Raw genomic sequence first — 282,868 nt, forward strand, 5'->3', positions numbered from 1 at the left:
TAGTCCTGTTTACATCTTAGTATGAGATGTGGTAGGCATTAGACATAAAATCAAGATATAGTCTTTTTCACTATTGTTCTATTGCTATCTGCTTTTTGTCTTGCAAAATAGGTTTTCAAATAAAATAAAGTTCTGCAATTATAACTGACTGATAGAAAGTTCGTCATTTTGCTTATTTAGTCAAAAACACTCGACTTCAGTTGACGAGACACTAAACTATAGTAATATGGCATTTATTTATTTGTTTCTCCTTTCCTTCAACAGCAGAACTTATATATATATATATAACTGCACCTAGTTCCTTTTAAATGTTGATATTAAGACATCATACATAGCTGGATAACTCAACACGTAGTCACTCTTATCAGTTGCAGATGACATGAAACTTTTCTGCTTTCAATTGCGATGATCAGGTGGTATTATTGCCAGAATTTGGAAAATATCATCATGTCCTTTTAATCTGCGATTACTTAGAATGATGAAGCTAGAGAATAAGGTTTCAAAAGTAGCAAAATATACATCTTCACGTGCTGCTGCTCATTATGAGAGCCTGCACTAACGCAAGCATATGAGGTGGTGGATTTCATATTCGTCATGATTTTTAGGTACCCTTTTCTTCCTTCATTACTATGTATCTGCATACTGTTTCTTCACTCACTTTCAAGTTTCAAGCTGAGTATCAATTATATGGATTCTTATTATAAGTTAACATTCAGCAACAGAATTTGCTGCTTTTCTCACCCAGTTTATGCATCCAAGATGTGGTGCTCATTAGTCCATTCTTTGTTGAGATAAATCTTTTCTGTTTCTTTCCTAATCATCCATGCATGTGCTGTAGCTTTGTTCGTACTCATTCTTATCACATGTAAGTAGGTTAGGTGTCAAAAGAAAACATTCTACCAGACAAAGTAGTATACTGATTGGGTTCAATGATCAAGGGCAAAGTCATTTCAAGATAAGTGAAGCAAACAAAGAAAGTTTAACATTGAAGCTTTTCTTTCTTTCTTTCTTTCTATCTTTTTTTTTTTTTTCTTCACATGGTCAGATGTCTTTTTAAGACCCTCCATAATCAAATCTTTACCCAATCTTAATCATCATTTTTCCTTCCAGATAATACAAAGAGGAGGGGGCAGATAATGAGACAAACCTAGGCCCACTTTTCAATCTGTTGCTCTTTATCTATCGCTTTATCTTCAAATTCATTTTGAATTAAAAAAAATAATCCCATCTCCGGCAAGGACCAAGTGCTAAATATAAAACAAAATAGGGAGAATCTGAAATTTTGCTGGAAATTGTTAGTCTAATTTCTTTTTCTAGTTACTCATACTATACATTAAGATTTAACGAGCGGTTGGGCTATGTAACAATAAGTAATTATTTTCTTACATTTCCTATAAAAGTAAAAATTAACCTAATACAAAAGTAACGAACTAAATTGAAAATTTCCACCTTCTAATAACAATTATAAATCTCTAATGTATATAGATATTAATTAATTTATGTCTTAAATTAGGTTTGATATAGCATTTTTTTATGGTTGACATAATATATAATTGCTTGTTATGAGAATCTAACTAACCCTTGCGGTTATTATTTTCAAATTCCAAACTTTTTTGTTTTAATTCTGCTATTATAGTTTATTAAATCCCCTAATATTAAAAGCTAGTGAAAATTAGGCAACTTAACGCCTGGCATGTCTGTTTATAAACAGTTACAGTCATCAGATGAGACATTCACCAAACCCTTTTTGTGTTTATCCTTCTTATATTTAGATAACTTTGGTTTGGTGTGCTTGAAAATGACTTAATTTTTGTAAAACAATGACTGGTACATGACCCACCACACATATATTACACACTACTTTTAGTACTGCTCCCATCTCCAAAGCAGAATTACTCAATTCAAGCTAAGATCTTAAAAAGCACTTATTGATTCTCAATGCTTATAATAAGCAAGCAATTAAAAAAAGAAAAAGAAGAAAAGATCTTGACAGGAAAGTTGGTAGGTTAGCTAAAATGGAAATGACAAAAATTAAGACATTCTAACTAGAGTTCTCAGTCTTAATTATGTACTACCATATACCAGATTAGCCCTCTACCTGATGTATATTTAATTTTAGTGCAAACCAATTATCATATATAACCATTTAAGGCAGCCCCGGACATGCTTCTACTAGTTAATTACTTGGTCAATTTTAAATGTGACCCTTCACTGAGCTTATTAATTTCCAATAGCGGCAGAAACAACAGACTGGTTGAAACCAAGCAAGCAAAGGAGACTGCATTGTGTTGGCATATTTGATGAAAGATAAAAGAAGAAGATCGGTGGACAGTGTTGTTTGCTTTCTTGACTCGCCCAACAATAAACTTGAAAGGCCAATTTTTTGATCTTCGAGACCATTAGTTAATGTTAATGGGACCCAAACATGTGACGTTCTTTTGCTGGTTGTTAATTTCTTTTTCTTTTCTAAGGTGTTTATGTCATGTCATCCCTGGACAAAAGTTTCCTTGCAATCCTTCTTCCTAAATAGTGGATTTTTGAACAACCATGACATAACAAGACTAATGTCTTTTTCTTAAATCAGAATATTTATAATATCCCACAAATTTAGACGGCAGGAAAAATAATAATTCAGAAGCCAATTAATCTGTGGATGGAAGCCGGATGTTTCATAACGTAGAAACACGTAATTTTATGTATTTAAAAAACCAGATTGCTGACTTCTTGTATTTTCCGATGGCTACAAAAGAATTACTTTGGTTTTTATTCCATTTAGCGCAGATCATCACAAGCCACCTAAAACTCAGTCAAGTGGTCAGGGAATATTGGGATTACAAGTCCAATTGATATTGCAAGTTCAATTCATATTCCTCTTCAATCTAATTGGAAAAAACCCAAAAAACAAAAACCAGGAACATAGGAAAGAAACGAATACAAGAAAAGGAACAAAAAAATAGCCTAACGGAGATCATTTCTCTATATTTATCCACTATATGTACAATGATTTGGGAAGAGGCAGCTTCCTACTCTTATACCTTTTATCTTCAACAATAAGAAACCAAAAAAACAGAACAGAAGCTGCAGAAGGAATATGAAAACAGAAAAAGGGATAAATAATTGAATCAAAGCATGTCCAAAAAAAAAAACAAGAAGGTCTCTATTTACAGAACATTCTTTTCTTCCTTTTTCGAGGATTTCATTCTACAAGTTATTTATCAAACAGGTCCATAAGGAAAGGGTAAAGAAAAAAAATGAAAGCAAGAACGGAAAAAATAAAAAAAGAAATACAACCAATTCTAACTCAGCTCCTTAGTGCTCACTTAAGCTGCTAAATTCCATGAATATTTACAGCAGTTCCTCCTAAACCGACTACAACACCCTCTAGGGAGAAAAACCCATGAACTGAACCTATCCTAGATATTCATCACGCCCACAAACCTAAAGTCTTATTCTGCATCCTGATACTGCTATCCCCATCAAAACTGGCAAGAGGTACCAAGCCTCTGTCTCTGCCTCTGGCCTAGAGTCACAGATTTTCGTTTATTGAATGCTGGATACAGCAGTTCCTGGAACTTCTCTAAGAACAGAGTCCATTCATCATCACTCATGTCAGCTAGCTCCACAAAGCTCACGCTTGCAGGAAGCTGCTCATTAGCACTCCTGTGCCCAGATGATGTATTGGCATAGTATCCATTTTCAGGCTTTGATCCTGAGAACTTTTGGCATTTCTGTTTCTTCTCGCCTAAACTGGTACTCTTCAGAGACATTGAAAGCTTCGACATAGTTGGCAACCTTTCAGGCATGGGCAAAACAGAAAATCCCCCTTTCCCATCTTCCTCATCTCTGTCTTCTTCTTCGTCTTCATCTTCCTCCTCTATGCTTTCCTCCAGTTTTGAAAGAGGGGATCGGCCATTTCCCACCCCAGACCCAAATTGGAAAGGTGTTTTAATCATATAATCTTCCGTTGTCATCTTCGGGGTGAAATCAAAATCTATTTCACCACAGTCTATGTCAAACTGAAATTCATCATCTCCCAAATCAGTCCGTGGAGACAACACCTCCCTCTCTGCAATCAACCTCTTTGCATCCATACATACAACCTCAAGTTCACTGGGCTCCTCCTCACCAGCACGGAATTCCCTGCTCATCATCTCACCAATTTCAGCAAGACAGAGACTAGCAGCAGCAGCTTCCTTGAGGAAAATTGTACAGAGAACAAGCACCCGTAAACAAGCCTCTCGAATCATAGGCAGCTCCCTCCGCAGCATATCACAATCTCTAACAGGATCCAGTTTTTCTATATACTCCAGCTCATCATCCGAGAATGGTATCGAAGCCTGAGGCCAATGAATCCACTCAAAATATGGATCCTCCAATGTTTCCGGCAAGCAAAGACCATGATCAATTGGAATCAGCTCTACTTGCCCAAATCTCCCAACACGATCAAGCTTCCTCACTAGAAGGTTTCCAGCATGTCTGTCTGTGTTAAAGATCCTAATATCTAATATCCCAATACGATGCACAGCAGAAACTGGAAAACTGGATGTCCCATGATCACTCGCATCAAAATCATGTGGTATGAACTGTTGGAAAGATGCAATCTTGCTAACCTGCTTCTTCTTGTTAGGTTTGTTGCCATTTACCCCATCATTGATATTGAAGATCGAGTGAGTGATCTTCACCAAGGCTGTAGGGGGCACATTTGCAAAATGATCACAGTCAAGAAGATAAGCAGCAACTTCTCTGAACCCTGTCTCCCCAACTCGCACAGACCGTTTCAAACCTGGTTGCCCAAGAGCTTTGCCAACAAAGCCTTTTGGGTTGTTTGGTGCAAAAGGTTCTTCATCTGTTGGCTTCACAATGGCAACACTCTCACCTCTGCTGTTCCTAAAATAGTATGCACCTCCAAGCCCACTATGAACAGGAATGGGATCAACCCCTGTCTTGATAGCCTTCACACTATCCTTGACCAAATGTTTCATTTTAGCGAAGCTATTTGACTGTCCCAATATCTCAATAAGCGCACTTTGATCCCTTTGCTGAATATCCTTGCCAGTTGGTGAAAGACATGGAGTAGATGAACTTCTATGCAGATAGTTCCTTGTTAAAAGAAGAGGCGAATCATTACGAACAGCACTAAGGTCATTATTCAGTACCATATCCCCAAAAGTCAAGGAGCTTTGCTCAGTTGGGACATTAAGAGCAAGCTGCAACCTTCTTTTCACTGTATGGGCATTGTCCCCGCGGTCCAATTCCATCCCCAAGACGCATCCAGTCTCAGTTTGCACAAAAACCCGTCTCCTCCCAGCAGGTTGTTTCCCATCCATTTTCCTGCTCCCGTGATATTCCCCGCTGAGCGGACTCTTAAAGACTGCCACTGCCATCTGAGTCTGAACTGGGCTGTCCAACTTACGAGACATGAAATGGAACAGGAGTCCTCTAGTCTATGTGGCCGGTGAGACAGGCGGCGAAGAAGGAAGAGAGCTTCTTCCCTCCCAGGAAAGCGCCAAACACCAAAGCCAAATGTGATTTATTTAGCAGCAAATAGTATGATTCAGTATCAATCATTAAATAGTAGCCTCAAATAGAAACTCCAGCCACAACTCAAAAAGAAGAAATCATAACCGACAAAATCACAGACCCAGGAAAAAGATTTCAGTCTCAATGCTCCTTTCAATAAGCCATTTCTACACTACTGGATAATCAGAAGTATCTGAAAAAAGAAACAGAAGATAGTACCAATATCAGTCGATTGTGAAGAGATCTTACATAGCAAATAGTAATATCGCAAGTCAAAGGCTAAATAACAGTTGCTGAATAACTCAAGATCATAGATCTATTTGTTTAAAGAAAAAAAGACGCGTTGTCATGTGAATGCTTCAAGACAATTTGTTCCATACCCATTAGTTTTTCTTGAGCAATCAAAGAACCTAGTATATACCCAGCTCCGGTTATGAAGCTTTACCAAGCATTAATGCATCGGTATCAACTAATTCAAGAAACGTCCAAAAGTAACTTCTACTACTAAGAAAATGCAAAGAAAGGACTTAATTGAATCCAGGAAGGTCATAGAAAGGCTAACTTTAGTAGCTAAACCAAAATATTTTTTGTAAGAAAAATAAAAACAGATAACATCCATCAACCTTGAGGCAAACATGCACATTCAACACTAGCTTACATTACCCCTGAAAGGCTAAAACACAAACGGATAAAGAAAATAAAAAATTAAGGATTCAAGATTTAATAATCAAAAAGAATGTTCTCACATCTCAGAAATTGAATCTAATGTATACAATTATTTTTTTTTTAAAAAAAACGACCTTAAACAAACCCAAAACAGAAAAGCAAAAAAAATTAAATGAAATGGCGGCAAAGAACTCACCCAGACTGCGAGATCTGAAAGAAACCCACCAGAGTATTGAATGAATCAAAGCCGTACAAATAAAAACCGAAACCTTCAAATAAAAATTGGTAACAAAAACGACAAGGGCGTGTGTCTACGAAACTGCGTCGAGACGAATTGGAAGGTTTTAAGGCGGAGGCAAGAGAAAGAAGAAATGAAATCGGTCGAGTTGACTCAGAATTCAATCAAAGCTAAAACCATAAAACCCAGAAACGAATAACAGTGACTTTGATTGATTTCTTTTCCTTTGTTTAATCCTTGAGCCTCTACTCTCTCTCTCTCTCTCTCTCTCTCTCTCTCTCTCAGTTTTTTTTTCCCTTTTAATGTCTCTCTTTTGCCTCTTCTTTCTCTTTCCAGGAACGTTCTTCTTTAACTCGGTGTGTGAGACTGGGATCAGACATGGGTTCACAAACTAACCATGGTTACTTTTTTACTCCACTCTCTAGTCTCCCATCCTCTCTCTCTCTCTCTCTATTTTTTGCTGTGGGATTTGGAAGAGTCTAGAAAGCGAAGTGGGAGCCGTTGGATCTTGAATTTGTGTGGAAAAGCAGAGGCCGTTTGATGGAAGGAAGAGAGAGAGAAAGTGTGACGTGGAGATAAGGCATTGGATGATGACGTGGCGGAGTCACCGTCTTAACAGGAACTTGTCAGCAAATCGGATTGGTGCCCGAGGTTCTCTTTTTTCTTTTTTCTTTCTTTAATTCTTTTATAATTCCGTTGTCGATCATATTATTTTTCGGCAATGCCCTTATTAATAATAATGATGAAATAATTTTTACCTTCTGTTTTTACTATAATAATGTGTTTTCATTACCCTAACCTATAGGTTAAAGTCATTTACACTAGTGAAATATTTCTGTCAAAGTTTCAGATAAAGCTAGAATTATAAATTTAAAAAATTATAAATTTAGGTTTTTATATATATAAAAAAATATACTACAGTTAATTTACATATTTCGATTAATTCAAATAGTCGAACTTCACTAAAATTCAAAATTATAACAAAAGTTATAAAAATTACTAAAGTTATGGATGAATTATCATTTACAAAGCTCAATTCAATATTATAACTATTGGCAATATAAAAATTTCATAAAAATAATATAAAAACTTTAATATATAAAAGATATGTCTTCTTCTTCGGTCTTTAACTTATATATATATATATATATATATATATAACTTTTTTATCACTAATTTAGCCGAGCATTTTCTCTTAAATTCTTTTAAAAAAATTTGAATCTATTTAGTCACTATTTATTAATATTGATGTAAATTTATATCAGTAATATAAAATTAAGACTATTTCTATTTTATGAATATTAGATTTATGATGAATAAGAAAAATCACTTATATTAAAAGGAAAAATATTATTTAAAATACCTGTATGTAATTTAATCATGAACGTTCAAGCTTGGGTAGGTCAAAATCCTTAGTTCAAACATCAAAGCCAGATTTGGACCGTGACATAGCTTATTAAATCGCAGGGCAGTTTGATGAATAATGAAGGCTATTGAAATTGACTCACAAAATTTCATTGGTCAAAATTGTTAAAGGTCAATGACAAATTTTCAGGGTTCCATTAAATTATAATCTAATTTAATGGAGGAAAAACAAATTAAATCAGATCATATAATCTGACGGCTGGCATCCACTCGGTCAGTTTTTACAGTCTTATTTAAGAGACCAAATTTGTCGGATATCATAATCACCAGAATCATGAATTAGAGCACTCTTTTCTTTTAAGCCATAATTGTACTCAAAACAGAAAACATGAACCCATAAGAAATAGTTTTTTTTTCTATAAAAATATGCTGATTTTTATACAACAATATAACATGTGAATTAAAAATCTGAAGCTCATACATGTCTTATATGCTATGCTAATTCTTGCTTTATGTTAAGAATTAAAAGTTAAAAACATTATATATAAATCAAATTTAAAGTTATTTACTTTAATTGAAATTAAAGTTAATCATAATTCTATATAACTAAATATATGAAGTTAGTTATATTTAAATAAATTATAACAAAATAAATTAAATTTTTAAATAAATTTTATATTAGTAAATCAATATATTTTATAACATTAAAATATTTTTCTACTTTTATTATTTTTACTTTATTCTATTTATGTATTATCAGCAAATAAAATATCACTTCTAATAAATTTCAACTAAATATCACATTAAATTTTATTTAAGAAGCTCTCAAATTTTTTTTTTATTTTGTAGCAATTTAAATTATTACGAACTTTATAAATGTTAAATTCGTGACTATAAATAATTTTTATTTCATATAATAAAATTGTAATAGATTTTTATTTTTTGAAATATAAAATTTATATTTATGCATTTTATTAGTTGACATTTTAATTTCATTTTCTTATTAACAAAAATTAAAATAAATTAAATAAAATCACTAACATTTAATAAAAAAAAATCAATTGAATCAAATAAAATTTGTTATTCCTTATACTCAAACATACATTAATAGATTTTTTTATTATATAAATGATTGTTTCTTATGTTCTAAAAGCACTAATTGTTAAGGACGAAAGATTTATTTCAAATTTTTAATTTGAAATCACAGAAGTTTAATTAATTGGACAAGCATAATACATCATTAGCATGGCCCATAAACTGATTTTTGGAAATTAAGATTTATAAACAGCTCCAATTTTTTAATTCTTGTGTTCTGGGAAAGCATCGATAATACAGTTAATTAAGTCCAATTGTTAGATGAATGGTGCATTTTGTTAATCTCAATTAGATAAGTGGGCAATCTTATATGGGAAGATACTGTCTTCAAATCAATTCTTAATCAGCGACAAACCAGGAGTTAGTTGGATGTTTTTTTATATATAATATAATATAAAACTCCATAAGCTTTGTCTGAATCTTCATGTTCTTTTTATTTAATTAGGGACTTAATTGATAATGAAAGTTTAATTTAACACAGTAGTCGCAGTCACAATTTTCTTTTTCTCTAAACACGAGAGATTGATTAAATATTCTTCTGTTTCAAATTAATAATTATTTTGTCTCTGTCTTAAAATTAACTTACAATATAAATATTGTGCAAGTAATTTTTATATCATTTTAAATTTTTATAGTCTTTAGAAAATATAATACAATATTTAAAAATGAAATTAACTAATAATAATTAGAGAAATTTTATTTTTAATTTATATCAAATACTTGAACGATGATATAGAGGAATTAAATAGAAAGATCGAGATCAGTTGTCACAATGCTACTTTCTCTATAATATGATATAAATATAAGAGTACAAAGCAATAAAAAAATAATAATAAGTAGGTATCATCTGCCGGCACAAGGGACGTGCAGGGCGGTCGCCGATCCACCTTTTTCAAGATATCTTTACGGTCTCAATGCTGACTCACCTAATCTCATAGTAAATATTTTTTTTTTTCTTGAGATCTCATAAAAATATAATTTATTTTCATGATATGGAAGATTTCTTATGCACAATATGATAGAAAAGAAAAGGTTACATTTGGTTTAATATTATATACAGATTGGTCCTTATACTTTTTCTTATTACATGAAATCTCCTTAAATTGTCATAATATTAAATATTATTTTTTAGATAAAGTCAATGTAATAAAATTTAATTTAAAGTTTCGTTTTGATTTCTAAATTTATTATTAAATATGAATCTCATTTAAAATTTATTTTTTCTAATTAAGTTAGGATTAAATCTTACATTTAGCATAATTAGACTCAATAATATAATAAACATAATTAATTAATATATTTTTTCTTACAATACTTTTTATATTTAGTTTATAATTTAATTCAAACAAATTTGAGCATGTCACAACCAATTATTTTATTAAGATTATTTAATTTTAGATTTAAATCTGAAAGTTTTTTATTATATTTGTTATATAATAGATTTAAATTATGTTAAAAGTAAAAAAAAAATTATCCAATTTGATAAAAAGGTTATGAATATTTTTATTATAATATAGCTAAATATTTTATACACCAGTTAATTTTATAAAAAATGTAAAAGTTGGAAAATATATTATCAATGAGAAAAGTTATAAGAATCTTATAGCTAAGGTTGGACTTTGTATAACAATTTAGATAAAATTAATATAAAATAAATTTTATTTTTATATATAATTTAAAGAAAATAATTATTAACCGTTTACTTTACTTAATAGTTTAAATTAAATTTTATAATATTATTTAAAAATAAACATATTGAAACACTAAAGTTAATTTATATTACAAGTAAGATTTTATCATATTTTAATGAAAATTATTCTTGAATGAGTTTAATATTTAATAATATATTTGAATATTAAATTATAATTTAAAATCATTATTAATATTTTGATTACATTAATTGTATAAGAAATAGGGTGGTAGTTATTTATGTAAAAACTAAAGAGTATGTAAATACAATAAGAAAAAAATACAGAAACGGATTTATGTAAAAAGACAAACTTTATAGGGTAAATAGTAATTAGCCTATAAAGTTTTTATATACAAATAATTTAAAACAGTCAATAAAATCTCTCAAGAGTCGTGCACTGTGCACGTGATGATGACTCGTTATTTTTATCCTATTTACCACTGCTATCTCGGCACGTTTGAGCAGTGTATTAATTAGTATTTAATATTTATTTTATTTTTGCACATGCAATGTAGTATATAAAATAATAAAAATCCTTGTGCTATGTGCCCAATGTTTTGAAGAAGGGGTCTGAACAATATATAGAGATTGGAATGGAAATATATGTAACTTTTATCCAAATAGGGTGGAAAATACCTATCCCGTGATAGCCGAAAACGAATTTAAATTACCATATTTTAAAATATATATTTAAACTAAATATAATTTAAATATATTTTATTTATTCATTATATTTAATAATAATTAAAATATTAAAATAATATATTAAAAATAAAATATATATATATATATAATAAATATAATAGGTATGTCCAAATTCGATCACATTTTAAACTTATTTCAATATTTCTATATTAATTTAGTACAATCTCGCATTGCTTATTATCTTAATTCTTTTAATGTAAAACAATATCCGCATAAATCATAGGCGGACTCATATGATGCAGATTCTTTTTTTGTTAGAATTCAACAAATTTTAAATTTGAGAAATTACATATTCAAATAAATTTATCTATTTTTAATATTTTAATTATATAGCATAATAGCAACTGACCAAAACGTGAGAAAGTATTGATGGTTTAATCTGACATTGACTTCACGTTGTTTCTTGTAAATATTTACATTTAAAAATGTTGATATTTTCCATATCATTTTAAATATATAAAATTAAAGTTTGATATTTCTCATGTGACTTTGAAAATCTACTTAATCTGATAAATAATATTACAATACCATACTATGATAGATTTGATTTCTAAAAAAAAGAAAAAGATTAGTAATTCGGTTGAAATATATTGCTTGTCTGCCCTCTTAAAATATTTTTAGGCATTATTTAAAATATTAATAAAATTTTATTGTTTTTATAGTAAATACACTAGTAATTATTTATATATTTATAGTCCATGGTTTATTAAGTCTGTGAGGAATAAAACAATCGTTTAAGGACGATATTTAGTATAGCTCTTAGAATGTGTTTGAGACTGCCGTTGAATATTGAAAAAAATAAATTTGTGTTGTGAAATAAAAAACAAGTATAAAGACTATTATAAATAAAAAATAATATTAAAAAAATAAAAAAAAAAGACAATAAATTTTTATATGTGTATATGTATATATATGTATTTGTGTAATGTGTCATTTTATTGATTATAATATATATTTATAGATGTAAAGAATTACAGAAATATAATTCTATTTTCACTCGAAAAATCTATACATAAATATAATAATAAATATTCAATATAACCTAAACAACCTTAATATTATCGTAACCGTTTGAATTTCTTTTTTGACTTAATGTATTAATTTTTAAAATTTTTTAAAATTATTTTTCTTAATCCTATTTTTTGAAAAAACATCAAATTACCTACTTCTTACAAAATAATTTCTAAAATTCAGAAAATAATATAAATAAATATATATTTAATTTAAAAAAGCATATCTTCAACCTCAATACTAAACAGAGTTTTAGATTAAGATGAAAACACCAATAATTATTGAAACTATTTGTGTTATTTATTTCTTGAAAAGTAAATATTTGTGTTCTTCAAAAGTAATTTCTTTATTTTTTTCTACAAAATTATCAAAGTTTTTGTATATATGTAAGCTGATGATATGTATGTATATATTATTACATATACGAATTAATCATTGAGGAGCAATTTGTCAATATTAAGATAATTCTTTCATCAATCATCATTCATTGAAACTAGTGCAGCAATGTTCCACCTCATGAGTCCCATCCATTCTTTAAACAAAGAAAATTCCAAATTTATATTTTATAAAATAAAATATTAAATTTCGTATAAAATCAAATAATGTATTGTATTTGTGACATGCATCATTCCTATCAGTCCAATAAACTTTGGTCCCTATCATACATTTTGTGTCTAGAAAAACGGGCATGGCAAGAGCATGGCGCAACAGTATGGAACCGAGCGACCAAACCGTGAAGCAACAGGTGCCCCAGGTCCTAATGCAGTGCACCTAAGTCCTAACAAACAGTAAAGCACAAAACGACAAGTGACCTGTCCAATTCTTTTTCGCCAAGTCATTAATAAATGAAAAAAAGAAAACAGATTCCTCCAAATTGTCAGTACCTTGATTCCGGTACGGACCGAGACAAAAAAATTAAAACGCAGTGGATTTGTCCTTCGAGAAAATAGGTTTGCTAAATGAAGAAAAAGGGAAACTCTTTATCTGCAATTTGTAGCAGAGAATAATTCCGGTGGGCTAAGCGAAGCATCCGCGGGGACACGGATTTGCTGCTCTGGTCGCCCTCACCTTCCTGTTTCTTCTCATTGGCCAATCCTCTCCCTCCCTTTAACGTATCATTTTCGTACGTTGAACTTCTTGAATAGTACAAATACTGTCACGTGCTTTGATGTATTCTACGTATGTTTCGCTTTTTAATCATCAAAACAACTATTTATATTAATTAATAAATTTGACATATAACACATCCGAAATAAATAAAAAATGGTACTCTAAAATAATATTATGTTATTGGATATATAATTTGCTAGAGTCAATAACCTATAAAAGAATAAGGGAATCAAAAGTATAAAATATTAAATTATACCAATTTAGATTCATTTATGTTAAATAAAAATATTATAAAATAATAAATATTTTAAATAGCTATGAGTATAATATTATGAAACGTTCTATTGTTGATAAAATATTATATACTACCAATTTCTTTAATTTAATTTCCTTGAAACACTCCCAAAAATTAAACAATCATCATGTTAGTTTCCAAGTTTTTTATGTATTTGAAAACAAAAAATGAGAAGAAAAGTAACTATTAATATTTATTAATTATATATATATATAGGGCTGGATTGAATTATTTTGAAAATTAACATATACATTATTCAATCTAACTCATAAAATGCGATTTGACAAACAAAAAGAAAAAGAAAAATCAAGTGTTAAGAACTTGAATATATTTATAATAAATTAACAAGTGCAGCTTTACAATTAGAGTCCAAATAAATTGTCATTCTTATCAATAATACTTGTTATAAGCTAATAACATCCTGATTTCCACTTTAATTCGAGTCTATTTCTTCTTGCTGTGTCTCTAAGAATTCATAAAAAATCAGGATAGTCGTTCGCATCCATGGGAAAATAAGGTAATTAAGTACTTTTTTTTCCAAAAGAGAACAAGCAACCCTAATTATATAGAATCTATTATGAATATTAAATAACAATAATAATAAAATTAATTAATTAATAATAGAATATGTTACCATGACAAAATCAATAACTAATACCCTGATTTCAAGCAGCTAAATCAACCAACTCAAGAAATTCTTGCCACTGCCATTGACCAAAGTCGTTATCACACTTTAGAACTAATTTTTAATAATTGCTATATTTTTATTCTTCAGTCTCTTAGTATTAAGCCACAATTTTGAATAAAAAAAAGAAAGTGGAATAAAATGTGAATAAAAAACTGAGAAAAGTAAGGAAGTGCAAGTAACTTACATCCCTTTCAACATATGCAAAATGTAAAAAACAATAAAGGCTATTGAGGACTAAGCTAATGATGAAAAATATGTCAGAATATCTTTCAAGCCATGAAAGTTTATAAATAGATAAGCAAACCCTAACCAATCAATTAAAACAGACCCCGAGTCCATAAATTTTATCTTTATAATTTATTCTCATATTAGTCAAGTTATCCTTAGATTAGAACATCAATCCTTAGTTTAGAAAGCAATTCTTAGTCATTAATCTACATTACATGCAAAGCTTTTGAGTATTCTTTAGCATTCATTACATTATGTAATTAAATTTCTAAAACTTTGTAATTATTGTTTCAACATCCATTTATTATAACTAAGTTTTTTAACTTATATATTTATATCATCGCTCTAAATTTATAGTAATTTATTTATTAGTTTTATTATTTATGTTCATTTTTTACAATTCCAAGTTATTATTATATGTTCCTAGTTTAAAATTGTATGTTCATAATTTAATTTTATATTTTTAACTTTTTTAGCTTATTAATTAATTCTGCATATAATTTAGCTGAAAATCTAATGTAATTTAAGTCTATTTATTATCTATTCAATTATTTAAATTAAAAACTAAATACTTAAGCATTTCATATTTATTGCATCATCAAACTCGGACACCCAAAAAAACCAATCCTATATAAAATCACCGAAATACTTATCAAAGAAAAAGCAGTTATCCTAAGTCAGACTGTGCCAGCAAATCATTCTAATTAATCTAATGATTTTACTTTTTTCTTTAGTTGCTATTGTGTTATGCATTTTCATAAAAATAATTACAAGTATTTCACTCATCTTTTTTTATCTAATTAAAAAAATAAAGACATCGAGAGAAAAAATAATATAATATTTGAGGTGAGTAAATTTATGTTTATATCATTTGTTTAATGATAAAATTTTCCCTTTCTCAAAGACATAATTTGTGAAATCAAACCGTCAAGGTCATCACTAAATAATAATTTAATATTATTCCAGACTATATATTTTTTATTTTATAAAGAAATTGATATGAAAAATATGATTTTACTTTATAATTAAATTTACAACATAACCTGCACAATGTGCATATGCATTTATAAATTAACGTATAATACAATTCGATTATAGATTTTAAAAATATAATAAAAATTACATGTGAAATACCTTAATAAAATGATTAAAATAATGAGACTTTCAAGATTGCACTAAAGTGCACGCACCGGTGCTAATGCTGGAAATGCCTAATTTACTTTTAATTCCTTTGCGTTGCATTTTCTTAAAACATTATGGAAGGTTACAAATGATTTCTTGGAGATAAAGAGAAACACAATGATGATAATCGATTCAACTTCGTCAAAAGAAGTTGTGCTTTAATAATGTAGGTAAATTAATTTATTTTGCCATTAATGCATAATAAAAGCAAAATCATAATTGGGCTCTAAAAACAAATTAAGCCCACCAAACCTATGGCAGGCCTTGGACCGAGTAATGAGACCTTTGTGTCTCTGTAGAATGTGACGATATATAAACGGAAAGAAAAGATGCACCCGCCTACCTGAGGCGAGGCGACCATGGGTGCTGCTGCAAAATCTAGTAGTATCTTTATATTCAAATCAATACCTAAGTTAGAAGAGAAGAGGGTTTTGAGGAAATAGGGACAATTTATCTTTCTCTTGTTTTAAATGAGAGTTTACGGTATTTCATGTCATTACCAACAGAATACAATGAGTTAAAAAAAATGGATTTAGGGTCGAGCATTGAAATTTAATCAATAAGAATAACAATGCTTTTCTTTTGACACTATATTTGTCAATATTATTCATATTTTCTTTAAATCAGAAGTTCCAATACTTTCCCATTTATAGAAAAAAAAATAATTCTGAAGTATTAGCAGAAACACAGTAACACCAGTCCTGATCATCAGTACATGAGTTCTAACATTGGCCTACCCATATTTTTTATTAACAAAAACATAGAAGTCTGTTTTATATTTCTTCTCCTTTCTCCTTCCTTCTCCAGTAGGACAAAACTTCATGAAACTGCGAGAAAAGGAACAGATGAAAATCAATCACTACTCACTACACACATAGAATTTAACTGCATGCATAGGCAAACAGCAAGTGGCATTGATATAGATATACACACACACCGGTCTCCTTTCTTCTCTATTGGTAGATTTGAGAACCAGAATTTGCCACGAATCCTTTTCATGGCTGCTAAATCTCTCTCCATCAGTTTGAGCTCCAACTTTGACGTAATCTTCTTCTGCTTCTTCCTCCTGATCATCTTCATCCGACTCCTGCAAAGATGGAAGTTCCCATGAATTTAACTCAACGCTCTCCTGCCTATCCTTGATTACCCTATCAGTCTTTTTATTACTATTTGATTCTTCATAATTAGAGACAACCTTTGACTGATCAATACAATTACTACTACCGAGCAGTACTCTCCCCATAAATGTCATAGCCTTCATTTCAGCATAAACAATAATCTTAGAAATCAGCCAGAAGAATATAAAACAACACGAGAATGGTAGGCTTAAAACAGAAAGCAATAGCATGAAAGGAAAGCAACAAGAAAGCAAGATACTGAGAACGAACTTAAATAGTAGCAAAAGGGTGTTGTTCAGAAGAAGAAGAGGCATTATAGGGAAATGAGTTGTGGGGCTTTCAGTTTGGCTAGAGAATTTATGATGTGGATTGGAACAGCCACCAAAGTAGACATTAATTTTAATTTTTTGGCTTGGGTCCGAATCCGATAGGTATTGAAATGTGTTATGGACGAGGATGAATTCATATGATACTTATGTTCGGAGTGATCGAGGAGAGGCTGCACAAAATCTTTTACTCTTGAGAATCGCAAAGGTTTTGTTTGCTTCTTTAGCATGTCGACCATTTGGCTTCTCCACACAACACTTCCTAACTTCCTATTTCATGATACACTTGTCCATTTCCTAACATCTACCTCCTAGGATTGCCACAAACTTAGTATTTTATTAATCATTATTTTGAAACCATCTTGTTATTTCACTCACTTTCTTTTACCGTTTTATAAAAATTTTAAAATCATTATTATCCTATTCAAACTGTGAATTATTACATTGAATTTTTTTTTTGAAATTTAATATCCAAAAAAAAGTGTCATTTTAATATCATCCGATTTGGTAGATTTAAGTAAATTATTTAAGCTTTAAAATGTTTGTATTATATAATTCAAATGATTTAATCATATATGTATACATATTTTTATCATCAGTACAGTTAAACCAATGAATAAACTTGAAAATTTTCCTTTCATGTAACACAATCTTATCATGGCAAAACATCTTCTTACAGTGCATCCAATATTTTACTGATTAGACTGAAGTAAGAAATTATTAGAAAAATAAAAATAATAATCTTATGACTATTTTAAACTTAATGACTTGAATTTTTTCGAATCTTTAATAAACATTCATCCATTTAATTAAAATTTTGAATCTGAATTTTAATTAAATTATTATATTAAAATTTTTAAAATACTATTTTACTATCTGTAAGAATCAAACTAGATGCATTTAAGAATAAATTTAGATGTATATACATTAAAAAATATTATCAAAAATCAAATAAAATTAATGAATGGGAAAAAATAAAAATAAACAGAATTAGTGATGGACATTAAATTGTCATTACTCATTTGTAAAATTGCAAACAATAAGTAATTATTGAAAAATAGTTGAATACGGACAGGGCCCAAAAGCCTTAGTGGCCCAGTAGAGGAGCAACGGCCGCGTGAAGCACGTGACAGTGTCGCCTGCCTTTCACAGGCCAACAGTTCCAATGCGTCACGTGAACACCACGGCCCCTACACTCCGAACTCGTTTGCTTATAAAAAAAACTAAAATGAAATACTTTTAGGTTTGAAAATATCAGTTTTATATTATTTCATACGTGGCTTTTTCTTTTTTCTTAATTCAACTTTTAATATTTTGACCAAAATAGAAATCTATTAGCATCTATCCTTTATAATATTAGTTTTATTCTCATTATTTTTTAAAAAACGATACGTCATTTTCCCAGAAGAATTTCATCCTAAGAGAATTAGATTGTCAGAAATAATAATTCTTTGAATACAAAAAAAAGCAGAAGAGAAAAATAGTAATTATAAATTAATTAGAATACATATTTAATTGGTCTAAACAACACTTAACTATTAAAAGAAATCTCTGAAATGTGATTAGTGCATATAAATATAAAATAGTAATAATAATAAAATAATTTTATAAAAGTAAGAAAAGAAATATCCATCATTTCAGTTCTTTCAAGCAATGATGCTAAAACTTTTTTTTTTCTTTCTTATTTCGTAAGAGAAAAATAAAGCTTTACTATAAAATAAAACAATCTATTTTATTTATTACCTTTTTTTATAAAAAAATTATTTATTATCATACGACATGTTTTCTTTTATAAATAAACGTGTGATGAATTTATTTAAATTATACAGATCAAAATTGTATAAATTTACTCTAAAATTAAAAATAAAAATTTAATAATTTAAAATTTTCAAGTACATCAATATATTAGATATACTTTAAAAATGACATTTAGGAGAGTGTATTTAATTAAGTCTTTTAATTTTTTTTTAAAGAGCTTAATGACTTTTACAGAGTTTATGATGTAATGAATGACTTTCATAAACTTTATTTAAATTTTTTTTATAGATATTGATAGATTTTTATTAATTTTTACAGACTATTTTTATTTAATTATTTAAAAATAAATTTATCATTTTAATTTTATTATTTTCTGTTTACTTTAAATATTATTCTAAATAATATTATATGTAAAATAACAGCTTAATTTTATTATTGTATTAAATTCCTACCAGTTTTAAAGTTTTTTTTATCTCACGACATGAATACTGTTTTTTTATTAAGAGAAATTTTTTTAAAAAAATAAAATTATTATATTACAGTTTGACTCCAATTAAACTACCAAATTCATGTCATATTCGTTATATTTTTTTGTTACTTATTTGATAAATACTTAAACCGATAATAATCACGCTTACTAAATTATTTGATAAATACTTAAACTGATAATTATGCTTACTAATGTATAAATTTATCCAAATAATCTTCATAATAAAATCTAGTAGTCTATATATAGTGGAGTTGTTTTCTCAAAACAATTCATTAAATATTTTATTTTAAATTAATATTTTTTGAAACTATTTTAAAATTAAATTAAAATTTTTTAATTAATTTTTTATATGTGTGAGTACAATAAAATATATTTGGTAAATAATTTTTAACTTCTAAAATTTCATTATCTCTTATATCTTTTAAGATGGAGGATAAAGTTAAAAAAAATAAAGACGAGTTTAAAAAAAAAATCTATTGAAATCTTGATGAAAAATGAAAAAAAAATTTAAATTTTTTTTATTCATAACAATGTATAAAAAATTATTAAAAATATATATGAAAGTTCATATCTATAAAAATCAATAACCTTTTAAATATTAATTTACTTGATTTTATAAAAATTATAATTAAATAGTTCAAAATTTTAAAATCTTTTTAAAAATCTATAAAAATTTATACTAAAATTCTCATAATTTATACAAAACTTTTCTAAGTTATTATTAAATACTCGGACTTTTAAACTTCATCAAAAATCTTTAAAAAATTTAATTGAAAACATCCTCCTTAAATCAAAAACTCTCCACTTAGGTCTCTCGTTTTCTTTTTCCTTCTTCCATAATTTTGCTTCCGTTTTTTTTTTTTTAAATTATAAATATGGCTTGTCAAAATGCATAGCGATTTAAAGAAAGAAATGGTCACCCTCACGGGAAGAACATGAGCCAACACACACGGAATCCTGTGCTCCACTTCGTGCGAGGAAAAAAAAAATTAGAGAAAGCCACTGCGAACAAACGAACAAAAAAAAAAAAAACCAAAAAGCCATTGACAGAGCCCGAGTTTAACAAGCCTAACTAAACGGGCCTCCGCCGCTGCTCGCCGGATAAAGAAATTATCGGCCAGACTCTGAATAGCCACCTTCACCAGCACCACCACCAAAATCTTTATAAATTCTGAACATCTAAAAAACGCAGGTTTCTTTCTCATTTCTTAAATTCTTTTTCTTGATTAGAAAGTCGAACATAATTTCGTTCTATTGTCTAAATCTGAATTCTGGATCTTTTTAAATTTCTTTTGTAAGTAATGAGAGGAAAAAGAAATCAAAATCAAGATGAAGAAGAGTACGAGGAGGAGGATTTTGGTTCCAGAAAAGATGGACTTACTTCCAATGTTACTGCTACCAATAACAAAACAAATACCAACAAAGGTACGTTTTTATTGTAGTAGATCCAACTATATTCTTAATTGCTTTTTTCTTTTTTTCTTAGAGGTGACAAAATTTTGCTATTTTTGCGTCATATTTTGAGTGTGATTCTTTTTTTTTTTTTTTTTTTTAAGAAAAATTGAAGTTAAGAGGTCCTGGAATTTTGATGTTAGTTGTTGCCTAGTGGTAAAAGTTGAGCTTCTATGCTTTATGGGTGTTAAAATAGTATTTTGTTTGAAATGGGGTGTTGAGTTTTTGTTGTGTTTTTTGGTTGTTGACGTGGGATTTGACTGTGGCAGATGGAAAGAACAGTGATAAGGCTAATGCAATAAGATCGAAACATTCGGTCACTGAGCAGCGGCGGAGGAGCAAGATCAATGAGAGGTTTGTTACTCCTCAGAGTTGGCTGTTCCTTTGGTTTTATAATTAGATAAAATTATGTGGTTGATTTTCAAATCATGTTTTTGTTGTTGCATGCACTTTGAATTCATTAGATGTGTAGACAGATAGGAAGTCAGAATAATATGTTTGGTTACTTTTAATTCAGTTCAGTCGGTTACGAATTTTAGAATAGTCCATGTGAACTTTCATGAATTAGAACCTGACGAATCATAAAAGCTGTTATAGGCTGATGAATCCATATTTTATTTGTTTCAGATTTCAGATATTGAGAGATCTTATACCTCATAGTGATCAAAAGAGGGATACGGCATCATTTCTATTAGAGGTATGCTTTAAAGATGGAAATAAAGCTGTAGCATGTATGTAAATGCAGTTGATGAAATATGCAGTTCAGTTGCTGAATATTTATGTTCCTCTTCAGGTGATAGAATATGTCCAGTACTTACAGGAAAAGGTGCAAAAATATGAGGGTTCTTACCAAGGATGGAGTTCTGAGCCCACAAAATTGATGCCATGGGTAAATTTCTAATACTTGATTATATATGGTGTCTGCTTGTGATCTTACCTCTTTGCTTTTGTGTGCATTTAGTGCCACTTCTAGGTGTGACTATGAGCACTTCTAGTACATTCTATTTTGTTGTTGAAGTAGAAATGAGGGTCACATATATTAAATGGACAAAATTACCAAATGGAGAATGAAATTAATGGAGGATTTCACATGTTAACTTGCTTTCAGTTAGGATACTTCATCTTGTACATTAGTGCAGTTTGTCCTTTTGTATGGATTCCTATCCTTTGAAATGTTGTAAATTTTAATTTGAGAAACATATAATCTGAATTGTTATTAACGGTTGTAAATCTTGTGATAGAAACCTTCATAATTCCTTGCAAGAAGCCAATGAACATTTCTCATCAAGAAATTGGATGCAGTCTTTCGTTTGGAGTCTTTTCACTTCTCATCAAACAATAGGATTTCCTTTGGATTTCTGTTAACACTTTTTACTGTTATTGGCAGGGAATAATTTTACATGCATTTGAATATGATGCTTGTTTCCCAGTTTGAAACTTCTCGGACTAATTCTTTTGTTTACTTTTCTGAATCAGAGAAATAGTCATTGGCGCGTCCAGAGTTTCATTGGTCATCCACAACCTATAAAAAATGGTTCTGGTCCAGGGTCAACCATTCCTGGGAAGTTTGACGAGAATACAATTGCCATCAACCCAACCATGCTTACAGGCGCACAAAATCAAGTAGAATCTGACCCTAGCAGGGATGTTACTTGCAAAGCAATGGACCGACATCCTGAAGTAGCAAACAAGGTTTTGCTTCATCCTGTTTCCTTACAGACAACCATACCCATTCCTGTCCATAGTGATGGTGCTATTGCACATCCTGTTCATAGTGATGGTGCTATTGCACATCCTCTTCAGCAACCTGTCACTGATGCACAATCAGCTGATTTTCCAATCACAAGTGGTGCATTAAACCAGCAGGAGGAGCTGACAATTGAAGGGGGAACCATAAGCATCTCCAGTGTGTACTCTCAAGGGTGGGTGTTATTGTTCTGTTTCTATATGTCCTTTGAATAATCACGTGTCAGATATATAAAGTAACTGTTTCACATTGGGTCTCCTCTCTGAAGTTTCCATGCCTTTATTCTTCTTTGTGGTTCCTTTAGTGCAAAGGCATTTTCTGGTCATGAACTGTTCCACAGTTTCTATTGTCATTTGAAGATGCTTAATGGTGATTGCTTGAGGTCTATTTGATTCTTTTTCCTTATGTTTTCTTCATATTCTTATCCAGAAGTACCAATGCGATGAAGAAAATCTTATCTATCTTGCAATAAACATGATCCCCTCTTTTAGGGGTGGGTTCAAGTTTTATGTTGCTATTTTTATTGCGATTTTTCTCTTAGGAAGGGTGGTACGTGGTGATGGTCTTGGTCTGGAATGCTATATTTCTCTTGTTGGGAGTAGCGTTCTTGCATCTGAATTAGCAATTAGGTGCTTTGTCTGGAAGTTTGTGTAATTCTTTTAAGGGATCAAGGCATGCAGTCCTGTATCACATTATGCAACACAAAGTTAGAGTCAGTTCATTGCCTTGATTTAATTCTTTTATATTGAGGAAACTTTCTTTGGGGTTTTACTGCTAAATTACAGGCTGATAACAACTATGGAATTTTTTGCAAACCAGGTTGTTGAACAATCTTACACGATCATTGCAGAGTGCTGGTGTTGATTTGTCAGATGCCAATATCTCAGTGCAGATTGATCTTGGAAAGAGGGCAAATAGAGGCCTGGCATCTGGAACATCTACTACTAAGGTACAGAACGGATCTTGTTAGAAAGGTGTAATAAAGTTTACCATTGAACTTGGTATTAGCCAATTTATGTCTCTTCCTTCCCAGGATCCTCCCCTTTCTAACAATCAAGTAGCGGCGCATCTTAGAGATGTGAGCAGCGGAGAGGACTCAGACCAGGCTCAGAAGCGGCTGAAGACATGAGATCTGTACGGCTTTCATGTGTCTTCATATTTAAAATTGCATAAAGTCCCACCTTCGAAATCTTTCTCCACTCCACCTTCTTCTGCAAAGCTCTTCCCCTTCTTTTGTTTACTGCTGCTTTTCTTTCTTCCCCTTGGGTGTACATGCTATGCTTTCAGTTTCTCAGACTTAGTATTTCTTGAGATTCATGTGAAAAGCTGTTACCTCAGATGATATGTTTTCTGTGGTGTTTCCCTATAGATGTCTGATTGGGAGATGCCATTGCCTGTATCATCGTCTTTGTACCGTACATATTTGATTAAATATATATAAATATATAAAATCAAGCTTTTAAGGGATTATCCTCCTGTAGAAATGATAGTTTTTTCATGTCTTGTGCGTCTGTCAGAAATATTCAACAGAATGATGAGCTGTTCTTCAAATTCTTAAATATTGTGAATGGATGGTAAGATGATGTTTGTAGATGGCTAAGCAGTCTGATTCCGGAACAAGACAGGATGCAATTAAACATTGCATGTAGTGTTCACATATATTTTTCCTGGCATTTTAGTCTTTTCTTCTACTTGCTATAATCACTAGGATTCAGTCAGATCTCCTCATGTAAGAAAAGCATCTCTCTTATGTACCCCGGAAAAAGAAATAGAAAAGACTTCTCTTTCTAAATTTACCAGATCTAAATTAAACTAAAATCATATAAGAAGAGCAAAATTGAACTTTCTGGTCAATTAATCTGTATACAAATATCATACTTATGCAGGATGTATCGAATTCAATGGATTTCTTGTAGTGCTGCAAATTTAATTTAACTTCTCTAATTAGCAATTTTTTATATTATTTATTTCTAATTTCGCATAACGCTAAATTATAATCCCATTTTAGATAAAATTAAACATTGCAAGGATATAATTTTACACGAGGAATGCTATCCGATATGACTAGTAAAAAGTTGGTTTGTTGAAAGAAATTTGAGATTTTGCCATTGGTTAAATTAAATGTGCATATGGAGTATAAAGGTCCAAGGTTAATGGGGACTTTTGCATCATATAATATAATAATCTGGAAGGGGAAATACTTGCTCCCTGAACCATTTACCAGGAAGCAAAAATCATCTACCATCTAAAACTATCTCTCCGAGCATCACTCGTAGCGTTTCAACTCTTCTATTCCAATGGTAAAAGCAATGCATTTCTGAAATTTTACATATCCACCATCTGCGGGTTTTGCCATGTTATCAGAGTCTTGTCCTTGACGTGGCCCTCTAATTTGATGGGGGAGACCCAGGTATCACCCCCCTATAGATTCACCATACAAAGAACACTTGTTGCCTTCTCTAGAAAGACAGGATTGTAGTGTTGCTGTTAAAAGAGATAGAGATGCAACCTTTTATCTAACTTCATATCTCTACTTGGAATAAAAATTTTAAAAAACAAAGAAGTACCTCCAAACTGAAGGCAGGAAAAAAGGAGACAAGATTGAACCAACTAAGCATGTTTACCTTGTTTTGAAACCCTTTTCCCAGTTATTTATCAGCTTCAGCAAGACACGTTGATTGCATGAAACACACTCTACAACGACTCCGGCAATATTCCTTTTGACCTGAGAAAGTCTCCCTGCAACAATCCTAACTACTTTCTTTTGTCATTTGGCTGTCCTATGATTTTCATAAGAAAGGCATAATCATATGCTGTTTCTTCACATTGACTGTAGTAACCACCTTCACCAAAATGTCCCCCAGCCATATTTGTCTTCAGAATGACCGAGGAAGAACAACTAAAGCATGTACTATCTCGTATTTTGGCCACCCATTTGGCAGCTTCCCAAATGCCAACCCTGAAAATAATCATTGAACGCCAATAGTGAGTTCATGAATACAAGATATAATGTGGAAACATGCTTGTATTTAACCATTTTCAATAGCACAAGAATTGAGTTTGCCTTGAATCAAGAAATGATGCTGTAACAAGCATCGATGGAACACAATCATTGCGACGGATGTTATCATAGGGAGAGTAACTTCGAATACAATCAAATTGGGACTGTATCCGAGGATTCCCAAATTCTTCATAGTCCAATATTGTAAGAGGCAAACTCGGATCCAACAACGTGTTGCATACGTCAAGAAATGGGACCTGAGAGAAATATCAAATATCAATGCTGGTAATTTGAAAGCAAGATATCCTACAACTCAATTCAGCTAAAGTTCAAGCCATAGCCTGTTTCTGTTCAAAGGAATTAACAGCATTATGAATCCTTAGAACATTTAGTTGCCCCTTCCTTTTACAACCAAATTACATGCCCAATTAGAGAAATATGATCTTTGAGTCAACGCCTTTAATATGGTCTATTACCCATGGAAAATTGTTTTCAACATGGCTGCTCCATTTAATTATCAACAACAAAAAAAGAATAAGCAATTGAGCAGCAAAATGCTAGTTGAATTCAGTTTTATATGATTACTAACCTTCAATATGGCAGCACAAAACAAATTTGGGTTCATATTGATAGCTGCCCCAACCAGAAGGCCCCCGGCACTGAATCCAATTGCACTAAGACAATCTCCATGAACATAACCCTCGTCAATGAGAAAATTGCCACATGATATAAAATCATATATGGAATTAAGTTTGTTCAACCCACTGCCTGATTTATGCCATGAAGAATCCCCACCACTACCGCCCCTGCCCAAGGAAAAGGTTTCAAGTGAGCTGGCAAAAACATTACAATGCGAGAAGCTAGTTATCATTTTCCATTTAATTAATATCAAAATTAATAGAGTCGAAAATAGAGAAACTCTACTAGGCCTTAGAAAATCACATGTTCCTTTAAAGGAAATACAAGGATAAATAATTTGAAACCATATCAAATATCCAAATTTAACAAATGTAAGGAGTAAGAAAAAATAAACTTCAAATGTGATAGCATTTCATTTCAAATACATGTGTAAAATACTAATATCAATTTTAATAACAGCTATTTGCAGAGTCTCATAAGAAAAAAAAGATCAACTTGATGGATCAAACCTCACATCAGCGAAAGCCACCACCCAACCACGATCAAGCAAACTCAGGCGTTCTGGGCACCAGCTTTTATCCAGAACTTCTCCATATGCTCCATAGCCTTGTAACAGTCCAGGAGACAGACCCCTTTCCCAGGCCTTTTGAGAGTACAAGATGGTAAGGGGAACCCTGACACCATCATGGGAAATGACTTCCTTCCTTTCACAGCAGTATGCATCAGAAAAGTCTTTCCATCTCGTTAATCTAGTACTTTGGCCAATTTTTTCTTCATCATTCTCTATTTCAAGATATTTATGAGTATCTATATTATAGGTAGGCGAGCATGTTCCATGATCACCAGAAATTCCTCTTACTTCCTCTTGATGTATGATCGAGAATGCTTGTTTTGACATATCATAGTCCACAGCCACATCAGGCATCTGCACATTCAAAGGGAATTCGATAGGACCACTAGCTTGAATCAATTTCTTTTAACGGGAAATTCACATAAATAAACTATATAAAAGCTAAATATTTCTTAGGAATTTACATTAGAAAAACTACATAAAAGCTAAGTATTCCTCGGGAGAGCATTTATTTTCTGTCAGAATAGAGGTAGTTTGATACAATGATTGGGCTCTTTCTCTCCCAGCTTAAAGAACAGGACAGGTTTCTAGACTGATGCGTAGCTATGTCACTTGGAGAAGAATAATGCCCTTCAGAAGTCCAATCCCATGTTAATTGATACATAAATTGCAGGCCTTTCTGGTTCAAAAAGAAATTCTCATAGTGACTTTTAGGTTGTTTGAAATCTAATTTTTATCAACTACTTTATAGTGAATATGAAATCAGGTTAAGCATTACTGCTCATGGCAAGTGATTGATACTATAAAGTTACTAAGCAGTAGGAAGGTTTCAGAATTAGTCTTTTTGCCTTCTCGTTTCTCTCTACTTTCCTCTCAGCATAGTGCACATAAAACTACCTTTGATGCCAATGGTATCTTATGTCAACCTCTGAAACCTAATAGTTCAGCCCGTTAAAATCAAAGCTTCCTCCTTGAATGATCCCCAGTCATTGGGGAAGCTCAGATTTCTTGTGAGGGAAGGCAAATGGAAAAGGATTTCAGAATAGCTATATTGCTATTCCAAATCATAAAAGAATACAATATCTAGTCCCAATTCCTCCATTCTGATAAATTTTGGCAAATATACTCAAATGAAGTTATACTGTTTCAGATATACACAGCACAGTCAGTTTTTAGCAAAACAGTACAGGGTACAGACACTCTTGAACAAACATTATCTTTTAAATCAGGTAGTTTCTGGATGCGTGTTAATTAAAGGGCCTGAAATGAGGCAATAGCAGAGATTTCTCTTGTTCTTGGATATGAGTATCAAAACATAAAAATGTTAGTTAATGAGAGAGAGCAAGAGAAACTAAATCTATAAAGTATCACATATTAATAATTTTAATTCCTGTACTTATGCTAATGGAAGGCATACCACTGGAGATGACAACACCACACGGTATACTGGGTTCATGAAGTCATGGTTTGACCCAGGAACAATGCTGCATAGATCTGAAGGAAGGGGGAAAAACCATGGATTAAGATCCTCAACCCCCATTTGAATCTGCAAAATAACTCGGGCAAAATGGAAAGTGAACAACGAATCTATTTTCTTTTGAAAATTTAAGTACCATAATTTCTTTTTATTATTATTTAATTGTTCTGGAAGAGAATACGTAGCATTCATGCACAATTGGAAGTAGTTGTTTGAATGAGCCCACACTCATTGGGAAACTATATAACAAAAAATAATACATGGCATTTTGCAGTACTTTGCATTTCCTACCGAACAGCAGCAGCACTGTTGATCCTTTTAAGACTACAGTAACAACAAGCAAATTATTGGCACCATCTCATGCTATGCCCTTTTCCCTCATTATCTCACATATTACAAAAAGGTACAACCTTATGTGACTAAGCATAATAACATGTGAGAAACAGGAAACTGTTGACATGCTTGTTTATCACTTGTCCCATTCTTTCTTTCTATAAATTTGACATTAGCTTTTGGGGTATACAAAGTAGAAAATGCACTAAAATAAGCATTTCAATTATGAGGCACTATATGCAAAAACAAGAAACAGTAACAGCAATTTGTAAAAACTGAAATTGAGAACTTTACTGCATTAGACACAGCTGAAATTTCAATACCTTATGATCGACCTTGATAGGTAGACTGATGGAACATATCATAGGCAAACCCTTCTTCTGAAGAAATAGAACCAAATGCCCTTTAAAAATGTCCATATCCTGAAAGTTCATGTCTTCACTTGGAAGGATGATATTCTGCAAGAAGACAGAAACTAGGGAACAGGTAAAAGTCAAATTAAAATAAACATACAATTCAATAGTGAATACTATAGAACTAGACCTGCCACTTGCATGACTGTATATCTTCAACTTGGCAGGTAGCCAAGTAATAATTTCCACTCGCCTGTCCACTTAAAGGAGCATTGGTAAGAATATAGAAAGAACCAGAGTGATGTTCCAAAAAATATTGTACACCAGAAACACGTTTGTATACTCTTTGCAAATCATCAAGTGGATTGGCCGCATCGATCACATAAACCTGTAAGAGAAGGCATAGGACATAAGGCCCATCAAAGAGTAAATGCTGGGACCAAAAGCCATTTAAGTTGAAAAAAGTAAGTTCCTTCCTCGGATGAAGTTCTTGAATTTGAGTTCACAGTTATAAACTTGCCATCTTTTGTGTTTGTTATATCCACACAAAAGCTCAAATCACTTTCTGTAAATATTGTGACGTCATCTATCTCATCACATCCTAGTTTTGTGCAGAGAACCCTATAACAATGTAAGATAGGTGAGATAATGTTAAGACCATGACGGAAGGCTCAATAATTTAGCAAAAACATTTGCCTGTAAGGTCGTTGATTCTCATCCGATATTGTATAGAACAAACTGCTGCTATCTTGAGCCCATGCCAAACTAACAACCCCATTAATTTCTGATTTTGGAACAGTGGATCCATTTCTGAGGTCCTTAATATGAAGTACGAACTGCTCTGTCCCAGTAACATCAAGTGTATATGCAAGAAAGTTGTGATCTGGTGAAACTCGGCATGTACCCACATGCACATAACCTGCAATTATGATATAGACTATTTCAGCAGTGAAACACAAATGCCTGTTCTGTTATATCAATCTAGAGCAAGTTAAGCCATTCAATTTTCCAAAAATGTCTGAGACTCAGCTTTGACTATACATTTCTGTATATAAACATAGTCAAGGGCCTTCACTAAGATTTGCGCAGCCCACATATTCAAGTTGTGTCCAATTAGAAAGTTGCTCAATATCATAAGCTTTTATTCCTCATCCTGACCTTTTCCATTGACAGTTCTCAGATCCTAAAAGATACTTCTTGCCTTATAGACTACATAGAAAGAAACAGGGAAAACAAATGATCGCATCTAAGATCACTTCTCTCAATATATAATATAATGTTACAACTACATGTATTACTACTATCAGGATACCTACAGCCATGAATTGATGATCTGGAATGGAAAAGGGAGTAATGATATGGCAAGCATTCATTGATAAAAAAGAATTCATCTCCTTGCTCTATTCCTCTCTCTTTCTCTCTCAATATTCCGCTATTTCCCATCTCTTTCTTACTGTTTCTCATCACTTCTCTTCTAATTTCTATCTATCCAATTACTAGTTATAATCTATTAACTTGGGTCATGACTTATATTATAACCATGGTGAAACTAAAAAAATAAAGAAAAGAAAAAACCATGACATATAAATATGAAAGATGCAAATAGAAACTTGCCATATTGTTCGGCAATTTGATTCCAATCAAGCAAGATTTGCTCCATTCCAAACTGTCCACTTCCATAACTGAGAATTGTCTTTACCAAACCACATTTCCCAGACTCTAACTTCCTGCACAGAACTGGGTATTGCTTCCCTTCTGGAATGTACTGGTAGTATAACCTGATCAACAATTACATATAATCCCACTCACTAGTTCCAACAATCGGTTCCATGTAATCAAATCAAGGCCAAAATTAATTCAATTAAAAAAGCAAATTAATTTAACAGACATCATGACATTTATAATCCAAGGCTGACGTTTTTATATACTCAAACAATAAGCAAGCGTAGTACGGACAAATAAAAAGAAGAAAAGTTAAATATTTATAATAAGCTAAAACTAAGAAAAGGGTAGTTGCAAAATGGACAAACCAAGGACCCCAACGCTCAGGAGGAGTAGAAGCTTTCGTGGGCAATCGATTTTTCATCTCAGCAAACAAAGTTCTCTGCAGGTTCTGAGTGTCTGCCATGAAAGCTTGGGCATAGGAATTCTCTTGGTTAAGGTAGCTGATAAAATCAGGATCATTGGTGTTTCTCATCCAATGGTAAGGATCTTGCCACGTTTTGCCATGAGCAGACAGTGTGAAAGGGACTTTCTTTGGCAATGGAGGAGATTGTGAGAGCGAAGGATACTGTTTGCAGTTGGAAGAGAAAGAAGAAGAGGGTATAATGGGAATTAAGTGAAGGCAGGAAAGTGAAATAACCGAGGTTCCTTTGAGTGAGGATTTTGAAGTTAAGAGAGCTGCAAGCGCCATTGAGTTCAGTTCAGAGACTATAGAATGGAAGAGAAACATGAACAACGTTTAAAAGGCACTATTTTTTTGGCAGTATATTTTATTTTATCATTTTTTCTTGAACAGAATTTTCTTTATTTAATTTGAAAGTATCATAATAAGAAGTTTTTGAACACTAAAACGTACATTCTTTCCAAAAAAAAAAAAACATTAAAACATATAATTACTTTGATTTAATTTTTCTTGTTTTTGGGCATTGGGAAAGGAAATTTTTCTAATACTAGCTTTAGCACCCTAAAGGCACCAATTGATTTAATTCTTTTTTCTTTAATGTAAATATAACAATAACACATGCTTAAATTTGTCTAGAACTTTTCTTCTTACCTATTTATAAATAAAGCAAAAAGAGTTTTATAAAAGATCAAAATTATCAAATAATTATTTAAGAAACTCAAACAGGGGCATAAACCTGATATTGTAAAAGAAAAAAAAAATTCTATTAAAAGTTAAAGTTTTTGGATTTTTATTTTTTTTATTACATTTGCATTTCTATTTTAATGTTATGTGAAAACATAGAAATGTAAAACTTTGTTATTTTGACAAGTCACTGAGTTGGCTCCGTAATTAATATTTAGACAAATCTAAATCATGAATCAAGTATGAAAGAGTCTAAAATTGGTAAAAAGAAAAAAGAGAATATTAAATTGTTATTTTGACAAGTCACTGAGTTGGCTCCGTTTAAATATTAAATCCCAAAAAGAGAATAAGAAATCCTAACTTCAGGCATTTTTATTTATTTTCTTTATTTTTACGAATGTTTTTCATTTAATTTTCGGGCCTAATATTTTCATTTGACACCGGCGTATGATTCTTTCTTCTGTTCTATTCGCTGAACAACATACCGCATTTAATTATTGGAATTTTGGGTGCTAATGGCAGAAGAAGTTCTTCTCTTAGATTTAAGAGTCGATCCTGAAAATTACCACAGCAGAGAGAGAAATGAAGTAAGAGTGCGGGGAAGAGAATGTCTTGAATAAAAGCTCTTCGCTTCTAAATATGAATCCTGTTAACAAACAAGTCCCTGTTTTGATCCACAAGAGTCTCCCACCTTCCAAATCAATAAATATTGTTCAATATGAAGTTTGGGATTCACAGGTCTCCTCTGTTGCCTTCTGATATGCCAAGAGCTCATGCAAGGTTTAGGGCAGAAGAAAGAAGCCACGGATAAGGAACATGCATCCACCACTTCTCTTACAAATTATCTTCAAGTTCAGCATACTTGGACAATACTCTGCGACTTGAATATATTCATAGAAACTTTAAATTATGAATCAACCGAATCAAGAAATCTGTACAAGGCAATTGAGTTTTGGCCTCCTCTAAATTTTCAACAAACAGCCAATATAATCTATCACTGTCCACATATTTAAATAAACGAATGAACATAAACGACATCTTACTAACTGCCCTGGATTTTGCATCTGCCGGATTGACATTTGCTTTACATATGTTTCTCCCATAAGCACCATAATAATTTCTGAGGTAGAGAGCAACTTCTTCCTTTTTTGTTTCTGTTCCCTTTCCAGCCTTCACTCATTCCAAATACTTAATTTTACTCCATAGTCTCTTAAACCTAATCATCCATAGCACTAGCTTTCTTCAAATGCTTCTCATCTTCAATATCCTGCAAACGCCCCCAAAATTTCAAACAAGCCCTGATAGCGTACAGTATAATAAATTTGAATAGGAGCTCAGATCAGCATGCCCACAACTATAAGCCAAAACCTTAGGCTTCAAGTTAACTTGCAAAAGTAGTGATCAGGGTCATAAAATATCATATATTGGCGGATATGTAATGGAAATAAATGGTACTGGACTAAAAATGCCATAAAAATGATGAGATAAACTTACAGAATTGTCAATCTTGTCAAAATCATCATCAAAGCTGCCATCACCATCATCTGCAAACATTGCATATGATTAACCAACCGAAGGTAAAGAATACAACAGGAAATATCAGAGATTATAAAATATCAACTGTCACTGTAAATTTGATAGAAAATCGAATTTCATTCCAATTAATCGATCATTGTTTATGAATTATGCAAAGATGTCCTGCACATTGCATATTTAATTTTACCGGTGTGTTCATAACTTAAGAGTCTAATCAAACCAAGCTACATGTCCTGCATAAGGGAGAGCGCATGCCTTGACAGAAAAGGAAAAAAAAAGACCGGGTATCGATTGACGCCACAAGTGCACAGGACTACAAAGTACAACAAGGATTCAATGATTTAATTAGGAGTATCAGTGTTACTTTTAGAAGTAAAATTCTCATAATATCAAAAATGAAATTCAAGGATACATCCAATCCATTTTTCCACTAAAATTCTACTTATAAAGGTCATCTAGCAATTCAACTTTCAACTCCATTTCAACATATGTGGACCTTGCTGCACATTAATTTATTTTCATCACATTGCTGGTAATATGAGCATGCCTCCATGTTATTCGGCTATTTCATCTTTCAGTATATAAGCAGCAGAATGGACCAAGCTGTATGACGGCAGGCAATATGCTCAGTTGTTCATTAGGAAACACCTCACAAGTTGTAATAATAGAAAATGCATGGCCTTGCAAACAATTCAATTTACAACACCATGATATGCTCAAAGAAAATACCTGGACCCCCATCACTGTCTTCAAGATCTCCCAAAAGAAAAGTATCCAATTCCTGCTCAGCTGATGATGCAGTTGGCAGCCTGCTTTTCAGATTCTTGTCTTTCACATCAGAACCAGAATTCTCTCCAGATACTGCACTTTGATTGGATTTTTCATCTTTTATCTGTTTTTCTTCTTCTTTGCGCTTAACCTCCTCCATATACTGTTTCTCATACCTGAGTTTTAACAACAAAAACAACAAAGAGAATACGTATCATATCAGCCTCCTCTGTTAATTGCCTAACACCCTCTCTTCTTTATAGATAGATATGCACTAAAAATGTATTAACAAAGTCAAATGTGCATAGAATCACTCCAACGTCCCGCTTCTGCTATTTGTAGAAAATTTCAATGTTCATGTAAAGCAACAAAAGAAAGAAAACAGTAGCTATACATCAAGATTAACCTAGCATAACTTAAAGCACAAGTAAGTTTAACTTCATAAAGTAATAGGTACTTACGGTGCAACATGAGTGCTCACAAGTGTAAAATAAATTCTCCAGAATCTCCTTTCTTTCATCACACGAGGGCATAATTCATATCTTAACTTCGAGATTTGCTGCATCAGAATAATCATGAGCAAAGAAACATACAAATATTACATAAATTTACAAAGTATAATCTGAAAACATGGAATTCTTTATATCATTGTAAGAACAAAAAAAAACCTCCTCTTACAGAGTTAAACAAAGACCAAACATCACAACTTCTATAGGTACAGTGTTTGGACATGACTTATACGTGTATTGTCCTAAATTGGTTGTTCATCATTGTGTTTTTTTCGGCAAACCATTTCCAATAACTCTTGCAAAACCATGTCATATGCAGCACGGCTTCATTTCTTTCTGGAGTTCTAGGAAGTGAACCTTTTTTTTTTTTGCATATTTAGAACTTTAAAAGCACTATGTTTAAACATGATACTTCGATGCAAATGAAATTGAAATAGAAAATGCATATGCGACATCAGCACAATGCAGCTTGTCCGTATAGCTCATTAAAAGAAACGTAATAACTGATGAAGCATTACGTTTGTAAAACCGCATTACTCAATTAAAGACTCAACAATAACATATATAATTTTAAAACATAAAAATCTTAACCATCCAACACGTTTCAACATACAAATCAACTCGAGCATAGAAATTTACCTTAACATTAGTGAGAACGAGAGTAGCATGCCTCTCTTGCCACTCATTAAGATCTTTCCGTACATTTGATCCTGTGGTCGCAACATCAGACACCTCAGCTTCATCTGCACCGTTTAATATTTATCATTATCATCATCAAAACATATTCAATTTAACTACACAAAGCATGAAAAATGGTCAATATAAATACCTTGAATAGGAAAATTCTGGAAAGTACTAGAAGTAAGTCCCTTCACAAAGTCTCTCAAATCATCAGTTACTCCAAATTTTCGAAGCTCCTCTGGATCCGAAGATGAAGATGAAGATGCAGAAGAAGGATTGACAATGGAGAGAGATGATAGTTGAGGAGGGATAATATCGGCAAATGACTTGATTTGGATCTGATCGGCTTGTTTCAGAGCGGCTGTTTTTAGCTGATCGGCTTTTTTGGAAGCTTCCAATGCAAGTTCTTTGGACTTTTTGGCTGTTTCAGCGACTAGATCGGCGATTTTGTTGGATGATGAAGTTAGGGTTTGTGATTTTTTAGCCGCTTCTTCTGCGAACACTTTCGCTCTCTTCCATATATCTTCCATTTTTTTCACCTTCCTTCGTACTTCTGTTATGCCTTCCTTTCTTGCGGAGTGTTTGGTTTCGTTTTCTTTATGTCAGAAAAATACAAGTCCTCAGTTATTGATTGATATACCATTGCGACGCCGTTTCGTAAATGAGGATTCGAAGCCGGTCCATGCAAACATATGATTTATTCAGCGAGTAAATTACGATTTAAAGCTTGACTTTTAACCTCTCATGCACAAGTTGCTTTTAATATTGCTTTTATTATAATAAAACTCTCTTTTATATTCACGAATTTAACTTGATAAAAAAACTTTAAAATAATATTTAATTTGTTTATCATTTAAATACTTTGATTGCATTAAATTTAAGTAAAAAAAGTAAATAAAATAAAAAATATTTAATGTAAATGAAAACGACTCAAAAAGCAAGTAATGTTTAATTCCAAAAATGATGGCTAAATAATAAGTATCTATTTATTTATATTCTAAAATTCAATGACATTTTTAGTACAAAGTTTTTAAAGAGTTTAAAATTATTTAATATGGTACAATCGAGAGTAGAAAGGAACTATTTTAATATATATAATATTGTTTGAGTGAATCCAAACATGAGACTTGGGTTTCCATATAGTTTATTAATCAAAGCATGTAATATAATATAATGTTAAATAAATGTCATATTGTTTTAATGTAAATAAAACTTTTCTTTTAAAAAGAAAATATACTGTATGCTATAAATATTCAAAAAGATTATATATTTAATATTTAATGTTGTTTTGCAGCATATGTACATACAGAGCGGGGGTATCAAGAAGTTAATTTCTTGGCAAAATGAAGCGTTAGGCATGGTGGTGGATGAAACTTTTAGTAGATTAATGCTAGAAATGGCATCAGTATATAAAATGTTAGCAAGAGCTTCGGAGGGAACTGTGATTCATTCAGCCCCTGCAATAAGCTAGATTCTAACTATTTTTCAGCTATCCAGTTCATAAATGCTATTAGATACTCCATGAATATATATCATAATACCCAGTGTGCTAGCCTAGCAGGAATGGTGTTTACTAAGTGGCTTCAGATCATGCGTTCAAATTCTAGAAGAAGGTTTCTCAGGAGCACCTAAGACTGTAGTTTGGTTGGGCCTCTCTCCATGGCCCTGAGCTCAGTGCCGCAACGGCAAATTTGAGCCTAGTCCAAACTAGTTATAATTTTACAAACATTCTGTAGCAAAGAAAAATTGGTATGGTCATGCTAAGCATGAGTTGCTATCACTTACTATATATATATATATATATATATATATAGCAATAACTATAGATGAATTAATAATTAAAATGAGATTCATTTTACATAGTCGCTATGATATTTTAAAAAACATCAAAAAAAATATTATACTAGAAACATCTTTAAATTACAATGCCTATTTCGAATACATTTCAAACAACCGAAATCTCTAGTTCGAAAAAAGAGAAAACGAATAAATTTATCAAAAGAACCTTATAATTAATATTGTTAAAATTGACTAATTTAATTTTTTATTAATTTAATGGAAAAATAATAGATAATAGTAGTATAGGGATAAAATTTATATAAAGATTCACTATAAGATTATAAAGATTGTGCTTATTGGAATTTCTCATATTTTGATTGCACTCTTCTTTTTTTTTAATTTTTTTATCTCAGTGGGTTTTTCTCCCAAAAGTTTTATAAGGAGGTAATCTTATGGTAAAGATTTGTACCCATTCATTTCTCTAATAAAATTATTTTTCTAAAAAAAAAAATTTGTAAAGATTGACCAATTAGAAATAATATATAATAATAATATTAGGATAAACGGAAACTTCTATTTTTATAAGCTTTAATCATAATAATATTCTTAAAAACCTTTTTTTTTAATTTCTTATATTCTGAATGCATGATAATTACTAGAATATATAAGATACTGTAGGCATACAAAATTAAGAGAGTTGCTCTCCGATAAAAATAAAACGGTACCTTCAATCTCTCACGGGACTTGGAAAGTAAATTAGCGTTGGCGGCATCAGCTACAATCTGAGAATCTGTATCAAGAAAAATACCTCTGGAGACTCACCATAAAATTAGCTAATCTGGTAGCTAACGTTAAAGCCCGGGGCTTCTTCCGAGAGAGGTAAAGAACACAAGACTGAAGCGACTTGACTATCCACACGTTATCCTATTGCTAGAGCAGCAATTTTTGTTTTAGTTTCTCCCGACTGGCTTATCCTACTTGAAATTCAGGCAGTAGACTGTATACTTTGTAGATATGTTAAATTGCCAAATCAACTTATCTATCAGATTGTGAAGCCCAAATTAGGAATTTTATAGTGATTATATGCATTAATACCTCAAAAACCCAAATCTTTTTCAGTTCGAAATGTGAATCTCAGGCAAATGAGGGAGATTCTTAACCTATTTGAGATAAACCACATGAATCTTACAGATCCACCTTGGCTTACCTGCAATTTACTCTTTGTTTGGATTGAAGAAAAATAAGAGAGGAAAAAAAAATAAAAGAGAAAAAGAAAAATAATAACAATAATTTTTTTGCACTATATTTCTCTCCATTTTAGAAGGAAAACAAAATAAAAGGTAAAGTTAAAAGAGGGAAAAGTAAACGATGGATTAAAAGGACCAACTTAGCATTGTAACAAGAAGAAGAAGAAAAATAAATGAAAATTCCCAAATATAAATAGGGACGGTAAAAAATAAAAAAAATAAAAAGCTTATTAACATTATGATTTAAATCATGATTTATTGATTTAGTGGCATGATAATTAATAAACTTGCTTTTTTTTTTTTTTTGGTTATTATTATTATATATCAAAACATAGTAACACTAAAATACTAACTAATTATTTTGGATACCCTCAACAGAACCAATTACTTCCATTAAGGTTATTTAAAATAGAAGGATGTCAAATCAAGAACCCATGAGCTGGATTTCTGGCAAAGTGCCATTCCATACATGAGGAGTCCACAACCCATGTGTCCCAGACATTTGCTAATATATTAGTAGACAACCAGCAACAGAAAAAAGCACTTCAAAAGACTAAACCGTCTTGATTAACTTAATTAATTCAGTCAAACTAATTACTTCCGCTATCTGTTTAGCCCTTCAATGCCATTTTTTCTTCAGTTTCCAAAGACACATGTGCCACATCTGTCCGGCCGATGATCGCCAGAGGTGAATCAAAAGGATGTTATAGCTGCCTACCCTTCTTCCGTAACATAATTTTATTGTTACTTATTTTATCAAAAACCTTGGAGTTCGAACTTTGAAATCAAAGTTTTGACTGCTTTTAAACTAATTGCAGAGATTCAATAATTGTTGGCTGTGGAAATTATTCTTTTTGGAGGTGTAAATCTGTGATGATTTGCTAAATGAAATTTTTCCTGGGGATAATTGGCTCATGTCTAAAGTTTTCATATTTAATTAAGCTAATGTTTGATATGTTAAACTCATTTTTTGCTAACTTTAAATGTGTTTATCAAGTTGTTTAAGGTGGTATTTATTTTTTTAAAATTTTTTAATCATTAATGATTATAATTTGAATAAACAATTAAACCACATTGATTCTTAATTAATGGGCGTTCTTTTAGTATTACTTTTGCTACTTTTTCGTTATCAAATAATCAATTGAAAGATAAATTTAGTTTTCATTCTTAAATCTTATTATTAAAAATATCAGGATACTAAACTGATGTAAAAATAAATCATATATGTTCTCGAAGTATAAATTTTTAAAGTGCATGGTAGTAATAATATGATTTTTCTTTTTAATTATAAGAAAAATGATATATGATTTTAATAAGACTAACATCTGATACTGTCTTACAAAAAAAGAAAAACAATCTCAGATTTCACATAGGATACTAGTAATTTGTTACAAAAATCTTAGGGTTATGCTCCATAATGTCGGCCATTACAGACATATAATAAACAAAACCTACTCCAGAGTCTCCTAGATACATACAAGAAACATTACTTTTAAAGCAAAATTGTTATCCTAAGATGGGGTTTGTTCGAGTTCAGAACAAAGAAAAACAAAAGAAAAAGAAGAAAAGAAAAGGGGGTTGCTCTTCTAATTTAACTTGTAATTAGTACTGTACTGAGAAACTATATTTCGGATTATCTCTTTCTCCATGTTTCATGGACCAACCGGCAAGGACTTGTTATGTATAGGACGTCTTCTTCTAACGTGGGAATAATCCATTGTCAAAAACTGCGATGTGTCGGTCCCCTCCGCCCATTCTTGCCTTGTCCCTCTGCTTGCATTTATCATGCTTTCCTCTCCGTGATGTGCTTTTCCTGGACAATCATGTACATTAGTAAAATCAGCAGAAACAAAAAGAAAACTAAAAAATGGTATAGAATAAAAGTAGTGCATAGAGTTTGGTAGGTGATATACCTGATAAATCTCTCTTCTGTTTATTGTTTGAAGTGGAAACTTGACCTCCATGACCTTTAACCTGTTGTTCAGGAGTTAGAACATGAACAAGTTGGTTCTATATGTAATTCACAGTATGTACATGTGTATTATATACTTACAGCTGCAGGCAGTGCTGCCTTATCAAGGAGTACTCTGAGCTTTCTTGGAAGGGTAGGAAGAGAATGCATTTCATCAGCACCAATACCTGCTCATACAGAAACAAAGAAATGAAAACATGATTACCATTTGTTGTGATCATGGGAACTAGACAGGATGATACTACAAACACAAATAAATCAAGCTTAATCACCTTGTCCCTTATGAGATGGCTGTTCCTCAGTTTGAAAACCCGCACAAGGTGTTACTAACATCGAGAGACAAATACATAGAGATGTGAAGATTACTAAAAGCTCCATTTTCATTCATAAAAGACTTTTGCATGGTAGACTTTCTTTAGCATGGGATACGGGTACTTATACTAGCTAGCCAAAGGAAAATACAGACAAGAGAGGGAGGAAGCATGCACAAAGCACAAATTGAGGAGTTCCAAAACAAGTACATGGAAATCCTATATTTATTCTGGCTTTTAAGGAGACTTCACAGCATTCGGGTTGGCTTTTTGTCACCTACTGTAGTATGGGCCCTCTTGGTTTTCTGTTCTGTAACCATGTCTACACATATCCCCATCAAACCCCAAATAAAATTATACCTGTTACTGTCAAGAATAATAAAGAAAAACATCACAATCTTTCCCTGCCATAATGGAGAAAGAAAGTATTTGATATTTTTCATTGTTTATGTACTTTGTTCTTCTCTCATCCTTAGCTAAAATGGATGCAGGCCAGCTCATTTTATCATTCCATCAATCAATTAGGCAGTCATATATTCCTTTCGCCTTGAATAGTACCAGGAAAGTGAGAACCATATGGCTCAGTTTCAGGCTTCAAGTTCCACATAGTGATCTTACGAGAAAATCACCTTCATGTGTGTGTCTTAACATATATTTAAGGTTTTTCTTTTTATGTGAGCAACGTAGCCAAGTATATACTTTCTTTCTTCTTTTTGGTTAAATCCTAAATAAATAATAGTAAAACTGATTGGCCTAACTATTGCTGGTAAGTTAAGACTAGTCAGAAGTTAAAGCCTTGGTATTGACAATAAGTACATATCTACACTTGAACGGAGATGCAATATCGAATGTCTGAACCAAAAGAAAACAAAAGCTATTAATTAAGAGATAAAACCCATATGCAGGAATTGTGTGGATGCTTACTCTTGGATGGAGGAGCCAACCCTTTGCCATCTCGATCTCTTCTTCTTCTTCTTCTTCTTCTTCTTCTTCTTTCCAAGAAATAAGAAATAATTAAGAAACTAGACACGTAGGAATGAATTTGAAAATGCTTCGAAATATTGAAACGTTAATTCATTGTTTAAATTTCAAAAATGATTTTCTTTTGCTGAGAAACTTCCTATCAGTTTCCTTTTACTTTACATAGTCTGGGTGCGTTTTTATCTTTTAATCAAGATTTAAATAGTTTAAGACACTCCTCTCCATTTCCCCTTATAAGAATCTATCAGTTTGTAAATCCGGCAAAATCCTTGCTTGAAATAAATATTTCTAAAATTTATACATTTGATTAAAATAAGAATTCATTTTAAATTTTATAGCAATCAAATTTATAAAATTTATTATAACAAGATTTAATTAAACTTTAGTAAAATAAATAAATTTGCAAAAGAATTATACTAATAAGTTAATATATTTGATAATAGGACTAAAATATATTTTTAGCTTTAAGATACGCTCTTTTTACAAATTTTATTTATTATAAATGAATTCTAATATTATTATTATTATTACTATTATTTAATAAATAAAATAAAATAAATATGTTTTAATAATTTTTAATTCAATATTAAAATAAATATCTTTTGTTAAATTTTAATCCAATGTATCATCATTGTTGATGAAATATCTATTAGTTGTTGACATATCAGTTTTTTTTATTTTCTTTTTATTTATTTATTTTTTTTAAGATTCATAGGAAGTCCAATGAAACAGTCGATGGAAGCTTAAATTCAAAACCTGCCTCTGAGGGATTGCTCTTGCAACTTGACCACCTCAAGTGTGCTGATATACGAGTCCTTGATAAACATGGAAATTAGTTTTCAGCTCCGAAAATGGAGTTCCAACCCAGATAAACATGAAAACGAATTTTCAGCTAAAAAATGGAGTTCCAATCCAGATAAACATGAAAACTACCAGCATGAGTCCCAAATTAACAGGCAAATGAGCAAGTAAAACCTCTGCGTAGAGGATTTCTAAAAGAATTGGCCAACACTCGGAGGATATAGAATTAATTTACTGAATATAGGATGAAAAAACAACAAAAATATAAGATATTTGCTTATACCTTAGTTGGCATGCATGAGATCAAACCTAAAAACATAACAATGGTGAGCCTACTAACTTACATTCCAAGCAAAAGAAAATAGGATGCATATTTATACTCTCCTAAGCCTTAATTGTAATGGTGTATACATATTTTCTTTCAATCTATGGACAGAACAGAAGCAATCAGAATCTACAGCAAAGAAGGCCCTGCCTCCAACTCCTATGTTTCCGGAAATGTCTCCTGTCAGCTTTTGCCATTCTTACAGGACTGCTATTCCATTCAGACTGCAATCTGTGAGAGCAATTAAGCTTTCTATCAGTAAGGCTTTAAAGTTTGATAAGAGCAGATAGAGGACCAGATATTGTCTTACATGGGGAAAGCAAAGGAGCGAGTGCTAGTTGTGCTGCTATCTGATCTAAGAGAGAGGCTGCCAGAATATGCAATTGGCCCCGAGTAACTTATCAGACCTGATAGAGGACCTGCAGCAGAAAAACTTGACTCCCCATGACTATATTGAAGTTGACCGCTAAATGGCTCAGTGATGCTAGTATCTTCATGCCTGGATGAATTCCGAGACTCAAGATGTTCAGAGCCGCCAACTTGAGAACCCTCCTCTCCCCCACTTGCTGTGGGTGCAGAAGAGTTGAGGTCAGACACGGAATCCAGAGTATGGCTTGGCGATTTTGCTGCTTTGGCGCCATTTTCTGGTTCTTCAGTTGCATAACTGGGAGCAAGACTTGCTAAGATTACTTCATCATGACCATGATCTGATGCTTTAGGTGAGGAATCTGAGGTAAGGGTTCCCAATTTTGCTTCCTCATGGCCAGATTCCTCCACTAAAGGATCCACAGCAGGAGTCACCAATAAGAATTGCTCTGTGGCATATTTAGATTCTTCACAAGCAGAAGCTGTAGCTAAGACTATGTTTTCACTTGGCCTCTGCATTAAAAGCATTAAACCATTAGGCTACAAAGATTTCAGACACCACGAACCCCACCTCTAATCCCATCTTTACCTGGCAACTGTATCATAAAGAACCAAACTGCAATAATCCTTTCTAAAAGCAGGACTTGAGGACCTATCAATCTCTATACGGCACGTAAAACCATCTTTTGCACAAGTAATGCAATTATTGGAAGAGGTTCAAATATTGGGATATACACGGAACTATTGAAATAATATGCTTGTGATACAACCATCAGTTTGCCCAAGCAGTGCAGTGGTATAATTGCACATTGATCCTAAACTCCACACGGCAAATAAGCCTCTCACTCACTAAAGGGAAAGAGAGAGAACATACATCCTAACCTCAACATTCAAATAATTCAAAGAAATGTTTCATCTCAAAGTAGATTAAGTCCATCTTGTTCTTAGAAAAATTTGGCAAACTAGGATAATTTTATACATGCATACCTGAATTGAAAGTTGTTCAGCTTCATCTGTACTGTTGAGTAAGGACTTGGAATGTGAAAGCTCTGCAACTACCTCTGGCATCAAAAGCAACTCCCCAAGTGAAAAAGTCTCTTTAGATGTATAATTTGCAATTTCCTCCATTGCATCATCCTCTATTTCCGCTATTGCCATCGACTCCTTGGAATCACATTTGAAGGAATTGTCATTTTTAGACAGGTATTGAGTACTCATATCTAAATCAACCCTTTCTTTTTGTATTTCACTCTTTATGTCCTTCTCAGGAATCAGATATGGGCACAACTTCTCTTGATCTACACTTGTGTCAAATAAGAAATTTTCCTGGGAAGGAACTCCCTCATCAACACATATGTCCTTAACAACATGGTAAGTATTTTCCTTGTAACAAAGTACCAATTCTGGCAGTTCCGGTTCCATAACATTTTTGTCTATATAGAACACTGAGTCCTTGTCAAATGATTCAATTTTTAGTGAAGTAAAATTTCTCACTTCCTCCTCTTTATCATGTATTGATACATTCACACCTGTACAAGAATCAAGTTTTGAAGCATTCCAACCATCTTCACCATTGACCAAGTAATGTAATTGATCTGTATTACCTTCCCTGGCCTTCAAATCATAGAAGGGCCCATTCTCATCTTCATTCACAATCACATTTCCAGACCTAAGACCAGATGAATCCAGAGCAATCTTGTTGTATCCAAAAGATTTGGAGATAGACTTATGGTCACCAGTTCCATGGCAGAGTACTTGTTCACTATCTGCAAGGTACAGTATTCAGTAAAATTGAAAATTGAAATCAGGAATATATATCATTAAATGGCCCATAATAACAACAAACTTGAGGAAAAATTTGAAATTGTCTTGTAAAAGTTCAGAAGGTAGGTGTTCCAGGAAGAAAGTAACAAGAGAACAAAACAAAACAGTAACAAGCACACCACTAAATGCATCAGAATAAATTGGCTTGACACCTTAAGCACTACGACACCTTACATATTTTAATTAAAAGGGACAAATGAAGTTCTCCAAGGTAACGATTCATTGACCAAGAAACATGGATTCTAGCATCAAAACAAGATCACAAGACCGATAACACCTACTTAGATATCACAGTAACTTATAAACACAAGTGATCCTAACTCAAAATACCATGATAAACAAAGAGTCTAGTAGAGATTAAACAACAATGATGCTTATTAAAGAAGATACTTATTAAAGAAGATACTTATCATTACCTAGTTTCATGTCTCACATAGATTGCATAAGACGTAAGATTGTACAGTTCTTCAAGCTAGTTTTAGTGATATCTTCAAGCATAAGCTACTCAGGAAAGTGCAACCTGTCCTGCCCATTGCAAGCAAAACAATATAAAACCATTCTGCATAATAATAACGGTAAATCAACGTATAACGCTCAAGCTTGAAAAAAATATATATTAAAGAAAAAGAAGAAGTAAGACGTGCACAACTGAACTAGTTTTAATTTGGCACCAAATTCTAAACCGGCATTGAACAGGTTGTCCAGGTTTGCAACAAGAAGGCATCTCAATGCCGAAAAAAAGTATAGTTTTACAGGTCCTAGAATCTTGAGCATTAAAGGAAAGGGATCAATACAAAACGTGGCTGGTCCAGGCCAGTTAAGAATTTACAGAGAGGGGGGAGGACAAGTCAACTACCACTAATCATAAACATACTGTTAAGTGGTTGAATTAGCAAAGGCGATAATATGATGTCAATCCATGAGTAATCTGAAAAATGAAAACAACAACCAAACACAAACTAACATACAAGACACAAACTATGACTATTTCTGTTGCTAATCACAAACTACAAGATGTTTTATAAGAAAAAAAAAGTGCTTAAACATTAAACGACCAGCATTAAACTATAGCATCTGGAAAAAAAAAAAATACAATCGCATCTTGCGTTGTTAGTAGTTTAAACAAGACGAAAGCACGTCCAATGACCAATAAAATTTAGAAAACAAGACGTTTCAAAATGGCTACAAAAGGATGCGTCAAAACCAAAAACTTTAGGTTAACTGTGGAATCTTAAAACATGTCCTCTATGTGGCTCTATAAGTAAAAAGACGAGAAAAGTTTAACTTTTAGGAAAGCTTACACAAACTTTCAACCAAAATATAATTACCCGTATATACAATACTATATTAAACAATAAAAAAATAAACAAACTAAATTGGATATGACACTTCTGCTGTTGCACTACCTTCTTTGTATTGTTTGGAAGCTTTTGATCAGATCTAACCCATCACTGTTATACAAATACATATGAAATAAATCTGGAATCCCAGATGGGTTTTAACTTTTATCATAATCTCATATAAAAAAAAAGAATATTAGTGGAAACCAAAACTAAAGAAAGAGAGATCTGAAAACAGAAAAAAAAATTCAGTAGAAACCAAAATTAGAGAATAAGAGAGATCTGAAAACAGATCCCAAAAGATAAAGAGTTACCAACAATCTCTAAATTTAAACCAAAACAAATAATATTTGAACAGTGGTATACCTTTCTATATAAGCTATAAGAGATTAGTTCCTTTTTTCTGGTTTTTTGTTCAGAGCCAACCAAACCAACAGGCACTCTGCTCAAAAAACCACTGCAAATAGAAAAGAGTGAGAACTGTAATAAAATTAAAAAGAGAAACCAACTTTAAAAAAGAAGATAAACAAGAAGGGATCTATGGATACTGGATAAAATGACATGACAAAGAGATAGGAGAAGGGACATGAAATGAAAAGGAGTAAAGAGAGAAACATTCCATGGTTGAGATTTATTTAAGAAGATCGATAATTGAAGGGGCTTTTAATTTGATGATATTATTATCCCACCCAAGTTCAGTGTTCCAAAGAGAACACTGTAGAAAAAGGAAAATAAATGCAGAAACATAGACAGGGGAAGAGAGAGAGAGGGAAAGAGAAACAAAAAGGAAGTGTGTGTGATGATAGATACTGGTGTAATTATGTAGTAATCTAAAACCTTAATAATAATAATCATAAAAGGTCAACTACTAACACATACACTCTGAACTGTATAATCAATGCACAACCTAAGATCGGCAAAACGGCTCTCTCTCTCTCTGTCACACCTCCCTTCTCTAGTGCCATCTTCACCTGCCCCCTATTAATTAGCCTCTGTTTTAGCCATAAGTACCTCTCCAACTAAGCACCCAACTCGGATAAAAATTATAACTACATCTTTTTTAGAAAAATTATAAGTGGAAAATAAGACTTACCCAGTATTAGAAAATTTTCCTCCCAGCCAAACAGCAATTTTACTTTCCCAACTAATTTATGACCCTCCTCCTGCTAGCATCAATCCCGAGCAAAAACTGTTAACTTTTTCTATATTTCTTCTTCTTCTTCTTCTTCTTCTTCTACTAGGTTCTGTTTGCGTCCTCTTGATAAGTTTAATGCAATAAAAAAAAATAAAGCATTGAACTGACAATGATGTTGGGTTTAAGAACATCAACAACCTATAGAAAAGAACTTCGCCAAAGTCAAACCTTAAGGCTATGTATCTTTTAGTATTACTATTATTATTATAATAGTTTTGGCCGGAGAGAAAGTGATGCCAACAAGAAGAAGATGGTAGAGACAAGAGAAACGAAGAAAGAAAAGAACTGAGTCGGTTGAATATATTTATAATAATAATAATAATAATAATAGCATGATCAATAAATAATAAGAAGCTGAGAATGCAGTGTCAGGTCGTTGAAGATTTGAGCTGGCTACCTCTGTTTTCTTGATTCTCTCTTTCTTTTTCTTTTATTGTTCACTTTCTTTTTTCTTTGTTGCTTTAGTTTAAATTCAAAGAAAATAGATTATAGAAAGGAGAGAGAGATGTTGGGACGGGGCCAAAGGATATTATGATATGAGTTTCGGCTTCCTTTGCCACTCAAACTCAATTGCCCATCGTTTTCATAAGTTTTCTTTTGGTAACATAATGCGATTGGTAGCATACTACTTGTTTTAGGGCTCTTCTAATTTTGGAATTTGGTTTTATTTGTTCAATGGAAATGGATAATTAAGCATTTAGGAATGCTCTTTTTGTCTTTACCTTTTCCTTTTTTGTGTATATTTGGATTTGGTTACTATCTTATTTTATGTATGTTAACATATTTGGATTCTAATTTATGAAGTTGCTAGTTTGATATATTTTGGTTTATTCTAGTTAAACACTATTCCAATTTTATTTATATCTTTGTGTTCCATATCTTTATTCTTATTGCTATTGTTTCTTACTATATAATTTATTGTTATTATTTGTTATATATATATATATATATATATATATAGGAATAACTTCTATATAATAATAAAAAATAATATTTTAAATTTAAATTAATTATAAATATTTTCAATTCCCACCATAAAAAATATTTTTTATATATTATATATATAATTTTAATAAATATTTACTATATTATATTTTTATCTTATTTGTCTCATTAATTTTATTTGCATAATATAATAAAATATTTACATATTTTATTTTTAGTTTCTATTATTTCACCAATAAAACTAAGTATTAAGTTTTTAAAAAAATTAATATCTAAATCTTTATTAAATTATAAATTCTTTATAATCATAAATTTTATTTGATTTTAAATGTATGATTATAAAAAAAAAATGTCCTGTATAACATTACCATTGTAGCAGATAAAAATAAAATAAAAATCTCTATAATAATTTTAATTAGATTATGTATTAAATAAAATGTTGTAATATATGTATTTAAATCAAGCATGTAATTTTTAATTTTCAGATTTAGAAATATATTTTAATATTATTATTAATCTTAAATTTATATTCTAAAAATTTTTATCAATAAAATCTGTTGTTATTAATTATAAAAAAAAATTGAATCTACATCACATAATAAAAATCGATATTATTTAAGTAAACAAAATAAATATTATTTAACATTTTTAGAAGAAAATCTAACAATGAAACTTCTTATCCATCTATAATTTTTATTATTATATTTTTTGATTATTATAAATATTTTAATTTTTAAGTGTTTTAAAAATTTTAGATAAAATATAAAACGTCCGGAGATTGGTGAGTAACTCTAATATTGATTCAACTTTATTTTTATACGTGAGATTGTAGTCGCTTTAGTAAAATTTTTAACTGTATTTTATAAATGATTAATACTAAAATTAATATCAAAATTATGTGATAAATTTAAAAATAAGTATTAAGCTATCTTAATTTTAAAAGTGAAATTTACTTTGATAAAAGCAATCATTAAAAGAATAAAGTGCAATTTCATAATGTAACAATAAATTAAACATAAGATTACAAGAAAATATCAGAAACATTTATAAAGTAGTATTAGACGAAGGAGGCCAAATTATACATAATCAATTACAAATGTTAATTTAAAGAATGCTATTTTTAGTTTAATTTTTAATGCTTATAAATATCACGTCACTCTGCTTAAGAAAAAACGATAGACAACAGTTCCCAAATGAATTAAAGTATTTTCTTAAAATATCAATTAGTAGAATTCATACTGAGAAAAGGAAAAAGAAAAAAGTAAGTCACAGAGTTAGATAGGGACGCAGACAATCACTACTCATTATGAAGTAGGGAAACGGGAATTTCGGGATCAGCATCAGCAGGGCTCACATGATCTCACGTTTACATAGATGCACACGTGTCGAATTGAGTTTATGCTAACGTGAGCGCTGGAGGGAGCGCCTCAACCGTACCCAAATGTTTTTGTTGGTCTGGAGAGAGGGTGGAAAAGGAAAAGCTACGAAGGAAGGAAAACAAAAGGAAAGAAAATGAAGAGAAAAGAGAAAAGGAAAAGCCCTGTGATCCGATTGATTTTTTCTCTTTTATTTAATCAGAGTTATATATATATATATATATATATATAAAGTACCTATTGTATGTTAAATGTATTAGAATGATATTGGTAAGGGTACAGTTTGGACCAACCGTACCTTTCATACATTTTGAAGGTATTGTCATAGTCCATATGAGCTGCCAAACAATACCTTAGGTCCCACCACCTATTCTTCCACCCACCGCCACCTCTTGAGCCTGCATTTGAAGTTGACCAAAAGTTTCTAATATTTGCTGACAAATAGTGTACCAAATATTTTCGACTTCATTAATTTTAAATAAAATATTATATGGTGTTTACACATACTTGCAGCATTTGTTTTTTTAGATTATATCTTTTTTTGTGCTTCAACATTTTAAATGAAAAAAAAAACACTATTTTATGTTAAATAAATCAAACTATGATTTCATACAGAAAATAATTTGAATTGAGACAATAAGTTAAAGGGTCCGGAAAATATCATTTTAATGTTTGAGTATTTAAGTTAAAATTGAATATTTAAATTTAGTTGAAATCTATAAAATTTAATTATAAATCTAAGATTTATATATTTTAAATAAAGTAAAAATTATTTTAAAATTTTAATAAAATAAATAAAATAATTTAAATATATTAATATTAATAAATTAATATATTTTATAATATTAAAATAGTTATTCTGATTATTTTAATTTTATTTTTTAAAACTAAATAAATATTGACTAAATATAACATTAAATTATTTTCTTTATAACGATTGATTTAAAGTTCATGTATTGGTCTACTAATGTTGAAGATGGTGGGACAAAAGCTTTTTATTTGTTAGAAAGCGGAAAACATAACGTGTAGATTTGTGCTATGCTTTTCGATCGATTTGATAAATATCATAGACGATTTAATTTCTCAGGCCATTGAATTTAAATGAATTTATAACGATATGTTTAGACGAATATATATCATTAAATATTAATTATATTATTATATTATTGATAAAATCATGAAGGAGAAATGGTATGTATGCATTGTAGATTCACACAAATTGGGTTGTTAGGATGTTAATTTGTTACAAATTGGTTTTATTCTACACCATGTGGTCCAAATATGAAATGCTACAAATTGCTTGAGAATGTTGAACATTACTTAAATCAGTAAGTAGCTTACTCTTATTTCCTATATATATGTAATGTTCAATCAAATTTCAATATTTATGCGGAGAGGGTCCAACTAGGATCATCCAATCTCAACCACACATATATACTATGAAAATGAAAGTTTTAAATAATATGCCAATTTGACCCTCTTTTTTCAAAAAAAAAATAAAATAAAAATCAGAGTCTATATTTCAATATTTATGCGGAGAGGGTCCAACAAGGATCATCCCATCTCAACCACGTATGTACTATGAAAATGAAAGTATTAAATAATATGCCAATTTGACTCTTTTTAAAAAATAAAATAAAAATCAGAGTCTATATATGGTGGATATATATATTGCTTATTTTTATTTACTTTTGTTTTATTTTTAATTTTTTGATAGTTTTTTTATTATTCGGCTCTGAAAAGAAAGAAAAAGAAAATAACTTTTTTAAAATAAGTACCAAGCAACAAAAACATTCCACATAAGAATAATAAAATCTTAAAAAATGAGATGTCAAACTTATCTAAGTATGTAAATTAGAAAAGGATTTATTCAACTTTTTATTATATGTACTTTTCGGTTGAGTATAAACAATAATAATTGATATCAAATGTCTAAGAACTAATTCAAATAGTAAGAGCGATTGCTTATAAGAGATAGAAATTTTAAATTCAAATAACCATATCTATACTATATGAAATTCTTAAATAATATAAATAATTATTTTCTGTTGTTATATAGCTCGCAATTCATCAATATATTTTTAAATAAAAAAACAATTGGCATTATGATTTTATATCAATTTACTAAGAGAGATGTATTTGTGTCAAACCATTTGACATTGCTAATCGAGGCAAATCAAATAAGATACACTTATTGCATCCAGAAAAAAGAAAACTCTCTTGTTAAATAATCATCAATAATATGAAAAAGGAAATGATATCATATTATTTAAGTAATATATTCATAAACTGACCTTTGAAAGTATTTAAAGATTATTGATTCACATAATGGGGATTAACAGTCAAGTGATAAGTATATTATATAAAATTAAATGGGTCAACTAAGCACGATACAAATTACATGCACTTGGCACGTTTGTACATCATATCGTAATCAATTAATTGATGGCAAATACCTTTTCCCCCATCAAACATGTTCAATGTTCAGTGATTCTCAATTCAATTCTTTTATAATAATGATTTTGTCTCAACTTCCTCTCTTCTTCCTATCTCCAAAAGCCGTCTCTCTCTCACCTTTCTGCAATTTTTCTTTATCACCATAATAAGAAAATTGAAAAGCCATATTAGACGTTACCTTTTTTCTTTTCTTTCATTTTTTTCTAATATTTAATTAATTTATAATATTTGATTTTTTATAATTAATTGCCTACTTCTTAAAGCTATATCATTTTCTTAATTATAAATTTAAAATTTGAGACATAATTCAAGTTAAAATGTACTATAGATTAATTATGTCAATATTGAATAAATACATTTATATTTATATAATCAAATATCATTGATGCAAGTAGTTTTATAAAATTTGAAACCTTTAGGAATTTAATCTTAAATTCCCAATTATTGTAATAGACTAAAATTTCATTGGAAAACATGGTTTTTACCTTTCCAATGATTTGAAAATAAACAAGTGTTGCTTTTACTCCAAAGGCTGGACTCAGTATGCAATTAAGTGTATGGCACGCATGCAATATTGATTAGCATTTGATTACCATATATTTTAGGTCACATGAATCGTTATATTTAAGTTAGAAGGGGAATTTTTCTTGATGGGTATTTGAATTATGCTAAACTTTGCCATAATGCATTTTTTTGTACAGTCAGTAATATAGTAACCATGCATGTACGTTAATCTCTGGAGCTAGATTAATTTTTTAGGGTTAAACTATGAAATAATCTTTCTTATTTTATAATGTGTAATCTAATGATTGAAATCAAATTATTTCATTCGAGTTTCATTTTCTAACCCTGAAATTAATTATATACCACCTTTTTTTTTTCAAATCCATTCAAAATTTTCCTGATTCTCAGTTTCATGCATAATTTGTGGAAAAGAAAATTAAAAAGAGAAAAGAGGAAAGAAAGAAAGAGAGAAAAGAAATGTGGAATGGCTGCTTGTTTGCTTTATCTTTATGCATTGCCTTTTTGACTCGAATTCACTACTGTAATAATCTCTCACTTTGAGATATTGTTTGTGGGACTGCTTAAAGGGTCATTTGCAATGGCAGATTTTCAAGTCCAGGCTCCAGCTACTTGGAATAAACAAGAAACATGAAGAAAAACAGAAGAAAATGATAAATATGAGCTGCCAGTGACAGTACTGGAAACTGCCACCACCGGCAATTCAATAATGCAGCTTAAGAACATGAAGAAGATTTTTGACTGCTTAATAGATAAATGAGTAATGCATCTCTGTTGATATTATATAATCGAAAATATATCAATCATTTTTATATTAAAGTATAAATTATTTATTTATATGCTATTTACATTTAAAGTGAAAAAGTTATCTTAAAGAAAAAAAGAGTAACCAGCGATAAGATGAGAACACATTGCAGATTTATATTATCTCGATCAACTTATGTAATAAATCATACATACATTGCAGAGTAACCAGCGGTAATTTGATTGATCAGGTTTGGAGTGTTTTTTGTTCCTCTCGCGGACCTTTGTTCAGCAACCTATGGATTTGAAGGAGTGGATCTTTTTTAATATTAAGCCTGGTTAAAAGCTTATTTAACCATGGCATGGTTAAACTCCTTTTTAATATTAAGCCTTTGTTCCTCTCGCGGACCTTTGCTCTGCAATCTCTGGAAACTCCTTTGACAGGTTTTGCTCATGCCTCTGGAAGGCAGGTGGTATAGAAGTTCATGGGACCAAAGATTAGGAATGAGAGGGGTGTGAATGAGTCATTTGCAAATTAATTTTAATTTAAGCCTAACCATTAGCATGGCTTTAATCAAGTTAATAGGTTTGCCTTTTTACATTATGAACTCTTTAGTATTCATTTATATACCCAATGTGACATCCTTCAGCAATCCTCCATTGGGAGGGTGGATTAAGCTCAATGTGGATGGTTTGCTGCAAAGGAAATCCGGGTTCAGCTGCATGAGGAGGCCTGACACAGACAGATGATTGTTTGGGCTCATGAGTAACAATGGCTTCTGTTCTGCAGTAGGAGCAGAATTATGGGCAGCTTTTCATGGTGTCGAACTTGCTTGGAACAAAGGCATTAAGGAGTTGGTTCTGGAGATGGATTCTCTTTTAGCTAAAACATGGCTATCCAGGAAATGTGTTTGCAATAGTCACCTCTCTAACCTCTAACTTGGTTAGCGCTTGTTTGGATTATCTTAGTGGGAGTTGGGAAGTTAAGGTCACTCAAATGTTCTTGGAGAAGGAAATAGTGTTGCTGATTGTTTGGCCAATAAAGCTCTAGAGATGTCCCGTGGTCTACATATGGCAGAGGATTCCCCTCAGTTTGCTTCTCATTTTATTTGTACAGATCGTTGTGGTGTAACCTGGCCTGGGAGCATCAGGAGTTGATTTTATTCTCGCTGCTTTCCTTTTGTCTAGCTGGTTTTTCTTTGGTATCAAAAAAAATAAAATTTAATTACAAATAAAGAGCTCTTGTGTAAATTTAAGATATATATCTATTGTCAAAACTTACCAAGTGGGTGTTAATTTAAATGTATTTTTCTGATACTAATAATTGACATTGATTTAGTTAAAATAACAACTTTTACCGAGAAAACAATAGCAAATTGCTTGGAATTTAGATTGATTAGAACTTAATTAGAATTTTAAATTTAATAATTGTTTTTATTATTATAGAGATAAAAATAATTTAATTGAACCTCAACTTTATAATACATTTTTCTTTGCAATTCTATCCGACAACTATTCAGGAATCAGTGAGCTTAACTGCACGGCACACAACTGAAATTACTATTAGGCTGAAGCGATGGCATCGTCACCGCCACCACCGCCAACCCCAACGTCGCCTCCTTCTGCCTCAAATTCCGAGAACTCAGCTACTCGCTCCCCTCCATCTATGCCGCCTAAGGTCCTTCTCTTCCCCCATATTTCTGTGCTTTCTCGTTTTTATGTTACTGTGCATATTGATCCGTTCTTTCTGCTCTTTTGTTATCTGTAAGGTCGACGATGGCGATCCCAAGAGTAGTGCTCCCCAAGTGCTTGATGAAATGCCACACTTGACCCATTTTCAGTAAGTTCTTAATCTTTTTATTCTATGTAATTAATTTGTGAGTATTTTCTTAGTAGAATCAATAGTTTGAGAGGTCTTTAGAGTAATCAACTGTTGACATTCTTTATTTGTTTTTTTCATATACTAGTTTGTTCTAATACTTCACATGGTTCTTGAAACTTTTCTCTGATTATGTTGACATCTTCACATGTTTCTCTATTTGCAACAGTTAGAGTACTCTTCTTGAGGTTAACGAGAATACATATTCTAAGTATGAACTATTTGGACAAGTTTAAGAAATGGGATACTTGAAACTTGTTTCTCCAATATTATTCCCATTTTGGTGCTCATGAGTGTCAATTTTATGTGTCTGATTATTGTGCATACCTGGACAATAGAGCATTTGAGGAGACAAAGCATAGGTTCAAGTTGGTGTTCTCCAAGAGTTCATTATTCCTGGGCTTTTCATATTTCCTGCTTTAACTTATTTATTTTCTAGATTGTGAGATTTTCCATATTTAAATCTTAGGCTTAGTTTTTCTCTCATGAAATGTGCATGCGCCTCTGATACCCATATGGTGGTGGTGTCTTCTATACTGTTCCTTGGAGTTCTTTTAATTACTTTTTAATTATTTATTTCTGCAGTTCTCCTTTCCTTTGATCATGTCCTTCTATGGATGACCACTTTGAGTTTGCCAAGGAGCATGGCATCGAAGATCATAGTCTCAAGATATTTTTAGGAAAAAATTTGCGGTGCTAGTATTCTGGAGATTAACTGAACAAGTTTAAGAAAAACCCATCTTTTACAGTTGTATATCATCAATTTTAGTCTTGAAACGAGTAAAGTTGAAACAAGCATTATGTTTATCAGTTTCAAGATCTATAATCTACATGAAGATATAAGATCCTTTTATGACAGTCTTTTTTCACTGTATTAGGATTCTTGACAGTGAAGAAAACATGGACAAGTACAAAAAATATGAAGCTGACTACACACGCCGGTTGATGGCTAAATACTTCTCTAAGCAGAATCTTTATGGAGGTAAACAACTCCATATAATTCTTTCATGCTCCCTGTTATTTGACATGATCCCTTTACTGATTTTCCTGACCAGCTCACTCCCCGTTTCAATGTCAGTGTATAAGAAAATTTTTTAATTTATTTTTATCTTTATGTATTTTTGTTACGATTGTATTCAAGCTCTATGTAGGTGAAGTACTTTTGATGATGTAAAAATCATGGTTAGTTGATTTGTGATACTTGATGGTAAATGGTGAAATCAGCGCGCTCTAGTTCTCTCAAATCTTAAGTTTAAACTACTTGATGGACAGTTGAGCTTATTATCATCTTAATTTTTTCTAAAAATTTTCTTTTCTTCTGCCAGGAAACATATTTGATGAGAAAATGACAATTGATGACGAGATTATACTATCAAGCAAGTAGGAGCTACATTTTGTATAACAAGCATTCACGATATTTGATTATATTTGCACCTATTGTGCTTCATATCGCCTATGTTATAACTAACATAAATTTGTTTTGCCATCCCTTTGTAGGTGGCCTTGTACACGATCATTCGCAGACCCAATGAATGGTTTTGAGGAACAGAGCAATGTTGGTTCAACATCAGAAACCTGATTAGATCTCAAATGGGAAAGTACCCACCAAGGAATGACTGATGCAACAGTTGCTTCCTCTCAACTGTGATGTCGTATATAACCTGATGTTGATGATGTAGACAAAGATGTAGAAGAAATGACCAAACCTTATTTCTAAATTTCAGTTTGTATTCTAGAAATTGCAATTATCAAATATGTTAGCAAGCTTAGTTATTCAGCTATTGTTTATTAAAAGGGGGTTATAAATATCCTAAATGACAAGCAAGGGGAAAAGATAGTTCATAGCTGTATATCTTGAGTTGTGCTCAACCTAAACCTTGATGCCCATCATAATCTACAATAGGGCTACAAACATCTGAAAAAAATACAACCACTTAGAAAATGCCAGCCTGGGTGAAAATGAAATTTTTCCGGAAAGAAAGGATATTCATATTACTTTCTTCATGTTAGTTCCCATATCTTGTTGGGAATTTTACTAAAGGCATTGAGGAATGTGGAAAATGTACAAACTGGTGAACTTCTAGTTGTGGTAAGGTGGGTTCTTAAGCCCTGTGGTCTACTAATTCAACCCTCCGAAACCGATTTTCCTAATTATCAGAAAGAGTAAAGTCCTGACCATTATTCTTCCTCTGATTTATGCTAATTTACAACTTGTATTGATAATTTTCCTCACAAAAGGAAGTATCATAATTGCAGATGCAGAATAGCAGGGATGATGATAAGACTGATTTTTCATACGCCCTGCTTTAGGTAGTCGCAGAATCATACCATATATTGTTAGCGATCATGGCATGCCTCAACACGCATGAGCTCTAGTTGATGAATACATTTGCCTCCATTTAGGTTTTCTTGTCCTCAGTGAGAGGAGACGAAGCTTCTCTAAATTAATTTTGTATCCTTAAATAGAAATGTAAGATGGAGAAAGTCATTCAAAGCTCCCCTCTTTACTGGGTCCTTGCAAATTATGGAACAGTGCTTTAATATCACACCAATCTTTTTCTTTCCTGAACTGTATTGAGTGCATATTCACTGCAATATTAATTAGAGGAATTATTAGATGGGATAGGATAGGTGCACTTAAGTGATCGGGGACCCTTCATCCGAACATGAGTTGAAACCTCCGATAATTTCCTGCCAACCATCTTATTTGACAATGTCCATGGAGAATGGAGACTTTTGCATATCCAAATTCATTATACAAAGACATAGAACAAAATATGCTGTATCCGACATTACAAGGGACAGTCGAGTAAAGAAAATCTGAAAAATCAGGGCATAAACTAGATAACTTTTGTTGGACATGACTGTTGTTTTATGTTTCTGCTGGTATAATAGTAGTAGTTATTGTAACTCTTATTGCACTGACACCTCATAATCTTGCTTTCTGATTTCCTTCTTTCCTGAATACTGTATATCTGATTTTAAGTTGGAAGTGAGAGCTTTCAAATTAATATGTTAGGAAACTAAATCATGAAACCTATGATAACGCAATCTGCCAATACAGAGTTGTAAACTATTAACTATATTTGGGGAAGTCTATAATTATCTGTTTGCTTCAGGAAAGTGTTAAGCTTGCAAGTGTACCTCAAACTAACTGACTATATGGCGGCATATTGTTGTCCTCTAAATGTGACATAATTTGAACTAGCCTCAACAAAGTAAAAGCTGAGTGACAAATTCCAGCTCTCTGATTAGTTTATACAATCTATTTTATTCCCTGAAGAAACCCATGTATATGATTCTGATGATAGATTGATCAGTTTGAAGTTTCACCTCTAAGGCGGTTGGGATTGCAGATGCTCTCTTCAACATTTCTCATGGGTATGAGTAAGTCGGACAGAACAAGTTGAAGAGAAGAAACTCTCTCCTTGAGCTGGGAATTCTCTTGGAGGATTTGCTGGTTGTTCTCTAACAAATGAATAACCTTCTCGGAAAGCTGATGATTCATGGTTCGGAGATGATTAACCTGACAGTCAAGCTCTTCGATTTGCTTCTTCTTGCGTATGCGTGATCTTCGAGCAGATTCTCTGTTGGATATCATCCTCTTAAGTTTTCTCTCGTGGGAGTTACCTACTTGGTGATTACTCGTCTTGTTCAAAGAAGAGTCCGCACTGGCAGGTGATGTATTTGTAGAGAATATATGGAGCGGGAAATGGATTGGAGAGTTGGATGGGAATGATCTACTGAAGAAACTCGAGCTGGATTCTGGATTCTGAGATAAATTTGCATAAGATAGAGTGTTGTCTGTAGGAGACAGAGAGAGAAGACCTGGAACTGAGGAGTTTGCATGAGGTGGATAATGGAATCCCTTGATTTCATGTGGCTCCATGACCATACAATCGGGTTAAGAAAAGAAGGAAGCCTGAAGAGAGAGATTGGGTTTTCTCTTTTTCTTTCTAAATTGATCCTTCAACAACAATTGGCAAGAGAGTTTCTTATTATCCAAGTACATATGATAATCTTATGTGGGTTGGTGTGCATGGAAACAAGCAAGTAAATCTTCATCTCATATATACATATTACCAATACTTGCATGTTAGATCAATAGCTTTATAGTTTGCACCTACCTCTTGATGTCAGCATAATCTACAATTGATGCTTTATAATGAACAAAGGATACTCTAGCAATTAATGTAAGTGCAGAAGAGTACAAATTGAACAAAAGGAAAAAGTGATTTCAAAATCGTCGAATAGTGTGCATATAAAATGATAATAATTTGTTGAGCTTAATTAAAATTTTAAATTCAAATCTTAAATATGTAATTATATTAAAATTTTAATATTATTTTGATATTTATAAAAGTTCTATTAAGTAAGTTTCTCTATATCTATATATATATATATATAAAAGATTTTAAACTTTTGCACGGAATTATAGCATGTTAGGTTTCATATTTTGGCATGAATTTGACTAGAGAAAAAGTAAGACCATTTTTGAGTTAGTGTGGCGAAGAAGGTGACTGATAGGTTAGGTTTGAATTAGTTCTTTCTTTTCATCATGTAAGCTTCCTCTTATTATAGCATCACATTGAGGAATTCTGTTGAGACAGGTTCAATAATTACATGTTTTGTCTCGTAGTACCTAAATAGTTTCAACAATATGATCAAAACAATGCTAAACTACACTGAAACTATTAATAGTTCAAGAATTATTATTATTATTATTATTATTACTTTGGAAGGGTTTCAGCAATAAATCAATGACCTCATCTGAAATTATATTGGAGCTTGGAAAACTGAACTAATCCCCGTACATGTTTTCAGTAACATTTTGTACAAGACAAGCGATACCCAAATGTGGAGATGAAGAAATAGGAGTCTACAATATTTACTTTTCGAAAAAACAAAAAGCAAAATAGGTAAAGTAAACAGGGCTAACATGCATCATAGATAAATGATATACAATATTGGCATGCCTTCAAGAAGATGAAAGTTAAAAGATTAGGCACAGCTAATCATGCTTTATTGACAAAGTATCCTTAAGATAAGGTTAAAAGAACCAAATGATACAACCTTAGTGATCTATAATTCTCACTTAAGCATAATAAATAAGGAAATGGAGTATATAATCATGAAATAAACCTATGTGACTTGTGAAAATGTATATACTTCTGTCTTCTTCTTTTTTACCTTTTCTGTAGCATCTATGATCTAGAGACTTATTTCCACATTCACTACCGCTAATTCTAAAACTAAATTAAACACGAGGCTAAAACTATAGCTTCTATTTCTTCTTGCCATCATAAGTTGATTTAAGAAAGGTAAAAGGAATTAGGCAAGTGTTAAGTCTGTAAAATGACACTATATTTTTGCCATCGTATAAGACGAGAGAAATGAAAATTACTTTTCTTTTTTGTTCTATTATTCATGGAAAATCTAACGAGTAATAAATTATATAACAGGTAAAAGCGATAACCCACTTAATATAAATGTGACACTTTTATCCGCGAAGTGCATATGATCTTACTAGATAACCATGTTTGTAGTATTATTCTTTTTTGTTTTCCTTTACCTTCCTCATCCTTTATGCTTGTAAATTCTAAAAGAGTTTGAATATGCTAATACACAAGATTTATAAGAGTTGGTTCTTGTTACATAGGCTTCACTTATTTTCTGATAGTGCAATTTAAAAGCATTGCAATGTATAATTATTAATGATGCTTTTTTAAATTTTTTTATAAGGTAAGGGTTTGAGTTGGTGATAAGTATAGGGGTGGATAAATAAAATAAATAAATATATAAGAAAACTAAGCTGACTAAAAATCGACCAAAAAATATTTAATTAAGTGACCCATGATGGTTTTGATTTATTTAAAAAACTGGTATTCAGTTAGATTTTGATTTCCATATTGAAAAAGTTGTCAGTTTAATTTTTTTAAAGAGTTTACTTTTCAGTCATCTTTATATGTTTATATTATTGGTTTTTATCTATTATTCAATATTTATTCAACATTTCCAAATTATGTGTTTTGTATATTATATTTACTCATATTTTTTATTTTATATATTTATTTCTATTTAAATTTTCTGTTTTGCTTTCTTTTTTCAATTAAGAAAATAGATAAAAGTTTGGCTTTTGACTGATTAAACAAGCAGCTTTTATAGTTTGAGTTTAGATTTTTAGCAAAAATTAAAATCAAACTTAACTGGTCTTTATTTTTTTAATATATTTTTATAATTATAATTGAAACATGCCTATTCCTAGTAATAAAAGAAACATTTAGGTGTGAAATTTTAATTGAAAGCTGTTGTACTTTATCATATAAATTTATAAAGATTAATATTATTTTAATTTTAGTTATTTATTAATATAATTAAATACTATATTAATGGTATTAAAAAATTATAAAATTTATCTATATAATTTTGATTTGTATATATTCTTGAATTTTGAGAGTTATTAATCATATTTTGATGATTACAAATAATTAAGAATGACTAATTTTATGTTTGAGTATTTATGTGCAAGGAAAGAAAATAGGTTCTTTTAAGACAAGGCGGATTTATACCCATGAACTTTTATTCACGGCCGTGAGACATCAGTTTCCTAGGAATAAAGAATTCTCACCTCAAATAGCAAAAATAATTGTAGCGTTCAAGATATCATTCCTAGTCGTGAAAACGAGAATTCACGATCGTGAAGAAATATTCACGTTCGTGAAAATGATCTCTTCCTCAGAATTAGAAGATACCACAGAAGGGTTTACGAGGAGAGATCCCAATCTGTGAATGAGATCTTTCCAACCGTGAAGAATAATTCACGCTCTAAAAACTGATCTTCTCCTTAAAACTTGAAAAATACTACAGAAGAGTTTACGGAGAAAGTTCTCAAGCCGTAAACACGAATTTCCGGCCGTGAACAGATTTTTCCAGTCGTGAAGGTTCACGCCCGTAAATGATAAAAACTCTCCAAGTCTTCAAAGAATCACAGAAGAGCTTATGGCCAAAGTTTTCAAGCTGTGAAACCAAAGTTTCCCGCTGTGAACTTTGTTCATGGCTGTGAAAGCAATTTACACTGCCGTGAAGAAACATTCACGACCATGATGGGTTCCAGCTTTTCAAATATATTTTCCGTGCTGATTGTTTCACTGCCATAAAGAATTATTCACGCCCATGAAACTGCATTTGTGGCAGTTGTTGAAACAATTGCATTTAATAAGGATGCAACGACTCTATTTCACTTAAAAGTATTTAAACATAATTTCTAAGTGTTCTAGATTAAGCAAGAGTATTTATCTTGAACCCCCATTTGCATTTACTCTCAGCAATTCAAAATCTTCATCTTTTTATATTGTATTAAAAATTCAAATTTGTGATTGAATCTTTGGGTAGTTGAGTATTAAATTCTTATATTTAAAGCTTAAAAGGTAAAACTAAGTGTTTGGATAAGGGATTAAAAGCTCTTGTAATTAAAATTGAAAATCTTAGATTGTGTTAGAGTGTAAGCCTAGGAAAATACTTGATTAAAGTGTGAGCCTTTGGGAAAACAGTAGGTTTATCTTTAGCTTTGTAAAAAATCACAAATAGAATTAGGTTTGTAATTCTATTTGATAGTGGAAATCTCAAGAAAATTTTTCAGAAAAGGATGTAAGCAAGAGTTGGTCGAACTACTATAAATTTTTAATGTTGTGAGTTGTATTTGATTTTCTATTTTTGATTTAGTTTGTTTTAATTTTTATTTTCAACCAATTCACTTTCTCTTAGTTGCCACTAGAATTATATATATAATTAAAATTATATTTAGATTTATTAATAATATATGTTAAATAGAAGGACTTATAAAATTAATAAATTATTTAAAACAATAGCAATTTTATAGTTAAATAAATAGGATTATAATGATAAAGGGAAAACCGACTCTAATTAGGATTCAGGCAGAGGTAGAAGTTGTCTTAACTCTACAAAATCAGCCTTACAGGGAGAAGATTACCGACTCTGCTTGCAACATTATTTTTATGAGAACCATATATATCGACTGCCCTTTTTATTATTATTATTATTTTGTTAATTGAAGAAGAAGAAGAAGAAGAAAGAAAGAAAGAAACAGAATGAACTTTTCATTTACTAAAAATAAGTTATAGTTTGAACTTTTAGCCCCTCGTCCAGTTACCTCCTAAACTTATGCGGGTTGATCAAATCTTAACTTTCTCATCAAATTCTATTTATAATTCAAATAAACCAAATTAGAAGTTGATATTGGGGGATTCAGTATCATCAATCAATCAGGAAAATGATTCAACATTGATGCCAGGTGCTGAAATGGGAACCGTGGTGGAAAGACGATCCTGATAAGAGTGTAGATATAGAGTGGAGAACGGTGAAGCCATCTTTCACTTTCATTGTTACAATCAAAAGAAATATAGTGTTCACTAATACATTGACCACCCAATTCTACTGTGAAAACAAATGAAGATTCTACAATCTCTAATCCCTATTAAAGACGAGGGAATCAGTGAAGCCATAATTAGGACTTGCAAATGGGGTTTACTTGCTCTGGTAGAATTACTGGTTACTGATCTGGAAAGACTTGTTTTGCTTTCCCTTTTCTTTAAAAGAAATTTTGCTTTCGTCTCCTGTTCTGCTCCTCCCTTTTGAAGTGATAGAAAGATACTTCCAAGCTGCACTACCAAACACAAGTGATCATCTTCATGATGAAGAAATTGTTTTAGTACATGTGCATTATTGTACTTTGCAAACTGCAATCCTTCTACCCCTTTTGTTATAAAGCTTCAGACATCTTTACATTCATTATCTTCCAACTTTATAACGATGGTGCCCAACTGACATTTCATTTAAATGACCTTAATCATCATGAAAACAGAAGTAAAGATTGCACTCAAACTTGCAAGTTTCCTTTGCCTTTTACCCCTCTCATTAACTAGTAATTATCCCAAATGATGTGTAAGATGGTGACACTATACCTGCTTTTTGTGCTTAACCTTTTAAGTCAGAATATGCTTTAAGCAACTTCATTTCAAAATTCTTCTACTGTTTATTGCAACAAGATTTTCTTCCAATTCAACTTTCCCCTTTTTTCTGGGGAAAAGGTTTTTTTTTTTTTTTTTAACAAAAAAAGGAGAAAGAGAAGTCCAGTTGGCTTCCACATTCCAGGTGACAGTAAACGGACATTAAAAGGATGAAATATTGTGTTATCGTGGACAGAATAGCTTGCTGAGGCAGCAGAAAAAAGGAAGTGGAAAATAAAAAATAAATCCATAAAAAAGCTAAATGATAATCCACCTAAGATGCCAGGCCAAAATATATTTCCTCAATTGCAAGAAACATGGATGTTACTCCTAAATGTACCAAGTGTGCAACAAGGGATTCCCCCCAACAAAATACAACTTCTATTGCGCACTAGCAAGTAGTAAACCAACAAATTCTTTAAAAAGGCCTATCTAAACAAGGAAGCTCACATGTTCAAAGTTATAAAACATAATCTAAAACACCTCCCAGCAACAATATCTGGCCTCAATGCTCAGTGTTCTGGTGGATGTTGAAGCCAATCAACTTACTAGCTCAGTCTTACCAACAGCAGCACTTTTTGGTGTTAGACATATTGTTTAAAGTTTTCAGCCATTTTTTCTGTGAGAATACCACTAGCCAACTGGTGATGCCACCGCTCTTCTAGTCATTAAAAATCAATAGTTTAGATGTTGTTCAATAAGAAATTCCCTTCCCATTACTCCTTTCCAAAGAAAGGTTGCACAAAAGGAAAGAACAGAAATAATAAACAGAACATAGGAGTCCACTAATAGTCTCAGAACTTGCTAAAAAAAATTTCTTTCTTCTTTTTTTAGCCATCTTAAATTTGTAATCCACTGCTTTGCCAAATTATGCTATTCAAGATTAGGTATACTTTCCTTTTTAGTCTAACGATGAAAGAGATAATGGATTCATGAAAATGACTATGTCAATGAAATTCATCTTTGCAGTCCCAGCTGTAGTGATATAAACCTTAAATAAATAAAATTCTTTGTTTTAGTAAGGTTGAAGTACATTGTCAAGAAGAGATCAGACTATATTGAATCTGAAAGTCCAAACTGTATCCCTATAAACAATAAAATGAGTCTTAGAAAGCACCTCTGTGGATAAGATAAAATTCCAGATATCCAATGAAGAAATATCAGAAGAAATTAGAATACAGAATCACTGAAAAAACATAAACATTATTGCAACAAAATTTCCCCAAGAGTGCAAATCAGTCATATCAATATTCTTATACTCTCACTCAAACATAATGTATATCATGAAGAATATCATTATCCACACTGGGAAACAAACTCAATAGAACAGCAATATCTACATCCTAAACAAACTAATGCTGAAATTAAAATGTCAAAAAACATACGCGACAAAATGTATTACCCATCAAAGGTGATGACCAACAGCAACAGCTCTTTGTGCTGCTTTCCTTCGTTCATAATCAGCATCATCTGTGGGCAACTCATATCGACATACGGGACAAGTATTCCTAATCCCCAGCCATGGCAAAATGCAGTCCCCATGATATCGATGCGTGCATGGTAACTGCTTTGCTTTCTCCCCAACATTAATCTCATCCTTGCAAACAGCACAGAGTGCATTGTTACTCTCTACGTCCTCTTTTGTCAAAACCACAGACGGAAGCTTCTCAACAACAGATTTAGCTGCCGGAGGACGAACAATCAATGAATTCTCATTTTCAGCAAATTGACCAAACAACATCTCATACTCAGCAGTGTAAATATAATCATCATGATCCCCAAAATACGGCTCAGCATTACGATCATCATGGTCATGATCAGCATGCGAATCCAAATTGTTAGCATTCAATAAAACTTCCCATTCCAAATTCCCGAAGCCTCCAACCCTCTCTACATTAACCATATCCTCAGGTGCAATTACAGGTTAAATTGATAAAGAGACAGAGGCAGCCTCCTCATCATCAACAAACATACTTAGAACTTCCCGTTCATCAACACGACCATCAACTTCCTCCCACTCAAAATCCTCATTATTTTCCCTATGATCCTCCAATTGAAGTGAATCCCAGCAAAGAGGAATTGTAACGCTGGCATCTTCCTCCTCATCATCAACATAATCATCAAAACTATTACAATTATTTCCTAAATTCACATCATCTAATTCATCCCCTGAATTCAATTCAATAGCTAAAGTATTTTCATTATCCTCGGAATCGGAATCAGACCCAAACCCAACAACCCGAATAGCATTTGAATGAAAGCTTACAGTAGACTCAGCCTCACAAGATTGTAACCCAGAAAGCCTTCTTTCAATGAAGAAATCATCTTCATCATTGTTATCATTAATGATAATACTATTATTACCATTATTGTGGCTGTTTATATTTTGAAACTCATAATTCTCTAAACCAAACCCTAATCCTAAATCGAAGTCTAAATGATCCATTCCTAATTCACAAACACCGAAATCAGAGTCATTAATTGAATCAGATACCAAATGGGAAGTGGAACCCATTACCTGAGACTGTTCGACTCGCTGTTGAAAAAGATCCATAACGAAAGTTACTTGATTTTCGCGGTCTAGAAGATCGGCCCCACCCAAAATTACTGACTCCGGATCTGAAACATCACCGTCTTCGGGAATTATGTTGAAAGTATTTTCCTGGGAAAGTGGGTCGTGCAGTGCGGAAGAAGAAGAAGAAGAAGATGAGGAAAAGAGAGGAAAGTATGGTTCGGTTGTTAGGCTACGGTGGGGGTTGCGACGTCGGTGGTGGTGGAGGTGCAGAGAGGAGTCGTCGTCGGGATCGTGGTAGAGGTGGCGGTGGCGGTGAAGGAATGAAATATTTGCCATTTTCGCTTTTATTCTTTATTTTTTTCCGGAAAAAGAGAGAGCTTTTTCTTTTGGATGAAATTTTGAAGTTGAGAATTGTGTGGATTTTGAGTTTTTCATTTCATTTCTTATGCTAAATGAAAAAGATGGCGCTGAAGCTGTGGGTAATTGTCACCATTAGCCCCTGAATTTATACGTTTTTATATTCATATCCTCAATTTTCTATTTATTTCTTAAAAGTCCTGAATTGTGACGGGGTGACAAATGAATGGGTTTGGGCAAGTAGGGTAGGTAGGTTATCAATTAGCTATTTATCTCTTAAATTATGGCTATTTATTTAACGGGTTCAATTGCCACGACGGCGATCTTTGTTTATTTTTCTTAAAAGAATTTACTTAAATTTATATAATTCATACAAATCTTTAAATATATATATATATATATATATATATATATATATTTAATTATTTTTAATATTCTTAAGAAAAATATTATTAATATATTATAATTATTATTGTGACCATATTTTTTAATTTAAAATTTTTTATATATTATATATAGATTCGCTTATAAAAAATAGATATTTTTATATTTATTAATGAATATTTATATTCGATGTTACTCGTTTATAAATGACACATTTTTTAATTATGATCCATTTACCTTTTGTGCATTAATCATTATCATCCATACCTATAAAATAGAGGGAGGTTAGAATGAATAAATGGGCAATAGTAAATTGATTCTCTTATTGGCTTTTCAGCTCCATTTCTATAAACTCAACTGTTACCTTGATCTCGCCCTGCCCCAATCTCTGCCTTGCCTTATCCAATATTAGCTAGCATTTCAAAACACTTAACAAAATTGAGTATTCTATGATTTTTGTACTATCATGCTTTGATATCCCTTGTGCAATCTATTGCCACTTTTTAGTCAAAACCCCTCTTCTTATTAATGTCACTGAATTCCAAACACGAATTTATTGATCCAGTTGGTAGTTATTCAAGCTTCATTTCACAAGCTAAGGAAATACTTCAAGCCTTCAACAATATACAATAAATAGTTAGGCACCATTAAATTCTGTCTCCAATTAATTCTCAGTAAATAGACAGACTTTGAATGATGTGAAATGCAAACCTTCTAACAATGACCTACACATTGTATGCCTCTTTTGAAAGTTACCCAAAGTCCTATGTTTTAAAAAGTTCTTATATAGATTTGGTGTGTATATCATAGGAGAGTGACACGTATGTATTAGTGTTTTATATTTTAGTACCAAATGTTTTACTATGTATATATGAGTGTTTTACATTTTAACATCGAATATTTTATCGATAAAAATACGATTTCACAAAGAGATAATACAAAATTGACATATGCATTGCTTAGCCAAGGCTTTATTGGAGCTCATTCTGATTAATCTTTACTTATCAAGTAACCGATTCTGCTTTAATTCTGCTGTGATTTTGGCAAGTAGTGGTATAGGTTCCAGATCTCATTAGCCAACCATTTCTTACATTTTGAAACAAAAAAAAAAAAGTTAAACATTCTTACATGATCAATTTAAAAAACAAGGAATTGGGTTAAATTGAAATCCTTTTGGAGGGATTGGGAGTGTCCAAATCCAAGTCTGGCAGCAACTTTTGTCAGAGAAAGTACTGCACTTATATCTTGGAAATCTAAGACGCAGCATACAACATCCGGGTCCCTTTCAGAAGCTAAATACAGAGGCCATTGCTGCAGTAACTTATCAGCTTCAGCGGTTGAAATAGTAGCTGCAACATCCTCACATTCCGTAAGTGATTCGTGACAGACTGATCCAAAGGAGCAGTTCGATGAGGAGGGAGAGTGCATAGGGAAAAGAACAAGATGCCTGAACAAAAAGCGGCACCTGCCAAGCTAGAAAATCATATGGTTGGATGCAAGGACAAAGCACATAAAGGTTGATGATGCATCTAATGCTGAAGTGCAGACATGATACGCTGAGTGTAAGATCAAGTGTTAAGAGACACTATCAAAGCTTCTATACATGTGCTGAAATGTAACCAGTTTGTTTCTTTCTTTTCCCCGATTATGAATAGAAATATTTAGTTAGAATTGTGACTTTAGCACACCTGTCGTATATAATCCAATTCTATGAATAATTAATATTAGAGTTTCATTTTACCGGTTTCACGTAACATATAATTATATATCATTTATTCTTTTAGTGAAGTGTATATTTAAAATTAATTTTAAAAATTTTACAAATAATAAAATATTAATTTTAAAAATTTTACAAATAATAAAATATTATTTTTAAAAATTTAATATAGTTATATATTTAAAAATTTAAGTTTAAAATTTTAATTAAATTAAAAAATTATTATTGTGTTTCGTCTGTGTGCATATATATACACACGAATCATTTAAAATTAATTACTATTGTTGATATCTCTCACAATTCACAATGCATGAGTATCACTTCGAATAAGCCAAAAGTCTGCAGTATATACTACATTTATTATTATTGATAAATAAAGTGATGGATGTGTATAGCTTCCATGTGACCATGTTCCTCAAAGGCAACGCCAAGTTAACTTTCTTGAAATTGGTTTGAATGAAGGGAATTTATTCTAAATTTGCCAAAAAAAAACCAAAATGCCATTTTCCTCTTTCAAACTTGGAAATTTACAGTGACCAATATTATATATACAATATTACTTGAGATCAGAATCCCTAAACTGAAAAAGTATCATTTCCCGTACACACAGTGGTACAAACTCAGCAACCAAAAAACAAAGGACACACCATATTCAGCTTCTATGGCGTTGCAGCTGCTTGCTTTTCGATTTTCTATTAGAGACATATATCCCTTACTGTTTCTCGAATCCTTATATCTTTTTTGATGCGGAAGATTTGTTAATTCATATAGGACATAATGATTAAGTGTACTAATATCTTTATAATCATTTAACTTAAGACAATGATTGTAACTAACCATCAATTAGGCGTAAAAGAATGTTCTTTTTCTTTCTTTCTGTCAAATAAACACTCCATCAAAAAGCTTGATCTATCAAATGAAAATAAATACTCCATAGAATGAAGTTACGCTCAGAATTTATATACTAAGAGTATCTCAATCCATATGATATATCATATAAATTAGACTGATCATTACACTCAGCATTAAGATCTCACCGATTAATCTCTCGGACCGACTATTCTTTGAAATTAGAAAGAAGAAAGAGAGAGAGAAAGACCAGTAGAGAAAAAGCTGTTTATTTCTTTGACCAAAGATTTTATATGTGAAAACATGCAGATGTTTATATAGTTTGAATGAAGTATATGTTAGGGTAGCTAGCTCGTCATTTAACAACTATGATTTACAAACCCTAGATGGCTTCTATTTTTTAAATCTCAGTCAAACCCAACTAATTACTAATTAAATAATAACTTGATTAAGTATATGGACTTGTCTCTTAGACAAATAATTTAAAAAAAAAAAAAAAAACATGCTAGCTATTTAATTAAGCGACTGTTAGCCCAGGTAGCTTCCACTAGTATAAGAAACCGTGCCAAATTAGCCAACTATAGCTAGACATTTCTGAATATCTCTTCTCAGTTCTCACTCTCACTTATTTTATAACCTTAGTACAGCAGTATATGAAATCATATTTTCACAAAAACTATATAATATACTCATTTATGGGGAGTAGAGCAGTAATGAAATTATAAAACCCAAAACCCTAGGTTTTGAATGTTGCCAATTTAATTAATTAATTGGCCACCAGGACAAACCCTAGCTCCTCGTTGCATGCATGGCGGCAGACAGGCGCTGAACACTCATATCTTCCATTCCACGCCATCATGCTCCTTTTTCCTAACAATTTTAAGCAAACCCACAAAAAGTACTATACAATATACTTTTCTTATAAATTCAATTTTTCATCAATTTAAAGGTTTGAACGGTATTGCTTTTAGTTATATATTGAGTTTCCCTAAGTATGTGCACCCACATGTTTATTATTCTATACAAAGAAAGATGGAGACCCTAGCTTTGACCTGGTTTTGGACTCTATAAAGACCCTCTTACCTCCTTCAAGATGATTCCTCTCTTTTATAATTAATTAACAAGAAGTTCAACATACCCAAAAGAAGAAAAGGAATTAAGAAGACAATGGTGTCCACAAGGTTGAGCGGCTTTCTACTAGTGTTCATTATGTTACATGTAAGAAACTCAACTGCCCTAATTACCCACCAAGGTACTTGAACCATTCCTTCAATTTCATGGTTATTTTGTGTACAATTATTACTATGTTTCTCGGATTCTTATTTTAATCTTTTGTAGGTAAGGAGAAAGCAATAGTTGCCAAGGAAGATGTGCTTGCAGTAGCAAAAAGCAGTTTGATAAATGCTCATGCTACCATGGCCGATGAAGTTAGTAATACAAAGCTTGGAGGAAGGAAAATGATGTTGAAAATGTTGTTGAAGAAAGATGAAGTTTTGAACACGGATGACACTAAGATTTCAGGTGCAGCTAATTTTGAAGATAGTTGTAAGAAAGGAATTCTGCGTGGAAACTGTAAATTGATGAGTAATAGGATAAGCTCTCATCCTTTGAATGATAGAATGGTCGGCTTTACAACATTCAGCGCTGATTATCATGTGCCCAAATCTCACCCTCCTAAGAATAATCGGTGAGGAAGACAAGACGAGAAGCCCTCAGAAAGATAGCTTCGTGTTATCTTTTTCAATTTTGGTTTAGTTTCGTTTTTTATTTCGTTAGACTTATAGGCTTTCTAATACAAGTGCGGGAATATCTTACTTACTTGTATGTATGCAAATAGAGACTCTAACATTATAATTAAATAGAATTCCACTTTTCTTTGAAGATTTAAGAGTTTCTCTGTTTTTCTTTTTTTCTTTTTCTTTTTTTTTTGTTCGTTTTGTTTTGTTTCTCCTATAGGATTGGCCAGTAATTAAACACATTCAATTAGGATTGGAGACGGACCTGTCCTTGCTTGATAGTCTGTATTCACCAAGTCGAGAAGTTCATTATCACTATCAAGTCGACAAATTCTTAGTGATTCTGATTTCTCTGCCTCTGCCTTCAACAGTTTACTTTCATTATAGATTAAGAAGAGCAGTTTCAAAAATCAATATCATAGAAGGAACAACAGTGTTCATATCTGTTGCTAATCCATCGGATAGAGTGGAAAAACTTGTTGGTCTTTTAAGCTTTCTTGTGAGTTATGGAGGTGATTTTTTGAAGCATATGTACCCTTTCCTGCATACATCCGAAACATTCAAAATAATCAAATTGATTGAGTCAACAACATGCTCAGGAAAAAAAATTATATAGAAACCATCTTTCATGTCAGTCCTTTTTCTTTTTTTTGTTTTATTTTGACAATTGATATTAGTTACTAAGTATACACTAATTAACATCCTTTTCCTTTTGCTGGCTCTTTCTTCTTGTCTTTTCATTTATTTATTCTTTTTTCTCCTTGTGGCTAACATTTATGAATTTTCGTAATGTGTTCTTGTAATTGTGTCTTGGGAAACATAATGACTTAATTAGTAGGGAAGCTAGTTGGCAGTTTCTTGCTGGGATGCTTACGATAAAGTGTTGTTTTAATTTTTAGTTGATTACACAAGAGAATGGCCTCTCTTTAGATTACAATTGGCCACTCACTCAGAATTCGGTCTTCATGAAGTTACGATTCTTTAACCCAATCAGAGTTAATTAACATATATTTGTGTTTGTATGTATGTATGTATCACATGGGGGCACCTAAGAAAAGAGAGATAAATAATAGCTAGTCATTCCAGCAAGGAAGAAGAGCTATGTTTGTGAGTGTTCGGGCCGTGTAAAATGTTGCCTGAATTGGAGTTAGGCCTAGGCCCAGGCCTTTAGACTCTCAACCAAAAACAACAAAAACAAAGGGAATAACATCACAATTTTTACGCGCAGCTCACAGAGCATCTCCCTTTAGAGCTTAAGAATTACACAATAGCAAACGTCAGTCGTGACGTATATCTGATCATCGAACAGCCAAATATAAGCACTTGTTTGTTGTTTCTTAACTCATTTAAAAGCAAGAAACTAAAACCAATCGTATATCACTTTCCATTTGCCACCGTCACCATGGCGCATATCCTAGTCTTTCCATTCCCAAGTTCCGGCCACATTATCCCCCTCCTTGATCTAACCCAAAGCCTCCTCAGCCGCGGCTTGATAATCACCGTCGCTATCACCACCAACAACCTCCCTTTGCTCAATCCTCTCCTTTCCTCTACACAACAACTCCAACACTTACTACTTCCTTCCCCATCTATCAACCCTTCTGCTACTGCTCCTTCTAAAAACCGTCTCTTTTCCATCTTGCGCTTCATGCGTGAAACTCACTATCCTATCCTCCTGAACTGGTTCCAATCTCACACTTCTCCTCCAGTTGCTATTATATCTGATTTCTTTCTCGGCTGGACCTACCACCTCGCTTCTCAACTCGGCTTGCCACGTATCGTTTTCTCTCCTTCAGGGGCTTTTGCTTTCTCTGTTGGCGCCTCTACCTGGTCCGACCAGCCACAGAACGACAACCCTGAAAATCACGATTTTGTTGTGTCGTTTCCTAATATTCCCAATTCCCCATCTTACCCCTGGTGGCAAATCTCTCACTTATACAGGATGCCTAAGGATTCAGATTGGGAGTTTTATAGAGATTCCAATTTGGCTAACATGGCGAGCTGGGGTGTCATTTTCAACTCGTTCACTGAGTTAGAAAGAGTTTACATTGATCACATGAAAAATGAATTTGGAAATGTCCGCGTGTGGGCTGTTGGTCCAGCTCTGCCATCCGATGATGATTTAATGGGACCCGCTGCTAATCGTGGCGGGACCAGCTCCGTGCCATGTCATGATGTGCTGACATGGCTTGACTCTCATCATAAAGATCACTCAGTCGTCTATGTTGCTTTCGGAAGCCGTGCTATGCTGACGTGTGAGCAAATGAATGAGCTGGCTGCTGGATTAGAGAAAAGCGGAGTGGATTTTATACTGTGTGTAAGGCAACAAGGTGACTACGGTATTCTGCCTGATGGATTCGAAGATCGTGTGGCTGGGAGAGGTTTTATTATTAAAGGATGGGCTCCGCAGATGGCTATCCTAAGGCACCGCGCAATCGGCGCGTTTTTGACGCACTGCGGGTGGAACTCGGTGCTTGAAGGTATATCAGCAGGAGTAGTGATGCTGACGTGGCCAATGGGCGCTGACCAATTTACAAATGCACAGTTATTAGTTGGTGAGTTGGAAGTAGGGATGCGAGTTGGCGAAGCAACTCAAAAGATACCCGAGTCAGGTGAGCTGGCAAGGATATTGAGCGAGTCGGTTGAGGAAAATCGTCGGGAGAGAGTGAGAGCCAAGAAGCTGAAAGAGGCAGCGAGGAGTGCTGTGAAAGGAGGGAGCTCAGAAGCAGATTTGGATAGGCTAATTAAGAGGTTGAACGAGCTTAAACTTGAAAATGGCGGTGGGCTTATGATCAGCTCAAATGGAGTGAAGATAGAGAAATATGACACACATATATCATAATTAAAAGCTTTATATACATATAACAGGGATTGGTGTCATGATGCGTTGTAGCAGACTGGAGCATATGGATTCTTATTCAACTTTATATATATATTGAAGATCACACGCATATATCTATATATATATAGTTACCGGAGAATTTGTTCGTCTCCCACCCATTAAAGTTGAGAGGAGGAAGAAGAAACAGAAAGGATGTCACAGAAGTCTTTGCATCTGTAGGATGGAATTTCATTAAACTGATCTTAAATGAAAGTAAAGTTTCTGAATTTCTTTTTAAGAATTCGTATATTCTTTTCTATTTGTTGTGAACTATATTTAGAAAGTTTAGAAACCCATAATCCCTAAATTATTGTGCATTTAATGTTCATAATTGTTATTATTTTGACAAAACGAAATGTCAATATTTCTTAATAAAGTGCTCTTTCTTTTTTCCCTTGCGTACATAATTATTTCTTGTTACAAACATATTAATAATAATGATCTCATTATTATCTATATTTATAAAAAAAAATATTAAATGAGGTGGTATATAATAATTCTTACAATATTATTTTATTGATAGAAAAATAATTTAAAAAAAAAAACATTATAAATCAGGTCAGAGGAACAATTAAATTAAAGCGGCTACACAGCATTATTGAATCTTATATACAAAGGTATTTTGTCGCCATGTTTATTGAATCTTATCATCTTTTTTTATTATTATTTGTTCTTAAACCATTTTCAGGTAATTAAACACAAAATTAACTATAACTTGCAATTTTGTATGCCCTTCATATTAGTACTGAAAAGAACAAAGTAGAACTTCGTTTGCACTTAATCAAGGTGTCATTTGTCCTCTCTTTTCAAGACACGTGTTTTTATGCAGGAAATATATTTGATCCCATCATTTTTCCTGCTCTAACCATATTAAATCGTGATGCTCATTTTGCGCAGAGGTAATCACGATTTGGTTTTTGAGATTTTTTTTAATATTATTCTAATAAAAAATTCATTTTTAAACATTGTATTAATTTCTCTTTATTTTATAATATCTATTAATTTATTTATCAATTTTATTGTTAAATTAAATGAAAAAAGTAAAAATATCCATCAATTAATTAGTATTTTATAGTACACTAATTTTCTCCTATAATATATTCCTCCCTCCTCTATTAATTTTAGCTTAAACATCGGGTCATAGCTCGGTGATTATAGAAACTAGTAGCAGTGACATTCATATTCTGAAGGACAAATATTAAAACTAACTCTATAATGATTCTTAGGAAAAAGAGTTACCTGAGATGATAAAATGGACTTGGGCTAGGCCCATGAATCAATTTAAATCCCTTTGTTTTTCCTGAAAATGCGGCGCACTTCACACCCTCGGAGCACCTCCGCATCTCGGACCTTTTACAAAATAGCAAACGTCAGTCATGACGTATAGCTACTAGCTAATCAGAATAGCTTTTGTTCCCATTCCAATATATAATCAACTTCTCCGCCCTCCTTCTTTAACTACACTTGTCCAAGCATCCATTTTTAAAACACTAACCAAGCAGCAAATAGTTTATTATCTATTTACTTAGAGCCATGTTCACCACCTCCCAACAAGGTGGCGCACACATCTTAGTCTTCCCATTCTCAAGTTCCGGTCACGTTATCCCCCTCTTAGACCTAACCCGCAGCCTCCTCAACCGTGGCTTGGTAATTACAGTTGTCATCACCACTGACAACCTCCCTTTACTCAACCCTCTCCTTTCCTCTCACTCCCCAACCCAACTACACCACTTAGTCCTTCCGTCCCCGGATATCGACGATGCCTCTTCTACTACACACCCCCTTATTGCTAAACTACGCTCAATGCATGCCCACTATCCCTTCCTCTTAAACTGGTTCAAGTCCCACGCTTCTCCTCCTCTTGCTATTATCTCCGACTTCTTTCTTGGCTGGACTCATCACCTCGCTTCTCAACTCGGCCTGCCACGTGTCGTCTTCTCACCCTCTGGTGCCTCTGCGTTTTCTGTTTTAACTTCTATCTGGCATGACCAGCCACAAAACGAGAACGGTAACTTGGATTTCGTGGTGTCGTTTCCGAAAATTCCGAATTCGCCATCCTATCCATGGTGGCAAATCTTTCATATCTACAGGATGTCTAAGGATTCAGACTGGGAATTTTTTAGAGATTCTTATTTGGCTAATATAGCGAGCTGGGGTATCATTTTCAACTCGTTCACTGAGTTAGAGGGAGTTTACATTGACCACGTTAAAAAAGAATTTGGAAATGACCGCGTGTGGGCCGTCGGTCCAGCTCTACCGTCCAATGACGATTTAATGGGACCCGTTGCTAATCGGGGTGGGACGAGCTCCGTGCCATGTCATGATGTGCTGACATGGCTTGATTCGCGGGAAGATCTTTCAGTCGTGTACGTTGCATTTGGGAGCTGGACTGTGTTGACGAGTAAACAAATGGAAGTGCTGGTAGCAGGATTAGAGAAAAGTGGAGTGAGTTTTATATTGTGTGCAAGGCAAGCAGGTGATCACAGCGTTCTTCTGGACGGATTTGAAGATCGGACGGCTGGTAGAGGTTTTATTGTGAAAGGATGGGCTCCACAGGTAGCTATCTTGAGGCACCGTGCTGTGGGCGCGTTCTTGACTCATTGCGGCTGGAATTCGGTGCTTGAAGGGATATCAGCGGGAGTAGTGATGCTGACATGGCCAATGAGTGCTGACCAGTTTACAAATGCACAGTTACTAGCTGATGAGTTGAAAGTCGGGATCCGAGTTGGTGAAGCGACTCAGAAGATACCCGATTCAGATGAGTTGGCTCGGATATTGGCGGAGTCCGTTAAGAAAAATCTGCCGGAGAGAGTGAAAGCTAAGGAGCTGCAAGAGGCAGCGTTGAATGCTGTCAAAGGAGGGAGCTCAGATGCAGATTTGGATGGGTTAGTTAGTAGGTTGAATGAACTTAAAACCTGAAATTAAGTGGTGAAATTGAGAGATAAGCCTATTGCTATTGCTTTTGCTATAATACGCACAGATTATTAATTTGTATTGGTATTTTAATTTCATTTTTTGGGTCTCGAGGGAAGGCATGAAAGTATAGGGAAATACTTGGCAGGCTGGCTGCCCTCCACGGTCCCACCCATAAAAGCCAAAATAAAAGTTACAAAAAATGGAAGAAAACACCTTCCTTCTTTCTTCTTCCCTTTGAAGATTCCATCTTATATCAATATTATATAGGGTAAAACTTATCTAGAGTGTACCCAATATAGAAATACTCTTTATATAATTATAGAAAATGGAGCTAATTAATAAATAAAAATAAATTTTATATTATAATAAATTATAAATTATAAAAATAAATGCTAATTTCTTCAAAAAATATTTTTTATATGGTAATATTATAATCTATATTTTTATTTTAAATAAGGCAATGCTATAAGAAAAAGTTTAATTTTTAAATCTCTATTGCACTATAATCTTTTTAAAAGTAATAAATTTTGTTTGATTTCAAATAGGTAACTTAAGTATATAAGTTTCTGTTCACACATGAATCTTTTATTGCATTGCCTTATTTTCACATAATTATCAGTTTTTCTTTCTATTGCATTGCCTTAACATGGCGCATGAAATGGTGCACAAAATCATACCTGGTTTTAACATTTATTATTAGTGACAATAATTAGCCTTTTAGTAGCTCCAATATGTTTTTCACATTCATGAAACTAATGGATTTTTACGTCCGATTTGAACTTTCAAACCAGAGCTTATTGTTCTACTGTAGTTCTTGGAACAAATGGATCGTTTTGCTGAAACAAGAACATGGAAATTTCCATTCTCGTAACAATTATAGCATATTGATTTCATTAATTACTGGGCCTCTACCTTCAGTCTAAATAGATTCTTCACCAGGCCATCGAAGTCCTTCATAGAGCGCCCTCTGTCTTTAATGGTATCCATTGCAACCCTCCTTAGCTTCTTGGCTTGTTCTCTCTCAACGCGGTTTTCACTCACCGATTCCATTATAACTCGTGCCAACTCATCCGAATTTGGGACTGTTTTTGCACCTTCACACACCCTCACAGCCACCTGCAACTCGTCGACCAATAACCTAGCATTAACGAATTGGTCAGCCCCCATGGGCCATGCAAGCATTGGCACAGCAGCCACTAGTCCCTCAAGAACTGAGTTCCAACCACAATGAGTCAAGAATGCACCCACGGCGGGGTGACTCAAAATCAAAACTTGGGGAACCCATCCTCTTATTACAAGTCCCCTCCCAGCCACTCGATCTTCAAACCCAGATGGGATCACGCTATATTTTCCATTTATGTGCTCCTTCACACACCATATGAAATTGACTTTACTCATCTCCAAACTTAAAGCTAGCTCCTCGATTTGATCTTTGGTCAGCCAAGTTTGACTTCCAAAACAAACATAAACCACTCTGTGATCCTCACAAGTGTCGAGCCATGCCATTACATCATGCACCGGAACAGAACTAGGCCCACCTCTTTCAGATTGTCTTGATATTGAATCATGATGCGGAGGGAGTAAAGGTCCTACCGCCCAAACATGATCGCTACCTAATTCCTTCTTGAAATAATCTAAGTATATCTCTTCCAACTCAGTGAACGAGTTCACTACAAGACCCCAACTCACTAAATTAGCACGAAACGAGTCTTTGATGAATTCCCAATTTGTGTCATTTTCAATGTAGCTTCGATAAATAGGAGAGATTTGCCGCCATGGGTAATTTGGACAATTCGGTATCCTAGAAAACGAAACAACTTCATTCTGATTTCTCCTAGGCATGTCACGCCAGAGTGAATAAATAATAGACAAAGCCATGGCACCTGAAGGAGAGAACACAATCCGTCGAATGTTAAGCTGGCTGGCTAGATTTTGTGTCCACCCAAGGAACATGTCAGAGATTATGGCTACTGGAGGTGAAGGGTGAGATATGAACCAATGAAGCAAAGGGTCATAGAGTCCACCTAGAGCGCGTATCAAGACAGGAGTACACTCTGCAGGCAAGTCCTTGTTGTTTTCTACTCCAGATGGGATTAAAGGGTGCGCAGGAAAAGGAAAGACTAGAGTTTCGATTGATGGGTGAGTGGAGAGTAAAGGGTGTAAGAAAGAAAGGTTTTTTGGCGTGACCAAGATGGTGATGGTTAGGCCATGGACGGCTAGCTTGCGAGTCAGGTCAAGGAGAGGTATCATGTGTCCTTGAGCTGGGAAGGGAAAGACCAAGATGTGTGTTTCAGCTTCAGGGGCTAAAATTGTCATGCTGGATTTATTTGGCTCGACTGATCAGGAGACAGAGCAGTACAAATATAAACAAGATTATATACTGATGGGGTGACTTGTATATGCAGTTACCAACTAGTGATAACAAGGAATGGCGTGCAAGAATGGGAAATAAAAGGAGAGAGAGAATTTAAAAGGAGATGTTTATGGTAGAGAAGAGACGAAATGGAAAGAAAATCCATCCAGCTATTAGGTAATTTGCAGATATATATGCATGGGTTTCTTTTTGTATATTAAAAAAGATCATCTTTTTCGATGTATTTAGGCATGCTGCACCAACGCGAACATATTACCTTAACCCCAGGTTCATGAGGCAAACTCCACTATCAATTCAGTCAAACTAGACCCCATTTTTCCAACTTCAATTTTTGAATCTCGTTGAACTCCAAGTATATATATGAAAACTCAGTTTTCGTTTCCAATTAATTCACTCTACCAAATCCAGATTTTCAAGAATTTGAAAACTTTCAGAAATTTCAAAAAGTATAATTTCATATTTTTTTTACCTATTTTTAGAAACTTTTAAAAAATAATTTTTTTTCTATTTAATTCGATTTCCTATTTTGAATAGGATTCTCAATTTTATTTATTTATTTGTCTTCCTATTAAGTGATAACAAATTTTTGTTTAATTAGATTTCCTACTTTAGGCAGGATTTTTAATTTATTTTTCTATTTATAAAAGATTCTCAATTCTTTTCATTTATTTTTTTTCTTTTTCCTTTTCTAATGGCAGAATTGATTAAGAAAATTATAAATTATTAGAAGGAGCACCAAAATGAAAAAGAAAGAAAAGCAAATTAGACGTACCTCACTTTTGTTGCAATCGTTTTAAAGTTTCCAGTTTAAACTAAATACCATTTGTAATAGTAATAATAATGATGATAAATTATTTATATTTGAAATTCATAAATATTTATATTATAAAAATACTATTTTATTTTAATATTTTAAAATTTTTATATTAATGTAAAAGTATTTTTTAATAAAATAAATATTTTTAAGTAATTTAATATCCGACCATATATTTTGTGATCTAACAAATTGTTAAAATATAATTTTTTAATTTTAACTAAATTAAAAAGTATTTTTAAAGATAAAATTTTGATATATTTATAAATTCTATGATATAATTGCTTATAAAATCATAATTTAATGATAGTTCAAATTAAATATATATAAAATTATAAAAAAAATTAAAAATATATAAATATATATTTAAAAGAATAGTAAAAAATAAAATATGCAGTAGTTTTTTTAATATGAAAAATACTTTTATTTTTTAAATGAAAAACATAATAATTTCTAAATTTTACATTAATATAATAATAATAATAATAATAATAATAACATTCTTTCGATTTTGTTGATTATATCCGGTTGAATATGTATAGTTGGTTCCAGAATTTATTAAAAAAAATCGAATCAATACATATATTAACTCATCAAAATCTCACCGTAAAAACTTGAAAATGCACCATTTCATATCTTCGTCTTCCCCAAAAGGATTGTTTCACCATTCCCAATCCAAATAGAACCAGCGGGAGTACCAACTGCCCCATGTTTGTATTTTCCTTTTCTCTCGGTCTTTTTCTTTAACACCACCACTTCCATCAACATCTCAATTTCCATCACCAAACTGGACAATATAAATCCAAGCTTTTACAAATTATAATAACTTTAGCAGCAATTATCTTTCAATCCAACTCTTATCTATTCATATCAACCATCAAATATATAATCTAAGAGTTTGTTTTAAAATAAAATAATTTAATTCATCAATAAAATAATAGAATTTATATAATTTAAAAAAAAAAATTAGTAACTTATAATTACAAGTTACAAAGTAAAATAGAATTTGCTATTTTAAAAATTCATACACCCTTAAAATATACGAAAAGTTAGTTTAATTCGTAAAAAAATATGAAAATAATTGTTATTTTTCGTAATTTAATAATAAATTTCATGATTACAAAAAGATTCAATATTTTTTATAAATTTGCTAAATTTTTGTAAATCATTAAATTTCGTAAAAGTTATCATTTTTTCGTAATATTATTTATTTTTTGTAACTAATTTTACTTATGAAAAATTAGTGTAATTTATGAAAAATATAAAAATTATTATCATTTTTGTAATTTAGTAATATATTTCGCGATTAAAAAAAATTTAATATTTTTCATAAATTATTAAATTTTGTAAAAGTTATTATTTTTTCGTAATATTATTCATTTCTTCGCAACTAGTAACAATTACGAAAAATTAGTATAATTTACGAAAAAAGTATGAAGAAAACTGTCATTTTTATAATTTAATAATATATTTCGCGATTACAAAAATTTTATTATTTTTCATAAATTTATCAATTTTTCAGTAAATCATTAAATTTCACAAAAGTAATCATTTTTTCGTAATATCTTTTATTTTTTTGGCAACTAGCAACACTTGCAAAAAATTGGTATAATTTGCAAAAAGATAAAAAGAAGATTATTATTTTTCATAATTTAAATTTGTCATTTTTTTCGTAAATCTTTAAATTTCACAAAAGTAATCATTTTTTCGCAACTAGTAACACCTACAAAAAATTAGTATAATTTGCAAAGAAAATATAAAGAAAATTATTATTTTTCGTAATTTAGCAATATATTTCACAATTATAAAAAACTTAGTATTTTTCGTAAATATATCAATTTTTTATAAATTATTAAATTTCATAAAAGTAATTATTTTTTTATAATATTTATTTTTTCGCAACTAGTAACACTTATAAAAAATTAACATAATTTATAAAAAAATAAAAAGTATTGTCATTTTTTATAAAATTTTAATTATTTTCATAATTATAAAATTATAGAGATTTCAACAGATTGCGGTCATCAATGGTGTTTAAAATAAAATAAAATAATTTTATTTTAAATAAAATCACCCTAGAAAGCACCATAATTTAAATATGAAATCAGAAAAAGCAAACAATACAAAATCAAAACTTAATTCTCCAAAGAAACTAATAGCAATGTTAAAATCAAAACTTACTCTTCTTTAAAGAGAAAAAAAAAAAAAGAATAATTCTTACATACTAGAGATAAAAAAAGGCACGCGGATGATACATAATAATAAATTAAAATCATTTTAATAAAAAATATATAAATATTTATTTTAAAGCAACCTAGTTCTTTCTAATTTGTATATTTAGTTGTTTTTGAGATTTTAATATTCATTTAATATATTATTATTACTATTATATTTTTTAAAAAGATTAAAAAAGTTAAAATATTTAATTCTATATATATATATATATATGTATATATGCATTTGACCTAATTTTTTCTTGAACATGAATATAAATATCAGTAGTTATTTTTCTTGGCTGTTATTTTTAATTATTTATAGTATATTAATATCTAATTACTCTATTATTGTAATTAAGTACTTATTGTGAAATTTGAAATTTATAATATAATTTTTTTTTTCATATATTAGCTAACTCAGTAATTATTTTCTTTAAATTAATTATTTAAGTAATATTCGGTGGCACCTCAGTGTATTTAATTATAAATTTGAATTCACATTGCCGGAATGGTAAAATGAAATAAGAATATTATGGTTTGAATCTAAAATTGGAAATCTTTTAAGAATTAGACAAAATATAAGAAAAAAAATAAATTCATTCAAAATTTGTTTTGATGGGATTTAAATGAGTAATTAAGCCTAATAATAAAGCAACCAACCACCAAGGGTATATTAGCCAATGTGAAAAATAGCTAATCTTCTTTACCATAAGCCTAAATAAATAAAAATATGCCAATAAATTTAGTTATTTCAGGAAGGATAACATCACAAGTTCCTCGCGGGAAATATCGCTACGAAGAAACGAGTCACCGAGTCAGCAATCAGAATGGCAACAAACTCACCAAATAAACGTCTCAAAATCCTAACTCCCAATTCCAGAGTTAAACAAGAAAGTGATGAGTACGATTTCGAAGGGCGACAAGGAAATAGATTAACGCCAATGGAAAGCACTGGAGAATCGTTGATTTGTGGAATATGTTTGAGTGAAAACTGGAGTGCGATGAGAGGCCAGATTGATAGCTGCGATCATTACTTCTGCTTCATTTGTATAATGGAGTGGGCCAAGATTGAGTCCCGTTGCCCAATGTGTAAGCGCCGCTTCAACAACATTCATAGACCGCCCAAAGATGGTGTCTTTCCCTCTGAACGCCTTGTCAATGTCCCTAAACGCGACCAGGTATTCTACGTGCTTATAAGAGTTCCGTTTAATTACAATTGACACCAAGCTGATAGCTCAGCTTCCTTATTGTATTACTCGATTGATTAAAGGGAACCTCGATCCTAGGCAAACTAGAAAGCAGCTAACCAATAATTAGTGAAGATTGTTCTTGAAAGGCTCAACTTTTGCTAAAATAGTAATAAGAGGCTTTGAGTTTTCGGTTTTCCCTTTGCAATTAAAAGATTTTAGGGCACACATGTAGATGGCAAGCATGTCAAGATTAACATCTCAAACTATCCCATTAGCCACAATCTTTAGGTAATGTTTCTTTAATTTTGATAATCTCGTAGGTCTCAAGTAGAAGCATCCAAATCCTAGTTGAAATGAATATGCGTGATAGAATAGAATCATATGCTTTAATAATTTTCCTTGAAGATGATGTTATGATAAAAGAAAAATGCATCACTCTATATGCCAATATCATATACTAATAACATATATTACTTCTTAGGTTTATCATCTGTTTGGAAACACCACGGTGGAACCTTTTGATCCTTATGCACAAGTTCAATGTAGTATTTGCCACACTGCAGAAGATGAATCTCTTCTATTACTTTGCGATCTTTGTGACTCTGCTGCCCATACTTATTGTGTTGGTTTGGGATTCACTGTACCTGAATGTGATTGGTTTTGCCATGATTGCGCTGTCTCTAGAACTGAACATGAAAATTTTCAAAAAGATGAGGACAATATCACTCAGACTTTAAGCGTAAAGTCTGAAGTAGTGCTAGCAGCTGAACCATATGTTGCTGTCAACAGTCAGAACACCTCAGAAAACTATAATGCCGGGGCAGAGAATGGAGCAAATTTTTGTCAATCAGATAACCAATCTATTGGTAGGCCGAGAGCAAGATCCTCCCAAGTCCCTTCTCCCAGTGAAAGGCTTTCCAATCTTGCAGATGATATGTCCCAGCCAAGAGAAACAACTACCCGAACTGGGCCAGGTCAAGAAACACCTCAGAGTGATGCCAGAACATTGAGACGATGTCGTGATGTGCACAGTTATGTAAGAGCACTGCGTGAAAATTGGGACGCCTTGCGAAGTGGGTCTTTGAGATTCTCTTCAAGTTCTGTTGAATCTTGTAGCAGAAGCATTGCAAAATGCTATACTCCTGTAGTAACTCATGAAAGTTCAGGCCAATCACATACCATGTCTTCCACAAGTGGTCAGCAATTGACAATTAATGATGGTTTACCTGGCACCTTTGCACAAGATAGACATTCTCATGATGCTAAAAAAGCTTGGAAAATGATGGCCAAGGCAAAGTCAATACACCAGGGTTCAAAAAATCCTTCTACAAAAGGAAATGCTTCAAGGAAAGCAACTGGTAGCAGTTGCAGCTTGCATATGCTGAGAAGCCAATTTGGAACTTCAGGGATGGTTAACTTTACCGTTGAGAAGCAACACAAGCGTTATTCTCCTGAAAGGCAAACTGAGAAGCATATATTCTCTAAGTTGAAAATGCAAAACCATGGTATCAATTTTTCCAAGGAAATTGTAAGACCTGGTGACAACCTACCAACTACTTCAGGATTTTCTGCATCTATAACATCTTGGAAGGTGCAAACTAGCAGTCAAACTCTTGAAAATCAAGAACCGGCCCGGCAGCAAAATTTACGCAGAGCGTCATCAAAATTTACTAATCAGCAAATTGGATCTGGACGTTTGATGCCTTTGGTTGGGCCAGTGTCAGGAACTTCTAAATCAGTGAACACTAAAGCGGACATCAGTGAATCTTTCTCCTGTAAAGTAAATGTTCCTGAGGGAGATGTTAGGTTGGGAAAAGGTGGTACAGAAAGTAAGCCAAGAAATGATGATAATGCTAAAAGCGAGATCCAGTCTCTTGTCAAGCTCAACATGAACCTTCTAAAAGGAGTCAAACAGTTAGGTAAGATAATTTATTTGAACTTTTACACCTCACTCTATATTATACCATGCTAAAACTAGCCAACAAATGTGGAGATTGAATGACAAAGTTCATTTCTGTTAGAGTCATAATTTTTCCTACTCGTTTTTTGTTGCTGTCATGAGTAATAAAATGTGTAGAAGTGATTGATAGTCTCATTTATGTTATATAGAAAAAGTGGTTTACGCCAGGGCTTTTATTCTGCAGGAGTCATAATTTTTCCTACTCGTTTTTTGTTGCTGTCATGAGTAATAAAATGTGTAGAAGTGATTGATAGTCTCATTTATGTTATATAGAAAAAGTGGTTTACGCCAGGGCTTTTATTCTGCAGGAGTTGATGAATTCAAGGAAGTCGCCAGGCTTGCCACATATACCATTTTGGCTGCATGTGGTTTTAAACACTCAAGGCATGTTTTCCACTCTTTCCCAAGGTCTGTGTGCAGTCATTCTCAACGCATTCAGCATCTCCATAGGTCCATTTTAATGCCCAATTCTTGTCGAGAATGCTTTTATGTCTTTGTAAAGGATGTTGTGAACTCAGTTCTTTCTGAGAAATTATCTCATGCCAATTCATCAAAACATGTCTTGTAAAGGGTTCTCTCTGCCAATCTAGACGCAGGAATTTGGTTCCCTATCTATCCTCTCCATTCAGCTGCAAGCATGTAAATGTCTTCCAATGTTTTGGTTTACCTCCTTTTTGGAACCACCAGCATATATTTACCGGGCAGCACATGCCTTATTACCCCCTTCTTGAGCGGTATGCCAAGGCACGTGTACTGATATTGCCTTGTATATAAATATGTCGCATGCTGAAGTAGATGTTCCTTGGCAATGCTGCGTCCTTTTTTCGTAAATAATGTAAGGATCTGTTGTACTGCTACGTAATAACACGTTCATAGTTTCATGCTTTATGCATTGGATTCACCTGATCGCTTCTCCAAGTGGAACTTTTTAATCATATGCAAATAATTCTAGGGTAATACACAACTCATAACAAGCAGTATCTTGCAAGTAGTTTATATAAGCTTACTCTCTGGCTGTTGTTTATTGCTCATTACTAGTTACAACACACACAAGCCAGGACAATAAAGAGAGAGCAAAATAAAATAAAATATGAAATTATTTATAATATAACAAAGAGTGTTTAGCTCAAGTTTAAAGTTTATTAGATTTGAATTTGTCTCAAGTTTGACTTGTGTTTAGCTCATTTACTATACTAATTTTATTTAACGAGTCAATCTTGAGCTCAATTTATTTAAAAAATAATAATTTTATTTCTCTAATAACATATCAAATAATCAATTTTTTAGTTTTGAAATAGCTTGAATTATTCCTGTAACTCTTTAATGAGCCTTAAAACCCATTCAAGTAGTCATTATGTATGGAAAAGTTGATTTTTTCAAAAGCCAGAGAAGCCCAAGAATTTCAGTGCTTGGGCCAATATTGGGCGTACCCGGAACCAGAACAGGCACTTTTTAACTGTTCAACTGCTCACAAGTTGGTCGGTCTTGGTCCATTGACATTTTTTTCCCCTTTTTGTGGAAGATACGCAATTGACTGTTGTTAACATAAAATTTAAAAAGAAAAAAGATTAAAATATAAATTCATAAAAGCTTTTATTATTCACATCAAATTTAACTCAGAGTAGATCAGAATCCAAATATTTTAAAAATAAAATAAAAATGATAAATTTTTAGATAGACTCAATATATTATTATAATCTAAATTAATACATAATTACACTTTATCAAGTCTTATACTTATATTGGTTAGTTTATTTATTACCATTAACCATGAGTCATTATTTGGTGTCGCATGACACCAGTATCATAAAAATTTTATCTTTAATAAAAATAAAACTGTTCGTTTTTTCTTAAAAAATTATATAATCATTTATTAAATTCTGCACTTATATTGCAAGTAATCTCTTAAAAAAATAATTTATTATCCTATTAGTAAGTTGTTCACCCAACAATTATGATTAAATTTAATAGCTAAAATATACATGACATAGATATTATATGACACTGAATCAATTGCCTTAACCATCTATGATTTAAAATCAATTAATATAAATATAACACTTGTATAAAATATGTCATGTATCATTATGTAATTGATTTGGTCTAATGATAATTTATACACCGTTGTACCTAAAAATCTCTCAATCAAACTACTGTGTAATATCGAAATGGCCTTCCTTTTGTGAACCAAGCATGGATTATACAAATATGATTCATGCATCAGCACATATACAAAGTAGAATAGCTGTTGTTGCTTAATTAAAGAACAAAAACACTCACCTGTTGTTGCACTTGCATTTATTTGGATTGAACGTGTTTCAGTGAACATCTCAATTTCAACCTTAGAATGGAAAGATATACCAGGTCTAATTCAGTGAATTCGCCTAAACATACAAAATTACTTCAATTTCTTTTATCAGCTCAATTATATCTCATTTAGTTGGAATAAAATAGAATAAAAAATTAACAAAAAATAAAGGTCAATGCTAAACAGTATTGGGATGCTTGAAGGGTAAATTCCAGTGAAACTGAAAATGTACAGGCAAAAATGTAAGCTTTAAGTGTTAAGAACAAAGAGGCCTACATTTTGGCAAAATTAAAGCCCAAGTTTGAAGGAGAATATGAAAGCTAATAAAAAAGGCATCTATACTATAGTTGCATGTGTCATCAAATGGACCACCATAACGGTGGTCCTTTCACTAAAATGATCTTAATTTGCTTTTTTTTCTTTCCTAAAAAAAACAAAAAATAAATAAAAAGAAACTAAATTAAATTAAAAAGGAAGTGCTGCCCATGAAATAAAAAAAGCTATAATCTAACAAGGAATTGGGAAAAGAAAATTGAAAAGAGAAATAAGGAATCTGGGGTGACACAGTGGATAGAGACACTTGTCCTGGTACAAGTGGGGCCACGTTTCAACAATGGCAACCAAGCGAAGAAAGCCAAAAGAGACGAGAAGGGGGGGAGCACGCGAGGGAAGCACGTGAGAGTGAGAGTGAGAGAGCCGCACATGCCACGTCATTAATTGGGGGGAGAAAGAAGAGGAGTTCGCTTTCGAGATTATAATTATATAATATCAGGGACCCATAAACGACAGGTCACTTGGGAGGGAAGAGCACATGCCCCCACTTAATCGGTTTTTGCTTTTTCTTTTTCTTTTTCAAAAAGATTTCCTAGAAATAATAATTAGAAAGAGTAATTCGTGGGTCCCGCTTTCTTCCTTTCCCCCACGTGACACCGTCACGAGAAAGAGAAAGAGAAAGAGAACGACGCACCGCCTAAGTCTTATGCACGTGCCCTTTTCTTTTATGTGAAAAAATAATCCCAAACTAATTGCCCATACCCTTTTATTCTTCCAAAATTACCCCTTTCAACACGGCATTGATTTGATGCGGGCATTTTGCCATTCTACAGAAATAAACGCTGTGGATTTTGTCCAATAAGTACAAGACATCACAAAGATTCCCCTTCTCTCATCATTATCTTTTTTCTTTTATTATTTTCCTTTTTTCTTTTTCAGTAGTAAGTATTTTTATTTAAGAATTAAAAAGTTTCTCTTATTAAGACAAAAATATGAGATAATTCAAGGACATGCTTTCTGCCCACTCTTTCAAAAACAATTACAAAAAGAGACTCTGAGTCTGAGCTTTTATATTCACTGCCAAGGTAATTTTGTTAAACTACCAATTCATTTTACATGATTATTCAATTACAGACATATAATATATAATTATTTTCCCTACAAAATTTAATTAAATTTCCATTTGTACTGTTATTTTTAAATAAAATTGAATACCTATTAATATGAGTTATTATATCTGTGCATTTAGTTGATTTTTTATTATAAATATTGAATACTAATTAATAATCTTTAACTAATATATATTTTATATTAAAGCATATCTTAAGATTTTATTTACAAATAATGTAATAAATAGAATTTGCAAAGTTAATAATGAGCCTAATAATCAACAAGGAGATTTTAGAGATTTTGTGCAATTAACGTCTCCATCTCCAACCGCAAAAAACCGTTAACCAACGTTAACGAGAAAGTAACGACGTGAGTCGTGAGAAACGCAGGAGGGTCCCCACCGCACGCAAGGCGCAGGGAGTGTAGCAGATGAACGGCAGGGGATGGGCGCACGTGAGCTGCAGCAACACCTAAATGCTCACGTGCGCAAGCGTACTCCCATTTAACAACAGAAGCCCCGGTGTTTAGCTACGGTAACAGGCGTCATGTCACGTCACTGTATGTTACCAGCACCACTATGCATCTCACATGCCTAAACCACCCCCAGCCTCTTCCACCCTGACCCGTGTTTTTGCTACAGTTCCTCCTTTTCTCAACTTTGCTCTTTAACCCACTTGAAAAAAGATCGACTAAATTATTCCACTCTTTTCTTTTCTTTTTTTGTGTATATATATGTCAGTAGAAATTGGGTTAAGGTCGATCCTGAATATTATCTCTAAAATAAACATTTTAAGAATAATATTTAGTGTTTGATAAATCTTTTTATGTGATAAAATATTATGTTTTCATTGTAAATCTGATATAACACTAATGCAATCAAAGAACAGTCAATACATGTTCTGGGTCATATTGATAATATCTAAAAAATATAAAATCAGCCTTTTAACTTTATTTGTCAAAATGAGTAATTATATTCAACTTCTGAAAAGATAAAAAGAATATAAGACACATATGGACACAAATTTTATTTAAAGTTTATATTGGAAAATGAAGATCCTAGCGGAGGAGATTAAAGAGGCTTCGAAGTTGATTGGAAGTTGTAATTCTATTGCCGTGAAGAGATGCCAAAACAAGGTCGCTGATATGTCAACTAAAAATGCAAGTTTTCTTTTTGATAATAGGGGTTGCTTTTTACCTCTTTATTGAGTTCAATGAAATTTCATTGTTGCCCGAGAAAAGGAAGATTGACGTGAGACTTGGTCGGCTTAAGACCCAAAATCCCTAATCATAATCTATTGTTTCCCTTTCTCCGGGAAATAAAGACCAAACCAAAGAATAAGCCTAAAGCTTGAAAAAGAGCAGTCTAATTATATGGATATTGGACTCCAGTAAATATGGAGGAGCTCTCTAATTATAATAAACTTCCATTATTATCAATTTTCTGTAAAACTGGATTATTAAGAAGAGAGGGAGCCTATTGTTGTTTTTTCATTTACAGATTTCTAAACCGTGCAAAATCATGAGATCAAATAGTTAATGGTCTATATATTACTCATTTAAAGTTAGAACAAGAAAACTTCATCCTAATGATTTTTGCAGGCCTTTTTCCTTTTAATCTCTATCTGTTTTAGGTTCTTGAAATAAAACAAGAAAACATTGAAACTTCGTCCTCATCTTCTTTGGGAGCTCCCACCGAAGCATCGACTCATCACCTTATCGCTATCACAACAACACTTGTTCTTGACAGCATTTTTCTGTCACACAATGCCATCCCTAGCTAGCTTCGATCGAGTTCGATAGAAAAATTCTTGTGGATAGAAAAAAAAAAAAGAAAAAAAGAAAGAAATTCCAATGAAATTATCAGCATGAAACTCTCTGTAAAAGCAACATGAAATTATCAAAAAAAAGGGAAAAACCGCCGCAGAAAAATTATCGAAGGAGCGTCAACCCACAGCTTGCTTTTATTATTTATTATGTTTATATTAAAAACAAATAAAAAGTAGAAGAGGATAGGAGGGCAAAACGGGATTGCGGGAAATAGCAGTGGGACCCGACAATAGCGCAACAGTGAGTTGGCCACGTGATATGGGAGGCGACGATGTGGGTAGGCAGGCCATTTTTTTAATCACGTGATGCGTTGCGGATTCTACGGAGTAACTGGCACCTGTCAAACACATAAATTAATTTATGGAAAGAAAATCAAAAAGAGAAAATTGTATTATCCTAACGCAAATCGCAAAATGTAAAATTAATTGTTAACTGATCCCTAAACGGATTTCTTAGCAAAAGAATGTCCTATTGTTTACACAAGAAGCAACCCAACAAAAAATAAGAAAAAACAAAAACCATTATTAATTCATAATCAGACCTCAATTACAGCTAATAAAGTACCCCTATTCTATCTCGTTTACTTTTGCTGTTTCTTTTTTATTAAAAAAAAAAATTCAGAAATATTAAAATTAAAATATGTGATTTTAGAAATTTAAAAATTCATCATCTCAAATCAGAAATTACATTATAACTTAATAAGGGTGCCACTAATATTATTCTTTTGCTATTTCTTTAAGTAATTGCACTAAAATTCTTGTCGTTTTAACGGCTGCTACTGTTTCTTTCCTCCGTTGCTATTTTAACCACATTATTATCTTTTTCCTCATCGATTTATTTTGGTTTCCTGGTGAATGTTTCTCTGCTCTATTGCCATTTTAACAGAATTTAATATTTTTCTTTATTAAATTAATTCTTTTGTTTTTCTTTTCTTTAACTGAATTTGCTTTTTTTTTTTTTAAATAAAAAAAATTGTTTTTAAGCTTTATCCTCTTTGGTATGTTGACAATGATTTTGATAGATATGTTGAATTTGATTTGCTGGTCAAACCGTGGCCAACTGCATTATCCTAGCTACAAAGTTCCACCCAAAGGTTCTTCTTTGCGAGCCTTTCTTTTGTTTTTGTTTGTGTAAATAGGGAAATTGCCTTTTTCCCATTCATACATTGCTAATTCCAGCTCTTGCAAGAAATCTGTTAAGTTATTATTTTTTAAAATGTGATTTTGCTATAAAGAAATATTAACATTTACTTAAATTATGAATTATCAAAAATCAATTCAATCCGCTATTATAAACTCCAAGAATTTAAATAAATTAAAATTAAGTCGCTATTTACTTTATTTTACATCAATACTTGTCAAAATACCATTAGATACATGCAACAATTAGTTAAGAAATTAAGTTCATTACTCAGTAGAAGAGGTTTAACTGCTCATTGCTAAAATTTTGAAAATTATAGATTGCATTTTTTATTTTGTTTTTAAATATTTAATAAGAGGAAATTGGTTATTTGAACAAACTTTTAATGTAGTAAATAGAAAGAATTTGGAGCTACATGGCATGGGATGTTACCTAATAATTCAATTCAAAAAGGGAAAGAAAAGAGAGATAATTGCTTAATGTTTTTGCATTTGCTTTACGTACTGGAATCTTTAATTACTTTTAAGTTGTATTGCTTATGTAGGTAGGGGTATAGGCTTATGGTCTCAATTAGTATTCTCCATTCTTACAAGCCATTAGAGTCCTTATTGTTATTCTACATGTCATGTCATGTCTTGTTCATTGTTCTTTTTTAATTTAAGATTCGATTATAATATAATTATGGATAAGTATAATTATTCATGTACATGATTATGATGGTTGTGTAACATATTATTAAAAGCCATGACTTCTTCTGCTATTTTAATACCAATACTTTAGTTTCTAATAAAAAAGAGCTAATGGCAAAATTTATTATTTATTGTATTAGAGTTGTAAAGTTAATTATAATGTACTTGTTTCTCTTATAAGGTTTATTTTTAGAAAACAAGAGCTTTAAGGTATAAAGTGATGCAAATGAGAGACGGTGATTGTTGCCTAGTTTTGTTTCTTCTTTATGTTTTGGGGATTGCAAGAAGATAGAATATTAGGGCTTAGTTTTTTTTTTTTTTCTTAATTATTTATTATCAAATAAAACATTTCATTTTATTCTACTGATGAGTCATCAATGCCAATTGCCATGTATGCGTGCTCAATTGGTTTTTCTTTTTAAAAAAAAAATATATGGGTTCAATTTTGTAATTTTTGAGATAATTTGTAAATTTTATTAAGTGGTCTGACCTATAATTATTCAATTTTTATTTTTAATCGTTGATATGAAAGAAATTTAAAATATATTTTCCTAAAAAAAAAAATTATATGTAAAATTAATCATAAGTCGATTATTCACGAGCAAATAATAGATTTCTAGATACATGATCTGCATCCGGTTAATCTATTTTTTTAAGTTTAAACTCTTAATTATAATTATATCTGATTTTATATAAATTTTGTTATTTTTTTTTTAATTTTTAAAGAAAAAAATGTGATCGGCCGTTCTGGTAACATGATTGGGACCCAATCAAACCCAAAATAAGTGTTCAAGTTGGTTGGCCCATAAGGAGTCGCGAGTGTTCGCAAAAACAATGTCCTTTCGTATTTATGCACGTGAGTTGCGGGGTCAACTCACGTGGCCCACCATTTGCACCAGTGACGACAAAGCCATGAAAATGACCACACGTCACTTTTCACGTTACGTACTTATTTATTTATTTTCCTCTCTCACTTCCTCTTTCGCCCTATGCGCCATTTTACATAACCATATTCTCCCCGAGCCCCCAAAAGAACAAAGCCATTTCTTTCAGTCACTTCCTCACGTGCCCTTTCAACAAAATATAAGGTTTCTTCGAGTGATAAAATGGAATTTAGTCTACTTAATCAATTAATTAAATACTGACATCCTTAATTAGTGTCTCTCTTAATGAGATTTTGTCATCGTTTTCATTTTTATTAATTTCCGTATTTGTTCTACTTTAAATAGTTATATATATATATTAGAACTGTGATGGATTACTTGTTTCCTACTATGGAAATGAGCTTAAAGTATATTTTTTAACAATCTAAAATTAAAGTGTTTGATATATAAATTAACTTTTTAAAAATAAAAATCATGTTGCTTTATTTATATATCTTAAAAAATAATAATGTCCATAACAATATGACTTATATATCACCGATTCATATATAAATAATTTTAAATATTTAATAGCTAATAAAAAATGTAATGAATAATATTTGTTCAAATAAAATTACAATAGTAATTAATAGACTTTCAATTTAATTAATTTATTATTATCTTAAATAATATAGATAATTTTTTGTTTATATGTTTATTTTAAATCTTAAATTATTAGGATAAAAAATAAATATAATAAAAAATTTCATGTAATTAATAATTAATAATTAATTGACACTCTTTTTAAATATTTAAGTGAGACATATTGGTCAATTAAATTATACTTAACTAAATAGCTTCTTTCAAAATAAGTTATTTCATCATGAAGTTTGATTGTCTATTTTATAGAAAATTCTTTTCATCAGTTAATAATTCCTAAGCAGTATTGTATTATTTAGTTAATTAATTTTCTTTTAAGACTTACAAAGATTAAGACAAAAAAAAAGTTGCATTGTTACTGTTGGTAAATTCTCTTAAAAAACACTAATTAAGAAAGATATTTGGGTTCAAGGCATAAAGCCATTAGCAGGATTGATGGAGGGTAATGATGAGTATTGAAAAGAAATCAGCAAAAGATGGATGACAGAAGCGGTCACGAGTGAGATCTTCACAAGGTAGCTTGTGAGGTTAAGGTCACTAATTGAATGTGAGGTGGTCTTTCTTTAAGTTAACACAGCATTAAGACATTCTAACAACTCCCTAACAATGGCAGCAGATGTGGGGTTCTCTATTGGTTCTTTGAAAGCTCTTTCTTTCTTATTTATCCATCACATGATAAGACTCGCATAATATTATAATTATAAATCAACTTCTACTCTCATTGTTTAAAAGAAAAATGAAAAAGTTCATGGACTAAATACGTCTGTAAGTCACATGATTTTGGAGTTCTCTTGTTAAGGATCAGAACATAATAATTGGGTTATATTTAAACAATGCTTAACTGGTTCCCCAACATTATATCACATCCAATACTTGACGGAGATTAGTGCTAATTAATTAAAAACTAATCCCAAGAAAGTAGAGATTTATGGATGTTTCTAAGACAGAAATTTGTGGTGCCATATGTCCGACTCCAAACCTAGAAAAAATTTGAGAAGCAAAGTACAACGTATGTCAATGAAGAGCCATGTTCTATCAGATTTTAATTATTATACAAATGTGGAAAGGAAACTAAAACTAAGAATTAAGAGTTAAAAAGAAAAGATATTGTCAGGCCAAGCTGTTTGATTGTATATGAGTGTGAATGGTGGCCATGATTGCTGAGGCAATAAAAATATAATTAAAATATTGTTAAGCATATTTACTTTTAGCTAATATAAAGACTCATTAATTGTGACAACCTTATAGGGCAAGATTTCAGCAGAAATAGAAAACCATAAAAGAAAGAAATGAGTGACACTTGGGCATGTGCCAAAAATTAAAAGTAAGACTAAAGATTGTTTTATCGATAAAGAAACCAAATATATAAAATCTATTTTGCCCCATTTCTCATTGTGATTCCTACTTATATTAAACAAGAAAAAAAGGTCTTTAAGTTCATATATTTCTTTTTAAACAGAGTTCTTTAAAAGAGAAAGAGGGTGTATATAAATATAGAACGAAGCTCATGGCACATAATTAGCTGTTTCCACATCAATAAATTACTATAACAGTGTAGAGAAATCACCTCTGCGAGTCATTGGACATAAATGCAATGGTTTTGAAATGGGAGATGGTCCGGTATGTGACTTGTGGGGGGCACATGGGACAGATAATAGCCTATAACATACCAAGGGAGAAAGTCCCGCAATTTGTGGCACTACAAAGGGAGAGGTGTAGGCACGTGACGTTTCCTCCTTCACCACCAACATCCTCTGGTGTGTGTAAACTGTACCTGAAAAGAGAGAAAATAAAAATAAAAATTAAAGGGAGTTTAATTAAATTAATAATAGGGATCTGTGCACTAATCATCAGTTGTAATTAGCATTATCTCTCATCTTTCCCATTGTTAATCTTAGTGAGTCAACGGGTAACTGTTGTTAAATCAACTATTAGTTTACCCTCACGTGACCATAAATAAATAGGGTTTTGCTTTGCTTTGCTTTCTTCTGAATTCTGAAAGGAGGGAATTCTGATTGTCAGTAAGCTCTAACTCCAAGGCAGGCAAAGTCCAATCCAGCAGCATGTCCTGGGTCACATGTCGTGCAGATGGATTGATGTATTAATGTTAAGAACATACACAATTACAGCACTTTCAAAAATCCTCATGTCAAACTTTGTACTACAAACCCACCAATACCTCAAGCAAAAATGTATAACTATAGCTCATATTCAAATTCAAGCATCATGTGACCTTTTCTTTCTTTAATATACATGGAAAGTTTTCCTTCTTTCTTCCTTTTTCTTTTTCTTATAAAAGTACAGAAGAGTATTATAAGAGCATATATATAAATAGGTTTCTTCTTTTTTACTTAATTACTCCTCTAATTATAACAATTTAAATTGTTAAAATAAATTAGATATTATTTTTATTATTAATTTTATTACAATATAATTGTGATCTTGATAAGAAATTTGAAGATCAAATTATATATTTTTAATCAATTTAGTTTCTTAATTGTATTGACTTTCAAAATACAAAAAGTTTTTAATACAGTAAATAAAATATAGGAAGCAATTTATATATTACATAAAACAAAACGTTAAATTAATATTATCAATGTTGAAATAATATTTTAAAGACTCTTAACAGGAGATAGTTTGTTTTTTCTTTTTAAAAAATTAGTCTTTGGTCAATGGATGCAATTTTATGAGTTGATTATTAGAAAGGGAGTCGGTTTTGTTTGTTTTTTGAATAATAATATAATTCAATAAGACTGAAAGAATAAAGAAAACAAGGATAATATAATAAAATTTATTTATTTTTTTAGAACAATTATCTAATCAAGCTGATATTACAAGATTTTATTTTAGACTTTTAAAGATCATAACAATCAATGACGATTATCATACATTCTAATAGAATATCTTCTTTTCTCAAAATTTCTATACATATTTTAATTTAATACTAAAAATAATAAAATATCAGATAATAATATATTCAGTTATTTTATATTTTGGAATAATGTGAAGCAGGAGATTTAGATCTTCTATCTACCAATATTATAAAGAGTTGCCACGTTATAATAAATTATTTAAATTATTTTTTTTTTATTAATAAGGAGACCTAACTAGCCCTGACCATATTCGCCATAAATATAAAAAATTTAATTGATTTAGGTCTTACATGTAAAAACATATTTTTATTTGCACAAAATAAACATGTAACACCAGGTACATAAGCCTGAAAAATGCTTAGCAATAAAGGACTTTAGGTCAGAATTATGTAGAAATATTTTGATCCAACAATAAACTGGAACTTGCCAAATCTTTTCTGTGGGTGAGCAAAAAAGACATAATAATCGGAGTGAATAAATAAAATTTAGATTGAAGAAAAAGAAATTATTAACAAAAATTTTATCGGGATTGCCAAAAACATAAAAAACAAACAAAGTTAATTATTGAACCATACTGTCATAGTATTCTGTTATGTTAATAAAATAAAATTAATAATATTTCTCTCCCATTCTCCGTGAACTTAACGGGGTCAACCCCTCCCGCCGCAACGACGTTAAGTAAAATGCCGTTTTAGAATAACGAAAATCAATGAAAACCAAAATCCAAGCTATAAGCTAAAGCTAAATAAACAAAGCAAGATAACTGTATAAAACATCTCAAAGCAAACTCGCACCGGAGAGAAATAGAAAGTTTCTCTCTTTTATAATACACCGCTGTTTGTTTATAGAGAAAAGAAATAAAGGAGATAGTTTCAGTGGAAATTCGAAACAGGTTCTTTAAGTATTTGAATTTCGATCACTTTTGAGTGGATATTTTGGTCTTCAACTTCACTCCCGATGCATTTTTCAGCTGAAATTCGACGTGAAATTTCATAATTCAGATCAAAGGTTGGTATCACAATCGAATTTCTTTTAATTAATAATTAATATTCATTAGCATGTCATTAAATATGTTATTTGCATCATAATTATATATGACCTATTTTATTATATTATGTGGTAGATAAATCAATTATTTAGTTACATATTGTTTTAATTGAAAAGTAATGACTTTGGACTAAATTGAAAAGTTAGAAAGAAAAAGGATTAAATTGTAAATTGTAAGATTTCCTATTTTTACACCAATTTACTACTTCTTCATTTCTTCATCTCTACATATACTTCCTATTGCATCTTCTTCTTTGTCTCTCTCATTCTTCTCCTTTTCTTCTTCAAACTTTTTATTTTCAAATTTTGATTTCCTAATCAAACTCTATAAACTTTTAGTAAGAATCTATTTCTTCTTATAAGTTTGAAGGTTTTGAGCTTTCATAATCAAGGGAAACAAAGGTGAGTAACTTTAATTTCTTTATTTTGCAGTAAACTAAGATTAATGATATGAAATTATTGATGATTATATGTTTTGGGATTGTTTCAATGAAGAGTGAACAAGCTATTACTTGTGATCTTGAAGCTGAAATTTTTGGGCAGAATTTTTCACCTTTGATTTCGTGACCTTAGAGGCTTAATTTCGAAAATTTCTAAACATGAAAGTTGTAGATATATATCTCAGGAATATTTCTGTAAAATGGTTTTGCAGAACATTGAGTGAGTATGAACTTATAGGATGACGAATTACTGTTGCTCTGTTTGTGGTTCAGCAGGTGACCTGGTTTTTGTGCTGACATTTTGAGGCATTTAGAGGCTGAATCAAACAAAGAGTTAAACATGAAAGTTGTTCATTTATATATCTAGTATATGTCTGTGAAATTTCATAATTTTTGGTCGAGTGTAACGTGAGATATATTGAACTTAATGTGGCCTGCTCAAAACTGTTTTAAGCAGAAATTAGACTTAAGATTGAGAAATTTGTTACTAATTGTGTATTTCACAACTTGAGCTAGAGAAGTCCAAATTGTGTAAAATTAGTGTCTATAGAAACTTTAGGATGTTAACTTTATATCTGCAGAGTTTCATCAGAAAATTTATTCATTTGGCTGGTCATTTATTAGAAAACTTTTTACTGTTATGTTTAAATGGAAATTGGAGCAGTTGTATTGAAAATGCCATAACTATTTTTATACAAATGATTTCGAAGTGATTCTTTTTGCTTTGATTTCTATAAAAATGGAAGTGTAATTCTGGAAAAGATGAGATTTTTATTAATTGTACATAAGTTTTAGTGTAATTTCTAAATCAGTACCTACAAGCTGCCTACATCAACAAGTAAGAATGGTGTTTAGTCTCTTTCTTTGCTGAATTCAGATTGTTTGACTTAAAACATAGATTGAAATTTGATAATATCCGTTTTTCTTCTCCATAATTCTGTAGCAGATTTAAGATTTTCTTGAAGTTGTGACGATGATTCTGGCGAGCGGTGGAGTTGTATGAATAGTGTACGACACAAGTTTCTCGCGGGATCACTCGAGTATATATTAACTTTCACCAATCCAATCCAATCCACACCTCAATTTTCTCAGGAAAGTAAATGCACCTCCGATCTCCGCCGGAGTCCTGACAAACGGATCTGACATCAGCAACATCAAGAACAAGTAGTTGCAAGAGATTAAAATCGTATCTTCAATTCTCAAATTTAGTTTTCAGCCTCAGCTCCAGATTTTTTCTTTAAATCTGGACTAGAAATTATTCGGAGAAATTTAAATATATTTTCTCTTTCAAGAATTGGCGAATTTAACAAAAATATTACAGCGGTGGATGGAGCTTCCTCAGCAACAACGTATCTTTGAAGCCGAAGGTATTTTCAAGAAACAGAATTTTTGTGGTGTTTTCTATCGTTTCTATTTTTGGATTAAGCAAATCAATTAGTTGAGTAATTCAAATCAAAATTGTTGTTGTTTTCTTAATTGTTTTTTTTAATTTATTAACTGTGGTTTAGAAGTATATTTTGTACAGGAAGAAAACCAACGCATAACTTTCTATCGCTGTACAGTCATTCAACTGTCCAACAAGATCCAAGACCACCTTCTTCTCAAGGTACTTTTTCAATTTTTCCTCTCTATTTAAGATCCCAAAGACCGGCTTTGTTTTTTTGCGTCTTCTTATTTACTCTTTTTCCGGTTTGTTTTTTTACTCTTCTAAATATCAATATATATGTATATATATTTTGAAGCTTTTTCGGTATTAAGATTATGAAATATAATAATTGCCTTTTAATGAGAGGAAAAAATGAAAAAGAAAAACAAATATCGAAATATTACTGTGGATTTATTTATATGTCGTTTTATTTATGCGGGATCAAGTTTTGTGCATGAACGTGATAAGTATTGAATCATAGATCTGGGCCATTAATTGGGAGAGTGGGCCATGAATAAGAACAGGCTTTGCCGAATCAGAAAAGGAAAGAGTTAGCAGTTAGCAACCAATTAGCACCATCAGATTGGGAATGGGGTTTGCTAATGGGACCCTTATTAGAAGGAGTTAAGCTTATGATCTTGATGTGTCGCATGACTCACATCAGATGCATGCTATTCACAGTCACATTTCTTAGATCATCATTCAGTAGAGAGAAGAAAGATGAGACCTGTTCTTTTTTCATTCTTGAAAAGGGCATATCATTACTGTGTCGATTCATTCAAATTTAATTTAAACTAATAAAATGTTAAATAAGTAATCCATTGAATAAGGATAACGGCAGAAAATGTTAAATTGGAAGCCCATATTAAGTGTTTGTCTTATATTTTAGCATTTGCAGTGCATATTTTAGAATTTAATCAGAAAGTCGATTTCTAATGCAATGCATCGCTAAGTAAAAGGTTCAGTTTTTCTCGAGAATTCCATTTCTTTTGCTTATTGTATTATGACAGAAAATCTTTAACTAAAGTTTCTTAAGCCCACCAAGGTCTCCTGAAAAGAAAAAGATGAAATGAATTTCATGTTCTAGTAAAGAAAAAAGAGAGTCCAAAAAGTAAAGAAGATGTGGCTAAACGTATTTTCTCCCTTACTTTCTAACAGAGGCGGTACTGTTAAGCCAATAAAGCTCGAAGATAAAAGAAATGAATCTACTGACAAGTTCTATTGATTGGTAAATGGCCACAGGGACTGCATTCTCTAATTGTACACTTATCATAAAAAAAACTATTCCTACAGGGAAATACACGATGAATTATTTCAAAAGAATTCTTTTATTTTTTATTTTTTATCAGGATACTCCCCTAACGTCAAAATTTACTCCGTTTCTTCCCCCCTGTTAAAGTGTTTTGTTTAAACAAGTGTCATTTTGTAGCATTTTACATTTTACAGACTTGTAAAGCATTTAATGAAGTCAAGATCTAAGCCAGAATCTTTTCATGCATGAACAGGTTACCTTAAAACCCATGATTTTCTACAACCACTGGAGCGAATAGGGAAGACTGCTGCAAAAGAAGAAACAGCGGCTGAGGTTTCATCGCATGAAAAGCCATCACCGCCTGCACTACCACCCTCAATGGAGCATACCCTCCCCGGAGGAATTGGGACTTACAGTATTAGTCACATTTCTAATTATTTCAATCAAAAAGTTCCAAAGCCAGAGGGCAGCCCCATATTCACTGTCGCTCAAGCAAGTAGTATCGAGAAAAATGAAGAGCATTCCAACTGCAGTTCATATACAGGAAGTGGATTCACTTTGTGGGAAGAATCTGCAATCAACAAGGGAAAGACAGGGAAGGAGAATGTAGGAGAAAGATCCAACGCCGTGACAGGTAACTTTTTCTTTTAATATATTTTATAAGGCATTTTCTATGATGGCTTTGCTTTGAACAAATTAAAACAAAATAATAGAAGTACCTTAAATCATAGAAGTACATCCCATTTTGTGGTGAAAAATACAAAGTGAGAAAATAGTAAGAAAAAATCAAAATAACCGGAGAATCCAGCATTTTACACACAGTGCGTACTTGTTTCCATTATCGTGGTTGCATGTGCATGCAAGTTCATTACTAGAGATGTCCAGCCATGAGATATGTGAAAAAAAAAAAACAATTAAATTATCGAGTATGAGTGAACTTGTCTGGAAGAAAAATACAAAGATGATTAACTCTGGTACATGACAGCATACGTAGTCTAACTAGCCAAGATGGAAGATCGAGAGTACCTTCACTTCTAGCTGTTTCGGTTTTGGGTTTATTGATGAAAGCACCTCACTAGCTGACACTGCGATTTCATCATCACTAGGGTACTACTTCGTTTTGGACTTTGGTTAGTTCAATGCTGATGTTAGTGCATAATCAGTTTCGAGGGATCCAAAGACCAAGTGCAAAGTGTGAAATCAACTCAAGACTGTTTAGCTCTATGGTAGTGCGTAGCGTAAGCATTGGGCCCAAAATAGACCATTCGCTCTCGGTTGTTTGCCTCTTAGAAACGAAAAGTATCGAAAAGCAAAATGAAATTAAGAATACAAAACAGGGATGTAGTACTCAGTATGATGTGTAGTTTAGATCAGGATGTCAGGTACGCATAGACAAGAAAAGGAGAAAACAAAAAAAAAAAAAATAGCAAACGATGAAGGTTGATTTAAGGAAATTTTTTAACCTTATATACACCAGACAAACAAGGATATATGATGAATATACGTTGATAACCTATCGGTTCTAATTCTGCAATATGATAACATGAAAAAAAGAAAAAAGTTCATGCTACTACTTTTACAGTATACAGATGGAGTAGGTAAGCATATCCTTTTAATTATCATTATGAATTGAAGGATCCAAATTGTTGTGCAATTCTTGTTGATTTTGTATCTTTGATTTATTATGGTTATAAGTTGCAATGAAAATCTTTTAAAGAGTAAACTACAGTTCTAAACTGGACAAAGAAAGTTCGATAAGAAAACTGGAAAGCACAAGCGGATCAAACAAAAGAAATGAAACCTTAAATGGCAGAAAACAAACACTAACAAAAATTACTAAAAACGAAAGTTTTTCATTCTTTTCTTTCAAAGTCGTCATATAATACTGATATTAATGTATTTGTTGGCGGTAGAAGAAGCGGCAGGCAATGTGGACCGGTGGACGACGCCGGAGAGGCCGTCTCAGTCATCAACGAACAACCACCGCAATAGTTTCAGCTCTCTCTCGTCCTCTCAGTATGTTCTTTTTTCTCCTTACCTTCGAATTCTTTTATTTTTATTTCTTCTTTCCGTAGGTTCTTTCATTAAAGACTACTGATGATACGTTCTATTGTATGGGTAAATTTATTAGGCCATCAGGACAGAAGAGCCAGAGCTTTATGGAAATGATAAAATCAGCCAAAGATAGTTCCCAGGATGATAAATTAGACGAGGAGGAAGAGTTTGTTCTTAAAAAAGAGACCCCTTCGCCAATCCGTAAAGGTTACTTTCATATACTTGCTAATATTACTGCTACAAAATTATCTTGCTGATATTGTATAGTTGCACATTGATGCAATGCCTTTTATGGTTTACAGGGGAGTTGAGAGTAAAAGTGGATGGGAAGAGCACTGATCAGAAGGCTAACACTCCACGTTCAAAACATTCGGCCACTGAGCAACGGAGGAGAAGCAAAATAAATGACAGGCATGTATCAACTGCTTTCTGAATTCAAATCTAATGATCTGTTTTCTTTAATCAGTTGTATTCATTGTTTCTGTTCTTTAGAAATATTTAAGGTTGGGATTCAGCTGATAAGTAATTGAATAGTCAATAAATTGATCAAGAATGCACCTAACAATTATTATGACCTTTTGTTTTTAACTAATACTCAAAGGAGTAACTATATTCAACGAAGTATTTATCCTTCCAAAAAGATAACACTAGAATTAGTAGGTACTGGATTGATGTGCCTGTGCCCCCTCTTGTAATTGGATGCAAATTAATGCTATTTTGCCAGTATAAATGCATTTGCCAACATAGTGTACTTAATCTTCGGAAGTAATCATGCAGATTTCAGATGTTGCGAGAACTCATTCCTCATGGTGACCAAAAGAGAGACAAGGCATCATTCCTATTAGAGGTACAATAAGTGTTCTGTAATTAATTATCTGTTCAGTGCTCTCATTAAGTCTTTTGAATTATGAGGTGTCCTAATGTTTTTCAGGTTATCGAGTATATTCAGTTTTTACATGAGAAAGTACATAAATATGAAGGGTCGTACCAAAGATGGAACAATGAACCTGCAAAATTGGTGCCATGGGTAAAATTTCTATGCTTGCCTCTGTAATTTCTGTATGGTGTGAGACGAGCATGACTCTATTTAGAGTATTGATGGTTATGGTAACCTGATGATTGATTCCATCCTTCATCTGAAACAGAGAAATGGTAGCAGGAGTGTAGAAAGTTATGTGGATCAATCTCGAGGCTCAAATAGTGGTGCTGGTCCTGCATTACTATTTGCAGCAAAATTAGAAGAGAAAAACATCAACCTCTCTCCTAGCGTTCCGGGAAGTGCACAGAACCGTGTAGAATCTGATGTCAACTCTGCTACTACCTTCATGGTGGATCACTATCCTGGAATGACAAATAAAGGAATTCCCTTTCCTGTGTCACTGCAGCCAAACTTCTTCAACTGTGGCAGAAATGGTGGTGCAGTGGCTCAACTTCCACCTAGACTGGTATCAGATGTTGAGAACACGGCATCTCAACCTGAGTCCCAATCAAATCAAACTAGATCATGTACCACTGAGGGTGCTGTAGCTGTTGATAAGCTGAAAGAACAGCAGCTGAGCATTGAAGGTGGTACAATTAACATCTCAAGTGTGTACTCTCAAGGGTGAGTTTATCTTTACAATTTACACTCGCTCAGCTTATGCATGTCCTTAATCTGACTTTGGATCTCTATTAGGTTTTTGCTTTTTCATGGCTTCTAATTAGCATAAGAAAGAGCAGAAGTCAAGATCGTTTGAGAAAATTACGTCCCTTGACATTTAAGCAAAAGTAAAGTGTATTACGTTTGTTTAGCTTGACCTGGAAATCTTCTTTCGAAGTTGCTACATATTCCCTACTATATCGAGGAAAATTCAATATCTCAGAATGTGGAAAGAGCCCGTGCCATCTCTTTCCTTTACAAAGACAAACAAGGGTCGACTGCTCTTCTTAGGATTGTCAAAGAAAGTTGTTCTCCCTTTTGGTCTAGGCACCTTCTGTGATTAGTTTCTCAGTTGTCTAAATGTTATTTCTAGTGGGCAGAGTGCGCTCCCTCGCTATAAGAAGTGGCATCACTGGTTTTTCGTTAGGTTCATAATTACAAGTTATTACCTAACCTTAACTTCCAAGTTTTCCGGATAGGCTCTGCTGTGATCTCTGGTCCATAAATCCGTAAAAGACAATGGGAGTCTCCATTTGATTTTTCCACTTACCCACGACTATTACAGTCATTGCTGATAAAAGTTATAGGTTTTTATTGCGAGTCAAATAGCATACTGATATGGTATCATGCAGGTTGCTAAATACTCTGACACAAGCCCTGCAGAGTTCAGGAGTAGATTTATCACAGGCCAGCATCTCAGTTCAAATCGATCTGGGGAAACGAGCAAATAGACAATCAAACATTCCGACATCCATTAATAAGGTTTGTTGGCACAGCCTTGGGAATATTATGTTAAAAGAATTTTAAGCTTAATCAGGATTTCCACTTCACAAGACCATGGACATACCTAATCTTTGCTTTCCATATGGCCCTAGGATAATGAGGTTCCTTCTTGTAATCAAGGAACAATACGGCCAAGAGTATCAAGTGGAGAGGAATCTGATCACGCCCTAAAGAAGCTGAAGACAAGTAAAAGCTAGGACAGGATGACAGAGTCATAATATTTTTTTTTACTTAATTTATTCATTATTTTTCTGAAACACCCTTTTTGCCATTAATGGGGGGTTATTCATGTCGTCTTCTGGATTATAAACTACCCAGTTGAGACCAAAGAGATGATTGTACATGTTAGTTGTTTCCAGTTTGTCGGGATGCACAGAATTCCTGACAAACAAATATATGTTTTTTTCGTTTGCCTTTTTGTGTATTCTCTCAAACACAGCTTCCATATTCTAATGTCGAGAAGCTGCTATTTGGTTAAGGCTTTAATATTTACGTGAAGTTTCTAAACCATTAATCATTATTATTGACATCATTTTTTTTTTGGGAAGATCAGATTTGATTAAGATTAACACTTGAAATTTGATATGTTTGCCAATAGTTGAGGAGGTGATCTCCGAGCAACTTATCCATAATCCCAATTGATTTTGTTGTGAACATCAATTCTATGTTGTTTTTGCCTCACAACGACAGAGGTTTTGATGTTGAAACTACCAAATGCTAATGTTACTGACAGATTCAAAAATAAGTACTTAGAGAATAAAAATATAGTAAGGAAGGTAGAAGAGAAAGAACCACATGCAGTCCAATTAAAAAAGTCAACATTTGTTACAAAACTTAAATAAACTTAAGCTCAACTATATAGTGATAGGCCATAACAAGCACGTTAAAATTCTTTATGATTTTCATACTTCATCAGAACCATGGTGCAGTATATTATTGGAAATATAATTGTTCAACTTCTAGTCTAATTGATTTCAAGTAAATAGTAACAAAAGATAATCACAACTCTAATAAGAACAACAACAACCATTGAATATTAATGGGCCATATTGGACCAGGAGCTTTTTCAAGAAAACGAAGAGCATTGCATCAGGTGAAAAATCAATATCAACTTATTTTGCTGTTTTATTGTTTCCTTATTGAGGCACTTATCATATTTTATACGTGAGAATAATCCAATTGAAATAATATAGATTAAAACCAACTAAAATTAATGATGATTATGATTTAATGAAGGTTTGAATACTTTTTTTTTTTTAATTTAATAGATAAAATGGTAGAAACCATATATAAAATAAGTAAAATTGATGAAACAAAAAAATATTATAATAAAATATAATATAATATATATTTTAAAGTTATATATATATAAATATTATTATATAAAAAATATATTTATAAATAATAATAGAAAATTTATTTCTAGTTATAACTAATATAAAATTGGAACTATCGTTTTTTTATTAATATATAGAAGTTATTGCTATATAGATTATGATTATTGTATATATCCATACAACTCAATTAAATTGTTTTCATGTTAGGTGAGAAAGCCAAAGTTACCAAACATTACCAATAAAAAAAGATAATTATTTTGGCATATGGAGATTGTTTATAGATTTGGTAAGGAGGAAAAAAAAAAAAAAGAAAGATGTTTGTTTATTGATTCAATGGAAGTTTCACTTTCAATTTAGAATAACTTTTATATAATGGAATAAGAGAGGATAAGAAAGCCCAGGCAAGACAAATGGAAATCAGTGGCAGTGGCGGGCAGGGTATCCAATCGTTGTTATTAATATTAACCTTTGGTAAACTAAAAGCATGAAGCGGTGGCATGTATCAAAATCAATCAGCCTAAAGAGCTGCTGTTGGTGGGTGGGGGCCTCTTTAGCAGTCTTTATTCCTTTTATATGTTTGTATTCTCAAAAACAAGTCATTATCTTTGAAAAAGTACTTACTATTATCAAATTATATTTAGCCTTTACATCTTTAACCAAGTCCATACAAATAAGTTTAATTAGATAAGGAAGTTCTTCAACAGCTGGTGGGGACCCCATTAACAGCAACTATTTGTAATGAAAGCTGCTTTTTGGGCAATAAAACAGCCAAAAACAGACAATGGATTCATGCGGTGATGAACCTTTTTTATTTTTTTTTCCTGTTTTAAGAAGAAAAAGAAAAACCTCAAGGAGGTAATATTCCAAATAAACCGGAGTAATCACTCCTTAATTCCTCAAGTTAACAAACTGTTTTGGTCTAAAGCTAGAACAGAAATCGAATTTTACCCTTCAGGACGGCTAATGCTAGTGCTTAGTAGGATTACCAACAATTTTTTTTAAATTTAGAGATCACTAATTCGAGGGTCAAATTTATTCTCCAGCCACATTTCCTATAAATGATCACATATTATCAAATTCCACCACTAGGCACTACGGTTACTCTGAGTTTGATGTTTACTCCTCATACAATACAATTATATATTGTACAGCTAACAGTCAACAAATCTAACAATCAGACCCAAACTAATCCAGCCCCATTACAACTTCGATTAATGAACTTATTCAATTCAATCATATCCTTAATCGATAAAAATAAATAAACAACTCGAGTGGACTAAAGAGAAGAAAAGAAAAGAAAAGAAAACTAAGCTAAATTGCAGCCAGCATCTGAATACAAACTATCTAAACAACTCGAGGCCATTATAACATTATCATCGAAGTCTGTCCGACTGCCAACCAACTATGACTCGGAAATAAAATAAGGAACTCATGAACAGGAGGACTATTTAAGGCAGTCCAGAACCTACCATTTCCATAATTGGCTTTGGGACCATTTCCTAAAACATTAGAGCCACAGTTGAAGAGGGAGAGGCAACCATCTCAATAATAATATGATAACGTGAATTTTTTTAAGATATGATATATGCTAGGAACTCACAAGATCATAGATGAACCAAAAAAAACAAAAAAGAGAAGAAAGAAAATACAAAATGGAAGGACGAAGGAGTAACCTTCCTTTGAGGCCACACTTCTGGTAGACCACATCTATATTTGCATCCCTCTGTGTACAATCCGATTTTGTTGATTTGACTGACATCACCCTGTAATGGCAGGGTAGCTTCTATACATGAATTGGATTATTGGCATATACTAAAGATGATGGCATTCTACAAGTGCTCCCATAGATCATCTCAGGCTTTCTTGAATTTTTACCAACCCAATCTATTCCTTTTCATGATTGTCTATTCCTCACAAAATGTTCCTTTATCACTATATCCTCTTTGTGTAGAGAATTATCCCTTTGATCTTTGGTAGAATTACTAGGAATGTGGAGAACACTCTGATAAAATATCACAATCTCCTCAATAACTGTCACGTGCTACTCAAAGAAAGCAAAGGATCATCTGGCGGCTGTAAGCACTCTTCTGGGTTGGAATAAAAGTAATCCTCCTCTTTTGGCCTATCCGGGATCACCAACCTCTTCATCGGGTTCCCCATCCTTTCTGCATGTGCTTGTTTTACAGCATAAGAAAACTCATCCCAACTCAGCGAACCATTAGTGTATCTGTCTATAAGATCAACCAAATGCCTTCTTTCCAGTAAAATTGTCTTCTTGAACCCAAGGTATCTGAAGAAGCATCAGATGTAACAGAATTTAAGATGGCATGGCGATGGAAAGATTTTCAAGAAATGTACCTCAGTTGAAATGATAGTTGTTCCAAGATAAAAATCTATATTTGGTAATGGTTTCACAGCCAGAATAAAAAGATCTGACTCGATTAAGGGGCATAGTCAATTTTCTTTCCTCTGATAGAGACAGAAAATTGGAGTCTTAAAACTGGAAGGATGTGAATTCCAAAACTATTTATATAAACCCAAAAGAACCACTAAATTAGTGTAGAAATTACAAACAACGTAGCATATATAAGTATAATAATGAACAAACAAAAGTAAACTAGTAACAGAAAGATACCTCCTGTGGCCTTCAACAACTTTAGCCATGTTTCCATCATATGTTGGGACAAAAATATCACTCTCCAAAGAAACAAGATAATCTAATGCTGCCATCTGGGATGAGTGATTCTGAAAAAACCTAAGGTCTAATGGTTCCAACAGGGTTTCCTTTCTGACCTGTATAACAAAACCAAAAGGAACCATAAATAAAGGAAAGCAACCAATAGATAACAAGATTTAAGCAGCTGACACCAGTTTGAAGCTACAAACCAGTTTGGGAAAAGCTGCCGCAAGACTTGCCATTCTCCTATCTCCACCATAAATTTCACCTGCTGCAATGTAAATCTGCATATCTGGATCAATGTCCAATGCCCTCAATGTAAGAGCTGTTTCCTCTGGTGTCAAAGGGCATAAACCATCTTTCCTTTTCAAGTCAGAATTTATTATTTTCTCTTTCCACCAAGGATAAGCATATCTGTTTAGATAAGAAAATTGCTTACAGACTGAGCATCGGAATAATATTTAAGGCTGCTGGTACCAAATTCATAAAAAAATTGCATAACTCACCTCATTCTTGTTAATTCTTCTACCTCCTCATTGTTACAACCCTGGGTACAGCCAGAAAAGGCCAACATGTCCATTTCATATCTAAGATGAAGGACTAAAAATGGACCATTTTGCCTAAGAAGCTTTATAACTCTTTTGCCCAGCTCCTCTATCTGAGAGGTAAATCTCAAAGCACTAAAATTCACACGGCAACGCAACTTCTGAATCTCCAAAGGTTGATGATTATTGGCAAGTCGAGCATCAGTTCTGTTCAGATGTAAGACCTTGTACTTTTGTATCAAAGGAAGAATCTGCAAGCATCAAATAAGAACATATTTGATGAGAAAACAAACACAGAACCTTAATAACTAATAGAAAGCAACACATATGTGACCACAGGTTACTAAACACTTTTAAGTGTGATGCATTGAAATGTTGGGAAACAAGCAACCACAAGGAAAAAGAAATCATAAAAATGGACAGACCTGGATGTGATAATAGGATATATCAGACCAACTAATTGGTGCCATGGTATAAGTGATCCCTAATTCCACTCTCCTCTTCAGCCTAGGAGGCAATTCTTTCAATATCCGAACTTCATCTCTCAATGATGTAATGAAATGATCTACATCAAATATATCTTGGAACTCACTGCAATAAAATGAAAATTCTTGGATAAATAAATATGTGTTCCTAATTCAGGGAAGAAAGAACAACCATCATAGAATCCATTACAATTAACAAACTTGCAATAGCTTCCCCAAAGGAAACATCATTCACACACCTGGGATCAGCCCAGAAAGAAGCTTTATCCAGCTCTGGAACTATAAGTGTGACATTCAAATACCTAGCGATAGCAACCATATCACAGATCTGCAAAGGTTAAGAAACATCCGACTTAATTACCACAGAAATGCAGAAACGGCATATTTAATAGAAGGATCAACCATCATGGTTATAAACACCAGGCAGGCCAAGTGCAAATTTGCTAACCACTTACCGCTGCTCTCATTTGATTGAGACCTCCATTGCATGAAACCATAAGATATCCATTGTTCTTGTAAACCCCTAAAATGGCAACAACCAAACATGAGACTTGCATCAATAATCGCCCACACTTACTAAGAGAGAGGGTACTACTACTAGTAGTACTAAAACCACTCAATTAGGATATAATTACATATTAGAATCCATGAAACGGGGCATGCTCATGGAGTTAAAAGAAGAAACGTAGCGACCATAAACCAAACAGAGCACTTTTAGCTAGTTTTAAGTAAATATTATTGTAATGGGATAACTTGCAGCAGCAGCATTTCATTACATTGCAAAACGTTGTAGCAATTTCATAAGCTTCAAACTCCGTTGGGAACCATCCATTGTGTGTGGGCGTGTGTGTGTGTTTTTTTCTTTGCTAAAAACACTCGAAAACTAAACAAGGAAAAACAAATTGCACCTTCTACCTGATCCAAAACACCAAAAGAGGAAATTTTGGAAAGAAAAAGAAAATGTCTTTGTTTCCTTACTTATAAAAATGCAAACATCAAAATATTCCTAAAAATACAAAAACGTAAACAATTAAAAAGAACAGAAGCAAAATCAAAATTGACTCACTCTTAGGAGGCAAAACTCTAACAGGAAGATTATTCTCCTCCAAAGCAGAAGCAGCAGATTCGTGAGAGAAACAAGAAGGCCAACCTTTCAAAACCCTAGGACCCCACATCTCTCCGATCGTCGTTAATTGTACAATACATGTCCATAACAACACCGACGTTGTTGCTCTTATCATCCACATCTTCATTTTTGACCTACTACTGCTCGATGTTATTCCACTATTACCCTTCACCTTCTCCACCCCTCCTTTACCTATCCCCATTTCACTGCTCTTTCTTTCACTCCTTTCTATCCTGCACATTTCTCTCCATACATATTACGTCACCAGTTTCTCTCTCCTCTTATCTTCTTAACTATCGTTATTATTATTTTTTAACAATGTAGGATCCGTAACGCCGTCGTTTCTTCCTTCAGTTGTTTGTTTTCCGAATCGGAAATCTCCGAAGATCCGAAATTGCCAAAACTTTAACCAGATCAACAAAAATAGAAATAATCAATCGACTTCAAATAACAACAAAATTGAATCAAATCAACCACAATTTTTTCAATGATCTCATAAATTAGCCGGAGATGTATTCAACAAAAGCCGCCGGGTAATGTCGCCGGCGATTTAAAAATCGTTATAGACAGAGAAAAATAGAAGAAGAGAGAGAGAGAGAAAACAGGAGTTTATACAAAGAAACGCGATGTGGCTGTGATAAAAAAGCTAATTGGTGTGTGAACCGTACACCGCTTCATAATCACATTTCTCTCTCTCTCTCTCTCTCTCTCTCTCCTTTTTTTTTTTCTTGTTCTTTTTGGTGGGTTTTTAGATTTATAAACTATGGTTGGGTTAATGTTGACTCGCTACAGTTCAAGTTTTGAGAGAGAACTCTTGGCCAATAAATGCTCGCCACCTAATTGCTGATACGGAGGGACCTACTCTAATTATTTGTCTTTGACGTGGCATCTTACTTAGCCGTCGATGAGTTAACGCGTGTATTCCCTTAATGGCGGATTCAGTGGTTCCAGTACAACTATTGCGGTTCCTTTGCTCGCCTGTTCATTCGGGGCATTTCATTTCCTTTTACTCCCTTGTCGATACGCCGACAATATATCGCGATATTTTGTGATAGTCTCGCCGTCGATGCATGGATAAGTAGTCTTTTTCTTTTCTTTTGTTACATTTTCCGTTCACATCCTATAATTTATATATTATATTATAAATATAATATAATAATAAATAAAAAAATTTCATAAATAAATAAATATTACACAAAATCTATTCAACATTATTCTTTTTAATCTATTGACTGGAAATTGCAATAAAATTTGTATCTTCTGGATCACACTTTTTCAAATGAATCCTAGGCATCTTAATTTGGTCGGTATAAAATTTAGAGTTTGTACACATTATTTGTCCTGAAATGTTAATAATTAAGATTCATTAAAAGTAGAATTACTTGTTAAACAGTAAATTTGCTGTATTAAATTATTTGATGAATGGTAAACATTATAAGTGTTTCACTTGGATAATAATTTATTCAATGCAATATATTGAGATGGACAAAAATAAATTAAAAAACCAAAAACAAAAACTGTAGAGTTAGATAAAATCATATTCTGGGAGTATATCAATTATAAGAGTATGACATAAATAACCAACAATTTTGGACTGGTTTCTCAATGAATTTTCTACCAATAGTTGGACCTTAAAAATAGTAAGGAAAAGAAAGAAAAATCACCCATTACAAAGTTCTATTATTAGTACGTATTTGTATTATTTTTCTCTTCCCAACAGTTACATGCTTCTTTTTTTTGTCACTTTATCCAAAAAAAATATAAAGAGAAATCAACAATTTATGAAATTTGTCATCATACTGTTTTTTCTTTAACTCAGTCTCTCACATATTTCTAAAAATAGATTAAGCAATAAAATTATAAATACAAAAAGGAGACTATCTCCAAATTTAATTTAATTTAATTAGAATAAAAGTTTGATAAATAAAATGAACAAAAAGTATATTCATTTTATATTAGCTACCACATATAGTCTCCTAATCTATCAAACAAATGAAAATTTCAAAAACGTTTTGATATAAAAATGTTACATGCACAAATTTGTGACACTCCTAAATTTAACCAATCAAAAAGCATACTTTATATTTTATAGGTAACATATAAGTAGAGATTTATTAGTTCTTTTCCTTCATATTATAGTATTTTACAAAAAATATTATTTTATGAAAAATAATAATAATAAAAGTATATTATTTTATTTGTTATAATTTTTTGATTAATAAGAAGAAATATCAACAATATAATATCAGAGGCATCATAAGTTGATTGAAAAAAACTGCAGTTAGAATAGCCGGTAATTTGGCGGGATCACAAACAAGTGACAACTGGTAAGTATCCCTCCGTGAATTTCCGTCGCAGTGTCGGTTGCGCCGTGAAACGGGTTTTAACGACAAGCACGTGTCAGAACGGTCGAGTAATGCTGAGCGTGGGATTACCGTCGGTGGGTCCAGGTGTGAGAATCTTGACGCTTTTCATTTACAATGGGTCCCAGATTAAGTTTTGATTAAGACTAGAATTGAAGGGTACGATCTGTCCGCGGATGGAAAGAGATTTTCACGCGCCAATCACGGTATAGGAATATGTGCTTGCGACAAAGATGGGCCCAAGCAGAGTGAAACAGTGAGCTTGTATTGGCCCAAAGAGAGAGTGAACGTGCACGCACTGAACAGAGAAGTGGGGGTGAAGGGGCTAGATCCCGCCTTGCAAGGGTATAGACCAAGTGAGGTACGGTTAACGTGTCAGTTTTCTATGGACAACATCAAAATGTTCTTCAATTCAATTTCTAGAAATGATATTTGATGATATAAAAGAACTATAAATTATATCATATTTTAGTAATTACGAACTCAATTCAATTCTCTTTAACCTAAAGGTTTATAATGCAGAAAATTTGTCAGTAATAGGATTTAAATGTCTAAGTTTTTCAAGATGTTAACGAATTGCAAATATGGACGGACACAAGTAAATTGAAAATGATCTAAACTTAGCTTTCCGATTAGGAAGTGCGCCCATAATTAAATACATAATACATAATACCTAAATGTCATTATATAGTGCCTTAAAGGCACTCGGCATAAAATTTGATGAAATTATTATTGATATAGATTAAGACTAACGTTCACATGGTGCATGAGGAATTTAAAAATATAATTATTTTATTTTATTTTAAACACTATTAATTTTTTAATTAGTACAAATCTTATTTTTCAAATCTTATAAATAAAAATGATTGAATTTTTTATAATTTTATAATTATAAAAAAATGACAATACTTTCATTTTTTTTACAAATTATGTTAATTTTTTGTAAGTATTACTAGTTGTAAAAAAAATAATATTATAAAAAAATGATTAGTTTTATAAAATTTAATTAATTTATTAAAATATTGACAATTTTATAAAAAAAATTAATTTTTCATAATCACGAAATATATTGTTAAATTATGAATAATGACATTCCTCTTTATATTCCTTTTGTAAATTAAACTAGTTTTTTATACATTTTAAGAGTTTAAATTACGTTGCTTTAGCAAACTTTATTTTAATTGGTACTAGTAATTATATATCACCAATTTTGTTTTAAAAATAATTATATAAATTGTTATCATCTTATTATAGATTATAAAACAAAATATGATTACATATTATTGAGTTTGAGGTCGAGCAATTATACTAAATATTGTGTAGAACTTCTAAGTAATATTATTTTAAACAGCGAGGGGCTGGACAAATATACGCGATGCAAACGGATATATAGTTTCAAGGGTGTGAAATGAAAGTGAAGGGAAAAAAGAGGCTCTCTCTCAATTATTGCTATCGACATTTACATAACAGTTGCCAAGACAATTACATTACAGTCAGGGTCGGAGGCAGAGGAAGAGGAAGTGGTAAGCCCTTCCCCAACTTCCAAATTTTTAATTTTTTTTCATTTTAGTCAAGCAACAAGTTGACCCTTTATCAGGTTAATATTATTCTTGCTACACACATCAAATAATGAAATAAATTAAAAGAGAAGAGCTACATTGATGCTCACTTCTCTTCATCGTTCATCTCTCACATGGGCAATAACTTAGAGCTTAGAATTACAATTGTTTTTGTTAATTAATCAATTGAGAAATGCACTCCTCCGGAGGTACATACACAAAAAAGGCAGCCATATGCATGCCACCTCTAATTGAGGTTCAGAATAATGGTGCACTATGAGTTGGCTATCTTATTTTCAACGTCAACTAAATTTATATGAAGAAGAAATTAGTTGATTCCAGTCGAATTTTTAGCCGCCTCTTAAAATCAATGGCGGCTTGACCGGTTCTTGGTTATCAAATTGGGGCTGCCATTTCTTCCAGAACATTATATATATTACTCGTCATTTTCAGAACTGATTTTCTTTTACGAAATTATTATTTATTTTACCTAAAATCTTACTATGGATGAGACCAGTAGTTATTGACACGGAGGAAAAATTAGAAGGGGTCAATTTTATTTCCATTATAAAGTTGATAATCATGCTAAAACTTGAAAGTTGAGTTGAGACCGATTCTTTTTATCTTCTCCTTCCACTAAATGTGGTCCTTTAAGTAATGAAGATGAGCAAGAAATGGCTGTACCCAATCCAATAAATGGTGGCATACTCTTTCGTATGGCATATGCCTGAAATTCACATCCTGTTTAGAAATTCTCAAATGAAGTATATTTTTCGTTACAATTATGATTAGTATTATGTTTTATAATTTATTACTTTTATATTTATGTACCAATCAATATAAAAGAACCGACCCATTATAAAAATATATGTAGTGTATTGTAATTATAGTAGAAAATTTGTAATTTTATAAAAATTCACAAAACATAGTCAACTTTTCCATGCTACTTGCAAATACTTTGCTAATGCGTAATCCCCCATGTTGCAAACCAATCAGACCAAACAATCTGCGTCACAGACATTCCATTTTAATGCAATAGTCTTTAGGATTATTTTCGTGCATCCGTGAATTTAAAATATGCTGGACCGCTCATTTAATACAAAGCACTTTTAAAGACTGGGTTTATTTAAAATCAAATGATAAATATAAAATGGAGTTTAACATAAGCTCTTTTTTTTTTGTTATATATTATTTAAAATAATATAAGGTCGCAACTGTTGAATAGAAATTAATAAAATAGTAATAAATAAATTGTAGACCATTTCTTATATAAAATTAAATCCATTGAATATTTTTATGGATTTTGATGATGTGATCACAGATTAGCGTGGAGTCGTTTGCAAAGTAAAAGGAAAATTGAAGGGTGAAGATACCAAAACAAGAAATAGATGAAACCAGAGCTACTTTATTTGTTAAAGCATTAATCACAAATTGTCTCATTAATTTTAGAAGCAAACTTCCCACAATGAATGTGACACTTGCAACCTGTTTTATAGCTTGAATTGTCCCTTCTTAATTTGAAAAGGAAAGACTTGTCATTAATTTAATATATATCTACAAATATTATAGATTTTCTTCTAACTCTCTTTCTTCTTTGCACAAATATTGCAATTATATATTTGCAGTCTCTACCCTAAAAAGCTACAGCTCTAGAAAATGTATGGATCCCTCACTCTTATATGCAACTTTTTTATTTTTATTTTTTTAAAAAATAAAATATTCTATTAATAAAAATTGATAATTATATCTTAATATAAAAGATAATAATAAATATTGAACATCATATTACTTCTAACAATTATTAATTAATTGTGTTGATGAAATAATAGATTGCAATTTTGCGAGAAGAATACTCCACTCAATAGCACTAATATCAACTTTATAGATGTCTTTTAACAAATGTTGTTGTTTGAATGTCATATTTAATTTCTTTCTTTTCTTCACCATTCTTATAGAGAGAAAATTCAACACTCCTGCAATGAACTATAAAACTTTTATAACTCAAAACATTCATAATAAAGAACTATAGTTCTTCTTAAGAAAAACACTAATATTTATTTATAAAACTAATTAATAATAAAAAAATAACCACTAATTTAAAAATAATCTACAATGAGTCAAAAAAAAAAAATTAATAAAAAATGAAAAAATAAGATGGACCCTTTTTTATTCTAATTAACTGAATTTGGATATAAACCCTAAATTGAAGTAATTAATAGACCAGTACAAAGTATTTGGATGTGCATTGATTAAATTAAAAGTATCTGTTTGAATTTAAGAGTGGTTTAAACTTATCTTAGACTTTTGGTTGTCCACTGATTAAATCCATTGTCAACTTTCCTTAAATAAGTACTAAAAAGAAAGAAAGGAAAAAAAATTGACTTGACCCTCTTGGAGAAAATGTTAGTTGAATATTCCAATTCTATGTTTTGGCATATATTAGAAAATGAAAAGGAAAAAAAAAAAAAAGAAAGGTGGCTACTTAATTTAATTTTTTTTATTCGATACAGGTATTCAAGACTTAAAATAATATTATTTCTTTTTTCTTGGAATGTCGTAACCTTATTATTTTCTTCTTAAACGATTTTAATGATATATTCGGACACATAAATTTGGTATATCGAAGAATAAATTTCCGGTGTGGTCCTCAGAATGATCAAATCCTGATTAACAAGAAATAAAAATCCACTTCTTTGCCAAGTGAATCGACCCTCTCGACTAGTCAACCACTGGAAAAAAGCTAACGTAATGAAAGATAATTCGATGTCTACATTTGTATTAAATCATAGTTATTGATCCAGCTTATAATTAAGTGATAAGTATTTGTCTGATAAGATGTTGAAATTCAGTTAACATCATCATTAATATTTTTATTTTAGTATATATATGTTTATGATTAATTTAGAGCGTACTATGTAAGACTCTTATGAATGATAAAATATTTATTTAAGAATTTTAATGCAGTTACGTATTCAAATTTTAAATTCAAGGCTTTGATTAAACTAGAAAAGACCTTTGCCGCTTCATCTATGTACTCTTTGAATAATCATTTTTAATGTTATGAAGAATTTACAAGTAGCAATTGGCACATACTTTTCTAGTTTAAGCAAATATTTTAATTAAAAAGATTAAGAAAAAAAGTGGTTTTCAGGATTCGAATCATTTGAACTCCCCACATGTATATATATATACATTAATTTAAACATCTTAAAAAAAAAAAAAAGAGTAGAAACAAATAAGTGATCGAGGCAGAAATTAAGCAATCACAAAGCATAATTTTATAGTGAGAGTGTAATCTAATTTTAGAAGATATTAAAGAGAGAATGCAGAAACGTGAAGGGATTTCTTAGTATCCACTCATTTTAATACAGAGAATATGAAATGAGTTTGCAGCATCAATCCATTTTGGAATTTCACACATGTCACAGAATCAATTTCTAGAATTTATTTATTTATTTTAAAAGGGTTTGCTTTTAGTTCGGGTTTCATATTAAACATTGTTTGAACAAAATCCATTTATTAATTGAGAGCCAATTAGAGAAATACATTGCTTTGGCTGGATAACAACGTCACAACAGCAGAATATGCCTTGAAATTGGGTTTACTTATTATATCATTCACCGGTAATTCCTTTATGTTATTGTATTATACGCGTGCTTATATGATCGATAAATATATTTATGATTGAATATAACAAATTTAATTATAATAACTTTGATCTTATCAAATTAGCATATTTATAATTTACGTGCAATAGATAAAAATATAGGTTTTATTATTATTATTATTTAATATTTTATTAAATTCAATTGAGATGTTGAAAAGTGCTTTTCGGACTTCTTAAATTTTTTTAAATTAATCAAAATTCAAATTGTAATAATTGAATTAGTATCTATCTATGAAATTCTTAGTTCTTAAAATATTTATGGCAACTTCATAGATATATTATACTCATTTATTTTTGAAGGGAAACTCAAAACTGCATAACAAAGTATACATTATAAATTAAAGAATTATCTTTGAAGTGCTTGGCTGTAATAAAATGCATAGATTTGTGGAAGTGAGATACTTTTAAAATGGTAGGTCCATGAAAATGACCAAATGATGTGGGTGGTTGAATGTTCAATATCCAAAATGATACAAAGAAAGTACAGTGTGCCCAACTCTATGACATACCACACATAATAAATATATACATGTCGGTGCTCATAAAATTCTTTTTATTATATATATGTTCGTTGATAATTCAGTCAAGAATTATCATCAAAATTTAAATGTTCTTTTTTCTTTTTATAATTGGACGGAGATTGAGGCTACCCCATCAAAATCTCTTTCTATTGAACTGAATCCTAACAGATGAATTCGGAGGGGACACATTACAAACCCACAAGAACAGAATGAATCAAATATAAGTATTTTCTTTTAGATGTGAGTTCGATATATGTTGGTTCCCACCACATTATTATTACAATGTATGTTTTTTTTTTCTTAAGTAAATTAATTTGTTTCTTCCTTTTTAATGTCTAATTTCTCTCTTTTATTTTTGGTTTGAAAAATATAGGATCTTTCTGAACAAAAGTAATCGAGTGAGAAAGAAGAGATTTTTTTGTTATCGAATATATGCATAAAATATAGAAAAAATTTACAGCCATAAAAGTTAAGAATGACAGCTAACAAATAATTAACTCTACCAGTATTTAGCCTACATGTGTAATCAATAGTAACTGAAAAATACATAAAAAATACAAGAAAGCAAACTACTAATGAACTAACTACACGTGGAGTTTAATTATAACTAACTGTAGAATAAATATACTTATACTATTTCCATACCCTCCTCAAATTAGAGCTTGAGATTGATGAAGATTAATCAAGCCCAGCTTGGACAGCAAGAACGTGAATTGAGGAGCAGAGAGAGGCTTAGTGAACAAGTTTGCAAGTTGAAACTTAGTAGAAACATGCTATGGAGAGATAAAACCCAACTTGTACTGATCATAAACGAGGTGACAATTAATATCTAAGTGCTTTGTTGCTCATGGAACACAGGGTTAGCTGTAATGTGAAGAGCAACCCTGTTGTCACACCATAGAAGTCTTGCATAATATATGTTACCCATTTAAGTTCATAAAATGTTGCAGCAAGGCTTTGATATTCTGCCTCAGTGGAAGACCTGGAGACAATGGTTTGTTTCTTAGTTTTCCAAGAAATGAGAGCTGGTCCTAGAGATACACAGTAGCCAGTAAGGGAGCGTCTGGTATCTTGACAGGTTGCCCAGTCAGCATCACGAAAAGCCTCAAGCTTTAAATCATTCTGAGTTGGATAGAAAAGCCCCTTTGAAGGAGTACCTTTGAGATACTTGACCAGATGTAGAGCTACATCCCAATGACACTGACTAGGAGAACTAACAAACTGACTCAACTGCTGAACACCATATGTAATATCATGCCTAGTGAGACTAAGATACAATAATCTGCCAACTAAACGTCTATATTGCTCGGGCTCTTGAAGCACCGTTGTATCACGAGTAACAAGCTTTTATCCCTTAGGAAAAGGAGTGGAGACTGGCTTAGCTCCCATTGAACCAGTGTCAGCAATTATATCAAGTGTGTACTTGCATTGATTGATATAAGTGCTTGTTGAACTCCGGGCAATTTCAAGCCTTAAGAAGTATTTAGTATAACCAAGGTCCTTTATAGTGAAAGTGTCATCCAAGAATTGCTTGACCTGAAGAATATGCTGCTCACTAATGCCTATGATAAAGACATCATCGACATACACCAATAAAGCCAAGAAACCAGTAGAGCCGTCAAATATAAGCAAATAGTGGTCATGAACTGATTGAATAAAACCAAATTTAACAACTGAGCACAAAAATCTGAGATCCACTGTCGAGAAGCCTGCTTAAGGCCATATAATGATTTCTTAAGTTTGCAGACTTGTACATTTTCTGCCTTGTCATAGCCTTCAGGTGGCAGTAGGTAAACCTCATCATCTAGATATCCATGCAAGAATGCATTATTGATATCTGGCTGTTGAATACGCCAGGCCTTAGGTATAGCAATAGCAAGAAACATTCTTACAGTGACCAATTTGGCCACAGGAGAAAAACTTTCAAAATAATCCACACCTTCAACCTGATGATACCCTTTAGTAACAAGCCATGCCTTATACCTATACACCGAACCATCAGGCTTAAGCTTGATTTGATAAACCCATTTAGTGCCAAAAGCTTATTTGCCATCAGGTAAAGAAGTGATATCCCAGGTGTGTTTTTGTTCTAATGCTGCCAATTCATTCTTTATTGCCTCAACCCATTTTACATATGCGCTAGCCATTTTGTAAGATGTAGGTTCATGTAAAGTAGAAACATGAGCTAACAAATTCATATATGCAGCGGTGAAAAGAGGGGAATGATGAAAAGAAAAAGTATCAAGGGTATATGATGATAAATACAAGAAACAATAACTTAAGATCTAGAAGTAGCAGTAGGCAAAGTTATAGAACAATTTATATTAGTGAAAAAGTTATTGAGCCATGTTGGTGTGTGTCTGATATAAGTGCTTTGTCTAATGTGAGATAAAGAAGGAATGGAGATAGAAGGAGACAGTATTTGTGGAGGAGTAATATGAGAAGAGGAAGAACCATATGCTGGGTTATAAATAGATGTGGTATGTGTGTCTGTGTGAGAAGTAGAGGGAAAGTTAATAGGTTCATTCTATGGTACTGATAAAGGGGTGGGGTTTGTAACTGAAGTAATGGATTGAAAAGGAAATTGAGTTTTATGAAAGATAACATCTCGACTAGTAAGATTCTGTGCGAACTCAAATCATAAAATTTGAAAGCTTTTGGACCTGGATTGTGACCCAAAAATATACATTTGAAAGACCTTATATCAAACTTATCTTTCTTTGGAAAAGTGTTAGCAATATAGCAAAGACAACCAAACACCTTTAAGTAAAGAGTAATATGGTAAACATCCATATAAAGGTTCATAAGGAGTATGCTAATTTAAGACAGAACTTGCAAGTCTATTGATGATGTAAGTTGCCATGAGAATGGAGTGTGCCCAAAACTTTTTAGGGAGGCGAGATTGAAACATCAAGGATCGTGTAACTTGGAGTAAATGTTTATGTTTGCATTCTACAATCCTATTTTGTTGGAAAGTATACACACAAGAGGTATGATGTAAAATGCCATCGGAAAGAAGCAAAGATTGAAACTCATTGCCTAAGAACTCAATACCATTATCAGAATGTAAAACTTTAGATTTCCTTGAAATCAAGTTTAAGAAATTCTGAAAAATATTAAGAACTTGGGACTTATGAGCAATTGTATAAGTCTAAGTAGCTTTACTAAAATCATCCACTAAAGTAAAAATATAATGTGTTCCTGAAATAGATTGTTCTTTATAAGGACCCCAAATATCAATGTGAACTAAATCAAAAATAGCTTGAGAACGCGTGTGACTTATTAGAAAAGATGATCTTTGTTATTTGACATGTGAAAAATGTCACAGGTAGAGAAAAGACTATCTGTACAATGAGGTATAAAAGTGAGATGTTTCAAAGCAGTTACAGATGCGTGCCCCAACCTCTTGTGCCAGATATCCACAAAATTCAATGAAGGAATTGGTATTTAATTGATGTCTTCTGAAGTATTACAAGATACAGTATAAAGGTGATCAACTCGATCATTCAAGAATTGAACATCATGTGATTTATTTGTATTAGTATACAAGCATTAAAAGGAACAAGAAAAGTGCAGTCACTTGGATCTAAAACATATAGGTTGCCTATTACTTTACCTATAGCTATTATCTTCTCAGTCTGTTGGTCCTGCACTAAACAATAGGTAGGAAAAGATTTAAAGGTTACTTTGCAGAAGCAGTTAATTTAGTAGCAGAAAGCAGATTAAATTTGAACGTTGGTACAAAGAGAACATCTTGCAATGTCAATGTGGTAGGATATAACTGTATGTTGCCAATATGTTTTAATTATCTTAGTGTTTCCATCAGGTAGGTAAATGGGTGAACAGGTAGTGGTTGGTTTATATTGTGTGAAAAGGTTAAGGTTTGACCATATATGACTTGAAGCTCCTGTATCCATAATCCAATTGCCGATCCAATAAAATTGCTAGTAACAAATGCAGAAGGTAACGCAAAGTCAAAACGTATACCTAAGTAGTCTCCTATGTGTGCAAAATTCACCTGATTCTCCTGCACAAACAATTTTCCTTTTATCAACTTATTAATCTCTTGTTGTACTATGCTTGCTATTAGAGCAGTAGAATTATCTAATGTAGCATTGCTCTTACAGTTCATTTCTTTATAGAGATAAAACCCAACTTGTACTGATCATAAACGAGGTGACAATTAATATGTAAGTGCTTTGTTCCTCATGGAACACAGGGTTAGCTGTAATGTGAAGAGCAACCCTGTTGTCACACCATAGAAGTCTTGCATAATATATGTTACCCATTTAAGTTCACAGAATGTTGCAGCAAGGCTTCGATATTCTGCCTCAGTGGAAGACCTGGAGACAATGGTTTGTTTCTTAGTTTTTCAAGAAATGAGAGCTGGTCCTAGAGATACGATGTGATGAGGAGGCGTCTGGTATCTTGACAGTTGCCCAGTCAAGCATCACGAAAAGCCTCAAGCTTTAAATCATTCGAGTTGGATAGAAAAGCCCTTTGAAGGAGTACCTTTGAGATACTTGACCAGATGTAGAGCTACATCCCAATGACACTGACTAGGAGAACTAACAAACTGACTCAACTGCTGAACACCATATGTAATATCATGCCTAGTGAGACTAAGATACAATAATCTGCCAACTAAACGTCTATATTGCTCGGGCTCTTGGAAGCACCGTTGTATCACGAGTAAGCTTTTATCCCTTAGGAAAGGAGTGGGTAGGCTTAGCTCCCATTGAACCAGTGTCAGCAATTATATCAAGTGTGTACTTGCATTGATTGATATAAGTGCTTGTTGAACTCCGGGCAATTTCAAGCCTTAAGAAGTATTTAGTATAACCAAGGTCCTTTATAGTGAAAGTGTCATCCAAGAATTGCTTGACCTGAAGAATATGCTGCTCACTAATGCCTATGATAAAGACATCATCGACATACACCAATAAAGCCAAGAAACCAGTAGAGCCGTCAAATATAAGCAAATAGTGGTCATGAACTGATTGAATAAAACCAAATTTAACAACTGAGCACAAAAATCTGAGATCCAGTGTCGAGAAGCCTGCTTAAGGCCATATAATGATTTCTTAAGTTTGCAGACTTGTACATTTTCTGCCTTGTCATAGCCTTCAGGTGGCAGTAGGTAAACCTCATCATCTAGATATCCATGCAAGAATGCATTATTGATATCTGGCTGTTGAATACGCCAGGCCTTAGGTATAGCAATAGCAAGAAACATTCTTACAGTGACCAATTTGGCCACAGGAGAAAAACTTTCAAAATAATCCACACCTTCAACCTGATGATACCCTTTAGTAACAAGCCATGCCTTATACCTATACACCGAACCATCAGGCTTAAGCTTGATTTGATAAACCCATTTAGTGCCAAAAGCTTATTTGCCATCAGGTAAAGAAGTGATATCCCAGGTGTGTTTTTGTTCTAATGCTGCCAATTCATTCTTTATTGCCTCAACCCATTTTACATATGCGCTAGCCATTTTGTAAGATGTAGGTTCATGTAAAGTAGAAACATGAGCTAACAAATTCATATATGCAGCGGTGAAAAGAGGGGAATGATGAAAAGAAAAAGTATCAAGGGTATATGATGATAAATACAAGAAACAATAACTTAAGATCTAGAAGTAGCAGTAGGCAAAGTTATAGAACAATTTATATTAGTGAAAAAGTTATTGAGCCATGTTGGTGTGTGTCTGATATAAGTGCTTTGTCTAATGTGAGATAAAGAAGGAATGGAGATAGAAGGCGATGATTTGTGGAGGAGTAATATGAGAAGAGGAAGAACCATATCTTTGGGTTATAAATAGATGTGGTATGTGTGTCTGTGTGAGAAGTAGAGGGAAAGTTAATAGGTTCATTCTATGGTACTGATAAAGGGGTGGGGTTTGTAACTGAAGTAATGGATTGAAAAGGAAATTGAGTTTTATGAAAGATAACATCTCGACTAGTAAGATTCTGTGCGAACTCAAATCATAAAATTTGAAAGCTTTTGGACCTGGATTGTGACCCAAAAATATACATTTGAAAGACCTTATATCAAACTTATCTTTCTTTGGAAAAGTGTTAGCAATATAGCAAAGACAACCAAACACCTTTAAGTAAAGAGTAATATGGTAAACATCCATATAAAGGTTCATAAGGAGTATGCTAATTTAAGACAGAACTTGCAAGTCTATTGATGATGTAAGTTGCCATGAGAATGGAGTGTGCCCAAAACTTTTTAGGGAGGCGAGATTGAAACATCAAGGATCGTGTAACTTGGAGTAAATGTTTATGTTTGCATTCTACAATCCTATTTTGTTGGAAAGTATACACACAAGAGGTATGATGTAAAATGCCATCGGAAAGAAGCAAAGATTGAAACTCATTGCCTAAGAACTCAATACCATTATCAGAATGTAAAACTTTAGATTTCCTTGAAATCAAGTTTAAGAAATTCTGAAAAATATTAAGAACTTGGGACTTATGAGCAATTGTATAAGTCTAAGTAGCTTTACTAAAATCATCCACTAAAGTAAAAATATAATGTGTTCCTGAAATAGATTGTTCTTTATAAGGACCCCAAATATCAATGTGAACTAAATCAAAAATAGCTTGAGAACGCGTGTGACTTATTAGAAAAGATGATCTTTGTTATTTGACATGTGAAAAATGTCACGGGTAGAGAAAAGACTATCTGTACAATGAGGTATAAAAGTGAGATGTTTCAAAGCGATTCTGATCGTGCCCGACCTCTTGTGCCGGATATCCACAAAATTCAATGAAGGAATTGGTATTTAATTGATGTCTTCCAAGTATTACAAGATACGATTATAAAGGTGATCAACTCGATCATTCAAGAATTGAACATCATGTGATTTATTTGTATTAGTATACAAGCATTAAAAGGAACAAGAAAAGTGCAGTCACTTGGATCTAAAACATATAGGTTGCCTATTACTTTACCTATAGCTATTATCTTCTCAGTCAGTTGGTCCTGCACTAAACAATAGGTAGGAAAAGATTTAAAGGTTACTTTGCAGAAGCAGTTAATTTAGTAGCAGAAAGCAGATTAAATTTGAACGTTGGTACAAAGAGAACATCTTGCAATGTCAATGTGGTAGGATATAACTGTATGTTGCCAATATGTTTTAATTATCTTAGTGTTTCCATCAGGTAGGTAAATGGGTGAACAGGTAGTGGTTGGTTTATATTGTGTGAAAAGGTTAAGGTTTGACCATATATGACTTGAAGCTCCTATATCCATAATCCAATTGCCGATCCAATAAAATTGCTAGTAACAAATGCAGAAGGTAACGCAAAGTCAAAACGTATACCTAAGTAGTCTCCTATGTGTGCAAAATTCACCTGATTCTCCTGCACAAACAATTTTCCTTTTATCAACTTATTAATCTCTTGTTGTACTATGCTTGCTATTAGAGCAGTAGAATTATCTAATGTAGCATTGCTCTTACAGTTCATTTCTTTATAGAGATAAAACCCAACTTGTACTGATCATAAACGAGGTGACAATTAATATGTAAGTGCTTTGTTCCTCATGGAACACGGGGTTAGGCTGTAATGTGAAGAGCAACCCTGTTGTCACACCATAAGTCTTGCATAATATATGTTACCCATTTAAGTTCACGAATGTTGCAGTAAGGCTTCGATATTACGCCTCGGTGGAAGACACGGAGACAATGGTTTGTTTCTTAGTTTTCAAGAAATGAGAGCTCGTCCTAGAGATACACAAGAGCTGCAGGAGCGTCTGGTATCTTGACAGGTTGCCCAGTCAGCATCACGAAAAGCCTCAAGCTTTAAATCATTCTGAGTTGGATAGAAAAGCCCCTTTGAAGGAGTACCTTTGAGATACTTGACCAGATGTAGAGCTACATCCCAATGACACTGACTAGGAGAACTAACAAACTGACTCAACTGCTGAACACCATATGTAATATCATGCCTAGTGAGACTAAGATACAATAATCTGCCAACTAAACGTCTATATTGCTCGGGCTCTTGAAGCACCGTTGTATCACGAGTAACAAGCTTTTATCCCTTAGGAAAAGGAGTGGAGACTGGCTTAGCTCCCATTGAACCAGTGTCAGCAATTATATCAAGTGTGTACTTGCATTGATTGATATAAGTGCTTGTTGAACTCCGGGCAATTTCAAGCCTTAAGAAGTATTTAGCATAATAATAATAATAATTTAATTTGTTAATCATGTTTTTTTTTTTTAAATAAAAAGAACTGCTAGAATGAGAAAAGAGAGAATCTATATTTAATGGCTAAAAAGAAAACATCCACTATCTTATTTTTGTCTTTAGTCTAAATTATTAAAAATGAGTCCCTTTGTAATTATATTAGTAGAAAAATAAAGATTAGAAATGAATTTTTATGATTTTGAATATGTGCAAATTTGATATTATATATATGCAGTCATGTCTATAGAAGTAAAATTCAATTCAATCTCGTATTGATTGATTAAATCTCTCTCTAATATTGAGAATAAGACAGGGTAAAAATATGCAAAACAGATTTCAAAATTAATGCTGAGTAGAGGGAGTAATATTAGATTGTAAGTGGTAAGTCATTTTATTTAACAGTCACTAATGATGATTAATTTTCAACTTTATTTATAAACAGAATCAATAACAGAGAGAGACAAACAATGAAATACAGGTTTGGAAGGTTTTCCTTTGTTTGTCAGTAAGTTTGTTTTAAATTTTGGAGTTGGTTTAGGGACCTATTCAGAGACCTTGAAACTGTGTCTGCCACCAAATTTGTACTGATATCCTTTCTCATCCGTTAACTAACACTGCGGAAATTAGACCTGCCACCTAATTATTTAAGGCTGTAGTTATTCGATGAGAGAACCCAAAATTGGAGGATTTGGATTTTGAAAACCATAACTCTACCTTATCTACATTATATTACTGCCGACTCTTTAAGACCATGCATCAACTGTATTGAAGGGCTATTTGATCAAATTATTTTGGGAAAAGGGAAGATTTGAGGGAAGGGGAAAAGGGCGTGGCATTGGAGCATATAAAGAAAGCTTCACTCTTGAATCCCATTGATTGCAGACCCAAACAGCTTTCATTATTCATATAATTTATACACAGTTGTCCAACGGGCGCCAAATCAAGTTTCAAATAGCCCACCAGCCTTCTCACCCATTACATTTCAAAATCTATTAAAATGAGCTAAAGTAAACTATTGTTATTGGATAATTTTGATTCCATTGTTCTTGAGCAGTTGAAGTTACGAGAGAGATTGAGTTTCGCAAGGACTTAAAACAGAAAATCTTGATTTCAATTAAGCAATTAGTTTCATATAATATGCGTAAATTCATATATCAATTGAGTAAAGTCAAAGTTTCAGATTCAAGTCCCTCTCCCCCTCGTTTATAAATAAATATATAGAAGAAAAATATACCTTGCAAGAAACATGGCTATAGAGAAAGTTCAATGCCATGGCATTTGAGCCAAAGCCTTTTCACAAGGGATTTTTAGAAAAGAACTACAATCCCTTATTGCTATAATACATCGGGAATGTCTATATCTATTTACAGGTGATCAAGAACATGAATTGAAGAAGTTAAACCAGTGAGCCTAATGGTACTCGACAGCTACTGCCCATATAAACACTAGAACAGAAGAGCAGATTTTTAACCAATGGAAAAAAGAATTGGAATATTCTTTACACAAAAGGAAAGGAATAAGAGAAAACGAGAGAAATACAACAGTGATACCTAAAGGGAAGGTATTCATTGAGTCACTTATTGGATGTGCCAATGCAGCATTTCCTCTCATATGATTTAAGTAGCAAGAACCCGATGTTGCAGCCTGACATATTCTATAGCTTCTGTTTCTCATCATCCTGCGAATAAAGTTCCAGAGATACATAATCGCAACATTAAGTGGGAAATTAAGTCAATCACATAAAGCACGGTCACCAAGAAACCAATCTCTTTTAGCAGATTTTTTACCTTTACTGACCCCTGCATTTACCTTTTCTATTTTTTTGTTTTTTTTTTTTGTTTTCAAAAGGCTAAAATTTAGACTAGGTTTTAGTGATATAAAATCTGTGTTTACCTCATTCTTCACAGACAAGGGAAAGGCTCCTGTACTCCAAACAGGGAACCTCCTCTTTCTCTATCTGAGAAATGGGAGACATTCTGTTTTTGATTCATTATAAAGTTTTAAGGATTTTGATTCTATATTTCTAATGATTCCAATATCTTAAATTCAAAACTGAGATGGATAAAAGTCCAATAAATTGGTCACCATATAGCAACATCATCACTTTCTCAGGACAGGGGAACGAATCATCACTGCAGTATCAAAATACACCGGGAAAAGAAAGAAGTTGTACTTACTGAACTATCCACCATTTTTTCAAAATCATCATCGAAGGTCCCATCACCATCATCTGTAAGACCAGAAAGATAATTAGAAATTAAAAACATTTGAAGTTGTCATTTGACCAAGTCCTGCCATATCCTAGACTATGTATCTTGTATCAAATGATGCATACCGAACTTAACAGAAGTAGGAACAACACATAAACCAGAAGTTACAAACAGCTGTAAGTCCTTTCTGGATCACATGACTAGTAAACAAGAACTGAAAAGCATAGACCAATTTGAGCCTAGCATCTAATTGTCTTACTCTTTCGAAGGCTAAAGATCAATCAGATTAAGTTTTTTTTTTTTGGTGAGATATTAAAAAGACAATGTCTGACTAAAGGGTTACTTTAAAACTATGCACAATATAACCAAATTCCAAAGTGAAAGAACCATTCCACTAATTGCAAGGCATTGACAGTACTTGTTTCAAAAGTTAAGGGCTGATGCACAATACTAGCAGATGCTGTCTCCTCTATAAATTGGATTCACAAACAGTAATATAGAAAATAGGCATGCAATTGAAACACAAACTTAGCTCAGTCCATAGAAGATGATGTACCTGGACCTTCATCACTTTCTCCACCCAGGAGAAATACATCCAAATCTTGCTCAGCTGATGCTTTACTTTGCTGGCTTGACTTCTTAACCTCTGGTTTAGAAGTCACCATTGCTTCTGGAAGTTTCTCCACTTCGTGATCCTTTACTTGCTCTGTAGAGTCTTGTGCAGCCTCCTCCATGTACCGCTTCTCATAACTAAAACAACAATAAGATTTCAGGATTTACTGTATGCAGCAATTGAGAATTATAACCTAGGTAACCTACTAGGAGAAACTGCCAAAAAAGTTGCATAATCCAGACCAAGCATAAATATTGATAAGCAAGCCATCAATTACAATATAAACATCTCTTCCAAGAATCTAAGCAAATTCTATGTGCTTTTTATTAAATGGCTATGCTTTAATTACTGATGGCTAAAAGCAGTCTGGTGTTAAACAATTGCCTTTCATCTTTTCAACAACCTTAGCATTAAGCACAGTATGGCTCTTATTAAGATTAAACAGTAGCAAGGAACAATTTGTTCGCCATTGCCTACCAGTTTATACATCTACCATAATAGATTTACTTTAAAATATCGCACTTTTGAAAAGAAGAAGATTCTTTACTGCAGCAGTTGACAAGTGCATTAAAAATTAGCTATTATTTTTTCTTAATCCTCCCTTCTTAATTGGATTGATTTGTAATTAATTTACATCCAACAACATGTATAGCTTTTCAGAACAGTTGTATTAGATGCTTGTTTATGTTCCTGAATATTGAAGACAAGAATACACTGCTTCCCCCACAACTGAACTAGAGAAAAATAAATACATAAATAAACCTACTGCCCTCCTGACATGAACTCAGAAAACCTACATATACTCTGAAACACACACATACAGAATGCAGACAAATACAAATTAATTGGTTTCCTAGAAAACAGGCTATATATTTGAGATGTTAGAATTTAGATTTTATAGCTATGAGAGAGAAGAAATTTTATTGGAATAACATTCTGGCTTCCATTTGAGAAAGCAATGAACATTTTAAAATCATTAGAAAAGTAATTGGAGATTAAATTCAAAAGTTACTTACGGGTCAACATGTTTGTTCACTAAAATAAAGTATATCCTCCAAAATTTTCTCTCTTTCATAGTACGTGGACATAACTCATATCTTAACTTTGATATTTCCTGCAATAAAGCAAAAAAAAAAAAGATAAAGAGAGAGAGAGAGTCAATAGCCTGCAAGAATTTACAGAAGAAGTGATGTATCTTAACCCACATGTTTAGACAGTATCAATACAAGTAAGCAAAAGAACAATGATACATGTAGCTTCATGCCTAACATATTAAGTAAATCAGAACAAAATGTTCTAGTCTATAAATACTAAGCTGGAAAATGTATAATTAAGGCATTCCTATGCTTCTTAATATCCTGATAACAATCAATCAACCATTGTCAAATGAAGATAACTAAACTCATAGTTTCAACCATTAAACAGCTAATCATTACTTGACAGGAGTATTGAATTTAATTGAACGCTATGAACATGTAATAACAAATAAATATCTTTTACATGAGGGGAAAAAAAGAGGGGAAGCAAAACCTTGACAGATGATAAAACAAGATTAGCATGCTTTTCTTGCCACTCAGTAAGATCCTGCCTCACATTTGACACCGCAGGCACATCAGACATCTCCGAATCATCTACATTATCATGTAATCAATTTACTTTTACCAAAAATTGCTTAAATTTCCAATCTCGTACAAATAAAAAAACAATTTACCTTGTAATGGAAAATCTTGAAATGTAGCAATAGTAATTTCCTTAACAAACTCTCTCAACTCCTCCGTTATACCAAACCTTTCAAGCTCCTTCTCCTGCTGCGGCTCTACCGTGCTCGCGACCGCACCAGAACCAGACGTGGTGGCTAGAGATTTGATCTGATCGGCTCGTTTAATGGCTTGACTTTTGATCTGGTTAGAAGCCTCGGCTGCGATCTCCTTAGAACGCTTAGCCGTTTCAGATACGATGTCGGATAGCTTCAAGGAGGAAGTGATTCTGATCTCTTGAGACCGTCTGGATGCCTCAGCCGCGATTTCTTTAGACCGTTTAGCGGTTTCCGAAACGATGTCGGACAGTTTAGAAGAGCCGATTGTGAGCTCTTGTGATCGCTTTGCGGCTTCTTTTGTGAGTTCTTGAGACCGCTTTGCGGCTTCTTCAGCAAAACTTCGGGCTTTTTGCCAGAAATCCATTGTTGAATTCAAACTCGAATTTCTCAATCGTAACGAGTGAAGCAGAAGATGATGATAGAGAGAAAGAGGAGGAGGATGTACACGTGGCGATGTTGACCAAATGGAGAAGACGACCTTTTGTTTGTTAGGCTCCTATTCTATACGATCCGTTATGTTAGTTTTATTTGGAAGTTATACATCATTTCCAATTTAAATCCTAATTTTTTTTTTAAGAGAAATTAAGTCTAACAAGTATATGAAAGACATACAATCAACTCCAATTATACATGGATGATTGGAATCAAAATAAATAAGTAATAAAATCAAAATAAACTGCAGAATTAGTAAGTACAATTAATTTTTCATCCTAACACTTCCTTAAAAGCAGAGAGAAAGAAATAAAAAAAGAAAAAAGAAGATGGAAAAGAATTATTAATTATTAAATAAAAATTCTAAAAATACAGTAGAGCTATGTGAAGATTAATATGGTAAAAGTAATTATAATTGAAGTTAATATGTTCTGTTAGAATTGACGAATTAGGATTAACATATTTTTTATTCATTTATAGGAATTAATCTAAGAAGTTAATTTAAGAAAAAACCCTAAATTTTGAAGATCTCAAAATCCTTAGTTGGTTTAATTTTTCATATTTTAATAATTTAATTCACAATGTTATAATATTTTTTCCACTATTCAAATGTATCTAAAATCTAAGAACACTTAATATTTAAAATATTTATTTTCAAATAAGCTGAGAAAGTTATTTTCACAACTTTTCCAAAAGTGAGAATATATTTTTCAGTCTTAACAAATAAAACACAAGGAATAAACATTTCCTTAATATATTTTTATAATTTGAAAACTGAATAATAAAAATGAAAATCTAGACAAAAAAAAAAAAAAAAAAAGAAGAAGAGAAATTATACAAAACATAGAATACCATTTGGGGATCATTAGTTTGTGAAGCTCGTAGCATTGCCATAACCATTTCCTCATTGGAGGCAATGCCACATGTCACGTGAGTTTTGACCAACACTGCCGGTGTTGTGCAGCCTTCCCTTGCTAGCTGCGAGGCGGGGCGTGACATTCAGCAGTAGGCCTAGTGGATATATATTTACGATCCATTTGGCTAATATTATATGTCAAGAGGCTATTGACTTGTACTTTCCCCTGTCCCTATCCTTTCGATTACATGCCTTTCTTTGTTCTGTTTATTTTCAACTCTCATTGCAATCTTTAGATTGGCATCAAAAGTCTGAGGAAGCTGCTTAAGCCTTGAGCCCATTGTCTCCCCAAAAGAAAAAGTATCTCTTGCCTTCTACTCACAGATTTGTTCTATTTCTTTTTAGGATATTTCATTCAGCTGGTATCTGTTTTAGAATAAAATCTATAATAAAATTATATTGACTGAAATCAAATTAATTAAATGATATCAAAGGTTTTTTTTATAAGATAAAACTATCTTTTTTTAGTTTCTTTTCTCATAATTTTAAGAAATTATGTAATTTTATATTTAGATTGATAATTATTTTTATTTAAAATAACGAATTTTAAGGATTGGATTTTGTACTTGGAATATTTTACTAAACATACAAAATTTAAGTTCATTTTATATTATTATATTTTAAAATATTTTTTATTTTATATAATAAATATAAGCTGTACCTATTTGGATAATTTTATATACTAAAGATAACAGCTCGTAATATTATATAAATTATGTATGAGGTAGAAGGTGGACTGATGAGCTCAACCATACTAAGACATACCCTTCATAATCCCTCGAACATTCCAAGAACAGCACACTGAGATTAATAAACGGAATAGAATACAATTGTCGTCTTTATCTTACACGTGGACTTGGTTTCTTCCAGGCCACATTTCACAGGACACAAACGTTTCCACAGGATTGAAGGACTTACTTTCCACATTGTCGATTAAAAAAATTTCCATCTTTTTTCCTCAGCGACTTAACAACTTGCTCATCACCTGAAGGAGGAGAGAAAAGGATTGGACTTGTCGGTTTTTGACCCTCTCTCTTGCAACTGTCTCTTTCCATGTGCTAGTCTAATCTTTAAGCTCATGTTGCACACAGACAAAGAATAAAGCCTTCCTGCAGTTTACTTTCAAAAACGAAACCAAATCCTCGTCCAAGTTTAATCGTACTATTGTTTGAATTTGAAAGTCAAAGAGAAAAGCGGACTTCATCAACATTCCACTCTGGGAAACATGAACAAATTCAAACTTTAGTTGCGCTGTTTCTCTCTTACAAGGTTCGTATGTTCACTTTGATTCTTTCTGCTTATGGGTATTATTGATTTTTATTTGTTATTGTTTTTGGTATAATTTGTGTTGCGCATAGCTGTGGCTTGAATTTGTGACATTTTTCTTTCCTTATAAATTTATCAAGTTATTATGTTTCTTTTGCTATATTTTCTCTCTTTAAATTCTGTTATTGAGGTATGTTGTTCAATTGACGATTCTGAGATTTGGTTCCTGCTTTTGTATTTTTGGGATTTTCTTCAGGTTTTGAATTCTAGGGATTTGTGTACAATGTTGGTACTAAGTATGAATTCAAAAAGACAGAGGCGCCCAAATGTTAGATTGGGGGAAATCGGTCATATTCCTGCAGCTTTTGCCTCTGGCTTCCCTCATAGAACCAAGGAAAATTTAGAGCACAAGAGTTATGAAAACGATGTGTTGAATCCTAATGAGGGTGAACACGATCACTTATATGGGTTCACTATGCAAGCTCCTCCTGACTTTGTTGTTTTGGGCCCTGGTGTTTCTCCAAGTATTTCAGCTGATTTGCTGCAAAATAGAGAAAATAAGAATCCCAACTCTTCAAAGTCAGCTTTTGATTTGATCAGTTCTGATGAAATTGATATGAGCAAGCTGAAATTAAATTTTGGCAGCATAACCAGGAAATGTAGGGTCATGAAGCGGCGAGGTCGCAGCACCAAAGCAGCTAATAATATTATTGGCAGTGTTTGGAGTTCGAAAATTAGCCCTCAGTTCAGGAGTGAAGATAGAAAAGACTGCAGTGTGGAGGAGTTTGTAAGGTCTACTTCAGATGAATGCAATGATTATTACCATGATAATGGCTTTAAGGACTTGTCAGATCGTGAGACGCCAGCTACAAGCAAAGAAGCTTATGACTTTGAGATGGATGAACCTGCTTATGGTAGGAGACCAGGGAATGGTAATGAGTGTTGGCAGGAGGATGCTTGTAATGAAGGGAAAAATGCATCTCCTGTATCTGATCATGTATGGGATGAGATGAAACCCGGGGGACTAGATGTAAATAATGTCACAAGATGGTTGGAGGAGCAAGGATTTAGTAAATATGCCAGTGTCTTCGAGATGCATGAGGTGGATGAAGCAGTCTTGCCTCTGCTTACTGTTGAAGATCTCAAAGAGATGGGTGTGTTTGCTGTTGGACCTCGGAGGAAGCTCTACACTGCAATACAGCAACTGAGAAAAGCGGGTGCTTCTGACAACATATTCAAATGAAGTTAGATAACATATCTTGGTCTTACCAGCTCTTGTGCAGGAAAATATTAGAGTTGTATATGTAACTTTTTTTGGACTGCTAACATGTTTCCTCTTTTATCTTTGCTATAATAAATGTTAATCAGAACACTGTCTGGTTCATACTCTTTTTCTTCCCCTGTATTGCTTGTGACAACCCTTGTTCCTTCGCACGTCACCAGATTTTATGACTTCCGACTCGTGACTATAAAATTAGCACGCAAAGCTGTTTGCTTTTTTTGTTCTGGTACTGGTAGCAATCTCTGTTAATGCAAGTGTTCATATTCTGTTGCTGGTTATGGACTATGGAACACTGAAAGTGTTTCTGTTCGTTAGGCTTGTAACGAAGAAACTATCTGGCCATTGCTCTCCAATAGTATTAAATAAAGTTCTGCATTTGGAGTTGTACTTTCTATAAAGAATGTAGGCTCAATTTCAACTATAGTCGCTACAGTTATGACTGATTCTTCAGCATGATCACTGACTTCAACAATTTTGTATCAGCAAAAACACTCAATGTCGATATTGTTTCAGTAGTATCACTACAGCCATATGTTTATGTTGGCTAACTAAAAGATATGACCTATTTTTAATTGTAGAACTATATTACAGAAGTGTATTCGGTCATCATTGAAAAATCTGCGTGACATTATACCAAAATGGTGATCTTACTGATACATAACTATATGTGAGTGATTTTGTTAATACAAATTAAAATATGTCGAGTTTGCTACTTTGCCAAACAGGATACTAGTGGGAGTGATGATAAGCATCTGCAATTAATGCCATTAGTGATGTCATGGAGTTTCTATTTCTAGTGATAAGATTAATTGGGTGCTTTTTCGCTTAGAGAAAGTTGTTCATGGTTGGAACATTATGGAGAAAAAGGATCTATGGTAGTGACGCCAACCGGTTTCTGTTTGAAATTTAGTCTAAAGGCTGCAAAATAACTGAAACATGCTTATCAATGCCTCGGTCTGTTGGTTCAACATCCAAAGCAGCAATGCTGCAAGGTTTTATCGTGTAGCATTGCTTCAACAATATCATTGATCAATGAGGAGAACCGTGCCTGATGATCTGGACTGGATGCGGTCTGAAATTTAAATACTGGTGATTATACTGGTTAATTAAGACACATGTCTACAGAAAATGCCCTAATAATCTGAAGTTACAACTGCATGCCTGAGAGCTAACCCCTGTTTATCCCTCCGTTCTACCTCTTCTTCATGCATCTCCTGGAATCTTATGTGCAGATGAAGTATGGGCTATATTTTAGATTATTGGAAGCACCCTGCATTTCTAATGTGTGATAAGTCTAGCATTCTATGTCAGTTATTATAGTAAGGTGTTATTTATCCATCTTTCCCTTTTCCTTTCAATATTGATTGTCTAAAATCAGAAAGCATTTTGCTTGACTGCATTGCTGTTGATGGGAAGAGCTGATTTTATTTATTTATTTTATTAAAGTTCAGCTTTTCTGAGCTAACTATGTATTTAAGCTGGGTGAATTCAAGTATCAATGTGCAGCTCGTCCCAAGAGAGCGCCCAGCCATTTCTATCTCCGTGAAGCTATTTAGGCAGGCATGGAAGGGAATGGTAGTTTTAATAACAGTAATACCTGCCAACACGAAACGAGAGCTGTAAAGATTATGTTAGTCTCTCCCTGTCTCAGTTGTGTATGTGCTAGGCGAGTACTGTAGAATATATGACTTTCAATTCATCTTTCAAGATAATCCTTGACTTTTCTTTCTGAATAAACGTAGCTTGTAACGTTGAAAATAACAAAGCTGTTCCTTGAGAAATTTTGGTGGTATTTAAGCTGTAAAGATTATGTTACTTTATGGTTCTGGCATTAGTAGCTCAAGTTTATTAAAGGCTAGTAACCTGTTCTGAGCATGTCTGCACTTAAAGCTTGAAAACATTGATACAATAGAACGCTGCATAAATCACATTTTAAAAAATATTATGTAATTTTATTATCTTTCAGCATAATTCGAAGAATAATAACAGTAAGTGATTTTTTTTTTTTTAAACTTGGTAATATACAAATGGATTATGAGATATTAGAATTTTGGTCTACAATTTAGATCCATGCATGATAATCAAGGTGATCTAAAAAGAATTGGGAAATTAATATATTTTCTCATTTTCATTTGGATAAAGGCCATTAAGCTACATTTTACTAATGAAACAGGCCCAAAAATTTCAAAATTTATATATATATACAAAAACATTCTTTTTTTTTTCTTTCTCCTATATGGCATATTATATGAATTCTAAATTATTTTTCTTAAATTTTTAAGAAATTAATTATTTTAATATTTTTTATTATTTTATATAAAATATTATATTACAACGTTAACACTTTAATTACGGTGTACACTTTTCATATTCCTCCACCTTTTTAAATTCTTTATCATAACTTTCACTTTAGATAAATTTTTTTTAATTATTGCATTACAATATAAAAATAATTTAATTATAAATCTTAATTATCTTAAAACAATCCTTTTCTGTCAAAGTATTTTTTATAATTTCAATTCTTGATTAAATTTTTAATTTTTATTTTTATAATAGAATAATTATCTTATTAATTAAAAAATTATTTTTTCTTTTTAATCATCAAATTTGTACTCATGTATACCATTCGTCTCCTTTTTTCATTTTATCTTATATATATTTTATTGAGATTATTTTGACATGTTTAATTTCAAGTAAAAAGGACTTTGTTAATAGAATTAGTTTTTATATTAATAAATAAAGTATTTTAATGTATTTATTAAAAAATAATTTCTAAATTAGATTTTTATGCAATATAATAAATTTATGTCTATTTATATATATATAATAGCAATATTTTAATATTGTTTTTATCCATCCAACATGGTATATCATATGATTTCTAAACTATTTTTTTAGATTTGTTAGAAAATTAATCTATTCTAACATAATTTTTTACTATTTTAAAAAGTATTATGTTACAAACTTCTAACACCTTAATTATGATATTTAATTATTTTATATTCCTATATGTCTTTGAATTCTTATTTATAGTTTTCACTTTACATAATTTCTTTCAAGTATTATATTGCAATATATAATATTTTAATTATAAATTTTAAGTATCTAACAATCTTTTTTTCTATAAATTCTTTTTTATAATTGTAATTTTTTATTAGATTTTCTTAACATTTTCTATTCTCATAGTTGAATAATTATTTTATCAATTAAAGAACTATTTTTTAATTATAGTATTTATACTTATTTACACCTTTCATCCTACTTTGCTTTTTATCTTAAATATATTTCGACGAAATTATTTCAATATGGTTCAATTTCAAGTAAAATATTAAATTAATTAAAAATTAGTTTTTAAAGTTAGATTTTCTATAATTTAATAAATTAAAAAAGTAATATAAAATATTTTTACTTTTACGTATGTAAAGTGAGAAAATATTATTTAATCACAAATAAATAAAATATTAAATCAATGAAAAAGATATTAAAAAATAATCAAATATTAAATCAAGTTATAATAAAATAATTTAATTTGATTTAATTGATATTATTAAAATATTTAATTTATTTAATTTATGAGATATTTCTATTTATTTAATTTTATATAAATGTTATGAATATAGTAAAAGAATTAAAAAGTTCAAATTACAAAAAATTATTAAATCATATAAAAAGAGAGAATAAATTTTTCTTAGTGAATGGATTTATCGTCATCGAAATTAGTAAGTTAATATATATTAGTTAATATTTCTAGTATTTTGCTAAATCGTTTTAGAATGGCATTATTCAATTTTAATTTTAGTAATATTAAAATTTAACTGTCTATAGGTTGGGCACTTATCTAGTTGTTAAAAGAGAAGTATACCATTTTCAGAAGGTTTTTGAGTCATCATTTGGGCTGTTTGGTTTTGGAGCCTTAGTGATCTGTGAGTGATACCGATCAACTTTGCTGGACTGTCTACTTAATGAAGCAAATACAGCAGAATAGGTGGCTCGTCAGGTTACTGCCTGACTGCAAATTAACCAATCAAGTACATTCCCATTATGTAGCTTTGGTTCAGCTACTGAAATCATCTTCTAAATGTATGAAATTATGAACATCAATCACAGTGGTTTATAGTTTTGGTTCAATGATATTTCGTGTTCAAATTTATGGAGTTTGTGAACTGAAATTGCACGCGTTGTTCTCTTAGTTATGTCAACTGCAGGTTCACATGCTTATTTAATGCTTTAAAGTCTCGGCTGCAGATTATCAATACACTATTAATTATACCTCAGCATCCATTTGCACTCAAAGGAAATGGTCGCTGCTTGGCTACGAAATGTATATGGTGATTTACTAAAGGTTGAGTGTAGGCCTTGTTGATTATTTAATCATCACTTAGAAAGAAAGAAAGAAAGAAAAGCTGAACACTAGAAGATAATTTAATTAGTCATGCAATAGTGGATGCTGAATTGCAATTGAATTTTAGCATTCATATTCTATTAATTTCGTGCAGGTAACTATTGTAATTGATGGAACAATGTAGTAATTAGGTGGAAAGGTCCACATCCCCTCCTGTGCATGTGCAGACATTGATGTTCGAAAATCAAGATTCTCTGGTCGTGAATATGATTTGGAGAAGTGTCCTTCATCGCATCATTATTAATTTGATGAAAACGATGTCTTCTTCCAGCATGGGTACTGCATTATGTTTCTATAGCCTGCTAGGTATATAGCTAGAGCTGTATAGCTGGCGGTTTTGTGATTTATCCATATATTTCTGTTATTCATTACAGTACCTGAAGCTGTCTATGATGATCAATTGCACCACTCTCAGTTATGAATATGGTACCTATTCAGTTCCTTCTGCAATTAGGCTACCTCGAACATTACCTGTATTCGTTATTAGCTGAGTTTTCTTCTGATTTCTCCTGCAATTCCTCATGCACTGTGGTTTATGGATGTTTGGTTTTGAATGTTTGTATGTGATGAAAGAAAGTGTTAATTAAGACAGGCAGCAGACAACATATACTTTTGACAAGGAACAAAACTAGGGAAGTTTCTCTGGATGTCAAAATGCCCTGCAATGCCATACAAAGAGTCTATCACCAGTAAATACACTATCCATGCGTACTATTGAATATGCTTGTGTCAGCTTGTGGGCATGAATGTCCATTTTTAAACACATAAAATTTTGAAGCCAAAATCATGGGTTTAACAACATTCAGACTCCTGTAACTCCTGTAACTCCTGTCCCAAGATGCAAAAGGGAAATGCTTGTATGGAATGAAACCGTGGAGGCAGCAGGGTACTCAAGTCATGAGTAATCGATCTTTATTCTCGACCTAACACATTATTGACTAATTATTAAAACCAGATGCATATGTTGTACCTTTACAGCTGTTACAATCTCTCCTTTCATGATCTCAGGAATTTGATAGAAAGATAGATTCTATTGTTGCTCTAGATTTGATCTTAGCATAAAAGCAAAGCTAAGAATACAAATGATACATAGTATGCATCTGTCAAGATATTTTGGTTCATGCCCTTGCTCTAGACAACTAGGATAGGCCACTTGATCCAATTCTTGATAGGACCCAGATTGAAGAATCATGGTGATGACCAGACTGTTTAAGGGCAACGAACAGTGACTAATCATGATTAATTGCTAAAGTTAGTTAATTAACTACAAAAGAAAATACTAGGGGTTTAGGCATGCAATTTAGAGTTGGATGAGAGGGACATGAGCGGGCGTGTTAGAAAGGGGTTGTTGGGACGTATTTGTATACGAGTTATGCAGAATCGACTAGATGTGACCACAAGATCTTGTGGAGGCTTCTATCTTCCATTAAAACATCGAAGGCTTGTATTGTAAGAACAAGAGAAAAACAACAAAACAACTTCATTGTTTACATGGTTTTGTTTTCTTGTCATGTGCTCAGCGATGGTGGGGACTCTCAAAACCGTGACAAGTTGATGTGCAAATGAGCTGACTATAACGCAGTTTATATTTCTTTTATTGTTATTTATTTCTTCTTAAAATTTTCTTTCCCTGTCTTTCAAGCATACGGACATAGAAAGGACACATGCAGACATATTATATATATATATTTGAATGGTCTTTTCTCCATCAAGTATAGTGAATGATCAAGAAGTGGTTGTTTAGATTAGACCCTACGGAAATTTCAGTGTCTGTGGCTGCATCTGGGGGGCTTTTGCTTCGTTATAATAATTTCTCAGTTTTTCTTTTTTTGACAGTTGAAGAACTTTTGAAGAGAAGAGTAGCGTCAAGATCTAGATTACCACTAAACTACTAGTCAAATAGCATGATATATCATTACCTAAAGTTCGAAGTTTTTGTCAGAATTTTCTACGAGTAGCTGCCAGTAGAAGTAGCAGCTATGAGTCCGTTTAATTTCTGTGTGGGATGGTAGAAAGAAAATAGAAAACAAGTGGGAAAATAGTGTATATTAAAGTTAAAAGCTTATTTGTCAAAGCGTAGATACAATTTTTCATTTCCTCTTTCTCTCATTTGCTTTTTCCTCAAGAATCTACCAAATTTGTTATTTTTCAGTTTAGAACTCTTTTAGCGTTTATGATAAAAACAAAGACAAGTTTGGGCCCAAATTTATTGAATTCCAAAAGTGCCAGAAATTACCTGTCAAAGTGGCTCTCTGATGCTCCAGAGAATTGGGACCACTACCTATCAAAATTCCCCAACTAAATTATAAACCAGAAACATTCTGAATTCAGTTTATTTATTTATTTTTAAATAAGTAAGTTAATTGCAACAGTAACTCAAATATTAAGTTATGCAGCCAATCACTCAAACAGAACCATCATTCGTTCATGTGCTTACTTCCACCAACAAGCTTTTGGCTACATGATCCTATATCCATAGATTATTATTATTAGTGTAATTATTAGCACATATTTTTATAATTATTATCATCATTAATTTACCTTTTAACAAGTGTCAACTCATACATTATTTTATCTATATAAATCATTGCTCTTGAATTAGGTTGGAGACTGTACTGTGCAGTCTCCAATTGGACTGATAGATGATCCCATATCAATGACCTAATCCAACCTGCCCAATGATATGCTTTAAAATGGAAAGCAATTTATATATGATATAAATTATTCCAAGTCTAAAAAGTCAAAATTTTTCTTCCCTCTTCAATTATTTTATGGCTTAATCAATACTGCCCTTTGAGACAGCCTTTCTAGTTATATACAAATATGATGCTTCACTAATTTAAACCACTTATAGTGGGGATGCACCTCTCCCCCATAAATAAATAAAGAAAGAAAGAAGGGCACTAAATTGCTTAAGGGAGGAGGAAAAGCTCAAATCTGATACCCTGTTGTCGGTTTACAGAATCACCCCCAACTGGGCTGAATACCCAGTAGTAGTAAATTGCATTAGTTGTTATCCTATTGAATGAGATTTAACCCTGTGTGTCTCTTCTTTTTCTTGCAACCACTGATGAGAGTAATCACCAATGTTGCTTAATTAATGTCCTGAATAAAAGAATTACTTCCTTGAGAACTCGTAAGAAAATAGAAACACCAAGGAAATAAGTGGAGACCCACTTATCCAAATTGGTCTGCACAAGCGAAGTTATGCTGCAATGTAAGTGTTGGATTTTCTTGAAATGGAAAAAAAAAATGTATATGAAAGAGGAGAAGAAGAAGAAGAAGAAGAAGAAAGCAAAGGACGAGAGGAGGATGGGCTGGGGTCCAATCACCCACATGATAGGTGGGGAGAATTATGGTGGGGTCCAAAAACTGCGAGGATGCCTCCACTCCAACCGACTGGGCCTAAGGAAATGAGCCCAATGTTAGTGGCTTTAGATGGTGACATCCATTAAAAAGGGTACAACCAACAAGACCCAGGCACATAACACCAAATCTTTTCCCCAATCTCATAGACTGTGAAAGATATTTTTATATACCGAGTATATACATAATCTAACCAGTATCACCCATAACTAGATTCTCTCGGCTATTTCTTTTGAAGGTACATCTCTATATTTTTCTATAAAAACAAATTTACCAATAGTTAACTGATTATAGATATTAATTATAGTTGCACAAGGCTAATCGTACATGTCATATTTGATGCTTAAATAAACTAGAAAATATCTAACGTTAATTAGAGTCAGTCCTTGCGCTGGGCCCCTTCAATCTACTAATTATTTTTAATTTTATTTATGGTAACATCACTAAATTAACAAACCCATTTTTCAGAGCAAACAGCCATGATATTTTCTGCTAGCTAGCCTGCTCAATTGGCCTCCCTAATTACAAAGCAAAACTCAAATCTGGGGGATGTTGATGGTATTTATTTCAGAATTGACAACACTTTTAATTCATATAATCTTAGAAATAGTGAACCAATTTAAAAATGTTATAGTGTTGAAATCTCATATGGAAATCTGAAACCGGAATTGCATAAGCAATCTAAAACTTTTCAAAAATGAAATGACGTCTCATTTCTGGCAGCGGGTTCTCTTTTTCACTTTGTACATGTAACTGTAGGTTGAGAATTTAGTGCGAGAGAGAGAGAGATGTGGACAAGTACCAGAAGACCTAATTCTGGACCCCCACAGAAGCTGTCCCATGTGCATGTGAATATGTTCCCCATCGAATTGCCTGTTCACTCAAGCAATCAATATTTTCTTTTTATTCACTTTAGGACTATTGGGCCTTCTGTGAGTTGTTGTAAAAATCTTTTGCACTCTGTTTCAAGATGGAATTTGCCTCTCTAGCAAATTGAGTACTCAAAATTAAGATTTTATGTCGAAACCTAAATTAAGTTAAAAAGAAACATATACTATTAATATATTTTTTTGAAAAAAGAAAAAATTGTTTTCCGGCAGACATTATTTTGACGTGCAAATTTGCATGAAAAAAAAGGGTACTAAAGACTGTTTGCAGAGTGACAGTGGGAATAGAGAATAGTCAATAGAGGGGTGACATAGTGATTACAGCTTTGGGGTCTAATGCCAGGATTTGCACTGATTGTCCATCATGAACAGTCAATGGACGGCAGAGTTACCCCTCCTGCCTAAAACAACTGTTTGTTTGAAAATCATCATAAAATAATTATGCATGAGTCATGACATTGAAAGAGTAAGACATGCGCAGCAGCAAACGTTGCACTAGTGTGGAATGCATTATGGAGATGGGACTTTCAGGTTTCATTTCTTTGCAGTGGAATCGCGTAATACGTAGACAAAAATTTTATGTTCCACATGTGTCTTCATAATGCCTTGACAATATCCTTCTTGCTAGATATTCAGTATATAATATATATAATATATAATCTGTCCCATCAATTTTTCTTTTGGAATATCTAATCCCCTCTAGCAGAAGATAAATGTACATTTAAAATATATAAATAAAAATCTCGAGAACAAAAATATAGATATTTCACCTAAATTTAGAAAGAAAAAAAACATAAAAACAATTAAAACAAATAATAACAATATAACCCGATAGGGCAAAATCTAGTGGTAATTTTCTTTATCCATCAACATTGAAAATATACACTAAAAGTAACTATGAACTTTCTGGGAAGCTACATATAAGAATTGGTTAGATAAGTTTACAAACTCCAAAATGAGTAATAAACTTTGTTTAAAGATTATTTAAGTAGTTAAAATGCAAGAGCACTATATATATACTATACAAGGAGGTGTAATGTAGCATATCTGTTTGTGGCTAAGTGGGTGCCTATTTTTGCCAAAACAAATGCTATAATTATGTAAAAATTTGTGTTGCCGTCTTTGGATTAGATTTTAGGTAATAAAGGAGCCCACCTCTCTCAAGTCTCAATTGCTCTAAGGTTGGATGGATACACAATACAGTGATAGTGGGGACGTAGTGTTTATAACAAGTTGTGTTATTACATTGCCAGATTATTGCATCCTTGTGTGTGTCCGTGAGAGTAGGGAAACGTGTTAGGACCCCAAAGGTTGCGATTACATATTAAGTGGGGTTGGAGCCAAAATTGACACACACCATACAACACACTCATCATTAGGGCAAATTTGGACTAGTCATTCTTCGAATTAGCTTAGCCCCGATTAATTCTATTTCTGGTCTTTAAACCTAAAAGTAATTTATAGATTTATCTTCATACTAATGACTTGTTTGGTTTATCAGTCCCTTTCATGAAAAAGTTAAATGTTTTCGAGCATCATTTTTTTTTTCTTATTTAGCTTGTATATGTGCGTTAAAAGTTTTCTTAACATAAATAAATATGATTATTTTTAAATATATATATTTTTTAAAAATATATTAGTAAATGAATATTGTATAGAGGGAGATTGAAAATTAGTGGGTAAATAATTGTATAACGAAATAATCTATTTATTATTTAATAAAATATCTAACGTAATATCTAATTTATTATTCCGTCATTAGGGCCAAAAAGAATTTAATTAAACAAAAAATACACAAAAAGTAAAATACAAGAACAGTTGATTTTGATAATGCGGATCAAATAGGACTGTTTTCTAGACTTGGTTAAAAATTCTATTTTTCCAACTGCTCCTACCGGAACAATAAGTACGTCCAAATACCTAATAAACAAGTAAATAAACAATTTACATGTACTCGTATTAACAGATAATTCGATTGTCATAAATAAGGAAAAGAATTGAAAGTTTTAGGAGATATAAAGGAAAGAAATACCTTCAGTTCATAATTATCCCACCGAAATAAAATTAAAAAATTAATCTCAAGTGACCATATTTATATATATATATTTATATATTATATAAAGGATTTGCTATGATATTATATAAACTGTTAAATAATCATAATTAATGAAGCAATGTTGATTTAGGACAACTCACCGATTCAAAAACGCCAACGTGGCAGGCTCTACACCAGTTGTGCTGACACCGATTTAAGCATAAGCAGAGGCAGATAAGTCGGAGGTGGCCGACAAGTAGACAGCCTGATTTTGTGGACAGCAACTCTCCCTCTTTTAATGCCGTCCACGTGTTCCTTAATCGATGGCTCGATCTTCTCCTCCTTCCGTACGGTCCGATGCCATTCCCTTCAAATTCCCAACGCTCATCCCTTTCTAGTGTCTAATTTTGAGTTTTCACACTTCCGAAGGACATCCGTAGGAAATTCGAATACTGTTTAGGGATAGTTCTGTCATTTTGCTAGGTTGTGAAAAAAATAAAAAAAAATAAAAACAGATATATGTTACTAGAAGATTTTGAAGAGGATATTTGTCAGAGTTCAGAAACCTCTGTTTCTCCTGCTCTCGTACTCCATTCTCTCTTTTCTTTATCTCTTCCTTTGTTTCTGTGAGCGCTAATTTCATGCTTGGTTAATGTGAGTTGTATCAAAGGGAAACGTTGAAAACAGATATCACAAGCAAGAATATATTATTACTCCAAAATCTGGTTAAATTTGCAATCTGTAGCGGAGGACGGTGATCAGAAATGCAAGACATACACTCAATTGGCGGCGGAGGACGGTTATTCAGCGGCGGAGGAGGAGGTGACAGGAGATTAAGAGCACACCATCACCAAAACCAGCAAGCATTAAAGTGCCCTAGGTGTGACTCACTCAACACCAAGTTTTGCTACTACAACAACTACAACCTCTCACAGCCACGCCACTTCTGTAAGAATTGCCGTAGGTACTGGACTAAAGGCGGCGTCCTCCGTAACGTCCCTGTTGGCGGTGGATGCCGGAAAACAAAGCGCTCGAAACCGAAACACACCACAACCACCACGACCAACTCAACTATCACTGCACCTACCACTAGTACCAATACAAGTACGATTCTAGCACAAGAAGAAGAGAGAAAGTCATCGAATTCTCATTCGAGCAGCGAAAGCTCTAGTTTAACTGCTACAAATACTGCAACTGGTTTAGAAGCAGCGTCAAGCTCTGCTTCTGCTACAACTAATATATTGAATAATGGAATTGGTGAATCTAAATTATATGTGCATCCAAACACGAACACTACAAGCTTTGAGCATGGTTTGTTAGAGCAAGAATCAGACTGTGGCATCTTCTCAGAGATTGCAAGTCTTACTAGTTTAATTACTTCTTCTTCAAATGACCATTTGCAGTTTGGATTTGGTCATTTAATGACCCAGCATAGCCTTGAGAATAATCAGCAGTGGCATCAACAGCAGAAGATGGTGGGAATATGCGGACAGAATGATATGGCGGGAGGGTTGGTTGATCAGACGGTTCATATTGAGTTATCAGCGTTGCAGATTAATGATAGATCAGGAAAAGGAGGACCGTTGGATTGGCAAGCGAGTGGTGGAGATCAAAGTTTGTTTGATCTTCCTAACGCCGTCGATCAAACTTACTGGAGCCAGAGCCAGTGGACTGATCAGGATCAACCTACTCTCTATCTCCCGTAAATTATCTTCTCTTACCCTTTTCTTTTCTCGATCTTCTTTAACTTTTTAAAAAAGAGGAATTAAAAATTTAAGAAAAAGAGTTCTCTCAAGAAAACACTGGAAAAAGAAAAATTGAGAGAAATTATATGGAAAATATAAATATGACTGCTGTTTCTTTTTTTATGTAAATTTTTTTGAATATTTATTTTCTTGGGGGAGGGTTTCAATTGAATATTTTTGGAAGATGTTCGGGTTTGGTCTTTTGATGTTCATATGCAACTAACTTTCATGTTAGTTCTTATTTTTTTCTGATTTTCTTCTGGAGATTTTTTTCAAGAAAAAAAAGAAAGAGATTCTGATGTATTAACTGGAATTAAACTAAGAGTTTATTTAATCAGTGCCCAGTAGTGAAATAGTAGCTAACTGAATTTTAGGATTCCCAAGGCCAGAAGTGAAAAAGAAATGACCCGATAATAGATTAAAAGAAAACAATTAAACATTGTGTTAAATTTCTCCAATATAATTTGATAACCCAATTAGTAAGTAGGAAATGGTTTTCACATCCAGTGTTATTATTCTTTTTATCTACTTTTTCTTCTTAGAATTATAGAGATGTAATTAGATATAGTATTAAAAATATATAATAAACACTTAAGAAGTTAAAAGAGTAGAAAATTAACTTATATTATATATATATTAACTACAATTTAATCAGTGCCGGGGGATTCGTTAAAAAGAACTGTTAAAATAAATAAAAGAGTTACATATATGGAGGAAAATAGAATTTTGTTTGCTTGGATCGTGCATGTATAATCACTGATTAGCTTCCTAATCCAAACAGTTAAAACCAACAAAACTAACTCGAGCTCGCGCCACGTCAGCGTTATAAAGATAATGGTGGCGATAATTATGACACGGGTTACAAAATAAAAGGGAATGCGATGAAGTGTGTACGGAGTAGAGTGTGGGAGTGGAACAGTCAGTTCAGAGAGGGAGAGGGAGGTGGGTGGTAGGGGCCCACGTGTGTCATAAACGATCCCCATGCGTGATTATGACTCCACGTGGCGATGGTGGGAAATTGCTATCCAAGTGTCGTAGTCATACTGGACAAGGGACACCACAGAGTCGGTTTGTCGTGAAGGGGAGGACTATTTGCACTCCTCTTGAATCTTCTTCCACTCCTTTAGCCCCACACACTAGGCGTTTGTGGAGTTTAAGCCAACTAGCGTAGCTTCTACTGTGTTTCTATTATAATTCAGCATTAAAAATATAAAATATATATTATAACTGTTTATATTAATTATGTTATTTTATGTGGCACAGTAATAATTAACTATAAGATTGTATCTTTTTGACGAAAACTATTATATCATAATTTTTGTCATTCGCACGATATGAATGAATAAAAATAAAAGTACACAAGATAAAAAAAAAAGTATTAATTCTATGTTTATTAAAAGTTTATCCTAAATTCGTTTTCAAAAATTTCCGGTATATGTCTTGATCCCCAGTAGTACTATATGTACTGTGAATGCAAGAAGCTTACATATAAATTGAAAATATGTAAATATAAAGAATATTACAATGACATGACAGTGGCAGTTCCAATAATTGTATTTGCTCCTACCAAATATTACAACTTTTTCCTTTTCATTTTTGCTGTATAAAAGGGAAAATAAAAGTTCGAAACTCAAAATACGTATTCCATCAGAAGATAGGGAATTGTGAGAAGGGCTTTATTTTTTTTATATCTTTTTTACATTATATGAAATTAGCATATAATAAAATGCTGATGTTAATACTTAATATGTCTATAGCTTCTTAGAAAATAAACTTATTTCTATACGCATAATAATAAAATTCGAGATGGAAATTAATAAAATAAAAAATAAAAATAAAAAGGCACGTGCTCGAGATTCCTCAAAGCAGTTAACGGCTAATTTAGTTGTGAGGGCAAAAGAGGCAAGCTAGTCGACTATCATTAACACGAGCGCAGTTGTGCGAGGGGAGGGGAAGGGAGCGTAAGTAGAAATAGCCCTTCCCCCCGTTGTCCTGACCTGACCTGAGCGATGATTGATTGGGGATTTTATGGGATGGGTGGAAAATGGTGATGGCAATTGTGGGACCGGGATTAGGTGGGGGAGTTGGGGTGGTGGTTACTGGTTACTGGTGAAAACTGGGACGCGTGGGACGGGGTGGGCATGTGCAGAAGTGGGTCTACCGTACGAGTCACGCACTTTGGTGGTGTATTATGAGGAGACTGGGTAATGTTTTTAGTGATTCTTGAATCTTTGATAATTCGAGCGTTGAGGAAAGAAAAAAGAATTAGTATTATAATAAATTCAAAATCTTGGATATCCATCCATCCCCCACACCCATGTTATTTTGGGCTTTTTCTTAATCAGAGTTTTTTTGTTGCCTCGTCTCTAAGGCACCCAAAAAAAGCAGGAACTGTAGGAGTGGGAGAAGGAGTAAGGGAACCGAAGGTGAAAGGATGACTAGTTAAGTAAGTTGCCCGTACAGCCACTACCCCAATAGTTTAGCTTAGCGCAATCTATATATAGGCTTATGTTACCGAGTGCCTAATAGGGTATAAACGGACAGAATCTCACATTAATAGAGTAAAAGGTTATTAGTATGAATCAATCTTTTCTTTTATATATATATAAGCATTTGATATAGAATGAGAATTCAATAGGATATTGAAATGTGAAAAAATCATTAGTCAGTGGGTAGTTATTTTTTATATATATTATTAATAAATACTTTTTTAATAGACTAATAGAGTCGGGTGTCCCTCTGGAGTCTACTTTTGCTGTGGGGGGTGGTGGTGAAGCTGCAGTAGGTAGCAGTGCACGTAGGGCTTTGGACTTTTCAACAGAAGTGGTCCAGTGCCGGTGAAAAATTAGTACTAAAACGGTCCTTTTGAGGGATGTGCATTTGCTATGATCAACGAGGGTTCTTTTTATACTGACATGTATACGTGTGTGTGTACTGATCCCCTCTCATTACTATTTTAGCAATTTTGTCTCTTTAAAATCTTTCTTTCAATATTTTGACCCCCCACCCGCTAATTATGGTTTTACCTTTGTTAACTTAATCAAAATATACTTATCTGTTATGTCAATTTCTTTTAATAAATAAATTATTTTATATACTAAAAGATATGTTTGAAGGTATTTAAAATATAAAATAAATATTAATTAAAAAAAATATTAAGATAACCTTTTTAATTTTTTTTTTTAAATTATCCGGCCATCTTAAAAACATCTAATCACACTAAAAATGATTTTTAAAAGCTTCATACCAGTTTCAATTTGACAGAAACATGAATTTCTGGGTACAATAAAAGACAATAACATCCTTTAAAATAAAAAGTATTATTCGATGTTCTTTAAAAAAATTGATAGCTAATTTGATTCTAATAATTAATAAATATGTTTGATAAGATAGCAATTTGATGTATTCTGCATGTGCATTTATTGATTTGTAATGCCCAGTAAAAGAAAATGTATTGATTCGCGCAGGCCAACTGCCTTGGTACTTGAGGTGCATGATTACTTCATTCGTTCTCTCTTCAATGATTTTCTATCATATCTCACTAAAAAAAATCTGCAACTATAATCTAAGTCGTACCCATTAATTTATGGGATGTGATTTGTCAACCAGTTCAAACCGTAGAAGCAATGATCTGAATTGATTATTGGACTTAAACTGGGCTCAAGTAAGGAACTGACTGCATCAAATTCACACCTACCTCACCTCTTCCAGATAGAGTATAAATAAGTCACCTTCAATTCAATTTGAGTTCAATTGTTAAATTTTTCACGTCAGAATCGATTTCCTGATGTATTTTATTATTTTCTGGAAAATTAAATAGAGAAGTGGGAACTACAAGTGCTAGTAATTCTTAATATGCCGTGACTATATGGATTTTTTTTCGTTGTGCAATATTTAGAGAGTTAAACTAGCTTATATAGGATTTAAGTCTGTCACTGCAGCACTAACTTTACGACCTGATAAAAAGATCCAATTAAAATGAAGATGTAGACATTCTTGAGAAAATGTCTTTAAAAATTCATTCTTTTATAATTTAAACTTAGATTCTCAAGTTATTTGGTGAAAGCCGTTTCCACCGGACTATTATTTTAAATGATCCGTAAAATATTTTTAGCTCGGTTCAAGTTAATCAGCATTAAACCTGAAGCCATTTTACTATTCTGCATTTTGATAATTAAATGGGATTGCAAGAGTCATAGGCTTAAATAGGTGAGGTTGCTTGCTGGTGCAATGGTGCAAGCCATGGGGTATCCATGAGCAGGGCGAAGATGTGACTTGTTGAGGAGGGTAGTGGCCAATCGCATTCTACTTGCCTGAAAAGACCCACCCGAGTGAGAAGGATTAATCAGAGAGACTTATGGCCATTACCTGGTGTTATGTCCAGCATTGCCTTGGCAATACCAAGTGACAACGGGTCATGGATTATGACTAGATTATTAGTATTTTTTTCCCTTTAGAGTTTAGCAATGCACATGGATGGTGGCGGTCCTTTTGACATAGGGTCACGGTCTTTACAATTTGTCCTTCATATTTGGCACTCATTTTGATGTTTTATCTCCTCAATTGGGGCCTTTTTGATGCCAGCTAACGTTTGACTAAAGCGCCAGAATCATTAAAGAATAGGGAATGCACACTAAGGTGCTAAACAAAAACGTTACGAAATTGATAGTGTCGCTTAGGTAAGAAATATTTCCATATATAGAGGTTTAGAAGCAGGCCAAAAACTTGGTGGCTTATTCAAAGTGGGTTTTCACGTGGCAATTCTGTACAATTTATAGGGAAGATCCCACACGTATATGGCACTCTGGCCGCTTTGCATTATCATGGGTTGCCTTGGCAATGGGCATCCACTTTCCTGTGACTTTGTAGGGGGCCTGAACAGGTATTAGGTAAAGTGGTGACTTGACATGGTGTCTAATGCTAGGCACGTATTTACTAAATGTGGTGCTTCTTGTCAAATTAAACTTCTGTTTCTGCTGCAGATTATGGTGGAATTGAGTGCTTATCTTATAACGTAGGAGAGTCTAGTTATTATTTTATTTTCTAGGAGGTCGATTGAAGGTTGCATCACTTGAACAAGTATATTGCCATTTGCCTTACAAATTGAAAGGAGAAATTATTTACAATACAACTGAGCCAACAGAACAGAAAATCTTACTTTCCATCATATGAAATAGGGCTTAAGCTGCTATAGAAACCTCTTCTGCTACAATGCCTACATGCTGAATGATTACAAAGGTTGATAGAGAAAAAAAAAAAAAAAAAGAAAAAGAAGTAAAAACAGAGAAGATGTCTGCTTCTCTGCACTATAAGTATAAACTCCACTCTCGAAATGAGGGGAACAAGGATACTTAACAAACACAACTAATAAGGGAAATATTTCATCTCACTCTTCTGTGATGGATTTACAGCAGACGAGTAGTCTCCAACGCGGTGGCCTTTTCAATTGTTTCCGTTTAGCAATTGGCGTCGGTGGCCATTGTTTCTTGTCAGTATTTACCATTTTTACAGGGCTACCAGACCATTCTGAGGCTAATCTGAACATGAAAAAGTAAAAACTGTAAGCAACCTAGTAAAAGAAAAAAAATCAAATACACATAAAAATTGTTATAGGTGGACAGGAAATTTACACGGGGAACGCAAAAGAACAAGCGCTGGTATTACTGCTACTTGAACGGACGCTGCCAGAATTTGGTATTGAACCTGAGTGTTCAATCGGGCCTGAGGGAGGATCAGAACTGGAATCTTCATCACAATATTGATTAATCAAGCTTTGACTTGAAGTTTTCGGGCTCTCTGATGACATCCCACTTTCAGGTTTTTCAGCTTCAAGAACCTGACCACAATCCAATGCAGCAGCTTGTTTAGATGCCGCAGTCTCAGTGTTGCTATTAGTACTCTTCTCCTCACTTTTGAGGCAGGCGTCACTTGTAGCGCAGTAGTTTTGCTCTGCTTCAGTTGCGGATGATGACGAAGAGTTTGATAATGCTGATTCCTTGCTTGGAATCTATTAAGTTCTAAACTAATCAGAAATCAGATTTCATATAAAGTGCGCCAGCAAAGAATGGCATGCTAGCAGTGTACACACTAGAGCTTGGGAATGTGACACAAGCTGACAAGAATGCGAATGATAGAGAGATATGAACAAATTAACGCCTCAAGTATCCAAAAGGAAAATCATGACTTCCCAAATGGTAAGCTATAGATACTACTACAACTTATTACTCTATAACAGAAGCAGCACTTCTCTACCATTTACAGGATTACATAATGTATCGCATTACTGGTTTTAGGCATAGGTCATGGCAAAAGCATTTGTTGGCAGTTGAGATTTAGAATCTATTGTGCCAGCAGGATGATCTTTTCAAGAAATTAATCCATCCACGCTATCAGACAAAACTTAATTCATACAAGATATTTCAAGCCTATGTTCAATGCAATGGTATTTTTGATAAGATGGAATTTGCAAGAATGTGGCCTCTTACCTCTTTAATTGGGTGAATTTTGTGTAGAATCCTTTTAGTAGGATTATCAATCCAAACACTGTCTGTTCCATCAAAATCTTCTTCATCTGCCATTGTCAACCTCTTATAACTACTGTATAAAAACTTTTCTGCAGGATTATCAGTACAAACAGAAGCTCTTCCATTAAAATCTTCTGTGTCTTCCATTATCGGCTTCTTCGAATTTTGCTTATTTTTGCGAGCATGCTTAATAAGGTGAATTGTTTCAGCAGGACAGTCAAACAAAGCATCATCTATTTCATCTATTTCATCTTCGGAATCTTCATCGTCTTCCATCCAAAACCTTCTGCATAAGTGTTGCTCATTCTTGCTGACATCTTCCGCCACTAGTTGTAATTCATTTGTAATACATGACAATCTTTCTAGAGTTGCTTCAGTCGAATCATAACTTTCCACATCGTCATTGTTAAGTATGGAAGAGAGGTTATATCTATCCAACTCATAATCTTCAATCAAAGAGTCATCCTGGAAAGCTGATTCATTATCCCTGGAAATATGCTTGAACAAATGATAATTGCTGTCTTCAAAAAATGCAACCATCTCTGGCATGTCATAATCTTCTACATCCCTTTTAACATAAATCTTTTTTCTTCCTTTGTCTTCTTGTGATTCATTTGTAGGACATTTAGGAAATCCTGCTCTATGTAATGGGTCCTCCGATTCCATGAAACCTTCAGTTCCTCCATGGTTCCTGACGACTCCATCCTCCTCCTTTGCATTGATCAGTTTGAGATTATTTATTTCATTCTCTTTGAACCCTTTTAACTCCTGAGAGTTATCAAGGAATTCAAAAGACTTGTAAACAGGCATATCATCTGCGTTCAAGAAAGGGAGTCAATGTCTGTGAAGGAAGGACAAGCAAAGAATTTTTGTTCAATTATTTTTGTCTTCTATGTTGTCTTTTCTTCCTAAACATATGCACGAATTAATTGCTTCAGTCAGGTGTAGGATTTGATGTCTTACACTAGCAGGGCATAATAAAATGTAATGAGACCCTAAAATACCCAAATGGGAAATTTAATCAAATTATATATTGCATTGCATCATAAGTTCAGAGAGTTGTAATGCAGTGGAAATATTACCTTTATTTTCATCGTCATAGATCCTATTAAGTTCTCTTATAAACTGGAACATGTTTGATGTTTGACAATTGGCTTGCTTGTGAGTCAGCCTTCTATATCTCATTCTTTTGGCATGTAGGATTCGTGTTTAATCAGACAAAAGACTGGATGCTGGACAACATGATGCCCAATGCATATACCATTCTCCTTCTTTAATATTTCAACAGGGAATTTGTCTGATACATAGAAAAGAAGAACATGAGGCCATTTACTGCCGGCAGCTTATGACACAATATTTAATACTCAACTTGATAAATAGAAAAATAAGTGCCTACTTTCATGCTTAACATGAACTTGGAATAGAATGTAAATTAATTTGTTCTGATACAACCTGCTGCTTAGTCAAAAACCATTGTAGTTCAACATATTAGAATAATGAAAAGGAAGAGGAGAAAAATAATGGGAGAGATTGGATCAGAAAAAAGTTCAGAACATTGCTTGAGCTCATCTTGTTTGTCTGTAGAAATCAATTCGAGACATCTCTTTATCAAGAATCATTTTCTGCATTCACTAAATCAAGAAACTGATTACATGATTGTGTTTCTCTTGTTTGTGATCAATTTGAATGTATCAGCAAGATGCAAGAATTCCTGTTTCTCTTCCCGGAAATTTCACGTCTTGGGAGAAAACATGCAAATGCAGACACAAATGTTGTACAAGGAATTCGTAAAATATTTGCAGCTAGGTATTGTATTATGAAAAAATAACATTAAAGCTGCGTAACAGAGTCCTGAACTGTAAAATCAAATCCAGAATACAAAATGCGTTACAGGGTATAAACAAAAGCAATTTCTTGTAATGGGACAATGAAGCTAAAAGAAATGGGCAAATGAAAAAGAAGAATTTATGAAAGTTAAAGAAAAGAAGTCTTACAAGCTAGAAGTTCAATGTTTTCCTGTCTTCTCACTATGGCAATCAAGATGCACCAACCAGGCAAATTGCAGACAACCAGAACCTTGTAAATAAAGCAACAGAAGAAATCAGTAAAGGGCTTAACATCAATAAAAAAGTCATCATAAACAAAAATGAAAAGAAAGCAAAAGAAAAAAAAAAACCAGGAAGAACTTTAAAGGACACAGAATAAGTGTTCAAGTGATAGTAGAGTAAAAAATAAGAAAAGTAGCAAAATTAGTATGACAACCCTTCAACCTTGCACAAAAAATCTGTGCATCTATATAAAAACTAGCTGTTAATTAGTTGTTACAGGAATCATGAATTTAAAAACAAACATTTTAGTTATAGCTTGAAGATGTCAACCTGTATTCTAGGGGCCAACCATTATTGGAATTGGACATCCAATTATTTTTGCCAAAAACAGTTACTATCTTATCTGTATCAATATGAAATTCTGGCCCCCTTCTGGATGTAAAGTTTTAAAACCAAGCCCTTCAACCATTCATTGAAAAATAAAGCTTGTCTCCCAAACAAAAAAATGGTCCACTTCTAAAAACCTTTCTGCCTTTCCCTTAAACCTGCATCTTTGTCATTTTGAACCCTGACTCCTTTTATCACCCACCAACTTTTGCTACTATATGAATAACCCGATAGGAAAATAAGAATTGGTTACAAAAATATATACCCCATTAAGTCAAAGAATTAAGGAGCAAACATGGCAATGTCTTTTTTAATATGATAAGGGTCATATATTTTTGCTCTGTTTTTTCTTTAATTAGATGAACTGTTAAAATAGTAAAAACAGAAACAACATATGCTGAATCCTATTTTAAGAAAGAAATATATGATAATTCTGGGTATTAACATCACCCTTATATGGAGAAATTATATATATTTATTTTTGTTAGGGATAGTCCAATTAAACTACTGCTATACAAAACCAATAATTTTTTGTTAATGCTCAAATTCAACTTTCCATTTTTCCATTGACAAGTTGCCTTTTCTGAGTTGGCTCATTATTGACAACATTAAAGCTTAATATAAGAGTCAAATTTCAAAATTTTGATATGAAACCAGTTTGTATTTCATGTTCATTTCCTTCCAATTAAAGGTTTTTTTATTGGTTGAATTGACTAAAGACTAAATTTTACTTTTAACTATATTCACAAATTAAAAAGAATGGTGACCCTTTCCTTCCCTTTTATTTATTTTGTTTTTGTTATTTGTATTTTTACATTTTTGACACTTAAGTTTATATTGGATTTTAATATGAGTTAATTTTCATTTTATTTTGTATTGAAACAATTAGGTTTAAAAGATGACGAAATTAAAGATACCTATTTATAGCCTTTTGCACCTCAATATTAATCTATTAACATCCTAAACTAATTTATGTACTTTTCTGAACAATTTGTGTTTTATTTAAATGCTTTCAATTTATCATTATGTCTTATTATTGTAATTATTCTTTATATCATGTCATCCTTTTTTATATCTTTCAAGAGTTTTGAACTTGGAGTCTGTGCTATTAAGATAGTTTGACTATTACTACTTAATATTAATATCTTATAAATTCAAGGTAAGAAGTTGCTTAGTATTCACTAATTTTTTCTCAAGCCAAATTAATGAATATTTATATGCATTCAATTAAATGAATAAAATTTTTTCAGAAAAAGAAGAAGAGTACATCATATTTATTTTTATTATTAAAATATTTTAAAGTTAACATGGAATATTTTAAAGGCCTAATAATAAATTAAATTATGATATTTACACTTTTTAACAATTTTATCCAATTATTTTAAAATTTTAAAATACAAATTCATTATTTTAATTTGTTTTCAAAAATATTTTTCGCTGATAATTTTGAAATTTCAAGAAAAAAATAATAATGCAGGGAGTCGATTATATTTACTAAAAGGATGACAATCATAAATCAATAAAAATAATTTATTATAAACTTAATAATATGACTATTAAAAATCTCATATATACATTTTATTACATATTTTACATTTAAGTATAATAAATTCTTTATTGACTCACTAATTTTTATGTTAGTGAGTATAATTAATTTGTCATGTTATTTTTCTTATTGTAAAATTTTAAAAATTATTATCAAAAAATATTTTTAAAAATATATTGAAAGTATAGGTAATTTTTTTGAAATTTCAAGACAATTAAATAAATTTTTTAAAAAGTATAAAATTTAAAATATAATTAGTCATTAAGTTTATTTTAAAAGATAATAGATAATGATAACTTTTGAATTTTCAATTAAAGTATAATTAAATTTTTAATTTTTAAGTAGTTGAATCTTAGTTTTAAAATTTGAAAAAAAAAATTAATACATTAAAATTATTTTTACCTATTTTCCTTTATAATGGTATGAGACTTGTCAGTCTTAACTCCATAACTTTTTTTAAACTCATTTTTTTTATACAAAAACTCTAAGATTATAATTTTTCATTCACTTTAATTAATAAATTTTTTATTTTTATTATCATTAGTAGTAAAAAATAGTGAAATAGATGGAATTAATTTCAAAGATTTAATTATTTTATTTTCAGATTTTAAAAAATAAAATAAACTTAAAATTTTAGGATTTAAGTTTGATGGAAAAATCTGAGATTAATTGTTGCTTTTGCCTTTGAAAAATAGAAGCGTAAATAAAGTAACAGAATTTATAAAAGAGAGATTAAAACAAAATAAGTGAAAAAGACAGAAATGGTATTATTTGTCATAACAAGAGAGAAGAAGTAGTTATTTGAAATGTCTAGGGGTGTTTCGGTAATTTCTTGGTTTCACTGAAATCTACTCTGCAAAATCAATGTCCAAATAGAGAAGAAGGAATTTCAAAATCAAGTCTTCTTTGTATGCAACTCTCTCATTCACCCACTCACTTCACTTTCTAATTTTTCTTTTCTTAATTTAAAGAAAGAACTTCAAAGAAAAAAAACAGTCAAATCTTAAAAGACACAGAAAATGTATGATCCTAATCAACATTTCGTAGATTTGCAAGAGAATTCAAGTTTCGGAGACACAAAATCTTGGCTTTTAGACGACGACGACAAAAACAACAACTCTTCCCCAACACTGCGACTAACTCACTCCAATTCCGCATCCACCGCTGGCACAACGGGAAATATCGATCCTGTTCTCTTCAATAATATCGTCGAGATGGTCCCTCTCATCGAATCCCTCATTGTAATCTCTCTCTTTCTCTCACTCACTCGTGTGTATTTTTAGCGACGATCGTAGTTCATGATTCAGTTACATATTTGTTTTTGTTCTAAGCATCGGAAAGGAAATAGTTCATTTACCCGGCGAGGTTCGATGATTTACACGAAGACGCCTTCTAGAGATTCTTTATACAAAAAGGTTTTTTTTTTTTTTTTCTTTTTAATTATTTTTTTGAATTTTCTGCTTTAAGTATGTTTAGATATTTTTTGCGCGTTTTATATGGAAATTTTGTTTGTACTTTTTGTTGCTCTACTTGAAGCCTATTGAGGAAAGAAGTATTAAAAAAAAAAAAATCAAAATAGGCTTCTTGACCCTGTAATTGCATGTTGTGTAAGTTGAGTTGAGTGGAAGTGTTTGAAGTTTCTATGACTTGGGTTTGTCGGAAACATGCAGTAAGCTTTTCAAGTGATAAGTTGATGCAAGAGTAACAGCACAGGCATAATGTGACCGTTACTGTGGCATTTTGACTAAATTTACTACAGATGTATTTTGACAAATGGGGATTTGAAACTGAAAAGATTTTTGAATCTGACATTAGAATTGCTCTTCACCATTTGTACTCGATGTTTATGATAAACAAACTTAAATATCCAATTTCACTTTACCATGATATTAATGATCATCAATGCATTTTATTATCTAATGTACCTTATCAATCTTCATTTGGTATTGCCGATCGTGCATTTTTGGTCTTGGTCGATCAATTTTCTATAGATGGATATTCTAATAGATTCTGATTTTGCTTTTCTTATTATTGAAGATGACTGATCCAAAAGGGAGGAATGCCAGTCAGTCCATTCCAACAAAAAAGAAAAAAGAACATGGAGACAAGGACCGAGGTAAGAGTGGAGGTAATAATCAGGATTCTGACAACTTCTCAATTTTTTCTTCAAGGTCTTTGGCTTCTGAAAAGGACATAGAAGAGTTAGTCACGTTGAGGGAACAAGTGGAAGATCTGCAGAGGAAGTTAGCAGAGAAAGATGAACTTCTGAAATCTGCAGAAATTTCGAAGAATCAGATGAATGATGTTCATGGAAAACTTGATGAGCTGAAACACCAGGCTGCAGAGAAAGATTCCTTAATCAAGTCTATTCAACTACAACTTTCTGATGCAAAGGTATTTCTTTTTTTTTTTTTCTTTGCTTGTGTAGCTTATTAGCATGGTGAAACATTGGTCATCTGATGATGTTATGTGAATCCTAGCCAATTTGGAGACCTATGAATGCAAAAGTTGGATGATGTATGTGGGCAAGATGATGATGCTAGCCTCTGAATCATTTTTGTTCTAGGCAGAATTAATTAGAAGATCTATCTAGAGGTGAACATAGAACATAACCTAGAATTATTTTTGTTCGTGCTAGAGGAACTTAATTGCTGCTGCTGTTAGGATTCAAATATTGAACTTGTGAATGTTAAAAACTCTTCAATGTTACTCGACTTTTTAGGATTAGATCTATATATTTTAAACATATGGATGGTTGTTTCATTATATTCCACGCTTGCTCAGAGAATATTAGATCCTGGAAATTGTTTATATCATTTAGACTCTTTGACTGAGTTAATGTCATCCTAGAAATAAGGTTCAAATAAAGCCACATACCTAAAATAAAATGATCTTGGTATTGCTCTCTCTCTTTAAAACAAAATCTTCTTGGTACTCTTTCTCTCTCTTTAAAATAAAATCTTCTTGTACTTTCTCTTCCTCTCTCCACCTCCACCACAAACCTCCTCCTGATATATTGATTTTGTTATTAATAGCTGTAATTTATACAGATTAAGCTTGCAGACAGGCAAGCTGCCCTAGAAAAGATACGATGGGAAGCAATGACCTCCAATACGAAAGTGGAGAAGCTCCAGGAAGAGCTAGATTCTAAACAAGGAGACATTTCATCAATGATGCTGTTATTTGAAGGCTTGACAAACGAGTCAACAAAAATTGCTGAAGATTATGATGTCAATCCTCGTTATTTAGATTATCTTCCAGATATCGTAAGCTCATAGTCCCTCACCTCGTGCGTGTTTGTTCTTGTTGTTTTTGCTAGTTTCTTTATTTTCTTTCCAGGTTTTTGTTGCCTTGCCATTTTATTTACTTGTTATCTGGATAGTGGTGGAAGAAAGCAATCAACATTTATAACTTGCAATCCTCTCATGCCTGGCATCATCATGCATATCTAAATCTGTTTTAAGCTTTTATTGTGTAGGAGTAATACTGCTGCAGCTTGAATTTTGGGCCATCATTTACATAATTTAGTAAAGAAAGATAGAAAATTGAAGCTATTTGTTTTTGTTTTTGCATTTTTTTAATCATTATTTTCCTTGATGATGAACACATGTAAATAGTTGACAAAGCTTGTCTGCTTCTATGGTTCCATAATTGACTTATGCTTGTGCCTCCATCTTATTTGCTACTAAACCATCTGTATTTGTTTTTTAATAGGATGATATGGATGACATAGAGATGCAAGAAATGGAAGAAGCAAGACAAGCTTACATTGCTGCCGTTGCTACTGCAAAGGAAAAGCAAGATGAAGAATCCATTGCTGCTGCAGCCAGTGCTAGATTGCATCTTCAGTCTTTTGTCTTGAGATCCAATGGTAGAAATGCTGGCAATGTTTATTTGAATGGCGGGGTTTCACCTTCTTATAGAGCATATGTACATTAGGTCTAACCCGGATTTGATTAACCAGCCTTGTAAAATATTTTTCGCCACTTCTTTTATTTTATATTGAACTTTTAATGGGTTGGTGTGCTTTACTAAAGAGTATATTGAACTCTTGTTGATAGTCGCAGGCTTCTGATTTACTAAAGATTTGTAATATATTGCTTGTTAATAGATTCTCGTTAAAAGTTAAAAAAAATCCTGTTAACATTTATATCTCTTATTTATCTGCTCTATCTCTTTTTCTTTGTCGTAGTGTTTCTTTTTCCTTTCTCTCCATCAGAAGTACTCTGTGGTTTCATCAATCAGTAGAAGAATTATAATCAAGTTGTAAAATGAAACTCTCAGTGGCTTCACTGGAACCTCGATGGATTTGAATGAAGCAGATTCCGTAGCCTGGTAGCCATGGCAAGTACTGAATACCGTTCCTTTATCAGCGGAGTTGCTCATTCTGCCATTTTCTCAAAGATTAGAGTTCTTATCTCTGAATCTCTTGCACATCTGTTGTTACTACATAAACTCATTTAAAAAATTTAAGTGATGATGGAAGGAGTGCTACAAGAAGCATACTGCTTTGATTGGGACGGCAATTTCTTCTTGTCCTGTCGGTTTTATTGGAAAACTGAATTGCCTGATTTTCCGATGGGATGGGGATGACTTCAGTACAGCACGATATGCAACAGAAATGGCACTTGTGCACTCTTTGGATTCTGGGGAGAAAGGGCTTGAAACACTGTAGAAAGAGTCGCCCTTGAGAAGTCGAACCATCTTCAGAATAAACCTGGTAGCTCGTACAAGGGGCCATGAGATTTGGAGCCATCTCTAATTTATTTCTCGTAGTCTTCATCTTCTATCAGCATCTGTAATTCCTGATTGATTACAAATTGCAAAAGAAGAAGAATAATGCTGAGGTTTTGCCCAGCTTGAATAAACCTAGAGTAGCAAGAATGTTATCTTTCCAGGGGATAGTGGCAGGTTAAACATGTACTAGTGGCGTTGTGAACAGACACTGATAGAAACTTCATAAAAATGAGGTTTTATGATTAGAAAGTCTTGAACCAAATGTATTGTTTTTTTTTTTTTTTTATGAACGAAAATTGAATGATGGAAGTTAAATAATTTTATGTAAAAAATTGAGAGGGAAGCACAATTCTTAGAATCTACAACACTGAAAACGGGCACAAGAGGCCTTATGCTTCCTTATATAGAGACTCTCTGATCTTGGCATTTGTACAGGACTGCCCATCAGCTCCCAGTGCAATCTGCATAATTTTCAACCCTAAGTTAACAACCAACCATTAGAACCTACACTACTTTAGGTAACAGTAAAGGTTTTAGGCTTACACAGGGAAGGAAAAAGATCCTTTGCTGCTATCTGAGTTATTAGAATCACTGGATTCCACAGAGAGTGCTATCCCACCATTTTCGATTTCTCCGAATTGGCGGCTCCTTGTAACACAACGTGACTTTGTATCCAGGTTGCTGCAATGTTTTTCCTCACCCTACCATCAAGGATCCAAATATTATTTTTGTAATTGTTTTTGAAGCTCAAAGTTCAAACCTGTGGTTATCTACTACACCAGGTAGCGTCTTAGTACGATTAATGGTGATAATCAAATGTCTGTCTCGTAATATAGAAGGTCAGTGATTCCAGTTAAGCATCGGTTTACTCGATGAATGAAAAAGTGTACACATATCTGTATTCATTTTCTACTTTTCCCATTTGGTCTGCAGCCATGAGATGCTTGACACGGAGTTTAAAGATGAACATTTGGAATAATATAGATAAAAATTAGTCTAAACAAGATGACATTAAGTAATTATCTCCTGAATGATGATCCTAATATTTTCTTTCAATGGGAACTCTTTGGTTAAATAAAGAAAAGATTACATTGACATTATATAGCAGCTATCAAGAATTTACGCAAGTAGAGTCCCAATGTACCTCTTCGTCAATTCCGCTTCTCAAGCATGAATCATTTGATCTTTTCCAATGGCTGCTATTTCTAACTGTTTCTGCAACCTCACCATATTTAAGCTGCTTTTTAACACAAAAAGACAAAGCCATAAATCAATCATTCCTTAACTTACTTGAAACACACGCCCGCAAAGAAAAATATTTCGTGCTAACCATTCTACTGACAAGTCGCGGGCTTTTGTTGGCAGAATCAACGCGATCCAATGCATCTGACTTGCAATCTTTGACGACATCGAAGGCACCATCTTCTCTAAAACAGAAAACTATATAGTCCTCTTCTTGAAAATGTGGCCAGCTTGTGTCATTGCTTTTATTTTCCACTGCAGCATTGTCTCTATCATCATGTCTTTCCTTTCTGCATCTATTTTGCCTTGACAATTTCTTGTTATCCTTATTGCTTCTCATATCATTCTTGATTTCAATGCCCATGTTCTTGATTGGTACTTGAGGCTGTTCATCATCTGCAAGCATCATAAAGAGTGGATGATCATGAAGAGGAAAAAAAACAAAATGTGCCGTTCTTGTTCTTATGAGTTTAAAGGTATTGAAGATTATGCTAAGTGTATAAGATTTTAGATACCTAAAGGGAATCTGCATCCCAAGAAACAAGAGACCAAGTCTCTAAATGTCCATGGTGTGGACATGGTTCTTAACTGCTGTTTAATTCTCTTTTTACTTCTGGAAATAACTGTTAATTGAGAGAGAAAGAATAGGAGAGGGAAATGGACATTTGAATTTGAAAAAAGGACTGCATAAATTAGGGTGTGAACCCCATGATTACAAACAAGTCAGTTATGATTCTATACATGGTAAAAGAAGATAAATATTTGGGAATGATATAATTAGCGAACCTTCTTTAACAATAAAAAGCTAAATATTTCTTCATCAACAAAAAAATAAAATTAAAAATCTAAATGCGTCAAACTTAATTTTATCATTAAATAATTCTATGAGGTATAGTCCTAAATTTCCAAAAATGAAAGATCTATATAAACATGACTGATAAATTCGGCCTGAACAAATTGTTAATTTATTTGTTGTTTGATAATATCTCTTTTATAATTTTTATTTTTATATTTATTTTTAAAATTATCCTTATTATAAATATTTAATTTAAAAAATTAAGTAAAACATATAATATATATATTTGTCAGAATGTATACATTAATTGTTAGAATGAACGGTTTAGTTTAATATAAGTGAATATATAACTAAAAATTGATAGAAATTTTTATTAAAGACATTTGAATCTTATCATATTGAGGATGAAAATATTATAAACTGAGAAATTTATTATATTTTAATTTATGACTATTGTTATTATTTTTAGTATTTTTTTATATATTTTTAATTGATGTTTACTTTCGATTTTTTTTGTTATTATTTCTTTTACTATTGAATTAATAATATATTTTATTTTTATGAATAATATATTTTTAATTGAAAAAATTATACCTACACATTCAGTAAATTCAAATTTGAGTTTGAACTTGAATTTGAGTTATAAATTCAAATTTAATTATGAGTTTGAGTTCAAATTTATAACAAAGCTAATAAAATGTCCTTCAATTTATGCAATTTCATCATTAACATCATTTTTCTTTGGCTTCCTTACTTCAAATTGAAAGAAAAGAAAGATCAATTCCGTGCAAAAGTTAAATTCTTTATTACACAAATCTCAACTCAAACTACTACTAAATAGCATTGGAGTCTTATTAATTGAGTAAAAGAAACCCATATAAGAAAACTGAATGGTAACTATTGTGACATGAAATTGCATACATGTCTCTTAGTTCAGTAATGTAACAAAGTCACATTGTATCCTATAATTGCATCCATTTGATCCATTGAGTGGGTCCTTGCCATGCAGTACCCACGGGCTAGCCGGAATATTCCGGTGCCACCTACTACCGGCATCTCCCTCACCTCGCTCATTACCGGATTGCGGCCAACTACGCTAAATGTGCTACCATTGTATGGTCCAGTAATGAACCCATATGTCAGTGTCATGAGGAGACTGAACTCTTTTTGTTGGGACGACATGGCATATATCCCTTGCGCACGACCTACCACCGTAGAATTCGGGTCGGGCGAGACCGTGAGTGGATTGTCAATCACGAAAATGGACCCGAAGGAAGCTGCAATTGGGTCTTGGCTCGTGAAGTTGGTCCTGCCTGCGACCGGAACAGCAGTTGGATTCGGGCCACCAACAATATCATGCATGTAGAATTGCACACGGGTGATCTTGGACTTTAAGGCCTCTGTATGGCTAACAGAAAACAAAAGAAATGCAAAGAGGAGCACAAGTTTGGTTTCTAGCGCCATGGGGTAATGCTAGAAAGAAGTACAAAAGAGTTTTGCTTTTTTACCAGTGCAGGTTTATCAGAGAGGGAAGTATTGTGTTATATATAGAAGAGATTTTTGGTTCTTGGTTGACCCAATCTCTGCTCCATTTTCACAGCAAGGAAAGACACTTTTACTTCCCTTCAGTACGTTGCCAAATTGTGGTGGCAACTGATATTCCACTTGTCATGTTTCCAATGGTAGAATGTTCATTATGTTGAAGATTTAGAACGTAATGGAAGGTTCAAGGTTAGAATAATACTGATAGAAAAGAAGAAAAAACAAAGGGAGAGATTTCTAAGTCTTTCTTTTGAAGATGGAGAAGAGAAAATTGTTGACTAAGGTTTTTTCAAGACTTTTATTTTGGAGAGGATGCTTCTTCTGATATGCTCTTTTTGTCAAGGTTTCATATTGGGTCTGGGGATGGAAATTAAGTGTAACATTACAAGGTCCAGTTTCAGAATTGTAATTAGCTCACCTGATCTTGACAAAAAAAAGATGTTAAAATGTAACATCAGGCTATTAAGGTCCTAAAAGGGGGGCAGAAGAAAGCATAGTTTCTGGAGACAATAACGAAACTCTTGAATATTATAAAGCACATTCAAGAATTCAATATACATGTGCTGGTGCATACATGATAATCAATTGGTCAGTAGTTTTCTTGATAATCAATTCTCGGAACAAAAATGGCAAAGCTACTAAGGCCATCAGTTTGGATGAGTTGGAGCTGATTCTTCTTCCAAATTTATGCATCACGAACCAGTTTGAAAATGACATCATTTTACAACGATCCTGACTTGTATGTGTGTTAAAAGGAGCAATAGGAACAGAGAAATTACAGACGAAAGAGCCAAAATATTTCAAATTAAATGCAAGTGAATGTTAGTTCAGCAGTAAGAAACGTCTTGGAAAAAATAATGAAATGAATAAGCTTGGCCGTTGGCATGGCCAAATATAATTTTGTTCAACCAACTACGAGTACATGCTCCAACTTGAAATTTAATTATATTTAAATTTTGAAATCTTAATTTTAGTTGCAATTTAATTAGTCTATATTTTCTTTTATGTTGTAACCCATGTTTATTTATTCACATTCCTAGCTAAAGCTCGTTTAAATATGTTAGATTTGGACATCCCTTTTTATACCGAGCTTTAAGTACTTTAGACTTGGACATTCCGTTTTTGTTTTCTGATTTTGATATGAATTTTGAACTCAAATCAAATGGCCAAATATTTCTTAACCCATATTGTAATTCAATTACCAATTTGTTCTTTTGACTTAATTTCGCATTGAAAAGATAGTAGTTAATATAAAAGTTTAAATCGGTTTTAATGAGGAAAATATAAAAACTAATTTATATATTAATTAAGTTTTATAATATATATAATATTTAATTCTGTCCAGTTTATTTAATGAAATTTTATTCGAGTTATAAATTATATCTTATATATTTTTTTAATTTTATAAATTTTGTTTTATCAATTTCAAATTAGCGTATACTTTCCTTTATAGATTATTTTTATTAAGTAATTATCAAGATATTATTCATTAATCAATATAAATATTATAATATACAATTAATTTTATACATTTATGTAATATGTATAAAAAGTTTAATAAGTTATATATGGGCCTGAGCTTAAATGAATAGAGCCTGAGATTCGACAGAGCCCAGTATGGCCTGATCCATCCTCCATGATTTCAGGTCAATTCATACTTATGGGCTTTCCACCAATGATAGTGTGATGTAAGAATAATAACAGGTGGTAATTCTAAAACAACAAAGACCAAATTGAACATAGAGGTAAACCTCAAGAGTGCTTTAGTAATTAAGCAAAAGAACACAGCCAATCACGTGAGGCGGAGAGATTACGATTTCCGCGCCAAAGCCAAAGCCCTATAAGAAGGACTGAAGGAGGCAGAGCGACAACGACAAATACTAGACTCAACGAGAAAATGGATGCGGAGAAGAGGGAAATCGAAGTCCGTACGCTGTCTGGTGAATCAACAACCGTATCTATCGCCACGAACAGAACCATTAGCGACCTCAAGCTTCTCTTGACTACCGTATTCCCTACCGCCTCTTCCTCTCCCAATTTCCATCTCTTCTTCAAGGCAATTCTTCCCTCTCTCTCTCTATAACTGTTCTTGTTTTTTTTTTTTTTTTTTTTAAGTTTAGATTAATTTATTTAATTTCTCTTTCACTTAGAATTAAAATGATTTGTATAGGGAGTTAAATTAAGCGTGCAGAGTCACATTACCGCACTTACTGTCGAGCCTGGTGAATTCTTAGTATTGATTCCATTTATAAAGAAGGAACGACCTAAGGCTCCAAATCCTGATTTTTCGACGAACTTACCTAAGCAAACCTCAAATTCTAGCTATGCGGATTCAGTTTATTCAGATATGATGCAAGAGTTCTCATCTTTTTTAAAAGAATCAAGCAATTTGAGTACACCACCCAATTACGAGCCGGATAGTACTAATTCTCAAGGACATAAAAGGAAAAGGGTTTTTAAGTACCGTTATGAAGATGATGGAGGAGGACAGTATGCGTTTTTATGGAGCGTATTTCAGTCTTCTAACAAGAATATACTTGACGATTCTAACTGTGAAAAGTTTGTTGAGGTTTTGGAATCTTTGAATTGCTTGACAAGTTCACATTCTGGAATTTGTGTGCTGGTAGCTAATAGTGGAGACAATGGGGAAGCTGAGGTTTTGTGCTTGTGTCCGGAGTGGTTGAAAAGAATTATGCAGGCATTTGCTTTCTTGAATATTTTGTCTGCTTATCTGCAAATGCACAAGGAGGAAATTACCTCGGCTCATTTGAAGGAGGTACTAAAGCAGCTTGGTAGATTTGGTTTCAACGCTGGCTTTGAGGATATTGAGCATATTTCTGTTCTTTGTCCTAAGGTAATTCTTTCAAGATTTTTAACTTTTTAATCATCAACGGAGCTTGCAATTTTCTCCAAACAGGCTTTGTTATTAAATAAGTTTATCTCCCAATTCTAAGCTGCTTCTCTTTTTTCTTTTTTTAATTAAATTTTCTTTTTGTATTGCAGTCATGGTTTAATTAAGCATATGCATTTTCTCTATGTTAGGTAGTGTCATTCGCTAATAATAGTACGGAGTTTGTGAATTCTGCTGATGCTCTTGTCATCATCAATTCTGAATTAGAAGACAGAGATGAATTTGTAATACCTGGAAATGGTATAACTGACAATTTATATGCTTTTTTTCTTTTCCTTAAAATCCCATCTCTATAGTTAACTTTTATCAGTTTTCAAACAAATGCCTTGAGTTGGATATTCCATTTTGCAGGTCAGAAAGCCATGTCTTTATCCAAGATATTTACCACGATGAGAAAACGCGAAAGTTCCTTTAAATCTCACCTATGGGAAGCTGCTAGACTTCTGATGGTATGCTTGTTTGATTCTGACCTGTTCTTGTACTGAGACATAACTTTACACATACATGCGCATGGGGCACACCTCTGTTTTCTCCCTGTTCTTATTCTCATGACAGGAAAATCCATTTCAGCTATAGGTTTCATTTCTATGGTTGTAATGGTTGCTCATGCTCTACATCACACCTTATCATGACTCTCTTTTTGTTTTTGCACTGAAAATTATTTTCTATACTTTACATTGAAAAAACTGTTTATACTGAAGCTTCTTAGCATTATAGAGGTCATTTACCTTATAAATTACAACAACGGAATCAGGGAATTCTTGTCGAGAACTACTAGGAGATGCATGAACATTTAATTAGAGATTGATACTTTTATGTCGCAGAGTAAAAGTGGAAATGCAATTGCAATGCTCTTTTCCTTGGAAGATTTGCTCAACTTTGTGAAGGGAGGTGGTGCTTCTGAAAAGGGAAATGAAGCAAAACGAGAAAGTGGAAGACTGTCCTCTATTTCGCGCCCTTATTCATTCCGAACACATTGCCATGTAGGTTATATCAGTGTATATACCTATCAAGTGATCCTTGTATATTCTTGTGCGTTTGTCTAATATGCATATATTTGGTCCATACAATGCTCAAAATGAGATGGAAACTATATTATAATTAACTGGTTGCTAAACTCATTTGATATTTTTAGAGTTGAATCCTAAATTGATAACTTAATTTAGAGACTTTTGGCTTTTATAGGTATTAACTCGTCAGAGATAAGATAATGAATTTCATTTCCTGTTGCTCTTTTTTTTTTGTGATTGATATGGTACCAGGAACTTATAGTTTGTCATTGTGCTATTAGTGATAATTAGAATGCTAAGATTTTTCTTCCTAATACTATTAGGTGCTAGTATTTTTTACGGCTACCTCAAATTTGTTTGTTATTGATCCATGCAAAATCTTATCGGAGTTCTTATTGACACTCGAACAAAATAATAAGGGTACAGTTCAAAAAACTACCTGATGATTTGATGTTTTTACACTTGAAGGACAAAAGTATCTTTTGGTATTAAAGGAGGACCCTGGTTTTTTTGTAATAGTTCTTCTAGTGCCAAATTAACTAATGTGATTCATTGTTAACATGAATCCTCACTAAAATAATTATAAATAATGTGATATCTAACAATGCATCATGACGTCCATAAATATATCAGAATTTTACTTAAACAATCATCTTTTAAATTTGTTTCAAAATTAAAAAAATTAATGTTTTAATTATTTACTGTTATGACAAAGTGTAGTTGGATACTGAATTACTTAAAGCATATTTGTTTTTTTATCAAAATATTATGTTTTAATAATATTTATAATATAAAAAACAAGAAAAAATGGTGTGTACCTTAAAAAGTGCTAAATAAATGAAACATGTGGTACTCTTTTGATATAGAAAAAACATATGTTCATTGAGTGTAAAAGTGCAAAACCATGGGTAGTTTTCTACCCTTACCCAAATAATAATGGTCTTTATAAACCGGTTTATCTTTTTGTCCTTTCAACTGAAATATACTACTTCTGCATTGATCTGACAAATTCTTGTCAAACCAGGAAACAAATCACTTGGTGCCAGTGGAAATGGTTCAACATCTCAGAGAGGGCCTTGGATCAAATGGACATGTAATACTGCATTTGGTTATAGGTTTCAAGTCTAGAAACAGGAACATGTACCAGATCTTTCGGGGATGTGATGGCCTTACTAAAATGTTGCTCTTACATGATAAAATTTAAGGCATAAGTAGAACAATATGTGACATGATATTGTAAGATCTTCATTAGATTGTCATGTTTAGGCTACAATCTCCGATATGTTTGGTGCAGATGGTGCATGTTGAAGACATAGATGCTAGAAAAGCCATTTACGCAGAAATACCACATGAACTCTCAGATAACACAAAGTTGGCACTGAAATGCATGGGGATTACTAAATTATATAGCCACCAGGTATGGTTTTTTTATATAGCCACTAGGTACTGTTTTTTTCTGCTTCAGGGAAGTCTATCGATATCAATATGTTATTAATTTTCTTTTTTAACTATTTATAGGCAAAGTCTATCATGGCCTCCCTTGCCGGGAAGAATGTTGTGGTGTCAACAATGACATCTAGTGGGAAGTCCCTTTGCTATAATGTGCCAGTTCTGGAAGTATTGTCCCAGAACTTGTCATCATGTGCTTTATACTTGTTTCCAACCAAGGTATGGTGAAGCAGTTTTTTTCTTTTAATATATTTTTTTAATTTTAGCTTTTATGTGCTCTGGGCTCTATGGTCCTGAAATCCGACTGCATTCTCTTGATTTCTTATATTTGTTTGGCATTATTTAGATGATATAGATTATTGATATGTGCAGGCCTTAGCTCAAGATCAACTAAGGGCGTTATTAGCTATGGCAAAAGAATTTGATACTAGCATAAATATCGGCATATATGATGGTGATACTTCTCAGACAGAAAGGCCATGGCTACGTGATAATGCTAGACTGGTACTTTAGTAGGTTTTTTAGCTGTCTTAAATGTGACAATTTTCTTTGAATTACAACTCGCCCAGTTATGTGCTTAAAATTTTCACACTTTGGCGAGCAGCTGATCACAAATCCAGATATGTTACACATGTCAATCTTACCATTTCATAGACAATTCAGTCGAATTTTATCAAATCTAAGGTAACATCGGACTGTTATTTATAGTTTAATTGCTAATTTCGGATACTCTTACTTCTTTTGGGGTTTGATTTTAATTCAGTTCCTTTTACTATTAGTGATGTTGTGACTTACTGAGAGGTTAGACTTTTACATTAGGTTTGTGGTGATTGATGAAGCTCATTATTATAAAGGAGCATTTGGCTGCCACACTGCTCTTATATTGAGAAGACTCCGCCGTATCTGTTCTCATGGTACAAATTTCCTCATGCGGTTAGAAAAGATAGAAGCAGCTCCCTTTCTCTTTTCCTGCCACATCATTCATTCCTTCTCCTTGGACATTGGAAATATGTAATTTTATCATTAAACAAGGCATATTCTGATTCTGAATGCAGTGTATGGCAGTGATCCTTCATTCATTTTCTCAACTGCAACTTCTGCCAATCCTCATGAGCATTGTATGGTGAGATAAGATACTGGTATCACACTTTAGAGATCAATATTTCATTGTGGTTTCCTGCTTTTGATGTATTGCTGTTTAACTTTTGATTATTTTATTTGTTTCCATTCCTTTTGATTTTGTCCTTTCCATTTTTTTCTATGAAAGAAGCTCTTCATAGTCATGTGCTGATGACCATGTTTGTAATATAGGAAACCTATAAAACTCATTCTTTGTGGTTTAGGTATTGTAAGTGTCTTTCGGTTCCATGGTGTTTTACCGTTAGTTCATTCCAGCTTGCTTATATCAACCTGACCCTTATTTATACAATAATCTTGAAATGGAAGGAAACTATTGTTTGGTTTGCTTTGTGGGCATTTAGTTATATCAACCTGACCTTTATTCTTGATCATATGTGGCTTTTCTCATGAGATTGAATTTCCTTTGTGGGCCAGCCTAATGCTGCCTCTGCTTGAAGTACTGCAATGGTGTGTACCCTTAATGAGAAATTGCTAATAAATTTTTCTACTTATGCATGTAGTCTTCACTCCAGGATTTTCAAATTCGAAGGAGTTTTATTTCTCCAGGTCTTTTTTATAATTTTATTTGTTGATTGGGCCATAACTGTTCTGATGTTCAGGAACTTGCAAATCTTTCAACATTGGATCTCATTAATATCGATGGAAGTCCTTCTACAAAAAAGCTTTTTGCTCTCTGGAATCCTATTGTATGTGCATTGCTACTTTCTTTTTTCGATAAGTACAAAAGAATTGCTTAAGTGGATGGCGTTTATGTACTACTCGCTAATACTGCTGGATTACAGGTGTCAAATGAAGATGGAAATGGCTCTGCAAATAAGAAAACAAGGTGACAGCTGTATTTATACACGTGAAATATTGTAATAGTTTCCTTCCCATTGTTGACATGATGTCGCAGATGACTAGAAACCTTTTTCAGCTATGAGCTAAAATATTAGATGATGGTGAACTGCATTATGTTGCATTAATTAAGATTTAGCTCCATGCAGATGCTGCTGATCTTTAGATTAGTTAAAGCAGACAATGTGTCAGATGTTGAGAAAGAATTCTATAGATAATTTTCAAGAATGTGGAATTGAATTACAATACCTAATGCTTTGTTTCTTTTCCCAGCCCAATTTCAGAAGTTTCATACCTCTTTGCAGAAATGATTCAGCATGGACTTCGTTGCATAGCTTTTTGCAAATCACGCAAACTGACCGAGCTTGTTTTGTCCTATACGTATGTCACATTGATTTCATGAGTTTTTAGTTCGATCTTAAAGCATCTACCTGTTCTGATATATATATCCTGTTGGGTTTGCTTTTTTGTTGTTTTTATTTTACATCAGATTTTGAAATAAAATGTAGTTTCTATGACTATTATAGGAGGGAGATTCTTCAGAAGACAGCCCCTCATCTTGTAAATTTAATATGTGCTTATCGTGGTGGTTATGCTCCTGAGGTCAGTAGGGTTGTTTCATTTTATGGCCACTAAGATTGTTATTATGGCTGCAATGTTGGATGATTGCTGGTATTCCTTGGCAATTTAAATTGGGGCTCATAATTATGTTTTATGTGCACAGCAAAAAGGCTACTTAAATTGGAAACAATTTTCTTTTTCTTAGCAGTCAAAACAATATTTGGTGGAATTTCCATCCTCCTGAAAGAAGTCCAAGTTTCACCACGGTGTTTATTGATAATTTTTTATTTAATTACTTGAGTAGTAGGAACTTAAAAGTGACGCCATCTACTCATTAATGACCCCAATTAATGTTTTACAATTTTCTGTCTTTAAAATTTTAAGTCTCCTCCTTCTCCTCACTATTATTTGAAATTTTTGTTGCCACTATTGAATTTATGTCATTCATATCTATAACAGTTACCAATAAAAAGGCATGGAGGGCAATACCTTCTATGACTATTGAGCCCCTCGTAGCTCTAACTATTTACAGTTACAATATTTTCATTTTAAGTTACTTCTTTTTCTCTCGCATTTTTCTTTCTTCAAACTTGCAGATCTCATAGTCCTTTTCCAAGACAATTACTATTAAAACTAGACTTAATGGCAGTGTTAAATGTTGCCTTCAGAAAATGAGCTCCTGAGCAAAACATCAAACTTCATGAGAAGTTCCTGAAATCTATGTTTGGTCATTATGAGTTATAATTAAAAAGGATGTATCAACACGAGCAACTTTTTTGCAAAGAATATTTGATTTCTTTTGGATGAGATTTGAAAATGATGTTTAATCCATGACCTCATACTTCTACACTTCACAAATACTAACTTGTAATTTGAGGAGATGAAATTTATTTTCTTTGAATTCTGGGTTTCTCCTTGATGAGGCTTTCATTTCAGCAATGAATGGTCAAAAGCAAGAGCGGTTAAGTGTTTCACCAACTTCATTTGCTGATTTGAAGTTGCCTTCTGCAATCACATTATTTTAATGCCTTGTTTAAATACCTGCATTAAACCTCGATGAACTATGATTTTTGAAAGATTGAAAGAATTGTCAACAATACACCAATACAACCTGTATATTTCAGACACTGGAACATTCATGTCTCAGTTGCCATTCTCTGTTTTGATTGTTTGCCTTCTTTGCTGTTAACACATTTAATGGTCATATGTTTAACTTTTCCTAGAAAATGAATTTACGGGACGATAATGCAGGAACGGAGGAAAATAGAGAGAGAATTCTTCAGTGGAACACTCTGTGGAATTGCTGCAACAAATGCCCTTGAGTTGGGCATAGATGTTGGCCATATTGATGCAACCTTGCATTTAGGTTTCCCTGGTAGTATTTCTAGGTAGGGTGTGATCTCCTATGCTTTTATCTGTAAAATTTAATAATTTTTCCAGTTCATTTAACTGGGAGATTATTTATTTTTTACTTTCTCCATCCAGCCTGTGGCAACAAGCTGGAAGGTCTGGAAGAAGAGAGAAGCCATCTCTTGCTGTGTATGTTGCATTTGAAGGACCACTCGATCAATATTTTATGAAACATCCCAAGAAGCTCTTCAATAACCCAATTGAATGTTGTCATGTTGATGCTCAAAACGAAAAGGTTTCAAGCTTTCCATGGTGCAGCAGTTTCCTTAGAATTAGTTTCATTAGGGACCCAGTAAATTGGCAATTTCGTGTTCATTTATTTTGATTTCTTACTCTTTCTAGGTGCTTGAACAGCATCTGGTCTGTGCTGCTCTTGAGCATCCACTGAATTTGCCTCATGATGAAAAATATTTTGGCTCTGGTTTGAGCAAGTCATTAATGTCCCTTAAAAGTAAGGGATACCTGAGTTATGATCTCTCATGTGGTTCTTCTGCTAGAATATGGAGCTATATTGGGCATGAGGTATGTTATTTATTTGGACTTATCAGGGACAATAATCTGCTACTTATAACAAATGTAATCTGTGAATTTTATCCATGTAAACGCTTCCTTTTTCTTAATTTTTTAATCTTTTGTTTCTTTTTTTTTTTTTATAAAAATGATTTAAAGAAATCGCCTTCACATGGAATCTGTATTCGAGCAATAGAGGCTGTAAGATACAGGGTTATAGATGTTAAACAGAACGAAGTCCTTGAAGAGATAGAGGAAAGCAAGGCTTTTTTTCAGGTCGCAAAGTTGTAGTTTCCTTTATATGGTATATGAGAATCTTTTCACCTATAGTTGTGCAAGCTTATTTCCTTAGTTCACTCAACCGCACCTTTCTTTTTATGTTTGCTTTAGGTATATGAAGGCGCAGTCTATATGCACCAAGGGAAGACCTATCTGGTTGAGGAATTGATTATATCAGAAAAGATTGCTTTGTGCCGTAGAGCTGATTTGCAATATTACACAAAAACTCGTGATTATACAGATATTCATGTCCTTGGTGGTGGTATAGTAAGTCAGGCTTTGTACTTCTGTTCTTTTTCAGCTTTTTCCATTACAAGCAAATTTGTGACTAGGAGGTTGTATTCAAGTGGTTACTTTTGCCCAAACTGCTCTTTAGATGCTTTGGCCTAAAGCATAGTTTGCAAGGTCTACAAAAGCTTTTTAGGGTGTTGTATCCTGAAGTGTGGGCAATGTGGTTTTCCTTGCAATCAAGATAATCTTTAAACTGGGATGGAGAGTCTTAGGGACAGCAGGGATAATTCATGACTTGGCCAAATGTACAAGTAGATTTTATTTTGAAATGCCTACTTTTGTCGAATTCTAAAAACCAGCGAGAGGTTCCCCACTCTTCTTTGATCCGTCTTCCAAAGGAAAAAAAAAGAAGAAAAAAAGCCATGGTGAGTCAATAAAAAAAGAGGTCAGTGCTACGGCCCCCTATTGTTTGATCCAATATTGACCGGGGACAATCATTTATTTAGCCACCATATTTTTCTGGCTGGAAAAATTAGATGTAGGGGTTATTGAGATTACCTATAGTCTTCCTGTGCTGCCGATTTTCGTCACTGAAATTGGAAAAGCACTTGTTGCACTCCCACTTTTATATTCAACTTTGCTTTGGTGAAATGGAAATAAACTTAATAGGAACCAATTAAGAAGCACACAAAAGAATTTTGCTTTCAGCTTCTGAAACGAATTAAAGTTTGCGAGATGTAATAGGAATAGTTTCCCACTTATGGGGTTAGCATGTTGTAATGTTATGAGTGCCTTTCTAACATAACTTAGGACTTGAAAATATTGCTATATGTGCTTAAGGGCGTTTTAAGCATATTACATCTATACTTGGCAATCTTAACATGACTTATATTGTAGAATGAAGTATGTGGCCGACAAACTGTTTGCACTGCATTTATTTAGGCCTATTCAGCGAGGGTCTCCAAAAACCAGTCCTTAAAAACGACAGCTCAAGCAAATTATTGCAAAGTAACAACTATTTGGTTTGGCTTCTATCGCATAGAGAGGGGGACTAAAAGAATCTTGGATAAATGTGATCTTTCACTGCCTAAATACTCATATGAGTCACAGGTACATTTACCGGTGTTGCAGGTTCATTTCTTACTTTTAACAATCCTTACATGGCATAATTGTTTCTAATGATCCATGTATAATTTATAAATTCATTTAATTATCTGTTCTATATGTATTTTTGCATACAGGCAGTATGGATTCAAGTTCCTCAATCAGTTAAAATCTCGGTACAGAAATATTTTCCATTCCGCGAGGGTCTGCATGCTGCATCTCATGCTATTCTTAAAGTAGTGCCGTTGTAAGTCTTCTAGGTCCATCATTTTAAATATGAAGCTCTAGTTTCTGACATTAGTGGCCTACTAATGTGAAAACAATATACGAAATAGAACTTACTCGGGCAATGTAAATGTGGAATTGAGGATTTAACTGCTGAAATATCCTATTCTTTACTTGCATGAAGGTGTTAGTTATACCAATTCTGTCTGCTTTAAAGTGGCTCTGGTCTTGACTGATTTCTGATGCTTTTGTATTCAGGTATGTATTTTGCAATTATTCTGACTTGGCTCCAGAGTGTCCAAATCCTCATGATACCCGCTTTTTCCCTGAAAGGATTCTAGTATATGATCAGCATCCTGGTGGGACTGGTGTCGCAGTGCAGGTGACTGACATGAAACTAGAAACCCTGGAATGTCTCTGATAAGTTAAATTTCAGTGGTATGCCTAAAGAATGCAAAGCTTTTGAACGAAGTTTCAAAAATTTGATATACATGCCAATTTTGAGAAAGCCTGAGCTCCGGATTCTCTATATGCACTGATTTGAGATTGCTATAAGTTTGGCTTTGAAGCATCTGTTGAATATCCTTGTGCTAGCGGTCTTTTCACTCTAAATTATCTATAATTCATAGTCAATTTCTTAGATCGAGATTTTCCTTGTTACTTACCAACTAACAGAGATCATAGTTGCCTTTTCTTCTAGGGTCCTAATTTGAGATACTTTTTTGTGCGATAGATTCAACCCTATTTCACAGAGCTCCTGAATGCTGCTTTGGAACTTCTCACATCTTGTCACTGCTCTGGAATTACTGGTTGCCCACACTGTGTTCAAGTCCGCCTTGCAGCTCGTTTTCTTTTCTTCTTCTTCTTCTTTTTTTTTTTTTTTTTCCTTTGGGTGTTTTATGTTATTTAGGGAGAGGACTGTTAATTGTTATTCATGTTGCAGAGTATGGCTTGTCATGAGTACAATGAGGTGTTACACAAAAATGCAGCCATTATGATCATTAAGGTGAATTTGCGAGAAAAACGTGAAAGACTTAGAGAACTCTCATATCTTTTCTGTGTTTTCATTTTCAATGACAATTAATCTATTTGTTTTTCAGGGTGTTATGGATGCAGAGGAGTCTTACTTCAAAGAAATCCACGACTCTTCCCAGAACCCTATAGGGCAATGCCAATAATCCTCTAATTGATCAAGAAGTAAGAATGGATGTTATTCCTTTCTTTCAAGATGGTAAATTTAGTGTAGTTTCTTTTATCATTTCTTCATGGATTGGATGTTGTATGTGCTACTTTCATTCATGTTATTATTATTTAGGTATAATACATTTAAGCAATAAGTTCTAATTAGTGTATGTAGCTGAAGTTGGTGAATAGTGCTGATAAATGTGTCGAGGCTTAAATTTCTAATTGGTTGTTGAATCAGTTTTCTTCGTACTCCAAAACTGTATTGCAGATCCTTGAAAGACCCCAAAAGACTTGTAAGGAAAGCAAGTTTCCATTCACGAGGAAAGTGGGAGGGGAGGTTGGAATGTCGAGATCATAGGTCAAGTTGGTTAAGTATTATCATCCCAACCATAATACTGATACAAAGGCTTCTTATTCCTCAAACCAAAAATAATGTTATGTTAATGGAGAAAGTTTCAAGTAAATTCAGTTTATTATGTCATTAATGTGGTATTATCTATTAATTATTATGTTATGGTTATTAGTTGTATATTATATTATGCTTATGAAAACCCATGAGAATAAATTAGTGGATGATTGTAAATTTTTTCTCGGGATTAAGGAAACTTAAATAGCAAAAAATGCATAATATCCAAAATCTAGACAAGTAAAGAAAAGAAAAAAGAATCTATATCTGGCCTGGAAAATGTATAATTTGCTATAGTATATGTAAATGTAATCCACAGAGATATCATATGCAACTTGTTATCGAATCATACCAATTTGTCTAACAATAAATATGTATAGAATCATATCAAATCCAAACAAGAGAATGGAGCTGATGCTTTTTTGTCGTATTAATCCAGGCTTATGCGCTTTAAGCTTAACTAACAAAAGAAAAGTCATTGAAGTAGTTAGAGATTTGTAAATTTTCCTCAATTTGTTTATATGGTTATTCATGGCTCATTGCATTGTGAGCTACACAGTAAAAATAGTCATAATTTATGACTTTTATTTTTAAGAGCCTGAAATGAATACTTTTATTGATTAAATTATATACATAATTTATTTAGAATTGATGTAATTGTACAAAGGAATTGATTCAACGTCATTCACATAAGTTCTTGTTACTAAAATCTGCAAAATAAGTTTGATAAAATAATTTTGCATAATAAGTTTTAATTAGTATAAATCGTTATCCTTTTTTAATTAGTGAATGTTAGATAGAGAAAGCTTGAGTTTAAATTTTATTACTTCTTAAAAGAATATTATTTTTTTTAATTTACGATAAATAAATCTTATTTAGTCACATATGATTATTTTGATAACGGAAAAAATATTTATTTATTTTATTGAAACAAAAAATTATATTTTATCAAAAAAATTGTGTTTTCAGCTCAAAATTAAAAATCATAGAATAAAAATATATTTTTCAAATGAAGTTCGCACGTGTCAATAGAAATTTGATGTGCCAAGTTCCATGATACAACAATCCCAATTATTACAGCTACTTTGTCATTTGATTTTAAAAGGCTTTTCTTACATTTTCTGTTAGATGCTCAATATAAAAAGAAATTTCAAAAATTAGCAATAAAAATAAATAAATAAATAGAAAGACAGAGAGCAGTTCACCAGCCAGTGTTTGTTATATATGTTCCCGTATGAAAGCAGGGGAACCAGTCTCAAGTTTCTCCAGTGATCTTGCTGTAACTGGCGGTTGTTAGAAAACATAAAAGAGAGACAGGAAAAATGGGGTGGGCAATAGCACTGCACGGTGGCGCCGGCGATATACCACTTAATCTGCCACCGGAACGCCGCCTCCCTCGAGAGGCTGCACTCCGCCACTGCCTCGAGATCGGTGTGGCCGCTCTCCAAGCTCAAAAACACCCCCTTGATGTAGTCGAACTAGTGGTATGTCATGTCATGTCCGTACACTCATCAGTCACCACAAAATGCTAAAGTTGACATCTTTATGTGTTAAGTTTCGTATTTTAGACTACTTCCACAAAGGTGATGGTGATGACGGACTTGGACTCTTAACTAATTAGGATTTCTATTCTCACTGTATTTTGTTTAGTCTTCACATGTTAATGAGCCCATCATTTTTGCAACAAGTAAAGGAAATGAATGTTTTTGTAGGAAAACTGCTTAACATCTTCATGATCACATAAAATTGTACACATCTTCACAAAGCCACCTATCATTGGAACTAACAATTGTGATTATTTTAGTAATATTTCATCAGATGCAATCAGTCAAGAGGAAAATTTTCCTTTATTCTGTTAAATGCTTTTATGATGTTCAGTAAGATAATGAGAGTTTTGAATGCAAAGAAAGCTTCTTTCTTTTGAAAATGCTCACTGAAGTGGTGAATCGTGAAAATCATGGGATATTTTGAATTGGATGATTACTTTGAGGTTCTTGATTCCTCTCCACCTTTGAATAATTTGTAAATAATCTTCTCTGTGTAGGTCCGTGAACTAGAAAACCACCCCAACTTTAATGCTGGTAAAGGATCTGTGCTAACCACTGAAGGCACAGTCGAGATGGAGGCTTGTATTATGGATGGCAAAACAAAAAAATGTGGAGCTGTTTCTGGTCTCACAACTGTTGTCAATGCAATATCATTAGCACGATTGGTCATGGAGAAGACGCCTCATATATATCTTGCATTTGATGGAGCGGAGGCTTTTGCAAGGGAACAAGTGAGTGATTATTTTACTCTGCTTATGCAGTATATTTATGCCTGAGAAAAAAGTGACGTTCTTATCTCAAGTTTGCTTTTGCCTGCATCAACTTTATTACTTGTCTTTGGTCCGTCTTATATCCTAGAAGCCAAGTCAATGCAGTACCTTAATTTTAAATGCCCTTTTTTCTTCTTGGTTTGGTTTGAACATTGTGTTGATAATATCATTATAGGACCTGAAGGAAATCTTTAGATTCTGTGATTAGCAATATAATTTCTAAGTACATTAAAGAATATAAAGCTTCTCTCAGTTTTCTCTGATCAGTGTTGCTAACTTAAATGCTACCCAATTAATGTCCATTCTTTCTTCTCTTTAGGCAAACTGCAAGTGACAGATTGTTGTAGGCAGAGTTTGTTCTTCTATCTTTTATTCTGTAAACTACCACTTTCTAATTTATGATGCTGCTAAACATCTGTGACTCCTATAGAGAACGGGTTTGTCTAGTTAAAGTTATTTTTATGCAATTTATATGATTGTTACTAGATATTGTAACCTGTTGTGCTATTTTTCACATCTCGTTGTCTCTTTTGGTTATCAGGGTGTTGAGACAGTTGATTCAAGTCAATTTGTAACCCCAGAAAATGTCGAGAGGCTAAAGCAGGCGAAAGAAGCCAATAGAGTCCAGGTTTGTTCGTTGGTGGAGATTTCCCTTGTATTTAGTGTCTGAATGTGCCCAAACTGATTTTGAATTGGTATATTTTGAGCTTTTAACTTCTTTTTTAATCTTTTAAACATGTAAGCTTTGCTACATCAACAGATTGATTACACACAACCCATTCAGAAAAATGAGGAAACCCAAAATCCAAACGCTGATGGAGACAGCCAAATTGGAACTGTTGGGTGTGTGGCTGTTGATACGAATGGGAACTTAGCTTCTGCAACTTCCACTGGTGGATTGGTAAATAAAATGGTGGGTAGGATTGGGGACACACCTATAATAGGTGCAGGAACATACGCCAATAATCTCTGTGCAGTTTCTGCTACAGGCAAAGGAGAATTTATAATACGAGGTACTGTTGCTAGGGATGTGGCTGCTCTGATGGAGTATAAAGGTCTCTCTCTCATGGAAGCAGCAGCTTATGTTGTTGAGCAGTGCGTTCCAAGAGCAACAGTTGGATTGGTTGCTGTGTCTGCCACAGGAGAAGTCACCATGCCGTTTAATACAACTGGGATGTTCCGTGCTTGTGCTACTGAAGATGGTTATTCAGAAATTGCAATATGGCCTCCTGTGCAAGATTGACTGATATTGGTAAACTTCAATTGCTTAAATTGATTATCAAAATATGGAACTTTGCTAAAAATTTGTAATGAATTGCGTTGAGTACTATGTATTCTATGTAGAAAATTGCATTCCGCCTTTCAGATTATGTACTCTTGTAATGCTTGAGAATTGCCAGCTTAATTGTGCATCTGCTGCTATGGTAACTGCTAAAAATTTATATTAATATCTTATTGCACTAAGAACCAGCGTAAGTAATTGCAAGATCTAGATATTTCGTAGATTATATAAACATACTGCTACATAAAATTCATTTTAGAATGTGTTCAATGAATTATAAAAGCATTTACTGCCTGCTTGCTTGGACAGCAACTTATATTCATCTAACAGGACTTAAATATGGATTAGCAAAAACAGATATAGTTCAAATTCATATTGAAATCAGGAATGCATCTGATATGCCATCTTCTGCATAGGGCTGCCTGCAGAAGTCCTGGCAGACAGCCTAGTCTGCTATGCCATCAGAGTTTATCCCGTACTTCTGCTAGCTAATACCTGCAAGAAAAGAGCTAGCTGATTTCATATAGAATTCTGATCCAAACTTCCCCGCTTCCTCTTGAATACATAACCAACAAGACAGTTGAACTTCTATTTACTAGCATTATCTTATTTCATCCAGATCCATGTTTTATTGATACTTAAACAGATACCTTGTAGGTATACAAATAATGTAATACAATTCCACACCGCTCAAATTTTTCTCCTGTAGGTAAATTGTACAATATGAATTATTCTTTTCACTTTCTCCAGCAAGCATATGAAACATGAGAATCTTTTACTGGTTAATAGAAATAGTAAGCTTTTGTAGCACATGATTAACCTTTCATGGTATTGTAACAGGCATCATAAAACATTGAATCCATAAGTTGGCAGTGCAGAAAAATGAGTAGCTCTCGGAAATGTGATGCCATATTTCTTTCCTCTCAGCTGCTTTCTTTATGGTGGCTGGCTACCATCAATTCAAGCTCTTATTTTCTCAAAGGCTCAAAAGACTCGATTTTTGTGAACTAAGAAGCTGCAGTGCACAAACTTTTCTAACATTTCTCCAATAAGGACCATAGTCATCAAAAGTCATGCCTCTAGAACCATAAGAAAAGTAATAGGAAACCGACACTTTCGGTTGGTTAGCGAAAGCAGCATCGTGTTTTTTCAAGAATAGCTCTGCAGCTTGAGCTGATGATACTACAATGGTGTCAGCGAATTAGAGCCTAATTTCAAGAACATGATTTGACCATAGTCTTTGGCTAAATGGTAAAGGTTTTGATGTGGGAGTAGGCCTATTAAGTGAAGGAAACCGATGACTGGTAGGTAGTGCTTTAAAGTCATCTCTATGGTGTTTTCTTGGCTTTGGACACCATTGAATTGTGGAAAGAATGTAAATGAATGGCAAAACACAAACAAGAATAACGAAGATCAGCATAGCTAATGTTGCAGTCGACATTTTCTCTTTCTTTTCTTTTGGTTGTTGTGCTTGTTTTCTTTGCTTTTTGTTGTCCAAGAGAGGATAGGAGGAAGGGATATCTATAATTGTGGATAAGTACAGGGAATGGACTAGTAACATGCAATTATGGAGAGACAAGAGACAGGAGTACAACGTTGGAAAAAGAAATCAAATTTCTCCAAGGTATTATAAACTACTCCTACGTTAATATTGTTTTAATTATAAATAGCTCATAAAAAGTTAAATTGAATTTCTTTTATTCCTTTTTAAAAAGTATATATATGTATAAAATAAACTAATCAAAATATATAAAATAATAATTAATAACATATATCATATAACATATAATTTTATAATAATTGATCAACGTTTGTGTAACGAAAATTCCGACGGAAAGAATTTTTAGTATAAAATTGTAAAACAACAAAATAATAGATATAATTTTTTAAATGTTAGAAAGTAACTAATATAATATAAAACATACGGAGGGTAAATAGTAATTATCCCATATTGTAATAATTCAATAAATTAATAATTGACAACATATAAATCATATAACATATAATTTTCTAATAATTTTAATAATTAGTATATTAATTATATTTATATAAATTAATAAAAATATAACTAAAACACTTTTTAAAGATATATATATATATATATAATTTTTAAGATTAGCGGGCGCTAGAAAAGGAAAAAAAGCTTGGTCAAACAGCTGGTTTGAAGATGTTCTAGCTATGTATTTTTTGGTGTATAGTCTTATTCAGCTGATATAAATTTTGGAACTTAACCCGTTCGTTGGGCATGAGCGGTCAGCGGTCCAAGTGTGGAGTCAAGCTCTACCCATGGTGCATTAGTTAATTTCCATAACAATTAAAAATATTACGAATAATCTCTTAACAGCTGTGGTCTCTAGAAAAATATAATACAATAAAATAGGAAGAATATGAAATTACTACTTTTTGTAACACAGGTCCAATATTGGTTAAATTCATTAATTGATGACAGTTGTGTCTCTGTTTTAACTAAAATTACATACATATAATAGAAAATATTACCAATTGTACGTCTATATTTTAACTAAGACTACATACGTATAATAAAAATATTATCGACTATATTAAAATTTAGAAGTAGAGCATATCAATATATGTGGCAAAGTAACTTTATTATTTATAACTATTTTAATATCATATACAATTCCGCACCACTCTTATCTTTTTCTTCTATGGGTAAATTATACAATATAAATATTCTTTTCACTTTTAATTTTCAGCAAAAGTATGAAATATGAGAATTTTTACTGGCTAATAGAAATTCTAAGCTTTTGAAGTACATGTTGTAACAAGCATCATTAAACATGTAATCTATAAGTGGGCAGTGCAGAAAAATGATTAGCTCTAGGCAATGTGAGGCCATACTTCTCAGTCATGTCCAAGTCACCAGAAGGGAGGTCCCAGTTAAAGCAATGTGCTAGCTGAGCAATGACAAGTCGTATGTTCCTTAATCCCAAGCTCATTCCTGGGCAGCTTCTGCGGCCTGAACCAAATGGAATCAGCTGGAAATGGAGGCCGCGAAGATCTACACATTCATCCTTGAATCTTTCTGGGTAAAACTCTAATGCATTATCTGACCATACATTAGTATCCCGTCCGATCGCCCATGCATTCACAAGAATTCTTGAATTACTTGGTATATGATAGCCATTCACAGTGATATCCTCCACACACTTCCTTGGAATCAAGGGTAATGTTGGATATAGCCTTAAACTTTCTTTAACTATCATATCTAAGTAAGTTAGATTAGGCAAATCTCTCTCTTCTACCATTCTATCCAACCCAACAACAGTCTCCAACTCCTTCTGTAGACATTTCATAACTCTCGGATGCCTTAAGAGTTCTGAAAATGTCCATTCAATTGAAGAAGTGGATGTCTCAAATCCACCTACGATTATGTCCTGTATGATAGCCTTGATACATGTTCGATCAATCACGTATGATTGAGGATCGTTGGGAGGTATCATAGGTGATGATCTGTTCATAACTGAAAGCATCACATCTATGAAATCCTTCTGCTCCTTTGTTTTCCAACGACCATCTTTTTCATGACTGTCAATAATCTTTTCTAACACTTTGTCCATGCCTTTTCTATATGCCCTCATTCGTCGTGTCAATCCCTGTACATCACATTTATACTGTTAAGTTCATCAAACTATGCATAATTAAATTAACAATTCAGTAATCGAGCGTATGCATTAATATGCATAAGAAATTGGGGGTTAATACTCCTTATAGATAATATTAATCCCTCATATTAAACATTATTTGATGTTTATAAAAAAAAAAAAAAAGAACTGAACAATATGTTGCTCTTGCAAAAATACGTCAAACTTGCGTGTTTGTCTGACTACACCTGAGTTGTCAAAAGCTTAATAACATTAGTAGTACATATATTCTTCCTTTCCTATTAAATATTTTCATCGTTTAGCTTGATAAAGCTAGGCTTTTTTTCTTTGCAGTCGAAACCCTTTTTTTTATATTAATTTTTATTTAAAATTGAATGGATCAGATGATAAAATTTTTTTGTAGTTAATTAAATTTTTGAATTTGAATTTTAAATATATGGTTGTGTTAAAACTCATAAAGTAGTGCTGTTTTTTAAAAATAAATAAATAAAAAGTTTATAGTCTTTTTATAATAAATATAAAATGAATTTTTTTGTAGAAATAAAAAATGAAATAGTTAAAAAGCACTTTTTTGCATTAATCCAGAACTTTTGGACTCAGACCTGAAAGTCAATTGCATAAAAATGAAAAGCAACAGGCTCAAATTTAGCCAAAAACTCAAGTTCTACGAAGCTTTCCCCTTGTAGAACCAAAAAGAGAAGTGTACAAGAAATAGAGGGAATAAATAGAAGTATATACCTGAAGATCAAGTACACCAATGTAAGGAACGTAATCTGCAATATTAATAGCTCCAATCAGCTCCAAAGACTCCTTGATAAGTGGCCTTAAATCGAACTCATCATTGCTACGTTGCCCAAATATCATCCTGCAAATCAAGTTCTCGCTGAAGTCACCAAGTCTAGCACTAACATCAACCATTTCTTTCCTCTCAGCTGCTTGCTTTATGGTGGCTACCATCAATTCAAGCTCTTCTTTTCTCAGAGGTGCAAAAGACTCAATTTTTGATGAACTAAGAAGCTGCAGCGTACAAACTTTTCTTACATTTCTCCAATAAGGACCATAATCATCAAAAATCATGCCTCTAGAACCATATGATAAGTAATGAGAAACCAACACTTTTGGTCGGTTAGCAAAAGCAGCATCATGTGTTTTCAAGAATAGCTCTGCAGCTTGAGCTGATGATACTACAACAGTGTCAACGAAGCCTAATTTCAAGAACATGATTTGACCATGTTCTTTGGCTAAATGATAAAGGCTTTGATGTGGGAGTAGGCCTAGTAAGTGAAGGTTACCGATGATAGGTAGAGGACGAGGACCTGGGGGTAACGGTTTAAGGTCATTCCTATGGTGTTTTCTTGGCTTTGGACACCGTAGAATAGTGGAAAGAATGTAAATTAACGGCAAAAGACAAGGAAGAATAAACAAGAGAATAGCTAATGTTGCAGTAGACATTCTTTTTTTCCCTTTTGGATTTTCTTTCCGTTTTTGGGTTTGAAAGAGGATGGGAGAAGAAGGGTGTATTTATAGTTACAGATGTACATTGTATTGGGATGGACCAGTAATATGCATTCAATAGAAAAGATGGAGAGACGGAGACAGGAGTACAAGTTGGAAAAAGAAATTAAATTCCTCCAAGTTATTATAAATGTATGTACTACTCACAACCGCTGTCTCTATCTCTAGTATAGATATTGTTTTATTATTTAATCTCTTCTACTGCATATTTATATACGCCACCACTACAGGTAGAAATTATCCCAAGCAGTTGTCTTCTGTGAAGTTTGACTTCAAAATTTGACAAAAGAGTACAAGTATTATTACTGATGATCCAAGCATCATCAAGCAGGTAGGAATTGCCATTCTCTAGTGATTAGAAAAAATCAATAATAAATGCTAATTCGCTGGCAAAAGACTAGAATGGTAAAGAGAAAGAAATGACTTTTAAAATTTTAATTTTGGTAATTGACGAGGGATTTTGGAAAAGTGAAACTGCCATTGAAGAACCTAAAATGAGAGAAATTAATTTGGAAAAAAGTTAGCCGGAGAGGTGTTTAGATTTCATGCTCTGCGGGAAAAGAATAGAGATAAAGTTATGTTCTCATATTTTATGCATATTAACTCTAAATCTTAGTCTAATTTATTTCTAGGAATTTTTTAAGCATAATGATTAATTAATAGTTTAAATGGAGTTTAATTGATCTGTTTTAAAATTATTTAGAACTTAAATAAGATAAAATGAATATTAGGTAGTTAATTATGTTTGTGAGAATAAAATGAAGACATTTATCTGTTCTTTTGTCTCAAAATTCCTTAATTGGTGTAGAGTATTAGGGAGAGGAAAAGAAAAGAAAACACAAAGTTGTGTCGCACACTTAGCATATAGGCTCACTGTCAACTATATTTATGTACACAATCTGCAAATATATTATTAATAGTGTTGTAATGTACAATAAAACAAAAGTAAACTGAATATTTTAGCATCTTGTCTTGGAGGAAAGTGAGATTTCTTTAACTAAATAACTCGTTTCCTAAAAAGACAAAAGAAAGAAAGAAAGAAAGATGATAGGACCAAGACAAGAGCAGGTAGAATTTTAGCATTAAAAATAACCATCCTACCCATTTACGTGCAGCAACAAATTGTATAACGTGCTACAGGGGTTAAGACTTGAGCGACATCAGTTGTGACTTGGGATAGATGGCGGTCTCACACCTCTAGCAGAATAATCAATTATAATCAGTTTCATTTGAAGAAAAGAAAAAACTAGAACTAATCACTCAATACAGTCCTGGCACAACAGCCAATTTCACAGTTTTAAAACTGATTTAAAAATCATGGAAAATCTGACCAAAGCCAAATTCATTGCTTGTAAATATTGAACATGTATCATGAAGGGCTCAAACTCAAAAGGTTCATCGATAAGCAGTAAACCGATATACCTTACAAAAATGTTCATAGATTATTACATAGTCAGCATATAATAATTCGAAACATACGGAGAATTAAAGAAAAGGGTTGTTTGATCAGTGATCTGCAGCCAGGAATAATGTAAGGTGGCATTTCTAGAAAAGTGAGAAGCTGCCATGTTTGGTCCTATAATCAGAGATTGATGAGTCAACCAAAGCGGTCAAGTAAGGATTATGATGTCAGTCAAGCAAGCTTCGGTTGGGTTAAGGTGTTAGCCTGGAATTCAGATTCCAGACACGACTGGCTTGTAGCCGATGCAAGTCAATGATCAGGACAGCAGAAGCAAGTCAAAAGATTCCCCACAATCTCACAGCAGCCGTCACATTTGAAACGTCAAACTTTCAATCCTGGCATTCCATTATATTTTCCAAGTTTCCTCATTTCTTTTTCTTCTTGTTCCATTTATCCTTTTAACTTTCTCTCTAAGTTTTTATGGTCACAAATTATAGACAAATGTATTTAATGCTTCATACTAGTATAACGTGGAAACGAGCAGCTAACAAGGTCGTCCACTCACTGCGAATATGGCTTTCTTTTGTGGACAATCTACGAACATATGTTGTTGACGTGGAGCGTATCTAAATAGAAGGAGATTTCATCTACTGTTGAGATTTTATTCTCACACGCATGTAACAGTTGTGTCAATTTAGTAATATTCTAAATTACACAGAAATAGAAACAAGAAAGACGACACGACGTGATATAACAATATGAGATTTTCTAAAAAATTAGAAAATAAGATATTATAGAAATGTTATATATATATATATATATATATATATATATATATATATAGAGAGAGAGAGAGAAATTTTTAAATATAAAACACCTGAAAATTAAGAATATTTATATAATAAAAAATTATATAATAGAAAAGAGTTAAGAATCATCTATAAATAGAAAACAAGATAAATAGAAAAAATAATAGAAATCTTTCTCAAATAGGAAATCTAATTAAATAGAATTTTTTTTAATTTCTTTTTGAAAATGAATCGGAATATAAAAAGTAATTAAAAGTATTTTTTATAAAATGTGTCTGAAGAATTTTTGAAAAATTTCGATGTTCGAAACATGTTCGACATGAAAACGTAACACCATTTAGAATTTTTATGAAACCTAAGTAATAATTTACCTTTTTTCATCTTTAAGAGAAAAAGAAGAGAGTTTTCAAATTCAACGACCTCTCGTTGCCAAGAAAAGGCATGACAAGATGCAGAATGCACTCTTAATTTTCCAGGGCAATATTATATGACAATGCAAAGTTTGCACTTGAAGAGATGGATGGTTGAGGCCAACTATTACTTAAACTCAGCTCATCAATCTTAAATTTCGTATAGTACTTCATTAAATTGTGTCTGCTGTTCAATTAGAATATGTCTTATATTAGCTTGATTATTTTTCTTTGCCTACATAAATGGCAATGTTCATGTTCTCCCTGCCAAATTTAATTAGCCATCACGCATCACCCGTTTTGCTATATATATAATTCAATAATAAATTTCAATATTTTTAACAAATATATCAGTCGCCACCGCATATTCTGCAATAGCATTCAATATTATTTTTAGTGGGTAAACTAGATATATAAATTCTCTGCGTGTTATTATTTTTCTATTTATTCATTATGAATGACATTCAAAATTAAAAGAGTCCTCAGAATGGCTTTAGTTAATATTATCTCTTCACATAACTATATGAATGAGTTGTCACTTTTTGATAGCTCTTGTTCCATTGGGTATCAATAAATAAGAAAATTATAAAAATTTTTGGATTGACTATTTCATTAATTACATATATATATATATATATATATATATATATCTCTCATCACAGAACTATATGATGAGTTGTCACTTTTGGTAGCTCTTCTTCCATTGGGTATCAGTAAATAAGAAAAATATAGATTTTTTTGATTGACTATATATATATATATATTCACTCACTTTTTGGTTGCTCTTCTTCCATTGGGTATCAATAAATAAGAAAAATACAAATTTTCTTGATTGACTATTTCATTAATTACATATATATATATCTTCACAATTATATGATGAGTTGTCACTTTTTTGGTAGCTCTTCTTCCATTGGGTATCAATAAATAAGAAAAATATAAATTTTTTTAATTGACTATTTCATTAATTAAATATACATATATATATTCATAGAAAAATAAATCCTCGGATACATCAATATACCATTTGAAATATCTAATCACAATTTGATATTTTTGTGCTATAGTTCTTAAAATATTTTCTCTCATACCATTTAGTTTCATCTGTATTCGAGGACGGGCTTTCATTCGGTAGCTACAGTTCATGTCCCATAACTGATGTGGCTTCCAATAAGTACAATTTGGAAACTTTCGTTCATCCACAGTAGGAGAAGGGGAGCATGAACTCTAGCTTTACAATAGAAGTCGCACACTGTATGTGTAGCACCAGATGAGAAAAGGGCGCAATTAAATTCTCAAGGAATTGTTGAATTATCATATGTTGATTGAAAATTTTACATGGTGGAGAAATGAAAATAAGCTGGCTTTTAATTTCTGAATTTGCTGACATTTTTGTTTTTCATCAAGAAAAAAAGACCTGGTATCGATAAAGCCAAATGGCTTAATACGGTACAAAGGTTTGACTGATAAATATAATACATACTTAATTGACAAAAATAAAGATAGGGTTTGAAGCTCAAAGGACTAAAGCTACAATTGGGATGAAAATAACTGGAGGGTACAAACTTATCAGAACAGGTTTAAAGCATAATATTAAAACGGCTCGTAGGCCTACAGACAATCTAAATTCATTAAATTGCCCCTGAGGATAGTTTTTCATTATCCTAGAGTTAATGGAAAGCCAATGTAACCTAACCGTCCAAACTAGATCTAACTATCTCATTTTCTATCTTTACTTTTATGGATCACAGAGTCTAGCAATTCAAAATTCTAATTGCTTGATTTCTAATTTGATTTAACTCTTAACACCATGCATAACACTAATAAGAAAAAATAGAAATGAGTAAAATTCAATAGAAAATAAACAAATAATAAAAAAAATTATAATAATTTAAATAAATTCATACAAAACTATACTATTTTTAAATACTTTTATGATGGAGAAAATATTACCATTATTCAGAACATAGATATTTGATCAAATACATTCTAGTTTGACAAATGAAATTTTATAAAATTACATAGGCAATATTCACTTCTATATGTATTTGAAAATGCAAATTATTTTCTAGTTTGAAATCAAATAACTTCATACTCTTAATTCTATTTGGAAGAATTTCTACTACTAATTTAATTCCTAATATTATACTAAAAAAATCAGTAACAAATAAAATAAATAATTCAGTCAAAAATAATATACACTCATAGATATACCCTACTGACCTCTGGCAACTTTGGACACAAAGACGTCTCACCTGGCAGTCCAAAGTATAAATCCTAGTCATACGCACGTAGACAATAAGCTCTCAAAAGGCATCAACTAGTGTATGTCCCAAAGACTATGTGTATATTAAGCGTTGTTCCAAAAACAGTATAATATAATAACACCCGACGTCCAAAGTGTGCTATCGTAAGTCACATAAATGAGTATATGCTCGTTTATCCAGCTAAGTAAATTCATAATCATGTATAAAGTAAAACTAAAAATACCACTCTCTGTTATCAATTTTTATAAAAAATAATAAAATTTTAAAATACATTTAAAATAACTAACTTTCTGTAGAAATATTTCAATAATTCATAGGAATTTAAAAATAAATTATATATTACTAAAAAAAATATGATGTTATATGTTTATTCACTCACCTAGTATGCAGGACACGATCGACTATACCTTCATTTAATTTTCAGCTAATTTTCCTGTGGATTGCAATCCGAACGCACAACCCTAAAATTCCATGCATAATATACTTTAGAATTAATCTTAAATCTATTTCTAATAATCCTCAACCAACGTCTATTATTTTAAATCTAAATTCTAATTCTAATCCTAATATCTAATGTCTAATTCTAATATTATTTTTATATAATGCTATTCATTATTTTCTTATTCCAATAAATTTTATTGAAAATTCGGCAACATCTCCCCTATAAAATAAATTAATTTTTCCCGTAAAAATGGACCCAAAACCTGCAGACAAGATTCACACAGCATAATCCATAAAAAAATTTCATCTGAATCCCTAAAAATAAATTTTATTTTCTAATGTTAATATTTATTTACTGGCCATTATAATTAACCTTGAATATAAAATAATAATTGATCTACCTCACAATTTAAGCATCATAACTGAACTAATTATATCATGCCAATAATATCATTTATCATTTAGTTGATATTAAATTTCACTTGTTTACTCCAATCACTTAATATATAAATTTTACTACCTTTATTTATTCTAAAAAAATATAATATTCTTGATCATTAAATCAATCGTTCACCAATAATATAATTAAATTTAATTAGAGACTAAGCATTTAATTAAAATTTCAATCAAAACTTATTAAATTAAATTTATTTTTGTCGTTATTAAGTTCCATTAACTTGTATATTTTAATTAATTTGCTTCTCCTTATTAATATTTGTAAAAGAATTAATAATACTCTTTATAAATTATCACACTGCTAAATTTACTCATTTGAGTGACATATTTTTTAATTTCTAAAGATACTTAAATTACTTTATTTTTCTCCAAATTAATACTAGTATATTTTTATTTAATAATTTTTAAAATCATTAAGCTTAAGAAATTACCTAGACGCGTGCTGAAATCAATTGACTCACCTTTAGCCATCAAAGTCCAATCGACAATCCGAGCACGCCTACGAATTTAAGATAACGCGCAGAAGATGATTCTAGCTTCTGATTTTTCAATTTAGACCCGGATCATCCTAAATCTTCCTGGTTGTTCCTAACTGTCAATTTTTCCACAAAGTCTGACCGCCACGAAACATATGCCATCAGAAAGGTTGCGATTAGTAGGCTCTGAATATATTATCTGATCACCTGAAGCACGACGACATCGATTGAAAAAATGAAAAACCCAACCGCCTTTTCACTCTTTACCTCGTCAGATTTTGTAATTTCGACAACCTCAAGGGATGATGATGGGCGGAAAAGGAAGTCCATAAGCTGCTAATCATTTTGAGCCCAAGAATGCCGCAAATAGTAGCCGAAAACTCTAGAAATGGCGTCATGATGTTTTGCCTTTTTCTTGTGGAATTCTGCCATCTGCCGTCGCTGATCACCGCCACCGGTGCTGCAGCGCGTTCACCAGCGTCTCCTTCTCCACCAGCCATCGCCACCGTGCCTTAGAAACCTTCCTCCTTTACCTACCACTAAAGGCAGCTCTAAGCTCCCTCTTGCTCTTCCTTCTTCTTCTTCTTTCTTTCTTTTCCTTTCTTTTCTTCTTCCTCGACTATATCCATATTCGGTCCCTCTTTTTATCTTTTTAATATATTTGGTCTTGGTTAGTTTTAATTAGTTCTTAAGCTAATATAAGTTATTTTAATTAAATCCTTAATCACTACTTTTGGGCCAAATCAAAATTATGAAAAATATATAGTTACTTATTTATCCTTGCTTTTAATTTTGATAATACCATTATACCCCTACCGACATATTTAATTATAAAAATACCAATCTTGAAAATTCTCATTTAAACCCCATTTTAAATTAATTCTTCTTTTAGCCCCTCTTTCATAAATAAATATCAATTTAATCATAACACTTGATTAATTTAATTAATCAATTTAGCAACCCTTTTTCAATTAAATCCATTACCATTTTGCTAATTAAAATCTTGTTATTTTCCATGATAAATTTTTTTATAGAAATTTTTTTATAACTTTCAAATATAATATTTAATTCATATACCCATATTGAGAGAAAATAATTGAGTGTGACATTTACAATAAGTAATTTACCCTTTATATCATTCACCTAATTAGTTACTTGAAAATTCAAACTAATTGGATATAGTCTAATAAATTCCTTTATTTTTTTCTAGTATTAAAATTCTATTTTAACTCGTTCCAATCTAAAAATAAAATATAAATTAAATAAAATTTGTTACTCTAATCATATCCATCTAATTTAAAAAATTTATAATTTTATTATTATCATCATTACAATTCTTATTATCATTACTATTATTATTATTATTACTGTATATTATCATTTTTATTATAATAATAATAATATTATTATTATAGTAGGAGCGTTACGGCCAATCAATCAGGCTTGCTGCAAATAGATCATATTTCTCCACTCAGAGACTTATCCACCCTTTAAAAGCACAGTTGACAGAAGCTATAATCTCCATTTTGATTTATAGTAATAATGATCAATTAGAGGATAGCCATGCAACTTCCTATCAAATAACTAATGCTTTAAAAGTATCACATTCTCCCTATGAATGCATATTCAGCTTGAGACATAAAATAAATACATGCCCGTATCACCTTAATGGTAATAATCTAAAGAATAATGCATTCCACATGTAAATATACATTCAACTTAAAATTGTGAATAAACATATACTCATGTTACATTGCATTAAAATATTCAATTAATAGATGGGTAGCTGAAATTTGAACTCTATAATCATATTATATGAAATAACTTATCTACTAAAATCATTAAGCTAGTAGATGAAATTTCAAAAATTATTTTATACATCATGAGTGATAAAACCTAGTGTAGAGTTGGCATCAAACATTAATAGTTTTTGTCACTTCACCGCCACCGCCACCGCCAACGCCAGCCACCTCTCCCCTCTCTGGCTGCTTCCATCGGTTGGCATCAAACATCAATAATTATAAATTCTATTTACAATATCAATGGCACATTTATTTCAAAGTCTACATCTTCTATTTGAATACATGGATATGCAAATATTCACACATCTTTCAGTCTTTCATTTCATTTATACAGAAATCTATAAAAATTTATTATATTTTAAATAGAGTAGAATTTAATTTAGTATTTTATATAAACAAATTTATATAAAATTAATTATAATTAAATTAAAATATAACAAAATAGAGAAAATTTTTAAATAAATTTCACATTAGTAATTCAGTATATTTTATAACACTAAAAAATCTTTTTCAACTCTATTATTTTTTATTTATTTTTTCATATTTTTTTTATATAAAATAAACTTTTTTTTATAAATCTCAACCACAGATAATATTACTCATTTACAGGAGTAATGTAAGCTCAAGGGCTCAATTTCTCTTGTTCTTTGTTAAACTACCCAATCCCTTGCAAGACTTTCTATTTCAATTTGACGAAATCAACCTCTTAATTTTGCAAACCCCACATCAAAAATGAAAAATCACAGCGAATTGGTGTCATGGGAGACCATCATTTCTTCTCTTACGAATAGTAACTAAATAGCGTAAATAAAAGTAGTTTCATTTTAAACTTTTTTTTTCTATTTTCTATAAATGTATTTCACGCGTGATTTATATATTATAAAAATTTATTAAAATTCGTAATATGTATATTGATGGAAATTAATAATAAAATATACAATGATCATAGTTTTTAAATCAAAGTAACAATAAAACGTCATATACTTTACTGAGTAAGTAAAATACAAACTAGTCTACAATAAAAGTGAAATAGATTTTGGTCGTCGATTTACCAAAACAAAACAAGATTTTGAAATTTCAACCCATGAATTTGAAATTTCAGAACTAGCAATCAAAAACTTGTTTTCGAAGTAATGGACTAGTAAGAGAAACGATAGTAAAAGGGGGCATATTCTGGAAGAAAACAATGCATAGAACCTGGAAATCATCACGAAAGTTCAAAGAAAGAAAGAAGAACAAAAAACAAAAAGAAAGAAAGAAAGTCATCACAAAATTCATACAAGTGTGAAGATGGACCGTGTAGGTATTTCAAGTCCATACTTAATCTGGCATGGACCATTTGATCTTGGACCTATTCAAGGAACAAATAATTAATAGCTACTTATTAACTAGATTAACCAAATTGGCCCCAACCCAATCACTAATAAAGTCCTCAAACTTCTACTTGTAAAAATAAAATCCCATTTTTGTGATACTTAAATAAAAAATTGGGACGTTTTATTATTACGAATTGAAGATTGTGGACTTTCTTGATATAAAGGCGGTAATTTAGCTTCATTCAAATAAATATCAAACTTGTATTAGTAAAGAGCGTTTCCACTTACAGCTACATTTGGCTGAGACTTGAGGGTTAAGAAGGTTAGCATTTAGTTCTTTTTTACTTTGATTTAATGCTTATGCAGTATATTTTGGTTAGTCTCTTCCTTAGATCAAAAGATCTTAAAATAAAAGAAAAAAGAGTATTAGGATTTTCTATTTAGTCATTTTAATTTATCAATAGATAATTATTTTATTATGATTTTTTTTAAATATTTATATTAGTTGTTTTTGTTCGCTCACAAAAATATTGATCATTACATTTCATTTAAAAGATAATGTTATTAAAGATTGATAACTTAATAGTTTTATCTATAACTGTTATACTTTAAATAATGTCTCATGTAACTATTGACCTCATTAGTATGGGACGGGTTACCAGGGTCAAAGCGAATTCTTTCATTAAGATAATCCGAATTAAAAAATTCGGAATGAATCTAATCTCTTCAAGTAGGATTTGAATATACGACCAGTCAATTAACAGCCGACCGCTCTACCACTGAGCTACTGAGGAACAATGGGAGATTAGATCTCATAGAGTTCAATTCCCATTCTCAACCCATGACCAATATGAGCTTGAAGTTTCTTTTGTAACTCCCAGAACTTCTTTATAGTTTCTTCGTTCCATACCTCATTTCATAGGGAACCTCAAAGTGGCTCTATTTCATTATATTCCATCCATATTCCAATTCCATTCATTTAATATCCCTTTTCCTTTGGTGTCATTTAGAGCTAATATTTTATCAGGAGCTTTTATTGTTTAGATTTTTCAGTTGTACTACTGCCCCATTTTCTGCGGTCATTTTTGTTGATTTCAGCTCATTTTTAGCTAGAATTGGAGGTATGTGCACTTTCTAGCATCGATGCACTAGTTTAAGTAGGGTTCTTCATCACTTAAGATGTTTGTTTTTTGACTGGTTTTTTTTCTCTTTCTTTAATAAAAATCTTTTTGATTATCAAAAGAAAAAACCTCATTTCTTAATCCTAATTCAGAAACATTTAGGAGTAGAGGTTTTAGTCTCAAGTCAGTGTGTTATTTCATGACCAACATAAAGAGGTTGCTCCACATGTTGGAAGGAGACATGTTACAACATTCTTAGCACAAATAAGTTATCAAACAAAGTCCATATTTTAATTTTTATTACTATCTCAAAAAATAATTCAATTTTAATTTATATGTGAATTAAAAATTGTGATTAATATTTATTATTATTTTTCTAAAATACTCTTATTGAATATTTTATAAAAGCTATAATTTTAAAATTTAAAGTATCAAATTAATTACATATGGTAATATTTATGCTAATTAATGAAGGTTAAATTTGATAATTACTTACTAAATTAATAATTTAAAAACAAGAGGACAATAGCTTAAGATCGGAAAGAGTATTGTAGGTTAATAATAGCTTCTAATATCTTTTTTTAAAGAAGAATAACTTCTAAAGCTAAAGACTATTTCCTTGGAATATCCATTTATCTTTCACGTCTTGTGTACCGAATTTATTGCATTTGTATTTTATTTTTAGCTAAATTTCACCCCCACATTACAGAACCTTTAATTTATGCAAATACTTTGTCATAAAAAAGTAATTTTGATTTGCTGTAGTGATCCGAGATCTAAGAGACTTCTTTTACAAATAAAAGAATTCTAAATGAGGTTGAAAAAAATTAGAAAAAATGTACGTGACTATTCATGCATACTCGACTTCTTAATTCTCATATTATTATTGTTCGTTGCAGTGCTTACATAAGATCAATGATTGAGAATATAAAAGTAATAAAATTAGAGCCCATATCTACCTCTTACATTATTTATTTACTTCAATTGTTCAACTTGCATCAACTAAGCATTACATTTTCAAAGAACAGACTGAAGTGGGGAATCCAAAAAGAGAAAAAAGATTAAAAAAACAAAAACAAATACAAACAAACCAGGTGTTTCACACAATGTGAAGCACCTAAAGTCCAGTGGCTACATTCGCTAACTTATTGGCATAGGAAAAGACTTTTTCTATACAGAGTGATTTTGTCTCTGTATATGAGTAATCTAGGCATCTTGATCCGGAAGAGACGTTAATGTCAAACCTGAACCGCTTAATTTCTGCTGAAAAATCCTGTCGATGCGAGCTCCCATTTCTGGTGTTAAATGATTGACCCAATCTCCTGCCTGGCCGTTCCTGAAGTATACATGATTTGGAATCGCCAATGTTGTGTTCTCTCTATGCCCGCCACTTTTATTCACCTCAAGATTGCTCAGATTCTCAAAGCTACACATGTTTGTAACCTTTTGCATAACCCCTTTTTCCTCTTCCTCCAAGCTAAAAGGATAGCCCATGAACTGTGCTAATTTCTTGACGTAAAAACTTGGGTCTTTCTTCATTTCTTCATATTTCAAGAAGAGCACCTTGTCAGGATATTCTACGCTTGCCTTCCAATATCCTAACACATGATCCCAATAGGGTCCATAATGCGCAGTTCCTTTGCAGAACAATTCAAATGCATCTTCTTTAGGAATTGGTTCAATATTCTTGGATATCAGCTGCTTGGCCACAAAGTACCATAAAGAAACAAATACATCCTTTGGATCCCTGCAAACGTAAACAATTTTACAGCCAGAATCAAGAATTGTTTTTGGTAAAGAAATATAAGGAACGTGTGTAGCCACAAGTGGAATTGCTGAGTCACGATCTCTGGAATCTTTTGCAAGATCAAGTTCCAAGAATGGAACACATTCATGTGGAACCTTCTTGAGCAAAGGGTTTGTGGAATCATCAAAGACACCTCGTGTAACAATCGCAAAAGTAAGAGCCTTGAGCCATGTTGTGCCAGTTTTTGGACAACTGGCTACAATTATATCATTGGGTTGAGCCTTGAAGTGTTCCTGAGCGGACATAACTCCTTCCGCGAATGATTCATAGTACCAAAAACCTTGGTACTTGTACATGTAATTCCTTGTATCCCAACCTTTTTCTTTTGGGAAACTTGAGATTATCGCTTTGTATTTGTTAATACAACCATCATTAGGAAAAAAGGATTCCATGAAGAAAGCTGTACTCAATAATTATGAAATCTATTTGACATTAATGGATGAACATTGTGCCAATATATAACAATTTCGGAGATTTTGCCTTGGCCCATGTTTAGATTTGACGACAGAAACATCGTACAATTATTTTAAAAAATAATAATTATACAACCAAATCCACTATTATCGGTCTCTTGCTTTATCCTTTTTTTTCTTTAATATAAAATTAAGATAATTAGCCTCAACTATCTCAGCTTTTCTTATTTTATCTTTAATCAATCAATTAATGGATTAACTATTGTCATTATTATACTTTAAACTTTTAATATAAATATATTAATTGAGATATAAAATCTTTTGACGTGTGTCAATAGTTTTAACACATGGGCATTATATTAAAGCCTACAAAGAAAAACACATAGGCATTATAATGTATAATATTTATATTTATTGTATATTTAATTAATCAACTAATAAATTATTCTTTCTGTAAAATACCAATAAATTATTTTCATAGCTAATAGTATTTAATTATATTTTTCATATTATACTGAGTAATAAGTTAATTTTATATAATTTATAATCCTTATAATAATGTACTAATTATTTACAATCAATAAATAAATTAATAAATTTTTTTAATAACTGTAGATATCTTTAACATAATTTTCATATGTATCATTTTAAAATAAATTTTGTTTGAATGTGTAGTTTGATTTTAATTGAATAAACGTGCTTGCAATGATGTGGCTCTCTGGCTGTAGTCTTGCGAGTTTCGGTATGGCTTGAGGATGTTAACCCTGGCCTGCCTTAGTTAGCTTTTGTCGGCAGATTGCCAATCTAATTATTATTTTTGCTAAGGAGGTTGTAATAGCATTCTTCTTTTTATTGTTTGGTGCACTCTTTTTTCTCTACACAAGTTTTGTATATGTAATCGAGTTTTCTTTAATAGGCTAGTTGAAAAAAAAAAATAAAAATTAGAAGTGATCGTCGTGTCAAAATATTTTGATCTTTAATGAAATCACAACTTTTAAAATAAAAATAATAAAGGAAACTTTTACTAAATTATCATGCATTTAATATATTTTTTATTTTTGAGTCTGTATTTACTTTTTTATTATTTTAATATCCGATGAATATGACTATTAGCAAATAATTATTAAATTACATAACATTGTTAATAGGTGCTGACATAGCAAATGGAAAAATAATAGTTATTATATGCTATGTCAGAAATTTTTAATAATGTTGATGTAATTTGTTTATGATTTACTAATAGTTATATTTATAAATTATTAAAATAATAAAGAAAAAATCATAAATCTTCAAGTAAAATTAGGAAAGAATTCTTCAACTAATTTGATATTATTTTGTTATATTAATTATATTATACTGTATGATTATTTTATATATATATACGATTCATAGAAGTTGATATTATTTTATTGAAAGTATGAATATAAAAATCCATCAATGGAACATAGAAAGCACTATTGAGTTTTTAGCAGAAGATTAATTTGTATGTCAATTACATGAATCAGTAACTCGGAAATGATGAGAAATGTTTTTAATCACAGTTTACCATATCATTCATTCATAAGATTAATTATCCCTTGACGTATAGTATTATTTATTAAGTACAATATCTATATTGTTAAATATTTTGTTAATCACTCATTATCAAAAATCAATTAAATAATATAGATTTTCATCTAATAAATAATGTCTTATTGACATTGGTTTTATTTACAAAGAACATAAAAATAAAAATAAAAGATGGGTTGAAAAGTTTTTGTGCAGATATGATTGTTAGTTCTCATTAAATATACTACATTAAACTTTAAAATCATAGCTATTTGGTTTCAACTATTTTAGATTTTTTATTTATTTAAATAATATTATACTTATTAAAATTTATTAATTTATTTTAAATTAATTTCATATAATTAATTTTTAATAATTTTTAATAAATAATTATTATTTTAAAATTATATTTAATATATAAATAATTATGATATTTATATTTATTGTATTTGAAATCAGAATATTTTTATTAATGCAACATAGTTTTAATTTGTACTTTTAAAATAATCTTTATATATAATTTTTAATAATAAATGTAATTAAGCTAAACAAAATTAATTATAACATTTTAAATTATTATAAATTATTTTTATTAATTTATATTATTAAAAATAATATGATAAAATAAACTATATTATCAATAGTTATTTAATATATTAACAACAATTAAAAATAAAATTTTATTATGTTATTTAATTTATTAATTACCAACTATTATCCATCAGCTGCTAGCTATTAAATTACTAATTTTACTTAAAAAATTTCGAAAATAACTTTTTATTTATTTATTTAATTTTAGGATAGTGTATAAATTTTTAAATCAAAGAACTTCTATCTATAAAAATGAAATTGAGATCTCTATCTCTAAAAACGAATTAGAAGTTACATATAAAGTTAGATGAATAGAATGTAAAAATCTCTATCTCTAAAAACGCATTAGATCTCAAAAAATGATTTCAAGAACTTAAAATTATTTTATTTCATGGAATACATACATAATAATTTTCTGAATGTGCGTAGTTTATTATATTTAATTAATTAGCAAAATTATACAATCGAATAATATGAAATTTACCATGTTAAAACTAACTAAATCAAAACATATATATATATCAATACATTAGCCTAAAAAGAGCTTAAACAAAAGAATTGTCACACGTAGTAAAATATAATCAGTCCGATAAGAAAACGCAAGCCTAATACTGTAAACCAATTAGGTTAAAACCAACAAGAAAGTACATAACAATAGTTTTTCCTCCAAAGAGTGCTATAACAGATAGCAAAAACCACAATGTTATTATCCCACAAACGAAAAAAAAAAAAAGAACAGTAACTGAAGATTAGGTCGAGCTAGATCCATCACCTGTCACCAGACCAGGAGACATCATAGTCAAGCCAGAACCTGTCAACTTCTGCTCCATTATCTCATCCAAACGAGCACCCATTTCAGGTGTTAAATGACTTTTCCAATCTCCTACCTTACCTTTTCTAAAGAATATGTTATTTTCGATATCTATTGATGTGTTTTCTCTACGTCCATGTTTATTGACTTCAAGATTGCTCAGATTCTCAAAGCTGCACATGTTCACAATCTTCTGCATGGCCCCATTTTCCTCCTCCTCTAAAGTGAAAGAATAGCCCATGAAATCTGCTAATTTCTTGACGTGAAAAGTTGCATCTTTCTTCATGTCTTCATATTTCAAAAATAATATTTTCTCAGGATATTCTCGTCTTGCCTTCCAATACCCTAAAACATGATTCCAATAGGGTCCATATGTTACAAATCCTTTGCAAAATAACTCAAAGGCCTCTCCCAGAGGAAGTGGTTCCGAACCCATTAATCTCAGCAACTTGGCAAGAAAAAACCACATGGAAACGAACACATCCTTTGGATCTCTCCATAAATAAACAATTTTGCAACCAGAAGCAAGAATTGATTTTGGCAAACTAGTGTAAGGCATGTGCGTCCCCACAAGTGGAATTGTCATGTCTCGATTATTCGAGTCTTTTGCAAGATCAACCTCCAAGAAAGGCACACAATCATGTGGGCCTTTTTTCAGTAAAGGGCTAGTTGAATCTATATCAAAGTTTGACCTGGTAACGATGGCAAAAGCTAGAGCTTTAAGCCATACTGTACCAGTTTTCATGAAGCTAGCCAGGATTATATCGGTTGATCGAGCCATGAAGTGATCTTGAGCTGAAAGCACTCCCGCCAAGAAAGGTCCCATGAACCAGAAATCTTGATACTGATAGAGACCGCCGCTGTTAAGGCTCCAATCTCTTTCCCTTGGAAAAGTTAAGATGATCTCTTTGTACTTATCGCTACTATTAGTTCTTGGGTCCTTCTCTTGTTCATTGATTATCTCCTCATCATTTTTGCCAAGATGGATTTGGCAGGAAGGAGAAGAGGAATCCATGGACGATCGATGGGCTAGGTAGCTAGTTAAGGGTAAAACAAAAGGAGATGGTTTAGAGCACGGAGATAGAGAGAAGCATTACCGGGCGGATGTAAGCCAATCCATTAAGTACTGTTACATGCAAAGGTGGCGTTTTCCAGTGATTACTGGTGTCCGATTCATCCATGAGTTGAACGCGTCGACCCAGAATTTAAAAATTGTTATTACGAACTCTTGCGTATTTTATGAGATTAAGAGAGAAATTAATTAATAGCTCCTTCTTGGTCATAGCCGACCTCTCTGACTTCGTATCTGTTTTATTTTTTTATTAGCTGCTTGACATTCATAACGGTGCATGAAATAATATATAGAAAGCACAGATCCGACTTGACTTCTGCATATCGATCTTTCCAGGAAAATAGAACAAGAGATCAACTTCTCGCCAGTGGATTAGCATGTTAACGCATTCCATATCATTCTTGATCTATAAATTTTAGTTAGTGATGATACTTATAGTTCTCCAATTACTTTCCGAAATGCGTAAAATCCTAATATTTAGTCCCTGTTTATGGATTTCAACTGACTTTGTTACTTCGTCAGGTTGCACAGAAATGAAAAATAAAAATTAGACACAATTGGAAAAACTATGATGATAAAAATATATTTATATCCATAAAATATAGCATAAGTATTAATTTTAAAGATATTGTATTAATAACTAAACTGATATTCTAAATTAATGATAGTACCTTTTGATAAAAGTAATAATAAATAGATAAATCATTCATTTTAAACTTATAATACAAAATTATAGATATTTAGTTGTATGTTTATATAAGAAAAATAAAATAAATATATTTTTTATTTAAACATTAAAGACATATGTTTAAAACTCCATTTTTACCTTTTTTTATTAAGGTAAAAAAAGGTAAAAATAAATGAATAAATAGAAACTCCATTTTTTCAATTCTCGAAACATATTTAAAACTTTTTGAAGAATTTTGGTGTGTAACACGTGTCCAACAGAGAAATATTGATATTCTAGAAGAAAATGACCATTTCTTCTTTTTATTTTTTCTTAAAGAAGTAAAAGTTATCGGTAACATAAAGAGGGATTAAATTTCATGCGAAGTGATTGATGACAGTTATTGCAAAATAATTCCATTTCATCTTGTGGAGCTCATTCAACCATTACTAAAATGTAATTCTAGTCAAAATTATATAATCTAATTACTAATTTAATTTTAAATTTTATACTTTATAAATTCTAGAATAATTTATTTAATTATTTTAAAATTCTAGAATAAATATTTATATTTTTAGTTTATTTTTAGAAATATTTCTCAACAATAATTTTTAAAATTATATAAATAAAAAAAATAACGTAAAAGTCAACAGTACTTACTAAAAAATTAATTATTACGAATTAATATTAATAATTTATTCTAAACTTAATAATAAAATATTTAAAAGTTTAATCTATATACATCTTTTTACATATTTTATATTTAAATATATCAATATTTTTTTAATTTATTAATTTTTATTTTAATAAGTAGGATTGATTTGCCATATTATTTTTTAATTGTAAAATTTTAAAAAATTATTTTTAAAATATATTTTTAAAAATAAATTAAAAGCATGGATATTTATTTTAAAAATTTAAAATAATGAGTTAAAAGTATTAAAGAATGTAAAGTTTAAAATTTAATTAGTAATTAAACCAAATTATATTCAATTGGTCAAAAGAAAAACCACGTCATAATATATTCAGTTTTTGAAATATCAGGGTGATAAGCACTATTTTAAATGATTTAGGAAGACCGAGCAAAGTAGACCATAATATTCAAACTTTTAAGAGTTTAATAATTTAGTGTCTTAATTTTATTTTCTATCAATGAAGTGTTTAACTTGTAAATGATAAACAACGAAGCGTAAGTAGCAGGTTGCTTTCAATCTACCTGACGAGTTGGATTAACTAGTCATACAAGCACTACTCAATAATATTTTATTTTTGTTATATGGGAGCTTAGTCCAGCTCCGGATTAATATTTTTTTTCTTAGGTACTCATTATACGCATTAAAAAATTTATAATTTATAGATTTACACGTTATATTCTAATGAGAAAATGTGCATTATAGCCTCAAGTAAATTTTTTTAATCATCTTGGCCTCTCCATTAATGGTGGCTCCTTAAGCTGGAGACGTTTATTTCCTCTAAATTGATGTTGCTTTATTTTCGGACCGTTAAGCTTATAATTAGATCCAAAAACACTAACATGACTCACCTTTTTTAGTTAAGTAGTAGCTCACATTCTCCAACTATACTTTCAAGTGCAACTTCATCAATTTCAGACCTATTTTTGCAAGAGATCTAGTCAATAAAATGAATAGATATTTCTATTTTTGCAATAAAGGTTCTTAAATTAGAATATCCACCTGGTGAGCCTATTGGTAAGAGAGGGATTGAATTTGATAAAGTTGGACTTGAAAGCAATGGGGAGTTAAGAAGGTAGGTTTGAGATTGATGAAGTTGGATCAAAGGTGTGGCTGGAGAAGGTGAGTCATGGGCTGGAGAAAGTGAGCTATCACCTGGTTGGAGAAAGTGAGTCATGTCAGTGTTTTTAGACCCATTGCAAGTTTAATAGTCTGAAAATAAAGCGACATTAGCTTAGAGTAAACAAACGTCTTCAGCTTAAGAAATCACCATTAGTGGAGAAACCAAAACGACGAGAAAAACTTACTTTTTTAGTTATATACATCTAAAAATACTATAAAGACCAATCCGCTCTTAATGATAAATGTTAGGGGTCATAATGCATCTTTTTTTTATTATTCTAACTTCTTAAATGAAATCTACTTAACTTGAAAGTTCTTTTATATCATACTATGGTTTTATTTTTCTGTTAAAATGAGTTATTTAAGGAGATATGACTAATATGATAGTAAACATTATTGGACAATAAAACGAATAGTATATAATAAAAAGAAAGACCGGCAAAATAAAATACATTTAACAGTTGTGGAAATTAAACAATGCAACAGAGAAAAAATATGCAATCACCATATAGAGAAGAAGATGGCGCTACAGTACATAGTTTTAGCATATTTATTTGACGAGATGTCGAATAAGAACATGGTGCATGTTTACTTGACGAGATGTCAAATAAAACATGGATCAATGGCTTAATTAGTGATCTAATGCAGATCAATAGTTAGCCAAGCCAGAACCCGTTAACTTCTGCCTCATTATCTCATCCAAACGAGCTCCCATTTCAGGTGTCAAATGATTCTCCCAGTCTCCTGTCTTACCCTTCCTAAAGAATACTTGATTATCCATTGCCTTTGACGTGTTTTCTCTATGTTTTCCAGTTTTGTTCACTTCCAGGTTGCTCAGATTCTCAAAGCTGCAGAGGTTTATGATATGCTCTAAAACCCCTTCTTCCTCTTCCTCTAAACTGAAAGGGTATCCCATGAATTCTGCTAGTTTCTTGACGTAGGAACTTGTGTCTTTCTTCATTTCTTCATATTTCAGGAAAAGCATCTTCTCAGGGAACTTTTGCTTTGCCTCCCAATATCCTAAAATATGGTCCCAATAGGGTCCAAGATATGTAAATCCTTTACAAAACATTTCAAATGCCTCTTCCAAGGGATCGGGTTTTACACCCATAGGCATCAGCACCTTTGCAAGAAAGAACCACATGGAGATGAACACATCCTTTGGATCTCTCCATATGTAAATAATCTTACAGCCACAATCAACAATGGATTTTGGCAAAGAAGTGTAAGGCATATGCGTACTCACTAACGGATTTGTCAAGTCTCGATTACTTGAATCTTTTGCAAGATCATACTCCAAGAAAGGGATACAGTCATGTGGTACTTTTTTGAGTAAAGGGTTAGCTGAATCTAAATCAAAGCTTGCCCTTGTAACAATGGCAAAAGCTAGAGCTTTAAGCCAAGTTGTACCAGTTTTCATGAAGCTAGCCACGATTATATCGTTAGATCGAGCCATGAAGTTATTTTGAGCAGAGAGAACTCCTTCCAAGAAGGGGATTATGTACCAAAAACCTTGATACTGATAGAGATCCTGGCCGTAATTGCTGTAGTCTTTTGCTTTTGGAAGAGTTGACATGATTTCTCTGTATTCGCTGTTATGGGTATCTGTTTTCTCCTCGTCATTTTTGACAAGATAAAAAGAGGACTCCATGTGACAATATGCGAAGGAGACAAACAAAAATATGGAGTGCTCCAATCGAGCTGGCTTAAGAGAATCAGCTAGGTTTTGTTTGGTCTTAGAGAATCAGAAAGAAAGTGGGAAATCAAGAGACAGAGAGGAAGAGAAGAGAGACCATAATACTGAGCGAAGAGAAGAAGTTAATGGATGAATTACTGGACAATCATACATATAAAGTCTCCTTAATTACGTCCAATTTTTTAATGGTTATTACTGTTTCTGTAATGAGGTGTGAAACAAATCTTTTGTCTTAATCAAACGGCAATAAATAATTCTACAATAAGATTATCTGAAGAATTTTTTATTTACGAAAAAAAGGTGTTTCCTTTAATTAATTATTATCACTATCGATTAATCATTGAAATAAGACACCAATTAGTATTTTTTAATTAAAATGATAACGAAATAAATATGATATATTTTAGGTTTGGTAGGGTAGGATTATTTTAGGTTTGAGTAAAGAGTGGATTACAAGCATCACATGCCTCTCTTTCTCATTTATTTACTCTTTTCGGGAAATGGTTGGTAAAATTTACAGTGTGCTCAAAAGAAACAGAGAGTAAAGCATTAGAGAACGTTGTTATATAATAAAAAGACTCATTTATCCTTTTGTTTAAGGAAATACTCATTTATTCTAATTTAAAGATAAAATTCATATATTTTAGAAACATGTTTATATCTGTTTTCTCAATCAATAAATTATTATTTGTTATAAGTGGAAAATTTATTAAAATAATGTCTATATTAATATTGTTATGAATAATGATTTAGTTTTTTTATTAATTTAATTAAATTTAACAGAAAAAAATAATAAATAGTATTGTAAATAGACAACAAAATTCTACATAATTCTAGATGTTGACTTAAGGAAATTGATGTATTTTTTTTTTCTAAATTCATATTATATTCGTAAAATTGCAACGTCTTTTTTCTTCTTTTTTCTGTATGAAGGTCTGTGTGAGATGCAGGATAGTAAAACCCTTTCTTTTCTTTTCTAATCATTACATTATAAGGGAGCTAATTATTTTATTATTGTATTTAATTATTATAATCATAATAACTATATAAAAATAAGATAATGGAAAGAGGATAGAGAAATTCACTGAAAATAATTAAGAATAGTCGATTTAACCTTTTATTAATTTAAGAAAATTTAATGAAAAAAATTATGATATATAGTACAGAAATAAAATTATAGAACAATTGAAGGCCTCCTAAAATTATAGAAATAGCATACTAAAATATTACAAAAAAAAAGATAATACAACTCTACATAAATTTGAAGGTTGACGTAAAAAAAATTAATCGACCAACTTATGGACTAAAATAATTTACTAATTCTTAATTATGGAGTATGTGATCCATTTCTAGATAATTATATTTAATAATTGGTCAGAATATTTAATAAAAAATAGTCAAGATTATAAGTTCAAGTAATATGAATTTAGAATTTAGTAATTCTAAATTTAATTTAACAAATATAAAACTGTGAATCATTCAATATTTCAGTCTTTAAAATTTTAATTTAAAAATATTTTTTCAATGTATATGAAAATAAAAATAAAAATAATTATATCTGGTTAAAAATGCTGATATAACCTTTTACTAATTTAATGAAATTTAATAAAAAAAGATTATTAATAATTATATATATATAAAGATAAAATTTATATAGAAATACAACGCTAAAGGGTAGTAGAAAGACAATAACACTCTAGTTTAATAGGTGAGATTATGCATTACAAAATCTTCAGCAAACTTTTCTCTTGAATATTCAAATAATAATACTATATTAAAGGAGATTACATTAAATATTTAGGCTTCCCTTTCATTAAATTATTCAAAATGAATTAGTTAAAGAAGCAAGAACTCAGATGAAATAATAATGGGTTTACTGCACAATTAGTTTGTCAAAGCGCAGTGATTAAAACTAGTATTAATTCCATAAAATTTAACATGATCTTGGTGAGTTAATATTTCTAATATCTTTACTTGCTAAAATATAAGAAGTCTGTCTGTTACAATTTTGTAACTCATATATAAAGACAGATAATTCGAAAAATGTTGGCTAAGACAAAGATTTTATTTATGAATTAATCGATTTATGCCACTAGATGCTTATCTAATTAGTTCTTTTACTATACTTTCAAAAGCAAAAGGACATTGTGCCGCCCGTTAACTTTCCGGAAATGGCAGAAATCTACGACAGTGGGAGTAGAGAAGATTGACAGAGGATGTTTACGGCATGATAGAGCTACAACCGAATACACATACCCTAGAGACAAAGCAAGAAAGACAGCAAAATCAGTCCTTGCCTCGGGTGAGCCAACAACTCGAGCAAACTGGAGAGAGAGAGATTAGTTGAATAAGCATAAGAATAAGGGGTCCCGCGTCTATGTCCAAACCATGCTCCCCCCGAACTCTCCCACTTCCTTCTTCTTCGGTTGTCAATGAAGAGTTCGGGGGCTTTCCCGTGAATGTATGAGCCCTACCTGCGCCCTCCTCGCTGGCTAGAACACTAAGCCACTCCTTTCGAAGTATGGTTGCTAAAATCCTCTTTGTTTGTTTGTCTTTTTCTATTCAGGGACGAATTAATTTGTGCAAGTTAGCGGCTTGATACAAGGAAGACAATAATTGCTAATCGACAAAAGAAAAGAGGTGCAGTCTTTAAATTTGCACTTTAATCTTTTCTTAAACAATAAAGAAAATTTGTCATGTGGTCGGTAAGGCTATGAAAACGAAGATAATGATAGCCATCTTTTCTACGCCAATAATTTTGATTTACCCAAACAGAAAACGACAAAGATCTAAACTGCTCCACTCAGAATATTTCAGGAAAAGTGTTCATGGGGAAAATTTCTAATAAAAGATAAGTGACTAGTGTATCTTGAAAAGGTTTTTCACTCTGATAACCAATTCTTCATCTACATATTTAAGAATAATAATTGACCTCGTTGAGATTAATAAATCATCAAGATGAAAAATGTCTGCCATGCTCCTCAGGACTATTAACAATCTTAGCGGTCACCTTCTGGCCTTTCGTGGCGTACTCAACAGACTGCTAACAGTCATTCCTAGCTAATGTAATCAATCCTGCCAATGTCTATAAAAATCTTTGTCAGGAACACAAATTGGAGTCCCAACCTTGATGATGCCTTGAGAAACTTCAGCTCTCGAGGAATTGAATCTTGCTTGTTGAAAATGCACTTTGGGATATCTTAAGAATACATGGGAAGGCCACTTCATCATGTGCCGCAGCTTCCTCCTCCTTTTCGTCTTTCTTCAGGTTGCCGATATAGGCCTTGAATTATTCAAAATAAGTGGTAGATGACATCAGTGGTGAAAATCTTCACGCGCAGATTATCACAGTCCACATATTTCCACTTCTCGCACGAAGGTTCAAAGGCTCAAGAAGCCTCCAGAGTTCGCTATAAAGCAAGGGAGGATTCTAGAACAATCTAGAAGCTTGTATAATGTGTAGATAAGTATGGAAGTATGTAGAACATTCTAGATATTTAATCTTATCCATTAGATCGAATGTATCCTCACCGTCCATTGAGGAGGTGGAAATCTATATATAACTTAGAGAATTTATTTGTAAGCATCAAGCAATTCAAGCATAAGCAAGTAAAAGAGTGAAAAAGCTCTCTTTACAAAAGCTCTTCAAGTTGTCTCTAGCTCTTTTTTGTTCTTTTTTGTCATTCTAGTTAGCATTTTGCCTAAGGCTGACTAGCTTATTTGTTTCCGCGAGAAAGTAGCTAGTGTCGCACGGTTCGTTGAGAGAAAAGACCAAAACCGTGACAAGATGATCTGCAAGTTCCTGAGCTTCTTTTGTCACTTTGACATGAACTGCCAAAATAGTGGCATATTCCTTTTTGTTCTTATACTGATAAAGCATTACACTGGCCTTCATAACATCCTTCTTATGTACTGGGCTTATGCCTATGCCACTAACTGGAAGGCTAACTGCTGGTGACTTCAACAACTCCAGCAATGCTTCTAATGACCAAAGAATAGATGCTTGGACATAGGCTCCCCCAATACTACTTTTCTTATTTCTGCTCATCACTGTACTCTTATCTTCCATTGCTACTTTCTTGACATCTTCTTATTTCCTCTTCTTTCCTCTTCTCCTCTTCTTCCTTAGCTTTCTTCTTGTCCAATTCTTTCTTCTTGCAAGTTCCTTTTGCATCTCTCTAACATACTTTGGCACTCTCTTCTCTGCTACAACCTGACCTTTTCTATCATCCTTCTTTTTCTTCTCGTTGTTTGAAAGTAATTTCTACCACCTCTTCGTCACCCTCATTAACCTCAATATTATTAACTTCAATAATACCGGGTTGTTTTTGTTGTATAGCCATATCATCAGTAACGCACTTCGATCCCCATCATTCAGAGCACAAGGCTTCTTTCGAACCATGATCAGTGCAAAGTTTAAATCCACGAATTTGACATTTATCCGCAGAAAACAGAAAAAGAAAACAAAGTTTTTGACAGGATAAGGGCAAGATCCTGATTGAATTTGGATTTGAAGAACATAACTAATTGCTCTATGTAAAGGAGGGTTGGAGGTATTTTTCTCTATGAAATATGTCAACAAATATTGCACACAGGTATAAATATTACAGTCGACGAAAACCACAAGTTTTGAGCTTACAAAACTTACAAAACTGAAATAAGAGCAGCTAACATTAACCGACAATAATAACACCATATTCATATTATATGGCCATACAACAATTCTAAGCTTACAAGGATAGCCCTTAAAGTTAAGATTTTGATAGAGTATCTTTGTAACACGCAATCATATGATAACTCCATCTTTTAATTGTACAATATTAATTAATATTATTTTAAATGATTTATTTATTTTATATATTCTATTACTGTCAATTATTAATGAATTTATATATAACTTTTAATTATTTATACAAATTAGAATTTTATAGTTAAATTTTATAATTGTTAAGTATCACTGATTAAATTTTAAAAATAAAAAAATTAATAAATAAAAATGATACATTTAATTAATTAATAATTAAGAATTATATATAATTAACTAATCTAATAATCAATTATATTAATAAATTATTAAAATTAAAATGATATTAATATTTATAAATTTATGTATATGATATTATATACTTATAGTACATTAGAATAATTTTAAAATATAATGATTAATATAAGATAACTAATATCAAATAATTACATATACATATTGTAAAATAGGTAATGCGTGATGGCTAATTAAATTTGGGGGGAGAAAAAGGACCTCTTTCCAATCTTATCTATTGACAATTTTATTTAATTTAAACTCTTTTAAATAAATATCTTAAATTTAAATACTTTAAATTTAAAATATCATTTTCAAATACTTTCACCTTTTGGGACTCTGATGCCACTCCTAGAAAAATCTCAATCAATAATAAATGAATAAAAGATTATTAAAAATAGTTTATGGTTCAAAATCCAAAATAAACAGCATATTAGCACTATTAAGAAAGGTTGTATGCGACACACAGTGAGCACGGTTCGGGAGCTAATAGGAGGAGATTCAGGAGGTTCGTTCGGTACGGGACAATGGAAATCCAATAATCTTCTAATTTTAAGTAATTAAAAATATCTTTTTTAACTTAAACCAATTGGACTAAAATTGATTTAAAATTATAACAAAAATAAAATCACTACAATTATATTATATTTATATTCAACAATTACATAATAAAAAAGTTTATTTACAATCCACTAAATTGGTACAAATATTTAATTGTCCAACTGATAAATACATTTTATTTGGTCTTTCTAATGAAATATATTATTATTTTATTAAAAGACACATTACTAGTAAAAATTATTTAATACATATTGATTAATATCATATTAGTACTATATTATCATAAGTTAATAAATTAATCTATTTGGTACAAGAATAATGTTTCATTATTAAGATTAAAAAGAATTTAGGTCCTATATCTTTTAATGAAATAAATGACAACGGTATGAATTTATAACTTTACTAAAAAATTGAAATAAATAGTGAATAATTAATATTGTAATAAATATAAAACTTAATGCTTCTATTTTATGTTTTTGCCAATAAGCTTAAATCTTATTAAAATAATATTGTTAAATTTGTATTTGATAAGTTTTTTTATATTTGATTTTAAGTTTGAGATTAAGATTTAAAGTTATTGTAAAATAACTATATAAATAAGTAAATAAATAAATATATATATATATATATATATATATATATATATAATTTTAAATCGATTCTAATTTTGGGATGGGGACAATACAAAATGGTTCGTATGATTCTCGGTGTGAAAAACTAATGAGATATAGAATAGTACCAAAAAAAAATTTTAGTACGATCCAATTTGAAAAGAAAGTCAAATATTCAATAAATATTTTTAGTTGAATTTTTTGGCATGGGTCAGAAACTTTGAATCCCGTGCTCCATTCTAATCACAACCCTTATATAGTCTATATCAAATTATATTTCACATAATCAAATATTTAGATTCATTTTAAAATAATAAAAATTACCTGTTATAGTGTAGAAATCCAGTAAAACAGATGTTTTGACTTTCCTGCTTTCTAACTCTAGAGCTTCTAGTTTGTCTACTTATAGAAACAGGAGCAGTAGCATCCCCATCTGACCTTTTTCTTTGTCAAACCTTTTTGCCAGCCAAAAAATTTAACTCTAAAATTGTTTTCTTCCCCAGGCGCCAAAATCTGTACAACATTGTATGTTATATTTTCCATAGAGAAATTTTTTTTATACATATCTTTAAAAAGAAATTCTAATATTAATTATTAAAATAATACATTAATTACTTTAATAATTAATATATATAAATTAAAACTTTTTAAATTTTTATTTCTTATCTTTTTGATAAATGCCATTAGAGATATATGAAGAAAAGTGTTTATTGGGTTTGGTACTACAGTCTCGTAGAAGGCTAGGATACATCTGTAAATCCATCCCGTAGAGATTCCATTACTGAAAACCTTATGGTTCCTACAAAGGAAAGAAAACGTGTATATATATATAAAATACAAGAAAAGAAAAAAAAAACTTTCACGTTGTTTCAACATACTTAATGATACTATAGTTATCATATATCGTAGGAATATACAGTAAATAATGCCAGTATAGTTGTTAGTAGCTAATCATCATGTAAAGTAATGGAAATAAATATTTAACATCTATAAAGAATTTCAATCTGTTATATATATATATATATATATATATATATATATATATATATAGTTATTTTATTGGGATTAGAAAGTGGGTTCGTTCATGCGAGTTGATCCCTTCTATCATATTAGCATTTCAAAATGATACATTCCTTGCTGGTTTCAGCAATGGGTGGCAGTGATGAATTTTCAGATTGATGGTAGGGGTGATGTATTTCACAAATTCTTGAGGTACTCATCATCACTTAATTTATCAGCCCATAAAATATATAACTTTGATATTTCAATAAATCAACAAATCGTTAAAATTAATCAAGAATTGAAACAAAATCAGCTATATTTATTAAGTTATTAGATATCTAAACTTAAATAACAAAAAAAAAAAAAAAATTATTATAATCACGAACTTGATCTGTTTTCTCAAATTACCAGGAGTAAATACTAAATTAAAATTATGATTACGTGCAGAGAATTGATAAATATATTGAGTTACTCAAACGCGGTGCTAATCTTTAACAAACGTTATTAGTTTTTATTTTTATTTTTTAGCGATGTTTCTTTTTTCAGAACGTCGTTAAATTACTGTCATGATAGAACTTTTTGTTGCAGGAATTCATTCTGTTTACCAGAGGATAAACGAAAATAGTCAGCTCTGATCTGTGCTTAGTCTATTACTTCATGCACCGTTATGAATGGCAAGCAACTAATGACAATTTTTAAATCCTGGATCCACGCGTTCAACTCATGGATGAGTCGGACACTCTTGCATGTAACAGTACTTAATGGATTGGCTTACATCACCCCAGTAATGCTTCTCTCTATCCCCGTGCCCTACACCATCTCCTTTTGTTTTACCGTTAATCAGCTACCTAGTCCATCGATCGTCCATGGAGTCCTCTTCTCCCTCCAGGAAAATTCATTTGGGCAAAAATGATGAGGAGAAAATCAACGAAGAAGAGAAGGACCCAAGAATTAATAGTAGCGATAAGTACAAAGAGATCATGTCAGCTTTTCCAAGAGAAAAATATTGGAGCCTTAACAGCGGCGGTCTTTATCAGTATCAAGATTTTTGGTTCATGGGACCTTTCTTGGAGGGAGTTCTTTCAGCTCAAGATCACTTCATGGCTCGATCAACCGATATAATCCTGGCTAGCTTCATGAAAACTGGTACAGTATGGCTTAAAGCTTTAGCTTTTGCCATCGTTACCAGGTCAAACTTTGATATAGATTCAACTAGCGCTTTACTGAAAAAAGGGCCACATGATTGTGTGCCTTTCTTGGAGGTTGATCTTGCAAAAGACTTGAGTAATCGAGACATGACAATTCCACTTGTGGGAACACACATGCCTTAGACTAGTTTGCCAAAATCAATTCTTGCTTCTGGCTGCAAAATTGTTTATATATGGAGAGATCCGAAGGATGTGTTCGTTTCCATGTGGTTTTTTCTTGCCAAGTTGCTGAGGTTAATGGGTTTAGAACCACTTCCTCTGGGAGAGGCCTTTGAGTTATTTTGCAAAGGATTTGTAACTGATGAATTTGAGCTTCTATTATCAATGATGAATTTACAGTAATTGTTAGTATTCTGAGATTATATGAGAAATGAGAATCCTGTTATATACTAGTTTTTGAATACAACGGTCCTTTTGTTATTTCTTGCTGATTGTTGCACTCCAACGTTCAATTCTAGCTTAGGGGAAGGTAGAAGTAGCCTTTTCCCTTAGAGGAGAGTGTTGCTTCTTTTTCCTAATAGGCTTGTGATGATCAGGAGTTCTGAGGCTATATCCAACAGTCAAAGACTGCTGGTCCTTACTAACAGTCTTTGACTGTTGAACATTGTTGCCATTGTCTGGTAGTTTTGGTGTATCTTCAACAGGTATTGGAGCTTCTTCAACACTCCCCCTCAAGGTGGGTTCGAAGAAGTTGATAGAACCCATCTTGTTGAGGAGCATTTGATGACTTGTTTTGTCTAGGGCCTTGGTGAAAATGTCTGCCAATTGTTCGTGGCTTTGGACGAACGAAGTTGTGATGATTGAACTTTCTCCCTTATGAAGTGACAGTGAATTTCAATATGTTTAGTCCTTTCGTGAAAGACTGGGTTCGATGCGATGTGTCTGGCTGCTTGATTATCACAGTACATCTCAATTGGACCTTTATGTTCTACCCCCATATCAACCAATACTTGATTTATCCAAATGAGTTCGCTAGCCATCGATGCCATGGTACGATACTCGGCTTTGGCATTGGACCTTGCGGTTACTGATTGTTTATTGCTCTTCCACGTTGCTAGGTTTCCCCCTACAAATGTGTAGAATCCTGAAGTCGATTTCCTATCACAGCTCCCTGCCCAGTCTGCATCAGAGAAACCAGTAATAGTGATAGCATTATTGTTATTTTTCATCCAGATACCTTGTCCTGGAGTACCTTTGAGATATCTTAGGATCCTATCAACCGCATCTAAACGAGGAGTACGGGGAGCATGCATAAATTGGCTAATCATACTCATAGCATAACTAATGTCAGGTCTGATGACGGTTAAATATATTAATTTTCTCACCAGGCGCTGGTAATGACCTATGTCACCTAAAGGATCATCATCCTCTAAGTTGAGTCTAGTTTTGGTCTCCATAGGCTTAGCTCCTATTTTTCATGTTTCTTTTAAGAGATCTAGAACATACTTTCTGTGAGACAGAAATAGCCCTTTATGAGATTTTGCTATTTCTATTCCGAGAAAGTAAGTTAATTTACCAAGATCCTTAATGTCAAATTCCTCTTTCAATTTTTGCTTTACTTTCTCAATTTCCTCATTACTGTTCCATGTTACAATAATGTCATCCACATAAATCAAGATAATGATCGTGTATGTGTGAGTGTGTTTAACGAACATGGATGAATCGGAGGTACATTTGCTGAAATCAATTTTTAATAAAAATGACTTAGCTTGGCATACGCTCTAGGAGATTACTTCAATTCGTAGATTGCCTTTTGTAACTTACATACCAGGGAGGAGTTAGAGGAAAATTTATGACCTGGAGGGAGAGACATGTATACCTCTTCTTCCAGAGATCATTGAAGAAATGCGTTCTTAACATTCATCTGAAATAATCTCCACCCTGAGTTAGTAGCAATAGATAGTAAAATACGAACAGTGCTCATTTTTGCTACCGGAGCAAAGGTTTCCTAGTAATCCACACTATAGGTCTGAGTAAAGCCTTTTGCTACCAGCCTAGCTTTATACCTCTCAATTGAACCATCATGCTTGTATTTGATTTTATACACCCATTTACAACCAACTGGTATTTTGTTTGGTGGTAGGGTGACAAGCTTCCAGGTTTCATTCTTCTCCAGGGCTTGGAATTCTTCTTTCATGGCTTTACACCAATTAGGGTTGGTGTTAACATCATAGAAAGAAGTTGGCTCAGTGTGAGAAGAAAGAGTGTTGAGATATGCCCTATAAGAGTTCGAGACTGAATTATAATTGATAAAGCGATGGATAGGATACAATACCAAGTGGGACATATAGTCCTTTAGCTTAGCAAGAGGTCTAGATGGTTGAGATGATCTCCGCAGGGCAATTGCTTCTTCTACTTGTGGTTCATTTTCTCCCCCTGAAGGAGTTGCCGCGGGAATAGGCCGATCTCCCCCTAAAGGAGTAGCCACAGATGGGACCCCCAGAATCTCCACTTCGGCTGAGAAAGATGGATCAGATCTGTCAAAAAAGGAAAAGTTATCAGGAAATAAGGGAGACGAAGGGTGAGAAGCAGTGGGGAAGTAGGCTGAACTTTCATCAAAAAATACATCTCTGGAAATATAAGACTTGTGTATGGAGGGATATAGCACTTGTACCCCTTTTTTTCAGAGGAGTATCCTAGGAAAATAGTTTTAACAGAACTTTTGTCAAGTTTATGGGATCGTTTAATATGAACAAAAGCAATACAGCCAAAAACTCGAATGTGGCCCAATTCTACTTTTCGGCCTTTAAGGATTTCTAAAGGACTAGGTTTTTAAAAATGGGAGTAGGTAATTAGTTAATAAGGTAGGCAGCTGTGAGGAGGGCATCCGACCAAAAAATATGAGGAACATTGTTTTGAAAAAGAAGTGATCTTGTAACTTCAAGAAGATGACAGTTTTTTCTTTCAGAAACGCCATTCTATTCAAGAGTATAAATACAGGGAGTTTGATGTAAAATGCCTTCTGTGGAAAAGAAATCAGAGAAGGTTTTATTAATATATTCAGTGCCATTGTCAGATCGGAAAATTTTAATTTTGGCATTATATTGAGTTTGAATGAAATAAAAGAAATTCTGAAAACAAGAAAAAACTTTATTTTTGCCTTTTAGTAAGTATACCCAGGTGAGACGGGAGAAATCATCAATAAATGTTACAAAATAACGAAAATGATTATAGGAAGTACAGGGGTCAGGTGCCCAAACATCAAAATAAATTAAATCAAACATCTTTGTTGAAATAGTGGAGGACATAGGAAACGGCAATCTGGTATGCTTTGAAAATTTGCAGGTGTCACAACAACCAGAGTTGATTTAAGACAAAATAATTGATTTAAAATTTTATGGGCCGGATGCCCAAATCGCTTATGCATTAAGGTGCTGTCGTGGGAGGATTTAGTGGTTGCAAGGCACCGATTGGTATGATCAGTGAGGTAGTAGAGGCCGTTTTCAAAGTATCCCTCACCAATCGTCTTCCCTGTGGTGCGATCCTAAAATATTACAGTGGAAGGTGAGAAAATTACATTACAATTTAAAGTGCGAGTTATAGTGCCCACAGATAACAAATTAGATGTAAAATTAAGTAATAAAAGAATGTCATGTATGAGATTAGTATTATTAAGCAATTGTGAAGAGCCAAAACTAGAAATTTTGGCTCTATCTCCATTTGCAACGATCATATGTTGGGTATCCATAGGGATAAAATTATATAATTTTGTTTGGTCCCAAGTCATGTGATCAGTCGCTCCGGAGTCAATAATCCATTTTGAAGATATTTGGGAATTATGATATACTAAACCTGTCCCATGGGACTGTTGGAGCTGTAAAATGGACTGAAGCTGAGAGAGAATTTGGGAAATTTGGCAATTTTCTGTCGGACTGGATTCGGGTCAGGTTGGGCCATATTCGGGTCGGGCTTGTGGGTTGGCCCGAGACTCTAGGTTGGCCCATAAGCTGCAAATGGGCTGGGCCAAAGTGCTTGAATCTGGGCCAGCCCATAAGTTGTAGGTGGGCTGGGCTGAGGCGTTAGGGCTGGGTCGAGTGTAAGTAGCAGGGTCGGGTCGGGTTGAATTAAAGATGCCGACCTACACCCGCTTGCTAAATCCGACCCGCTGAACGCATCATAACCCTTAGGGTTAGATGTGTTCAACACTCCTAAGCCGCCATATCCCCCTTCTCTTCTTCGTTCATCTCGATTTCTCCTTTCTCTGTTTCTGCTTCGTTCCCCTCGATTGAGCGTCGGCCAAAGGTGCGGATGAAGGTGCCAACAACGCTCATGGGAGTGACTCTACTTTTTACAATGGTCACATCTCTCGACGCTGTTAGGCGTCCCTCATACCCGAGCCGATTCTTGCGAGTGAGAAGCGAAAGCTCGGTTTTTTATTATGTGTTGGTTTGACATTGCTCCCATGGTAACACGCCTGGTCTCTTCTTGTTGAACGAGAGAGATGATCGCGTCAAGTTTAGGGAGTCTGCTGGACAGCAAAATTTGAGACCTAACGGCCTCGTAGCTTGAATCGAGCCCGCCTAGGTAAGTGAATACTAAATCCTGTTCTGCTCTTTTCCTTGCTTCTTCTAGGTCTGATGTAGGTGGGAGGTAGCTCTGTAGCTCCTCCACCTGGTTAATACCTCGATCGCGTAACTTGCGCTGGACCGAGTTCTCTGTTTTATCTGTGCCAATTTCTGTTTTAAGTTGAATATATTAGCATAATTTTGCTCTTGACCATACAACTGTTTCAATTTCTCCTATATTGCCTGTGATGATGCCAGCAACATACATAGCCTGACAATCTGAAGCTCGATCGTGTTGGTCAGAAGGGACATGACCATATGGTCAGTCATCTGCTAATCTTCGATTGCCTCAATCTCTTTTTTTTGTTGGTTGATTGGGGTCGATTAGTTGTGGCTTTTTCCAGGTTCCTGTGATGAACCCTAATCTTTTTCTTCCACTGAGGCCAATATAAATTGCTCTCGACCATTCGAAATAGTTTTGGTTGCCTGTTAATATTATGTTGGTGAGTTTGGTAAGATCATTTTGAGACATGATGAGAATTGCGGTTGGTTGAGTTTTTGGTTGGGATTTTGATTGTTTGGGTAAGTGATGACAGGATCATTCCTGCTCTGATACCATGATGAATTTGAGCTTCTATTATCATTGATAAATTTATAGTAATTGTTAGTATTTTGAGATTACATGACAAATGAGAATCCTGTTATATACTAGTTTTTGAATGCAACGGTCCTATTGTTATTTCTTGTTGCTTGTTGCACTCCAACGTTCAATTCTAGCTTAGGGGAAGGTAGAAGTAGCATTTTCTCTTAGGGGAGAGTATTGCTCCTTTTTCCTGATAGGCCTGTGATGATCAGGAGTTCTGAGGCCATATTCAACAGTCAAAGACTGTTGGTCCTTACTAACAGTTTTTTACTGTTGAACATTATTGCCATTGTCTGTGGTTGGTTTTGGTGTATCTTCAACAGGTATTGGGACTTCTCCAACAGTAACATATGGACCCTATTGGGATCACGTTTTAGGATATTTGAAGGCAAGGCAAGAATATCCTGAGAAAATATTGGTTTTGAAATATGAAGAAATGAAGAAAGATGCAACTTTTCACGTCAAGAAATTAGCAGAATTCATGGGCTATTCTTTCACTTTAGAGGAGAAGGAAAATGGGGCTGTGCAGAAGATTGTGAACATGTGCAGCTTTGAGAATCTGAGCAATCTTGAAGTGAACAAACATGGGCATAACGAAAACAAATCAATAGATATCGAAAATAACATATTCTTTAGAAAAGGTAAGGTACGAGATTGGAAAAGTTATTTAACACCTGAAATGGGTACTCGTTTGGATGAGATAATGAAGCTGAAATTGACAGGTCTTGGCTTGACTATGATGTCTCCTGATCTGGTCACAGGTGATGGATCTAGCTCGAGCTAATCTTCATTTACTGTTCTGTTTCTTTTTGTTTTTCGATTGTGGAATAACAATATTTGTGGTCTGCTATCAGTAATTGCATTCCTTGCAGGAAGAATTATTTTTCTGTACTGTGTTGTTGTTTTAAACTAAATTCCTGTTCTACATCGTTGAGATCCACTAATTGAATTACAGTATTACGCTTGCATTTTTCTTATCCGACTGATTATATTTTACCAAGTGATTACAACTTTATTGACAATTCTTTTTATTTAATCTTTTTGTGCTACTGTATTGACATATATATGTCCTGTTTTTAGTTAGTTTTAACAGGAAAATTGTGTATCATTAGATTAAGTGCTATTGTAAAATTTTATTGTATATTTCTATATATTAGTTAATTAAATATAATAAACCACATTCAGAAAATTATCATGTATATATTCAATTAAATAAAATAGTTTTAAATTATCATTAATTCATGTGATTGACATATTAATTAACCTTTTGCTAAAAACTCATTCGATATTTGTTTTATCTGTGCTAATGATGGACTTTTGTATTAATACTTTCAATAAAAGAATTTTATAATTTGTAATATAGTACAAATTAACTTCTATGAATCTTACACATATAAAATAATTATACAATATGATCTAAAGTATGATAACAAAATTGTAATATTAGTTGTAAGATTATTTTTATACTAAAGCTGAGTATTGAAAAGTTATTTGATTATACAAAATAAATGTAATATTAAAAATATATGCACTAAATTAGTGTTAAGGCAATGGGCTTTTTTATTTAAAGTGTTCATTCAAGATTAAAATATTCTGACACAACGATCACTTCTAGTAATTTCTTTTTGCAAGTGCCTCATTGAAAAGACTTTATTAAAGAAAACTCGATGACATAAAACTTTGGTAGAGAAAAAAGAGTGAAAAGAAAGAAAAAAAGAACGCTATTGCAAGCTCCTTAACAAAACTAATGTGATTGGCAATCTGCCGACAAAAGCTAACCAAGGCAGGCAGGGCAGAGTTAACATCCTCAAGCCATACACACACTCTCTAAATCTAAACACAAACCTAAACTCGCAAGACTATGAGCCATATCATTGCAAGCACCTTTAATCTATTAAAATCCACTACAAATTTTAAAATAATAAATATAAAAATATATAAGTTCATCTTTGTCCGATTCTCCTACTTTTTTCAACCCTATAGAAAGTTGTCTTCTAATGGTGGCTGGTGGGAAAAGAAGAGACTGTTGGTCCTGGTGGTGGAGGCTCTCCAGAGATCGTGCTAAGCCATCTTGTTTTGCCGAATCTCATCACTGTTGATCAAAGTTCTAACCCCATCTGGCTATGGCTGGATCGATTATGGGACTTAGATATGTATAAATCTTGCTTTGTTCTCATATTGCTAATCCTAAGGTGGGCATGGCTTAAGTCTAGACGGTACCATCTAAAGTGGATTACTCCAGCTGAAACCGCACTTGTCTCCTTTGTGCATACTGATTCTCGACCACAAACGGTAGTGGAGGAAGAGGCGGTTTTACGAGGGCGTCTTTGTATTTTTTTCTTTTATTATAGGCCTATAGGTTGTTTATTAGACAGACTGTGGACAAAAAGCTGTTTCTTTAGACTTGATGCCCTGTATTAAAATCCTCTGAGGATTAGGTTTCTAAGGTTGCCTAATAAAGACCCCTATAGATATCATAAGGACGCGCATAGCTTACTCAAAAGGGTACCTTCCCTCGCAATGGACTCTCCAAGTGTCAAAGGAAGAAAGAGTAGGTAATTACATTATTTATTTATTTTCATATTCCATATTAATGATTATTTTTTAATAATTTATTTGGATTAAAAAAAATTAATAAAATTAATTATAAAAATAAATAAATTAGACTATTTTACTAATTTAAAAATATCTAAAAATTTATTAAACTATTTTAATATAAAAATAAAATAAAAAAAATATTGCATTGGATATAAAAAAGTGATCAATTTTTTTATTTTAAAACGAAAATATTAGTATAGAATAAAAGAATTAATTGGTGAGACTTAAAATAAATAAGAAATTTTTATAACTAAACTAATAGGAGAGTAATACTAAATATATAAGTATTTTATACTTTGATATTGAATAATTGACACATGTTTCATCATTTAAATCTAATAAATATGTATCAATCATCTAAAGGTTTAATATATAAATGAAGAAATACACCAAGCCTAAATAAAGATTTTCTAATAAACAAAGCATAAATAGTGGACACCAATTTGAAAAGGATAAAGCAAGAGATAATAAAATATCAACGGCGGATTTGGTTGTATAATTATTATTTTTTAAAATAATTGTACGATGTTTTTGTCATCAAATCTAAACATGGGCCAAGGCAAAATCTCCGAAATTGTTATATATTGGCACAATGTTCATCCATTAATGTCAAATAGATTTCATAATTATTGAGTACAGCTTTCTTCATGGAATCCTCTTTGCCTAATGATGGTTGTATTAACAAATACCAAGCGATAATCTCCAGTTTCCCAAAAGAAAAAGGTTGGGATACAAGGAATTACATGTACAAGTACCAAGGTTTTTGGTACTATGAATCATTCGCGGAAGGAGTTATGTCCGCTCAGGAACACTTCAAGGCTCAAACCCAATGATATAATTGTAGCCAGTTGTCCAAAAACTGGCACAACATGGCTCAAGGCTCTTACTTTTGCGATTGTTACACGAGGTGTCTTTGATAATTCCACAAACCCTTTGCTCAAGAAGGTTCCACATGAATGTGTTCCATTCTTGGAACTTGATCTTGCAAAAGATTCCAGCGATCGTGACTCAGGAATTCCACTTGTGGCTACACACGTTCCTTATATTTCTTTACCAAAAACAATTCTTGATTCTGGCTGTAAAATTGTTTACGTTTGCAGGGATCCAAAGGATGTATTTGTTTCTTTATGGTACTTTGTGGCCAAGCAGCTGATATCCAAGAATATTGAACCAATTCCTAAAGAAGATGCATTTGAGTTGTTCTGCAAAGGAACTGCGCATTGTGGACCCTATTGGGATCATGTGTTAGGATATTGGAAGGCAAGCGTAGAATATCCTGACAAGGTGCTCTTCTTGAAATATGAAGAAATGAAGAAATACCCAAGTTTTTACGTCAAGAAATTAGCACAGTTCATGGGTATCCTTTTAGCTTGGAGGAAGAGGAAAAAGGGGTTATGCAAAAGGTTACAAACATATGTAGCTTTGAGAATCTGAGCAATCTTGAGGTGAATAAAAATGGCAGGCACAGAGAGAACACAACATTGGCGATTCCAAATCATGTATACTTCAGGAACGGCCAGGCAGGAGATTGGGTCAATCATTTAACACCAGAAATGGGAGCTCGCATCGACAGGATTTTTGAGCAGAAATTAAGCGGTTCAGGTTTGACATTAACGTCTCTTCCTGATCAAGATGCCTAGATTACTCATATACAGAGACAAAATCACTCTGTATAGAAAAAGTCTTTTCCTATGCCAATAAGTTAGCGAATGTAGCCACTGGACTTTAGGTGCTTCACATTGTGTGAAACACCTGGTTTGTTTGTATTTGTTTTTGTTTTTCATTTTTTTTTCTCTTTTTGGGTTCCCCACTTCAATCTGTTCTTTGAAAATGTAATGCATAGTTGATGTCAGTGGAACAATTGGAATAATAAATCATCTATATAATATATAAATAAAAATAATTAAATTTTTTCATGAAGCTCCGCTAGTTTTATAAAATCATATCATATGTTGTTTTTCAATGAAAATAATATATAATATATTTATAAAAATATTAATTATAATATTTATAAAAGTGTTAATTATAATATTTATTAAAAAAATTAGATGTAATGTTAGATGCTAATAATAAATATAAATTTTTTTATGTATTTAAATATAAAACTATTATATTCTTAAAAATTAATTATAATAAGTATTATAATTGTTATAATTGTTACATATTAATAATAATTTTTATCATTTTTATAATTAAATATATATATTTATATTTATATTTATATAAATAAATAAATATTAATAATAATAAAATAGTAAAAGAATAAAAATTTTAAATTTGAATAATAAAAAAAGCTAAAATAAATTTGTGACATGGTCCTTAATAATTATAAAAATATTTTAATTTATATGTATATGAAATTAAAAAGTAATAATAACAAATAGCAAAAATTTTAATAATTTGATTTCTTTTAAATAATTATTATATGGAACTATGACAACTTGTTAGTACAATAAAATACTTAAAAAATTAAAGTTGATAAATATATACTTTTCATATTTATTTATCTTATATATGATTGGCCTTACCTCACGCCCTTTCTTTGTGATTGGCCTTTGAGCCCGTCTAAATACTGAAAGTGGCTTTTTACCAATATACAGCAAATTGGATGTAAAATAGCCGAAAATAAAATTTTTTATCACCTAAATTTTTTATTTATATGATTTTTGCTTTTGAAACTACACGCTACTATAGTATATTATTAGTATTATGTTTTTAATAAAATTATAATATTATTTTCATCATTTATTTCTATATATATTTTCATTATTATAAAAAAAATTAAATGGCTATTATAAACATAAAATTATTATTTTTATTAGTGCTATTAACTAAATTTTTTAGTTTAATTTTAATCATATTTTTATATATTTTAAAATGTGTTTTTAGTATATTTTTATATCATAGATATATTTTTTAACATACACATTATCATGTTATTAAAATATATTATAAAAAATTCATAATATTATTTAATTTATAAATATCAAATATAAAAATATAAAATAAAAGCAATAAATCTTTCTCATTTGATTGACTTGATAATAATAAAAATTAAAAAAATATCATTTTAGTATTTTTAATATTATTTTTCAATAAAATTTAAAAAAAATAATAAATTATAAAATAAAAATAATAAATCTATTTTATTTGACTAATTTTATAATAATATAAGTTAAAATAATATATTTTGGTAACTTTAAATATATTTTTAATCTTTTTATTAGTTCTAAAATATATATATAACAAAAAAATTCTACCTCATTTAGTTTATTTCGTAAAAATATAAATTAAAATAATTTTATTTCGGTACTTCTTAGATATATTTTTAATATTATTTTTTAGCATAAATTTAGTAAAATAAATTGTATAAATAAAAAATTAGAAAAATTAAAAAAAAAATTGTAAAAGCAATTTTTTAAAAAATGTGGCTAGAAAAAAGGAATATTGGAATTAGACGACATCTGGCGAAAGATTTACTATTATACAATTGGAGGTGGGTTCCAACAATTTAGAAGTGAGGTAAAGGAGGTTGGTTCCGGTGAATTACAACAAGTGAGGCAAAATCATTTTGGAAGTGGATAGCAAAGAAAAGAATTTAATATTTAATTTATTCATTTTTATATTTTATACATACGAGAATTTAAAAGTACATTTGATATTTTCATAAAAACGAAAAACAAATATAGTTTAACCTTTTTGTGTAGAAAGTTTCTATTTTAATATTAAAAAGAATTCTCGTTTTTTTTTTTTTTTTTTTAATTTAACGCTATTTTTCTTAAATTTTTTGAAGAGTATTTTCTTTTTTTCTTTTGTTTTTTCGTTTAATCTTTTCAAGTCCGAAACGAGAAAGGTATAAATAAAATAAACGAAATTTTCAAGCCAAAGAGAAAGAAAAGTGAAGCAAGCAAGTAGCCAGAAATTCTTCTTCCCAAAAAAAAAAAAAAAAAAGTGCTTGACTTTCTATCAGAAGGTAAGAGATAGCCACGTTGATTATTTATTTCACGCGTCTAGCAAAACCCTAAATCACATCATTAAATTCAAGGATTTTACGAGACTTCTGGTAAGTTTCCCGTTCTCTTTATCTGTTTCATTTCAATTCGAATTCAATGTTAGTTTTGGTAGATAATTTAGTGATGATTTAGAAAAAATCCTTGTGGATGGTTTTAATTTTTATCTAATTTTCAATCGTGTTTCTCATTTTAGCACTGATTGTATCGTTCATGTGTAACTTAGGTTGCAGAAATTATAACTTTTATCACTAGCAGAGCATATCAAGATCATAAGTAGATGTTTAGTTCGGTGGATTGTTGTGGGAAGTTGGAGTGAATGTCTAATTATTCCAAGGACTGAGGCAGGATATCTGTCGAAAAAGATGGGGAAAGAAAAAAAATTGTATTTCAGGTTGTCATCGTAAAATGGAGAAAGTAAAAAAAAATATATATCTGTAGAAAAATTAAAGATGTCAAAGGGTCAATCTCAGCGAAAAAGTGATTTTCGGAAGAGAGCTTTGGGAAGGTGCAAGTCAAAGGGAAAAGCCAGTGATTTCATTGATATTGACGGTGACACAAACTTTAATGTTATTATTATTGATGCCCCAAAGCCCTCAGAATGGACCTCTCTTGATGCTAGTACATCTGGGAAGGATAAAGCTCATGTATGTGGTGATGTTATTTGCATTGATGATGATGACGATGACAGTGGTAATTGTGGCAATGCTCATGATGGTTTTGAAGATGGAAGGAAGTTTTTCTCGAAGTTGTCAAAGTGCTGGGATGCCTGCTCCAGAAAAATATCATCTCTTAGTCACCAAAAGGTCTCCTCTACTATATCATCTGAAAATGATGATTCAGATTGTTATATTGAGGAAGATTTTCAGGGAAATATTCGTCAGCAGTGGGAACAGGCTTCCCTTAGGAAGAAAATGTTTGACAACGTCACAAAAGGGCAATTTGGTTTTCAGGGTGAGGATGGCCCTGCAAGATGTAATGATGACTCTCAAATGAATGTGAGTGTTGATATAACAGCCGAAGCACGAACATCTAACAGCAATAGTAATCATGACAATGATAAATTCAATCAATCTGCTTGCGTTGGTGAAAATGCACGACCTGATTCTTCTAATCTTATGTCAGATGGAAAGAGTCAACATAAGGATTTTGAAGAGACTGTCCTGCAGGAGATGTGTACAAAATCTTCTTTTTGCAACACTCAAGCAATGAATGAGACTACTTCCATACATTATGCACATTCTGAATCACAGGTCAGATTGGATCTTCTTCCACTTGTTTCAAATGGTGGTCTATCTGATGTCCAAAATTATATAATTGGTGATAGAGAAATGCTCAAAAAAACTGATGCCTATAGACGTGCTCAAGAAGAAGAATGGGCATCCAGACAGAGAGAGCTACAAATTCAGGTATGTTTTCTTATTAATGTCTCTAATTAGCTACCTTTCAATGTTTTTTTGGTTTCTCTTACTCTGTAATTTTAGCTTCTCTGGTAAGGGCACACTAAAGAATTATACCAGTTTCAATATACTTTCTACTTGTGTCTCGGAATTAACTTTAAAGAGAAAAGAATTGGCGTCAATTTTGCATTTCATCTTCTTGCATTAGATCATCTTATTTCCTTTGTGAAGTTCCACACTTTTTTACCCAAATAAATATGACTTTATTTGATTAATGAAATGGAGATTTTGAAGTAAAGGAGTTCTTGCCTCCAATTTTGATGAAGTTGATAGAACCTTTTAGACAGCAGGAGTGTGGCAACATTTAAAATGATGATTATCATCATTCATCTACCTCAAACCACTACTTGTTATCAAGTGTGGTCTGTCCATTTGCCAGCCAAGCTCTGCCTGAGGCTCCAATATCACAAATTATGGGAATTACAATTAAAAAAAAAAATACCAATAATTTTTGTAATCTCCCCAAAATTTGCATTTCTCTTTTAGAGCACTCTTATAAATAATGGCATATCTGCATTCAAGTGTATGATTGACTAGTCAAGTTTGACCCATAAAACTAAGAAACATGGTTTTACTTTGCCTGTTTTCTATACTTCCATGCTTCTTCAATGTTAAACCAGGTTGGATTGAATTAGTCATGAACAGGTGAATGAGTTGCTGATACAAGCTAAAGATGCTTGGTAATCGACCTCTGATTTAAGTAGGATAGGTAATAGGTCTACTTTTTAAAGCACTAGCAATTTACTTGTGTTAATGCACAATTATTGATAATTTTATGGTTTAAATTTTTAGTTTAAAGTATCTTATTTTAATTATAAATATATTATTATAAAAAAATAATTGTATTTAGTTATATTTTACTTAAGTACTTAATATTACCATTTTACTTTAATAATTTTAAAATTAATGGTTATAGAAGAATAATAAAAATAATAATAAAATAATAGATATATATAGTAAATAAGTAGTATTATATAATCACTAATTTTTTAATTATATTTAGTTATCATTTTATTTCAATAAGCACTTAATTATATTATATCATTTTATTTTATTAGTATTTAATATTAGAATGCATTTAGTATTATCATTTTATTTGATTAGTATTTGATGTTATAATAAATTATTATATAACCACATCAAAGTCACATTTTTTTTTAATTGAAACTCTATATGATGTGGCTTTATAAAATGTTGTCAAGTGGAGCCTCATGGAAAAACTTGGTCTACTTTATATTTATATTATAGATTGGTTTGCACCCCTAAATGTGCAGTAGAATACCCTGAAGTATTGATTCTTGATTCATGCAAATTTTGTTGTTTCCATATAGAGTTTCTTTGTCTCTGATATCATTGGGAAATAGTTGAAATTAGTAGTTTGCCTCAGAACATGTAACATAGATTGACTGTAAACTATCTAATGCTCAACACAGAGCCCGTCTTATGTCTTTACATTATAATAATCTATGTGGTCATAGTCAAAGTTATTTCTTTTACTTATTGTTAACAAGTTGTCTGAAGCTCTTGGAGCAGCCAATTGATCCCAGCTGCTAGACTTTTAATTACAATTGTTCTATCCGTTACCAGAATATTAGAGTTTCCTGCAAAATGGTTGATAATGCAGTTAAAAATAGGACTATTGGTTGATGAGGTGTCTGATTTTATTGATGATTTACCTCAGAATTTGTGTTTACCAGTCTTTTAAGTAAGATGCTGCCTAAATTTGAACCTTCAACTGTTAGCATCTATGGATTTTGGCGCATTTTTTTCTCAAAAACATGGCATGTGATGCCTCCTATGTAGCAAAAGTGCAGTGGCAGGATACTGTAATAAATTTGTAGAGGAAATTTGATTGAAAGGTTAACTGACATGACATTGATTTATTCTTGCCATGAGTTGTGCCAACCTAGTTCTTCTGGGTGTTGTCTTTATGTTTTTCCAGCTGATGAATGATATGAAATTAGCTAAGTTAAACTCTTGGACCGAATCCAGGTTGACTACAAGAAACTAATATACTATTTAAGTAGTGGAGAGAGAGGTCCTCCATATGAAAGACTAATCCTACAATTTTACAGGCAGAAGAAGCAAGGCGCTTGCGCAAGAGAAGAAAGGCTGAAAGTCAACGTCTATTAGAAACAGAGAGAAGGCAAAAACAGCGGGTGGAAGAGGTTCGAGAGGCACAGAAAAAGGTTGGATTCTAACACCCCCTTTGTGTCATTTTTTTGGTTAATATTTACCATTCCTTTATTATTGCCCATTTGTCATAATTCTTATCCATTTTCACAACTTCATCATCTATTTTTCCATTAGAGAGTTCAGTTCTTCTATTGCATTTCTATACTCAGCATGATTTATATTTTTACAATTGATGATACCAACCTCAGGATGAGGAAACTCTGAATTTGAAAGAGCAGCTTCGAATTGAGGTGAGGAGGGAACTGGATAAACTGGAAGCTAATTGTACAGATATGGCTTCACTTCTTCGTGGCCTTGGAATTGATATTGGAGGTGGTTTTTACCCTTCTTCTACTGAGGTGAGTTGCATTAGTGCCCTATTTCTTTTTATATTTGGACATGTCTTACCCCGTTGTTTAAGACTTTCCATAAGATATGTAATACCATAGTCATTTGTTATGATTCACATTTCCTGTTCTCATAAAAAGGAATTGGTGATCTTGGTATCATACTTTGGAATGCTTGTTATGCTTGCCATTTGTACTCTTTTCTTTTCTTTTCTTTTCTTTTCTTTTCAGATTCCTCTTAATTCCTTCTCCCTCTCTGGTTAATTTTTGGATCCTGTCATGAATCATTTAATGATCTTCCAGGTACGAACTGCTTATAAACAAGCTCTGCTTAGGTTCCACCCAGATCGAGCATCAAGAAGCGACATCCGCCAACAAATTGAAGCAGAGGAGAAATTTAAGCTTATTTCTCGTGCAAAAGAGAAATTCATGCTGTGACATGATGCAACAACTAAATTGTGATTAAAAATCATTTACAGATTTTGAGAATCTTCCCTAATCTTTCCGTTGTATAAGTTGAGCATATGCTGTCCAAAAAATTTTGGGCATGGCAAAGCCATTAGGTTATCTTTTGACTGGTATATTTATACACATAAATCTTTCATCCACCATTTAGCTGAATAATTGTATGAAACCCAATTTCATGTATTTATGATTTCACATAGTTCTTAAGAAGCTTCATAGCAAAAGAGGTGGGGAAACGAAGATGCAGGTCTAACTAGTACTGTCATGTTCTGTATGCTCTCTGTTCAAACATACTGTTCTTTTGACTGCCTGAAGATGGGAATAGCATTTTCCTTTTGTCTGTGATTCTTCAGCATATTAATGCAGTTTATGGATAAAGGAAGCTTTTCGAGGCAGGTATATGAATATCGAATCTGCAAAATAGTTTAAGATGGCTGATTGGGTAACAAGAACAGAAGCAGTGCTGAAACACTTGGGAGTAGGAATCCTCACTTCTTTGGGGCTTCTGAAGCGCACACTAGTTTGCTATGGCGACACCAATACTTTTTCATGTATCTGATTTCTGAAAGTTGAAGGAACCCTGAGTCATGAACTCCATAACATGGTGAAAATGATAGTATCTTGCAAGCTTAATTGCTGAACTATGCAATCAAAATTTGCTAAATCAGTAAAATGAAGCAGTTCCCAAGCTGAAGAAATGCACGAATTGCAGGGAAGGTTTATTAAAGGAACCCGTTATTAAAGAACAAACTACAGAAATCAATGTTCTTGCATTTTAAGAATTCTCATAGTAATATTAAAGAAAAAGAATATATGATTTATGTTCAAAGAGGGGGAAATAAGCAGGAAAAAAATTTGTCTGCATCCAATTACATTATAACCCAAAATAGCTGAAAAATTATTACAAGAATCCCTAGGGACAAAATAATTCTACAGGTTGCAGAAGGGGAGAGGCAAACCCCATCAGCCAAAAATGAATTCTCCACACCTCTTCACCTAGTAAATTTAAATTCTCCAATGTATAAAACTTGTTGCTTTTTTCTTTTTTTCCTTTTGAGAAACTATGAAGAAAAAGGAGCAAGAGTAAAGAAAACAAAACTCCTACCGAAGTCAAAATTTTCTACTTCTGACTCTACAATAATGTGATCACCAGTTGAGAGGTGTATAAATATTGAAGACCACATAAACTATCAATAATCAATAAGCAGCTACAGTTTAACTTGTGACACAATCTTGGTAATATGGGCGACTTTGGTTTATGTACCTTTCCCACAGGGGCTTGTACCTGCCAATGGCCAATTTCAGCCATGGCTTCATGTTCCCATTAAAATGGACAACTGCAGCACTCTCGATTAGACGGTTGTCAATGTTCGTATCATATCCCAATCCTAACACATGCCATCTTCGATCAAGCGGCTCTGTTAAGCCATAAAATGCTAGAAGAGCTGGAGGAAGTGTTCCCAACTTCCATAATGTTCGATCAACGTTCTGCTCCTGCCAGTAATGATACTGTGCAGTCACATTTGCCTTCCTCCAAGCAATCAGATCAAAAACATTCATACCGAATGCCCAACCACATGCCTGGGGATCAAACTTTGAGCTGATGATTGGGTTCGAGAAATTGAGATACTTGTAATAACGATGAAATGCTTCAAGACAAGTTTCAACAGCTCCATTGACATTTCCATGCAAATCCAACGAAAACAGTTGTGTTAGATCCTTCTGGACTACAACATCATCATCAAGAAAAACTATCTTTTCAAGTTGAGGATAGATTTCGGGGATGTAAAAGCGAAGATGATTCAGTAAAGACAGGTACTTAGGGTTCCGCAGTTTTGGCTCAACCTTCATATCTTGATAGCCTGAGAAGTAATAGCTCCGTGAATCTTCAGCAAGAAGCTGTTTGACAACAGGAGCATAAGAAGCATTTAACCATGAGAACTCTTTCACATTCTGCACTTCTATAGTGGCCCCTTTAAAGTCATCACTGAGGAACCAAGCCTGCATAGCTCCGTAGCTGACTCCATTTGTGACTATGTGGAAGACTAGCTGCGTTGGATGGTCAGCATTGGAGATTGCGGAGTTGACAACTACAGAGGTAGCCAGTACATTATCTGAAAATATGCAATAATGGTAGAGATTGTTATCCATAAGTCTTGGAGAATTTCGCTTCTCCTCTGCAAGGTCTTGAAGGAGCGGCTTCTTAAGCCAATCAGTTGTGAGCTTTACTATCAGGCAATGGAGGCTCTTGGGTAGAGCTTCAGCTGCCAATTGCCCAAACACTGCACTCTGAACTGTTGCTGCATTTGCACGTTCTTCAAGGGCTTGAATATGTGATTTCATTGTCATTATGGTTGTTGCCACATCATAGTGAGCATCTTGCGCCTTGAAGATTAGAGATGATAGGCTACTGATTAGTGGCTCCGCTTCTTCCAGTGTTATGGGCTCCCCCGTCATGGCAGCTTTTGAAAGCAAAAGTTGGCAACTCCTAATCTGTTTGCTCAGCTCCCAAGCAAGGTGAAGATTATTATGCTCCTTTGCAATAATGACATAAGCCTTGGCAAGTGCAATTTGCTCAGCCAACTGCCTTGAAAATGAGGTCGCACTTAATATTTCCTTTGTAAAATTCAAACCTTCACGATTAACTGGCTCTGGTCTTGCATGGTTCTCCTGAAAGAGAAGAGCAGATTTAAGTCCACATTTAACATAAAATTATGCCAATGATGCATACAACCAAGTGGACATTATCAATTGTCTTCAGATATGACATGAGATTCAAATGCATTTCAACTGACAACTGTCTCTTAATGAAGCCGAATTGTCAGGCATGAAAGATATTCCTTATTGTCTACTGTTTACTAGCTGGAGAAATCCAAAAAACAAGAGAAACCCCACTGTGTAGCCTTTGAACCTGATGCATTTCAGACATGCACAATAAATAAATTATATTGCAACCATTCGAAGTCTTCTTCAATCAGGGGATGAGGAGGAACATAAGTGATACAGGATCTTATTATTTGTATCATGACCATGAACAAATTCAAAAAAAGAAACTCCACTTGCCCAAAATGATAGAAATGTCAATGTTAGTAAAAGAAGCAGGACAGTGCTACACTTTGACCTAAAGCTCTCGGCATCATGAGCCTAATGATTAGTGAAAACCTTGTCATCTTCCAATGGGGATGATCATTTCAAACAGCCTGTAAAACGATACATCGATAAAAAAGTAAGGTCTTACATGAAGGAATTGGTTTGATTATTGAACTTGTTCGCAATTGTCTGAATTCAGCAAATAAATCATTGAACTTTGGTTGATTGGTTAGGTCTCACACCAGTATAAAAGGAGAAGCTGAGCTGTAATAGTTGGGAAAAGAAAAGAAAAGAAAAAATAACCCCTTCATTTAGAGATTTAGGGTTGGTTGGGTGGGTTGAACATGAATGTTAAAGAAACTAAAACCAAAAACATAAATAACAAAATTATTGAGTTAAAATGGTTTCATCAGGTTTTGGGTTTAAACTGAATACCCTCAGTTAACCAAAAGAAAGATTATAGAGGTAGAAAAATGGAATGATTTAGAAGACTGAAGGTTATTAACATAAAAAGACGGAGATAGTATGTGGTGCATACCCCCCCATATAGTGCATAAGTATCATTTCACAGGGTATGTGATTGTCTTAAATTGATTAAGCTTGTCCATTAGGATCCTGTTAATGATTTGGACTTCCATAAAGAACTAAGAGCATTAATATTTTCCCCACTAAGGACTGAAAAATTAAGACTCAATTCACAAAATAAAACTCTAGGACATTCCAACAGCCCATTCCGGAAAATCTCGAAATCAAAATTATGCTCTTGAACCTAAATGTTATATACTCTGGTCCAGCTGGTAATTAACTCAAATAATATCCCAAACAAGTGCCATAGAAAATCTATCAATTTTTCTACTTTCTCGATTCTCTGAAATTAATTGTTCTTGAGCTTCATGATTGCACCAGTAAACCACAACAAAGCATAAGGTTTCTGAATCTAGATCTCCCAAAACAAGGAAACATAAATACCTTTCAATTTCAGTAGAGTCAACCAAGTTTATCCATGTGTATTACATGACTTTAGTCCATTATAATGATCCCTAAATAGGCTAAGATAATTGCATGTACAAAAGAAACGAACAAAATAGTTGTGAACAAATAATCTTTGTAGATAGCGTAAGGTCTAAACCTCTTTCCCTTTCTATTAACATGAAGTACTACAATGGGAAAAAGAATGACATTTCCTCAGTATTTTCAGGTTAATACTAGCTCCATGTAACTAACATCACTATAAGTCAAGCTATAAGGCAAGGTGAGCTACAAACCTGAAAACATGGCAAAATCACATGTCAAAAGCTTAGAAACATCTGTGATCTGCTCAACTTGCTCTCCAAGACTTTGGATATAATCAATGACAAAGACGCGAGGGCTTCAATTTGAACTCCTATATGCTTACACTAGTGCTGGTGGAGTACAAAAATAATACTCTTTCTATATAATAAAAATCCAAAAACAGTTTCAAGAATACCATCCTAAGTTTCTAACTAAGAAGCACATCAGGCCAGTAAAATTAGCCGCAACTGATCCTTTTCTTCTCTGATTCTCCCTATAAAACAAACAGTAAACCCAATTGAGAAGAATAGACATACCTCCCAACCACCAAAGAACCTGTCTCACACTAAATGTGAAGCAAGTCAACTAAACAGAAATCAACATCCAACTGTCACGTAATCAACTCAAAAGAAATAATATAGTAACTCAGCTAATATAGATATCAAACTAGCTAAAACTGCATTACAAAAGCATACAGTTCGTAGAAAAACAAAGCATCCAAAGTAGTAAATTACACATAAGACTAACATGTCCTATCAATTAGATAAAATTACCTAAGGTGAAGATCAAATGGGAATTTTCAAAATCGCAATAAATTCAATATACGGAAGGACGAAATGATTATAAGATTACCTGTAGGGGCTGGTTAACCTGATCCTCATCATGATGATGGTGAAAGACAAACAAAACAAGACCAGCAATCAAGAACATGCCAAGAAGAGCCCAGATCCACTGTGATAACCTCCTTCTAACCGAGCGCCGGCCGTCGGCAGCCCGCCTCCGCATCTTTTACTTGATCCTCTCTCCACAATTTACCACCAAAGATTCAAGATTTGAAATCTTGGCATATCCCAGGATTATTACTATAGTAAATACTACAGTCAAATAATAAACAATTCACATAAACGTCACTGCCACCGTTCAGCTCACCATAACATAATACATAGACATAGTTACACACAATCAAGAATTGTGAAAGAACCAATAACAAGAAAGAGCAATGATCAAGAAACAAGAAAAAGAAAAGAGTTGAAGCCAAGATAAGAGAATGAGTGGGTTAACCAATAACAAAAAGAGTGATGGGTGGTGATCTAGTCTAGGTTTTGTTTTTGTGTGAAAATGAGTGTATGAATAGTAAAGAAAGAGACTTCAAAAAGAAATTTTAGATTTTTAACCAAAGATGAAAGATGGATTCTTTTTGTTTTTGAATGTGATGCTGTAATATAATATATTGAGACTGAAGTTCTTTTCTTTTTTTTCTTTTTCGTTGGAGAAGGAAGCACATGAAAGCATGTGGTGATAATTGCTTAAATAAGAAATGTTGAACTTCGATTCTATTACTATATATATTTTCTTTGTCCAAAATTAATGAATCTTTCAAATTATGGAAGCCAATATTATCTTTGATACAATTACTACTAATTATATACATTTTGGTCACTATTTGTTGATAGAACCCATAAATTGATGAGATTTGAATGTCTCACTCATTCCTAAATTAATTTCATTTGATATATTTGTTAAAGGATATGCTACATAGTAAAAATTGATTTTTCTTCCAGAAAAAAGCTCTCTTTACATCTATCCATCAAATCAACCTTGATGAATGAGGCCGGAATATGAGAAAACTATATCAAAATGTTACTCCTAATTAATCATTTTACTTATTTCCTTGTTTATAAGATTAAGGAACCATAATGTGAAAATATTATACCGGTCCAATAAAATATAAGACAGACAAAAGAATGATCAGAGAAAGAGGCCCAAAATTATATTTTTTTTCTTACAGAAGAACATTGGCTTATGGTTCTAAGTCTACATCAAGAAATTAAGAGAAAACTCAAATGTGGATCAAGCTAGCTTCTAGGGTTAACATTGTATTTTCTTTTTATGAATAATTAATTTGACTTTCCAATTATAAAATAGAAATTCCGCTCGAATGGATGTCTCAAATTCCAATCTCCATCTTCTCACACAATTTAAAAATAAATAAATAAAAACACCATTTGCTCAAAAGATGGAAAGGGTACTGATAAAGTGAGTACAATAGAAGGGTAGTCAGTTGTGTTGTAAGTGTCACTGTCAAGTGTCGGCCTGTTCTCTCCAACCTCTCTTTAACCATTCCCCTTTCATATTTCAGTTTTAGTCTTTTCTTTTTTAGTGCATTTCAGCATTGAGGGTCTTTTTTCTAGGAGACCTTTTTGCTTAGTCCTTTGTTCTTTAGTTTCTCTCCCCTATTATGAGGTGTAACAGATTTCCTTGTATTTCTTTTCTTTATCACCTTAGAATCTCAAGAATACAGATTTTAAATCTTAAGGCGATTATTATAATAGAGGCTTTTCGGTGATTATATCAGATCCAGCAATTCATCATAATGGAGGTTTTCATTCGTTTTTCACCTTTGATTATCTTTCGTGATGCTGGACTTTATTAAAGAGAGAAGAGTGCACTTTACATTTGCATTAAAAAGAGTTGGCAGCAGCATCTTGTTGTGTCTTGCTTCACTCATGTATATGTTCTTGGGCAGTCCTTGTCTCCTTCCTTAACAGTTTACTATGGATACGATGGTGGCAATCACAGGACCAAAACTTCATTAAATTTCGCCCACGAATTCTAACTAAAACATGAAACTTAGAAGAGATGACTCTCCCAGTCTCCTGCACTTTAATAACAAAACCAGAAGAGCTACAGAATCTTTGTCAAAGAAAGAATGATGTGCTCAGAAAAGGGTATAGTTTTCAGGCAGCAATTTTTATTTTATTTCATTTTATTTATTTTTTTTACATGGCCAGAGCAGGAGGATATGTTTTATTGTCATACCAACTGTGAAGTAGGAGACATGTCATTAACTAATTTCACCAGGGCCCGACTACACATCACATGTACTTGTTTAGGTTTTACACGAACCAAGAAACTAAGGCTGTTCCTACATTTTCAGGCCTCTTTTTTACCTTTGCCTTTCGTTCTACTTCTTATTCTTAATACAAGTTAGTGTTTATTTTAGACTGCTGGTGGATGTCTAGAAAAAAAGTAACTTTAATCTTCTTTTTGTTTAATTTTTTTTTTTTTGAAGAAATCATTAATTTATATATTTTTAAAAAAATTAATTTGGAATGGAGTTTTAATTGATAAATAATCTTCCACTGTGACAACAATCAAGTTAGTAGTATTAATTAAATTAATATCTCCAAAATTAGTCGTATTTTCCTGCGTCAAGCCATATAAGCCATTGATATTTTTTTTAATAAGATAAAAGGTACAGAAAAAAGTCCTTCACCTATTTAGGGAAAGCCAATTAAACAGCTCATTGTTTTTTCTTTTTTGTCTCAATTACAACCTAAAGCTTTGTAACAAAGTTCAATTAAGCCCAAACAGCTAACCCGTCAATATTTCAGGAAGTGACGGGGTCCATCTAATTTTGCACCACTTATATGATGAAACCTATTTCCTTTTTACTATTTTCTTTAAATTAAAGTTAAATTATTAGAGAAATTTGCTGTGTTAAATAGTATAAAAATTATAAAAGAAAATATGATATACATAATAAGAAGAAAAAAACAATCAAGAACATTGAATCAAAATAAATTCCATGGTGATGTAGTTGCCCACTCTTATTTTCTTCTCACACAGTACGAATAAAGCATCTAATAAATGGTAGTAGTGGCTTCATGTTTCATCTTCTTTCTTTTTAATTTCCTTTTTTTTTTCAGATTTTTCATATTTTTTCTTTGTTTGTTTTAGGGCTTTCATCCATATAATTTCTATTTTGTTAAATTTTTAATGAGTTGAGATTTGAGATAGCAAGATTTGATACATCGAAAGTTGTAATCGATTGAGTGTTTAACATCGTAGATTTAGAGAGAAGAGGAAGACTGTAGCGATTGCAGTAGCAGTGGAGGAAGTGATGTTGGTGGCTGATTGATGTGGCGTTTTTATCGGTAAAACTTTGCATCATATTATTGTTATGGCCGATTTTAAAAAAAAGTTTGAAATTAAAATTATGATTAAAGATTAAAATATTGAGTTTTAAATTGAATTTGATAAAACATATATGTTATTTGATTTTAATAATAATTGAGTCCTCTAGTTTAAATTGATTGACTCTGTATTTTCTTTGTTGTTGTCTTGCTCGATGGAAGAAGAATAATTGTTGATTTATATTCTTCTACTTGATAGAAGAAAAAAAAGACTAAATGAAGCAATATGTGGTGGAGGTATTTGATGTAAATGATATTTTTCTAAAAAATGAGGCTAACTTTTTTTTTAACTAATCTAATATCTTTTAATTTTATTATTTAATTTTAATTAAATTAGTTTAATGTTATTTTTTTATTTTTTAGAAAAAGAAAAAGAGCGTAGATGTTTTAATATGGTTGGGTAGTGTTTTGAGTAGTCTCGTTACTGATAGCCTATTAATAATTAGAACTTTGTTGAACTTTTTTTATAAGATTAAAGGTAAGATCGAGACAAAATGAAGAATAAGGACTTTATTGGCTTTCTCCAAATAGGTAAAGGGCTTTTATGTACCTTTTTGCCAACAGAAAAAAAGCTAAGCCTCTAAAACTGCCACCCTTCATCTCCGAAGGAAGCTGCAACACACCACATCTCTCTCCCCTGAAAATATCAGAGAACAACAAAATCCATATTCCCACCTCCTCTGATTCTCAGGTTAATTTTTTTTCCTTTCTAATCTTGGAGTTCTTTTCTGCTTTCTTTTTTCCCGATCCTGTTCAGTTTAATTTGTAGTTGTCATTTTTCAATTGTTTTGTTTAATCTGATGGAATGTGTGTAACCAAGAATGACTTTTCTTCTAAAAGATATAATCTTTTCATTGTTACTCTATTATAAATAATCTTCTTTCACATTTTCACTTTTCTATGTTTGATTTTACTTGCAACAGTATATGTGTTTGATGCTAAGTTAGAAGCAATAAAATAACTTTATTCGATCCCAAATTTATTACTCATTTGAAAACAAAATAATCATTTTGTTGACAAGAAAATCTGTTATTCGATTTATTACGAGAAAAGTTTAATTTATGGTATTGTTATCTTTGCAGGCTAAGAGAGAGAGGAGATAAAGAAGATGAATAGAAAACCCGAAAAGTTTTCGGCAGATTTTGTGATTGGAGGGGCAGCAGCGGTGCTGTCAAAGACTGCTGCAGCTCCAGTTGAGAGGGTGAAGCTTCTGTTACAGAATCAAGGAGAGATGATTAAGAGGGGACAACTCAAAACACCTTATATGGGTGTCCGCAATTGCTTCAAAAGAGTCTTTAGAGAAGAAGGAGTGTGGTCATTCTGGAGGGGTAACCAGGCCAATGTCATTCGATATTTCCCTACTCAGGTCTTTCCCTATTTTTAGTCTTACAGTTAATTGTTTGTTGATAAGTTGCTTGACCGTATGCCATTAGTTTATGCTGCATCTTGTTTGATGTTAAACTATTTCAGTTGCCTCTTTTACAAGTATCATTGTTCAGCCTATTCTCTCAATTGTTACCATTTTTCTTAACTTTTTTTGGAGATTGTCTTTACCTATGATCTTTGGCTCAGTGATACAGGAGTTACCTGTAGGGTTTTGAGTTCAAGCTGTAGTCGGAGCCTAATTTACCCAAAAAAAGAAAAGAAGGAAAACCAACTCTCTGGCCCTCGTGTGAAAGTTAATAAAAATAGTTTCAGAGCTTGGTAACAGCTAATGATAGTGTTATTTCCCCAGGCAACTTCACAACATGATATGGGGCAGGCCCTGCATTCAAGCTCAATGTACTGTCATTGGATAGGCTGTTTTACAAGAAATAAAACCAATTGGATCATAATCTAGTAACTTGAATTTTGTAAATTAAGGGGTTTGTTAACAACCAAGCTTGAGCTGATCCAAACTCAAATCTGTTTTCAAGTGTGTCAGTTTGTCTTGACAACTTAACAAACAGCATCACACTAAAAAAAATTTTCCCATAGCTTGTGAAACTCTTATATATTTCCCATAGGCAAATAAAATATTAGTTAGTACTGGTATTTAAAGTCTCAAAATACTTCGACTTTGAGGACATAAATTTATGGTCAGCTGGGTAGGTAGCATTCAGCAAAATACATCGAGTGTGATGCACAAGGAATTGAGACACTCTACATTCTCTATATTACTGAGACTAAGATCTTGTTGCGTTCTATGCAGGTCACCAAGTGCTGTCTTGTTTACTCTATAATCCTATTTAACTCTCTCCCCTTCATTTCTTTTATTTATTAGGATCACTACTTTGCAGATAATGTGCTATCTATGACTTATCATTGTTGAATGTGGAATTTTCTGATCAAAGCACTTCACTACGAGCTGAACTATGGCAGTCTTTTGTTGACTATACTGAGATACAATTATTCTCCTTAGGCGTGAGTGCCTGCCTGTGTGACCCTAGTGCAGTAGCGTATTAATCATTATTGTCCTTCGCTACCTTGCTTTTTTCTTTGATCCTTTTATTAGTATATGGTCTTATTTTCCTCTTATGATCTTGCCTAATATAATTACTGAAACAGATGCTCGATTGTCCATAGGCTTTCAATTTCGCATTCAAAGGTTATTTCAAAAGCCTTTTTGGACATTCAAACGAGAAGGATGGTTATATAAAGAGGTTTGCTGGAAATGTGGCTTCAGGTAGTGCTGCTGGAGCAACAACTTCATTGCTTTTATATCATTTGGACTATGCACGTACCCGGCTAGGGACCGATGCAAGGGAATGTTCAATAAATGGTCAACGGCAATTCAAAGGGTTACTAGATGTGTACAGTAAAACTCTTTCAAGCGATGGAATTGCAGGGCTATATCGAGGATTTGGGGTTTCAATCATTGGGATTACTATATATCGTGGCATGTATTTTGGCATCTACGACACCATGAAGCCCATAATTTTGGTGGGACCTTTTGAGGTAAGTGCCTCCGCCTTTGGTTGTTGATCTTTGCAGGAAGCTTTATCTATTCAAGAGCAAATGAATATGGATCACACCTTGGCTGAAGCATGATTCATAACTGGTGGATGTTTGGTATAGTTATTTCTTCATGTGAGATCTATAACTCTTGGAGTTGTCTAGGAGAATTGTCCATAACAAAGTATCAGACTTTATGAATGCTAGATTAGATGGTTCAGCATCTGGTTTGGGACTATTGGCAAAATTCGAAAAAATAAAATCTGTTTTCATGTAAATGATGATGTCATTGTGTCAATTATATCATCAAACGATTCATTTCCTAATGAATAGTAATAACCTTAGTTCTGGTTCATGTGTATGAAGTGGGGTACATGTGTGAGTCCTGTCCTCCCTAGTTCACAATGGTGATTTCTCAGAGAGTTTACTGTTTATGAATTTTGCAGGGAAATTTCTTTGCCAGTTTCCTGTTGGGCTGGAGCATCACCACAGTCTCTGGGGTGTGTGCATACCCTTTTGACACTTTGAGACGGAGAATGATGCTGACTTCTGGACAACCCTTGAAGTATCGCAATTCCATGCATGCACTTCATGAGATAATTCGCCATGAGGGTTTCACGACCCTATACCGAGGAGTTACTGCAAATATGCTTGCCAGTATTGCAGGAGCTGGAGTACTAGCAGGCTATGATCAGCTACAGAGAATTGCAGTTAGTCACGGTTATGGCATCGACTCCCGCAAGAATTTATTGAAGTAAAATCTTGTAAAGATTTTTTTTTTCTTTTTTCTAATTGATTCTTGTACACAATAGTCATCTATAATTGTGAAAAGAATGAGATTAAGAAGGGAAAGAGGAGTTGGAAAAGGAAATCATGGGCTTCAGTGGCGGATTCCACCCTCAACGCAGAAGGCAATGAAAGGAATCTGCCATGTACATTATTTTCTGTAACATAATATTTACAGAATCAGAGTTGAAGCAGGATAAGAAATTTACTTCATCTTTAGTTTACTTTGAAACAGTGTTGAAACTTTTGATATTATGATTGTTTTAGTTCAATATAGTAAACAAAAAAGGAAAAACAAAAGAATACAGAAAAAGAAAGTATCTTGAGAATGCTTAAATGCAAGTTACGACTCACTGTTTGGTCTAAACTAGGAGAAAGTTGTGATTCTAATAATATATAAAACATTCCTCAGCTAAAATATTATATAATACACTAGTAAAAGTATAGTGCCCATTCACAGTATCCCAACCTCGTGCCTGTATGATTCTCATACTATAAATCTTTCCACAGGCGAAGTAAATTAATACATTAATTATTAAATTCTAGTGCAAATTGAAAGCATCTGAATCTAGCCAGCCTGGAGCTGTGTCACATTACTAATAAAAACTGAAATCTATGCACCAAAACGACAACAACAACAGTCATCCATTCGGATCTTTTATTCATTTGCGTTAACAACTGATATATATAATAGTAATAATATATTAAATTATGGAGGAAAAAGATCAAAGAAAACAAAGAAGCAGACCTTAATTTTGACAAGATGCACAAAGCTAAAAATATGTCAAAACTTCAAACATGAGATTGATGAGACATGAATTTGAAACAACAGCCACTTAGTTTTTGCTCATTAATTTGATCCATGCGGTCTGCCATCTCTTGTGTAAGATGATTCTTCCAATCCCCAATTTCACCTTTTCTAAAGAACACACTGTTGGGAATAGGGAACTGAGAATTTGGCCACTGCTCTCCATTCTTTGTGACATCCAAATTACTCAAATTCTCAAAACTACACAGGTTTATGACCTTCTGCACCAATCCTTGTCTCTCTTCCTCTATGTTAAAGGGTTAGCCCATAAATTCAGCTAGCGTTTTGACAATAGAAACAATATCCTTCTTCATCTCTTCATACTCCAAAAGCAACACTCTTTCAGGGGATTCTAAACTTGCTTTCCAATACCCTAAGACATGTTCCCAGTAAGGTCCAGAAGGAACAAATCCTTCACAAAATAACTCTAACCCTTCTTCTAAACTAGGATATTTTTCAGGGTTAACATAAGAAAATTTTCCAAGGAAATACCAAAGAGATATTAACACGTCCTTTGGGTCCCTACATATGTAAACAATCTTACAACCTGAGGCTGCAATAAAAGGGGGTAAAGAATTATAACTACTGTGTGTAGCAACAAGTGGAATTTCTGCGTTGCGAAGATGATCAACTTCAACGAAGGGAACACAGTCGTGTGGTGTAGTGGTGAGCAAAGGGTTATTTTTGGAGACATCGCTGAAACGAGAGCGAGTAAGAATGGCAAAAGCTAGAGCTTTAAGCCAAGTTGTGCCTGTTTTGGGAAAAGAACACAAGGTTGAGGTTTGAAGTTTTCTTGAGCTAACATCATTTAATGAATATAATCATGTTGGTACTAAAAGCCTTGGTACTGATGAAGAATATTTCCCAACATTTATTTTGGGAAGGGTTGAGATGATCTTTTTGTACTTGTTAATATGGGTGAGTGCAGGCTCTCCTCCTCCTCCTCCTCCTCCTGCTTTTCTATCCATTTAACTGGAAAAAAGTCATTAAAGTGAGATGCATGAAGAAATCAATGGGATTTGCTTTTATACACACACAAAGAAGTTATCAACAATTGGCAGCGTCTTTCTTTTCATACTTGAACATCAATATTTAATTAAGATTATAATAGAAATAATTACCACATTATATAAAAATAATCATTTTCATAATACAGTTATTTTGTTTGTTTTTAATTATAAAGAAAAATTATACGTTACAGCTGTATCCAAAATCAATAGGATAATACCTATTTACTCAATACAGAATAAGTTCATTGCAATGTTATGTGATAATTAATTAAATAATTTTTTCTAGTGGATCATACTTTCATTTCATTCACTCATATTTTCATATGTAATTTTTCTTTTTTTTGAAATCCTTTATATGAATCTATTTTTCCCCTCATTCCTTGAGTAACAGAAAGACCACGAACAAAGATTTTTTAAGTTTAAATTTGTTTATCTGGAATTTCTATTTTATTTTTATTTATTTATTTATTATTACTATTTTTTCCTATCTTTTTTTTAATTAGTACTGATAATATTATTAATATACTAATATATTATGTTAATTTTATTTAAAAAATCTAATTAAAGTATAAAAATTACTTATCTGAAATGCTTATTGATTGTAGCTATATGAAATTTAAAATCTTAAAGCCTCCTTAGATTTGAAAAATATATTTTTTTTTTGAAATTTCATAATTTAATAAAAAAATAGAATTAAAAAATTTTAAATTTTAAATTTATGCTTTAAATATATATTTATATTAAAATTTTAAAATAACATTCTACCATCTGCAATGATTATATTCGTTATATTCTATATTATTAGATAAAAAAATTAAAATTACTCATTATTTATAATTTGAATAATACTGCAGAATTTATATAAACAAAAAAAATTATTTTGAAATGATATAATACTAATTTTTACTATTACAAATAACATATATTATTTATAATAAATACAAAAATTTATGAACATTACTGAATCGAATATTCATACTTTTAAACTCAATTTAATTTTTCATTGAAACTAAAAATAAAACTAAGTTAGAATCATTATTACTTTGTAAATGAATTAAAATTAATAAACAAATCGAATCCCAACCACAGTTTACACTCCTAAAGACAAATCGACGGCGACGAGGGAGCTTAATGGTAAGGAGACACAGAAACACACATTCAACGACATCAGTTTCTTGCGACAGTCAGAAGAGTGAAAAGATGAGCTGGCACGACAACACGAAGAAATCAAGTGGACACGTGTCCTGAGACTACCCCTATAGGCTAAGCAAAAATGACCTATACCGACTGAACAAACGATGAATAATAGGTCCAACACCTCATACCAAAATTGTCCATTATTATCTTCATCTTATAAATTTTAGTTTAGCATTTAATGTTTAATAACTTAATTTAAATATAACAAATTCAATGCATAAAAGACTAATATATGCATAAATTAAATTAAAAAATAAGTAGAAAAATATGTCTTTCATATTTTTTAAATATTTAATAATAAACTATATATGTATTAGTTAGGATTTCATTAGTATTAAGTATATGAATTTTTTTAATTACGTCTTAAATATTGATAAAAAATAATTTCTTAATTGTATTAATTTTTTTAAATATAAATTATATGTTATACGAAATCTAAGTGAGTGTGTCTAATAATATTTTAAATTCTAAAATTACTTGCAATTATATGATATCGAAAAATTAGTTATAAAGGAATATTATTGGTAGGTTTAATCGTAGAGGCATAACTTCAACTCCATTCTAGAAACATTAAAGGTGGCATTTGCAACCATGATTACATTTTTCTTTTTTCATAATCAATTAATCATAAACATGTATAAAAAGCATATACTAAGCCAAAAGCCAAAAATTCTTATGTCGTTTGGTGGTGATCAAATAACCTCCAAGCTTTTTGCCTTTCCTCCTGACAGCAATAGCCATGCAAGGAGAGTTTTGGATGCAATAATCCACAGCTGATCCGCCACCATTCTTCCTCCCTGCCCATCGCTTCATTAGCCGCCACATGATCGACCCTTTTCTGTGTCCTAAGACTAGCAGAGACACCTTTTGCTGCTTCGCTTCTTCCACTACCACTGCACCCTTTTCTTTCCCTTCTCGTACGGCAACCTCTACTTGCACCTACAACCATATATAAATATGTACACAAAGTTAATTCGAACTCGAAGGGAACCAGAGACAATTAATTCGTTTATAATTTCTGCACATCACTTACCCCAGGCCTTCTCCTCTGGCAGACATTTTTCATGGCGTGAAGAAGTTCATGTGCCCTTAAATTAACCTTCGAATTGCTATCAGTTCCTGTATTCAAAAACTGCCTTAATCAGTACAACTCATAGCCTGTTTTGCCTTTAATTTAGGTATCACTCTTGCGTTTCTATAAGTATCAGAATTAATTTATGCTAATTAACCTGACCTCTGTTGGATGGCCTGCTAACGTAAAGGAGAACAATTGTATCTCGGCTTTGAACAGTATGAGACAAAGCCCATTCAAGAGCTCCTTTGGCTTCAAGGCTTGAATCTACCACAACCATAACCTTATTGCCATTCTCACCACCAAAGTTCTCCATGCCATTGCCTAAAAACTCCAACTTTTGATCATTATCACCGGAATCCAATGTGGGTTTCCGGCGAAGATTGGGTGACCGAACCCTAATGCGGGTCATGGACTTGCTGATGCTCTGTTTAGGCATTCTAGTACGTGATAATGCCAGTTTTTTTTTTAGCAGAGTTAATAGGAAAGATAATGGCAGAACAATATATATATATGTGTGTAAGAGATTAATAGTAGTGGCGAGCTAGTGGATGATTTGTTTGACTTTTAAATAATACTTTTAATCTTATCTTCAACTCACTAATCAATTTGTGATTATATTGTTTGTTTGTTTGTTGTGTTTTCTATGTGGGTGGCCTCTTCTTCAACGTGCTTACCATGAAGCTGTGGTCCCAATATAGACTTCAGGCCACCATGATAGTACTCAGTACATTCTTCGTTGAATTGGGCATCCATTGACGCAATTTCTTTAAATGGTTCCACACGTTTATAAGGAATTGCAATACTGAATCTCTAATGACCATTGCATTGACCCATTAAAGAAATTCGGTGACTAATTATCTTGCAGCCAGTGACTTGAGCAACATAATGTGTTTGTTTTCCTGCACATAGATTAGGGGAGATGTACAATTGAACAGACGGTTCTGTAAATGGATACACGTTGGGGAACAGTCGTGCATTCTCATCAACATCAGGCACAAGCTGTTTAAAAAAGAGTGAGTTTAGATTTGAATGTTAAATCAACACTATGAATCAATTTAAAATATATTTAAAATAAGGATATTCTACGTATTCTATTTTTGTAGTATTTTTTAAATACATATTTATCTTTTTATTATTTCTTACATAGTTTTATATATAATTAATATGTATTATAACTAAATAATGATTTTATAAGTAATGTGACATTTAACAATGCATATAATTCATAAATATATTAAAAACTCATTGAAAAAAATTATTTTTTAAATTTGATTAAAATTAAAAAATATATATTTTAGTAATTTTTATGATTACAAAATATCTAATTGAATGGTAAATTAATTAAAAGTATTTATTTTATTAAATATTTATATTTCTATTAATATTTATAATCTAAAAAATGAGGAAAACCATTGAATGTATTTAAGAAATACTAAAAAAATAAAATATATATTATTCTTTTAATTTAAAAAATATCTATGTCCTTCAAGTATAAAACGTCAAATCATATATTTATTTTTTGAGTTTTACCCTTAAAATAAATATGTGGAGAGAAAAGTAAAATAACAAATATAAAAGAAAAATTACCCATTAAAGAAACTAATTTTCTTTTTTAATTTTTTAGTCAATTCTCGACATATTTATTTTATCTTACTTAGTTATTTCATATCATATATAGAGTATCCATTATATACTATTAGATTTTCATTTGTAATGAACTACAAGAATTTAGATAATCAATTGTTCAAACAAGAACAAAGATTGATATATATAAATAAATGTTTGTGAATTTCCAGCCTCGTATATTAAAAAAAAGTCGTACTCTGGCATTTTAATTTAATGACAGACGAAAACATGAATCGGTCGGCATTGATTCTCTCACAGGGAGGCGGCATTGATCAACGGTGGTGATATGGCTGAGGAACGTGCAACTCATTAGGATCAAAACCAGGACATATATGATTATGAACAGCAGGACTCAACTCCGTTTAGTATCTCGTGGTAACAACAAGAGTAGACCGGCACAGAAATTCCTTAAATTTCAAAGGTCGTCTCCAAACTGACCTTGTTCCTGGGATTCATGACTGTTACATTCCTGTAAAACTGTTTGTCGTCCAAAATTAGTAGTCATTATTATTATTATTTTTATAATAAAAGGATTACTGGGGGAAGAAAAAAAAATTTTATTTGATTAACTATTATAGAACTTTTCATGTGTCTCTATGTAATATGCAGTGTTGATGATATGGCAGGCCCAAGTATCCGTCACATGTGAGATTGTATTATTTTCTCCGTTTTATATTTAACCGTTTTTTAAATAAATATATATTTAATTATTTATCACTTTTAAATATTTAATGCAACATTAATTTTTTTTTATTTTATTCTTGTATTGGACTAAATTTAATAATTAAATTATATTTATAGAATAATAATTTATAGCCTACTTTATTCAAATTTGATTAATATAAATTTCGGTAGTTGGTGGTACGATAGCTGGTGATGGTTGATAAATTAAACTGTTTTGTAAAATTTTATTAGCAGTTGCTATTAGTATGTTAAATAACTATTAAAAATATAATTTATTCTATTATATTATATTTAATGATATAAATTAATAAAAATAACTTATAATAATTAAAATTATTATGATTAATTTTTATAGCTCAATTGTATTTATTATTAAAAATATTTATAAAAATAATTTTAAAAATATAAATTTAAATTTAAATTCTACTAATAAAAATATATAATTTTGAATACCATAATTATAAATATTATGATTATTTAACTATTAAAAATAATTTTAAAATAATATTATTTATTTTAAAATATAAATATTTAATTATATGAATCAATTTAAAATAAGTTTTAATAAAAATAATAGTGTCTAAATAAATAAGAATAATCAAATAAGCTATCAGCTTATAAGAAAAAAGTTCTAAAATAAAACTGATACAATTAGCAGCTCACTGAGACTAAATTAGCTATCAATAATTATTTTTTAAATCTTTATCGAACGCTTTAATATAGTTGTTCAGCGAGAAACAGTTACCAGCTGCATAAAATCTCTAAACCAAACACCATCTTAGTCTAATTTAACTAGTTTTTTTTCTATAATTGAATCTATTAACGCTTTGTTAATTTAAATGAATTATTAAAAAAAAATATTTAGTATGCAACCAAAGGAATATTATACATTACTTTTCTATTAGTTTATTTTATCTTACATTTTTAATCTATAATCTATTGTCTATTAAACAAGTTAAATTAACTTTATATTTTTTAATAAATAAAAGTAAAATAAATAAATAAATATATAAAATTATTAAAAATAATATTATTATTAATCACGTGATAAAATATTTTTAATTAATCATTAATAAATAAATTTATTTTACTTTTATTTATTAAAAAAATAATATAAAATTAATTTAATTTAGTAAATAAATGAAAAATAAAATAAAATAAAAATAATTATTTAAAAAAGGTGTTAAAAAAGAAAAAGGGTTACCGGCATTCTTCTCCCGGCCAAAAGCATGATTTTGGGTTTTGAAGAATTCCATACTGCACAGACATGATTCCAAGTGATTCCCTTCCCTGCCATTCATTTCATGGTCTCTCTTCCTCTTATCATTTTCTTCAACTTCGCATGCAAGCCACTGCTGCCTCTTTCATTTCTCATCTTTGCCTTTCAGTTACTTAGTTAATATTAAAACTCAAGACTACCATTTCAAAAGCAACAAATAAGTTCAAGAAAATGCTTATTTGACAACTTTAACTTAAAATTAGCATTTTTAGAAAAGAAATATTTGACCAGTTTAAATTCTAGCATTCTCTTCCCAATTGATGACATCAAATAAAATTATAGTTTAATTATTATTTTGGATTTATTCGTATGATCAACGAGATTCAAATAGTAATACAAATAAACCTTTAAATTCTTTGTTTTAAATAAAAAAATACTAATCGGAATGGGTATAAATTAGCTGAAATCTCACTCCGGTGTACGGAGAGAGAGAGAGAGAGAGAGAGAGAGGTCAAACAATGAAGAATTGGTATTATAAGGATGCGTAAACTGGCCCTTTGCAAAACTAACTAATTCCAAATTTTATGCAAAGTGATGACTTTGATAGTTTTTGTTAGATGTCAGGATCGGCTAAGGAATTCTCCCAACGCTCCCAGACTGTGACAATTGCTTTCTTCAACACTAAAATCCAGTTTCCCTTAAATACTTATGTGAATTGCAGACTCTACAACCATCTAAAATAGAGTCTTTCGTTAAAATTCAAAAAATTATTAAAATTTATTTACAAATTTAATATTTATATATTTTAAATGGAATGATACATAACTTAGTATTTTACATAATTAAATTTATTTAAAATTAATTATAAAATTAAATTCTAATAAAATAAATAAAATCTTCATATGGTTTCCCATTAATAAGTTAATATATTCTATAACACAAAAATATTTCTTTTAATTTTATTATTTTGTTCTAATGTCTTTTTTTTTTTAATATAGTAAATTTTTTTATAAATTTCAACCGAATATAACATTATACTTCATTTTACATGTTGCCTTCATTTTCTTCATTTCCTTTCATACCAAGAACAATTTGAACTAGATTCTCTTTCTTTTTCTTTTTCTTTTCTAAGAAAAGGTGAGAAATAAGCATTACATGAAAATTTAGAGATAAATCAACTGAAATGAGATGTTTTGCATTTGATTATAGTCAAATATTTTCGAGACTTTAAACATACACCAATAGAACCAACCTCAATTGGCATTATGGTTCAATTTAATATTATCTATTTCAAAATTAATAATCTTTTTTTTAAATTGCAGCTGCTGAAGACGAAGAGAATAACTTGAAAACTTATTTAAGTTAAAATATGCACATATCAAGTGAATGGACTAAGCTACAATTTTCTCAAGCTCCCCTGTTTTGAGAAATGAAGCTAGCTTTCATTTTCACTTATAGCTAAATCCAGAAACAATGTTATAAATATAGCTAGCAGTGACCATTGACCAAACAGTAACCGAGCCAACTAGGTTCCATTTAAATTTCGTTTTATTCCTTTATATTCTTATTATTTTTATATGAAAATTTTAAAAGAAATACCCACATACATAATAATAAAGTTATGAAATGACATAAGATATATTTTCAAATATTAAGTTTCATAATATATTATTTTGATTCAGTTTTGCTTAAGCTCAAATTTATTTATCGCTTAAAGAAAAAAGAGTAGCCCTGACCAGAGAGTCAAGAACAGAAACTACAAACCCCATAACTTTATTTTTCTTGTATTAGTAGATAAGAGAGTGTTGACAAACCCCATGTATTTCATGGTGAGATTTTGACACCTTATACATCTACAATAATATTACATACGTATATATATATATCATTACAATCATAGGAGCATTACATATACAAGAGTGATAAGTTTGATGCTATCAGAGCTTAAGAAGAGGTACTTATGGTTATGGAAGTGCTAACCAATCAGGATTTAAGAGAGACTATAACAATTTTTTTTTTTTACTTCACTAGCTTATAGAATTAGAAGTCCCAATGCATAAACCCCCCCTCCCTGATGCATTCATCTTGGTGCATGCAGGGAGCATCAAAACTTTCCGCAAATAACTGATCTTTCTGCAATTCGTTTTACTCATTAAAGTGAGTAAGCATCCATGCAGGCAGGAGAGCGTTGGCACGATTGTGGATTGGAGTTGTCTCGTCCTCTCCTGTACTGCCTCTTGCAGGGTGGGTGCTTCTGCACATATTGCAACAGCGCGGTCTTATTACTTCTGTTCTTTCGGATTCACATAACAGTGAGCAAAACTCAATCTAATGGAGAGAGATAGAGAGAAAGAAAGACCTTATGTTCATGGACTGAATTGGCTGTGGTAGAAGAACAGGTGATGAGTCTACACCTTGATTTTGTTGCTCCCACTGTGTCTGCTGAGCCTTTGCCTTCTCTTTCTCCTTTACCTGATTTTTGGCTCTCAAAACATCAGAGATTGACACCAAAAGGAGCTGATATATAACGAAAATATTTACAAAAATTTTGTGAAATCGAAAACCTTCTTTGCGAGCTGGTTGTTTTGCTCCTGCAATGCCTTATCCTGTAAAGGGAAATCAGATAAATGACAAGAAAGGAAGGGAACTGTTCTAGATCACACATTTTTATCAGGTGCTGAAAAACAGTTCTATCAGGTGCTGAAAACTTTCTGTTATGACAAAGTAATACAGACACTCCTTTGCATTGCTAACATTTTTTAGTTAACCCCATTACATAAGTACAATAGTTTATCGAGTGAGACCACCAAGCTCTTAGTAGTTCAGGATTGACTTGTTTGAGCCGTGTCCCTATTTGAATTTAAATATACAGCAAATCTATTAAATTTATTATGTCTCGTGAATTAGATTCATAAATATAAACGAATCTAAATTATAAATTTAAATTATTCGTTAAATTATTAAAATAATAAAATATCGGATACAAATTTTAACATACTCAATAAGATTATAATTTTAATCAAATAAATAAATTTAGATAGATATTTTTTTATATAATATACATAAAAATATAAAATTATATATTTAATTTTTAAACTATTAATCTATTAATTTTCGAGCTAGTTGGTAAATTTATATATGAGCTAGCTCATCTGTCTAACAAATAGTGTTTTGCTAAAGTTGAGGTTGATTCATTTATTAAATGAACTTAATTACACGAACTAGAGCGAATTTAGCCGAGTTATGAATAGCTCATAAGTCAACTCACCCATCTGCATCCCTCAATAGTCATATTATATTCCATTGTATGACACCCCTAAATAATCACCCTTCTTAGAGATAGAAAAAAAGGGAAAGTTAATGGGGCCTTACCTTCTTTTGGAGTGCTGAAATTGATTCATACATCAGTTGATTCTGTAAATAAAGAAAGGTGCAATCAGTTGTTTATGTAGTCTACTTGAGATGCAACCTGATACACCAAAATCTTTCCAGAAGCGAAGTGCACTGCTTTTATACCTTTCTTGACCTAACGTGTTTAAGAGCAGAATCAATTTGTTGCTCCAAATTCTGAAGGTCTTTGAGGGTTAAGGTATCAAGTTCTTCCCCCATGAAATGCCTGCAGACATTTAAAATAGACAAGTTGATAAGTGAAATCATTCTTGTTCGTTTAGTTGCTTCTGTTATAAGAACTTGCACCGATCATTTTAAGTCCATGCCTTTGGTTTCTTTGTAAAACCTCCACCCTAGCCTTCAGCTTTGCATGTTCTAGAGTCCAGCTACCCTGAAAATATTGATAACATTGTTGTTTTCGCAATAACTTCAAACATAAGTAAAGAACAGCACAAAAAAAAAAAAAAAAAGAAGAAGAAATAGCCAATTAGAGAAACAAAAATCTATTCTTTCTGATTTTAGCTCCTACGCAAGCAAAATGTATTCCATCCAGCTTAGCAAAATTACCCTGTTTCAGATTCATAGTTCATTTGAAATAAAACCAGGCTGTTAGAAGGGCACTGTTTGACATCGTATACAGAACTAGTCAGCTAGCAAAAAGAGGAGGTTCGTACATTTGTTTCAGTATCAGTTGCAAGAAGCTGCCTCTCTGCATATGAATATCTCTCGTAACGTTCAAGGATCCTTTCCATGCTGTTTCCAAATAAAGTGCAAGTTCAAGTACTCAGTTTACTCAATCAAAATCATAAAATTCAGAAATTATAATAAAAAAAAAAAGAGCACAATCAAATTCAGCTGAAGTTTGAGAAAACAAAGAAGATAATTATTCTGATGTTTAATAGGACCCTTTCTTGAGGCAGCAAAAGGGTTTGTCTTGGGACAAGAGTTGTCTCTTTTCATTACAAGGACAGATTGATTAGAATGGACAGACCACTCCATTGGAATATGTAACATTGGTAGTTTAAAATCATGAAAGATCACAATCCAAAGTACAAAGAATAACATATAAGTATTTATATGCATACAAAAAAAAGGAATAGATCAAGTACTAGAATGACACCATTTGAGCTCATAAAGAGATAGTACTACTGGCCATATAATTCAATCATCGTATTTTACTACTAAATTTAGCTCATTCATATCATGGTGGGCCTTCTATTCTTAACCTCTTCTTAGTTTGTGATTTGATGTATCCAAGGGTGGACCTTATATGCTCGTCAACATGCCAGTGATGTGGGCTACTACACTTTTTGCTAGTTTTAAGTATGGCCCTAGGATCATCCTTCCCTATGTAGTGGGGGCTGCTTCACCTCTTGACATGATTTTTAGACCATTTCATAGGAGAACTGATATTAGAGAAAAACCTAAAGGACAAGCTGCCAAAATCCAAAAATTAGATCAAAAGCAAATAATACACGCAAAAATTAGGAAATTTAAAAAGAAGAAAGAGTGGGAGTGAGGGCTTTAATTTCCACCAATATAAAAGTCTTCCTTTCCTAATGAAGGAAACAAAAATGCCCTGTAGATTAACAGTATAATTTGAATCCAACCCTTAAGAATATGTGCATTCACATATGTTGGATGAGCAGTTTCCAAGTGAAAGAAAGATGCTCATTGAAGAAAGTAAAAATGTGAGCACATGTTATTCTAACTGTATTACTAACCAATAGCATTACTTGCTTCTTAGCATCTGACTGATATGCATATGCAGTATACAATAGTCAGCCATGAAATCTGCTGTTGGCCTAGGATTTTGTTCTTAGTGATATGAAGCAACTTGTCTTGCTCCAAAATTAATTCTACAACATATAGGAATCTCCCCCAGTAGACTCTTATCCTGGACTGGGACTAATACTAATACTATAGTCATAGTTTTTACCCTTCTAAAGACAATAAAATGGACTTTAAACCATGTAATGCAGAAGCCAGATATAGGGGTGACCTAATGACTCTTTTGGCAGATTTGACAATTTTACAAGACTTGCTTATTCTAAAATTTTTTTGAATTCAATATGTTTAATTTTAGAATTTCTCTAATTTTCAAATCAAACAATAAAAAAGCGTCTCATTTGGTTGGTTCTAATCTTGTATAGATATACTATCAGCAATTCCTTGCTGCATTTTCGATATGAAAGTCGAAGTATTCATGCACCCCTATTAGAGTATTATCATCCTAAAGGCCTGCTAAGAGCAGCTACTTGTTCAGGCTTTTAGCCTTCCTCCAACGTCCACTCCCTACGCTAATTAAAGCACTTTTTGTGGACAAGATTTACCCTCTAATATATTCATACTCAGATTGAAAAAATTCCATTGAATTTGGTAATATATATTATTTGTATTTTAAAAAATAAAACACTATATAATATTAAACTTATAACAGAAAATATATAAAAATTAAATATTTAAGTAGCATTGCAATAATTATATCAAAAATTTTCTTTAAAATTAACTTTAAATATAGATTATATTATTTATATAATATATAATATATTATTAATATAATAGGTATTTGAATTAGATTTCAATTAAATATAGTATTTAATGTTGTGACCTCATTGATAAACATAGTGAATATTATGTTGAATTTTAGAGTGCATTAATTTATAATGACTTTTAATATATCTATGTGTTCATTGACTGAAAAATTATAAAATTTAAATTAATTGAATTATTTTTTAAAAAGTTCACATAAAAATATTTTAATATATAATTTTTATAAAAACTACATATTAAAATATTTTATATAAATTTAATCCAAATTTTATAAATTCTTATATAAATATATAATCACATTGAAAATCACTATAAATTATGGCACTCTAAAATCCATGTAAATATTATCCTATTAAAATTATGTTAGGACAGGTCAGCTAAGCTTACCATCTAAGAAAGTATCTCTTACATGTAGTAAGATTGGCTAGGGCAATAATGGACATAAAGGATCATTTCATGGATAGTAATGTAATCAAATAATTATTAATCTACAAGCTATTAAATATGAATATTTAATTAGTTATTATAACCCTATTTATATAATGATTAATAATATCAATTACTTTTTCTTTGATTTAATGGTGCAAAACTAATATGTGCTATAAGTATGGGCAAACTGAATTATTTACTAAGTCAATTCTACAGAGCAAAGCTTCAGTAATCTATCCAAAAGTTGGTTCTTCAATATTTGTTGAGAAATGGTACTTGGCCGACAAATTAGTGCCCATCAACTATCATTCTTTTTTCTGAAACCTTCACAGTTTATTGGAACTGTACAAACACAATTATTAGTTCCAGGAAAAAAGAAACACCTCGTGAAAGTGAAACTGAGTATTTATATTCCTATATACTTAGTAATAACTTATTATATGTTATTGCCTTCCTAACAATTTTATCACAGCAGTATTCTGCCGTGGCTTAATTAAGCAGGAATGTACCTTTGGAGAAAAGGTAATGGAGGGGATTGCACCATTCCTGTCTATTATCACATCATTATCCCCAGTATCAAACTCGTTGCCATTCGTATTACTTAATACTTTTAACTAATATGAAATATCTCTTATTCTCGAAAAAAAAAAAAAATGAACTATTTCTTCTTCAAGCCTTCAAGTTAACATATATTCTCATGTACTTAAAAAGAATAAAATTTCTATTTTAATATAATAAGCTCTTTCTTATATTAAGATCAAAATTATAAGTTTTTTATTTCTTTTTTTGGTATATATGTATTTAAAATCAATCTAATTAATTTAGAGCATGTAGAGTAGTTTATAAATAGTAAAGCACTAAATCAAGAATTTTAATACAATTATATATCCAAAACTTCAACTCGAGATTCTAATTAAAAATAATACGAATACTAATTTCTTTTAAAATAAAAAAAAAAAAGGGGGTGAGAAATCACTACTATTGAAGGGTTTCTTCTTATCCTTTAAAACCAGATTTGCAGTTCCAAGGATATTTTCTGTTCAAAGGTCTGAGAGAGGAGAAGAGATAGAATGACTTTGTCAGTCAGAAAAAGATATGATGTTAAAAAGTGAACATTTTATTGATAATTATATGTGTGAAGTTAACTTTGTTGCGAATGTACTCAACTATTCAGGTTGCAATTCACCTTTCCTTTCCCCTATTTTAGGATATATTATTGTCAGCCAGTACTTTTTTTTATTAATTAAGTCTTACAATTGAATTAGTTTTCCTACAATCTTATTATTAACTGTATATTCTTTTTTAATGTCTTAATTTTAAGTTAATGTAATTTAAGGTAATTGAAAACTTAGTTAATTGTAAGTGTTGAAGATTGGGTTTAATAATTAAGGCATATTAGCTTATTCAGAATAAATTTTTATTTAGATAATAGGACTAATAGCTTCTCAAAATGCACATATTAAAAAATTTATCCTCTAAACTTTTATACATGTAGCCTACAAATATTAGTTAATCCATCTTTATTCTAAGCTAATATCAAATTAAGAAAAAAATTATATTTTCTAATTTTGACTTTATTTAAATAATTTAAGAGGACAAAGAAAGAAAAATTATTATCTCGTCCAATTTAAAAGAAGAATGATGAAAACAAATAACAGAATATAAAAAATTAAGATGTAATGCGACTAAATTATTATCTATAAAAATATAAACAATTACTGCCGCCAGACGCAGGTTACAACTAGAATTGTAATAAAGTAATAACAACTATATGGATGATAAATTAGAAGATAATTTGATAATTAATTGTTTTTATTTTGTTTCCTCTCAAAATCTCATTATGTTCTTATAATTTTTTTTCTTTCTCTCTTATAACAAGTGTGCTACAGTAACTTGGTTACTGTTTACGTTCTTACAGTAACTTGATCACTATTTATATTGTTACAGTAATCCGTTTACTGTTAACTTTGTACAGTAATCTAGTTACTGTGGACAACAATAAAAACCTTCTATTATCTGGGTTTTTTTTTTACTCTCAATTATCTTTGGATTGTGAATATTTGTCTTTTTTTGTTTTGTTTTTCTTTATACATTAATAGTGATTTTGATCTTATACACTAAAATTAATCAAATATTAATTTGAGCGTATAAAGATGCATAGACCAAAAATAAGAAAAGTATCGTCTGTTATCTTAATCCTAAAAAACCATTACTTAACAGTGAGCTTAGCATAAAAGCATTACTATCTTGATTCTAAATTTGGCCCACAAAACTTTGATTCTCTGATTTGAGTTACTACATCTCATCATTCTCCATCATGAAAAAATAAATCTTTTTCCTGTTAGGATTACATAATATATATATAACAGGTACTAAAGAAAGCAGATTATGACCTAGAAGATAAGTTGTCCTCCTAGTCTAATCCCACAAAAGCCTATTGGCTTTGGGTAGTATATAGTTCCAAATGATATGTTTTTTTCTTATTAAATATTTAATTAAATACCCTTTACCCAAAGAAACAACTAAAAAAAGTAACATCTTTTTTAACCAAAGAAAGAAAAGAAAACATTCTCCAATCATTAGTATGTTGAAGCCTTTCAGAATTAAGAATCAGAAAAACAAAAATTCATCGAAATTCTTCTCATATCAGAAACCATTCAAAAAAAATTAGTGAAAAGCTGACAAACTTGAAGAATAACTTAGCTAGAACTGCAAAACTGATAAAAACCCCATTTAATTGAAACTAAATCCGTACCAACAGAAGTAGATGTAAGCAATCATATGTACTTTGGCAAAAAGCTTAAGTATGATCTACTAAGCACATGAGGGCAACTCAAATTAAAAGGCCTATACTTGACGAAACTTTTTTCTTCTTTTGGCAATAAGCTCCATATTTCATTGCTTTAGTTCATACACTAGAAAGCAAAAGTAGTAGCTAGCCAAGAATTGGTTTGACTTGGTTAGACCGAGTGTGCAAAGATCGCAGGTTTTAGCTGAAACAAACTTGGGCTGAGTTTAAGGATTTTAGATTGATTTCGGGATAAGGAAAGATTTCTCTTCGTGCGTGAGGATAATAAGATATATGCATGAACATAACATTTGTTATAACCAAATTCTGCAACAATCTTGCACTCCATTTTCTTACTTGTTTATATGTTTTGGCGTTATTGCTGAGTCATGGAAACAGAAAAAAATCTACTGTGCATTGATGAACTTCTGTTTCCTGTAGGTGGGATAGTGAACTTTGAAATGTTTTCGTTTTGGACGATGAACTTTGAAATGTTAATTTAGCTTCATAACGTATTTATATTTTTCTTTTATTCTGGAGACAGTAGAAATAAAGTCTTAACTAAAATGGGAATGGGATTTAGCAAAGCTTTAAATCTGATCACTTTAAGCGTGGCCAGATGGGCCAACTTGGCAAGTAGCTTGCTGACAAGACTAATGACATATGTTGATGTAGGAATCTTGTTGGTGCCATTTTCCCGACCCAAAACAAATAAAAGGAAAATATAGGAAAGGGTGTAAGGTTTGTTTCCACCGTTCCAGCAGAAGGAGAGAAAGAGAGAGAGAATCATATTGATCTTACTCTATAAAACAAACAACATTACATATCCCTTAAAATTTAATAATACAGATTTAAAAATAACATACATATATTTTAGATCACGGGTAGAGTATTTGATAAAAAAACCCAATTCAAGTTTTGTATTCTTTAGAAAATTCTGGCCATGGATATATATATATAAGACACATATAGTATTCTGATGCTGCTGGCATGCAGCGCTTCCATTATTTTAACGAAGGTTACATGCTAATAGTCATAGAGACAGTCAAGCCACTACTGTGTGCAGGTCAGTTCAGTATATCAATGCTCATATATTTTACTTAAATGAAGCCCTAAGGCACACCTTCTTAGTAAAACTCTCCTTTCGGTAGAAAATGACAGTTTACATACTATTTTTCAAATAAAGTTGAGTACATTTGCCAAAAGTAATTTTGTCATCAGAAGGACTGTTAAATCACTCACTAAAAAAAAAAAAGTTAAATGTAAACAGTATCTTAAAAACTTCAAATCTATGCTTTCTTGAACCGTGTGGTTCTTAAGGTGAGCACATCATCACATCCTAAGCTGAGGTAGCATGAAGAGAAAGAAAGAAAGAAAGAAAAAAAGAAGGCCATAACAGCCAGCAACATGACTGTAAATGGGGGCACCAAAGAAACACAGAGACAAATTAATATTTATACTGTTCAAATGAAAAAAAAAATAAAAATTGACCAAAAAACAAATATTGTGACATTTTCTTTTTAATAATACAAATGACAAGGTGTTAACTTTTCACCGGTTGTCTAATTAGAAGCATCTTCCTCAAAGCAACTTAGTTAACAGCATTGCTTTAGTCAGAAGTAAATTATAAAAACATTGAATATTATAAACAAGTTTTGATGTCTAGTGAGATAGAACTACTGCATTGCACTCAAGTTTAAACCCCAATTTTTCTTAAAGCTAAATATCTTACGTGGAGACAGTACACACCCACAGCTCACTATCCCTCTCTTTAAAGTTTGCCTAACGAACTGCTGTATTATCATAATTATTTTATTATTTTAATAATTATTATTGTTATTTTTATTTATAATTTTATTTATTTTCCTGCATGAAATTAACAGTAAAAGCCATTAAGTTTGAGAACTTGTGGTTCACTTTTGTTGTTGTTATTTATCATTATTAAGCATGATTTTTCCAAGAAAATTCATTTCTTACCAATTCCAAGAACTTAACAATACAAATTCGAACAAAAATAATTCTTTGAAATATATCCTTCATCAGTTTAAGGTTAGTTGCAGACTGTCATCAGCAAAAAGAAGCAACAAGCACAACTTAAAAACTTTAAAAGGAGAGAGAGAGAGAGAGAGAGAGAATCCATGAGAAAGAAACAAACAAATAAGCAAATAAACAGATACAAAAAAAAAATTATAATAAGAGGAGAAGAGAGAAAGATGGGTACCAGGAATCAGTAGAGTATTCAAAGAGTTTCCCTTTAGTAGAAAAAACAATCAAAGCAACTTCAGCATCGCAAAGAACAGAGATCTCATGGGCTTTCTTCAACAATCCAGCCCTTCTTTTTGAAAAGGTCACTTGCCTATTAATCTTGTTTTCAATTCTCTTCAGCTGAACCCTACCTCTCCCCATATTCTTCTTCTTGTTGCTGCTGCTATTCCTCTTCTTCTTCTTCTTCTTCTTCTTCTTCTTCTTCTTCTGCTTCTGCTTCTTCTCTTAAAAAAAAAACAAAATTCAAACCAAAGAAACAAAAGAAGAATCAAAGAGAACTGGATTGCGCTTATGTGGGTATTGTTTCTGCAGATGTTTGGTTTCTTTCTCTCTTTGTTTGTATAACAGTCTTTATATATAATAAGTTATAGAGGGAGAGCAAATATCGGCAAAATGTTTCTGAGAGAAGCACACAAATGGAAGCTTTCAAAACAACTTTGGAAGAGGAGAGTGGATTGATGTAAAAAAAATGTGGTATTCCAAAACCAGGGTGGTTTCGTCAAATGCGTTGTCGAATTATGATTGGATAAAGAAATGCTACCTTTTCTTTTCTTTTCTCTTTTATATTTTTTTCATGGGAATAATTTTCGAACTTAAGGGCGTTGCAATGGTCCGTACATATATTTTCTGTACGAACAAACAGAGGATTTTTTCTTTTACATATGTTTTTTTGCTATGAATATTGTATATATATATATATATTGAAGTGGAAATAACAATAATGATAATTATTATTATTATTACAATTATAGTAATAGTAATGAGTAGGGTTGGATCGGGTGTCCACTGGTCAATTGGTCAGTGATTGACGGCGCTGTTCTGTTTATACTTCCCTTTGTATATTTCCAACTTCTCCTGCCTGCTTTTATGAATTTGCAAGGAAAGATGTTTTCAATGAAATTAGTAATCAGTATGAGGCCATGGCCAAAGCTCCAGCGATTGCTCTCTAATTTGATATCTGCTTTGATCTTATATCACCTTGCTCCACTCTAATTTACTATGCATTCTATCTATTTATGTATATTTATTATTAACCAATTTAATTTTAAAAAAGAGATTCGTCGAGTTAAAAGTAAAACTAAAAATATTTATTTTTATAAATAAAAAATTTTAAATTTTATATTAAATAAATTTTTATTTTTACGGTTAATGTTTTTACCTTTTACGATAAAGGTAAATAAATGACTATAATTAGGTGCAATCCTATAGCTTTTTTCCATTAAAATAAGAAACCTGCAATGCTTAACTCAAAAGTTTAAAAATAAAAAATAACACATTAAATTTTATTTAGCAATTGCATCAGGCTTTCTCAATAAAAATATCTTTTATTTTAAACCTTATAATTTTTTAATTATACGATGTCCGGAGAAGGTAAATGGTAAAAAAGAAAATAATTGAAAAAAATAATAATTAAGTTTGTATTTAATAATTCAAGTTTAGGACAATAAATACAAGGAAGGATGGAAGAAGTTGGAACTATATAATCATAACTTTCTTTGTGCCAGATAATTATCTTTCTAAGTATAGAAAACTTTTCCATTCATTTTACTTTCTTTAAGATTTCGTTCTGATCCAAACAATAACAGTTATAATGTAACAAATTAGGGTAGAGATCATTTCAGGAAATGCGAAAAATTCAAACTTGTAATTGTTTTCATTGTCTAGATTATATATGTGTGATTTATATAGCTTCCTTTAGGTTTATGGTTAACCAGTTATTGTCGCAATCATTTTCCATTTTTCTTTAGCCATTTTCTGACGCCTCAATATTCTTTATTAGTTATTTATTGATATCTTTTCATATTTTAATATATTTGATAGCTCAATCTTTAAATTCAAAATTAATACCTGAATTTTATTATCTTGCTAAATGATGATCCATCTCTTAATATTTAAATACGTATAATATATTTTTCACTTTAATTGCAATATTTTTTTATATTTTATAATGTAATAAAATAAAAACTATATTCTTTTTCTCTAACTAAAATTTAAATGCATATAATAATAGATGCTCATAATTAGTCATGATTTTTTTAGAAATAATTTAATATTATTGAACACAAAATTATAATTATAATTTCAAATGAGAATAAAAGAAAGCCAATTTTCAAATTTACTCTCAGATACAACAAATAAAGTTTTGATATATATATATATATATATATATATATACTAATAAGACTGTTGTGGTACTCTATTGTTATAAAGTCTAGTTTTTTAATTATAGATAAATAATCACTATTATTTTAAATAATTTATTAGTTTAACATGTCTTTCTACTAATTTAAATTGTCGGTGAATGTATACATTAAATTTTAACTATTTATCAAAGTCAAAATTATATAGACAAATTTCATAGTTGTCAAGTATCACTAATTAAATTTTAATATAAAAAAGTTAATAAATAAAGATAATATATTTAGTTAATCGATGGCTATCTATTATATATAATTAAGTAATTTAGTATTTAATTATATTAATAAATATTAAAATTAAAATAATATTTAATTTTAATAGAATCATGTGGTATATATATATATTATAGATGTGTGTGTGTGGGTGTGTTATTAATATTTAAAGAGTTGTAGCAATAGTGCACCATGAATGCCTCAGCAATGGTCGCTGCCCTACAGGCCGTACTCAGTAGATACATAGCTGGGGAAAGTGGGGTTATATTATAGTCATTGAATCGAATCAACCAAGGTTTTCTTCTTTTGTCTTTTTCATTGTATGAAGCTCTGATGGGTCTTAATCATCTAAATAACACACTACCACACACAAAAAGAAAAAAAATAAATAAATAAATTAAAGCCATTTCAATTACAAAAAGAAATGATGAATTTATTCTCACAGCGTACATGACCTTTCAACCCTTCCATTTTATGCACTTTAAATCAAATAAGATGTCATAATCTTCTAAAAGAATCAAGGAAATAAATATTTAATTATTGATTAAATAATTTATGTTATATATATATATATATATACTACTTTAGGTTTTGTAAGCATTGGCTGCCATGTTCATCTGTTGCAAGAGACCAAGGATATTGTATTCTGACATTCCATCTATATTCCATTCATAGACGGAGGAAGCATTGAATCTAGATTGAGTTAAGATATTATTCCTATTTTCTATACCAAGATAAAGAAAAACAGATAGATCAACAAGTTTAGATAAAGAAAAACAGATAGATCAATAAGTTTCTGGTGTGCAGGATCCTCAGATGAGGCAAGCACAGAGCATACGCTTGTTAACTCTAAGAATGGTAGATAAGAAAATAAAATTTTATTGATAGATACAAACTTTGAACAAATATACAAACTTTGAAATAAAAGTAAGGAATTTTTGTAATTGTGTTTTTTCCAAAATTTTGTCTGGAAACTTTGAAGTAAATGCTAGAGACCTTTCAATTGGGGTGATAGTTCCCCAAAAGATATAGTGTCCAAGAAATCTAATTTTTGTTTGAAATAAAGATATCTTGGATTTTGAAACTACTAAACCATTTTTCTTAACAACGTAAAAAAATATCTTCAAGTGTTTGAAATGTTACTCTAGAGAATTTGAAAATATCAACACATCATCAATATAGACAATGCAAAACTTTGAATATGCCATAAAAATTCCATCATTGTTTAAACCAATAGGGGATCTTTAAAGTTTGGATTGAGCTTGTATCGAAGTAGAAAAGTCAAGAATGGCTTTGTCCTTCGTTTTGAAGAAGAAAGGTATTAAACCAAGCTTGTTGGTAATCCCAATAGTTGAAGGAAGTGTTTTTGAAATCTAAATATCTCTTTCTTCAGTTTTGATAGTAAAATCAGTTTTGAAAATAGGAAACTTTGAATACAAATAAATTTGTTTCTTTTGAACTTTGAGTATTTCCCAATCATCAATATGCTTTGTAAAATCTTCAATAGTGATTTCTTCACTATTTACTAAACTTTGAATAAGCATTGAAAATGTCATTCATGATTTTTTGAAATTCAGAATGAGCATTTTTTAATCCGAAGGGCATTGACCCTAAACCCTAAACCCTAAAAAGCTTAGCAATTTCCAAGCCTACAAATAAACCTTCATAACCAGATTCATGCTTAGGAAAGTTTCAAACCAACCTTTCTGAAAAGAGAAATTTTTAGCTGGTTTACCTAAAATACTAGGTGAAAGAGTTATATTTTTTGAAATGAAATTTTATACCAACTTTAGTGATAATTTTTCTTGGTGGTTAAATTTATCCCACCATTTGACTTTGAATCTTCGGGTAAGGATGATTTTTCCATCTGCTGCTTGACTGAAATGGAAATACCAAACACATACCCAGGGGATTGTTCTTCAAATAAAGACACATAATTACAAAATGCTTTTGGTTCAAAACACAAGCTCCATTAACCAAAAGGAGAAACCTTATTCCTACAAACAGATCTCTGCAAATCCAACGCAACAATTCTTCTCAAGATCTTCTCCTATCAATTTGTAAGGTGTAGCCTCTATCTCATTCTCTCCATAAGGAATGGTTATCTTCCTAAGGGGAGGATGTTCAGACTGGATGGTTTGGTTTTCTCCGACCTTCCACTCTGGATATATATATAAAGAATTAATACAATTGAAAAGGAGAAATGTATCATTTTTTCAAATCAATTAGATCTTATAGAGATAGAATCAAGAATGTATGTGCTTTTTATACTGGAAGGAAGATGAAGAAAAAAAAAGAGTAAAATAGAATAGTCCTTCATTTATTTTCCTTTTAGATAAATAAAAAAATAAAAAATATTTTTTTCACTTCAAGATCTAAAATATAAAAGGAAATAAATTACAATTGGTTTACCATTTATTTTTAAGAAAAAATGATATATGTTTGATTTAAATCCATAAAAGAATTTATTTCATTTTAAAAAAATATAAAAAAATAAAAAAAAAATGATAAAGTTAAAAGAGATATTTTGGTGTTACGAAATGTATTAACTTACTAATATGAAATTTATTTGAGAATAATATCTATTTTGTTAGAATTTAGTTTAGTATTAATTAATTTTACATAAATTTGATTATATAGAATAATAAATTAACTTTCATTATATTTAAAATATATAAATTTTAAATTCACAAATGAATTCCATAAATTATATGAATTTCAACCGAACACTATATAAGAGGAACATAATAAAATAGTAAAATATTTTATAGACTTTTCATATGTCTTCTCATTTTGAAGAGAAAAAAGATTGAAATTTTAATTTTTTGTTATTCGTACGTGTCCATCATTCATTAAATGGTTTAGATTATGTAATAAGAGAATAATAATGTCATTAATATTTGGTTTTAGGAGGTATGCTAAACTGAGATAGTGAAAGAAGAAGTGATTAACAATATTTGAAGATTAACGTATAAACATAGCAACAATGCTTAGATTGAAGCTAATCAAGGCTACTCTGTCTATTTTGCCTGTCTATTACTTATCCATGTTTTGAATGCATGTGGGGGTCGCAAAAAAGATTGAAGCTATTCAAAGGAGATTCTTTTGGGATGATTTGGCAGAAAAGAGGAAATTGCACTGTGTAAATTGTGAGCTCATACAACAATACTAAAAGTTTGAGGAATTGGGAATATTCAGAAAAAAAACAAAGCATTATTTGGAGAATGGCCATGGAGATTCACTTTTGGGAGTGAATGCTTATGGGAAAAAATTATCAGTGAGAAATATTACTGGTCGAGCCCACTATGGCTGCCAACTCAACCTTCTATTTACTAGAAAGAAATCTCAAATCTTGCCAATGAGAATCCTTATAAAGATGGTTTCCATATAAACATTGGGGATGGTAAAACATGCATATTTTGAGAAGATACTTGGGCCACCAGATCTCCATTAATGGATATTTATCCCTCCCTCTTCCTTATATCACTCAACCAAAATGACCCGATATCCAATTCGGATTTTGGAATAGAAATTGTTGGACTTGGTGTTTCAGTTGGAGAAGGAACTTGTGGGATTACTCGATAGATTCATCTTTTTAATGAGCATCATTTAAAATATGGTCCTATAAGACCACCAAATGGTAATCCTATACATCACTGTAAAGGTGTTTGGAAAGGTTTAGTGCCCCCAAAAGTCGAGAATTTTTCTTGGTTTATTCTTTTAGGACGAATCACTACCAAGGGCCTCTTGGTTGATAGAGGTTTACTCTCTTTGGATCAGAGTATATGGGTGTTATGCCATTGTCATATTGAGTCCATAGACCATCTTCTAGTCAACTACAACAAAACAATGCAAATATGGTACATAATCATAAAGTGGTGAGTTTTCTCATAGTGTATCCTTCATTCCTTTAAAGGTCTCCATGAATTATGGGAATGCATGATGTTGGGTTCTTATCAAAGGAAAGTTTGGCCAATTCTCTTCTTTGCAACTATTTGGACAATATGGCTAGAAACGAATGAGAAAGTCTCTCAAAACCAAATAATTGTTTTGGACTCGATCTTCTTTTTAATCATGGCTTATCAAAGCTTCAAGCCTGAACATCCCCTTTGCAAATCAAGACTTTCTTTTTTCAGCTGATTGTATATCCTCCCTCAACACTCCCCCTATTAAAACTCTCTCAAATGGAACACTGATGGTTCCTGTTTCAGAAACCCGAATTTGGCTGGCATCGGTGGCGTCCTTATAGATCATTCAAGAACCATCTTTTGCATGTTCTCTTGCCCGATTGGTCATTCCTTAACCAAAAAAGCTGAAGTTTTAGCTATCTAGAAAACTCTTCAGCTAACTGCAGAAAAGTAAGCAGTATCTAATTTCTCCATCATCTTTGGAGCAGATTCTTTACTATCTATAAATTGGATAAATGGAGTTAAACAATGAGTTCAACTCCATCGCCATTCTACAACAGCAAATTTCCAACTGCAGCTTTCAAGACGTACGTAAAGACAGTAACAACATGGTTAATAGTCTCGCAAAATCTGCTGTTACTAGGGAAGATAACTTTATTGCTTGGTTATGATTTGATGTCTTTGTAGATGTTGTTGTCTTGCCTGTGTTTTTGTTCTTCTCGTTTTGTGTGCTTTACATTATGCTTTATCATGCTTACTCTAGTGTATCACTTTATCTGAGCTTCTTTAACTCCTTTCAATAAGATTTTTGGTTTATACAAAAAAAATAAAGGTTAAGAAATATCACGCTCCTTTATCTTACTCAACCTTGGTAAGTCTGATATCCTTCGATTATTTCGATCGTAAGACAGACAGAACTCATCCCATAAATATTTACATAAATTTTATAAAAATAATTTTTTTAAATATTGAAATATGATTGCATTTTTTCTCCCATATTCAAACATAAGGTAGAAATGTCTTTATTTATTTATTTTATTTTAAATGACTTCCTTAAAATCTTCAAACTTTTAAATTACATGTACATTATTTGGCATCAACAATATTATTAGTAATGCATTTACATACAAGATTTTATTAAGTTTGAGTCGTTCTCTCCTCATTTATAATTTAAAAAATAATATTATTAAAATAAAATAAATATCAAATTAATTTAAGTTGTAAATTATCTTATAATAGATAGAAGTATACAAATGATGATCCTAGAAATAGATACTCAAAAGGTCGTGGATAAGAATTCATCGTCCAAATGGTGTCTCGGCTTAACATTTAATTAAGCAATTTGTAATTGCGTATTATGTTTAGATCTGCGAACACGTTAACCAGAGGCACAGGTACTTTGACAGATCTTATGGAATGGTTGGATTATCTCCCTCCCTTCATCGTTGATGCTTTAGTTTCTCATCTTTACTAATGAAGTTCTTCCTTTGACTGATAAAATGTATATATATACACACGTCATTTTCAAGTTTGGAAAGACAAGTTTCATTTCACACATGTCAAGTTTTTATTTAAAGATAGAAAAGTATCATCTTACTGTTAAATAATTTTCTCTCATTAAAATCTATTACAATTTAAAGAGGGAGACAGAGTGTTTTCACGCCCCAAACCTCACTCTTCAAAATCCAGCTATAGTTTGGAAATTGGCTGCTTTTAAACCATTTTGTGTTTGTTTTAAACCATTATCCGCTAATGTATATATATATATATATATTTCTCAATTCCAAAACTAGACCATATTACTCTTTTCAAATTCAGACCTATAGGCATGAATTGAAAAGGAACGATTTTGAAAGAAACTCATTAAGTCCTCTTTGTTTAGTTACTTATAAAAAAAAAAAAATTATAATTAGTTGATTAACAAAAACTGAAATAGTCGAAATATAAATCAATTATCCAATCTATGAATAAAATTACAAAATGAAATTAAATCATTTTCTTATACACAATCAAAGCTTAATTATTTCCTTAAGCTGGCCATGATTAATTGAGGTTGGACAGGGCGACTTTGACAACTATTCTGCCCTATTGAATTAATAAAAGTATAAATGCAAGACTTTTCTTGATCACAGTGCCTATATATGTATATTAATATAACCCCAAAATCAAAAACAAAGTAAAAAAGAGAAGTAATGGTTAGGATGGTAGGAGTAATATTGTTCTTTCTAAAATGGGTAACATTTATCATAGAAAAAGACCAGACAGTGGAAAGAAATAAGACAGTGAAAAGGAAAAAAGAAAACAGCAAGAAGGAACTGGAGCACTGTTTTGTGTAATATTTGCATTGGTGAAGGCATCAGTTATATATGATGTGATTTTTCACGTGGGCTTGCTAGCTAAGTTGCTGGCCCAACCCAAATAGCACTAAGGAGGTTAAAAGTGTTCGTCTTTTCTTTGAAGACTTGACCACTTTGATTGGCTAAATCAAGAAACAAAGAGGGTGACTGAAAATGAAAGGTTGTCTTAAATATGGCAGCAAAATTTCATTGCCTTTCCGCGATTCAATTCAAGGTTTTCTCTAATTGGTGATAGAAACCTGTAAGGCATCTAGGGTTCAGTTTGCTGTTGTTTCTTTGTTTCTTATACCACTAAGAGAATGATACGTGCATGCATCGAGCACCTTTTCTTTTCATTTCTTTTTTGAATTAGTGATGGTTATCATTAGTGATTTGAGTAAGCCTTTTAATTGTCCCCTTTTTTTTCCTTATCACACCAAATAAAGGCATAATATGTCATTAAAATTTTAAAAATAAAAATAATTTCTTGCAATGTAGATGGCAGAATATTCATGATAAAAGTTTAATTATTAATTTTAGAAGGATAAAAGTTTTTTTAGGTAAATCACTATGGCATTCACACTTTTTATCTAATTTCTAAAAATATAGAGGAAATTAACTCCATGTAAGATGGAGGGGTTTCCTGAAACTTCTACTTTTGAAGGTAAAAAGTTCTTACAAACTCAAATACACCTGAATTGGCTTCGGTATTATCTAGCCAATGAAATGAAGGATAGTATGTTTGACAAATGAAGAAAGAAGAGAAAAAGAGGAAACATATATAATGCCTAATCTGGATAATCTAGGCTCATCATGACTTCACAGATTGCTACCATATCCCCACCTTTGATTTCTTCTAGGTTACCCTTTGAGATCAATCGTATTCCTTTTATACGCATTATATGATTAACAGACTGAACTTCCTCATTAATTGTATGTTATCAAAATTGATTGTTAATTTCAATTGTTCATTTCCTTTTTAGTCAAAAAAAAACTAGAAGGCCAATAATCCAATACAATTTCATTGAGTTTGTTAATTGTTTTAGTTATTACAGTTTTTACATTGAATAGACACAATGGTCAGACTTAATTTGAACGTTGTAATCTTTAATTTATATAATAAGTTTAATTTACAATATCAATCAGTTTAAAGTATAATTATAATTTTATATTTTGTTTAGTTAAAATTTATGAAATTAATTTATAAATTTAAAATTTATGTTTGACTGAAATTAAAATTAATTTAAAATTTTATATAATTAAATTTATGAAATTAGTTATAGATAAATTATATTCTAATAAAATAAGTAAAACTTTTAAATTAATTTTACATTAGTAAGTTAATATATTTCAAAACACTTGAATATCTTTTTTAATTTTATCATTTATTTTTTTTTTGAAAATGAAATGAATTTTTTAATAGATTTCAACTACAAGAAGAAACGTTAGAAATAATTGTGTGATGTTATAAAATAAAAACTCATTGGTTATTGATTTAAAGTGCAAAAGTATGTATGAACAGAAACCTTTCACCATATTACATAAAAAAAAAAAAAAAAAAAAAACAAATTCAAAAGCTTAAGCCTTATAATGAATATCAGTCACTTTTGATCATTAACCCAAATACAAAAACACATCTTCTTGACAGAGAATTCAATTTGTTGTATAAGCATAGACAATAGTGAGGTAACTATTATCTTTCCAAGTGACTTGAATAAGAAGAATTGCAATCATGCAATCATTTGCATAGTAAAAATTATGAAACAAGAATCTTCACTAGGAAAAGAGAAGTCAAAAGGATGGGGTCAGAATGTTTAATGATGGTTTAGGTGAAACTAAAAAGAGACTACTACTCATTTGATTAACTTATGGGTTAAACATTTGACTAATTAGATCCTTCGTACATGGAATGTTATGTTGGATTTGATGGCTTTGCAAATGGAAAAACAACTCAACTTCCTTAAAGAGGAAAAAGTTGATTAATTAAAGTGATAAAGTAATTTTTTTAAATTCTATCCATATCTTATTTAAATTAAACACTTTAAGAACAGACATATAAGTTTAAGAAGATTACTTTGTATTTATTGTATTTATATGATCTTTAAACTATTCTGAGTGACCAAAAAGTCCAACGATTAGACATTGTAACCAAAAAGTTTAACAATTAGACATTGGATTACAAGGGTTTGGTCTCCCTAATTTTTTTATTTAATAAGCTCTGAGATAAGCAAGGTACCTCCATGGCGAGCGGTGATTGGTGAAATGCAAGTATTGGATAGGTGGCTTAACTTACAAAGTAACAAGAATTAAAGTAGTGGGTGGGTTGGGTTCACAGTTCATTTTGGGGAAATCCCAATTCATTTTGAACTTTTGAAAATTTTGATTGATAAATGCAAGATGATGAGAAAAAATTCTATCTAAAAGAGTCCTCTGTGCAGTCTAGCCCAATGATTCAACAGGCTCATGTTTTTGCCATAGGCATAGGCCCATAGGTCATTGTTAAGTAATAATTATTTCCAGAAAGAATTTCTTTGGCAGCTCCCAAGTATTACTCTCCATGGTTAGTTAAACCAGTTATAAAATCTGCAAGTAAATATTACTTTCTACTGTCTAAAATAAAATACTCAACATAAGTAGTTAGCCAAGTCATTCCCAAAAAGAAGACACAAAAACACAATACCAATTTAAGGTTATGGCTGCACACTTCAAGTTGGAAATTATGAATTTGTTTATCCATTTTTCATGTGATAGAACTATTTGTATATAGATTTTTGCGTCATGATATGTCATATTATTCTTCCTAATTTCACTTCCTTCCATTTCATGTATTCTTACATTAATATTACAAGATTACTCTATAGCCACACAGGATCAGATCATGCCAAGTAACTTCTCCATCTCTGTCGGAAGTGGAGGAGAAAAATTTCTGTAACACGGTTCATGTTGGCTGGGGAAAAAATAAGTACAGTATTGTACCGAAGCAAGTGAAAAAAACAGAAAGAATTTACTCCAGTCACTTCTGATACTAGATGGTATTATGGACCAACTACTATTTATACGACATTTCACATCTTTAATTCGTGTAAGGGTACATATCCAGGATTAAAAATTTCATTGAAAAGAAAGGTATGTAATGTTGGAACCCTGAATAGTAACAAGGAAATAACATGGTCCATTGTGGGCATGAAACTCTTAATGAAGTAAAAGCCCAGATTGATTTGTCATGCATGGGACATTGGGATTCGGAGCTTTGCTCTCGTGGAATACAGACAATTGAATTGCTTACATACACTAATTCAGTTGAAAAATACATGACAAGCCTATTATATTGTTTTGCCTTATGAGTCGAATCAGATATGACATAATTATATATTTTGAGAGAACAATTTAATAATGCATGTTGTTATAGTTTAAGTTTATGATGTTCCAAATTTAGAGAAAAGTATGCAGAGTATTTAACAAGAAAATGTTCATGATGCAACATATGATTATTGAATAGCATTTTTGTTTCCTGTTTTGAATGTGTGTGTGTATAGAAAATGAGGCAATGAAGAGTCTTTTCTTGTCTACTTGCGAATTAAAAAACCAAGGGTTAACAACAATATAGATATTCATTTTAAGCTTTAAAAAAGAAGGAAATGTAGGCTTAGTTTAATTAGTCAATAGTAGATAATTTCAGAGGACCCTTTTGGAGGAAAAACGTCGAATCAAGGAGCTAAAGAGTTGAATTTATTTTTATATGTGTATATATAATATTTTTATAAAATCATTTTTAATATTTTAGAAAAGTAATTTTATAAAAATATTATATTCTGCATTAGATAAATAAAAATTAGAATTAAGCAATGTGAAATGTTCTTAATCTATAATTCAGTTTAAGGACAAAAATCTAAAACAACCGCATATTATAGAATATAATATCCTTAATAATTGTATAAAATTACAATCCGTACATGACACTATATGTAAATACAGCATCTTTCTTTGAAAGTTACAACACCTTACAAACATTTACTTATTGTCTTAATGATAATTACAAGTTATGCATATATATAACTTACATCACAGCAAACCATAACGATATTAAGAAACAAAGCCAGAAAGTTATGCAGATATATATTTTGATCTTATATGCGATATATTAGATGTATCAAAGTCAAAGCATCCACTCAGGAATGTATCCATTGACATGTTGTGTGTGGGCACCTGCAACATTGACATGATCTCCACTCACTGGATTGTATCTGTGAATGCAATTTGCACAAAGGATTATTATACATATTGAGTAATAGGACTTCTGGTATGTGCATGTATAAATGGATATTAGAGCTTCCAAGAACTGTAAGATATATATACCCAATTTGCAAGGTGGAATGCTCTCCCAGTGGATGGAAGAACCCTTCTGAGTGAGCCGGAAGGCGGTTGTATTGAATGTTAGGTCCTCCAGCTTCCCATGCTAGTCCAAGTGGAACTTGTGCACTACTTTCTTCCAACTGATTAAGAAAAGGCCAGGAATTAGTACTAAGCATCTGGAATGACTATATTCAATGTTATTCTAACAACTAGACTTCAGAATTTCAGCAAAAAATAACAAGAAAGAAATTAAAGTTCTTGAATGGTTTAGAATTAGATGCCGTAGAGACTGGAAACTGCATTAAATTACCTTCCTTCTCAAGGCTTTGTTGGCATCAAGTAGCAGTTGCTCCTGCACAAGAAGAATTCATAGTACGTTAAGAATTAGCTTATAATATATGGAAGCTTCTCAATTGCAAAAAAATCAAACCTATGCTTACAGAAATCCGTACCCTATTTTGAAGATCAGTGAGCTGATCGAGTATAAATTGAGTCTGAAAAGCAAAAAATACAAAAGATACCAAAGAAAAATTCGAGGTTAAGGAAATTGAAATGGCTGGATCAAGATACAGACAAATTAATTAGTTAATGTTCACAACCTATCGTTTAATGGTCATATTTGGCAAACTATGAAAAAATATAATATCATGGCAGGTTAAACAATATAACATAATCAATTTCCAAATTAATAATATGTTTTGATTTTAATTAATGGAATTGTAGAGAAACTGTATGAAACTATAATTTAGTTATTCCTGCGGTGATTTGCAGGTCACAGGTGTGGAAACAATCTATTTTTAAAGCATGAAAAAGGAAAGACTGTGTATGAACGTGCTCGGCCTCCCCCTAAATCCCCCCGGTACCCCACACACACGACCGCAGTGGCGAGTCTATTGTGACAAACCTTGGTTGACCTGATGTGCTTAAGGGATGTCTCCAGTTGATGCTCAAGCTGCTCAAGCTCCTTAGTATCCAATGGGGCCAAATCCTCCCCAAGAAGGTTCCTACAACATTTATGATTACTTACTTAGAGCACTGCTACCATATTTTTATCAACATACCCTTCAATCAGTTTTATTGAGAATAAGCTATGCATAAAAGTCAATTGCAGAAGCATCAGTATTGTACCTTTGTGATCGCTGTAGGACCTCAACTCTGGCTTTTAGCTTCAGATACTCCTGGTAGTTGTTCTGCTTGAGTGCATAGAAACATAAGGCCATGGTAAAATTCTCAAGAAATTTAAGCTTAAACACATGGAAAGTGTTATATGTAATATAATTTGGTTAATTAGTGTTTGGATTTTTTTCCGCCGTGATTAAGAAAATGTGTCTTGATTCAATAAAATCACAAAAGAAATTAATATGCCTGTGTGTCGTTGCCTGGTTGGCTGGCTTCAAGTGCACCATAACTGCATTTCTGGTACCTTTCGAGTGTTCTCAACATGCTGAAAACAAAAGGAGGATTGACACTTAATTTGAGACAAATGTTATTATGCCAAACCCTATACTTTGCAATTTGTTCAACTAAATGAATTTGTTTCCTTCCTGATGAATGACTGAAGAACAAATAAACATCGTCTAAGAATAAACAAAGAAATCCAAAAGAGGCTTTCCTTGAAGCCCTACAACCTAAACAACTAAACTACGTAAAATGATTTTCAAAGAATTTTTGACAGGCAATATTATTATTTGAGAGTAGGTTGATCAGCAATGTAAAGTACATACCCAATAAAGAGATTAGGTTAATCATACCAGGCACATCTAACTATTAAATTACCGTATTATAAAAGAGAAAAGAACTACAATTTTCAAAAAAAATAAATAATAAAAGAGAAAAAGAACTATTAAATCTATTTATATGTTCAAATAAAATAAGAAAAATATAAAGGGAATATATGAGAATAAGAGGAGAAAAAGGGAAATATTTAAAAACCAGAGATAGAATGATGAAATATTGACAAGGTTATAAGGTTGCCTCCTAGGATCAATTTATCTTTTCCACACTTTTCTTTTTCCTATAATATGTGCTTACATTTTTATCATCTAGTAAAAATCTTACATTTTTATCATCTAATAACAATTATTAATAAAGTAGAGCTTACTTTGTAAGAAAATAATATGGATATAACAGTTGAAGCCTAGCTTAAGCGGCAACAGTGTTTGCTATTGGGGATGAGACGTCTCGAGTACCAGTTCT

The 282,868-nt window shown here is 32.0% G+C and overlaps 36 protein-coding genes and 3 pseudogenes across 61 annotated transcripts in view; 16 read left to right on the forward strand and 23 right to left on the reverse strand.

Annotated features, from left to right (window-relative positions):
- Window positions 1-3,160: 3,160 nt before the first annotated feature.
- LOC8264658 (phosphatidylinositol 4-kinase gamma 5) lies at window positions 3,161-6,817 on the reverse strand. The gene is made up of 2 exons (XM_002514536.4): window positions 6,383-6,817; window positions 3,161-5,713 (listed from the first exon to the last, which is right to left on the reverse strand). The coding sequence occupies exon 2, from the start codon at window positions 5,418-5,420 to the stop codon at window positions 3,477-3,479; it is 1,944 nt and encodes a 647-aa protein (XP_002514582.1). The 5' UTR covers window positions 5,421-5,713; window positions 6,383-6,817; the 3' UTR covers window positions 3,161-3,476.
- Window positions 6,818-16,419: 9,602 nt separating this feature from the next.
- On the reverse strand, window positions 16,420-17,466 carry LOC8264659. Of its 2 annotated transcripts, none has more exons than XM_015716495.3 (2): window positions 16,989-17,466; window positions 16,420-16,880 (listed from the first exon to the last, which is right to left on the reverse strand). In XM_015716495.3, the coding sequence occupies exons 1-2, from the start codon at window positions 17,223-17,225 to the stop codon at window positions 16,653-16,655; spliced, it is 465 nt and encodes a 154-aa protein (XP_015571981.2). In that variant the 5' UTR covers window positions 17,226-17,466; the 3' UTR covers window positions 16,420-16,652. The 2 variants fall into 2 exon arrangements, with proteins under 2 accessions (XP_015571981.2, XP_002514583.3); XM_002514537.4 differs by having other exon boundaries at window positions 16,420-16,620; window positions 16,731-17,404.
- A 2,933-nt stretch (window positions 17,467-20,399) lies between these two features.
- Window positions 20,400-24,154, forward strand: LOC8264660 (transcription factor BIM2). Its single transcript, XM_002514538.4, has 8 exons — window positions 20,400-20,677; window positions 20,785-20,910; window positions 21,207-21,291; window positions 21,565-21,634; window positions 21,731-21,826; window positions 22,414-22,859; window positions 23,504-23,633; window positions 23,718-24,154. Exons 2-8 carry the CDS (start codon window positions 20,787-20,789, stop codon window positions 23,811-23,813), a joined length of 1,047 nt encoding a protein of 348 aa, XP_002514584.2. The 5' UTR covers window positions 20,400-20,677; window positions 20,785-20,786; the 3' UTR covers window positions 23,814-24,154.
- A 671-nt stretch (window positions 24,155-24,825) lies between these two features.
- Window positions 24,826-31,560, reverse strand: LOC8264661 (protease 2). 3 transcript variants are annotated; one of them, XM_048372727.1, is made up of 12 exons: window positions 31,089-31,559; window positions 30,673-30,836; window positions 29,755-29,977; window positions 29,499-29,679; window positions 29,249-29,446; window positions 29,029-29,163; window positions 28,313-28,441; window positions 26,834-27,249; window positions 26,275-26,491; window positions 25,749-25,942; window positions 25,309-25,643; window positions 24,826-25,168 (listed from the first exon to the last, which is right to left on the reverse strand). In XM_048372727.1, exons 1-11 carry the CDS (start codon window positions 31,508-31,510, stop codon window positions 25,439-25,441), a joined length of 2,484 nt encoding a protein of 827 aa, XP_048228684.1. In that variant the 5' UTR covers window positions 31,511-31,559; the 3' UTR covers window positions 24,826-25,168; window positions 25,309-25,438. The 3 variants fall into 3 exon arrangements, with proteins under 3 accessions (XP_048228684.1, XP_015572071.1, XP_025012345.1); XM_015716585.3 differs by having other exon boundaries at window positions 29,535-29,679; window positions 31,089-31,558; XM_025156577.2 differs by lacking the exon at window positions 28,313-28,441 and having other exon boundaries at window positions 29,535-29,679; window positions 31,089-31,560.
- A 1,182-nt stretch (window positions 31,561-32,742) lies between these two features.
- On the reverse strand, window positions 32,743-35,977 carry LOC8264662. The gene is made up of 6 exons (XM_015716462.3): window positions 35,510-35,977; window positions 35,320-35,423; window positions 34,633-34,730; window positions 34,133-34,347; window positions 33,362-33,411; window positions 32,743-33,134 (listed from the first exon to the last, which is right to left on the reverse strand). Exons 1-6 carry the CDS (start codon window positions 35,889-35,891, stop codon window positions 33,084-33,086), a joined length of 900 nt encoding a protein of 299 aa, XP_015571948.3. The 5' UTR covers window positions 35,892-35,977; the 3' UTR covers window positions 32,743-33,083.
- A 3,746-nt stretch (window positions 35,978-39,723) lies between these two features.
- Window positions 39,724-41,577, reverse strand: LOC8264663 (protein GOLVEN 6). Its single transcript, XM_015716508.3, has 4 exons — window positions 40,632-41,577; window positions 40,441-40,526; window positions 40,301-40,361; window positions 39,724-40,200 (listed from the first exon to the last, which is right to left on the reverse strand). The coding sequence occupies exons 1-4, from the start codon at window positions 40,741-40,743 to the stop codon at window positions 40,040-40,042; spliced, it is 420 nt and encodes a 139-aa protein (XP_015571994.2). The 5' UTR covers window positions 40,744-41,577; the 3' UTR covers window positions 39,724-40,039.
- Window positions 41,578-42,671: 1,094 nt separating this feature from the next.
- LOC8264664 lies at window positions 42,672-47,810 on the reverse strand. Of its 9 annotated transcripts, none has more exons than XM_015716568.3 (6): window positions 47,401-47,810; window positions 46,674-46,764; window positions 45,384-45,487; window positions 44,131-44,909; window positions 43,088-43,656; window positions 42,672-43,008 (listed from the first exon to the last, which is right to left on the reverse strand). In XM_015716568.3, exons 3-6 carry the CDS (start codon window positions 45,391-45,393, stop codon window positions 42,900-42,902), a joined length of 1,467 nt encoding a protein of 488 aa, XP_015572054.1. In that variant the 5' UTR covers window positions 45,394-45,487; window positions 46,674-46,764; window positions 47,401-47,810; the 3' UTR covers window positions 42,672-42,899. The 9 variants fall into 9 exon arrangements, with proteins under 9 accessions (XP_015572054.1, XP_015572053.1, XP_048228918.1 ...); XM_015716567.3 differs by having other exon boundaries at window positions 45,384-45,492; XM_048372961.1 differs by lacking the exon at window positions 47,401-47,810 and having other exon boundaries at window positions 44,131-44,672; window positions 44,748-44,909; window positions 45,384-45,492; window positions 46,674-47,136.
- A 6,794-nt stretch (window positions 47,811-54,604) lies between these two features.
- LOC8264665 (FH2 domain-containing protein 1) lies at window positions 54,605-57,202 on the forward strand. Of its 3 annotated transcripts, XM_048373461.1 has the most exons (6): window positions 54,605-54,748; window positions 55,067-55,224; window positions 55,316-55,386; window positions 56,304-56,407; window positions 56,751-56,805; window positions 56,923-57,202. In XM_048373461.1, exons 2-6 carry the CDS (start codon window positions 55,123-55,125, stop codon window positions 57,002-57,004), a joined length of 414 nt encoding a protein of 137 aa, XP_048229418.1. In that variant the 5' UTR covers window positions 54,605-54,748; window positions 55,067-55,122; the 3' UTR covers window positions 57,005-57,202. The 3 variants fall into 3 exon arrangements, with proteins under 3 accessions (XP_048229418.1, XP_015571980.1, XP_002514589.1); XM_015716494.3 differs by lacking the exon at window positions 54,605-54,748 and having other exon boundaries at window positions 54,883-55,224; window positions 56,751-56,801; window positions 56,923-57,056; XM_002514543.4 differs by lacking the exon at window positions 54,605-54,748 and having other exon boundaries at window positions 54,897-55,224.
- A 1,266-nt stretch (window positions 57,203-58,468) lies between these two features.
- On the reverse strand, window positions 58,469-59,639 carry LOC8264666 (basic leucine zipper 43). The gene has a single exon (XM_015716493.2). It carries the CDS (start codon window positions 59,318-59,320, stop codon window positions 58,742-58,744), a length of 579 nt encoding a protein of 192 aa, XP_015571979.1. The 5' UTR covers window positions 59,321-59,639; the 3' UTR covers window positions 58,469-58,741.
- A 5,071-nt stretch (window positions 59,640-64,710) lies between these two features.
- LOC8264667 lies at window positions 64,711-67,414 on the reverse strand. The gene is given in 2 exon segments (XM_025156576.2): window positions 64,711-65,109; window positions 65,854-67,414. A coding segment is annotated over 1 exon segment (1,446 nt). The 5' UTR covers window positions 67,303-67,414; the 3' UTR covers window positions 64,711-65,109; window positions 65,854-65,856.
- A 3,185-nt stretch (window positions 67,415-70,599) lies between these two features.
- LOC8264668 lies at window positions 70,600-72,305 on the forward strand. The gene is made up of 2 exons (XM_002514546.4): window positions 70,600-71,525; window positions 71,612-72,305. Exons 1-2 carry the CDS (start codon window positions 71,441-71,443, stop codon window positions 71,962-71,964), a joined length of 438 nt encoding a protein of 145 aa, XP_002514592.2. The 5' UTR covers window positions 70,600-71,440; the 3' UTR covers window positions 71,965-72,305.
- Window positions 72,306-72,515: 210 nt separating this feature from the next.
- On the forward strand, window positions 72,516-75,281 carry LOC8264669 (UDP-glycosyltransferase 89B2). The gene is made up of 2 exons (XM_002514547.4): window positions 72,516-72,521; window positions 73,238-75,281. Exons 1-2 carry the CDS (start codon window positions 72,516-72,518, stop codon window positions 74,849-74,851), a joined length of 1,620 nt encoding a protein of 539 aa, XP_002514593.3. The 3' UTR covers window positions 74,852-75,281.
- Window positions 75,282-76,183: 902 nt separating this feature from the next.
- Window positions 76,184-78,045, forward strand: LOC8264670 (flavonol 3-O-glucosyltransferase UGT89B1). The gene has a single exon (XM_002514548.4). The coding sequence runs from the start codon at window positions 76,424-76,426 to the stop codon at window positions 77,807-77,809; it is 1,386 nt and encodes a 461-aa protein (XP_002514594.1). The 5' UTR covers window positions 76,184-76,423; the 3' UTR covers window positions 77,810-78,045.
- Window positions 78,046-78,465: 420 nt separating this feature from the next.
- On the reverse strand, window positions 78,466-80,328 carry LOC8264671 (UDP-glycosyltransferase 89B2). The gene has a single exon (XM_002514549.4). It carries the CDS (start codon window positions 80,120-80,122, stop codon window positions 78,704-78,706), a length of 1,419 nt encoding a protein of 472 aa, XP_002514595.1. The 5' UTR covers window positions 80,123-80,328; the 3' UTR covers window positions 78,466-78,703.
- A 3,622-nt stretch (window positions 80,329-83,950) lies between these two features.
- On the forward strand, window positions 83,951-87,248 carry LOC8264672. The gene is made up of 3 exons (XM_015716470.3): window positions 83,951-84,388; window positions 84,882-86,319; window positions 86,669-87,248. Exons 1-3 carry the CDS (start codon window positions 84,038-84,040, stop codon window positions 86,926-86,928), a joined length of 2,049 nt encoding a protein of 682 aa, XP_015571956.2. The 5' UTR covers window positions 83,951-84,037; the 3' UTR covers window positions 86,929-87,248.
- Window positions 87,249-99,399: 12,151 nt separating this feature from the next.
- On the forward strand, window positions 99,400-107,268 carry LOC8264673 (transcription factor BIM1). Of its 3 annotated transcripts, none has more exons than XM_015716589.3 (12): window positions 99,400-99,555; window positions 100,540-100,960; window positions 101,102-101,199; window positions 102,525-102,905; window positions 104,185-104,287; window positions 104,403-104,533; window positions 104,629-104,737; window positions 105,104-105,173; window positions 105,258-105,353; window positions 105,472-105,929; window positions 106,598-106,727; window positions 106,841-107,268. In XM_015716589.3, exons 4-12 carry the CDS (start codon window positions 102,650-102,652, stop codon window positions 106,943-106,945), a joined length of 1,458 nt encoding a protein of 485 aa, XP_015572075.2. In that variant the 5' UTR covers window positions 99,400-99,555; window positions 100,540-100,960; window positions 101,102-101,199; window positions 102,525-102,649; the 3' UTR covers window positions 106,946-107,268. The 3 variants fall into 3 exon arrangements, with proteins under 3 accessions (XP_015572075.2, XP_015572073.2, XP_015572074.2); XM_015716587.3 differs by having other exon boundaries at window positions 101,119-101,199; XM_015716588.3 differs by having other exon boundaries at window positions 101,119-101,199; window positions 104,188-104,287.
- A 2,336-nt stretch (window positions 107,269-109,604) lies between these two features.
- LOC8264674 (rhamnogalacturonan I rhamnosyltransferase 1) lies at window positions 109,605-113,777 on the reverse strand. 2 transcript variants are annotated; one of them, XM_002514552.4, is made up of 8 exons: window positions 112,859-113,651; window positions 112,248-112,315; window positions 112,032-112,120; window positions 111,733-111,898; window positions 111,269-111,558; window positions 110,972-111,176; window positions 110,721-110,878; window positions 109,605-110,375 (listed from the first exon to the last, which is right to left on the reverse strand). In XM_002514552.4, exons 1-8 carry the CDS (start codon window positions 113,157-113,159, stop codon window positions 110,120-110,122), a joined length of 1,533 nt encoding a protein of 510 aa, XP_002514598.1. In that variant the 5' UTR covers window positions 113,160-113,651; the 3' UTR covers window positions 109,605-110,119. The 2 variants fall into 2 exon arrangements, with proteins under 2 accessions (XP_002514598.1, XP_048228996.1); XM_048373039.1 differs by lacking the exon at window positions 109,605-110,375 and adding an exon at window positions 110,394-110,608 and having other exon boundaries at window positions 112,859-113,777.
- Window positions 113,778-130,445: 16,668 nt separating this feature from the next.
- Window positions 130,446-134,373, reverse strand: LOC8264675. 2 transcript variants are annotated; one of them, XR_001534919.3, is made up of 7 exons: window positions 133,764-134,373; window positions 133,583-133,683; window positions 133,069-133,166; window positions 131,996-132,189; window positions 131,407-131,459; window positions 130,780-130,907; window positions 130,446-130,674 (listed from the first exon to the last, which is right to left on the reverse strand). XR_001534919.3 is itself a non-coding variant. In XM_002514553.4 (6 exons), exons 1-6 carry the CDS (start codon window positions 134,230-134,232, stop codon window positions 130,884-130,886), a joined length of 939 nt encoding a protein of 312 aa, XP_002514599.2. In that variant the 5' UTR covers window positions 134,233-134,373; the 3' UTR covers window positions 130,446-130,883. The 2 variants fall into 2 exon arrangements, 1 of the variants encoding a protein (XP_002514599.2); XM_002514553.4 differs by having other exon boundaries at window positions 130,446-130,907.
- Window positions 134,374-136,081: 1,708 nt separating this feature from the next.
- LOC8264676 lies at window positions 136,082-137,868 on the forward strand. Its single transcript, XM_002514554.4, has 2 exons — window positions 136,082-136,485; window positions 136,739-137,868. Exon 2 carries the CDS (start codon window positions 136,766-136,768, stop codon window positions 137,723-137,725), a length of 960 nt encoding a protein of 319 aa, XP_002514600.2. The 5' UTR covers window positions 136,082-136,485; window positions 136,739-136,765; the 3' UTR covers window positions 137,726-137,868.
- A 10,809-nt stretch (window positions 137,869-148,677) lies between these two features.
- On the forward strand, window positions 148,678-151,487 carry LOC8264678 (dof zinc finger protein DOF5.4). Its single transcript, XM_002514556.4, has 2 exons — window positions 148,678-150,156; window positions 150,981-151,487. Exons 1-2 carry the CDS (start codon window positions 149,219-149,221, stop codon window positions 150,982-150,984), a joined length of 942 nt encoding a protein of 313 aa, XP_002514602.2. The 5' UTR covers window positions 148,678-149,218; the 3' UTR covers window positions 150,985-151,487.
- A 3,792-nt stretch (window positions 151,488-155,279) lies between these two features.
- LOC8264680 lies at window positions 155,280-159,355 on the reverse strand. 2 transcript variants are annotated; one of them, XM_048372594.1, is made up of 6 exons: window positions 159,102-159,355; window positions 158,718-158,750; window positions 157,806-158,020; window positions 156,685-157,538; window positions 155,830-156,206; window positions 155,280-155,736 (listed from the first exon to the last, which is right to left on the reverse strand). In XM_048372594.1, exons 3-6 carry the CDS (start codon window positions 157,906-157,908, stop codon window positions 155,586-155,588), a joined length of 1,485 nt encoding a protein of 494 aa, XP_048228551.1. In that variant the 5' UTR covers window positions 157,909-158,020; window positions 158,718-158,750; window positions 159,102-159,355; the 3' UTR covers window positions 155,280-155,585. The 2 variants fall into 2 exon arrangements, with proteins under 2 accessions (XP_048228551.1, XP_002514604.2); XM_002514558.4 differs by lacking the exon at window positions 159,102-159,355 and having other exon boundaries at window positions 158,718-159,095.
- A 2,220-nt stretch (window positions 159,356-161,575) lies between these two features.
- Window positions 161,576-164,854, forward strand: LOC8264681 (protein MICROTUBULE BINDING PROTEIN 2C). The gene is made up of 5 exons (XM_002514559.4): window positions 161,576-161,945; window positions 162,036-162,119; window positions 162,742-163,098; window positions 163,755-163,970; window positions 164,419-164,854. Exons 1-5 carry the CDS (start codon window positions 161,724-161,726, stop codon window positions 164,641-164,643), a joined length of 1,104 nt encoding a protein of 367 aa, XP_002514605.2. The 5' UTR covers window positions 161,576-161,723; the 3' UTR covers window positions 164,644-164,854.
- On the reverse strand, window positions 164,850-167,388 carry LOC8264682 (protein BREAKING OF ASYMMETRY IN THE STOMATAL LINEAGE). 2 transcript variants are annotated; one of them, XM_002514560.3, is made up of 5 exons: window positions 167,199-167,388; window positions 166,772-167,079; window positions 166,586-166,678; window positions 165,985-166,142; window positions 164,850-165,902 (listed from the first exon to the last, which is right to left on the reverse strand). In XM_002514560.3, the coding sequence occupies exons 1-5, from the start codon at window positions 167,260-167,262 to the stop codon at window positions 165,794-165,796; spliced, it is 732 nt and encodes a 243-aa protein (XP_002514606.1). In that variant the 5' UTR covers window positions 167,263-167,388; the 3' UTR covers window positions 164,850-165,793. The 2 variants fall into 2 exon arrangements, with proteins under 2 accessions (XP_002514606.1, XP_048229419.1); XM_048373462.1 differs by having other exon boundaries at window positions 166,586-166,681.
- Window positions 167,389-168,239: 851 nt separating this feature from the next.
- On the reverse strand, window positions 168,240-169,011 carry LOC8264683 (dirigent protein 22). The gene has a single exon (XM_002514561.4). The coding sequence runs from the start codon at window positions 168,941-168,943 to the stop codon at window positions 168,413-168,415; it is 531 nt and encodes a 176-aa protein (XP_002514607.1). The 5' UTR covers window positions 168,944-169,011; the 3' UTR covers window positions 168,240-168,412.
- A 1,804-nt stretch (window positions 169,012-170,815) lies between these two features.
- LOC8264684 (uncharacterized ATP-dependent helicase YprA) lies at window positions 170,816-182,407 on the forward strand. Of its 6 annotated transcripts, none has more exons than XR_007215503.1 (28): window positions 170,819-171,077; window positions 171,192-171,875; window positions 172,064-172,172; window positions 172,284-172,381; window positions 172,757-172,915; window positions 173,967-174,035; window positions 174,237-174,359; window positions 174,461-174,610; window positions 174,764-174,895; window positions 174,996-175,075; window positions 175,211-175,305; window positions 175,447-175,514; window positions 176,131-176,217; window positions 176,314-176,357; window positions 176,642-176,749; window positions 176,896-176,971; window positions 178,181-178,317; window positions 178,415-178,574; window positions 178,682-178,861; window positions 179,009-179,125; window positions 179,240-179,395; window positions 180,302-180,469; window positions 180,601-180,710; window positions 180,947-181,070; window positions 181,422-181,517; window positions 181,632-181,694; window positions 181,789-181,919; window positions 182,112-182,407. XR_007215503.1 is itself a non-coding variant. In XM_015716558.3 (28 exons), exons 1-27 carry the CDS (start codon window positions 170,919-170,921, stop codon window positions 181,864-181,866), a joined length of 3,630 nt encoding a protein of 1,209 aa, XP_015572044.2. In that variant the 5' UTR covers window positions 170,819-170,918; the 3' UTR covers window positions 181,867-181,885; window positions 182,112-182,407. The 6 variants fall into 6 exon arrangements, 5 of the variants coding, with proteins under 5 accessions (XP_025012326.2, XP_015572044.2, XP_015572045.2 ...); XM_015716558.3 differs by having other exon boundaries at window positions 181,789-181,885; XM_015716559.3 differs by having other exon boundaries at window positions 181,789-181,885; window positions 182,124-182,407.
- A 1,031-nt stretch (window positions 182,408-183,438) lies between these two features.
- LOC8264685 (isoaspartyl peptidase/L-asparaginase 1) lies at window positions 183,439-186,060 on the forward strand. Its single transcript, XM_002514563.4, has 4 exons — window positions 183,439-183,763; window positions 184,324-184,557; window positions 185,138-185,224; window positions 185,357-186,060. Exons 1-4 carry the CDS (start codon window positions 183,602-183,604, stop codon window positions 185,837-185,839), a joined length of 966 nt encoding a protein of 321 aa, XP_002514609.1. The 5' UTR covers window positions 183,439-183,601; the 3' UTR covers window positions 185,840-186,060.
- A 2,408-nt stretch (window positions 186,061-188,468) lies between these two features.
- LOC8264686 (cytochrome P450 CYP736A12) lies at window positions 188,469-191,015 on the reverse strand. The gene is made up of 2 exons (XM_002514564.4): window positions 190,243-191,015; window positions 188,469-189,495 (listed from the first exon to the last, which is right to left on the reverse strand). Exons 1-2 carry the CDS (start codon window positions 190,954-190,956, stop codon window positions 188,674-188,676), a joined length of 1,536 nt encoding a protein of 511 aa, XP_002514610.1. The 5' UTR covers window positions 190,957-191,015; the 3' UTR covers window positions 188,469-188,673.
- Window positions 191,016-202,453: 11,438 nt separating this feature from the next.
- LOC8263438 (flavonol sulfotransferase-like) lies at window positions 202,454-203,759 on the reverse strand. Its single transcript, XM_002514565.4, has one exon. The coding sequence runs from the start codon at window positions 203,716-203,718 to the stop codon at window positions 202,726-202,728; it is 993 nt and encodes a 330-aa protein (XP_002514611.4). The 5' UTR covers window positions 203,719-203,759; the 3' UTR covers window positions 202,454-202,725.
- A 2,728-nt stretch (window positions 203,760-206,487) lies between these two features.
- Window positions 206,488-207,938, reverse strand: LOC8264688 (flavonol sulfotransferase-like). Its single transcript, XM_025156572.2, has one exon. The coding sequence runs from the start codon at window positions 207,702-207,704 to the stop codon at window positions 206,628-206,630; it is 1,077 nt and encodes a 358-aa protein (XP_025012340.1). The 5' UTR covers window positions 207,705-207,938; the 3' UTR covers window positions 206,488-206,627.
- Window positions 207,939-210,665: 2,727 nt separating this feature from the next.
- On the reverse strand, window positions 210,666-212,066 carry LOC8264689 (flavonol sulfotransferase-like). Its single transcript, XM_002514567.4, has one exon. The coding sequence runs from the start codon at window positions 211,891-211,893 to the stop codon at window positions 210,892-210,894; it is 1,002 nt and encodes a 333-aa protein (XP_002514613.2). The 5' UTR covers window positions 211,894-212,066; the 3' UTR covers window positions 210,666-210,891.
- Window positions 212,067-219,890: 7,824 nt separating this feature from the next.
- On the forward strand, window positions 219,891-226,290 carry LOC8264692 (annotated as a pseudogene).
- A 2,399-nt stretch (window positions 226,291-228,689) lies between these two features.
- On the forward strand, window positions 228,690-230,057 carry LOC8264693 (annotated as a pseudogene).
- A 1,910-nt stretch (window positions 230,058-231,967) lies between these two features.
- On the forward strand, window positions 231,968-236,760 carry LOC8265052. The gene is made up of 5 exons (XM_002514572.4): window positions 231,968-232,167; window positions 232,341-233,523; window positions 235,650-235,763; window positions 235,959-236,108; window positions 236,400-236,760. Exons 2-5 carry the CDS (start codon window positions 232,567-232,569, stop codon window positions 236,532-236,534), a joined length of 1,356 nt encoding a protein of 451 aa, XP_002514618.2. The 5' UTR covers window positions 231,968-232,167; window positions 232,341-232,566; the 3' UTR covers window positions 236,535-236,760.
- Window positions 236,761-237,400: 640 nt separating this feature from the next.
- LOC8265053 (hexosyltransferase GAUT11) lies at window positions 237,401-242,224 on the reverse strand. Of its 2 annotated transcripts, none has more exons than XM_002514573.4 (2): window positions 241,557-242,224; window positions 237,401-239,231 (listed from the first exon to the last, which is right to left on the reverse strand). In XM_002514573.4, exons 1-2 carry the CDS (start codon window positions 241,707-241,709, stop codon window positions 237,777-237,779), a joined length of 1,608 nt encoding a protein of 535 aa, XP_002514619.2. In that variant the 5' UTR covers window positions 241,710-242,224; the 3' UTR covers window positions 237,401-237,776. The 2 variants fall into 2 exon arrangements, with proteins under 2 accessions (XP_002514619.2, XP_048228726.1); XM_048372769.1 differs by lacking the exon at window positions 241,557-242,224 and adding an exon at window positions 240,917-241,152.
- Window positions 242,225-245,444: 3,220 nt separating this feature from the next.
- On the forward strand, window positions 245,445-248,844 carry LOC8265054 (ADP,ATP carrier protein ER-ANT1). Its single transcript, XM_015716613.3, has 4 exons — window positions 245,445-245,591; window positions 245,983-246,266; window positions 247,466-247,837; window positions 248,281-248,844. The coding sequence occupies exons 2-4, from the start codon at window positions 246,009-246,011 to the stop codon at window positions 248,590-248,592; spliced, it is 942 nt and encodes a 313-aa protein (XP_015572099.2). The 5' UTR covers window positions 245,445-245,591; window positions 245,983-246,008; the 3' UTR covers window positions 248,593-248,844.
- A 404-nt stretch (window positions 248,845-249,248) lies between these two features.
- Window positions 249,249-250,237, reverse strand: LOC8265055 (annotated as a pseudogene).
- Window positions 250,238-252,172: 1,935 nt separating this feature from the next.
- LOC8265056 lies at window positions 252,173-253,463 on the reverse strand. The gene is made up of 4 exons (XM_048373137.1): window positions 253,377-253,463; window positions 252,870-253,251; window positions 252,669-252,754; window positions 252,173-252,574 (listed from the first exon to the last, which is right to left on the reverse strand). The coding sequence occupies exons 1-4, from the start codon at window positions 253,461-253,463 to the stop codon at window positions 252,287-252,289; spliced, it is 843 nt and encodes a 280-aa protein (XP_048229094.1). The 3' UTR covers window positions 252,173-252,286.
- Window positions 253,464-258,093: 4,630 nt separating this feature from the next.
- Window positions 258,094-268,318, reverse strand: LOC8265057 (truncated transcription factor CAULIFLOWER A). The gene is made up of 8 exons (XM_002514577.4): window positions 267,621-268,318; window positions 260,304-260,382; window positions 259,956-260,020; window positions 259,756-259,855; window positions 259,612-259,653; window positions 258,804-258,845; window positions 258,599-258,711; window positions 258,094-258,493 (listed from the first exon to the last, which is right to left on the reverse strand). The coding sequence occupies exons 1-8, from the start codon at window positions 267,803-267,805 to the stop codon at window positions 258,385-258,387; spliced, it is 735 nt and encodes a 244-aa protein (XP_002514623.2). The 5' UTR covers window positions 267,806-268,318; the 3' UTR covers window positions 258,094-258,384.
- Window positions 268,319-280,207: 11,889 nt separating this feature from the next.
- The window catches only part of LOC8265058 (agamous-like MADS-box protein MADS2), a 6,655-nt gene continuing 3,994 nt past the window's right edge, over window positions 280,208-282,868 (reverse strand). The window contains exons 2-8 of the mRNA XM_002514578.4: window positions 282,038-282,116; window positions 281,801-281,862; window positions 281,577-281,676; window positions 281,125-281,166; window positions 280,983-281,024; window positions 280,676-280,812; window positions 280,208-280,563 (exon numbers count right to left, since the gene is read on the reverse strand). Coding sequence (XP_002514624.3) covers window positions 280,476-280,563; window positions 280,676-280,812; window positions 280,983-281,024; window positions 281,125-281,166; window positions 281,577-281,676; window positions 281,801-281,862; window positions 282,038-282,116 — 550 coding nt within the window. The 3' untranslated portion in view covers window positions 280,208-280,475. The remainder of the gene's footprint in view (window positions 280,564-280,675; window positions 280,813-280,982; window positions 281,025-281,124; window positions 281,167-281,576; window positions 281,677-281,800; window positions 281,863-282,037; window positions 282,117-282,868) is intronic.

Source organism: Ricinus communis, chromosome 4 (genome assembly GCF_019578655.1).
Source record: "Ricinus communis isolate WT05 ecotype wild-type chromosome 4, ASM1957865v1, whole genome shotgun sequence".
NCBI classification, from domain to species: domain Eukaryota; kingdom Viridiplantae; phylum Streptophyta; class Magnoliopsida; order Malpighiales; family Euphorbiaceae; genus Ricinus; species Ricinus communis.

Coding starts and splice junctions, on each gene's coding strand:
- LOC8264658 (XM_002514536.4), bottom strand. CDS start 5,420: ATGTCTCGTAAGTTGGACAGCCCAGTTCAGACTCAGATGGCAGTGGCA.
- LOC8264659 (XM_002514537.4), bottom strand. CDS start 17,225: ATGCCTCTTCTTCTTCTGAACAACACCCTTTTGCTACTATTTAAGTTC. Junction 16,621..16,730: donor ATAGAGAAGAAAGGAGACCG/GTGTGTGTGTAT, acceptor CTTTTCTCGCAG/TTTCATGAAGTTTTGTCCTA.
- LOC8264660 (XM_002514538.4), top strand. CDS start 20,787: ATGAGAGGAAAAAGAAATCAAAATCAAGATGAAGAAGAGTACGAGGAG. Junction 20,911..21,206: donor CAAAACAAATACCAACAAAG/GTACGTTTTTAT, acceptor TGACTGTGGCAG/ATGGAAAGAACAGTGATAAG. Junction 21,827..22,413: donor CCACAAAATTGATGCCATGG/GTAAATTTCTAA, acceptor TTTCTGAATCAG/AGAAATAGTCATTGGCGCGT.
- LOC8264661 (XM_048372727.1), bottom strand. CDS start 31,510: ATGTTTCTCTTCCATTCTATAGTCTCTGAACTGAACTCAATGGCGCTT. Junction 29,978..30,672: donor TCAAATTGCCGAACAATATG/GCAAGTTTCTAT, acceptor TCATAATTGCAG/GTTATGTGCATGTGGGTACA. Junction 27,250..28,312: donor TGGTGTTGTCATCTCCAGTG/GTATGCCTTCCA, acceptor TTGAATGTGCAG/ATGCCTGATGTGGCTGTGGA.
- LOC8264662 (XM_015716462.3), bottom strand. CDS start 35,891: ATGGAAGATATATGGAAGAGAGCGAAAGTGTTCGCAGAAGAAGCGGCT. Junction 35,424..35,509: donor CCAGAATTTTCCTATTCAAG/GTATTTATATTG, acceptor TAAACGGTGCAG/ATGAAGCTGAGGTGTCTGAT. Junction 34,348..34,632: donor GTGAGCACTCATGTTGCACC/GTAAGTACCTAT, acceptor GTTAAAACTCAG/GTATGAGAAACAGTATATGG.
- LOC8264663 (XM_015716508.3), bottom strand. CDS start 40,743: ATGAAAATGGAGCTTTTAGTAATCTTCACATCTCTATGTATTTGTCTC. Junction 40,362..40,440: donor AGGCAGCACTGCCTGCAGCT/GTAAGTATATAA, acceptor CCTGAACAACAG/GTTAAAGGTCATGGAGGTCA. Junction 40,201..40,300: donor ACAGAAGAGAGATTTATCAG/GTATATCACCTA, acceptor ATGATTGTCCAG/GAAAAGCACATCACGGAGAG.
- LOC8264664 (XM_015716572.3), bottom strand. Junction 43,657..44,130: donor CTGAACAACTTTCAATTCAG/GTATGCATGTAT, acceptor CTTTTAATGCAG/AGGCCAAGTGAAAACATAGT. Junction 43,009..43,087: donor CGCTCCTTTGCTTTCCCCAT/GTAAGACAATAT, acceptor TTGCTCTCACAG/ATTGCAGTCTGAATGGAATA.
- LOC8264665 (XM_048373461.1), top strand. CDS start 55,123: ATGGCATCGTCACCGCCACCACCGCCAACCCCAACGTCGCCTCCTTCT. Junction 55,225..55,315: donor CTCCATCTATGCCGCCTAAG/GTCCTTCTCTTC, acceptor GTTATCTGTAAG/GTCGACGATGGCGATCCCAA. Junction 56,806..56,922: donor GAGATTATACTATCAAGCAA/GTAGGAGCTACA, acceptor ATCCCTTTGTAG/GTGGCCTTGTACACGATCAT.
- LOC8264666 (XM_015716493.2), bottom strand. CDS start 59,320: ATGGTCATGGAGCCACATGAAATCAAGGGATTCCATTATCCACCTCAT.
- LOC8264668 (XM_002514546.4), top strand. CDS start 71,441: ATGGTGTCCACAAGGTTGAGCGGCTTTCTACTAGTGTTCATTATGTTA. Junction 71,526..71,611: donor TGCCCTAATTACCCACCAAG/GTACTTGAACCA, acceptor AATCTTTTGTAG/GTAAGGAGAAAGCAATAGTT.
- LOC8264670 (XM_002514548.4), top strand. CDS start 76,424: ATGTTCACCACCTCCCAACAAGGTGGCGCACACATCTTAGTCTTCCCA.
- LOC8264671 (XM_002514549.4), bottom strand. CDS start 80,122: ATGACAATTTTAGCCCCTGAAGCTGAAACACACATCTTGGTCTTTCCC.
- LOC8264672 (XM_015716470.3), top strand. CDS start 84,038: ATGGCAACAAACTCACCAAATAAACGTCTCAAAATCCTAACTCCCAAT. Junction 84,389..84,881: donor ATGTCCCTAAACGCGACCAG/GTATTCTACGTG, acceptor ATTACTTCTTAG/GTTTATCATCTGTTTGGAAA. Junction 86,320..86,668: donor AAAAGGAGTCAAACAGTTAG/GTAAGATAATTT, acceptor TTTATTCTGCAG/GAGTTGATGAATTCAAGGAA.
- LOC8264673 (XM_015716587.3), top strand. CDS start 100,921: ATGGAGCTTCCTCAGCAACAACGTATCTTTGAAGCCGAAG. Junction 101,200..102,524: donor AAGACCACCTTCTTCTCAAG/GTACTTTTTCAA, acceptor ATGCATGAACAG/GTTACCTTAAAACCCATGAT. Junction 104,738..105,103: donor AGAAGCAAAATAAATGACAG/GCATGTATCAAC, acceptor GTAATCATGCAG/ATTTCAGATGTTGCGAGAAC.
- LOC8264674 (XM_002514552.4), bottom strand. CDS start 113,159: ATGTGCAGGATAGAAAGGAGTGAAAGAAAGAGCAGTGAAATGGGGATA. Junction 111,177..111,268: donor GAAGAATTAACAAGAATGAG/GTGAGTTATGCA, acceptor TTATCTAAACAG/ATATGCTTATCCTTGGTGGA. Junction 110,879..110,971: donor CGGCAGCTTTTCCCAAACTG/GTTTGTAGCTTC, acceptor TTTGTTATACAG/GTCAGAAAGGAAACCCTGTT.
- LOC8264675 (XM_002514553.4), bottom strand. CDS start 134,232: ATGGATTTCTGGCAAAAAGCCCGAAGTTTTGCTGAAGAAGCCGCAAAG. Junction 133,684..133,763: donor TCAAGATTTTCCATTACAAG/GTAAATTGTTTT, acceptor ATGATAATGTAG/ATGATTCGGAGATGTCTGAT. Junction 131,460..131,995: donor AGAAAGTGATGAAGGTCCAG/GTACATCATCTT, acceptor CTGGTCTTACAG/ATGATGGTGATGGGACCTTC.
- LOC8264676 (XM_002514554.4), top strand. CDS start 136,766: ATGTTGGTACTAAGTATGAATTCAAAAAGACAGAGGCGCCCAAATGTT.
- LOC8264678 (XM_002514556.4), top strand. CDS start 149,219: ATGCAAGACATACACTCAATTGGCGGCGGAGGACGGTTATTCAGCGGC.
- LOC8264680 (XM_048372594.1), bottom strand. CDS start 157,908: ATGAGATATAGAAGGCTGACTCACAAGCAAGCCAATTGTCAAACATCA. Junction 156,207..156,684: donor AAATTCACCCAATTAAAGAG/GTAAGAGGCCAC, acceptor AGAACTTAATAG/ATTCCAAGCAAGGAATCAGC. Junction 155,737..155,829: donor TGTTCTTTTGCGTTCCCCGT/GTAAATTTCCTG, acceptor TTTCATGTTCAG/ATTAGCCTCAGAATGGTCTG.
- LOC8264681 (XM_002514559.4), top strand. CDS start 161,724: ATGTATGATCCTAATCAACATTTCGTAGATTTGCAAGAGAATTCAAGT. Junction 162,120..162,741: donor GAGATTCTTTATACAAAAAG/GTTTTTTTTTTT, acceptor TTATTATTGAAG/ATGACTGATCCAAAAGGGAG. Junction 163,099..163,754: donor TACAACTTTCTGATGCAAAG/GTATTTCTTTTT, acceptor TAATTTATACAG/ATTAAGCTTGCAGACAGGCA.
- LOC8264682 (XM_048373462.1), bottom strand. CDS start 167,262: ATGTCCACACCATGGACATTTAGAGACTTGGTCTCTTGTTTCTTGGGA. Junction 166,682..166,771: donor CGCGACTTGTCAGTAGAATG/GTTAGCACGAAA, acceptor TGTGTTAAAAAG/CAGCTTAAATATGGTGAGGT. Junction 165,903..165,984: donor GGATCTTTTTCCTTCCCTGT/GTAAGCCTAAAA, acceptor AAAATTATGCAG/ATTGCACTGGGAGCTGATGG.
- LOC8264683 (XM_002514561.4), bottom strand. CDS start 168,943: ATGGCGCTAGAAACCAAACTTGTGCTCCTCTTTGCATTTCTTTTGTTT.
- LOC8264684 (XM_015716556.3), top strand. CDS start 170,919: ATGGATGCGGAGAAGAGGGAAATCGAAGTCCGTACGCTGTCTGGTGAA. Junction 172,173..172,283: donor ATTTGTAATACCTGGAAATG/GTATAACTGACA, acceptor TCCATTTTGCAG/GTCAGAAAGCCATGTCTTTA. Junction 181,695..181,788: donor CAGCCATTATGATCATTAAG/GTGAATTTGCGA, acceptor TTTGTTTTTCAG/GGTGTTATGGATGCAGAGGA.
- LOC8264685 (XM_002514563.4), top strand. CDS start 183,602: ATGGGGTGGGCAATAGCACTGCACGGTGGCGCCGGCGATATACCACTT. Junction 183,764..184,323: donor TTGATGTAGTCGAACTAGTG/GTATGTCATGTC, acceptor TTCTCTGTGTAG/GTCCGTGAACTAGAAAACCA. Junction 184,558..185,137: donor AGGCTTTTGCAAGGGAACAA/GTGAGTGATTAT, acceptor TTTGGTTATCAG/GGTGTTGAGACAGTTGATTC.
- LOC8264686 (XM_002514564.4), bottom strand. CDS start 190,956: ATGTCTACTGCAACATTAGCTATTCTCTTGTTTATTCTTCCTTGTCTT. Junction 189,496..190,242: donor TTGGTGTACTTGATCTTCAG/GTATATACTTCT, acceptor TGTGATGTACAG/GGATTGACACGACGAATGAG.
- LOC8263438 (XM_002514565.4), bottom strand. CDS start 203,718: ATGGAATCCTTTTTTCCTAATGATGGTTGTATTAACAAATACAAAGCG.
- LOC8264688 (XM_025156572.2), bottom strand. CDS start 207,704: ATGGATTCCTCTTCTCCTTCCTGCCAAATCCATCTTGGCAAAAATGAT.
- LOC8264689 (XM_002514567.4), bottom strand. CDS start 211,893: ATGGAGTCCTCTTTTTATCTTGTCAAAAATGACGAGGAGAAAACAGAT.
- LOC8265052 (XM_002514572.4), top strand. CDS start 232,567: ATGTCAAAGGGTCAATCTCAGCGAAAAAGTGATTTTCGGAAGAGAGCT. Junction 233,524..235,649: donor AGAGAGAGCTACAAATTCAG/GTATGTTTTCTT, acceptor ACAATTTTACAG/GCAGAAGAAGCAAGGCGCTT. Junction 235,764..235,958: donor TTCGAGAGGCACAGAAAAAG/GTTGGATTCTAA, acceptor TACCAACCTCAG/GATGAGGAAACTCTGAATTT.
- LOC8265053 (XM_002514573.4), bottom strand. CDS start 241,709: ATGCGGAGGCGGGCTGCCGACGGCCGGCGCTCGGTTAGAAGGAGGTTA. Junction 239,232..241,556: donor AGGTTAACCAGCCCCTACAG/GTAATCTTATAA, acceptor CTTCTCTTTCAG/GAGAACCATGCAAGACCAGA.
- LOC8265054 (XM_015716613.3), top strand. CDS start 246,009: ATGAATAGAAAACCCGAAAAGTTTTCGGCAGATTTTGTGATTGGAGGG. Junction 246,267..247,465: donor TTCGATATTTCCCTACTCAG/GTCTTTCCCTAT, acceptor GATTGTCCATAG/GCTTTCAATTTCGCATTCAA. Junction 247,838..248,280: donor TTTTGGTGGGACCTTTTGAG/GTAAGTGCCTCC, acceptor TGAATTTTGCAG/GGAAATTTCTTTGCCAGTTT.
- LOC8265056 (XM_048373137.1), bottom strand. CDS start 253,463: ATGGATGCCCAATTCAACGAAGAATGTACTGAGTACTATCATGGTGGC. Junction 253,252..253,376: donor CACAGCTTCATGGTAAGCAC/GTTGAAGAAGAG, acceptor ATCATCCACTAG/CTCGCCACTACTATTAATCT. Junction 252,575..252,668: donor GCCAGAGGAGAAGGCCTGGG/GTAAGTGATGTG, acceptor ATATGGTTGTAG/GTGCAAGTAGAGGTTGCCGT.
- LOC8265057 (XM_002514577.4), bottom strand. CDS start 267,805: ATGGGGAGAGGTAGGGTTCAGCTGAAGAGAATTGAAAACAAGATTAAT. Junction 260,383..267,620: donor GAATACTCTACTGATTCCTG/GTACCCATCTTT, acceptor ATTTGGAAACAG/CATGGAAAGGATCCTTGAAC. Junction 259,856..259,955: donor GTTTTACAAAGAAACCAAAG/GCATGGACTTAA, acceptor AAATGTCTGCAG/GCATTTCATGGGGGAAGAAC.